We start from the raw sequence: 248,427 nt of genomic DNA, 5'->3' as shown, positions 1-248,427 counted from the left end.
ATGTGTCAGATTGCTCCAACTCCTTAGTGCATCGTTTTATACACCTTTCCTGAAATGTAGCATAAAATACTCTGGAAAATGTAGGTTCTCCGGTAGAATTCAAAACTATTTTTTTGGTTTGAAGAGTGTTTTTCTGCACACCATCATTTTCTGATGATTAATGCATCTGTGGGTTGCTCCTTGTTCCTTAATCAGTGAAAAGACGAGACTACCACACCTACTCCTACTAGATATTACCCAGCACACAAATCAAGATAATTAATATTCGTCCAAATCAGCTCAGAGCCTTCAATATGGCTGCCACAATCTGCGCTGTATCAAATTTAGTCCAGCTGTAAGAACAGCAATTAGGTCCTCTTTGAAATTCTGTTGTTACCTGAAACTGTCTGAATTGTAAGCCTCATTTGATACATCAGGAAATTCAAAAAAGAGTAGCTGAACCATGGAGGAAATTGTGAATAGTTCCCTTTTAAAGGTCACTCACGCCTCATTTACAGACCATAATTGAATAATTTGCATGGCGAATGCATTTGAATCTCTCATCAATGACTAGCTGATTTAATATTAGACCATTAGAAAGGAAAATGTCACAAAAATGAACATTTAAAACATGCATACACATGATCCACAAAAGTGCATTGGATAAGAAAGTTAAATAAAATCCAGAATGCTGAGGGACAGATACTAGAAACAGCTGATGTTAACTCCCAAACTGTGCTTCATCTGTCCTAATGCAGAGCAGGCTGACAGCACTTTGGTCCCACCTAACCTGCAGGAGCAGCACGGTGTAATCAGTACTGTTAGCCCTTTAATGTTTACACAGTCTATGCATCAGACACAATAAAGTTGACTGCCTGCAGCCCTTTGCAGTTCACTGGCGAAGACCCTATATATGGTCACTGTCAACTCCTACTGCATTTACCTTGTTAAATGGACAATGCAAGTAGTGAATGCATCAAACTGCAGCTTTTACAAGAGAACGTTCTCTGTTTGTTCTGTAAAAGGAATAACTCAGTACTATTTCATCACTAAGTATTAAGCTGAACAATGATGTTACTATTCAGCCTAGTACAAGGCTAGAAACGGCTGGCCTCTGTTGATCCAAAATTGAAATATACACCTAAAAAATTACAAATATCCAGATTCAGATTCAGATTCAGAAGCTTTATTTATCCCGAGGGAAATTGAGGTGCAACAGTTCAATACAAAGAAGGAAGGAGAAATATACACTCAATATAACTAAACTACTAAATATACACTCAATATACATCAAATATTACTAAATATAAACTAAATATAAATGCTATGGAAATTACCTGCCGTTTTCATGCAATTCTTAACTTACTGAAAGACAAAACAGAAAGCACTCTCCTTGATTGATTGGACCTCAGTATTTCTTATCTGATGAGCGGTATTAGTGGCTGTTTTTCTTTTGAATCATAGTAAGAAACACACACACGTTTCAAAATGACCTGTATTTCTGTTTGAATTTCAAAGTAAACTCACTTCTGAATGACTGACTGAAACTAGACTGACCTTTACAAAAGTTGTGGGATATCGTCTGTATGTGTGTGAGAGCACATCCAAGAAAATTGTTGTAAGTGATTTAATAAAAGTGCCATATTTCTTTTATCATGCTCTTTCTCTCTCAACCCTGAGAGGTTTTTCCTTGAAAGAACAGATCCAATCTCTTTTTAGTATAACTCCTCCAAGGCCTCTCCAGTCTTTGGCACAGATCAATCTCTGAGGCTTGAGCAGCAGAAAGTTAATCTGGAAGAGAGGCCTGTTCGTTTATGCCTCGACATGCTCGGCTGTCAGTCAAAGATTTGGATGCATCTGTCCTGACTGCTGTAGATCCCTAACACCTGAATGGCCCTCCGAGGAGCTGTCAACCGCCCATTGATTTATCATTCATCGTAAATTATTGAGAGAGACATAAAGTTGACTAACTATGTGACTAGATTGTTACATGTAAATTTTAGCTTTGCATACATATCTATTTACTAGGACATTGAACGAGTGATTGGGGTGGAGAGTGGAAATTTGCATTTCACTCTTTAAACAAGACTAAATGTATTAAGGGAAGAGAGGAAGTAACACAATACATATACTTGTATACTTGTATACTGGTTACTGCAACCAAGTCTTTTTTTGGAACTTTTTTCAGTATTTAAACCAATCAGTCATTTTACTTTGCTTTAGCATTTTTTATCCCGAATATTGTACAGAAACTACACATATGCAGTCCAATAAAGAGTTGCGTCGTTTTCTGGTTTAGATTAACATTATAGTAAATTGGTAAAAGAGAAAAAGTAGCAATTCTCTATTCAGCGTTAACCTCGCCTGCACACTAGGTGTCCTAAATCAAACACACCCAAGAAATTGCATCATCAACAGGTGAAGCCGGATCAGCTACACCTGTCAGCTAGCATGCTTATGGTGATTTCTGCGTTCCAATATGAATAAATATCTTCTATTGAGTTGTTGTCATATTTCCGTATCTTAATAATATAGACCAGCCAATTAATATGGGATACCCAACATGTTTTGATATTCTTTTGTTAACAGTACACTTTAATATTGGATACCTGTAACACTACCCTGGTGAAAGTAACCGGCGATAAGACACCATGGCACTTTTGTATTTTTCATCTCAAAGTACTGAGAGCAACACAACTGAGGAGAACAAGTTTATTAAGTGACTTTCTGTTTTAATGGCATTGTCATGTGAGGCTGGAACATCACATTGTAAATCTGTAGCCAAACTGGAGCTAATAAAAAAGGATGTATCACTGTAACCTGAAACCATACACAGTCAACAAGTCTGGGCTGTGACAGGTTTATTGGGCACATTCATTCCAAGAGACTTTAGCTGCTGCGAACACAGATAGGAGATGATTGCAGAGAAGGACGGTCAAATACAGAAATATGAAACAATTGAGAACATTCAATATTAACGCAACTTGTGGGAAATAGTAAAAAAAAAAGCTCACCCTATTGATACAATCTCCACTGAACAAGTATTGAAGCATATTTCCTATATCTAAGACCATCTCAGACGAGAGCGCCTGCCTCTGGGTTCGGAAATTCAGTTTGGTGGACAGACTTCATAATAACTTGAGGCGATGTGTCATTTATGCTGCTCACGATGACATGCTGCAGTTGCAGGAATTATAGATAAATATTGAGAAAATAATTAGGGAAAGTGTTTACAGTGCTTGTGTTGCTGTTGTATTGCTTGTTTGTTATACGTTTCTATTCCTGTATTATACATCTCAAACATAAGAAGCAGTCTAGTGATTTGATTCCCACTGTGGCAAGCACATTAAAAGTGGTATACAATGTGCTCTGTGGGGATACTCCAACTGTTAAAACCCATTAAAGATGCATATTTGGTAATGTCACTTTGAATCTAATTGTTGTCGTGCAAAATGAATTGGCCTGCGGTGCTAAAAGCAGAAACAGACAAACCGTTGCCATTTTAAAGCACTTAATGTTGGTGACAAGCTTGATAGGAAAAGACACTCCAAATTAAGAGGAGAAATGCAGGATATCTTTTAGGGATTAAAGGCAAGCAACCAACTTGTAATACTACTGAAAAAGAATATGAAACTATTACTTTGAAAGACGCTAAATGTATTTATTGTTGGAATTATTAACCAGTACATCACTTCTCTGGTATTCAGACATATTAGGAGTTTGTTGGCTTTAGAGATGCTTTTGAACAATGCTTAAGAGATAAAAGAATATCAATATGCCATCAAGAAGAATTTGATAGACCTTTCTTTTTAGGGAACATTAGGTATATTTAAAGCTTCACATTGGCAGTCCCATCTCTAGCACACCAACTATCTACATTTTGTTGTGTCTCGGTAGCTTGATTTCCCCTCCTTGGTCGTCCCTCCCCTTGACCTGATTAACTGCCCCGCCCTTATTGTTTACACCTGTGTTCACCTTGTATATGTAAGCTGTGTTTGTCTCTGTGCCCAGTGCCAGATCGTTTTCAGTTGTCACCACGCTAGTGTGCGTTATGCTTTGACTTTTGTGACTATGGAATATTACCTCGAGTAAAAACCTTTTTTGGAAACTCTTTTTGTGTCGAGTCGTGCATTTGGGTTTTATTGTGCCCCAGACGTAACACATTTGGGGTCCACAGTGGTTGAAACATTTTCTCGTAAAGATCCAGAATTATTTATTTTATACCAAAACCAACATTGCAGCAATGTATAGATTGCTGAAGAGATGGGTTTCTCAAAATACAAAACAACGATGTTATTTGTTAAAGTATAGCACATCATTCAAAGTTGTAATTTACATTTTTACTCATCTGGAAACAAACCCAATTATAAAGTGTGACCTACAAAGGGAGGCCTTTGATGAAGGCTAAATCTTGTCTTGTTACAATTCTGCTTTAAATGTAAATTTTAAGTGTTTGCTGCCACAGATAGCTGTTAACTTTAATGACTTCAATCAACACAGTTGACTTGTTTTAGAGACATCAGTCTGAGCTCTCTGATTTTCCGCTGGCCTTAAACGTGCCTCGGTTGCACAAGAGAACACCTGACACCATCCAAAGAGATTTAGTGTTGGAAAGCAACTTCTTCTCTCCGTAATCTCTTAATTGGTACGGAAAACTACAGTTTCTCAAGAGAGTAGTTTTTGTAAATATTTTCTCGTATTTTTGTTAACATAATGTCATAATGTATAATCCAAGAAGTCAGAAATATATTTTGTAATCCCCTGTAGTGTGTTATATAGGTATCTATGCTTGTAAATGGTCTACAAAGGCTAACATCCCTGTGTTCCCTAGTTTCTTTCCCACACACTGCACCCCTTCCTGAAACGCCTTCTATTGGCTACCACTGCAACACATTGTATGTGATAGGCTAAAAGGGACGGGACGTCTCCAAGCGGTTGACCAATCACAACAGAGCCTGCAAGCTTACCCATCGAAGCAGACTTGGCTCTGATTGGTTAAACTAACTTGGTTGGGCTCTAAATATGAAGCTGAAGGTAAGAATAAACAGCCTCTTTAAAACATATCATTTTAAACTCTTACTCTTGTGTTGGCAAAGCTGGTCTGAGGTCTAAAGTCATCCACATTATTGGTCGCCAGATGTTAATGTTTATAGTATAATAATGATAAATAATGGCTCCCAGTGGATACTCGTAAAATGGACCAGAATAAGTATATTTCTCATTTGGATGATTCATTTTCAGAATTAAATTCAGCTTTCTAAATTAGTCTTGGTCCACTTCCTGTTGCGATGTATATTAATATCAATGGCTGACAATTTAAACCCAAACTGTTACCTAGCAACACAATGCTAATCAACAGGAATAAGATAAGATGAGATGTTAACACCCTATCACGGCACATCTGCTTCACTGCAGTTGACAGCTCTGCAAACAAACTAACTCATTCTGACAGGACCGCTACAGCAAATCATGCTGTGTGGAATAAAAGCTACCATACAGCGTGGTCTAACTGCTCTGATGTGACTGTTTTAAAAGCAATTACTCTGTGTTGTTGCCACTATTAAGGAAAGGTCCCTCCATCCGCGCCCTTACTTGCCTTTCTACTCCGTTTCTGTGCTGTCTTTCTCTATAAATCCACTCCTGCTGCGGTTCCATTATCTTTATTTCTCCCTGCACGTTGTTTCTCGCACCGATTCGTATTCCATGCAGCTATTTTCAATTTATCCTGGAAGAACCAACCCCAAAAGTTGGAGCATTGCTGAAATGGTTCACATCTTCAGTCAAGTTTTGAAAGATTATGACCAAAACTGAACTAAAGTTAATTTAAAGGTACACTACGCTCTCATTTATAGGATAGTCTGTTTGTATTGCAGGTGATACAGTGGCCTGGAGGCCTACATCATTTAGGATAGCACACACATTCTTGCTGCTTCATTTTAAAGCCCTATACTACTTGATTTCATATGTTTCTTTTTAACATCAAATGATGGGAGTAAATAAGCAACAAAGAGGGGGAAACACATTCTAACTTTTTAAAAGAAATACAACTTAAATATCACCTTCACTATTCTGGGTTTGACATTTAGGTTAATAAAACATACATGTATAATTTGCTTAAAATACAGAACCATAGCAAATAGAGTTCTGAAACTAGTGAGAATTAAATGTTGGTGGTGCATCAATGGAAAGAAAAGAAATGTAATTATTGTGTAAGCTAATTCCAATGTCGACAGGAATCTGTTCATATAAACTAATTAGGTCAATATAAGTACCCAATTACATAGTGTTTGATGTTATCCTACCTCAAGGATTTCATCTGGATTGGTTATCCAGTTTTAGGTCGCTTGTCATCTGGAAGATATTGAGTTTGGACTTCATAATCCTGTGACAGGAAATCCCTGGTGAGGAGCTGCCTGAAACACACTGGTTTGCTATTAGTTTGTGGATCCACATAAAAATGGTTCATTCTTTTGAGACAATAATAAAGTTTTAAAGTCAGTGGGTTGGCAGGCAGTGGTCCATTGAGCTATAGCCTAAAGGAGCTTTTCATATAGATGCTAGTGCTGTAACTTTTGAACAGCAGTAGATTAATTTCCTGTCAGGCCTGAACAGAACCCTGACATCTTCCTGCATATCTGTCATGCTGTACTAGACTTGAGTTATAGTCATTCAATCCAGATTCATTGCCTCCGGATGCTGTATGAAACATATGAGTTATATATATATATATAAAATACATTGGGAGGTCTTTGGCATCGGCGCACTGCAGGGATCATTATCTCCGGATATCCATCCCAAGGCCTGTTGCTACCGTGGCTGCTTCTCTGACCTTTGAGCTGCTTCCTGTCTGGCTAACCTGCGTTGATGTGACCTGGAGGAGAAGTTCAACAGTGGATACCCATGTGTCAACCCGTGTGTGCATGCTTCTGTGTACTGTATGTGTGCGTAGTGTTGGGACACAATGCTGACGGATCTGCTGCAGCTAGTGCAGGCTAAAAATGTCCTTAAGGTCATGACACACTGTGCAGTCACACCTCCTCGCCACAGTGAAGCTCCCTAATGAGCACACAGACTGCAAAGGGTGTGACAGCTCTCCTGTACCGAGCAGAGAAATCCTGATCATCACAGGAGATTTCACTTTTTTGAATGTTGTTCACATTCGTCAGTATCTCACTCGCCACATCTTTCACAAAATGATGACCTTGGAGGCAAAGGTTTATTTCATGTTCACTGAAACATCAGATATAATCATTCAAATTCTTCCACTCTTTCAGTTATTGACATAACAAGAATGCTTTTGGTAAATCTGGTCGATTCAAGACTTGCATTTCCTTCATAATTAACATCTATTCTTGGATTTCAGTGTCTCGTCAAGATGGTATTTCAGATTCTCATTATCAGCACAAGAAATATTGTCCACTTCTTCTTATCTTTCTATCTTACAACAATTATCGTGTTTATTTTAGAATGATTAGAAAAAGATAAGGCGGAAGATAATTTCACTTTTCTTCACAGCACATTATTCTTTTGTATTTTACTTGAGCAAATCTAGAACCAAAGGAAAAACTAATATTATGTTTTCATGTCCAAAATAGTGTTTGGAGTTTAAAGGTGAATCAGATATCAACAGCAGGATTTGAGACTTTTAATGACTCATTTACTATGTTGCAGTGCATATAAATGTACACTGCCTGGCCAAAAAAAAGTTCACACACTCTAATATTTCGTTGGACCGCCTTTAGCTTTCATTACGGCACACATTCGCTGCGGCATCGTTTCCACGAGCTTCTGCAACGTCACAACATTTATTTCTGTCTTGCATTAATTTTTTGCCAAGATCTTGTATTGATGACGGGAGATTCGGACCACTGCGCAAAGTCTTCTCCAGCACATCCCAAAGATTCTCAATCGGGTTTGGGTCTGGACTCTGTGGGGGCCAATCCATGTGTGAAAATGATGTCTCATGCTCCCTGAACCACTCTTTCAAAATCTGAGCCCGATGGATCCTGGCATTGTCATCTTGGAACATGCCCGTGCCATCAGGGAACAAAAAAATCCATTGATGGAATAACCTGGTCGTTCAGTATATTCAGGTAGTCAGCTGACCTCATTCTTTGGGCACATTGCTGAACCTAGACCAGACCAACTGCAGCAACCCCAGATCATAGCACTGCCCCCACAGGCTTGTGATTTTTTTTTTGGCCAGGCAGTGTATATAGATTTCGATGTAGATTTTGTCATCCTGCATCATGATTATTTTTACTTTACTATTGGTACTTTTTCTAAACATTTTTAGTTTAAAGCATTTGTTCCTTGTGGTATAGTTACTCTTACCCGAGTGAAAGATCTGATTCTTTGTTCAATGACTGAATGTAACCAGAAAAACAGCAAATAAAAAAAAGCCCTGACAAAGATTTACAGCGACGTAAAATGAATGAAGTAGTCACGCAAATGATCAAAAATCCTCAGTCACTGTGTCCTTTTTAGAGGACAATGGAAACCATTTTTTGGCACAATAGCATTGCTGCACCCTGGTCTATAATTTCAAGTGTTGTCACATTAAATTATAGAGCAGTGCTACTCCATATTTGAGGCATTTCAGTGTCTCCTTCTAGATTTTTCTGACATGATACACAGTGCACTGGCTTAATGAAAACAATACTTTTTATTTTGGTTATGTATATATTTACATGATTAAAGCTTATTAAAGATATCTACTGTTGTGTGTATAAATAAACCATTTAATATAGTTTGAGAGGAGGAAAATGGGATGTTGTGCGGATACAAAAAACACAGATGTACAGTTACAGTAAAAATGCTTCTAGGACAGCCAACATTCATGCACAAGAGCTGTTATCCTCTGGCTCACAGAACAAACCGCACTGAATAAGGCATACAAACTTGCTGAAAGTTACAAAAAAGCCAACATCTCATAGTACTAAATAAAAGGCAACCAGTTTTGCTGTTTGCTGAAGTACTTTGACTTCAAGACATAAATATGAACCGGGTGACTGAGAATCTTCATAGACACACAAAAGCCAAGTACAGAATCTATACAGGTGCATTATCATGATTCACTACATTTCTCATTGTCTTGTACAAGGTCAAGTGCAAAAACTTTTGAAAGGAAGAGTCCCACGTTACTTAGAAAGCCAAATGGAGGAAGTGAGAGACGGGAATGAATTAGCAGAAGATGATGAATAAATGGCAAGGAAAGAAAGGAAACAAAACGAACAATTAGTGAACACAGTAAAAGTATGAATACATTAGTGGGCATGAATAAAATCAAGACTGAATGAGAAAAAGCATTATGAAAATGTAGACTTTGTCCCGGAAAAAGCTTTCATTTTGTAGAGAAAAGGACTGTGGAAATGAAGTTGTATGTTTTTGTGTTAAAAGTTGCTATTAGTTCCATTATTAAATAATGTTTCATAAATGCACTCATTTTAATTTATGAGGCCACTCATTATTGAAGAGAAAATGTTAAGTTTTCGCATGGAGAATATCTTAATTGATTAACTTTTCATATGAAAACAGGCAAATAGCAAGATAACGGTAAAACATTTACAAATAATGCCCAAAACAAATCAGCAGAATGTCATAAATAAATAAATAACATTTATAAGAACATTCAGGCGCAACAATCCATTTTTACCTTGTTTTCATAATCTCTTCTACGTGTACAGTTCATAATTGTCCTCCCCTTAAGAGTCGTCTTCAGTCTTAATGATGTGGAAAAGCGTGACATTAAACAGGACTTGGTGGCCGTTGTTCCAGCCGTAGAGGGCGCGGTCCCTGGCGTTGTAGTCCAACATGGACATGTGGAAGTACTGGTTGTGAAAGGGAATGTCTGTGTACTCGTACGTGGAGGTTTTAGTGGAGTAGGCATAGTACACCTTAGCACCGGTGAGATGGGAGTTAGTGATGTAGAGCGTCCCACAGATCATAAAAGACTCGCCGGCGTTCCTCTTCGAGTACTCCGTGTCCCACGTGTTGAGGATCTGCAGAGTATCCGGGTTCAGCTGGCTGATCACGATGTTCCCCGCGTTCTGGTTAGTGGCGTACACCGCCCACAGGCCCAGCTCATCCGCCATCAGGTCGATGTCGGAGAAGCCTCCCCAGGTGTAAGGGTACACGTTATGAAACCCCGCGGACTCCAGCGCCCTCTGAGTGACCACGCGGCCCGTCTCGAAGCTGTACCTCACTACGATGTTGCTCTGCATCTTGTTGTAGTACAGGGAGCCGTTGTAAACCACGTGGTCGGTGCCGGCCCATTTGAAAGGCAGGTTGTAGGTTCTCGACTCGACTCCCGCCACAAAATCGGGGATGGATTTATACTCTTTTACTATCTTGTTGTTGGTGTAGCTGTCCATGTACCAGACCTGAGGACAAATAGATACAGACAGCCTTCCTGTGATGATTATTCATAAGAAATTGTGCCACCTATAAACGTACTAACATCTTAACTCATTCAGTTGTGGGTGACCTTATCATCACCTGAGAAATACAAATAAATGTCACACATGTCATATGTCCTTGATCAAAAGTGTAGAAAAAAAGGGCTTTTACTGAAAGAAAAAGGATGAAACAAGAGCTTCATAAAAGGGAACATAAAAAAAGACCTACCGGACAGTTGTTGGAGGCCAGACATCCAATTACCTTTTATGTTTTTTGAAATGGTATTGAATAGACCCAACTAGGACAGAAGGTGGTTCACGTACACAACTCTAGGACTAATGATTGGACTTTTAGGCATGGATAATGTTTTTTATATGGTTTTGAGGATTTTATTCCATCAATTGAATAGGTTTTTAATATTTACGTATTGATGGAGTGGTCGATAGAACTCGAAAAATGCTATATAATGTAAATGCAGTCCATTTAGGGCGGTGGTGGCAAAGTCCATAGGGGGTTTGCCTGGGAACTGGAAGGTCACCAGTTCAAGTCCCCGAAAGACCAAGTGCCACCGTGGTGTCCCTGAGCAAGACACTGGTTACCTACACTGCTCCCCGGGCGCCGTACATAATGGCAGCCCACTGCTCCTAACACTAGGATGGGTCAAATGCAGAGACCGCATTTCGTTGTCCTAGTACTTGTACTCTGTGCAATGACAATAAAGTTGAATCTTCTTCTTCTTCTTCTTCTTTACCATTTAGTCCACTTGATCAGTGATTCTAGAAGTAGTCCAATCCTCTGTTACGTTAACATGTATGCATTTTTAACTCTATGTGCACAAGGAGGCAGGTGTCTTAATGCAAATGACTGCTTCATGTTGTTCGACTAAATGAGGGTTGACAAAAAAAATGAAAACGTTTTGGCAGAAGGCAGAAGACACTGCTATGAAGTAAGTCAAATAGCACAGCAATCACTCACTGGATTCCAACAAAGCAGAGAGAGTAATTATGTTAAACACCTTTACTTAGTCTAACATAATGTATCCAATGTTATGCCAGACAAAATATAAGTAAATACAATTTTTTGACTTAAAAAGCTATTTCAAGCCGGGTTCACAGAGTGCTTTTGCACTTATTTAAATAGAGAAAAACTGGCTTTGCAAATGCATATGAAGAGAGAAGTGTTTGACGTGTTAGGTTAAGCCTCAAGGATACACACATCGTAGTTTGGCAAGTAACACTGAACAAAAGTTGTTTCTTAAAGCTCCACATGGTAATCATCCTCTCTCTGACTCTATTGTGTGACTGTTTGCGTGGTTGTTTTAAGTACTAGTTTGTTGTGTTCTTTGATTCGTCTCTCTTCTTTAAAAACTGGCTGGCCTTTAATGTGTCTAAGGCTTTTTGGATAATTGACAAAATCCTCAACCATGTGGTGTATTTAAAGGCAGTTACTTTCCCGTTTAAGCGGTGTGATATGAAGGCCCTGTGCCATGTGTTGACTACACATTCATTTAAGGAATTTCACAATGTCCTACAAGCCACATCAAGTTCTATGCTTGATCCCAGCAGTATAAAAAAGTTTCAGTGAGAATGGTATTGTAATTCTATTACATCTTCTACTGAACAACAGGAGGGTTGCAGTTCAATTACATTTTTTAAACCACCCTGTGTTGCTTCAAAAGATAACAGCACACAGCAAACACCATTAACTTGGCTCACCCTGTTGTTTTTGGGAGACGCCTGCGGGTCGGTCATCCAGGCTCCAAATCTGGTCCCTGAAGTTTTCACAGTCTGCGGCCCAGTGATCTTCATTAGCCTGCCACATGCTGCGAACACATCACACAGCTCTGGTTACATAATGCACCAGCTCCACATGACACAAACTACAGCCAGCGTTATGTTGGTAGAATTGGAACAAATCCCAAGGCTTTGGATCGCTGCAATCTGTGGCTCACGGATAAACAAAGGAGTCTGAGACATTAAGACACATGCTTTTTTTCTGCTATTATAGAAATGAGGAGGATAACCTGACGCTTGCACTGTATAACTAGTAAAACCTCTTCCTATGTGTCAGAGTTATCCCACATGTTGTTATATTTAAAGTAGCTGCACTTAATTAATCTTGCCAGACACTTTAATTGTGCTTTAACAGGCCATCACTTGCACGCACGAGTGCAACTTCCCTATTAAGTATTTAACTGCTTTTCTACTTACTCTTCATATTCAAAGCACAATTAATGCTTAAGTGATCATCTTGAACTCGGGCAGACTTCCAGCCACATCCCATTAGCATTCACATGTTAGTTTTTTCCTGTTGAAACTTTGACAGGTTCCATCAGTGTTGATGACATGGCAGTTGGCAAATTGGGAGTTTAGTTATGCAGACATTTATGAGAGGCAAAGCTGCTCTCGAGGCAAAATTGATCTTATTACATGAGTTAAAGATCAACCCTTGAAGGGAAAGGAAGGAACCAGAAGGAACGTTTTTTTTTTTAAAATTAGTAGCCAGAGTAATCCTGTCAAGCTTCTTCCTGCAACCTCCTTTTACTTCTAGCTTTGAAAATTGTTCTTATGAGGTCTGCTCAACAGGAGACTGCAGTACTACTGCCGCCTGCTCTGTATCAAACATCTGCAACAAGCTGCAAGAAATTATCCTATGATCCCTTGACCATCGGATCATCTGTGGTTACCATGCGTGTCTGCTTTTTATGTGATGGACATACTGAGTTTGCTCATGCAGTTGCGGAGCCGATTTTCCAGGTTTAGGACTCTCTGCTGCAGCTCCTCGTAGTCGTAGGCTCCCATTTCCTCCTGGATGCCCATCAGCACGGCAGACAGGTTCCTGATCTCCTCTTTGAACTGGGAGATGAGCTTGGCGTCGGTCTTGTATTGCTCCAGGACTGGGATCAGCGGCTGCAGGGACTCCATCTTCCCCTTTAACTCCTAGAAAACAACAAGAATACACCGCTGCAAAAACAAATCTCTAGAGCTGGGAAGAAAACTGAAGCATGTTGTCTCCTCTGTATATTCCCCTTTTTCTGTAGTTGAATAAATGTGACTCCAAGACTCTACGGGCAGATCTATTCCAAATATATTATGATGCTTTAACTGGATCTTGTTATATTAGTGGGAAAATACCTGATCTTGTCTGATTTGATTTTAGAAAGGAAATCTATTCATCTATTCAGAGGCTTCTCAGGTTTCTTTAGAGGAGATCCTTCCACCGCCTCTCCTGTGATGTTTCTAAAAGTTTAACATCAAACGAGAAAAAACCTGAAAGTTTTTGTTGACGAGCGTCTTCCTGTCAGACTCGATCTGTCGAAACTTTGACCGCAGTCCTTTGATCTGGCTCTCCATCCTCATGATGTACTGAAAGTCCCTCTGCGTCCGCAGGTTCAGCACCTCGATTGACTGCGACATGTTCTGCACCTTTTGAAAGGAATGAAACAGCGCAGCATTGATTTTATTTTTTCCCTCGTCCACCACCAGATTAAAATGTCCTCCATGTTCAGCAGTTCAGTGCCCTGCCATGCTCTAACTTCCCGTGGAACAAATCAACATTTTGACCTCCAACAAGATTGTCTTTTAACCATCCATGTGTGAGCTGAATAAAGCATTGACTGCATTTTAAATGGACATATCGCTGTTTTATAGCTCCTATCTTTCTCTGTTTTCTATCAGCTATTACCTATATATTTCATTACAGTGGTTAACTATTAAATCTGCCAAGTTTCATACAAGATGTTTGACACAAAAACATCACAGTTTCTTTCTCTAGTGTGACAAAAGCTTACTAGGTTTATGGGGCATGTGAACAAGAAGAAATGTAATCCTTTCTCTTGCCTCCCTTTGACTCTATTTCTAACCAGCCAACATCATTGTTGCATATCACTAGCAAAGTGGCACAACACTCACACATTGTGTCCTGCATACGGCTCTGGCTCTGGTAGAGGGATCCTGAAACGGCCCTACTGAAGCCCTCGGGCAGCTTAGTACATTAGTTTCCCAGTGAATGACAGAGAGCAACCTTTAGCGTAAAGTGTTAAAATGTAGGCTAGAGCCGTGTTATATGGCACACTGACTGCGGAAAGTGACTCCAGTGCAGGGCTGTTTGTAGATAAATCACTACTGTCACAGGGAAAAATATCTTTAAATTCATGATGGTAGATGTAAGAAGGGAACAAAGTATTTAAAAGCTGATTTTCTTATGAGGTCACTGAGAGAAATCAAAAGCTTGAATACTGATAATGCTAGAAACATCAGAAAGAGCCTTGAATGATATGTTACTCAAAACTAAACAAAAACCCTCCAATTCTGTTCAGGTGGGATGGAGTGCGTTCTTGTGTTCTCAAGCATCCATTCAGCCAGCTGATTTCATCCATGTAATATATTCAGAAGAGGAAAACAGGGTTATGAACCCGACTGGCGCAATCTCTCAAAGGGATTATGGCAACAAAGAAGCATGAATAAAGATGGGAAACAACGTGATATTTCTCTATGAGAGTAGGTGATGTGATGGTTGCTTACAGTAAAAGTGTGGGTTCTACGAGTCTGTGTTTGTGTGTGTGTGCCTGACACTGTGCACCTACCTTCTCCAGTAGCTGGCGGAGCTGTCTGCCTTTGGCATCTCTGGAGCACAGATTCTGTTCAGGTGCCACCACCGTGCAGATACAACGCCCATCTGCATCTTGAGCGGAGCTGTACACCTGCCACCCCTCCTTTGGCCTGATGGTCTGCATACAGAAACACAGGCGTAAACACACACACACACACACACACACACACACACACACACACACACACACACACACACACACACACACACACACACACACCTCATGGGCCACCCTTTATTCTCCCTTCTGTACCCACAGCCAATTCCACTGACATACAAAAAAAAAGTGTGGGCTTTTAAAGAATACATTGCTTGTAATATATTCCTCCACACTATATCTTCACCAGTGATTTCCTCTTCAACAATAAATAGTCTTTCCTGGCCTTGATGAATAACTCCTCTGTTTCTTCTCTCTAGGCCTGATATGAAAGTCCTGCAGGGAAATGCAGATAAACCTGATTTGTTGGAGCTTTTCCCACTCCTTATTACATTCAATATGCTCCCTAGCATAGTTTAAAGTTTGAAGAATAACAAGTTTCGTTTTGTAGGCCAGTGCAGCATATGTTCAGGCAGCATCACCAATGCGCACACGGTAAAAATGACTTTGCTCCAAATATTGATCAAAGTTTCAGTGCTGGAAAAGTTGAATGCTGTCCGCCACTCAAACAGCATCAGTGTTTCAAAAATACTGTTTATTTTCAGCATAGGAAATTATCACAAGCCTCCAGCCAAATGCTGGCAACCTTTGACTGTGGACTGTAAATTGTCTGCACTACCGGCTTCTTTGGCAGACGACCAACCATTATTTGGATTTTGTTTTGCATCCTAAAACCCAATCTGGCCGCAGAATAATATGAGAATGTGAACTTTGGCATCGAGCAGGCTTTGAAACTTGTGGATAGAAAAGAGTGCCCTTTTTTCAAAGTGCAGGCATCCCTTTCCCATTCATCCAATCTGTCAGCCAGAGTAGTTTAAAGAGTATTTGAAATCCGCCAGGGATGATCATAGCCCCTCAGAGCTAAGACATCTCACGGGGGAAAAAGCTCAGTTAGATTTTTAATTTTTGCTAAATTAGACTGCTTTTCGGTAGTAATATTACTGCCAGAGGAAAGTCTTATGTTTGAAGAAGAAAATAGCTTACCAAATTCTTACAATGTAGTAATGTGTGGGTTTAAACACCTGACACATCTGCTTCATCTTCTTTTCACTTTGTTATCATAAAGTAAAAATATATATATACTTCTCGAGCTTTCCGCCCCTCTCCCAGCACAACTATCTAAAGTTGGCATTATCAGATTGTACGATAATTGTTTCAGGTGTTCTCAGAGCACGGCAGGCCTGATCTTTGTCATCAATACTATTGGTTGCCGGAAAAGTTTGCGAAGGATAAAAGCCATTAAACGCCACTAATGCTCAATGTCACGATGAGCCAAACTACTCTGCAAATTGCATAGGAAAATATATAATGCATTTACATTGTAAGTATGGGAGATACCAAATGTCTGTATCTGGAATCTGCATCTCTTTCATAAAAGATAAACTAAATAAAAGAGGAGAACTAACTTTTTTTAGCTCTTTATTTTCATGACCTTGCTTTGAATGGCTCTCAAAAGAAGCCAGCTTCACTATTCTGCTAAAAACGGTCTTTCTCCTCTGTCTCTTGAGTGACGCACATCCTTACCCCCTTTTCTCACTCTCACATTTCCCCTTTTTTAAATGAATCTGTCACTCAGCCAAGCCAGATGCACTCTCTAACTCTGCACAAAGGGGTTTTCTGTAATTTAAGTCATTCAGACAGCTGGTTCCTCTTTTGTTTGTGCCGTTAATTTCGACTTTTTAACAGATCTGTATTCCGCTCTGAGTGTCCTGTAAACGTCACTGTTTTTGTGCAGAAATGAGAGACATTAATTCTGCACATGACTTTCAATCATGGCAAGGTGATACAGTATGTTAGGACACTGCTCAGCAACCAAGACACTTTCACAGAGATCGTACTCGGCAAGGGTGGGTTGAACCTAATCGACCAATTTTCTGGAGAAAATGGCTTGGTGATCTGCAAGCTGCTCCTCCTAATTTGTGATACATCTCCCATTTCACAAAGGTTATACTAGCAGGACAATTTCCCTACAAGTATCACATTTAAAAAAAAAAATAGATAAGGTTGCATGATGAAAAAAATGGCAACAGAAATTCACGAATCATTTCACTTGAATCAGTGAGAGAGAGGATATGCGTGTAGGCAATGCCTGCCAAGATGTTTAGTGCAGCTTTTTTCTGGGAAGGGGATTTGGATGTAATTCACAGCAGCAAATTATGTTGTATTTATTTATTTATTTACAATGATTGAACTCTCCCTTAAAAGTGACTTATATGCCTGGCAATGCTCCAGGATCAATATCAGCGCTATGTGGTTAATGTAGGCAATAAACATGAGTGCTGTGAGGATGCACCTTCCTCTACATCCACTTTAAATTCTCTATTCTTTTAAAGTCTGTATTGTTTGAGAAATCTTTTTCCCCCCACACCATTTGTGCCATTTGTGCCACAGTGCCAATGTTGGATTGTGTACAAGCTACAGTGACTAAAGCAAAGAAGCAGCCAAACATGCAAACAAACAACCTGAAATGACTCATTCTCTCTGTTGGTCACTTACCAACCATTGTGCAATGCTCCACCCTTACTGAAAAAATCCCCAATCAAGTGGAGTTTAAAACAAGGACGCAACACCCCATGCTCGTGTTGAAGTTTATTATATTCTTTTCTGAGATAAATGAGAGGGCAGTGAACTCACCACTGACGGGCAGTATCCGAACAGCAGCAGGAACAGCAGCGGGTTCAGGACCACGGACAGAGACCACATCCTGACGGCTGCAGTATGTTTCCCTCCTCCGCCTCCTCCTCCTCCTCCTCCTCCTCCTCCGCGACGCTCACAACAATTTTCACGCAAGTTTCTTCCCGTGGGCTCGCGCCACCTAGTCTACTAGGCGCTGGTGAAAAACACGACTTCTGCGGAGGAGGAGGGGGGCACAGCCATACACTCGTCCCCTGGGCAGCGGGGAACAACGTCGCCACTGCACGAGAGGAGAAAAGTTTGTGGGGATGCATGCAGAGAAAAACCTCGCTGCGTTTAGGGACAATTCTTCACGGATATGACATCATCCAGCTGCCGCGCTCTCGACTTTTAATGTGTCCAGCTTGTTGTGTGTGTGTGTGTGTGTGTGTGTGTGTGTATGTGTGTGTGTGTGAGAGAGAGAGGAGGAACCACCCGCAGCTGTCTGCTGACAAAAGTTGCAGCTGTTGGTATTCACAAGAAAATAAGAGAAAGAGGCACGAGTGCAGAGCTGCCGCTGCGTTTTTGTTCCCGGGTGCACGCGCAAAGACGGAGAGATAGTGAGATAGTGAGAGCGCGCGAGCGGATTGGATAGTATTATAGCAGCAGGAAAAAACACATATTTACTTTTGTATGGCAAGCATTGTTTTTGTTTTTGTTGACGATGATGGGTAACCTGCTTGGTGCAAACTGAACCGATACTGATACTAAAGGTTGAGTTTACAAACAATGACCACAAACATTTCCAAGCATCCAATTTATAGCAAGAAAAAGAAAACAATTATACATACTGAATATACAATAACAAAATGTCTTAGTGTCATAGTATAGTTTAACTTATAGAAAAGTATAGAAACATAATGGTGTGGTAAACCATACACAAATATAAAGTCATAGCAAAATAGGCGTCATACATTTCATAAAATAGCTAATTATATTATGTGATTAAAATCTTTGAGTTCATTTTGCCATAAAAAGCCTTAAATAGTCAAATATAATGTCAAATGAAATGTCTGAATGTCACATTATAGTCTATCATAACATGCAATATGTTGAAGTGTAAAATAACATACACCGTGGCAGTATAATATGTCCTTAAAACTGTCATAGTTTATTATTAATAGCCATTAATCGTCGTAAATGGTTATTTAGTATTCCATAAAAAATCTATAGAATAGTTTTCCATAAAAAGTCATCAGGTTTTATTGTATGATGTGTCGAAGAATGTAGTTAAAAGTCATAGTATAGTTTAAAATGTGTCATAGTAAAGTCTGACAAACATTATCCATAATATACTGTGTGATGATACAAAATGTGAGTAGTATGTCCTGGAAAATGTCCCAGTATAAGGTCATAAACATTTCATTAAAAGTCATAATATAGAAAAGGTTAAAAGAGTCATGGTATAATTTTTCATTCAAAAAAGTCATGTAAGGGCCAAAGCGTTGTCTCTCATTAAACTGTCTTAGTTTATAAGAATCCAAAAGATGCCATATGCATTCATAAACAATAGAAACGAAGCTTTGTGTGGTTTGTTGCTGTTTTTCTCCGGCTAAAGCAATGAAGCGTTCATTCTGCATACTGATAGAGTTCACAGTTTGTGGAGGAGTAAGACGCACAGCTTTATATTCAGCCTTTTGTTTTCAAGCTGTTAACTTCAGTAAAGATTTATATGAGACCACTGGCAAATGTTTGACTGCACATAAACCTTCAGACACTTTGCTGTTTTTGAAGTAAGCCGGAAAAATACTAATGAAGTAAAAGTGCTTCAGGCTACTTTGGTATGACATTCATTCTGTATACAAGTTACCAGTTTTTTTTTTTACAGTTGTTCAAGAAGATTGTCTGCAGCATTTGGAGAAGTGTCTTTGACAGTATTGGAACATAAAAAGGTAGTCAAACATCGGTGCCTGAGTTTATATCTCATAAGGATGACATGACACACTACAAAACACTGCGTGGACTCCTACAGTCTTAAAAACATACATCATTAGTTGAGAAATTGCCTTTTTGGTGGGCATCTCATTTCCTGGCATATTTGATCTTTTCTATCACACATGCCTTGAACATTCAGATCCCCTAAATTGCTCTTGACTGGAGCCAAGTCTTCAGACTTTGATTGCCATCCAGACCTTTCCCGAGAGGATGTGCTCACAGGCACCTGCCGAAGGGGCAATGTCCTTGACTGCACGAGTCAACTCCGCCCTGGTGAGAATCCTTTAAATTTTTGTATGCCAATCAATCTCTAAGAAAGAACACAGATCTGTTCTTTTTTTAGTCTTTGTTTTGGCGGTTCAAAGGCAGCAAACGAGACAGGAGGATGCAAAGCTCTGTCAGGTTAGGAGCACATATTTAGTTTAGACACAGGGCGAGTAGGTGAGGCGTCCAGATTCTCATTATGGTAACAACGATACATTTCATTTAGCTAATGCTTTTATCCAGAGGGTCTTACACAAGTTGCAATAAACCAAGAAGAAACAAGTTCAGAAACAGCAAGAGAAATACCGATGCATAAGTCAAACCATTGTTAGTTCTGGTGCATTCATTTGAAATGTGCTTGTACTAGAGTTTCTTTAGGTTTTTTTGCTAGATTTAATGGTCAAAGCGCAGGCAAACTGGTAGGTTTTCAGTCTGCAACTGGATATTCAGATTCTCCGCTGTACTGCTATCGATGGGGAGCTTGTTCCACCATTTTGGAGCCAGGGTAGCAAGCCTTCAATGTGCACATCAGGTGTGTATGAGCACAGGTGGTGTAAACTGCAGAGCCGAGGTGTAGCGGTGTCTCGAGGCCCTGTCAGGATCAGCAGCAGGTTGGGAAGAGGTGATGGGTTGGGCAGTGAAGCACAGTACTGTTGGAGAGTTTTCCAGTGAAACTGTTTGAACAGGGAATACTTGAACTCCAGGAGTGTCTTTGACAGGAGAAGAAGACAGAAGTTGCTTGGCACACTCGAACAAAGGGTTTTTGTGAGCCATGACCTGCATCCCTGATGAGATTCTCTCCGGCACTAACAGTGGCTGCTGCCTTCTTTGTTGCTAAATCCACTTCAAATTGCTTATGACGGATGATGAGCCTGGGGTGTCCTTTGCAGTTCGAATACACTTTCAAAATTGCTACAGTGTTTTTACTGAAGGAGTGTGAAATCAATAGAGTATGGAAAAGGGTTTATGCTGTAAACACATCAGATGTATTGTGTCTCTTGGTATTCAAAAAAATATCAACAGCGAGAACAAGCAATTATATTGCGACAAAGGAGACACCAGTCGATACAGAGTGTTTATGGTGTTCCTGTCTAATAGCTGCAAATTACACGATGCTGCCAATTCTAAACAAGTCACTTTGTCTTTTTACAGGAGTGTGTGCACTTGTTCTTCTCACTCTTTTGCTTCAGCTTACCCAATTGTTCCAGTTCACAAAGTTTCTAGCTTTTTATCTAAACAGTTGGGGCCGTGAACCCTCACTCTGAATAGTTTGAGGACTGTTAGCTTTCCAGATTTTGGCCCCATTGGTATGTAGGTAAACCAGCAGTCCCTACTGTGACGTTTGCGTTGTTAGTAGCAATGTAAGCTAAGTCTAAGGATAAAGGGTGTGCTACTGTATAGTGTACAGATTGTAAAACCCATTGAAGTGTTTTTGGGATACTCAAATAAAAGGAAATAGACGTGAACATAGTTAAACAGCATTTCCATAACAAGGAAAAATGTTCCTTTTCTTACTGGAAATATATCAGTGATCACTGCCATACAATGTCTTACTTTTTATATTCTCTTCTTTCTGTTTCGAGTAACATTTCAATCACATTTGTGTGTTTTTTCTTTGTTTATTTAACGGCATTCTTGTAGCTTTAATACCCATTAATTAAATAAAATGGACCAAAACTACAGTACATTTAAAATCCTTGTCCATGTAAAAGAGATTAATAATATAGCCTGTGCACAGTACGTTAGCCATACTGATGTATGTACATATACATATGTTGGAACTATTTTACTCAGTTTCTGCATGTAACAAAGAGAGGCTCACCACTCTCCATTTAAAAAAGAAATATTACATGCCTTATCACCGCAACTCCTCCAGCCAACAATAGCTATCAATTAGCACATTTTATGAAACATACCCAGAGTAGAAATGATTGTGATGAAATGCCCCCAAAAAAGCTTTAATAGGTGATTAAGAGACACTTGCAGCGCTGTTAATTTACCTTAAGCTAATGACAAGTAGGGAAATCAAGATAGTACAGGAAATCGGAATTGCTTTATAAGGAAAAATATGAGAATAGATATGGTGAGGTGACACATTCTTTTGTTTGTTTGTTTTATTGTGTGGGCTTCTTTTGTTTGCTTTTTTGATTACGTTGGATGAACCAGAGAGTTTGAATTGTGCGTTACTTTGAATGTGATCATCTGTCTCTCTGAGATAGCCCTCAGACAGTTTCAGCGGGGCTTTCTTGTCCTCTGACTTAATTCATGTGGTGATAGGGTCCAGCTCATCATGACCCTGGAGAAGATTAAATTGGTGGAGAAATGTCTAAAAGTAGGGAAAGATTTAACAGTTCTCCTTCTCCTTTATCTGCTATTCTTTTTTAGAAACTGTCTTTCATCTTATTTGACTGCAGCCCACAGCAGCAGTGGAGTTTGGACAGAATTATTTATCCATGTTGACCAAAGTGGGCGTTCAAACAGAGCAGCAATGAGTAGCGGGTTAAAGTTAAAGCATGATTTGAGATTGGATAGAGTGAGGAAGCAGACTTTACTTTACCCAAGCAAACATCCTCCTATTTGACTTCAAGCTTTAATTTCCTTTCCCTGCTTGATTCTGCAGTGAATTGCTCCAAACAGCATAATATTGTTACCGGTTTTAGTACGATTTCTTGACATGAACAACCAATGTCATTAACATGCAATGTTGAGTTGATAAGTCAAACCCTTTAAGGCCACCGATTAAAATGTTACATGCTGTGGCGAAAATTATCTACATGGGTAGGTCAGAAAAACCGCAATTAGACACATTATTGCAAAATCATGTCCTCCAGCTCTATTTTGGACTCATTTGTAATGAAATTTCCATATCTTTGCTCTCATATATGTACCTTATTGGCTCATCTTCCTGTGCCTGACCACTCAAATCCTGCAGGAACATTTTGCAATGTCTTCACTGTGCAGTAGCAACAGTATCATCAACCTCTACATGTATGCTTTGACTGCATCCCCAAACACCAATACACACTTTTAACTTTAGAGTATGTAGGGATCGTCATCCCGTAAACTCGTAAAGTATGTATTTGTCACAAGCAAGTCAGAGGGCAAGTGTTATCAGTTGTCTGCAACCCGGATGATGTGCCAGCACTGTTGTCCAATAACACTAGGTACTGAGACCCCAATTGCAGTAATAAGGGAACGTGATAATCTGAGTTCAAGCATTCTTTGTCATTTTCTGATGTTTTGGCAAAGACTCCAAACAAGTTCTTCTTTGCTACATCAGTTTCATTGTGTTACCAACATTAAAAGCACACTCTGGGCTTCTTATAACTCTCAAAGTCGGTGCAAATGTTTGAGTTTCAATGACTTATAACCAATCAAGAATGCGTTCCATTACCTGGCGCTTCTGTTTAATACTTCATGATGTAAAGACATCTGTTTGCCTGCCAAAAGGCTGTTTACATTTGCATCTTTAGCCATCAGAAAGTAAGCATCTGCACAATTCCTATGTATCTTACTTTGTTCATGCTCTTCAATGCGCTGATGGATATGTTTCCATGCCTTCATACAACCCTTAATGAAGGGATTGTTTGTTTTAGCAGGTGGCGCAAATGCCAAACAAACAGAACAGTACAGTGATTCTGTTTTGTCACTGAAAGTCAACCATTTGCGGTTGGTGCCTTGTTTGTTGTAGAACACTTTGGCTACAGGGGGTGTTGTGGGCTGCTGAGGATGGAAACTAAAAAACATTTGTAGGTCTTGTCTCTGAGGACGAGAAAAATAATCAAATGCCTCCTCATCTATGCTATTGGCTGCCTGTGAGATCTCCTGCTGCACTCCTGCTGTTTCTAAGGTTCCTCGAGCCTCCCTCTCAGCATCTGACTCTCCTATATTATAGCAATTAGTCACATAGACAATTATTGATTAATTATTGATTGAAGTGATTACTTATTTCATTTGGGCTTATTTTGATGCATTTCAAGTAATTAGTTCGTTTTAAATCCTGCTACCTGTTTCCTCTGTGGTCCTGGCCTCTCCATGCCTACTGCATTCTCCTTCAGACTGCACCTGATCCTCTGAGGCTACAGAAAATGTTCATTAAGAGTTGTCTATGTTGCTAGAAAACATGACACACTTTATTTATCCTTTTATTCACTGATTAATTCATTTATTTATTTACTGTAATTGTGGTTGTGTTAAATGATTTGCATGATTTAGTCTACCACCCTACCATGGTTTTCTTCTCTATGCCAATATTTTACATCACAAATGTCTATCTTGACTAACTACAGTATCTTCCTCTACCTGGCCCTTCAGTAGTCGTGCCCTCCTTGGGATCATCAGTAGCACTGGAAGTGGTCTGCTGAGCTGTTGCTAGAAAACAATCGATAACAATAAAAAAATATATTTAATAGTGAGTTGATAACCACAGAGTGCACGCCTCTGTGGAAATGCACGATATGACGGCGAGACGAAAAAGGTTACAGTTGCAGAGGAGATAAGCGTGACAGCACATTTGAAACTGTTTGTCAAAAAATGGAAAAATGGAATGTAAAGCAAGTGTTCGGTTCGTTTACACACAGCAAGCACGGGACGTGAACATCTCTGCATCTGCATTCGTGCTCAGTCCGAAATGGATAGAAATCGACAAGAAAACAGATTCTTCCTTTCACATCAAAGCGTCGTGCCCGCGCGGTGTCCGGATAAGTGCTCATTGCAACTTGAAAATAGAACAGTCTATTCCCTGCACGGGTCTGAGCGGGCTCAGCTCACATTATAATAAATGGGAGGGGAAGGCTTGAACATGAAACATGATGCTGATTCCCGCGGATAGAACGCGCGTGCAGACTCTCCAGTAATTCAAAAAGGCAACTAAACACCCCAACGTGCTCGCGCTGCCCCTGTTCCTGCACACGCGAACCATGTACAATATTTGCATAGGCCTACAGCACTTCTAAATAATTATATTTATTTTAATTGCATGTTTGAGATGCATTTAATAACAAATATCAAACAACAAATGTGATCGTCCCTATTTAATATTGCGTAAGTAACCACATGTGCGCGCCTGTGGGAATGCAGGCTACAGTTGATGAGGAGATACAGTGTGATAAAGCGTTAAGCAATTGTTCATCAGAACTGGAATGTAAAGAAAGTGTTCGGTTCTTCTTTGAATATAGGAATACACTTCTAAATCATGTAAATTGTGAGATTTTACATATTTAACAACAAAAGCAGTCAGATGACAGTTGAGTTGCAAACGTTCGCCACGTTATAGCCTATTTGATCAAATTCACAACCAGGCCTATTATCCATATCTCTCAGTAACCTACCAGCTTGTCTTGAGAACATATCTGTCAATTTGGCACATTTGGCTGCCACCTCCTGTCTTTTTTTCAGCTTAGCCCTCTCCGTTCCACCTGGCCTCTTTCTACCCTCCATCACTGACGCGCTCTGTTTCGCGCCGTTGTTATTTAAAAGACGAGCCGTGGGCCAAACCATCTGAAACATTTGGGAGGAGAGAATTCCCTTACATGGTAGAACCTATTTAATCTGCTGTGATGCAGCAGGCGGCTGCGCTGCAATGGTGAATTTATGCAGACTACAGTTGAATTGATATTAATGCAAGAATAAGATAAGTGACAAAAATTAGTTACAACTATTTTCCCCATGGGCCAATCAGGCCAGGTCGATGGTTTGGGCCGGGAAAGGTCCCGGATAATACCATTGCCACCCCGGCATTGCCTGCAAAGATCAAAAACAGGTGAGCCTGTATTAATCTAAAAATTGTAGCTCATTCATCACCACATGTGCAATCTTATGACGCATCCAGGTCTATGAATGTCACACTCGGAGCTTTTCTGTCAGTTTCCAACATCTTTCAGAAAGCCAAAAAATACAAGATGAAATATAAGAGATTTGTGTGTTTGTCAACACCAATATCGTGAGCACGGTAGTTTTGTAATGCTGTACTTTGGGTGTGCTTTAACGAAAGATCGAGCCATGTTTAGTATTCCTGGTGAGATAATACCAGTAATTAAATAGATTCTTTGAAGATAATTCTATGGTGTGATAATGCAAACAAATATTAACTTCCTATAAGTTACTCTGACTCTGCTTCCAACTCACTTTCTTTGAAAATAACTGCTAGTCTGCTGTAAAGATGCTGACGTTAGCCAAGGGGACATGAATATGAAATGGCCAGAGAGAGAATGTTATTATGTTTAACACGGTTGTTAGTGTGAGGGGAGTTTCTGTGACATGCTTAATCAAACAATGGTCATTAACATTGCAATGTTTGAGCTTGATAACAAACCTTTTTGGCGGTTTTGTCGTCGTTGAAAGATGTTTTCATGCTGTGGCTCATTTTGAACATTTTCCTACCATGGGTTAGGGTCAGGCAAAAACCTCCATATGTAGATCAATTCCATTCATACTTTTCTATTCAGTCTGATTTTGGAGTAGTTTGTAAAATCTCTCCCATATCTGTTGCTATCATAACATATATATGTAACCTTTAATTGGCATTTGCTGTCGACTCTTGTACAGCACTGTCAAATGTTCCTGCTGTTGAACATATGATGAAATGTGTTTTGACTGTGAAGAATAGCAATCAAGATATCACACCACCTCTACTGTATGTCTTTTGGACTGCAGTCCCTCAAAACACCTAACAACATATAAACCATTTAGGATAATTAGGGTGGTACAATCCAATGAACTTGTAATATACTGTAATGATGGTATAACTGTATTTTTCTACAAAGCCAGTGGTGCAGTTAGGGAGTGTTGTTATCCAGTGATTGTATTTCCCAGCATGAATTGTGTGACCATGCATTTTGTCCCAATACACTGGTACTGCAGACTCAGTTTTGGCTGTACATATAGGATACGCTATAAGTGAATGCAAACAATTGCAGTGTGCATTTGGCAAAGCACCAAACATTTATTTCATTTGTACATAGGTTGTAGACATACTGTAGTTACACAGGTTTGAAAGCAACTCTGGAGTCTATGCTATGATAGCTCTAAGCTAAAGAGGTGGAGATGCAAACAGATCTTGAGCAAAGGCAAATCTGAGTCAGAGAAAGCAAGTGGAAGCGATCACAGCGCCTGGGCTCAGCAGAATCAATCACAGGGAGCCAAACACTCGGAGCCACTAATCCTCCTAATCTTAAATTATCAAGGCGTAGGAAGGTAATATGTATGAGGCAGCGCAGAATCACAAAGAGCACACTTATCATATCTGCACTCAAATAGCCAACAATACAGACATTCAACCCAACATTTTTCAGAATCCAGTTTTAATATTTTTGAAAGAACAAGTCAAGGCAAACATTTGGTTCATTGTTACAAATAACAAAATCAAGGGGGCTGTTTTCTTGGTTGTGGTAAAGACCCCACAACAATGGGACTACTTTACTTCCAATAAAATGAATTTCTAGGTAAGTCATTTTACAAACAATGTGATTGAAGATAAAAACATGGGTGAAGACGAGCCAAATATGTCCACATTTTGTAAAAGGTACAATATAACATCTGAGGGAATAAAGTTTGGAAGAATAAGCCCTTTCTTACAATATTTATATTAATATCTCATTTTATTATGGCTTAATATCCTAATGGGCATACCCACTGGCATGTCATGAAAAAGACAAAATGCTTTTAGACTTAGGTGTGATGTTCTAGTTAGCTCTTATTAAAAACAAATAATGAAAGTTATATTATTTACAAAAGGATTATTTTGTACTTACAAATTGGAATGTTTTCAAAAGACATCTTTCTTAGCAATTTTGTTTTTAACACACATCAAATATACTCATCGGATTTTTTCCTATATAGCTTACCAAATACTTACTTAAACTCTAAGAGCTGGAGCACATGCAAATTGAGTGGATTCAGGAAGGAACAATATTATACACAATAATAATAATAATTACAGTTTCATCAAAAAGCACTTTTTTGTAGCACCTTGAGTGTTTTGTGATTCTGCATAAAATCACCTCTGTGGTTGTATTCAGAGCAGCACCTGGAGCTCCAGAGAGGGAGGCGTGGTGGGGGAGAGGGAGAGGACGAGGGAGGAAGGGGCTTGGGGTGAGTGGATCCTCTCTCTGTTGCTGAAAGCGCGCCACTGTCCGCCACGGCATCAAATGTCCTTTTCCTGATGTCACTCCCATTCCTACATGTAAGTTAAAGTCATGTGATTCTGGCCCTACAAGGGCGAGGAGTAGCTTCCCCGGGTCAGCGCTTTCATGACAGGGCCTAGGGGCAACTCTTCTTCTCCGGGGCTTCAGTGGATCTTCTCGGCAACGAAAGAAAACACAGATTCTTTTTTTTTTTTTATTCACGGGGAGAGAAGGTTAAGGTGGTCGGATCTCAGCATGTGGGTGTTAATATGTACCCTCTGACCCTGTCCTTCAGCGGGGAGTAGGGGTGTGTCTAGCCGAGGAAACAGACGGGGCCGACCTCAAAGCCAAACCTCTGGTTGGATTCCCCAAAGTCATTCAGCATGACGTCAATGATGGGCAGCTGGTCGATACGGGGAGTGTTGATCTCCATCACCGACTTTGAATAGCCCTGCTTCAGCTGCAAAACACAAAGAACAGCAAGTCAGTCAGTTATAAAGAAATACCTTGTTAATCTTATCTTCATTTTGAACAAGCGGATGCTGATTTATAATTTTTTCTAAATTCATAGATTTGCTTTTTTGTTTACATCGATGTAAATAAAATATCTTGACCTTTTGGAAATCTGATCAAACAAAACAAACAATGAAGATGTCATCTTGGCTCTGGAAATTTGACATTTTTTAAAACTATTTTCTCATATTTTACTTTTTAAAGAATTTAAAGGTGTCTCTGTTTTCGGGGAGAAAGTCCTTACTATTGCTATATAGAAAACTAAACACAATATACTTACATGCAAGGGTGTGCAACCTATGATTGTTTTCGTGAATATTAATTAGATCCATAAAAAGTACAAAAAAGTCAAATCTGCATCACAGGTTCCTAAAGCCAAAAGTAACATCTTCACATTGTTTGTAAAATAGCCGAAAACAAATATATTACATTTCATGTGACTTTCAAACATTTAAAAGCTGAACAGGAAAGCAACACAACCACCTATCGATTATCATAAAGTTTTACCCTTGAATTAAAAGCTTAATTTCAGCTCTACTTCCACTGTTATTACCAACCGTTGAAGCAAATTCGAATTCTAAACTCTCCCAATCCCTCGATTATTTTGGTCTGTATCTGACTATATAAACATTGTCGTATGCCATTCTTCTCCAGCAGTCGACACATTTCTGAGGATTAGTTGGATTTCATGGGATTAGGAACAAAAGTTTAATTGCAAACGGAAAGTTATAAAAATGAGTGCTTACCGAGCAGCCGTCCGTCAGGGGCTTGATGAAGGGATTATTGTCGTAGGACAACTCCTCGTCGTTGGAGCCCAGGAAGCGCAGCGCCTTGTCATAGTTGTCAGCCTTGGCGTCGTACCAGGCCACGGACTGATGGCAAATGTAGGTGAAGTTCTGCCGAGCCGAGGAGCTCAGCAGCTTCAGGAAGGTCATCTGAACTGTGGCGATGGTGTTTTCAGTCATGTCAACATAGTTCAACTAGGGAAAGAAAGATGGAGAGAAGGAAACACAGGGTAAATACAAGCATGGAGTGGGGAGGGGTGAGGGACAATTTGGAAAATAAATGGTAAGAAAAGGGATGGTAGCAAAGAGTGATTGTGGGGAAGAGTTCCCATAAATAGCGACAAAGTAATTAAGCAGCAAGATTGAAAATATATCATTTAAAATAAAAAGTCACATGGATTTACTCACAATTTTTCCACGTTTAAATTCACTGAACCATGCACCTGGAGACTCCTTGGGCCAGTTGGATATTCTAACCTATAATTAATAAAGGAAAACAAATGAATTCAATGACAATTAAATGTGTTTCCAATTGCAAAGTGTACAAACAGTTTATCTTAATAGCAGCCAATAGCTACTTCTTGATTGATTCACATACTGCCTTTATCAGACTTTGACTTTTGCTCGTTACTCACCCCTGCAGATTTCTTATCAGGGAAGATGCAAGTCTCTCCGCCTGCTGTGAAGTTACAGAACACTTGGATGGCGTCTCCGGTGCAGCCCTGGTTTGGATCAATCCAGTATTCACCTGAGAGAGAAACACAGCCATGAGACAGAGCCGAGGCAAAATGTATTTATTCTTTCAGTCGTTTTTTTTGACATACTGTACTATGACTTTTTTTCAGACTCTACTATGCTGTGAGTTCTTCATTTTCAACACTGAATTTTTAATGGGAAAAAGTTACTTTGTATTTGTATTACATCGTTAAAACTACTTTTTATCATTCACTTTGATTTTTATTATGACAGTTTTAGGGCATACTGAACTATGACTGTTTTATGACACTCTACCATACCGTACCGTTTTAATGACCATCAACCACTTTCTAATTCACAAGGAAAATAAATAAATAAATAAACGTTTACAAGAAATACACTATGATATTTGAATTACAAACTATACCAGTGACGCTCAATTTAGAGCGAAGTAACTCTTCGAACCTTCTGTATATTTTCTGTTTATCTGAATTTTTTTACTTCTCTATTTTCATATTTGGGTTCATAAAAGTGTCTAATTTACTAATCTACCTCACAATTAAAATAAACAGATTCACACTGGACATTTTATTTGTACTTGTAAAGGTGATAAGGTTCCTTAGTGCAGAAAAGAAGTGCCTGGGGAAGCTATTTAAATCTGTTTTCTGCCTTTTTGCAAAAGTGTCCCGTTGGCAAAGCTAGTGGAGTGTCCCTGAAGTGGAGAGTAGAATAAATGTAGTGACACTCCTTTGCTGTATGTTTAACGTTTTAACTACTGCAACCGAAGACTGATTTCTACTATTGTGTCTCACTGCTAACACTAAAATCTGGTCTTTCTCCTTCCTACCATCGGGGTAGTCGGGCTGGCTGAGGTGCAGGTCGTTGCAGGTCCTGGCAGGGTTGTCCTGGGTGCCCATGGGGAACTTCATGCGCTCGATGTCCTGTTTGAGGTTGTTCAGGGATCCGAAGACATCCTCCATTCCCTCCATACCGACATCCACGCCGTAGTCCGACATCGCAGCGTCTCCCTGCATCTCAGCCTGCCGCCTGGTCTTCCGGCTTCCTGCCTGCTGGATGGGCAGCGGCTGGATGAAGTCACCGGGAGGACCCTGCAAGATAAAGGTGTAGGTAAAGCATGTTACTGCTACTGATTTTGAACAAGGAATGTCTTCCAAAGCATGGTCTATATGGTCAGTCCTAGCCATGGGTCAAGCAACTATTTAACTGTAGTTTAATCTGTGAATTATTTTCAATATAAACTGGACTTTTTAGAAAAATAACAGCTTCAAAATTCCCCAGAGCCCAAGAAGATCTTCAATCTATAACATGTTGGGACTAAAACCCAAACATATTTAGTTTATAATGAAATAAAGCATTCATATTTGAGGAGCTGGAGCCAGTTTTCTTGAAATAACTGAAATGACTTATTGATAAATATAATAGTTGCTGAATTATTTTCTGACTAATAGACTACAGTTGTAATAGAGTTGTTTCCACTTCAGTAATTAATCATAATTCTACAGTTCATGCCCTTTTACAGCATTCTTAGAGTATATTATTTAATGTATAACATTCAAAATGCTTGGGTAAGCTGCTTAACGGCAATAAGCAGGAGACTTACGGGGGGTCCAGGCGGTCCGATCAGTCCAGTGTCTCCCTTCTGACCGGCTGTACCCTGAAAACAAAATATGGACATAATTAAAATGAGACCTGCTCTCATTATGAAACACACAGTGGGCAACAACAGGCATCAACACACTGAAAGAATGAAAACTCAACTCACATATGATCCCTTGGAACCTTTCTGTCCTTGAGGGCCCTGTTGAAGAGGAAACATCAAGAGATGAACCACGTGATATAATGAAGAGGGATTTGTTTTATTTAGTATTTATGAAACGTGACTTACAGAAATACCAGGAGGACCAGGAGGGCCGAGGGGACCAGAGGTACCAACAATACCCTACAATAGATCACATCAAGCAGAAGGCAGTTAGTAGACATCTCATTTTCAATATCATGTGGGATGTATTTGTCCCAAATGTCTTGCAGTTAGGGCTGAGAGACAAGGAAGTAATAGGAAGTATTTTCAAAGATGAACATATACCAAAATATGGCAAATGTATGTTTAAAATACCAGATACAAGTAGCAAGTTGACAGAAATGTGTAAAACTATACCATTTCCACTACAGATGAGCAATCAAAACTAGTCCTTATTACAATAATAGGTCTTCATTAAAGTTATAAACCAAAGACAAGACATTCCCTTTATCCACGACTCTAAGATAATAACATTTCGCAGACATTGCAGAGTATATTTTAAAATGCTCTGCCTGACACTTACAGAATCACCCTTTCCTCCGGCAGTACCCTGAGTTCCAGGCAGTCCTCTGTCTCCCTTCTCTCCAGACTCCCCAGGAGGTCCAATCAGACCGATAAGACCAGGATGACCCTGGAGCAGGCGGAGAAAGAGGAGCATGAGACAAAAGCATTGTAATACATTTTAGGAGAAACACAATATTTGCTTCTGTTCTACTAAGGTTTAATTTCTGTTTATTCATCATCTGCTGAAAATGAAAGTAGTTTTTCAAAAGGAAACCAGAATAAAGGTTTATGTGCAATATCTGTGCCAGCTTATTTCAGTCTATAAATAATTTGTGTGTTTGTACCGGTCGTCATGTTAAAGAATGGTAGTCTGTCTGTGCACCTGCTGCTGGCAGAGTTATGTTTATCTGCGCCTGACTACCGCCTGCTGGCATTTAACAAACGACCACTACAGCAAGGATATTATTGGACTTGTATTCTCTGCATTAAATCAGGGTGTGAAAGCAAAGAGCGGAAGCTTTCTTCATCTTTACCCAGAGACGCTGAAAATAGCTTCTGATAAGGTGCATAAGCAGATATGAGAAATACACAATAAAGCAATTTGAGATTAGCATCGTAATAATATCCTACCTTCTCTCCCTTCCATCCAGAGTCACCTTTCATACCGGTAAGTCCAGGGGGTCCCTGTGGAGGGAAGGAATCAGTGTGTGAAGCATAACTGTCAGGGAAATGAATACACATTGTTTTACAGTGAAAGCCATCACAGATCTCTGCCTTCATCCTGATTGTTTTCCATTGTTCCTGCAGAGATACTGCACCCACTGCTGTAAGCAATAGGGGTGCAATTAAAGATTAGCCTCACCATAAATCATTTTGTCTATAAATCAATGTCATAGAGAAAAAATGTACTGGATAATTTCCCACAGCCCAGGGTGTCTCATTCAATGGCTGTCATGTTTTGTCTTAGAGGTACTAAAATATATCAATAACTTTCAAAGGGAGAACATGTCTTACCATAGGTCCAGGGGGGCCGTCTTGACCAGAAGCACCAGGCAACCCTTGCTCACCCTGAAAATAAAGAAGGCACATTTACAGTATCTGGTTAATGTAGGTTAATACTCTATATTTAAAGACAGTGAACTGTATTTTAAGAAGCAATATATTTTCTCAATTAACATGAATTTCTATACCATTTCAAACCAGTTGCGTAAAAAAAATGACGGATTATGAGTAAAATGCACTCACAACAGGGCCAGGAATTCCACGCAGTCCCTCAGGACCGGACTTTCCAGCGGGCCCCTGAGGTCCTACAGGTCCAGTTTTTCCGACAGTTCCCTCGGCTCCAGCTTCTCCCTGTAGAACATCAGCACACACTTACAATTTCTCCCTTTCCAATGCCCAAGGCTCTTAGACGTGTATACACTTAGAGGTAATTTATAGTGTTTCTTTGTAAACAAACACAGTTGTACAATTACATTCTGTGTTTCCCAGAAAACCCCATTGTGCCCTCGAGTCCTGACAAACACTGTGAGTTGCTCTTAAAAACATTATGCATCGATACCGGTGCTCCAAATGTCCATGTGTCGCAAATCATTTAACCATGACAACAAAACCTTTATCCAACTTTGTAATTAAAGCAATTCTCCTTCCTGAAGACAAATTGATGGAAAGAAAACATTGCTAAATATCGAACAGATCTGAAGGATTCGAGGATTTGCAACATCCAAACAGATCAAACGTCACCAGATCTCGTCTGTTGTCTCCGAGAAGAAACAGACAGCTTGTATGCATTGAAGTTCCAGAGATGTCATATAGGCTGGGATAATATGAGGAGGGGATTAAATTGCTCGGACAGCCAATTAGGCCTGGATTTGACATTAAGATGGCAACGCAGGCTTTGTCTTGTCTCCATCAAATCAACTCTAATCCTTTACCTCAGGTGTGGACAGAATGTGCACTTTGTGTACGTGTGTGTCTGCGTAAAGGAGGGAGGACGTCAGAGAACAAAAGACGGAGCGAGGCGATGTCTGAGGCGTGTCAGGTTTACCGTCTGTGCTTTTCTTTGTACTAACTGCTTTGGAGGCAAACGATTTCTGTAAGGCGTAAAGATTTTTCTTCCAGCTTGATGCTCTTCGGCTGTGCCAACACCACTGCGTTTTATGGGTTTTAACAAAGCAATCAAATCTGACGTTATCCTCAAGGCACCCCACTGCTTCTTCACTTAGAGAAATTCCCCCAATTTTACAAACATACTGAGGTAAACACAGATGTACACCTGAGCAGGGTTTTACAGGAAAACAACAACAAATGTTACAAAAGGTTGTCTGTAGAGGTTTAGACTTCCTGTAGCACTATTACATATTTATTTTTTTGGACTAGATCACGTGACATGTGGTGGTTTTAATTATTATTTAATACCTTGTTTTTTACCTCAACTTGAATATTTTGATCTGAAAAGGACAAATTGGATTTGAGCAACTTGAAATACTGTTTAATTTGGGGAATTTTAGGTCACTAACATTTGTAAATCCGAAAAAAATACCAGACATGATTTAAGATCAATGGTTTTCAGTCAGTAAATTCAGTGGCCTCTAAATATTAAGTCTTTAGTAGCTTTAACCTTTTTAAATTGTGAATTCTTGGCTTTTTGTGATGTTCCTGTAGTGTGTTATATAGGTCTTTGTGCATGTAAATGGTCTGAAAAGGCTAAAATCCAAAAGTTACCTCCAGAGGGAATTTCTCTCCCACACACACCACCCCCACTGTCTGAAATGCCTCCATTGGACTCTTTATATTGGCTAGCGCTCCAACACATGATACGTGATAGGCTAAGGTGCGGCACGTCTCTACAAGAGGTTGCTGAATCACAACAGAGTCGGCCTGCTAACCAATGAGAGCAAACTGGGCTCTGGTTTCAGACAGAGGGTGAAAATATCTAACCCCAGTTCCAATTAAGATCCAAACAACTTGAATAGTTAATAGTATTTAGTTAAGGTCAAGCTAATATCAAAACAGTTTGCAACTTACCTTGGATCCCTTTTCTCCTTGTTTGCCCTCCTGACCTGCTTGTCCAATAGGTCCCTGAGAAGAACAACAATAAAACACATGGTTTTGAGCAACATACTATAAATATGTGAATATATCATTGTAATTAAAAATATACTACCTCATGTCAAACGTTTTACATAAATCAAATTCTAAAGGGAAATTCATCAACCCTTGCTGACAAGAAGGGATTTTATTTACATATTTGTCCAGCGAATATATGCTCTGACCTTGAATATTTTTTTATAGCGAGAGGGTAATGCAGGGCCAGGCAACATCAGTGCGAGCAATATGCCCTACATCCCAGACATACTGAGTTAAAAGCACATCAGCATTTTCACCAAACTGCCTCTGGTCAAAAGCTTTTAAGTGGGCTGTCATTTGTCATTATAAACCATAATCAAATAGACCAAACAAAAGCCACCGGTCTTCCATGTAGGTTATGAGCCTTGGCAACCGTGTGTGTGTGCATTAGTGAGTGTACATTTTTTGTGTGTGTGTGTGTGTGTGTGTGTGTGTGTGTGTGTGTGTCCTTGTGCATGCAAGTGTGCTAATGTAGTCAAGCAGCAACCACATGCATCAATGAGCACCAATCCTGAGTAAATTTCGAAGAGATATCGGGAAAGAGACTAACCCCGAGTTACCTCAGTGATAGATAAAAAATCATATCGCAAAGTCCATTAATACGTTCTGTAGCCTCTGTCACTTGGAAAGTGTCCCTTGGAATACAAATTAGATGTATAAAAAGTGCTAACTAAACTAAAGTTTTTAAACTGTAATGATCAAACGCCTGACTGCATTTCATTTTAAGCCTCAGAAATGAAGGAAACAAACAAACAATTGCATCTGGTGATTAAAATAGAACATTTTTGGAAGTTAAGACTGGTAACCTTTTATCACGGACAGTCAACTGTTTCTACTCAATGACCATCAAGCTGTGTGAATACGACAAGCTTGTGTTTCAGTCGCAACAGGCAATATTTTATACCTACTTGAAAAATAGAAGAACAAGTCCTCCTCCTCTCCTCTACTTGTACTTCTGTATTTTTCAAACTGGACCATTTTCTTTGTTTCTGATATTATTACAGTGTTACTACTTCTGTGTCATTGCATAAGTAACACTTTACTGTTGGAGTTGTGACTAGTTTATCTATCTTATGTACAATTACTGTAGGTTCTTTATTGCATTGGTGGACCCCCTCCTGTGGGTCACAACAAACATCTGGAGGAGTTGTGAGATTGTTAATGTGGTATTAAAGGCTACATTATTAGAGTTGAGTGTCTGACATTAACACTTAAAGGACCATACAGATAAATAGGTTGTTTTGGAAAACGGGTTTGCTATTGGAAAGTTGCAGAGAGGAGTCTTCATGTCTTGGAGTTTGACACGTTGGAATACAGAAAGCATAGCTCAGTGGTATCTGAAAGATTCATGTTGTGGCTGAACTTTTGAGGCAATCTCAGAAGGACACTTTTTCAAGCGAGACTAACATATTAAGCTTAAGGTAAACAAAAGTGTGTTGTTTGTCTGAATGGTCCCATTCAATATTGCTATCAGACTTATAAAACATGCTGAGCCGGTGGCAAAAACAACACTTTGAGTGGTTGGTATTGACGGTGGAGAATTGCCCCGAGCGATTACACTGCAGCTCTTGCGCAGCGATTTTGTTCAATCCTGGACCAATTTCAAAAATGGTTGTCTCCATTAGTAACTTGGGAACAAAAGCATTGGAAAACATAGTCCAAGTTTAAAAAACACAGGAGTTACCCTTTAAAAGCATTGCCACAGAAATGTGCAAATGAATGCCAATTTCCTGTACATCAGCAGGTATTATCAGGGAAATCTACTAAGTATTACAAGTAAAAGTACTTTTTCTCCAGCAAAACCCCCTTTTAGGAAGCCAACTCCTGCTCTCTGCTGCACTTTCTCAATGCACTGTGCTGCATTTCAATCTGTCACCTGATTTTGTGTTGTATTTGCACTATCCTTCTTTTAATGCACAATCTTATCATCGTACCTTTAATCTAAATGTAGTTTCTATATGTCTATTCTATGCTATTTGAAGTTTGTTTTTAGGTCTTTTAGTAGTAACTGTTTTCTATGTGATATCAATTCTCTGTGAATACTTTGGTGAGATGCCTGCTGTCTACTGTGAAGCACTTTGATGCAATTCTTGTCTGAAAGATGCTATACAGATAAAGCTTATTATTATCATTAATACTAATGCCTCGTGGCATATTTAACACTTACTGTTGTAGCACTCAAAGCTCAACTAGTTAATCTATTTTATTTTACTTTAGTCCAGTAGTAAACATTTGGTTATGAGACAGCCAAAAGTTCTCGGACTCCTCTGTAACGTTTTTTAATGTGAATGTTTTTACCACGTTGGACATCAAACTGTTGTTTCAGCGAAACCATCTTCATGGTCTATGTGGTAAATATTCTCAACTGTTGACATTGCTTTTTATAAGAGGTCACAGTACAAATGGTTGGGAACCACTGCTTAACTATTGAGCAATCAATGTTTTGAAATAAATACATTTTTATAGCTTTTTATCGGAAATAGACAGTAATTCTAGCTGTCGAAAACATTTATGGTTAAGAAATATAACATTAGAAGTAGAAAAAAGCGTGAAATTGGGATAAAATAAACAGAACTCAAATATGTACAGCACTTAAGTTTATATACTTATTTTCTATCACTGCTAATGCATGATCTCAAGCTAAAAAAAGCATTGTTTATTGTACCTGTTTCTATTTTGATGAGGTGAAAGAGCTGCATTATAGAACAGAATCGGCAGCTGGTGGATACTGATGCTTTGGAAGATAATAACTACTAAACGTCACCCCTGCTTGAATACACAAAGCAAAATGAATTGACTTTATAAATGAAGGTTTCACTTTTCTTTTTCCTTACTGAGCCAGACGTTTATGCAGTGCATTAATAGCCTGCTTTATTGCTCACTGTAAAACATAATAACAGTAAATGGAACGCATCGTAAAAAAAGCCACACTGGAGAAATGAAGTAATGTCAGATCGAGGCTGATGTGTCAGAGAGGGCTTCAAGTGCCAGAAATTAAAGTGACAAGTTAATTTCCTGACATTAGAAGCAGCAGCAGCAGCTTTCAGACTCACAATATGTCAATATTCTCCTGCAGGTTCTCTGCCTGCAATTATTGGCTACTCAAGACTCTCACTTTAACTAATGGGCAATATTTCTTTGTATCCAAATGGAAAATGCTATCATAAATGTGAATCCCCCTACAGTGTGAAATCATTTTCAAGCCTTCAGGAACATTGTGAATCTAAAAATAGAGGACATCTCGAGAGCTTAGCAGAAGTATCATCTTATGCATAATTTTGGAAATGTACTCACCCTTTTACCCGGAGGTCCTGGTACTCCAGCTTCACCAGATGGACCTGGAGGGCCCTACAACAAACACATAAAACACTTAGCTCCGCTCCACAAAAGCTGAAGAGTTTTGTTCCAAATGAGACGTTTACTCTTTTGTGAAAAATGACTTTTAGTTCTTTTTCACACTCCCTTTGTTATATTGGTGCTACTGTGTATTTAACAGAGCTGCATTTAAAAAGGTACAGAAACGGCAACATGCTTTCTAAGAACAGTCATTGACATCATTTACATTATTGTAGTATTTAACAATTGTGTGTTAAAGAGAGTCCATCATATATTCAACACGCTGCTACTTCAAAGCTACTTGCATTCTCCGGTTACTGCTGTATTTTTACATTTCATTGTGTTCATGAAATTGCGTGTCAGTGTCTGAATGTGACTCATATTTCTGAGTTGTTTACTTTGCATGTTGTAACAAATTAAGCTCACATAAGACTTACTTGTTGTCCGGCCTCTCCGTCGTCTCCTTTGTCACCACCTAAACCGTCAAGACCCTAAAAAAATAATCGGCACATTAAGGAAATGCATATACAATAACCAAGTTCTTCTAAAAATCAAGAATGGAAGAGAAAAGGTTTCGGATATATAAGATAATGAATTGCAACTTGAAAAATGCTATACCATCCTAAAAATGAGTGATTGAGGGATAGATGTAGCACTTACAGCAGCACCAGCCTCTCCAGGGGGACCGGGGTCTCCTGGGAATCCGACGGGACCCTGCAGACAGACAGAGACACTGAGAAGGCTGCGCTGACTCAGATATTTGACATCACGTCAACAACATCTCTGACAGCAGACAGCTCGACGGAGACATGTGACACAGTGATTCTGCAGCTGACAGCTTTAATAACTCATCAGTACAGGCTGTGTGTGTGTGTGTGTGTGTGTGTGTGTGTGTGTGTGTGTGTGTGTGTGTGTGTGTGTGTGTGTGTGTGTGTGTGTGACAGTGGAGGTGACATACGGGGTTGCCCTTGGGGCCGTCGTCTCCAGGGGGCCCGCGGGCACCGGCTGGTCCTGCAGCTCCGGGGGGGCCAGATTCTCCCTTCTCGCCAGTCTCTCCTCGGATGCCCTGAAGGGAAAACGCAACACAGGCCATGAAGACCACGGACATAAGGGCCATCAACGCTTCTGTGACAGTAGCGTGATTCATAAGTGTGTGTGTGTGTGTGTGTGTTATCAAATCTATCATTGGCAACAACACAAACACAAAAATGGTTCTTAGAGCTGTAAAAAGAAAACAAAATGAGGCTTTAAGGCTTTTTTTCCAGATTATATTCTTTCGATTTTTAATCAAACATTTATTCGGATCCACTAAATGATTACTTTTTGCTCTAGTAATAGCATCAACAGTGTCTTAAAGTGTTGGCTCTGACTAAGAGCAGCAGTTGGAGCAATATAACAAGGTCTGAATCGTTAGTTGGCCCATTAGAGCAGAGCGCTTCTCAAGTCGATGTCAGCATGGCACCTTTGGATTTGCCCTCGATGTGACGTGCAACACTGGCTGTATCTGTCACTGTAAACAGATCCACAGCGACAGGCAGATAACTCAATACAACCTGATGGACTGAAGGAAGGGGACTGGCCCATGCCTGTGACTAAGGTGAAGCCACCCTGGTCTAAAAAACTACTTACAAGCCTCTTAAATATTACCAATGCTCTGAATGTCAATAATGACTCATGATATGAGTAAAAAGTCGAGGCAGTCTTGCAGACAAACACAGTATTATGAAACTGATGTGCATATTATGTGGATTGGTGCAGGTGATGACCATGCAAATGAATACATAATAAGTAATTGGAAGGTGATACTCCTGTCCACAAACATTATTTTAGTAACATTGACATACAAATATTATAGAACAACGAACTCCTTGACATTTTTTATGCTTTTGCCACTTATACCCATCCAGCGGTAAGAAAACACCTTGAACAATGGAAGCCTCCAACAACCTAGGGTAAAAAGCTTTACCACATGTCAGACTGCAGTGACATTAAGGTGAAATACACAGAGCTAGAACAGCTGCATTGTCAATAATAAATTAACAAGCTGCCCTCCAGATATTCTGTTCATTGACACCAACGTCTTCCTACTACAGGGTCTCACTGCTGTTTTCGGTGTTGTGATACTTGTCGTGCATTCTAAGAGCTTTTTTGTTATCTTGTTTTTAAAAATAAAATGCTGAAATGAGATTGAGAGTATTAAATAATGAGGCTTTACTTACTCCGATACCGGGCTCTCCAGGGGATCCTGGGTTGCCAGCTTCCCCGTTTTCTCCCTGTTGGATCGCAGTGAGAATGTGGATTATCACACTCGCAGTAAACAAACCAGATAGGGTTATCAGCAAGCTAACTTTTAGTTGTTATCTTTTACTATGATGTCAAAATGATGTTTTCATGCAATGCAGCACTAAAAATGCAGCAGCAAAAACAGAAACATTCCAGAGAAGGTATTTATTTGGATTCATACATACCAAAGGATATAAATGTATGTATTTTTACAAACTGAAAAGAGCTTCAGAATTGCTCTCTACCGTCGGGACATTGATGCTTACCTTCTCACCAACGCCTCCCATTGAACCAATACCACCGGGAGGACCTTGAGCACCCTGTGGATAAATCACATTGAAGACAGTTAGGGATTATCTGCCTATTATGAGCATGACTTAAGCCAAAAGAACAATCAAACTTACATCGGCTCCGCTGGAACCCTGAGGACCTCTGGGGCCAGGAGGACCAGGAGGACCCTGTCAGAAAAGAAAGTGAGGTTCAGTACAAAAGTAGCACCAATTTGGCTTTCTTTGAGTGTCACAATAGGCAAACTACATGTCTGCTTTACCTTCCATGGTAACAAAAAATCCCAAATAATAACTTTAAAGAGTGCCGCAATCTTTTTTTTGTTTTGTTAAATGGAGATCCGAAGCTGAGGAAGACTTTTTTGACAAAGTACATTTGCACTATTGTGAAAACTTCTAGATGATATGTTTATATACAAACATAAAATTATACACAGCTAAAATGACTGCCAGGGAAGTATGTACTGTAAGGTTCCCCGTGATAGCAAGCATACCAATACAGAAATAGATATCATTGAATATTTGGGAAACCTGCATTCTCTTAACCAATTATGAACATGATGCCTTTTTGTTGAATTTAATGATCTACGCTAAGAGTTGTTGTAGCCTAACTGTAATAGAAATGAGCGACTTCTAGTAGATAAAAACACACAGGATGGGAACAGTGCATGACTATCAAATGTGATTGTCAATACATCTTCCACAGATCTTTTAAAATCTGCCTAGTGGCCTAAAGAGTTGTCAAACTATCCAAAAACTTCAGTAGGAAATCAAACTAAAGGAAAGTCACTAAACGAGCCACACTCACCATTGCTCCAACATCTCCGTTCTCTCCCTTCTCACCAGGAGGGCCGGGCAAACCCTGCAAAGAAGACAAATATTCTTTAGAACAAGAAGGATAATCATGTGACGCAGCACCTGAGACAAAACTGCACATTAGGAAATCCTGAGCAGGGATACATTTCTGCTGCTCATTAACAGGCACAAGTGATGTGTATTAAACAGTGAACTTTGGGATGCGGCGTGATGGAGAATGCATTATTACAAGCAGAACCCCTAAGTGTAAACACACAATTACTCAAAAAGGACACCTTTTGTAATTAAAGGGTATGGGAGGCTTGGGTATAATCAGCCTGTGTAAATTACAGAGGGGGGAGCTCCATCCATCTTTGTCCGCAGTAAAGTGGAAACAAAGAGGACGGTGCAGGCGGTGCGTACTATCCAGTTTTGGGATTCAATCATGTTTGACTAAAAAGTGTTTGAATGCAACTTGGGAAGGTGCAACCAAATTAATCGTGCTATTGCTTGCTTATTGTCTGTGTGCATAATTGCAGTCATTATTTGTAGTGTTAGTTGGGGTCCGATGATGGAGCATGCATAATCAATAGGTGGGTGGAAAGCGGCAGTAATGATAAGTGACTGTGAAACCAAAGTGACGTAGATATCCATCACTGAGATCACATATGTGTAGTTTCACCTCATTCTGTTGATTTAATGTACCTCTGAATGGCAGAGAAGTTCATTTATAACAGATTCTGAGTCGGACTTTGGACACAGTAATAAAGCATGAGGGTAGTAAGAATGGAGAAGTGAATAAAGTATCAAATGATTTCATGCATAATAATGCTTAGATGTGACGGGCTCTTGATCAATGTCGGGCTTGTTAGGCTTATTTGTAAATAACATGTACTAATGGATTAGCAGGCGGGAAATAAGTTGTGTATTGTGGGTAAAATTAACATACAATCACATAAATATACAAACAACTACTCATATCAGAGCAGTCAGTGTTGCATTTCTTATTCTTGAATAACAAGGACACTGGAGTAATTAAATCTGAAACATCTCCCTTTCATCTAAATCTTAACCTTTCCATCTCAAGATTTCATGTGCTCAACTGGGATGGCAATCACAATCTTAAATGATTGAAGCCTTTCAAACTGAAGCCAATCATTCCCCATAGTCAAAAATCATTAATGCTTCAGATAATTGAATTGAAGAGCTGAGCTTGCAATGGCTGCTGCCATCTATCGAAGGGCAGCTTAGCTAAACATAATTAAAAGAGTGGAGATGGAGTGCATTATGCCCAATTAAAAGCCAATTGCAGTTAATAACAGCGTTATCTGGCCCTATTGACCAGCAGGGCTTCGCTCTAATTTCATCATCAGCGAGTCCTTGGATAATTGACTTTAAGATGTTCTAAAATGTGCTGTTGCTTTATTCATTGCCACCAAAGCAAGTTCCTCAAACTTCAGCTCGTTGGTTAAATGAGCCGACACTGTGCCGTTTCGCTTATTTCCCTCCGTTACACTCTGGAGGAAAACACTTGGCTGAATACATAAAGCTTAGTCTTAATCTTAGAAGTACATTCTTAAGGGAATAAAAAGCAAACCCAGAATATATCTTAGAGTGTATTTTGCATTATGGCAAAAAGAGACATTTTACAATCAGTTCAAGAGTTGCACAAGAAAAAAGAGTGATTGGTTTGAGGAAATATGCAATTTACAGGTATTGACTTCTGTTTAAAGCAAGTGCGATATGTGTATTATCTCTTTTCTCAAAAGTTGTTCCAGTAGTATAATTTTAAAACCAAAAATGGATGCTTATACTTACTACTATATAACATTTTGTGAATCAATAGACAACTACTACTGATAAAAAGGAGATTCATAGCTACAGATCAATGTGTGTTGAAGTGGAAAATAAAAGTGTGTCATTCATTGATAAAATACTTAACATGTCACTCTTCTGCACAGCATTTAATACGCATAATCCTGGTTTCTTTGCAAGGTTTACTGTTTGTTATTTTTAGGGTCAAAATAGTCGACGAAGCAATTTTCTATCCTTGTATAAAAAAGCTTCCTGTCTGCTTCAGATTCACGCCTCTTTCTCTGAATCCTCTATGAAATAAACACGTATTGTAATTTGTCCATTACGCAGAAATGTGATTATTTTTTTCCCTAAACATTGATTCAAATATTTAATTTGACACAAGCTCCTGCTGGGCTCTACATGGGCACGGAAGCACTGAAAGAAGGCAGTTTGCTGCATGATAATGATGTAGTGAAAAAACCAACAGCAGCCTCGCCTCCACCATTAAGCGCGGCAAAACGCCAAATGTTAGCACTGGTGATGGATTTGTATCAATGTCTATACTAGCGAAGGTCCTTGAGGAACAAAACACATTTTCCCAAGAGCTATACAAAGTGTTAGTAGGAGCCCGGGGTGCATTAATAAATGATGCTGTTTTGATGTATGTAAATGATGTAAGTCCATTTAAAGGGTGTGAAGGGGCTTATTCTGCTCCGACTGAGAGGGAAAGCTTTCTGCAAACCTTCAGGGCTGAGTGGTCTGGTTGTCACATGTTCAGAGAATGAGAGAAAGAGAATCAACATGTACTGTATGTGTAAGTAGACTCACCTGCAGTCCGATGGGTCCTGGAAGACCGGGGAATCCTCTGGGTCCTTCGTCTCCTTTCTGCCCGAACATACCCTGCTGTCCTCTGGGTCCAGACTCGCCATCGCTGCCCTGTGGGAAGTCAAAGTTCATTAAATCAGAAACATCTTCACTCTGAGCCCCATTAGCCGAAGATTCAGCAAATGCAAGTACACAAATACTGGTATCTATGAGGAATTTCTCTTATGAGATTTCTTTGCCCTCTTAATCCTTTCCAAGGTTATGGAGTATATCCAAGCACACATGGTAGAGGGTGGGTCGATGCCAGTATACAAACACAGATTAGGACAGACAGTTTACCTTAATGCCTTTTCCTCAAGGTCATTTTATGGCAATTCCATCTCTCCATCAATTCTCTACACCCACATATTCTTGCTCTAGGTCACAAGGGGGCTTGTGCTTTTCCCAGCATGCACCCTGGAGAGATCAACAGTCTGTCTCAGGGCTAATGCATTACCACACATTTGCACTCACAGGCCATTTAGAGTTTGAGGTAACCTCCACATATTTTAAAACAGGCAAGGACAGGGACAGAAGTGAGGCAGCAGTTCCAGCCGTAAATCAGCCCGTGCTGCTGGGCTAACAGCAGCCAGCTAACCAAGGCTCCTCACCCGGGAACAGTGCATTATTGCCAAAGGGTAATGGTAAATAGTGTATCTGAAAGATGCTGACTTCATCTGTGAAGCCAGAGATGCACAGGACTACAGAGGATTGAAAAAAGGAGACTACAGGGAAAGAGCAAAGTGCTGACAAACTGGGAGTTTTCAGTTCAAACGCATGTCAGCACTTGAAAGAGCTCTCGCTGAGCCCCGGGACATGTAGGCAGCCTCAGGCACTGGTACTGAATGCAGAGCAGTTTAGGAGGAAATGTTAGGTGATTACAGGTAATGGCAGTGCTACTCTAAACTGAAAAGTTAAAACAAGGTGGACTGAAGTTTAGAGAGGCTATTACCCCGAAAAAAGTCACAAATCTGAACCCGACAGCTCCTCTGGGAGATCGGATGCAGAAATAAGCGAGTGTCTGAACTTAAATGCCTCATATTAGGCCATTTATTGTAAGGACTTAATAAAAACCCCCTATGTTGGAACTCTTTGATTGATGGAATTTGATCGAAAGCATGGAAGAAAGCCTGCAGAAGTTATTATCATGACTAAAACCCAAAGCATACTTCTTATACAACAGTGCAGTTAAAGTATATTCTGCAGGGCTGACTAATTAAATTCTAAAAACCTGTCTCACTGTTCTCTTAACTCCAGCTAAAAGAGTGTAGGAAGTGCACAAATATGTGCATTCAACCCACAATGAGGTTCTAATTATAACTAATGTATTCTTAGGGGCTTTAATCATCATAAGTGAATATATAACAAACTTATTATAAAACTGTGAATGACTAATTTTCTAGGACCATCTGAAAATGGATGTGTTGTGGGTGTATATGAATGAGATACCTGTGGGTATAGGACTCGCTTCTGCTTGCAGGCATCACACACATGCTGAGGCAGGTGTAATGCATGACTCACCAGAAGTGCATCTAACTTATATGGTCTGATTGTCCCTGAAACTTATCTATGTGGCTATTTCAGGGTTAGCCTCAGGTTATGTCAGCAAGAAATTGGACATTTTAAATTGTTCTTATTAAACGTTTGTATTTTTATTGGACTGCAAATCACACAATTGGTTTGTAGAAAATGATGTTTACTACATTCAGCTGAAGATCAATACTGTTTCATTACAACTGCTTGACCTTAGTTGTATCTGAGAGACAACACCGGCTAAGGAGCTTTAGAAAACCTTGCAATTTCCCTACGAGCACCAACGTTTCCTGGGACTGAGAGGCGGCGGTGATAGTTTAGTTGAGATTAATAACAACAGCATTATGACTTGCAAATATTAAAAGAGGGCAGATCTGCTGAACCTACACAGCACGAGTCAGGATTCAGTTATGAAAGCATGAATACACATGAGCAGCCTGACTCACCAGGACAAACAACTGTTAAATAATTTGTTATTCAGCTTGGGTGCACCTCCTGCCCGCGGCAATCCGTCTCACCAGGTCTATTGTAGCCCCCACCGAGCCCTGCAGATGCTAACTTTTTGCTAGAGTGGCTGTTAAGGTCTGATAATTTACAGCAATGAGCTATCAGTTGCCCTCAGGCCATCAGCTATTGTAAAAACAAGGACTTTAACTGTTGAGTTAACAAGAAAGATCAGTAGATGATGTTCTGCTGCATCCAAGGCAGTATTTTAAGCCAAAGCAGGTGCCATATGAGGTAAAACATGAAAATTATAGGCGGGTTGGTGCCCCATTGTGAAGTGTGAGACTATATCAGATAGCAATTCAGACGGGTTCTGTAAAGAACGTCTAAAAAAGGAACAAGCTGTTACTGTGATGACAAAGCTCTTTGTGGGGTATAAGTCATAATAAAATGCAATTTGTGTGACATCGCACGAATAAAAAAGGGGAATTCTTTAATGGATGAGACTGCAGCCAAAGGTTTTTGGACTGCAGAGGCGACAGTTAAAAGCTATAGTGATTTTATAATGTGTCCCTGACCCGGCTGAAACAGTACTTAATTCCAGCCCCTCTGAGGAGCAGCTAAGAGTTCTTTATTTCTTTTTAATCAGCTTGTTTTAACAGGGGTTTCCAACTATGTGTCATTAAGAGCAAAGTGTCCAGTTGTCCAATGTAAACACCTCTGATTTCACTGGTTATCACAACATTAGCCATCAATGGAACAGGGTTTTTAAAAAAAACTACCAAAGAACAAAGTCTAGATATACATAGTGTGACGCCCTGCCCCTCTCTCTGCCCATTGGTTGTGGGACTTCCCTGGGTGGAGATTGGGACAGGGTGTCAGGCCAATTGGCCACACCTGTGGGGGTATAGGGATCCAGAGTTTTAAGGGCTGGGTAGCCATGTGTTCAGTTGTCTCTTTGCTGCTTCTAGGCTGAGCTTTGGGCTCAGTCTTCCACTCGCCATGTGGTCTTAAGTATAATTTCTTTTGTTTAAGTATAATCATTTATGTTTACTTTAACCAGTAAAAATGAGTTACTAATAAATTAGTTTTTGTTTATTTCATGTGTGGACTCCCTTTATTTTGCCACTACCTGACCCGGTGTGTGACAATAGTGACATTTTGATCAAACGAAAGGTGTGAAGAAAAAAACTGGCCCACGGTCGGTCAGTCAGGCAGGCTCTGTTGTATCATTACAATACCTGTCTTTGTGAGAATCAATATATATAAAACTGTATTTGCATTTTCATTGATTTAACCCAGAACCCACCACGGGGAACAGGGGCTACCCAAGAACAACACGTTCAAGTCATTTGAAATAGTGGACAGAAAAAATGTAATCTGTGTGGAAAGTATTGGTGTGCATGGGTTACCAGCTGTTCATGTACTGCCTTCATTTGACATCTATTAATTAAAATGAAGTAAGAGTGTTTCATATTATGAAATGGGGGAAAGGGTGACATTAGATGGAAAGAAAGCAATACTTACAGCTGGTCCAGGAGCTCCGAGCACACCCTGAATACCGGTTGATCCTGGTGGACCCTAAAGTCATAACAGAAACATGAGATATTGCTTATTGGGATCCCCAGCTCGTGGTTACAATTACATTTCATACAGAGCAATAAAGTTACAATACATCACATTAAAATCATACATTTCCAACAATGAAATGCATGATTTTATTGCAGTCTGACGATGACACAACATACATTTGCTGAGCTAACGGCACAAGATAAGTTAATGAGAACTATTGTATACTATATATATTTATCTTCTTAAAGAGGGTCCACCTGAAGGAACATGCATATCCATATTTAATTGATCTGAAGTGAGGCTTGTGATGACCTAAACCAAAGTCATATACAGTACGTTTGGAGGAGGACAGAACACACGGGTATTTTTGTATTATTGGAAACCCAGTACCCATTAGGAAACATAGCAGCACTCCAGTTAATATTTGATATGCTGCAGACTGTTTAGGGCCAGATAAACCTGAGATGAGTCATTGCAAAAAAAATCTGTGTTCTTTTAATTTTTCAGCTCTTATGAGACTTCAGCAGCTGGGATTGGTGCTCTCTTCTCAATAATGGATTATGTTTCACAACTCATTGCCTTATAATAAAATAGTCATAGGAAAGAAGTAAAAAAATAAAGACTCACAAGTTCACCCTTGTCTCCTTTGCTTCCCTTCTGTCCGGGTCCACCGACTTCTCCCTGTGGTGAAAAGACACAAGGCAGAGCTCACATCTCGCTCATCCATCCTAGCAGGCCTCGTTTCTCATGTTTAGTCAAAGTCCAATATCTTAAAGTGTCACCTTAACCACGAGTGGGTAGTAAATATTCCTCAAGAGATTCTAATTTGATATGCCCACAAAGACCTTGGGCGAGAGTTCGCAATTAATTGATTGGCTTCCTGTCTAACCCCATCGGCACTATGATTGACAAAAAGGTTTGACAGAAGACGTGACTGGGATTGGAGAGGCGTGATGGTTACAAATGCAAAGATCCAGATCCCTGGTTCAATTATATGTGGAATTAGCTGGCCTCAGGGTACACAAGGCATACAAACTATTTCAGTTCATGTTTATCTAATTGGGTCCACAACTGTTTTAATGCATACAGAGTGTGCTTATTTTGTTTACTGCATGCATCAACCTGAAGTTATTTTCTGTTATTTCTACCCTTATTTGAATATCCTGTCATTGTAGTCTTAACTTTAAACATAAAAACAATGTTTGTTTATGCAGTGTGTGTGCTGTCGTGTACTGTATATGCATATGTATGAATGACATAACATTAGTGTGTATTGTCGAAACAGTGCTGCAGCCTATGTGAAATAGCCAGGAGAAAAAAAGAAATGAAAGGAAGATCTGCCACGTGTTTCCTATATAACAATCCCTCACTTCTAGACACATTTGGAGATACTGACAGTTGTATTCTTTGATGTGTTTCTTTGTGTTAGAGAAACCCTTTTCATTGTCATTAGGGAGGAGGAGCAGCTGGTTACAGACTGAAAGTTGCTTGAATGGGTTTGATATCCAATGCAAGGATTATTAGCATTCCAGTGTCACATCTTTACTCCACCTTGTCACCGTCCTCTCCGGGGGGCCCCTGAGGGCCAGCAGGACCAGGAAGACCAACAGGACCCTGAATGCCATCGCGGCCAGCAGGACCCATTGGGCCTTTCTCTCCCTAAGCACATCAAATTAAACAGTTTCAGCCATCAATTCAGTGTACGGAGGGTTAAAAGTGAAAGGTTTGAGGGAGTGAGGGTGAGATAGAAATACTCACAGGGCCTCCTTTTTCTCCAGCAGGGCCCGGTGGTCCTTGGGGGCCGTTGCGTCCTGTCAGGCCGATGGGACCTCCAGGGCCAGCAGCACCTCTCTCTCCGGGAGAACCCTGTCACAGAAGAACAAAAAACCCATCAGTCATTGCTGCATCATGCTGTTGCTAACAAGAGGAGTGGATTTCCTGCGGAGAAGACATGAAAGGGATGAAAGTATCGGAAAGTTTAAAGTGCATAAAAACTCACTTTTCTGAAAGAAAGCTGCACTAATTAAAGGGCTTTTTAAAATAATCCACAGGTGATTATAATGTGAAGCGTCCCTACTATATATGAATGAATACGCCTGATTGTGTTTGTCTTTATTCCAATTTTCACAGAACCATATCCAGATGACACAATCAGGAAGGTTTCAGTCTATGCAAGGACACTATTCTCCAAAGAGGAGCTGTGGACATTAGCATATAGAAATATGACCTTTTTATTTGATTACTTTTTTATTTGACTGCTGTAAAAAAGCAATAAAAACATAACCTATGACTGAACTTCAAATCCAGAACAATAACAAAAGTAAATTGACCCTGCTGTGAACCCTGAAGCCTTCACAGGAATGAGAGCTGTGCTTACAACATTTTGTAACTAACTAATAGGATTCAGATGCTCTCCTCTGCCAAGGCCGTATGGAAGGTCTTTTCATCCTACCCTCACATCAGTGTGTCCTATTACTGGCTCTTCACTGTGCTCAGGTGGATGCTCATCACTGTCTGGGTCACCCAAATCACATAAACTGTGACTTCATCTGCGATCAGTAGGTCATTACAGCTCTCCCCTCTCCAGGGAAGGTCTGAGGATGCCATCAAATAAAACTTGCACGTGTACAACAAGCCAAAACTTCACACACACAATGATTCAGCTGCTGATGTGAGCTGCCACCTGGCACTCATATGCCTGGCCCATTTCATGACAGACAGTGCCTGTTACAAACACACACACAGATCCAAACTGCACACACACACACTTCTGCTTCACTACCTCTCATTTCATCATTTCTCCCACACAAACTGCCATAGAAAAACTTTGTGTTTGTGACTCAACTTGTCATATTTATCTCTTTTTTTCTTGTGCAGTTTCATGGTTTTCTTGGTCTATCTCTTTCAAACAAGCCTCTCAAAAGACTATGAAACAGCAACACATATACTGCACTCTCAGACTTTCCCACAGCACAACAGCAGCTCATTCTCTGGCAGGAAATCGATGGAGGAAAATATCAGATCCCTTGTGTGCGTGGGCATTGCACACTGCTGCCTCAAGATTTTATTTTCAAACACTTCCAAAACAGTGTATCACATGTTCTCATTGAATGGCTTACTTTCAAGCCAATTTAGGAAAACTATCTCGTCTCGCAGTGGAAATGGTTTCACTCATTCAGAGAACGCCCCTCTTCCTCGCTTTCATCATCTTTTCATCCCTGCTCTGCATATCCGCTGTCATCTAATCCAGTGCTGCTCTGTCGCTGGTGAGCAGGGGCAATTATCGGGAGCCCGCGTTTAACGCTTGAATAAAATGTCAGGCAGTTCAAAGCTCGCTGTCAGTCAGCTTTCTGTACGGATTCACCACCGGAGCTCCAGAGGCTTTTCATCGCATACACTGCTAACCGAGGGGCATAGAGACACAGGCAGGGGGAAAAAAGTGGCCTACTTATTTATGGGTTGCCCTGGCACTCTTATCCTGTTCCTGTTCATCGTCCTAAACCAGGCAACAGAACGGTATGTTGATGCATCGGAGAGGACGTCCTTTTCTGTCATTAAGAAATATCAATACAGCAGAGGCTGCAGCATAAGTCCCTAAAAACATCCTGACTGAATAATGTGTGATAATCAGTTTGAGTGCAACTCCAAGTAGTGGTCATACAGAAATAGAAACTTCCCTAATCTGTGTTGCTACAGTAACCACTGAATGTGAAAGGAAAACATCTCCTGTTAGACCAATGAAGCTACTGTGATGAAACGACTGTCTAATTGGGCAATTAAGATCATTACGCTACGTGACAAATTGGTGTTGTTGGGCACTTTGGTTAATTTCATACTTTTTTTCATAACACTTTAAATCAAGAAGCATGTTCTTCTATCAAAACAAAATGTAAAACACAAACACAATCTTCTATTTTAAACTGTTCGAATGGAAAATATTGATCTAATGAGGAATACTATACTTCAACACAGCATAAACAAGCATGAGAGGGGATTCAGAGCTATACTAATGTGTAGCAACACCATTTTATGACAGGAAAAGGAAAGAAATGACAGTTAATATTATCGTATATTATCATGTTGACAGCGGCTTACATGACGTCTGCTGCTGCATGACAGGAGAGCGGAGTGTGTTTGACTCCATTCACAAAAGTCATTTTTTACTGTAATCTCTGTAGCAGGATAGATGAGGTAACCCTAGTAACAGGGTACTTACGATGGGGCCGGGGGGACCCTGAGGCCCTTCTCCTCCCTTCAAGCCACCTGGACCCTGAAAGCAGAGGACAGGAGAGGGTTAGATCATTCACTCAATGCCATTCAGAGAGCCATAATCACAGCTGTCTAATGGGCCAATAAATGTAACCATGTGTGTGTGTGTGTGTGTGTGTGTGTGTGTGTGTGTGTGTGTAGAGGGCTTAATCCCTGAAAGCATACAGTAACTAGCAATCTGTGATCAATATACAAAGGTAGAATATCTTTGTAGTAATAGTAATTTTCTTACTTCAATGCCTCAAACTAATGGGCAAGACGTTGTTTTGTTGTTTGTGTTCTTCTGTGATTGAGTATGGATTGAAAAGCACATTTCCTCTATCATGGAAAATAAAAAATGATCTGTGTTTTGTAAATTAGTTACGATATATTTCTTCCAAAAGATATAATGACAGAAGTTTCTTGTTGTGTCGTTCCAGTAAAGTTTTCTAAAAGATACTTAAAGCTTTTCCTTCTAGATTCAAGAACATGAAAGCAAAGCTCAAACAGATGACGTGCTCTCTGCGGATGTGCCCTCACTTTTCCCGTGTTATTAGCTTCCAATTAATGGAGGCAGCAGCGGGTCAAAAGAGGGTCAGTTCTTAAAATATTAAGGAAGCATATTCTCACTTACTTTAAGTGGCACATAGCCTTGCAGAAAGCCTTGGTTTTATTCAAGGTTTGAAATATAAATCTATATTGGATTCCTGCAGTCATGGCAATAAAAATGAGGTTAATGAGAGTTTGTTTACGGCGCTCATAGTGAGAAAAAAACACATTTCAAATATCAAAGAGCCCAGAATTGTTTAGCATTACTTGGAAGTATATTATTATTTTGACTAATCTACATGAAAACAGATTATCATGAGTGAACAGGACACTTTCTGGAGAGAAATGTCACTGTTCAATGCAGGGAGCAACATTCACATCTATGGTAATGGGTTGGCAGACGAGTTGAAACCTGAACATGTTAAACCACAACTCTCTTCATGTTAAGTCCCCCGAGGTGAGCGAGGGATACATTTTTGGGGTGAAAATGGGGGAAACAGTCCTCGACCTCTGGGAATTTTTACTATTGATCACTATGATGTGTTGTTCTTTTTATTTTTATCCACAGTTTGCTACTTTTCACAAACTCATCTTTGTCAATCACTTGTATAGCAACGTGCATTTGCTCTGTTCAAAAGGTGGTGTACTAATAAAGTTTGATAATTGGATCAGTAGTTGGGAGTTTTTTCACCATTTCCACAACCTAGTTTGCAGTTCAATTTCTATCAGAGAAAATGTAGCTATTGCTTTACATTTTGAAATGGCCATATCTGTAGCCATATTTAAACTTTTACTGCAAAATGGGTCATTTAAAGAGCTTAAAAAGGAATGAAAAAGGGAAGGAAATACTGGTTTCTTAAGCCCGCAGTGGGACAAAAGTTGAAGTAAAATCCGTCTATCTCCGGACCTCTCTGGACCTCTGTCATTTCCTCGGGATCCCGACCCTTGAGTGGCATTGCTTATTCTGCTGAATAATAGCACCAGGAGGCTGGGATTGCTTATGGAAAGCAGAGTTCACCAGAGGCGGTAAAGACTTTCATTATAATAACTAATTTACAGGCTCAGAGAGAGCCAGGGGGTTCAGACGCTGCCAAGCAGGCTCTCCACCTCCCTGGGTTCCACATTTCAGCACGGTGCATTAGAAGGCTGGCAGGATCTTTCTTTGCCAGACACACAAAAAGTTATTTATTGGCTCGTATATTGCCACTGTGCCCTTTTCTCAAGAGTGAGAGAGGGGATGGAGATTGTGTGGGTGTGTATGTGTGCATCAATCTATTTTTCTCTTTCAGATTGGTATAAACTTGTGTGTGTGTGCTTGCACTGTGTGTCTGTTTGTACCTGGGCTCACTACGCAAACAGAATGGAATCACTTTTTAGATTTCTGCTCATACAACAAGTGAGCGCGTTTATGTATGTTTGTGTGGGAGAGAGTGGGAAGTTTTGTTTGCTTTGCTAGAGCGTGTATGTGTGTGAGTATGTGTGTGTGTGTGCTGCACTTATGAAAAGAAAGCCATCCTTCTGTCATGGGACAAACATAACGGAGGTAATAAGTCTGAGCTGTGCTGCCGTGTGCTCTCTTACTAATGGTCAGCCTTGAAATGAGCCTCAGCCTCACGCTGATCCTCAGTCAGCCTCTAGCAGCTATTTGTTCTAACCTTGAACTTTTCCTCTCCTACTCACTCTTCTTTTGAGAATTAATTTGGGGTTACTCAGCAGGCTACGGGGTTCATGTGATGCACTCGCATAGTTGTGGGTTTGAATCAGAATCAAAGGGCTCTGGCTCATCCTTCAGAAAAAAAAATCTGCAACTAGCAGCTCTAAAGTTGAAATTAGATTCCTCTGAAATGCAGCTGAAACAGACATTTTACTAGTTAAAGTTCTTTGCCAAAGCAATATTTACACAGACTACAACCTTGTTCAACCTTTTAGAGTTTAATGATGATAAAATGTGTCAATATTGGCTCAGTCCTCTTCTTTATTTTTCTATCTGAGCCCTTTCTGCACATTTCAGTCAGGTCCATTGCCAAGCCTAACATTTGGTAACAGCAGGTAGTTAGCCTGGTAATTGGGATCTGGAACTAGATTCAACTGCGCGTGTGCTCAGTGTGTGTGCTATGACACATTTCACATGTGTATTGTTTGCACGAGTGTGTAAATGTTTTTTGGTTTTTTATACCATGGCTCCTGGAAGACCTCTGGCCCCCTGGAAGCCCCTCAGGCCGGCAGGTCCTGCCTTGCCACCACCACCCTGAGGACCTGGGTCACCCTACAGAGGGAGAAATTACAAAAATAGCATTAAGTAAATTGACATCTGCAAAACCGTCAGGAAATCATTAGGAAGAAATGCTTTTGGTGAAAACAATTAGCAGAGCGGAATCTGAGGGAATGGCGGGAGGAAGTCAGAGAAAAACCATTAAATTGAATTGATCTGTACGATAAAATCTGGAACAAAACAGGAGATTAAGAAGCAAAAACAAATAGCAAAGTGCTGATTTTTAACAAACAACCATCAATGAATTTTTGAACCCATTTACACCCATTTTTACCAATAAGCGGCACTTAGTTAGAGTGGGAGTAAACGGTATTCATTTGAAAGAGTTTAAAAAGTGCTGTAAAAGCAAGTCCCTACTCTGATGAGAGTTGTGAGAAATACAACATCTGAAAAAACACTGTTATGACTCAAAACATTGTATTTGTTGTAAGTTCTCGTTATAGAAGATCATTTCTGAAAATGTGTAGTAGTTGGAATTTCTCGCTATTACACTTTGTTTTTCCCATTACTATTATAGAATAAACTGTCACATAAAATGCAATGGGTAGGTAGAAGTGGAATACAAAGGAAAGTTATACCCTCCAGGAAAGAAGCCAGGGACTATTGGCAGACTCAACCTGATTTACAGTATATTCCTTATTTGACAGACTGTACATCATTTCCACTCCACTGCAGATAGAGGCCAGCAACTCTGCGTAAAACCTTTCCAAAGTATTTGCATTGTCATTATATTATTGTGTTTCCAAATTTGTGATGCTATGATTAAATTTCCCTCTTGGGATTAATACAGTTTTCTTTTATCTTCACACAATACATATAATTCCTAATGACTGGCGCGCTTTGCTTTTGTTAGCATACACAGTACATGCTCATTTACCTTTCCGCCCTCTTTTCCAGCAGCTCCAGGCAGACCTTGCTCACCGGGTGGACCTGGAGAGCCTGGGTGTCCTCGCTCTCCGCTGGGCCCTGTCTCTCCAGTTGGGCCCTGTCAGCGACGACAGAGAAATGTTAGGGTCGATGTGCTATTAAATGTCTCCTTGTCCTAATTAAGGTATAATATAAATGCAATAACACTACTTAAGATGTTAGGATAGCTCACATTCGGTGCCAACAAACAAATCATACTTTTTACTTTAAATGCTTTTGCTTTCTTCAAAAGTAAAAGTTTTAATGAGATGGAATAATTTATTTTCAGCCCGCGCTTCATTACTTTTGAAAGACAAGATATCTCACTGAAGGCATCCACATGTATTTGCAATGCATTCTGATTACTTTCTTTGCATATCGTGAAAAACCATACCTCCTGTATGGTTTTTCACGATTCAGCTGTTCTTACAGCCGGATAATTTCATACATTTCAGCGTCTCATAATTGTCCTACAACAAAAGGAAAAGTGTGGAGGAGGAATATAACTGTAGGGCTGTACTGTGCTGCATATCTACCTGTGGTCCAACCACCCCTCCTGGTCCTGGAGGTCCTGTCTTTCCGTTGAAGCCCTGAAGGGGAAAACAGATATGATGTTGACTGTACACATGAAGGGTTATATAGTTTAGCATGTACTCTTTTCTTTGTTTCATCAGATTCGAGCTTTACAGAAAGTCAGTATGAGTCACGTATCAGTGTCTTCGTACTGACAGCAAATGTTTGTGAACATCTTTTGTTTCTCAAATAAACTAATTGGGATTATCACCTTTGGAGTGCAATCAAAAGTTTTCTGACTACCCTGAATTGTTACCACTTATCTGGTTTTATAATCACTTTTTAAAGTACGATAAATGATTTCACATCAGAACAGCTCAATGGATCAAGCTTTTTTTCTCCCAGTGGTGCAAGAAGTACTTACTGATTTCCCTTTAAGTAAAAGTAAACATGCAAAAATACTCCATAATAATTCCTGCTAGTATCACAAACCACAACCATCATCAATACGCAGCAGAATGGCCCCTTCCAGATTATTATATACAACAAATTATTGTTCTGGAGTAAATGTTTGTAGTAAACCAGTTCTTCATCACTTATATTATTTACAATCATTCCAGTTTTACTCTCATTGACAGTCATGTACTGTATACCAAAAAAAACCACTCATTAGATAGTAAGCAAAATTGTACACATGGTAATTGGATATCATCAAAGGCCCTTATTTGTGGGGGTGTCATGGTCAGTGGTCAAACACTCCATAATCTTGGTGGATCAGCAACTGTTGTTACTATTTAGTTCTTAATTTTCTTTGACTGGTGCTTCACTTTCGCACTAATAACACACTTTGTATCTCAGTTACCCTCTTCCTTGTGGAAGTAGGGAGTTGGGAGTGAGTGGGCACTGATACTTGATATGTAGGGATGCATTCTTGGGACAAAGCAGCCACTTACTGTCTCTCCTCTCTGTCCGGGGTGACCGGGCAGCCCATCTTTTCCTGGTGGTCCCTGGGGGAGAACAGGTACACAGTTCATAACCATCAAGACATCAGGTCATATGTGGGTATAAATATTTGAAGAGCTGAAATAAAAACTGTCAACATGGAGTTGCTAACTTAGCAGCAGTTAGACAGCAGCTGCTTACATTTGGTCCTTTAGGTCCGGGGAAGCCGACTGGTCCCTGTGGTCCTTGAGGTCCCTTTAATGAAGAGAAAATGAATAAAGTGAGAACAGAAAAAAAAGGATAAGACACACAACAAAACTTTAAATGCCAAGTGAATTTATTTACATTTTAGTTGCTAAAGATCATTTTCTCTTCCATGTTTACTGGGAGAATAAAACAATCTATTGTATTATAAAAGTGTATGACTTTAATTTGTTCTCTTTATGTAAATTAAACATACTTCAGTTATTTATTGAAGTTGGTAACCTTGGCACCTTGGGTACTTTTTCCTTCAGCAACTCGAGGCACAAAACTTTAAAAATGTAAAGAAGCACTGATCAAAAAATATATCTGATACTAACCCTCTCTCCTGGTGGACCCCCTGCTCCATCATTGCCTGAAGTACCCTGCGGAGAGAAAACAGGCGCAGAGAGACGTCACCAAAATATAATCGGTGATATACGGTAAGGACTGACACAAGCACATCTATAGTTCTTTATAAGTTGGTACTAAAGATGAATGTTTAATGTGATAAGAATAATTTATTATGTGATGTATGTTGTACGCTCTTTGGGGAAATGAAAGTGTTCATTGCCTGCTTTTTGTTAAATAAAAGGTAAATCCTTTCACTTTCATATACTTACTCTATACGATCTTAAGCATGTACATACAGTAATTATTGCAGCAATATTATACATTTTTGACCTTGACAAGTGGACCTGGCTCTCACCTTTGCACCTGGCTTTCCGGTTGGTCCTCTAGCACCACGGCCACCACGTGGACCCTACATACATAGCATGCCGGTATAAACAATGAGTGACCATTAGGTAAAAGCAACAGCAGCTTCAGTATAATAAAGATATAAGAAGACATAACAAAACAACAAAAACAAAACAAAGGCAGGTCATCAGTGCCTTGCCTGCCCATCTCTACAATTCCCCACCCCCTTTGAAAGACAAGAAAATAAAGCCCATACACAACTAGATTTTCATTTGAACACAATCAATTATTTATAGGAAGGGCTCGGGCTGACTCGGCAGACAGATTATTGTATACCGTTGGTCCCCGTTGCCCTCTCGGTCCTGCTTTGCCGGCGATTCCCTGAGAAAGAAAGACAAAGGCTTTGATTTAGGACAATATCATTCTCATCATCAGCACATATTAATACAATTTCATCTACAAATAGTAAACATCAGACAATGCTGGCACTGGGGGGGTTTGAGTGAGGGATCGAAAAGAAGCATCTGAGCGTCTTTGGACAGAAATAAATAATCAAATTGTTGCGGTAAGTGGTTACCCACAGGCACTTGACAGCTTAAACTACCTGTCAGTTGTAGCACACGGGGGCCATGGGTGTCTGCCTCTCAATGTCTGTCTGAGAGCAAAGACTTGGCTCTTTAATAATAACCCTGCCCACCATTCTGCAACGCTCCATCTCATCCCCCCATCTGTGACGCATCTCAGCTGAAACGCTCTGCACTTACGCAGCTGGATACAGTATTCTCTCTTTCCTTGAGTGCCAGATCGTAATTGAATACAAGGTCAAAGTATGTGGACACCCCTGTTCACTCACTCGTTCTGTATGTTTTGTCAGTAGTAGTTAGATGCGGTTTGGGCTAGGGCCATTAGTCCCAATAAAGGGAAATCTCTTTACTGTTCCAATGTGACCCAGTCAACATTAAGAGGTGGTTTTCAGAGTTTGATGTCGAAGAACTTGACTCTCCTGCAAAGAGCCCAGCATTCAAAACAATCCAACACTTTTTGGATGAACTGCAACAACAGGCTTCATCACCTTACCAATAACTGACCTCACAAAGACTCTACAGGATGATTGGATACAAATCAAATTTTAGTTTCCCTCTTGTTTCTGTTTTTACTGGTATTGTTTTCATGTATGACTTGAAGTTGTGTAAACTGATTGGATAATTTGTCTGATCATTTTGTGCACTTCTTGTTATTATATAGTTATTGATCTGGCTAGGGACAACAGATGGAAATTAGCATAGCAGCTAACTCTGGCTTATTTACAGCAAGTTGTCTGGTAATCAATGAGCACTGTCCCTACCAACTAAATAAATAAACACACTTTTCGTTATAAGTTTTCAAATTTCTGCAAGTTTTCCCTTTTTTGTTATTGCTTCTCTTTCACCTTAAGCTAAGAGGAGATCGTTTGTATAAGCTTCAGGCTTTTGAACCGTTACTGTTACATATTTTTTAATTAACTTGGTTTTTAAACAGTCGCTTATGTGTGCAAATAACATTAAAAAACATCTAAAATTGGGGTGGTGTGCACAGACTGATACATCTCTTGAAGCACATTTGGGATTTGTGTCATGGAGCTATACAAGGGATTTGAAGTTCTCGATCCATTTCCATTTTGTGTGTCCGGCACTCCTAGCCTTAGTGTCTCTGTAGTCGAAGACACACTGACCATCTGGTGTTTCAGTATTCTATCTACTATTAATGTGCTAGCCAGGAAAACCCACAGACACCAAGAGTACATGTCTTTCATAGGAAAGAGAATTATTAATTTTGAGGCTCACCCTTCCTCCCTTCTCTCCATTCGCCCCTGGGAATCCAGGGAAGCCGTTGGAGCCCTGCAGAGGAGAGAAGTGACAGAGAGGAGAAACACATTAGAAAAGTTCAGGGTATAACATTAAAGATGCTTACCATAGTGTGTGTCAAGCAGCAACGGGACAGAGGCTGAAGAGAAAACTACTCATTGTTCTTTTCTGAAGTCTAATTAAAAAGAAGCTGTGAAGTCCTAAAAAAAAAAGTACTTTCATTTACATGGTCAGCAGATACCTATCATAGGACAAAAGTGTATAGGTTGTGATTTCCCATGGAGAAAAATGACGACCTTCTTTTACTGCTTAAGATTGAGCCCAAAGGGAAAGTCTCCTCCTCCCCAATTTCTGTCACACGGGCAGACAGAGGTGCTGGGGGGTTCTTAGCACAGCTAGGAAGCAAAATAGGAAGATAGGAAAAGGCGTGGGAGCAAATAAAGACAAAGGAAGGGGAAACAGCAGATCCCCCTTGATACCCATCAGCAATTTAGTTATTGGACTTTCGCAGGCTGTGCCCTCTGATAGCAGCGATGGTGCCAGTCAAACAAATATCAGGAGGGCATTCACCGTGGGATGATAAAACCAGCAGCGGGCCCTTTATGCTGCATTAGGTAGCATAAATATGTATTCAACCAATTCAGGTTAAATATTTCTTTAACTCAGCTGCACTGCAAGGTCATGAGCATGCCTGAGTGTTTAAAAACACTTTGATGCAATGCACATCTAAAGTGCTCATTACTGTAGACATGCATATGAATATGAGGCGTAATACTGTTCAGAATTGCAAGAGGTAAACAGCCCAACATTGGGGAGACAGCGAGAAGGGAGATCTATGCTGCCTAATTTGTTATTCACAGAGGTGGGGTTATGGTAAAATGAAAGGAGGGCTGGTACTGGACAAGCCTGACTTGCGCCAAAGAGATAAGACAGGCATGAAACTATTGCAAATGGCATCCAGAATTAACGGTGTAGGAAAGCTGTCAACAGAGAGTGATGGGGCGCAGCGGCCAAACACACAGCAGGTGGAGGGATTCATGCACCGGCTGATGGAGTGGATAAAGGCTGCGAGCAGGTCAGGACTTTGACCCTGAACATACCCTTGAGGACGATGTGACATTTTCTAAAAGTGTACAGTATGAATCCATTGAAGAAAAGCTCCAAAAAGTTTCCAGAAAGTTTTTAATCACACATCTTTTTAATGTTAGAGGATTTGGTTTGTAAAATAATCCTCATTAAAAGTTTGGAGAGACAGCTTCATACTTTTTCAGAGTCTGGAACAGGTGTCTTCATCTTATCGTAAAAAAAATATATTCGGAAACAGGCTAAAGAGAGGAAATGATGGCAGATACTCATATTGATAAAGTAGCATTGCAAAATAGATCATCAATGTGGCAAATGGTGATTGAGATGTTGGTAAAACGACTGGAATTACTTGGTATTTAAGTTTAGACTTAGCATTTTTAACTCTAAGCTTGTTCTATGTGTGGTTACCAAAATAACAATCTTCCCTGTCTGATATCATCCCTGCGATGTCATTTAAAGACCAAATGTTAAACTTATCATATCTATTTATTATATAAAACAACAATCAGAACATAATTGCTTAAATGATATGAATACTTTCAGTAAAACTTCAAAAAATGTGACAGAGTTAGTGTGAAATACAAAAGGAAGTATTTTTTTAAATGATAGAGTATATGGTTTATAAAATATTCCTCATTATAAGTTTCTGGAGACAGTTTTAGTGAGGATGGGTGTCACAAGTCTATTTTTCTTTCAGAAAACTCTTCAGGGACAGGCTAAAGAGGTAAAATGATGGCAGTGTTTATACCATGCCAGAGACAGGAGGCCTTATTGTCTATCCAGAATCTCAAAAGAGAAGATCTGATCCCGCTCTCCACTGGGAAACTTTGAGACTAGCCTTTGTTCAAAAGTATTGATGGCTATAAACAAAGAAAAACTTTGTGTTTTTGCCATAAAGTGACAAATATCCCCTAACTTAAATAAATGATTGCAAATTACCGGAAAGAATACAGATTTTACTTCTATTTATTCTCCTCTTTGTCTCTCCGGCTTTCTGTAATTTGTCCAGCTCTGTTATTTGAGTGCCAACTCAGATCCTGCTGACATTTACAGACGTTGCCAGTGACCTGGCTCTGTGGATGTTGTGAGAGGAGGTGTATCTGACCCGTCATATCAATGCCAAGCTGTCAGCGCTGACAGCAGCAGCAGCAGCAGCCGAGAGCAAGCAGCTGCAGCAGCACATCTCAATAGTGGAGCTGTGGCACAGTGGTCAGCGCTACGGTGCAGGGAAAGCCAGGCTGTTAGATAATGCCTGGAAGAGTTTAAGGACGGAGGACAGCTGATGACTCCAGCAGGTGACCATGCCACTTAGGCTTCCTGAATTAGAGTTGCGGTGAGAGCAAAGTAGTTGTCTCCTTGGGTTTGTGTTTGTGTGAGTAAGGGTTAGTCAGCAAGTCTGCAGATTGCAGAAAGGAGAGCAAGTTTAGGTACAGTAGGAGTGGATGTTGATCAGACAGATTGTATACACATTCACACATAAACATGTGCATTATGTAGACACATGAGCATAATACTTTCACAATGAAAAGCCAGTGAAGTTAGGGAAAACTGATACAGAGTGGTGCAGGAATGAGTCCTAAAACCCAGGAATGACTTAGCATTTTACAACTTCCGGTTGCCTTGATACAAAATCAATGCTTTTTGTATTTGTGTTTTGGTCTTTTGTGTGTCAGAAAAACTGAAGTTTCTTACAAACACTTGTCAGGACTACTAAACCTCATCCCGCTGAATACAAGTCAGCCTTTAGCTTAGCGGTCGTTTGTTTATAGCTTAATGTTAGCATTTTACTTCTGGTGATGGCATTACGCTTCAAATAAATGGTATCATTACATGGATATTATCCTGCTGAACAAAACAGGTAAGTGTCAACAACATTTGTTTGCCACAGTTTTCTGCAATATTCCAAATACCAATGGAAAATCCCATTTCTTTTTGTCAAGAGAACCTTTGTCTGATATTTACTTCCGGCTGTGCCGATAAAAGGACATCCATACTGCACCACTCCATTGTCCTTCAACTGTTCACAATACTAGGGCAGGACATGTTTTCTTTGTTGATCTGTCCTTGATGAAGACACTGAACACAAACAGTAGGACGTGATCTCTGACCTCCCAGTGAAGAGGAGGCAATGCACGGTAAGAATCTTCTGCACTTATCAGAACACTGCATTATAACTCTCATCACACACCTTGGGGCCTTGTCGACCAGGGTATCCAGGTAATCCAGGGACTCCAAGTTTTCCCTAAAAAAGGAGCACAGAAAAAAACAAAGATGATGAATATTCATTGTTTCACCAGAGATGTCGTTTGGGAGACAGCAGTAAAGTTCACAGAAGCATTACGGAAAGCAATAAACCTCAACCATAAAGTTTTATTTCTATTGTGGGAACATTTTTAATACCACGTTTATGAACATGACATCATCCGTGGAGAAGCTTTCCGACTTTACACCCAAAAGGGAATTTACTTTGGTCCATTTTGGTCATTACGGTTTATAGTCATAAAGAGGTACATGGAATATGATGTAAGTATGTTTGCTTTTAAGCTAAAGGCAAGTATTAATACAAGGAAGTCAATATTCTGACTAGAAGTTCATAATTAACTGCAATGTTGCACTAATTTAAATCCAATCAGGATGACAGCAAAGCGTAAACTGAATTATTCATATAGCCAAAGTAGCATTGGAAAGTAGATCATCTGTGAGGCAATGGTGATCTTAATTTGAGTAAAAGGAAAACTTGCAAATGAAGTTTCCTTTTTTAATTCATTTGTAATTATTTTGAGAATTTTATATCTGGCTAATTAAATCACAATTAATCCGTTCTGAAATCGTTACTGTGTTTTTCTGTTAAGTGATTTAAACCACAAAATTGATTTCTCAAGCGTATAAGAATACAGTCGATTGGTTTCATTGTTTTTCTTTTTATTGATGTATTGTTTTTGAATCCTTCACTGTATCTGATGTTGAACTGTGAAAAAATGTGGTGTAACATTTGAAACTTCTTTGTCAGGGTATAAATCCTGCAGCACCATACAGCAACATACAGAACGATCAAAGCTCCATGGAGGAATAGTGTCAACACAACCCAATTAAATGGGGCTGATGGAGAACTGAAGGGAGGTGGAGATCTAAACTTCAGTGTGATCAAAATAGCTAAAAAGAACTATAGCAAAAAACATTCTATGCAGTAGCAGATTATTTACCTTCTCTCCAGCTGATCCCAAAGGACCGGCCTCTCCGTTTGGTCCTGATGTTCCCTTGGGGCCCTCGGGGCCATCCTCTCCTCTTACTCCTAATACACCATTCTCACCCTGAATGCAAAGAAACAAATGTAAACAGTATTATTATCTTTACTACCCAAACACACACACAGACACGTACTTATGAAACTGCATACATTAGTATTCCGTTTTGAGACGAGGACTCACCTTGTCACCCTTGAGACCCATGTCGCCTTTGAAGCCGGGGAACCCGTCCTCTCCCTGAAGATGAAAGAGATAAAAAGATGTTTTATCAAAAGCTGAGAGTTTTATCAGTGACCTAAAGCCAACAGTGATACAGTCCAAAAGGTAAAAGTCCACAGGTAAACTAGTTTAAATAGCAAACAATATTGAAGATAACTGGACCACTTAAAAAGCCATAGTGAAAGTTAATTATGTCAGTTTATTAGCGCTATTTGCAAAAGTAAAAGGGTGCCTTGAGATAGTTTACTACTGACATCCAGTGGCCACTTAAGGAAGTATTCACAGAAGCAGTTTTTGAAGTGTCTCTCTCTCTGTCTGTGGTTCTACTGATATCTGGTGGCTAGAAATTAGAATGCAGTTTTCAAACTTTTCCAAGGCATTGCTGTCATTGTTTTATGATGACTGCGTTACATATACTAATGCTAATATTAAGGCATATTTTCATTCATTTAACGACAAAGAAAAGCTCAACTCAATAAAATATGACGAGCATATAACATCATGTATGACTTGGGGCTAGTAAAATACTTCCGAGTTGTTTTTTTTATGTGTGATTTAAGTATCGAAGTACAGGTTTTAACAACATGTTGACTGCTTTTTGGTCATCTCTGAGGAGTTTCAATTTCCTGATAATTGACTGGAATATCCAGTGGCACAGAGGTAGCATCAGGCTAAATTCAACAAGAGCAATTCAAGAAAACAATGGCGATAAATCATGCCCCACAAACAGCCTCATTCTAGCTTAATGTTACACACTCCATTTCAGTTTAGTGGCATGAGGACTTCACTGCCAGCAGGATGGGCCATTAGGAGTTATTTTTCCACTAGCTGGATTGCAGGGAAACCTCATTTAACAGGGAACTGTGATGGGTCCATTTTGAGAGGAAAGACCTCTGTCAATCATTGTGAGGACGGAAGCTGGAGAGATGTTTACCTTTTCTCCTTTGCCCCCTTTAAGGCCTCTAATTCCCTCAGCACCCTGGGGAGAGAGAACAAGAGTCAGGAGGAACATTCAGGTAAAAAGGAAATGTATAATGGATACCTGGGTAGGGTATGACTAAGATAGTGCTTACTTTGACACCGCGAGGTCCAGGGTAGCCGATGGATCCCATAGGACCATTGTGACCCTAAAGGATTGCAAAGAGTGGCATTTGATTGGTGAAGAGCATTGCAAAAAGCATGTATCGTCCTTTACTTTATTTTTGCTGCATTAGAGAATATGGATTTACATTTGATTGTTTTTAACATTAAACCCTCAAGAAGCAATTGGGTAATGCTTATGAAAATAATAAAGTAAATTGGACAGCAACACCTACGTATTGTAAAATCCACTAGTCAAACATGATTAAAAAAAACAAAAACACACCTAAATATTTTGATGAAGCCAGATAACTACTCAAATCTAGCCATAATTATTTAAAAAAACACAAAATTATTAATGTCATTTGTATTTTTAAATCTCTTTATTTCTAGGTCTGACAATACAAAGTATTTTATAACCTATAACAAGCACAGAATCACAGAAAGTCCCCAGTTTAGCAACTCACTGGAAATAATGAACACAATAGGCCAATTTAGTAGCTTTATTTCAGAGGCAACTTACCAGATATCATCTCAAGTGTGTGGTTATATTAAACCTCGCCCAAATGGCACACTTTGCAGGCTAAACAAATGCTATATCTAATTATTTGCAAAGTCTGCCTCACCCAGTATTTTCCCTGTGCGAAATCCGTAAAAACAACAGTAACTATACACTTCTTAGTCAAAATCTAAATTAAAATCTTAACATTATACTCACAGCTGCTCCTTTCTCGCCTGCAGGACCTTCTTTGCCGGGGTGACCCTGAAGAAGAAGTAGAAGAGATTTAGTTTAGCAGCATATCATCATTGTGTTAATTGCTTTTGATTGACTTTGACTACAAATATAAAAAGAAGTCAGGTGTGTTACTTACAGGAGGGCCATCAGCACCACCAAGGCCAGCTAAACCTTGTTTCCCTTGAGGTCCCTTTGAATAAAAAGCAATAAATAAGAAGTTAAACAGATAGAAGATGGATGAGTGTATACCTTAACAGTTTTATGAAGACTGCCAAGAGTTTAGATGCTTGAAATCTTATTAAATAGACACAAAACCACACAATAAATTACTCTCAGTGAGGCAGAGTAAGTGCTTATGCAGAAGTCCTATGGTACTATGTATATAGTGTGTGTGTGTGTGTGTGTGTGGGTGTGTGTGTGTGTGTGTGTGTGTGTGTGTGTGTGTGTGTGTGTGTGTGTGTGTCTATCCTTGCGTGTGTTTTCGCCTTCAGAGAAGCCAGTAAGTGAAGTGTATCTGCAGAATCACTTATGACTTTGACTGAGACGATCACTTATCGGTGCAGCAGAGTTGTGGTGGGAGGACATGAGGGGCGACTGGGTTCACTTTTCTACTCACTTTTTCACCAGGAGGCCCAATCGGACCCTGAGGACCAACGAGACCCTGAAAAACAATTGATAACAGTCTGTAATCAGAACATTACGCCACATTTTTGTCTTTTTACATAATCTAGTTTATGTGTTACTGATAGAGATTGAAGTGGAAAAAGAACACCTGTTTTGTAAATTTAGGAAAGTCAATACCGATTTTTACGGTGTGCTGTATTTGTAATTTGCTTATATTGTAATCTATTTATCTACTTCCTTCTTTAATTCAAACCATTTGTTTTGGTCAGTCAGGTTCTTCATGCTGCTTATTCAGATGTGGAGCTGTGGAAAGGGAGGTTCACTTTTCCACAGTCACTTTAAAGTCACACACTCTTCTTGAGAATTCACACCATGAAGAATAAAAAAAAGTTAAAATGAGCAAGCTGTGTTATTTTTCTACGGGCTGATGACTTCTCTGAAAGGCATCAACCTGTCTCCGGCCAGCTTTGAGTAAAATAAAGTATTTATTCAACCCGTATACCATCAGAATAGGTCCCTGCTAATAATTTCCAGAGGAATAACACCACCCTGTCCAGGCTGTGTGCGTCAGCAGGACTGAAAATCTTACCTGGCAATGATCATTAAGCCTTGGCTACAATATTGGGAGGGCTGTTTTGTATTAAAGATGACTCCAAAGTGGAATACTGTGCCCCCAACTGGACGAGGTAAAAGGGTTAAGTGCTGTCAAATTAATACAATATGTCTCGCCTCAGCTGGACTGAGAGGATGTTGACCGCAGAGAAACAATATTAGCGAACACTTTTCTTTATATGGTGTCAGTTTTGTGAAATTCCCCATGTAGTCGCAACAACTTAAGGAATGAAGGATGGAGAAAAATCAGAAAAAAGGAAGTACAGAAAAATAAAAGTACATTTTAAGTTTGATTAACAAAACAGGAGTGAGAGTGATCATTTGAGTTCATAGTACTCCCCTGTTGCACAATGGATATGGCAACAAGGGTGTAGCATGAAAAGGACAGAGATGACAAGAGAGGAGTTGAGAAGTCGAGCATGAGAGGAGTGAAATGGGGACAGAACAGGAAAGAGAGAGATCAGACAGGGCTTAAATAAAAGAGATGGAGAGGAAATGAGTACAAAAAAATAAACTTACATGTGGACCAGGCATACCCTGTTGCCCAGGAGGCCCCGGCTCTCCTTGTGGACCCTGTGAATAACAAAGAAATAGAAGAGGAGGCAATTAATACTTGAAAGAGCTTCCATTTTATCAATTGTATCATCAATATTGTCAACAAATTCCGATCACTTTGCTGAATACAGTCGAAAAATAATTTAATTTATCTACAATCGCAACAAAAGGGAGACCTTCAAAAGTCCAGGATTTTGTGAAATCTTTGGATAGCTTAGATAGATTAGTTGAATTAGCTTTATCCAATTGATGTCAAGAATGTAAAATAAAAAGGTACACAAGGTGGGCAGATATATGATACACTCGCCCCTGGGGTAAGGGTTTCTTTGCCTTATCCAAAGTTGTGTTTAGTTCAAAGCCATCGCTAGAATCTGCTGCCTGCTAAGAATCTAGGTTTGGCTCTGCGATACAGCTTAATCCATACCGAGAGCCATCTGGGTATGGATTAATGTTTACGAGAGAATCTGGAATGGTGGGGTGTTTGGTATCTCTGTTGAGAATTACTGCCTCACAAACCAAACATACACAACAACAAACAAGATCTTTGTGCAGCAGTGTTCTCCAGCTGTTACAACAAACAACAAATACAAAAGCTTGATTCAGAGGCGTTTAGGTTCCCTGACTGACATTGTTGGCAGGGCCTTGGGTGCCAAATGCAAAGTCAGCATTTGTCTAATGTAGTGAGTGAACACTCATTTTTGTTCTTGGATTTGAAACATTCATATGTGAGCATTTATAAACCCTGTGGGAAGCTTTACTACTGTGAATACTTTTGAGTTAACTGCTTTGATGATTTTATTAGAAATTGTAGAAATCAATCCTAACCCTAAGGAGAAGCACAACTTATTCCTATTGTTTCGTGTCTCTTCAACAGCTGCTTATTTCCTCAGCGCATTGACTCAACGACCACAGACAACATGGGGGCTTGTGCAGCTGTCTTGACCAATGATATGTTACCCTTATTCATACGTCCCACTGAGACCCTCCAGGAAGCTGAATGCATGATGGGACCACGCACAGACAGGCTTTCCTGTTTCACCCCTTACTAAAGCTCAAAGCATCTCCATCGTCGCGTTAGTCAGCAGGCTTTGTTGTTTAAGGAAAAGGTCTGACAACGTTGATGAGACACCCCCATCTCCATCGACCATCAATAATCAACAAATTACCTATGACCCTTCCTACACAGGATTGAATGGTCACTGACCTGCAATCGGCCTCCAGCAGGCCAAATTGCGCACTGATTGCTTAGGTGGTCCTCACAAATAGGTGCAAGAAAACTTCCTTTCTAACAATCTAAATCTAAAACGTTTAATTTTAATAGATATTTAAAAAATGTTCTCACCATGTTTCCTTTGGGACCAGCTTGACCATCAGGTCCATCAAGACCCTAAAGAGATGAAAAATGTAACATTAAAACTCACCATCATTGAGATAGTAACCACATGATTTGTTTGAGAATTAGGTGATAAAGAGATGTCACTTACACGCTGTCCACCAGTACCCGGAGACCCTCTGGGGCCGAGCAGACCTCTGGGACCCTGTGTATAAAAGGCAAACACATATTTAATTAATATAATTCAAACAAAACATTGACATTTACTGATGTAAATGTTCTATGACTGTGATTTGAATTAAAAAATTGGCAGGCTATAAAGCACTGGTTTATGTGTGTAAAACACTGACCCCCTGTGGCCATACACAGCAACTGCAGGTAGATTTAATGAGTAAGCATGAAAGCTGTTTCTTATCTAGCAGCTAAAGTCATGCACTTTAAATCATGTGTCACACAATCGCGTGTGTGTGTGTGTGTGTGTGTGTGTGTTTGATGAAATGCCGTGGAACTATTTCTTAAAGTGTACCATGTTGTTTGGGGTATGACAGGAAGCAGCCATTTGTCATGCAACTCCATGGTCATTTGAAATGAACCAGGCAGTATATGGCAGTCTCTCTTTGGCAATGACAGATAAACATTTCCCGGTTCTATTTTCTATTATTTAAAGCATTTTTGAGCATGGAGGTCAAGATTCCAAACCAGTGGTCCTTGCAGACTGGAATGTTGTTACAGTTGTAAGAGGAGACGATGGTGAGGGTGTGAGTTTAAATAGGAAGGAAGGAATTAAGGGATGAGGCCTGTAGTACCAAAGTAGGGGGAGTAACATAGTGGTCAAATGGTCATCATATTCTTATTTTGTCTTGATTTGATAAGGTACAGTTTAGCAACTCTGTCTAATTGTGTGGTCAGATAATATTAAAATCACTTACACTCTCCCCAGCCACACCTCTCTGTCCAACCTGGCCATCTTCACCCTTTGGAAAGAAAGAGTGTTTTATCAAGGAATTAATTTACATTTTGAGGACAAGTTTAAGCTATATGGCGATTGATGTACTGCTTACTCTTGGGCCATCGTCTCCTGGAGAGCCTGGAGGACCTGTAGAGCCGAGCTCTCCCTGTGAAGAAAAGATCACAGAAGACGAAAATCAACAAAGAGTCGGATGTAACAAGAGAGTCTACAAGCTTGTTCTCTTCAGCTGAGCACGGTTTAAGTTTTAAAACATGTGACATGGGGGTCAAAAATTCTAAAAAAAAGATGGAGAAACAATGTTTAAAAGTAAAAGAGCAACAAAAGTGCCTTTAATCTACACTTCACCACAATTGGCATGGACCTACATGGTTTCAACTATATAGAGCTCATATGGACTCGCCTACCTTCAAGTAGCTCTGTAATTACTTAGTATAGAATAAGGCATGGAAGCATGTCTAGAAATACCCGTCTGTGATCTCTTTCCTCTCTACGAAAGCCCAAATTCCAAAAAACATCAAGCTCAGCCCTCCTCATGCTCCTCCAGGCCGGTTAAATGCAGCTTAAGTGGTTCTGGAGTCGGTCCCACCTTTCATAAGTGGGTCAGATGCACGTCCTAATGAGTTCTTCTGGTTCAGACTTCATATCTGTCACCACTGGAGTGCACATGAGATGGATGGGAGGAGGCCCTGATTCTGATGTTAAGAACAGGCTACAGATTGGAAATTACTGAGATCAATGGAGGTTTTTTTTTAGATCCTACAGTCTCTTATTTTATGGAGAGGGATAAAAGTCTGTAATGGTGTTTGACCAATCCCAAAATCCGTCTCCTCATACTTACTCTATGCCCCTTTTCTCCAGGAAGACCAGGGAGGCCGTCAAAACCTCTGTCACCCTGAAACATCAAAGTTAACAACCGTTAGCTCATCTATCAGGAACTGTTCAGCTGCATCCAACAGACACTCACTGGTTTATTGAAAAGCATGGTGTGTACTTTACCTTGGCCCCTGACTCTCCTGGCATTCCTCGGGCACCATCGGCTCCGTTACGGCCCTGGAGGAGACACAGATATCATGACGTGTTATATGGAAATCACCCTAAAAAATATTTCATTATCTTTGATGGTTTTGGAGAACAGCTGCTTGAAGGATCCTTCTTCAAACTTGTTTATAGTTAGATAAACACGACTCTATGAATGTACACAAACTAGGCTCCTCTGTTTGGGCACTGATTCTTGCACTCTTATTGGTATGAAATATTAGAAATTTGCAAATGTAAGCATAACCTTCTGTGCTGGAGAATAAAAACAGAAATAAAGTTTAAAGACAGCCAGGTGGGGCTTAGTTAGAAAGAACCCCTTACCCTCTTTCCTGCTTTCCCTGGTACACCAGCTGGACCCTGAAGACCTCTGGGTCCCTATAGGGAAAACGTTGAAAACGTTTGTTTCAGATGTGTAAAATCGACAAGACAAAATGTTAATATGTCCCTTGTATTCTAAAACAGCAACTCACCTGTGGTCCGGAGTCACCACCGTCACCTTTAAGTCCGGAAGAACCAGGACCTCCCTATTGAAAATCATAAACAAACGCACAAAGAGTGAATGAATGCATATGTCTGCAATGAAAACAAACTGTTTATCATGCCAATATTTGGCTGAAAAAACTAGCCCCCGATATTCTTGTGTACAAAATCCTTTAGATACCAACAAAGGAAGTAAATGATCCAGCCATTCAAGCAGGAAGAGGGTGGCATCTGTATTAGTATGTGTATGTATTTGTACAAGGAAGTACAAGGACATTTAATAATGACTGGTTGAATCTTTCACAGGAAGAAGCCTTGATTGCCACTTTCATTAACTGTGCAACAAATTGGTGCAACAGGACGTAAATCAAGACGTGAATGTGATTATGTGCAGACGTTTTTTTTTACTCACCACAGGACCGTTTCTTCCTGTCATGCCCGCTGGCCCTGGAGATCCTCGCATGGTAAGCTGTGGATCACACAGAAACAGCCAATAAACCTCTGGTCAGCTAGCAGTGTTGACACTCGGTCACATTATTACCTGTCTGCACCAATTTAATGTCTTAGGAAACAATATTTCCTCCTCTGTTGAAAGGAATAGATGTTTTTGCATCAGCACTGCAGCAATGACAGCATAGTATAACTTTCTATCTGCATTCACTTTATTAGCATCCATTGAAGTGAATTACTGAGCGTCTGTCTTTAATCTGATGGAGATACTTTAAATGTATGGAAACTACAAAAAATAAATTGGCTTTATTTCTCAAAATGAAGTACAAATTAGTTTATTGGATTATTATTATTATACTACACAATGAATCTGCTATGGATGTTAAAATGCTACCATGTAGTCCATGTACTGAAGTGGGAATTGAAATTGACACATCACTTACTCAACTAAACTGGGCTCAAAACCAAAAGGACTAAAGAATAAAGAAAATAAAACACTAATAAAAAGTCAATTTAGTCGCAGTAAATCATATGCAAACTTTACTTTGTTCTTGTTCAGGGTTTACCACTGTGATCTTTTTTCCTGTTCATGGTCGACCACAGTCCTGGCTTGCCAAAACGGTTGTCTGGGATTTATTTTCTAGCCTGATTACTAAAGGAGCATTTGCTAATTCAAAGGAGACTTCATGCCCCGGTTACACTTAAGGCGAACTTTCATTTAGTGAGCTATTATTAGTTGCATTGTGGCATGTGTGAGGGGAAATTTCTGGAGTGCAAATAGGTCAAAGAGAATTCAACATGTCAACAATTTGTTCCTTCCATTCCCTTTTCATATCATGTCTCCTGCCATGTTTTTTTTTAATTTCGCCTGCTTCGGGGTCAAACCACTGGCATACAAGACAAATATAAAACAGGTGACAAGTGCTTTCAAGGCATGACAAAACGCCGTTTCACCAATTTTGGCAGCGCTCCAGCTCTATAGAGTGTTGTGAATGTGTGAATATTCAGAGTTTGTTTAACATTTAATGATCTCCATGTGTTCTACTATGGATCACACCTTGCTTACAGCCGGATAATTCAGTCTGTTTTTCAAGACTGCTATGGCTATCAGGACCCCTGGGGGAGCGTGAACATCTGGTGTGACTTTATATACTACCTAACTTGACACAGGTCCATATTTTGGAATTTAGACAATTTATAGGATGAGTGGGACTTGTGAATGTTGATTCCACCTTTCATTTTTTTACTACACTTTCTGGGCCATTTCAAATGTTTCTTTTAAAAACTATTTTTAAAAAACTTTTGATTTAAGTTTTTCCACAGTATTTCCTTAATTAATTAAAAGATTTGTTTCCAAACCAAGGCACAGAGACAGTAAAGTGTCCTCAAAACTGAGAAGGATGCACTTGGGGCGTACTTACCCTAGCCTGAGACAGGATAGCCTGAGCCTGAGCTTCCTGGGCTGAAACCACAGGTCCCTTGTGTGCCTCACCGCCCGCACGGAACTGTGAAGCACAAAACAAAACAAAAAACACAATTAAAAACAAATTGACTTGTCTCCCTTTACAGTGAGACTTTTAATGGTCTCCCCTGGTGAGTGTGTGTTCAAATCCTTTTCCGTTTTTTTTTTTGCTGATCCTGTAAAGCTGTCACCATGCCACACACACACACACACACACACACACACACACACACACACACACACACACACACACACACACACACACACACACACACACACACACACACACACACACACACACACACACACACACACACACACACACACACACACACACACACACACACACACACACACACACACACACACACACACACACAGTCTCAGTCGCTGGCTCCAATCCATTGCACTGGCTGACATTTACAAGCTAAGTGATTTGTAACCCAAAGAAAATAAGGTTGTGATCCTTTGGCCTGCTGGTGATGCCATGAGGTAAACCGACTGAATGAAGTGAGTCCACGGGCTAGTGCCTGAGATGAAAGGTGTATAGCATGTGAGGGGAATACGACAGACAGCCTGGTGGGCATGTGTGAAGGTGGCATGACTTACTGGAAGCATCAGAATGGTACCTGGAGGGCCCGGGACACCGTCTGAACCGGGGAGACCAGGACGGCCTGGAGGACCCTAAAGAACCAGAGGAGGGACAGAAAGTTTATCTTAGGTACAAAGTCAGGTATCCTGTGTTTTTTTAATTCTGTTAATGTCAAGTGGTAATCACAAAGTAATGTGTTGCTCTGTTAATGAACCTGTAGGGGGGTAAGTAGTGTTTTTATTTCGTTTGTAAAGCACCTTTTGTGTTTGAAATGTGCTAAATAAATAAAGTTTGATTCAGTGTGAAAGTGTAATGCAGTTGGAGCTGATTCCACTAACCAAAACAAAGTATTTAGAATTCCCATTAACTGAGAAAATACTACGTAGTATTTAATTTAAATGATCGCATTTTTGTTGACGTGTATGCCAGTGTGTAACGCTGAAAGGAAACAATAATTAGATGTGGCTAATGAGCAAGCCGTATTATTAGATAACGTGATTATTTTGCTATTTCTCTATAATCCCTTGGAGGTTTTGCTGGTTAGCAAATTGAAAATAAGAAACAAGTGATATCAGTATAGCAACAACAGCAACAGTGAAGGGACTGAAGGAATAATCGCTTCACAGCACACCCTTTCTTCGTCTTCAACAATAATTGCAGGTTTTGTGCTACGGTACAAATTGTTGTTGCTTATTACAAATAGATAATAGACTAATCCTACTAAGAAGACAAGGGATTCAATAAAGAGTAATGACAAAGAATGTCATTTTATTAAGCTGGCCTAGGGATGTTGCCTGACTAGATTTCCACAGCCATGGACCTGCGTGGCTACTGTATAATCCTCTCCCCGTGCTAGCAATGTTTACTCTAGGAATAGAAAGTGTTAGCATTCAATGTTAGCATTAGGGTCAGAGCTTGGGCCAAAGACAATCGTGTCATAAACAAACGTTTTGGAAAGGTGAAAAAGCCCATTTGGCTTTAGATCAAGAGTTCTGTAGTCACCAAATTCTTCAGGCTTCCTCTTTTTGTGGGGTTTAAAACTGTAAAAACATCTATCCAAAAGCAAAATGAATGCATTAAAGTGGCTTATCCTTAAAAATAACATTACAAATTAACATCGAAATGTTGCTTAAGAGGAGATTTTGATTTATTAGGAACCAAACTTATCTTAGGGATTAGGTCTAAGCCGTACCCAGTGTTTCCAGAGAAACTAGAATCTATTTAGCAATCTTGTCATGTGCAGAAATCTCAGACTGCTCAAATTGATGCCATGTGTTCCCATCAGCCTTTCCCAAGAGGTGGTAAATACTCTCCATGCATTGCTGTTACAGTAAGCATAGCGGCATCTAGTGTTAATGAATGTCACACATGGCTGGGAATGTTGCGTTTTGGTGGAAAGGAGGGAGACGGTGATCATGAGAGAAATGAGCCGATCAAACGCCGAGTCCTGGCGGATACTTCGCAACGGAAAACCACAAGACCACAGCAACGAGTCACTTCTAATGCCTCTGTCAACCCTCAGCAAGACTGATTCTCATGGGAGGAAATGAAGGGGAGGGGGGGACTGTTCTGATCACTCTAACCCTGTGGAACAATAAGCCTTTTGTACAGGCAATGTCTGGCTGTCACACCGGAGGGAGGTGTGTAACGGTATTTTTTTATAGGCTGGTAATTAAAGGGTTAACCTCCAGAGACAGAATAGACTTGCTAAAAGGGTGATGAAAGTGGGGGTGCAGGGCAATCATCACATTGGTGAATAACAAGCTGAGATCCAGTCCTTTGGAGGCACTTATTCTGTGTCATCCAATCAATCAAATAAACGAGTGGAATCCCACGCTGCTGGGAAAAAATAGTTTGAGAAACTTCTACTCATTTTATAGCAAGGTCCTTGATGTTCTCACAAGTCCTGCAGTATACCGACGCAGCTGTTTCTCAGTTTTCTTAGTTGGTATATTGACAGTTTATGGGCATCTCATTTCGCTGCACCACTTTTTGCTTATCCCCCCTACTGCGACAGGGCTAAGCTGTATCCAATTGTATTATTCATTCCATGGCTTTGAGAGCTAACTTCACAGATTTCCAATAAAAGAGAAGGCAAGACGAATTGCTTTAAAGGTTTACATATTTGTGTCAATTATATAACAAAAGATGTGTTCTGGATGCCATAAATCCTATCTGAATTCTAATTTATGTGTGCACATGTATTCTTCTTCTATCAAAATATAATACGTTTTCAAATCAAATTTTTCATGATAAGCAGAAAGACAGAAACTGTAATCAGCTGTGAAATAAGTCAGTCTACTCACCCTCTCACCATGATCTCCTAGGGGACCTGGAGGACCCTGCAATCCTGGGGTACCAGGAACACCCTGAGACCACACACATAGACACACATACACTTTAGCATATTATATCCCAAACTGCTGGTAACCAGCATTCCCACCACCAGCAGTGTATCAAGTACTTCGCATGCATAGGCCAATAGCGACAGAGGGTTCAGAGAGAAATAAGCCTCAATATAAAATAGACCCCAACCCTCCCCTGCTTTCACTTTGCTCACTCTCAGAGACACACATGTACACACCACCACGCAAAAATACACATTTTGACTGTCTCTCCCAACTCAAGCTTCACTGGCGATCAGGGCTGATGCTCTTTCCATAAAGACATTTTTTCCCTCTCTAGCTGTTCTCCATCTGTGGAAGGCAGACAGGAGTGTGCGAGAACGTGATACTCACTGCTTGGCCGGGGGCTCCTTGGGGTCCTTCCACAAGCATCCCCTGAAAAAGGAAAAAGTGGATACAGTAGCATTATAGGGGCAGCCTGTAAATCCACAGGCAATGGAGAATTTTGGGAAAATTAAAGTCAGAGAATGCTTTGGGTTTGAGGTTAAGGAGTTTACATATAGCTACAAGCGCAAGACGTCAACAGTGCCTCAGCTATCTGATGTTCTTTTCTATAATACATGCGTGTTGTCAAAGACTTGGACGGGAGCCTAAGGTGGTACAGATGGCAGGGGAGGAGAGACGATAACTGCAGCTTCTATTTCCGTCAATGTTTAGCCTGTAGTGGTAAATTGTATAGGATGGCTCTATAAATAACATATGTACTGCATTTTGTGTAGACAGAGGTTGTTTGTCTATGACCAAGGATTTGTGTTGGATCTCATCAGAATGGAAGTCTTAGTTGTGCAAGTGCTTAAGGAAAATAGAGCTGGAAAGTTCACTAAGTCAAAACATACATACATATGGATGTAAATATATATTTTAGGGGTTTCTGTTCTTCTACAGATTAAAGAGAACACACATTTCCTAGAAAATATGCAAGAGAATCTCACTTTGGACTTTTATGGAAGTATAAATCATTGTGAGCAACTGTTGGAGAGTATCAATGGAACATAAAATCCAGACAACAGTCATTTTGAAATATGGCACTTACTGTAACTGAACAGTTTGTTGGCTAGATCAGCAGCCAAAAGAAGCAGCACACAGAACAATAGATATATTTCTGCTAGCCTGATAGCATGTAGCAATTAGCGAGACAGACAGACAGACAGACAGACAGACAGACAGACAGACAGACAGACAGACAGACAGACAGACAGACAGACAGACAGACAGACAGACAGACAGACAGACAGACAGACAGACAGATGACTTTCAACATTTGATTGTTAGCGTTAGCTGCTCAGAAGGAAATGATAGATCTTGACTTACTGGCTCAATGACGGCAGGTTCACCCTTCTCTCCTTTTTCTCCCAGGTAACTTTGACCTCCACCAAGCTACAGACAAGAGGGACCATGTGAGCATTTTAGACAGTAACAGTCCAGACAATAATAACTAAATGTGGAGCAATGAAGGTCTAAAAGCCAAAAATAGAAATACTGAGAGAGCAGCTTATGCTGTGTCTGGTCTCCTCTTTTTGTCAAACTTATTTAAAATACAAATGACTGCTTACTTCATAAAGTGTGCTTCATGCTTTCAAGGATTTAGGAAGGCTATTTTTTTCTCCTGCTGGAAAGATACACCTCAAGAATCATTTTGCAAGAAGCTATAATTTAGGGTTTTGGGTTGACTATTTATTAAGATTCCTTAAAACCAGGAACTGAGCAAAAGACCCCAACTGTGCACAACTGCAGAGGTCGTTACCTGACACTATCCATACAATGACTTCACAGGATAAGAATTCCCAAACCACCTAAAGCAGCGTGTCCAGGAACCACATGAATGTACAGTTTAGCCTAAAAAGGACACTTTTATGAGAAAGTCATAGACTAGGGCTGCGGTGTGCTGAGTTTGAAGAGTGGAGGACACTAATAGAGTGGTTCAGATTAACTGAAGGCAGACGGATCTAAAGCCAACATCCAGACAGGGACCGTGTCACTTCCTGCCTCTGAGAATCTGGATCCTGAGGCACGGAAGGGGGCTGGACACGAGCCACATTAGACACTGGCTCAGCAAAGATTTCTGTCTGGTTTTTAGATGTTGATCTGGATGGATTTGATGAAATTCACATGCACAAAGACTGTTTGTCATGAGGTATTTCAAACAGATCATTGGCGTGATAATCCGGGAGGAGCAAGTCCTTGATAGACAGCAAAGGTCACTGAGTCCAAAGGTTATGGAGGGCGTGTCTGCGCTGACAGATGGGTTGACATCTGTTTATCTGCAGGAGACTTGGATAGACAATGTGTGTGTTTGTACACACTGTTGTATTTGTATTTGGTGAATGTGCATGCACAATGCTCTAAGCTATAACATGATACCTTTAGAAATAACAAACAAAAAGGGCACCAAAAACACGCTCTCAAAACAAATGCCACCAAAAACTTCTAAATTTTTCCACATTCCTGACTGACCACCACCTCCCCCTCCCACGAACACTGCTCCCCACTCCGGCACTTACATTGCTCTCTCGGATGTCCTGCTCCGCTGGAACACCAGGACCGAACTCATCCTCATATGTTGCGGGTGTAGGATCAGCTTTAGCGGTGCCATAATCGCCATAATCATTATAGTCGTACGGCTTCTCTACAACCTCCTTGTGGTCATATTCCTTCAGGTCGTATTCCTTAAATTCATAGGCATCAGTTTCTGCTTTCACATTGGGGTCCAATGGAGCAGGGGTTTCTGCCACAGCGGTGGGGTCCACTCCGACCTGTTCCACACCGGTGATGTAATCATCCACTATCTCCCCTTCATAGGTCTGGGATTGATACAGGCATCGCAGAGAAGGGCAGGGGTTGGTAAGATAGGAGGGAACATAAAAAGACTGGTTAGTGAAATGAATGTACAGCTTCAATGATCACATGGTTTCATGGTAAGATTTAAAGGCTAATCATTAGTATTTACCATTTAAGTGCACATAAATTGGACGTATTTTCAACTTAGTTGTGCACACATCCATATACTTGATTTGGACAGACCGTAAAGTCAACATATATGAAACTCAAGTCCACATATGTTTTGTCAATCAGGCACTGTTATTCACATTAACATCTGTAATCAAATGTTATATTTCTTTCTGCAAGGCAACAGGAATGGGAGATGTCCCAAACGAATGACACATTGATGTTTTTAAAAGGAAACAGTAAAATATGGTAGACTTCCATATGCAGAAGAAAAACTGTAAAAATATGCATGCCTTCAAATAGCAATAGGAAAGCCTAGTGAGGTAGTTTTAATAGTAAAATCCTAAAACTTCAGCCATGAGTTTATATTTCTAAGAATCTGTGTTTGCAGAGTCAGGACAGGAACAATTTGACTTTGATTTACAGGCATTGATTTCTCAACCAGACTGTACAAATCGTGTTGAAACATGTCAAACAAATGCATCACTAGACATCCAGTATTGATATGGTCTGAAAGGGGAAGCGTGAGAAAATATGCTCAATCAAAGGTGCTTTTGAAAGCATCTGTTTCGCAGTAGAAAGCTGTTTTAAAAAAGCTTTTATTATTTTGTTAATATCATTATTGGAGCAGCTTGATGGATGTAAAAGTAAATCAATTGCAAAATAATCCCTAATTGTTTTTGATTACACTGTGCATTTATAGTATGAACAAAAAAGTAGATCCCACAATCTAGCCATCTAACCAAGGCTAAATCTAGGTGAGGCTCGATCAGAAATAAAACCCAACTGTATAGATTGGTGGTAATATTGCAAGGTTCAGGACATCAGCTATAAATAGAAAACACTACTGCATCAAACCTATATTAAAAGCATTTTATAAATTGTAGGTCTAAAGGTAAAATGCCCCCTATGATGTAGTCTTCACGTTGTCCAGTCCTCAGTAATCAGACACGTGTTCCAACATGTAAAACTGAATGAATCAGCGTTATCCACCTCAAGGTACATCACAATGCATTTGGCTGGTGAGCACACAGCCTCATTGTAGTACTTTAAACCCAGAATGTTCTTCATTATGTTGTGTTTTATGTGATGGTTAAGCACACATTAAAACAGGATCTGCCAAATACAGGATATGGGGGAAACATAGGGGATGCGTCTGTGTACTGATTTTCCTTTGGTTCATTAATTAACAACGTTTTCCTGCTTCCGTCTTTATCCCAACCCTGTTTGATGGGGGCTGTTTCTCATTGAAATCAAGGAGTAGAGTGAGCAGTTTGATCTGACCGCGTTGGATTTAAACCTCCAGTGATGATCATAAAAAGCTGTTTTGTTGTTCGTGATAACCGAGCAGTTTAATTGACATTTCCCTTAGAAATCTAATGAGATAAACAGGTTTCTGGATGTTAAAATCAATAATGCATAGATATATTTTCAACATGGTGGTGTTCCAAATCTGAAAAATGTCAAAAATATGAATTATTCTGCATTAAAATACCAATTGAGGTTGTGAAAAATGCACATATTTAAAAAGTTACCTCGCCAGTGGTCTCAGTGGGGGTTTCAGGCTGATTTCCATCTACTGTGGAGTAGTCATACTCCCCCGTGTAGTAGTCTCCACCCACATTTGTCTGAATTCAAGCAAGAACAACACAGAGGGAAAGCATTACATACCATACATTAATGTCAGTTCCTATGCAAGTACCATGTGTACACTGATCTATATTGTGTACACAACTTGAATATTCTCTATACATATGGGGTGCAAAGTGTTACAACAGACATGATATCTTGTAATTGAAAGTTAAGGGTAGAGGAGAGAATTAAGAGAGTTAAGAGGTCAACAAGAAGTGAGTGTGTTTGTTTTGCATGATGACAGCCATGAAAACTGTATCTGTGTTTTAGTGTTACCTCAGCCTTGACATCTTGAGTTGGGGCAGGGTCAGTGGTTACTGCTCCTTCACTGTAGTCATACAACTCACCATAATCATAGTTAGTGTACTGTAAGAGAAAAGGAATCAGGGGCAATCAATTAATTAGTGCAATCATGTAAATAAGACGGCACAATGTCTTAAGAGACATGTTGCACATTATTTACATGGCATATCAATATTTTTTGTCAGCAAGCTATTTAGGAAATAACATGTTCAAATGAAATACAAGAAATTTCACATCCATATTAGAAAACTGGAACTTGTTTTATATGGATGACAGAGGCAATTCTTGTTTGTTTTTTCACCCAAACCCCAGAGCTTTGTTTGACCCTGTTGAAACATTCATGACCATAACCAAGCAAACAGCAATTAAGATTCTTGTTTGCGTCGACAGGATGTTAGACGGTTAATGTGATGCCAGTGAAAACGTATCTCCCTCTAACCCCTTAAATTTGGATGCCAAGAATGCCCCTGGGTTTCATTAATGGGCCTTTTAAAAGAGAAACCCTTAACTGTCCTGACTCATCGCATGCTGCTTAATTATGGGTATCATGGATAGTACAGTAGCGGGGGGTAAAACCACTTTTAATCCATTCTCTGTAAAAGCAACATGTGTTAAAAAAATATTTTTAGATTTCCGAAGAAGAGACCTCACTTTCTGGGAAGCCTAGGACTGTTGCGTGGGAACAAAGATCAGTTTAACTTTTTACAATGCTGTGCTGAAAAGCACCAAGCTAAAGCACCCTTACAGTAGGGTTAAAATTGTAGAATTAAAACATACGGTAAGCAGTTGTGGTAGGAAAGAAAGAAAACCCATTCCTTCACACACATTTAGTTATCCCAATACAAATGACTGATGGAGCCTTCGGGAACACGGTAACAGCTTTCTTTTCTCCCATGGTCTAACCACTTCTCAACAAGAAAACTCATTAATCCTTGCTTTGTTCATTCATAGGCAAGAATGCACTATTGTGTTCAGTTTTATGTATTCTGGTATAATGTTTGTTCATGTTTTTTTGTATTGAGTATTCATACATATTATTTTAGAAAGGCATTAGCAGTATTTACTAATCACTTGTTTTACTAGGTCTTTGGTGTACCACTGTACTCTCTTGTTGGTTATGTAATGTTTAAGACATTGATTGATCTATTGTTGGGGACAATAAAGTATATCTTATCAATTTATATTTACGTTTGATAATCATTAATCTAGAATTGACACACTTATATGAGGGGAAATACGATCATTCAATAGCTTGTTCTACCTACTTCTAGCCTTTATGCTAAGCCAGGAATTTTACCCTTGGCAACAGCATTTGAAACTATTACTTTAAAAGATATTACTTCATATGTGTTGATTGTTATTTCTGGGCACACTGCCTATAAGTAATATCATTTTATATAATTGTATGTCCCTTTAGCCCAATGTCAAAAACGTAAGACACCTCTCCTATACGTTATGCTAACACTGTGAAATGGCGAAGTAGATTAAGTTAACAGACCAGCCCCTAAAATGCATCACTCTATCAGCACAGGAATAAATATTAGTCCCTGGACAGCTGCTGAGCTCATACAAATAATACACGATGCACGGCCTGCTGCAATGTTGGCCTGGCCTCCATTCAGTGGCCCGGAGAGAGTGAGGGAGGTCACACAAGAGAGAAACCTTGGCCAGAACAACTAGATTGACTGAGAGCAGAGAAGGAGTGGGTCAGGGAAAAAGATAGAAAAGGATAGAGAGCGGAAGAAGGATTTATAATGATTGATGGTGTTGGAGTGCTTGGCTGAGTTGAAGGCCTTCACCACAGCTTGGATGAAAGGCGTAAATACTGAAGTGGGCTCATAAAAAAAAGCTCCCCCTCCTCCTCTAGCATCTATCCCTCTTCCTCTTTCAACCCAGCTGCGGACATGCGGCTGACGACAGCAATGGCGGCGTGCTGCAGGTCAAGGAGCATCTTCAGAGGTTAAGGTCAAACCTATGCTGAGCTTTTGTAGAATTGTAATGGTTCAGTTTCTAAGTTGTGGAGGAGGAAATCAATTCTTTAATATACCGAACTGGAATGTAGGAAAAACATTCCTGTTATAACTGATTTACAATGTCCCTGAAACCAAACTGCTCCCTGCTGTCTATTTACAATTGACAAGCTCCTTGTCTTGGAGCTGAAGAGTAACTTGATGATGAAGCAATATTTTCCAGGACGCGGTACCCGCTGTACAGCCAACATTTTCAAATAGAGAAGCAGCTCCTGATTTTTTTTTTTTTCTCAAACCAAAGATCTAAAGTCTACTTTTCCAGGTACTGGGATTCGAGCTGGGGAAGGAAAAGCTTAAATTTCCCTGGGAGTCTGGGCAGAGCCTGCAGAACTCGTTAGTGATATAAATCACGGGGCCACTCAAAAGTGGGCTCAGACTTCGTGGCAGGGAAAAGGGAAAAGTTTCCAGTGTGAGCTCATCAGTTATTTGGTGAAACACTGAAGGAAAATGTCAGCCGACAAAAAAGTTTGAACTGTCAAAATAACAGAAATATAAATGGAGAAAGACACATGAGGCCCTAACACAAAGAACTGTCTGTATTCAAATCAGGAGAGCTGGCTGAAGAGGCGACAAGTGAAGTTTTCAGAGCCAGCTGTAATAAATTAGAATTTTAGAAGATGTGTAAAACTCAACAGTGTATTTTGATTTGTCAGCATTTTCCCAAGTAAAACGAAGACCGGAGAAGGAGACATATTAGAGTTGAAATAGAAACGTATACAAGTCTGTCTCTGTCAAAGCACTTCTGCCTGGAGGAATGTTTGTAAAATGTTTTAAGACGGTATAATTAGCTGGAGAATGTTGGTGCTTGTTGTGTATTTCTGGGAGACTGAACATTCACTGGATTGAACCAGAGAAAATGTTATCTACTATTAGTCACAGATTACTGTACTAGCAGAAGCGTTTAAGCGAAAGAGGTTTGAATGTGGGGGTGGGGGAAACTTGATGAGTATCTCCAATGACCCGTACAGTCAACCATAATTCTTCTCTCTGTTCCTCAAAGCATCACATGTCTTACTTTTCTCAACCCTCAAACAATCCCAAATTCTTTTAAAATCAAACTGAAATTAAAATGTTCTTTATCTAATATTCCAAAAAGAAGAAAATTGGTTTTCCCTTTTTGCTGCCATGACTTGACAGCCAAGTTGGAAGGCCTCTTTGCAAATTCCTGCTATCATTCTTAGTAAATCTCAAACTCCAGCTCCTTTATTTCCCCCCTCTGTGTTTCACTCCTTCTCTATGCTTTTACACCCTCTCTCCCTCCCTCCCTCCCTTCCTCCCCCCTCCTCTCTCCCATTTCTCCTTTCCTTCTTCCCTCCCTCCCGACAGTTTCTCCTCCCATCCAATCTCTACTCCTAAATCCATCTCGCCCTCCTCCAGACACTGACCTCTTCCTCGGGTTCCTGAGCCTGGGGGGTGTCGTGGTGGTTGGGGGTTTCACAGTCAGGGCTGTAGTGTTCACAGTAGTCATAGGCGGCTCTGGGGTCTGCCACTATCAGCAGCTGCTGGATGTCACCCTGGAGGAGAAGAAGAAGAAGAAGAAAAAAAGCAACATGTCAGCCAGAAGTCCTGTCAACAAATTTGACTGACTATAGAGTCCTGAATTTGGAAGTATTTCCATGGTAAATTCCCATGTCAGCTTTCTTTTATTTTTAGTGTTTTTAACATAAAACCACTATAAGTTTATGTTATGACCATCAATCCTAATTTTTTCAACTAAGGTTCCAGTGGAATTTGGCAAATGGCTCCAAATACTACAAAACAGAGGAGCCTAAGCCACTGTTTCTGTTGAGGAGTAGCCAGTCCCAGTCACACATAAGAGCTGTAGACAACACAGAAAATATTGCAATTGGGAACCCAAAAGTGATTGGACTCACACTTCTGAGTGTACTCTAAGGTTTCTACAAATGGTCATTTTTATGTCCATTCGCTGATAGCGACACACAAACTCAACAGGATCTTAAACTCTGTGATACAATAGACCACATGTCAACATACACATCCTTTTGGATCACAATGAATTGGTATTTTTGTTACACAGTTGTTACTCAAATTGAATTTCCTTCCCATCCTAACCATGGAAGTGGTCCATCTGCCAAGCAGCTAACATTGTATGCGAAGAATATTACCTTTTTTTTTTTCTTCCATGATGACAAATAGAAACCAAATGGTACTATGCACCTATTCCTCCTCGCTTGACTACCAAAGCTTTGCACGATGTGGTGATAATAAAAACAGTAAGGCAGATTGTGTATAATACAAGAGGCAGTAGTCTCTTGAGTATTAATTACATTTAACATTATGGAATAAATTAAGGCTTCAGGCGAGACTTTAAAAAAGGACCATTGTTCAGACCCCCACTCAGTCGTCAGTGTCAGCTAGTCTCCTTACAGAGCAGATAAATAACCAAGGTTTGTACTTATCTGAGGCAGTCTGTTTTTCATGAGCGTTTGGAAAAGGAAATTAGATCCTTGCTCACAACCCTTCCATCAGCCAAAAGCTCTTTTTTCCATGATCGTCTCCTATGGAATTTCTAAACCTGGACTTTCTATGCATCTGATGTGAGGAATGTTATCTATACCCATCAACCATATGAGCAACTCAGGTGACGTTTTTCAAAAAGTCCACCTGGTGTAAGTAACACAACGGACAAATTAATTGGCAACATAAGTGTAGTGTTAAAGAGAAAGAAGGCACGGTCAGGGTGGCCCCTAAAGAGGAAGCACATACATGCAGATTGCATTAAATTACAGGAGGCGACATCTGTACAAGCTTAGACCCCTGGAACACATTATTCCCCGGCCCTGTGTTCCCATCATACAATTCCAAAGGTTATTGAACAACCCAAACAACAACCAGAAAGTTACATTTTACTCATGGACTAATGCAGGTGTGCGGAGTTCATCTTCTTATATTACGTGTTATATAAATGAGCTACAATTGCTTATCACCCACTTGCACGTCAACCATCCATGGAGAAAATCCATACATATTTTTTGTATTCATGTCCCAGTATAACCTGTATATCCTTTACCATCCCCCAGTCTCTCTGAAGTATTAGGGTGGAGTAGTATATAGGGCCTTGGGTGTAATTTGTAGCTCACATTTCATCCAAAAAGAGAGCCAGGTTTATAGTTTGGGAGATTTCCATAATTGCACAAAGTAAAGTTTTAATTGTAAAAATGTAGAATAATTAAAATAAATAAATAGATTCTCTTATTCTCCTGATCACCCACAACCACCTTAAATGAAATAACAATGAGCAGCAGTGTCCTAAATCAAACACGTGCGACCAAAGGTTTGTCAGTTTGATTCCCAGACTGCAGGATTAATGCCCAACTGTAGCGAATGGATTAAACTGTGGTTGCTCTGGGCAGATTCCAGGTGTGCATGTAGAGGAGGGCGTTTCTGCAAAGGAGAGATTTATTGCTTATTGAACTTTAGTGCTTATTGAACTAAAGCTCAGTGAAAAAAGGTGGGAAAATACGCTGCTCACAAGAGTTCACCCTGCCCATTTGTTAACCTCCTACTACAACTAAAACTACAATGACAAATAAGAAGGTCTCTGATTAATAAGAATCATTCAGCCACTGCACGTTCCTCAAGTTTAACACAAACGGATCCAGACTCAAAACCAGAAACAGTTAAAGACACATTGCATTTGGCTAGATCTCTGTCTGTCTTCTCCAGTCTTCCTATGCGAGGCGCTTGTAACTTTATATATTTGGTGGGAAAATAAAGTTACACAGACAAAAATGCATTTACTACAGCAAGAAAACAAAAATGTGGGGAGGATCTGGCTAAAAACAACAGGGCTTGCCAGGAGACCACACACACTTTGGCCCATTCATAAGATCAGAGAGTGATTCATTCTCCCTTTTTACTTTTACCCTTCGTCTTCATCTTGGTATTTTTGTTGATGTTACTGTCTGGATTGCCTTGCACATCTCTCTGGCATCTGTTGAGATTCCTCCTCAGAGAGGCAGGAATGATCTAAAGCAATGCATTGGCTCTTCTCAGAGCTGGCACACTCACAATGGGATAAATCATCCTACACTACAATCGATCTATTAACGGGTCTGGATATAATGTGCACGTGGGTGTAAATACAACGACCCTCAACACATGTTAACCTTGACTGTAACAACAACCATTCGACGGGGAAAAAAAGTACATAAAAGGAGAAATGATGAGACTGACTGATCAAAGAGACAAGACTTGAATCATCACTAAACCCCTCCCTGTGTGTACAACCATCAGATTATGTTTGGGTTTATTTGTGTTGAAAACAATCACACCACTGTTTCTCCTCAAGCTTTTCACATCTGATTTTGAGCTACAAAATGTAAAACAGCAAACAGACACACTTTATTTCTCTGGGCTCTGTGTCCTTGGCTGTGAAGAGTATCCGTCCAGACACACAACCAACCCCCACTAGGGAAGTCAATTAAGGGAAACAACTGGCAGATGGATAACTCCTTAATAGTGGGCAGTATTAAAGCCCTCAGCAGACCATGAAATTTGTCCTTGGCATTGTATTTTTAAAAGAACGTCAAATATCAGACTGAATGCCGCACAGAGGTGTGTGTGGATTGTGATCAAGGGAGATGTAGACATCTGATTGTGAGCACACATTGCCTCATCCCTGAGGATACCGCACATGGCTGACTTGAAACAGCAAAACACTACTTTGATTAGATGCAGATAGCTCATGCTGATGACAGACGGCACAGGGTTTTCCCATCATGCTTTTGTTGGACTAATATGAAGGCACAAACAAAGAAGTAGTTTGTTTTTGTCTGCACAAAATTGATACCAGACCTGATTGAAAAATGTTTTTAACATTGTCAATTTCTAGTGGGATACCAACCTCAATGCATAGTCCCGCCCCCTCCCAATCTCCCAGCCACAACCAAAACCGTACGATATTTGCCTTGGAATGAGCCTTACTGGCAGACCGTTTTCCCAAATGGCAACACAATACTGCTTCTTTGGCTGCAGTAGACAAGACCAAAAACCATCCATGCACCTACTTTAACCATCGTTTTACACATGTTCTTTCAGCCATGTATGATTTAACGCTGTGACGAAGTGCTCCCTGAAAGGCTTATGAAATGCAGCAACCGTAAAACTGGTGGGACAAATCAGCAGTTCCCTGAAAAAAATACCATATTTGTTTTCGGCTTGAAACCAAAAGACATCCAAATCAGAACAATGTGTGAATACACTAGTTTAGTTTTTGATGATCTGCAAATTTTAATTGTGTTTTCTAGTTATTTCTAGTTCTATATTATATATTTGACTTTTAAATGTTTGATTGTACCAATAAAATCCCTCACAGACATTAAAAGACATTATCTTGAGCTCTGGGAAATTAAACTGGGACCTTTTTCTGAGATTTTATAGACAAAAACAATAGTTAAGAAAGTGCTTTTCACTTTCATCACCAAACAAAGGTAATCCAACTTTACAGTCCTTCACCACATTATTACATAATGATACGCAGTTTCCACTAAATCCTTCAGAACAACGTGTAAGTACGTAATTAGCTGTTTGAAATGTTGCTGTCTGTGGCCAGGTGCAGCAGGTCACTTTGCCTGCAGGGAACAGCTGGGGGTTATTAATGCACCTGGAACACACATTTGGAAATATGCCCAAGGCATCTGCAGTCTGACCCAATAAAAAAACACAAATGCACAGAGGCAGTGAAAAAAGGGTGCAACGATCCCAAATTACACACTTGATTAATTATTACTGTACAGTATTTGCAGTCTGACCCAATTGTAGTATTTAAGAGTTAAAGATGTGACTTAAGGTGTATATTTACCTCCTTTTTTTCCAGTAATACTGGATCTGATGATCAACAGACTTTGCTGTAAAATCCTGAAGCTATTTTCTATAAAAACCACTATAACCCGCCTGTCACACTGAACCATCATCAGCCAGATGTGGCTGGATTCGAGGCCAAGTGAAATACAGCCGCCTAAATCAACAGTCTATTGCCGATATTACTCTTTTGTGGAGTATCTTTAGTAGCCATCATTTTTTATTCTGTATTTTCTTAATTTTATCATCAAAATACCTACTTTTCAAAATGATGGGAGTGGAGCACACATTTTTGTAAGAATAAAATAAACAGATGGAATTTCAAAATTGCACAAATGGAACAATTACACAGGGAGCAGAGAAGAGGAAAACGAATAACACTCCTGATTCATCCACATTTTTTTAATAAAAACCAGCCTTTGTGGTCAGCACAAGGATACAGTTTCTTTTAAAGAGCTGGAGGCATACAAGTGTCTTGCACCCTTTGAATATTAAAACGTTTCGTCTGCCAGGAGCTCACAAAACTGTCTGTCTGTCTGTCTGTCTGTCTGCCCTTTCTTTACTTCTCTCTCTCGGTCTCCTTTTCCTGGCTGTTTTTTTTTCCATCAGCCAAAGAGTTTTTAAGAAGCACCTTGAGTGCATTACCTCGTGGTTGTGCTGGGACCATTGAGAGGGGGGTTACATCACAAGGGACAAGGAGGTCAGGTACAGGTTCAATTTGACAAAGATACTCTTCTGTGTCTTCATATAAATGCATGATTACAAATATCAAAATCTGAGGGCATTCCAAATAACAGCAACCCTTAACATAGTCCACTTGTCTGCTCAATGGACTAAATCACTTATTGTAGGGAGATAAATATTGGTTAAAATGGGATTCTTATTAACGTCTAGGATCTTAACAATGTATTATTTATTGTCCTGGCCTCTTTAATATGCATTATGAAATCTACCTGTGCTTCTATTTTAATGTGTACCTTTATATTTTCTCTGATACTGCTGTACTGTCCCAATCAAAAGATAAAGTGTCAGAAAAAATGGACTGCAACACTATCACAACTTCATACAACCATGAATTAATTACTATATTCCTATAACACAATCCCTAAGAATAACATGTTTTTCCTGGAGGGAGGAAAAGTGACTGAGGCAGACTGTTTCTCTTTCTGCCAACTCAACCATAAACAATGATTCACTTTCAGGCAGAGCCCATCAGAGCCTTGTTGGATTCCTTTGCCAAATGTCCTGCTTGAGGGACAGTATTTTGGAACAATCTTCTATGCAGTAATGACAGACACATAAACAAACTATCTTCGCCTCCTCACAGACACAGACTCATTCATGTGCACATCTGAAATAACACACAAGAAACACACACTCTGTCTTACGGGCAAAAACTACAACCCCACCCTATCCCTTAAAGTCTGAGGAATTGATTTGCATAAAAATGGGGAATGATTGAAATATTGTGTGGCTATTATTTAAAAGGAAAAAAAAGCAGAAGAAAGGGGAAAAAGGATTGGAGCTCTGGTCAGTGAGCATATCTTTTAAACAGCTGTGCAATCGGAGCCAATCCTAAGCACACTCACACACTGATCATATTTTCCCCCAGCTTTCGCTCTCCCCTGTGCTTCCAACTTTGACACCTGCTTATGCAATCTACTGCAGTAAGGTAGCCATGTGCTTAGCGCTCACAGCAGTCTGAGAGAGAGAGCTCACAGCAAACCTCAGTAACTAAAGTGGAGGATGGCTCCAAAGCTTGGCATGCTATACTTTATCTATTTTCTCAATGCTCTAAATCATGCATTATAAAAAGGATTGGACAAAGACAGGAAATGCTTGCCTTTTGTTGGATCCATTGTCTAAGGTAAATGTAGGTATAGGTCATGAAATACTAATGTTGAATATGAACTTATTTATAAGTAGATTACATAAATGGGTTTGAGATGGTCAGGGTTAGGGAAGGGTGTTATTTAAGATATCAGCTTCCAATCTTTGCCTATAGCTACAGGGGTATCATAATAACACATCAGAGGATCATCTTATAGGATTTATCCTCTTGGCATCACGAGTGACCATATAAAAAGTCATTGTTATTTTAAAATATGTCAGAGGAAGTTCAGGGATTAACTACATCATTGGGACCTATCCTGAGACTATACTAATGATACCTATTTAAAGAAATGTCTTCGGGTAATAGGTTCATTGTTCCTTTTACTGACAGATACTGTATATGAAGATCAATAGCACATGTTAAACATAAATACATTACATATAAGACCTTGGAAGAACTGGACTCAGTCACATGATTGTGGGGGTGTTTCTAATTTTTCCATTGTATTTATCTACAGTAGATATTGCAGCCACTCTGATCCAAGTTTCCATAGCCTCCAAGGTTTACTGATTGTAGAATATAAAAGCTGAAGAATGATTGCCAAAGTATAATTCCATGGAAACAAATCCGACCCCAACACATGGCTTACATCTACCTTACAGACTTGTTTTTATGTATAGAAATTAATAGAAAATACCTTTATGGCCAGTAAGATTTGTTTGAAATAAGCAGTGTGTCTTTAAGTAGCCAGTTTGAAACCAATCAAAGTTTATCAAACCTGAAGTGGAAATAATTACAGGTTATGATTGCTGCATTTATATATAGGCCGCTTCAACAATGCCTTTGTGTGATACACTAATATAAGCCACCTTGTATCATAAAAAACAACCTTAGAACAAAGCAAAATAGTTTTTTTCTCCAGGTTTGGAATGAACAACAAATGACAAATTACTCTGTAATTCAAGAACCATTACTGTAATATATGTTCAAACAAAGACCACTCACAAGAGGCAAATGGCCGGCCTTAAATAAGCATTTCAAAATAGAAAAAGTGCTAAGCTACTTTAATCCTCTCAATTACCTTAATTACATTTCCACCCCCAATCACTGTGGCTTTCACACTTATGTTATTTACAGTTGGTAATGATATAAAACTAATTCACTATGGTTGGGCCTATTGTACTTTTTAAAATTGTGTTGACGTATCTATATGTTTAACCTCTATTCCTTGCAATGTAATCTTCTTGCCAAAAACCTATCACTGAAGAAGGGTGGATTAGCAGTTTCATGTGGCTCCTGGTGGAAGTTCATCTCTGAGCTGGAGGCAAACTTTTGCAGGCTGTTCTACTTAGCTAGCATTCCACATGCACACATCAAAGAGAGGATATTGTTTTCGGAAATAGCATCGAGCTAACAGTTTCCACTCAGCGCATAGGTTCCTGAGCTAAACCTGGCAGCTAGGACCTCCAGTAATCGTAGATGGATTCACAGTTATTGAGGTTATAATATAAAATCATCTCACTAATAGTGTCAAAATGTATGAATCTCAAATAACACAATGCCTAATATTTACCTAAAGTCCATAAGACCTCAATCTGCCTTTTAATAAGTCAATATTCAAACAATCCAAACCAATGTTGAGAGCAAGAAAAACACTTTGAACAACATTTTCCACAGATTGTGCCCGTACTTGCAGAGTATAAATGCCAATATTGTTGTTCTGGCCAATGAAATTCACCACTCACTTTATGCACAAGTAAATGAAAGCCAAATACAATGTCTGGCCTTAAAGTGCTTGGACTTAAGGAGACACTAAAGTTGTCTATTTTCACAATGGAAAATGAGATTCATTGAGTGTAAGATTCAGAATATTCTTTCAAGTACATCCACTCATTCATGCTTGACCCGAATGGAAAAATCACTGACATCTACAGTAGGTAGGGTTTCCCTGAAAACATAATCACTTCAGTTTACTGTTGAATGTTTGCATTATATTAGGGAAAAACTCTTCTGTGGAGACGATGGAGACATTTTGAAGCAAGCTCTTGCCACAGATATCCGATCAGAGGTGATTTTATTTCTTATGTCTTATTGAAGTCAAATCCACTACTAAAGATACTAATGACTATAATGTGACTATTGGCATTGAAGTCATGTGCATGAGCCTATTTGGGGATTTTATAAACATCTAAAGGTTTTTGAGAAGCAATCTTATTCACTTTCTTGGCAACATTAAGATGAGAAGATAGCAACCACTCTCATATCTGGGCATTAACTACAGTATGTAGCTGGAGCTAGAAGTTGCCTAGCTTGGGTTAGCATTAAGGCTGGATTGGTAGTAGTGCTTTTTAATAAGCAAAACATATCCCTACCAACACATTTGAAATATGACGTGGCAACTACATCTTTAATATGAACAGAAACATAAATGGAAAACTTACAAGTAGTGTAACTTCTAGGTAACTTCTAGTCTTTGGCTCTAACTTATTAATTACAGCCCTAAAATGAGAGTGACAGCCTTCTTCTTAAGTAACTCTTCAAGAAAAAGCAAAGAAAAACTTATCACATAATGTTAAACCATTCCTTTTAACCAATTAACACCCCAATCACATCCAAACACAGCTAGATAAATCAAGGTAGAACTGGATTCAAAATGGCCGCCTTACCTCAAAGACTTCCTCATCCAGGATTCTGGTGCCGAACACAGTGATGCCTTCTGTGTTGATGACGGCCTGGTCGCTTCTGCCGAGGGGCCTGGTCACCTTCTTCTTGCAGTCCACAATGATGGTGACACTCTTTCTCTCCACGCTGATGGCTACACGATGCCATCTGTGCAGCAGGGGAGCAAAGTGGGGGGTTAGAAATACAAACAAAATGCTCTGGCACCTCCTTTCCTTTCAAGAAAATTGCCACAGCCTGTGTTTAGAAGAATAGGGACATTTTGATAAATTGTTCTTGCTGAGAGTTCAAAGAGAAGATCATTGCCACTGCTGTTTTTGTACACAAAATATAAAGCTAAAGACTTTGGCCGATTAACTCAGCTTAGCCTAAAGTTGAGACTGGGAGCAGCTAAAAATATTGTCTCTAAAGCTCAATAATTACGATTTTGTCTTGTTAAACAATAAACAGATGTTCATCAAGTAAAATAGTTGCAGAAAATAAACCTCCAGTACTATATTTTATGATTAATAAAGGCTAAATATATCTGCCAACTGCTTTAATAGTGAACTCATGGTTGCTGGTAGGCTGTTGTTAGTGGTTTTTTTTAGAGCCAGATAAGCAAATAAGTGTAATTTGCTAAATGTAGGACTCATTTTTTAAATGTCCATTGGTTCCACACCTTTAAGTATGTAGGAAAATAAATAGATTCAGTAAAGTATGTCAAAGAGAATAAGGAAAAGCCTGAACAAACCCAAAGAATAAATACCAATATCTCAGATATCATGTGTTGTGTCACAAATACAGAGACAGTTTTGGAAATGTACAATACTGAAGGCTACATACTGTATAGCAGTTATTATTGTGATGTTTATTCTTCATACAATCTTAATGCAGACAAACAGCACTGCATGGGATCATGTCTGCTAGCAGTTGGGAAAATGATTGATCGCAACTTCTAAAAAGGATTTGTTTTAGAGTCACTGGGCAGCCATGCAATTTATGAAGATCCTGCCCATTATGCCATATCAGTATACAACTGCTGCAAATAATCTGGATAACAAAAGACTGTCATCTAATTGCTGCCAGCAATTTACTTGCCATTACTGTCTGACTTGTTCCATATGGCTTTAATGACTGAACAAACATAAGATGATAATAAATCTTTTGAGCTGTTTAGCAAGCTAGGAGAGTTAATGATGCTCTGAATGCTTGAGAAAGAAATCTGTTGAGCATATTGGTTTTGTTTAGCATTAAATTATTTCTATAAATGTGTATAAATCTCTCAAGATGGGCATCAAAAGGTGCTGTTTTGCTCTGAAGCCAATGAAACAAGCTTCAAGCTTGATTGATATTTTACATTTAAGCCTGAAAATGCAAGCAAAGATCAAGGGGATGTAAAAATCTACAACCCACATCTGACCCAACGTGTTCAAGCCCTCAAACAGTCACTTACTTTCCGTCAGCCAGGTTGATGGAGCGGAACAGGGGGTACTCCTCTGAGGCAGGCTTGCCATTCTGGTCCTCGTACAGGAAGATGGGGGAACGGCCCACCTCCACGCCGAGCTGCTGGATGCCTTGCTGGTTGTAAAGCGACAGCAAGAAGGACTGGAGGCCAGCCTTTGGCTTGATGGTAAACAGGATGGAGAAATCTTCTGGGAAAACTCCTCCTGAAAGTTAAACAATCAACAGGCATTTAGTTTGGTATGTCAGTAAAACATACTTAGTTACAAAATCTGGGTAACTGCACATTTTTGGCAGAGGGTTTTACAGCACTGCTCTGCTTCAGATTCATACAATTACACATATGAAAACATCCCAGTATAACCACAGCATTCTCATTCTCAAAATCTAATTAAATAGCTCTTGGAAATTAGCTCAGGACTTTTTACTTAAGTTCAGAGGAAGTTGCAGAGAAGGTTTGCAGACTACCTACCTCCCTACTTACTAGCTCTAACAAAAAGTTAAACATTTAGAGTAAAAGGCACATTCTTGCTGAGATTAGATGAGAAGATATTTAACACTCTATTACAGAATTCAGTAGGAAAATAATGCAGTCTCCATTTCACCTTACATCCTGTCATTTACTAATCTATCCTCCTCTAATGTCAATACAGGGGCAATTGTATTGTAATGACTAAATTGAATAATGGCAAGTTTATTAGTGTTCTCTCCTCACATTAAACCCAAACGTCTAGACAACTGGACCTGGAGCAGTGCTTATTAAGGAAGCTAAAAGAGACCTTGGCATCCCCTGAAAGGACTTAATGTTAGTGATGTAGCCACAATAATTTTACAAGGGCCGTAAACACTCAAACAAATGTCATATTTTCTAAACCATAATAGCTGGGTTCAATGACAAAATAACTAATCCTGATCAAATAAAAGTCCAATTATTCTGACTGAGGACATTTTCACACCTCCAACGCTGCACCTTTCAAACTTCGGTATAGTTATTCCGTTCCGTTACTGAAAGTGTTGGTGTGTGGACAGTTTTTGCCAAAAATCACAGAAATTAAGTTGTAATACCTCACAATGTTCGGTTTTTATTCTGTTACTTTAAGCATATTGAAAAAACATAGTGCTCACACTGGAAAAATGTGTTTTCAGCGGCAATACACTAATAAAATACTATTGCATATACATTTTTGCCAAGTTAGCTTTGAGTAAGTGAGCAGTTGGGGGCTCTTTCTATATCTTGACCCATTAATAAGAAGCAGGCCTCTGGTGAGCTTAATCTTTTATATTATAATACATTGTATAGTATGTTTAAAAGCAGCATGTTTAATATTGCAGCTTAAGAAAAGGCATCTGGCAGGTTGGGAAATTGACAAATGTATCCGTCACCGGCTCATTTGTTTTCTACGGTCATTAGTAAAGACAGAGGTGTTGTCTCCTATAGTTCATTATTACATTTTCAGATGAGCTAATGAGAAGCAATGAGTGTAAGAAAGTAGCACACCAAATGGTTACACAGTTGAATAGCTTTTGTGTTTCTCTGATTGGACTCATTCCAAATAAAATAAATATGGCTTTATTTCTCACAAAACAGCCGGGCAGCAGACTGCCTTGGCATGAAATCCCTGCTAGATTGCACTGAATTACCCAAACAATGCATACTGCAGTCTGCCAGCAATCAAACTTGAGGACAGATAGTTTATTGACAGGATCAGTTCACAAGGCATCAAAGGAAACAGTCCTCTCATTGATTTGAGGCAATAAATTGTGTATTTTCCCAAAATATCAAACAACAAAAATCAGAAATCTGCTTGAATCATATGTTTACATGACATACACCATGTGTTGAGGGACTCTCATTGCTCTACATCTTTTAGGCAATAATTTCTGAACGTCTGCAGTGCATTTTAAAAACCGGTGTAAGTCGTTATGGGTTTCATTACAGTCACTCATGTGTTGCTATTTTATTGTGAAATTGTAATTTCTTTAAGCTGTTTCTATTTTGGCATTAAGTTGTTCATGACAGTAAACATAAGCATGTGTTTAATTTCAATCCATTTGTTTGTGTGGGCATAACATTTCTAGCTTAAGAGATGGCAAAATCTGTCATTATCCATTATTCTTTCCACTAACTGTCCCAAATTTATATAATTCATAATATTCCCATCAGATGTGGTTAGTTATATTCAGTGCTAAACTAAACTAAGATGGTGAACATGGTAAACATTATATCTGCTTAACATTAGCATCTTCGTATTGCATACGTTAGCATTTAGCTTAAAGCACTGCTGTGCATAAGTAAACCATCAAAAAGGCATGGCTGCAGACTTAGTAAAGTTGCATTGTTCTTTTTAAAATGATATGGAGCAAGTGTTGCTGCATTTGTAAGGTTTTCTCTGCAAAAGTATACCCAACTATCAGATAAATTGGTTGAAATTCTCAACCTAGTTCAGCTTCAGAGTAAATGCCTGTGATCCATTGGAGGTTGGGAGTGAGGTTACCTGGGAAGAGCTGTTTGGTTGGAGCACTGATCTGAGCCTGTTTTCCCACTCTGTAAGCAATGTCGGGTTTGGATCCTCTCCGGACCGTGCAGAAGCCTGGTGTTTTCCGTACTCCTTCAGGAGAGCTCTGGAAGTCTAGAGCCTTCAGGACATCTACTGGTTCAGCTGAGGAGAGAAATAACAAAAAATGTTTACATTACCCACAGATACTTGGAGAGCAAGCACTTCATAACATGTCAATAGAAAAAAGCTATTTTGGGAATGCATCTGTCCAAAGGGCTAGCTCGGTTTTCCCCGTTCTAGTAGGTCACTCATAGCTTTGGTCCTGCCTGAAAAAAAATGTATTAATTGATGGGTTTTTGTAAAAGAGAAGAGTGTTGATGCTGTATGATTTTCCCAATCATAGGCTTGAAAATGTGATCTTTTTAAATAGTCAACTGTTTAATGTTGAAGTAAATTCTCAGTCTACTGGAAACACACACATTTCATCATATGCGCAAAAAAAAGAACATTTATATGACAACTAAATTAACCTTAGCTACGTTACGCTACAACAATATAAACTGAACTCATTTGATTTAATAAGCATCTACAATAAGGCATTATTAGTGTACATGTTGTAAAAGCTGCATGTAATTTGACAGTGCACTGTAAGCATATTTCAGCAGTTCACAGAAAACCTAATGGGTCCTGGCATTTTGATGATAAGTCAACATTTACACCAATTACACCCCTTGTTTCTTGGCCAAATCTGTCAGTAAGACCAATTGTCCAATTTATGAGCTACCTTGTCAGAGGACCAGTAAAAAGGTTGGTAACCATTCAGCAAACATAAGCAGCCCACTCCTCAGCTCCACTATTACCCCCACAGCCAAAAGTCATAGTAACTATGGGATGATAAAACTTGTAGCTGCTGATCACTGGGTCTTTCTGAATAAGGAGAACGCCGAGGGGGGGCAGCTTTACAAGCCTCTTACCTCTACTAAACTCTCTTCTATCAATGAACCTGGTGCTCTGTGTCTGACTGCTGTGCTTTGCAGTAATAAACACCATTTCTTATTTACCCTTTTTTCTCTAGTTGTTTATGTTCTCTTAAGTCTCTATCTCTCCCATTCCCCATGGCACAGTTACAATGTGATAATGGGGAATTAAAAAAACCTTATAAGTAAGGTTTAAATGCTAGTGTGTTAACAGGGGTGTTGACCTACAGCACAACTATACTTATGATTCACACGTCTGACTGGGGCGCCTAAAAAAACGCAGTAAGACGAGCTTGAAAAATATTCTGGTATTCTGGTTTGAGTGATGATCCTACATTAAGTAATTACCTGTCTGTACTTGGCATCGTTAATTCAAGTAAAGCATTCATTATAAAATACAAATAAACAAATGATATTGCAACATGGGTCTCATGTTTATTCACAACTAGTTTCTTTATTTAGGAGCTGTTTTCCATATTCTGTTGGTTTTTTTTGTAATGATCTTACTAATATTCATACTCAGTGGGACATCTTACAGCGAAAGAAAAATCTGAATTGCAGTAGATGTCACAAAGAGTTATCTATTTAACGTTTGCTAATAGTAGCCACCATATGTATTGGTCCAAAAACACCATGTAAGGCTGCAGCAGCAAATCCCTGTTAGTTAAATTAGCAAGGGTGGGTTTAGTCACACATGTATATACAGTAACTGTGTTATTCCTTCCTAGAAAAGTGACAGAGTTTCGCAGTCATAAAAAAACGATGCTTTATTACTTCACATCAATGTTCATGAGGGGTTGCTAATTAATATGTTGGCACTGACTCAAACAAAACTAATCAAACACTTTCTGACCGTAACTCTCGGAACATTTGCTGCCTTGTAACTTAATAAGACTCACCACATGCAATACCATCTCTGTGTTGTTGTATGGTTAATATATACTGACATAAAAACAATGACTTGGAGATTACACATCAATACTGCAGAATATATTATGTTCCGATTACAATTTCGATTGAACTGGCAACAAACTAATGTAGAGGTCCAAAGTAGAGGAAAGAAAAACCAACAGTTGAATTTCCACTCCAAACCAAACTCAGAGAAACCCAAGTATTAAATGATATGTGTTGAACTGAAGGAAAACCACAGCAGCAAAAACCAGCGTATAAGTCATGTGTCTTTTCAGTGAGTCAAGCGGCAGGATGTGTCCTCTTCAAAAGCCCCAGCGTTGATAAACAATGACTGAATGGTCTGCTTAAAGTCTCAGTGGGAAGATAAGCCTTTAAAGAATGGCAGATAACAGGCTCAATGTGAAATCTCCCTACCTTGAAAAAAATCTGAGGTTCATTTGTTTGATACCGGCTTAAAAGCATTGTGGGAAAATCATTTAGAAAGGGATCAGTCAGAAAACTTTCTTGAAATTCACAATGCAGGAAATCTCCTCAATACTCCATAAAACTCCATAATAAAGTTTGGACCAAGAAAGCATACACTGGTGGTGAGAAAGGTGATATAACCCTTTTCTCCCCGTCAATTGAAGAACCATATGTTCTTTTTTCATGTCAAATGTAGACCCTAAACTGTTAGTCAGGGCTTTTACAATCTGTCTCCTTCAGTGCCTATCCACTATACATTCAACATCAATCTAAATTGAAAGTCAAAGGCATTTAATTATAATAATATACGCCTGTTTACGTTTTCTATTTTTGTAAGTCATGTGGCACGTGAAGCCAGGAAGTGCTGATTATGCAGTTCCTTTTCACTTTCAGTGACCAGGAGGGGGTCTGATGGGTGGAGCTTTAAGTCCACATGCTGAACCCATTATGGTACTGGCACCACTCCCTTTACCCCCCTCCCCAACTAAAACATACATGAGACTAAACGGAGAAGGCCCCATCCCTGTAGCTACTTCTCCTGTGACCAGAAAAATAACAGCTTGAGTGATGAATCCAACTCGCCTGATTCCAGCATATGCTCAGAGATGGTGTCTTGAGTTTTATACCATTTGACGTTATGCAGATCTGCTCTATAAGGTAATGGGAACTGGAGGCATGTATGCTCATATGGGTCCAGATGACACAATTCGTGAATTCAAATGTCTAACCAACTTTATAAACAGAGAGAGAGGTGGATTTACAAAGGCTTTAGGATTGATATTGACATAATAAGCAATTTAACAGACACATGGTTTGTTTTATTCTTAAGACTACACCAGTTTGACTTTGGATTTGAACACAGACAGAAAAAAAGTACAAATGTGGGGTCTCAAACGCCAAGTATAAAACCTCACACCGAATGCCTCATAAAAAAGAAAATAATCGGTGGCTCTTCTGAATATTGTCCCAAATACAGAGCTACTGGTTCTTGAAAAAAAAGAGAAAGAAAGCTTGAACTAAAGGTCTCTTTGTGAGTTCCAGAATGCCTCTCTGCATTACTGCATACCTCAAGGCCTCATATATTCCAGATGTGCAGAATTGGCCAGGAACCCCCCCCCCCCCAAGCCTCTTCAGCCCCACTCTTCCACAACCATCTCTTCACAGAAGCCCTGAATAAAGGGCATTATCCCAAAACCATTAAAGAACCCAAACAAATAACCATGTTTTTTTAAACTCTTTTGTGTCTCGTAGGAGGCAGCATTCTATACCCTCAACGCATCCTGAAAAAAGATTCCCCTTCTTCTTCCACACTTGAAAAGGAATAAACCATATTCTAATGATAAGGAGGAAAAACCACAAGAGAGAGAAGACAGTTGTCTCGTGCTCAAGGTACCAAAGTAGCTTCAGACTAGCCACAGTCTTGTCTGAAGGGTAATCGTCAGTCTCTGATTTTTAATGACACATCTTCCTGCCTGCTGTCGGGGACTTGTGATATACTATCTGCCATGTTAACAAGCTACTAACATGACAAAGAAGTGTGATTTCCGCTGAGGCAGTAAAGCATGTAGTGACATGAGGAACCTGTTAAAATCATTAAAGCAATTGCACCAGCAGACTTTAACACATTTAAATACCATTTTCAGCTATATACTCGAAATGTCCAGGCCCCTGAATCTCATAACTCAACAGAGCCATACAGCTTGATGTTTAAGTTTAGACTTGTGATTAACTTTTCAATAAGTGACATTCTGACTTAATGTCTCTGCGGTCGTGCGCAGACATCATGGGATGTGTTGTCGGGCTTTTTTGTGACACTGGCTTCTACTGAAAGTTGGCAGAAAAAAGGCAGCAATTAAAGTACATTGGAAAGCCTGTAAATGTTTGCTAGCAAATCATGCAATTATGGTTAGTCTAAGTATCAGTCAGAGTGAAGGAAGATGGGCAATGGGCAATGCATGCCAATGCGGGATTTGCTTTTTTTGATCTTTTCATTTTTGGGGCGCTTTATCAAATTTGCCTTCTGCTGAATGATTTCTTTATCTTTTAAAGTTAAAACAATGTCTCAATATGGAGGGGGGACAATAGCTTCTCATTATCATTCTTCAAAACAATATTTACTTTTATAAGACTTCATTTATGTCAGTGTCATTGGTATGATACAGGAAGGCATTATTTTTCATTTAAAGGTTGCGTAATAACTCGTCTGATGTGAAAACCACAAATATTAAAAAGCCCCATGCATCCAAAAAGTCACACAACTTTGACACACACCAGTGTATTCCAGCTGAAGCCACAGTATAGTATGGATGTCTCTCAGACGTCACACACAAGGAAAAAATATAAAAGAAGTTAATGTGACCCACATATGTGTTTTAAAGCAAAGAAAATACTCCAGTTTTTTTTTCTTTTTTCCACCGACGCCCCTTCTTGGACTTAGTGGGAGCCCAGATAATGTGGAAAGATGGTGATCCTTCAGGACCGAATATGAATTTCACTCCTAGAATTCCAGTGTCGTGCCCAGTGTCTTATATAAACTTTTATGAATAATTATCACAAAACCTACATCTTTAAAGTCAGAATGTGCCACAGAAAACTCTATTGACAGCAGCACATACGTGTATCAATTTTAAGCCTTTTGTGAATTTGATTGAATTGCTAAGCTCATACTTTGGGGATATTGTGTAAAAAACGCAATGTTATATGTTGACCTACGCATAAAAGTCATGTGTAACACCTTAAGGGGTTGGTACTTCTAAGTGGTAAAATGGATCACAAATACTTTAAATGGGTGGTTTTTTTCTTTTCTTTTTTTAAATCTATGATCATTATTCAGCATTATTGAAAAATAACTGCTTAGAAGCCCCATCTTGCACACTTTTGCGCAGACCACAAGACTGTCTCAAGATGAAAAAGCAAACGATGAGACTCTCCCCACTGACCACACCTGGATGGCAGACTTTGCCCACCTCGACACTATGGGAAGGAGCAGCATCTCCTCTGTTTGTGCCAAGAATAAACCTTAACAATAAAAACAATCACATAATTCATCCTAACACATTACAACTACAATATTTAGCACACATAGTAAAAGTTTAAAGTAAGTTTTTAGGGTGGTAACTTCAAAGTCATCAACAAGCTTAGAGACAAAACTGTGGTAAAAGTTAATGGAAAATGTGATGCAGGTGCAATCATAGTATAGGCTCAGGTTAGTTTCATTCAAAAATAAACATTCAAAAAACGAGGAAATGCAGGCATCATCATGAGCTAAATTGCTTTGAATATTAAATAAAAAACACAAATGAAATAGCGTTAAAAATGTTGTGTGATACGATGGGCAGACAGGTCTACTGAGCATCTGAAAAGGTGTATAAACTGAGTTATGTTGACTTTACAAGCCATGGATTGGCAGTGGACTTAATTAAAGTTGATGGCTGGTCGCTGCTTAGCCAACTGACACCTGTGGGCTATCCGCCAGCCTATAGGACGCTCTTAAAGCCCGGGATGCCCTGGTGTTGGCACAGTGAGCGTGACGTGGGGTAACATGCAGCTTCTTACCTGCTCTGACACTGGCAGCTTGCAGAAGTAAAGTTAACGTGACCGCAGCGATTAGCGTTGAATCCCTTAGCCACCTTTTCGTTTTCCACCTGGTGGTCCACATATGCATCTCCATGATTAGCGCCCGCGGTCGTACAGAAAAGGGGCGACTTTTGACAAAACTCGGTCCCTACTACAATCCACAAAAAGTGTGCTTATACTAGAGCGCCATGTGTGAGAGTAAAAAAATCACAGCTAGACCGGGCCCTTTAGATCAGCTCCCCTTTAAGCCCAGATCTCAGACTGATGGTGAAGGGCTTTCATGAAAAAAGCGCAAAGCACTCTGTTCCCTGAGCTGCGCGCAGTCAGGAGGCTGGACAAAAGCCGCAACGCTGAACCTGAACCGACAGTGAGATACTGACACTGGAAAATCCTCCGTTCATCAAATCACCAGTCAGGAAAGTTGTCTCGGGATCCGCCCCCTGTGCAACAGCAACAGCATCAAGCGGAGCATCTCCACATCCCAGTGCAAACTAATTACAGGACACAGTGAGGTCGCCCAAATCCTAGAAGATCTCTTATACAAACTTTTACTAAGATTTAAAGTTAAATACGACAACAAATCAATTTAACAGCCTCAACTTTCCTTTAAAACACCAAGCTGAAAAGAATAAATGCATAGAGCAGATACAGCAGGAGAGGTATTATACTAAATGCCACACACTAAAAGCAAATTAAGTGGTGGGGTGGAGCTATTATTCCAAAGGTTTCTGAAAGAATCTGAATAATAGCATCTTCATGTGCCGATGGCTAAAATAAAAGCCCAAATGGCCAGAATTAAATGTGTTCCAGACTCTCGGAGTTCCCTCGAGGAGCTCTTAGGGTTTTTTTTGGACAGCAGGGCTCATGAGGTCTGAAAATAATTAATGGTTAAAGATGGCTGGAACAAAGAATGGAAGCACAGGTGGAAGCTATACAGTCCTCCCCTTGATTTAGTTTTTTCTTGTGAACAGAAGAAAGAGGGGTTTAAAAGTGCGATGGCAGTCATTGTGACACAAATAAGTACCACATTGTGGAATATGTGTTTACATTTTTTATCATGAAGCAATTAGTAGAACCACATTACCAGATGTTTAGGAAAACATCATACAACAAAATAGGGATTAAGTAATAAAATAATGCAGGTTAATGGTTAGATGTCTGGACTTCCTTTCAATATAAAAGGTAAAACGCTGATGTTCGTGTAAGTTTGACTTTGATTATTTGTTTTTTTAAAACATTTGTTTAGACACAGAAATTTGCAGAGCATTTGTATATTCAAACACATCTGGTTGCAACTTTGTAAGACCACAGTGTTCTACTGTCGGCCACTGTGTAGCTCAACTGGACCAGGGCAAACAAATGATTTATCAACATAGCGTGAATAAAACGTATGATAAAGTCAAACAAAGCCTACAGAACCATGGACTAAATGGTTTTTAGGAAATACAAGCAGAACGATGTCACTGTTCAAAATGTTAAGATAAAATTAGGCTCATTTTTTAACGTTGGTGCTGTCTGTACCATTTACATGGGACCTGATGCGATGACCTTGTTTTTGATCAGCAGAAAAAAAAGCCTGGCTGTGTTTCTCGGTTTTCTAGAAGATTTTTTTTTTTGTCCGTTGGTTTTGTTTGGCAGAAAATGTCAAAAACTTCTTGTTCATGTTGCTCGCTCGGACTGTGGCCCAAAATGTTTGGTGTAATTTGACAAGCCCTTCCGTGCTGGCAGAGCAAATATGAACAACCAGACTAAAGTCTTCAGAAATCCTTTCAAACAGGACTTGGACAGCCGACAAAATGTAGTGACAAGCGTCCAGCGGCTCCTCATAGATTCTTGTCTCCTGGGACACTCTACAATTTTCAGGAAGACTTGACTTTGGAGCTGCCCTCTTTGTAGTTGGGAACCTTATGATTATAACTGCATGCATTCACTGCCAATTTGTGCCAACATGACATTGTATAATTATTCTATAATAAGTCTCTACTCCCTACATGGTTCAGCCCAGAGCAGCTATAAAAACAGAAATGTCTTGAAATGCCCAGTGGCTGTGTTTTCCCATTGGAAGTAGCTTTTAATCTGAGTACTTTTAAGTTTCAGAATAAAATTATCCTGTCTGCCTTCCAAAAATGCGTAGACTGACACACCTCTCTGAAGATTTACAGTCGGTGGAGTTCAGGAGGTTCAAAATAAAAGTTCCCTCCAATGCACAACACATACATTTCCTGTCTTACTGTCTGTACATTTCTTTGATTTGTGATGCTTAAATATTCTGCAGGGAACATGTAACTAAATGCACAGAAGCATCTCCCCATGATTAGAAATAACTAATTGATGACAATTTTCTTCTCATTTCACCACATGGTAGTTCCCAACCCTAGTATGTGCACATGGAAATTCATGCCCTTGAAGTTACCTAACCTTAATGACCAGGATGCCTTCAAACCCATGTCACTAGCTATATGATGGTTCCCTTCATCAATATGCCAAACCAGCAGAGAGAACAAAGTTTCAACACAGCCTACTGATCTTAAATGTTTTCTACCAGATCTAAAGTAGATGTAACCTCAAGAGCTCCTCGTTACTAAGAATTATAAAGCTAAAAGGCCGCGTGTGGCTTGGGGGTGGAGAGGGATGCATACTAGACACTGCAGACCGCATAACCACCAAGTGGAATGTATGTTTGTCTGAGCATGCTTATTATAAGTGCATGTGGTACCCAGACAGCCTCACCTAGTAGGGGTTTGCTAAAATGTGGGAAGGTGTGCTTTCAATTTCAAATACGCCACCCTGTTATATAGACATATCTTGCTGTTTCCCACATTCACTTGGTGCACAGAAGAGAAATGGACATCAATCTATCATAATGCACATTTACAAATTAATTAAGCAGCCCAATTTCTCCATTACATTAGGCATAGTTTTACGAACAGACAATTACGACAGAATTAGAAAGGCATTTCACAATACAGGTCTCTCTTTAACCCTGTATGTATAGTGTTTTTGACGTTCTACTCTTGTAAACGCTTACAATATTGAGTATTTGCTATCCACCAAAGTAGATTTAAAAGGTAGATCTGATGACCCAAGAGGAGAGAAGTCTGAAAACGTTATTGCAAATCAACCTTTGGGGGCCATGAATATTTGTACTAAAGTTCATGGCAATTAATAGAGATACTTTACAAATACTCAAATGTTAACCTAGCGGTGGCAAATAGGAAAGTGTTATGGCTACCTACGCATGCAGTAGTTAGACTGTATGACCGACCAAAGCTGTCATCACTCAAGCTTTGCCCCTAGTTTAGCAAAAAAATGTACAGAAATGTGCAGTGATTGAGAGAAACTGTACTAGGTTTCGGTGTTATGAACACCTAAAGAGCTAACAAGCGCTGCAAACAAGCTTAAACCACAAACTGAGTGTTGAGAACAAATAAACTTAAAATACATTTAAGTCGTAGAATAATATATGACAATTGACAAGAACAAAATAGCATAGTAAAAGGCCATTCCTTGAAAGTAGAGATCAGATATCACAACAATCATCCTCCTAGTGTACGAGAGGATCGACAAAGATGAAGAGAGGCCGTCTTATTTTCATGTTTCTTGTCAAGTGTGTGTGATGAATGCCTTTCCTCTCAGCAGTTAACTGAGTGTTATGGAGAGTTAAGTGGAGGGGTCTGTGATAATCTAAACATGCCCCAAGCATCTCGTATTTCACGGGCCAAAGTTTCCCTGAGCCCTGTCTCCAGCCGTCAGCAGTAAAAAACGCTAGTAGGGAGGGACCGGCTGACACTGGATGTGCAGGCTCACAAACAAAGCTAGGCAAAATCCATCGCCTAGCCATGTCCTGTTACCATTGGTTGGGGGAATTAAGGATGTTAAAAAACCCAGTTTAGTCCAACTTTGGGTCTCAAATCAAGAAAAACAAATAGGGTCTTAAAACAGAGAGGAAATATAATGCAATAGATGAGAGAAAAGAGCAAAAAACAAAGAAAAATCAGAGAACTTGGCAGGTGAAGACACATGGATAATTTGCTGAAGATGCTTGAACTCGTGAACCTTTGGAATTTGCTGTTTTTATAGGCCATGAATGTTCCTCATTAGTCTTGTTTGTTGCGGTCAAGCATAAATCTCTGTCATCTTTGATGCTCGGCCAAAAAACTTTAATGCAGAGGATTCAGTGTCACTCTTTACAATAGCAATTGTTTTAAATGTGACTATTCTCACAAACATCGAGAACATGTTTGTGTCTGCAATTGAAGTTCAATCTTTAAAAAGCGACAGGGAATGCACCAAGCTACATTTAACATTCCTTAAAGCTGCATTCATCGGGATGTCTTGCATTTAATCATATGACTAGTTTGAATAATAAACTACTATAAAGGTTCTCTTTGGTCTCTCTTGGCTTGTTTTGGTTTTATGACCTGCAAATTGATTCCATGGATCAAGCTCACAGGTCTTTATCCGTTGTTATAAACCAACTATATTCTTATGACTGACAATTAATGTGATATAATGGCTGGAGAAGTCAAACAACCAGACAAAGGTATTTTTTCAGAAATTGGTGTAAAACATCCAAAATTAAGGAGCAAAAGGGAATTGTTACATTTGGCTTACTGTACATGGATTAGCTTGCATATGTGTAACCAATCCTCTTGTCCATATTGATAAGGTATCTCCTCCTAACTGGACTCCTATGAAAGAGATGCAAACAAAACTTGAAGTCGTCACAATGTGCAAAAGTGCACAGGAGGCAGTCTATGATTAAATAAATGTTGGCCTTTTTTTCCAGCTAAGAAAGGAATCAGTTCAGAGAAAGGGATTTCTTGTAGTCAGTCTTTAAATGTATACATGATAGTGGTTACACCCACAAGAGACCAGCAAATCGGAGATAGTAGCAAAAGCATTGCTCCATAGCACTACTAGTGGTCAGAAACTCTGTAGAATCGGAGGATGAAACCCTCTGTATTTGTCACATACATGCACACAGCAGAGCACACACAGTGAAATGTGTCCTCTGCATTTAACCCATCCTAGTACTAGGAGCAGTGGGCAGCTATCGTGCAGCGCCCGGGGAGCAATGGGGAGGGGGGATTGGAGATGTCCGGTGCCTTGCTCAAGGGCACCACAGCAGGGCCTAGGAGGTGAACTGGGACCTCTCCAAGTAGCAGTCCACTTTCCATATTTTAAGTCTGTTCGGGGACTTGAACCGGTGACCCTACAATTCCCAGTCTAAGCCCCTACTGACTGAGCCACTGCTGGACTATATGGTACTATATGGTACCTTGAAGATAAATGCTTTGTTAAATGGGAAATGGTCCCGTTACGTCGTTCAAGGCTGCTGGGAATGTTTTGACATTGAGGCAGAGGCTTATTCTTTCCATTTAAAAAAAAAAAAAAAAGTTTCCTCAGACAGTAAAGCCGGATGTGAGAGTTTATGCTGGAGTTTAAACCCATTTCTCACAGTTTAGTGACTACGCAAATGTCTGTTGCCTAACCTTTTATTGCAACAGGTATATTCCTGGGTGACATCTTAATAATTGGGTAGGCAAGAAAGGTTTCAAGTCATAAAAGCAGTCTCTGAGGACACTCCTTTTTCCAACCAACCGTCGCTCTTATAAGATAGAATAGAATCGGAGGATGAAACCCTCTTTATTAGTCACACACATGCACACAGTAGAGCACACACAGTGAAATTGGTCCTCTGCATTTAACCCATCCTAGTACTAGGAGCAGTGGGCAGGTATTGTGCAGCGGGGAACATTTAAGTTAATAAAGTTTTGCACAAATTCATATAGGCATATTTACTGAACCCAGCTGTGGACTGAGTTGCAATTTGGTATTTGGCTAATTTTAGCTTGTTTCAGCCGTCTTTGAAGCAGTGTGGACACAAACTCTTACAAGCTAGCAACAACGCGAGTTCCAGGTGTCTTCCAAAATCAGCCTGAAAACCTGCCTTGGCTTGTAATTCTCAAAAATGGATTCTTCTATTAACCAATAAATCAACATCAAGTATCAGCCAAACCGGCACAATGTGGACTATTAATCAAGTATAATAATGTAAAGTCGACAAGAGGAAAAAAAAGGCTGTTATATGGCAAGCATTAGGATATTATTTATGAAGAGCTTAGTGTTGTTACCACACATTTATTGGTCCTGATGGCCCCGACTACCTGGCAACATGGCTCTGTTCCTTGATTGGCCCACCACTTTGGTCCAAACTTAAATAACTTTTCAATATCTGCAGGGAGGATTGCCTTGAAATTTGATACATACATTTTTTTGTACATTTACTTAAAATGTCCTAACCATCATTGTAATCCAGTTCACAGGGAATGCTATTAACCTACTTCTTATGTTTGTAAGTGCTGTTGATATCGGCTAACTCTTGGTTGATTCTCGGAATACCTACATGTTTAAAGGATGTTGAATAAAATAGAGAGGAAAGAAAATTTGTGTCATAGATTGGAGCTGGCATCCAAAGAAGTCTTGTAAGCATTAGGAATTTAAATCATGACTCTGCTTCCAAATTACACACCATGGAATGCATGGTTTTCCACTTTGTCAGATTATGAAGGGCTGTCCAACTGCAGCTATGAAGGAAAATGTTGCAGATCAAGGATCATATTACTAAAAAATGATTCAGGCACTTTTTAGAATCCTGTTTTGAAGCTGGTCCACTAATCTTGCTGTTGCTGTAATATCTTTTCAACATCTAATATTTCCTTATTTAATTAATAATATGTTGATATTGCTTTAAACGCTATTGAATTAGTTCAAAACAATTAAAATGCTGCACAATCAGCTTAATCGATTCTGATTTGTTGCATTGAATGAAATTTGTGGCCAACAGACAATGTAACCATAGCCGAAACCAAAAAGTGGCTAAAATTCAAAACAGATGGCTTAATTCCTTTATTACAATTATGTGTGCTCCCATGGAAGACCAAAGTCAAAACTATGGCTAGAGATATGGAAACACACATGAAGTAGATTATAGTACTGCACTCATATCACCCTAACACTGAGAATATGAATGGGCCATTTTGTTCCACTTGCAATGAGGCCCTGACTATATCTCTGATTAATGGCAGTGAAACGATGCTAGAGTGAAGAAACATAACACTTGTTCGATGAGTAGAAGCCTCCATTGAACTGAGTCATCTCTGAGGCAAGGAGTTTTTTATATACATACTCCCTCAATCTTGATTTTTAATAGTATTTAAAGTGACAGTTACAGTGGAAAAGGTGGAAGCAGTAGCTGCCGTAGCTCCCCATTTTCCATGTTCATCACCTCCCACAGTGTTTGGATTGGGTGTTTTCCAACATTGTGGTTTGGGTTAAAGTAACCCAAAGCGTTGTTTCCACGGTGCCTGTAAGCTTCGGTGCCTATGGGTCCCTCCACAAGCTTCTGCAACAAGCCAATCAAAATCCATAATTACTAAACACAGCACTGGAGTGAGAGAGTGGGGAGTGAAGCAACCAAATGAGTTTTCCATCAATACATTCAAATAGTTTTCTCCTCTGCACATGGATTGGCAATCGTGTTGCATTCTGCAGAGGCTCTGATATTTTTTAAGGGTAACAAACTACGAGCTTAGATAACTTATTATCTGTCATCTCCGTCGTCTGTCAATCTCTTTTCATCAGATATGTGTAAAGTATGGCTCTGTGCGGATGATGATGTATGGCAAAATGATACCAAGTCAATCATTTGAATCCTTACAAAGATTGACTTGCCACCAATTATGGTTCCTGAGCCATCTGTGGAACCAAGCCTACACATATTCATACTTATAACCGACTATACTTTTAATATGAAATGATATGTGCAGTACACTGAATCATTTTTGAATGATCACCTCCAATCATTGCATATTAGTGCAGTAAACCTAGTTGTTCATGATGGAATCACAATATATTCAACAACAATGATACATAATCTAATACATTACTTAAAACACCAAGCAGTGAACAAAACCCTGACATAATACCGTTTTAAAACAAGCTCTTTTGTACAAATCAACAAACAATTGCCTATTTTCCTTTATTTTGAATATATGTTTTGACATTCCAGTATTTCATATCCTTTTAGCTCTTTAAAAATGTAAATGTATTATTTTTCATTGTTGATTTGGAAGATAATGATTTTCCGAGATGGAGAACTACATTTCCTATAATTCGGGGTCAGAATGTAAACAGGAAGTAATGTTGCCACGAGTCCGTCATTTGTGGGCAACAATTGCAAATCCACTTGTTGGCCTATATGCGTTTATTTTTAGACCAATTCACTGTCAAAATTAAGCCGAATGAGCTACTATCGGTTCCTTTTGGCAATGTACTAAAGTACGCTAAGACAACTTTTACTGGATTACTTTAATATTGAAGAAAACTTAACAACGTGAGGATTCTTAGACAAGTTCTGAAGTCAAAATGATCGTCTTTTTCCACTAAGCCGAGAGAGGAGTCTTCGTAAAGTGCAAGTGAAGGTGAATCCAAAAATATCTTCATATCTTAGTGTTGCCATTTGACTGGGTTGTGAGAAGGTATACGATTTTGCGTCAATCGCGTGTGCGTAGCGTACCTTTGAAATGTGTGTCCACTACTGTTTCTCCACCTGATGCCAGGGGTTGATAAGTTGGCCACATCAGCGGGTTAAAGTACTATATAAATTGCCTATTTCCAGAACGTTTCGGAAGGCATTTACCTTTTTCTTTTCACCTGAGGCAGTCTTTGTGATCCTCTTCCTCGTGTCCTCCTTTCAACTCTTCTGCGCCCCCTGGGGAAAAAGCACCTTATCGTTTAAGTAGGGTAAAGCTATTTTATACAGTCTACGTTTTACACAATGTCTTGTAAGAAATTGAATATCTGACTCTTAATTTGGATAATACCCCACTTCACCAGCTGCTTTACTGGATCAACAGATATTTTATTTTGACTGAAAACAGTTGTTGAACACATTAAACAATGAGGTAAAAGAAGGTAAAATGTCGAGGGATAAAGACATTTTCCCACTTCAAATACTTGTAGGCTATTCATAACTTTAGTTCAACCCCTGTCAGCTAGTGTAACTTTATATTTTCTGCTCCTTATAGAAGGGGTTGCCACCACCCATGAGTCTTTTTTTCTAAGTCCAACATCTGGCTGTCAAAGAATGCCAAATCCTGGCTGCAAGTAAAGGAAGCTGCTGGGTGGACCTGCAATAACATAAAAGACCATTATGTACATTTTTGAGTGACGTTGATCTATTGCCTTTTCCAGGAGAGGACCTTACACTTGGTAAGACTCAAAGACAGAAGTGGTGGAGCAGCTGGGTTTACATTTGCTGTTATGGCCCTTGTTCGGTGACAGATGCATAATGCCTTAACAAGTCAGTGACAAGTGATGCTGCAGGAAAACCTCATGGAGTGCTTCAGATCAGAGGAGCCTCAACCACTAGGATATTCAATAGCTCGGTGTGTGATTGTGTATGCATAGAGCAAGTAGAATCGGAGGATGAAACCCTCTTTATTAGTCACATACATGCACACAGCAGAGCACACACAGTGAAATTGGTCCTCTGCATTTAACCTATCCTAGTACAAGGAGCCGTGGGCAGCTATCGTGCAGCGCCCGGGGAGCAATGGGGAGGGGGGATTGGAGATGTCCGGTGCCTTGCTCAAGGGCACCACAGCAGGGCCTAGGAGGTGAACTGGGACCTCTCCAAGTAGCAGTCCACTTTCCATATTTCAAGTCTGTTCGGGGACCCTACGATTCCCAGTCCAAGCCTCTACTGACTGGGCCACTGCTGGACAAGTGCATTTTTGTGCTTATACTCGTGCATGATTGCTGCGCGTGCACCCGCCTAAAGTTGATAGGGAGAGCAGCATGTCTGGAATCATTTAAACTGAGTGAGAACATTCCCGCATGTGGACTCATTCCTCCCAATAGGAGTGTCATTGTTTCCAAAGACAGTTTTGCTATGACTGTGAATCAGGTAGACATTTTTCCTATATTTTCATTTTTTCCTGTCAGCTATAAATCCTACACAAAAATGCATGGAATGAATCCATTCAGAAGGAAGCCATGACTGTGCTGATAAATTAATTGAGAGCGATTACCTAGTTCAGTGAGATTTGAGAAAAAGTATATGCAATAATATCATGTCTCTGTACGTTACGGATAGATATGTGATTACATTTTGTGTAAAGAGCATTCAGAGTGACTTACATTTAATATAGGAAGCAAGAGTAGCATTGCACTTTTAGACAAAGCGGATAAAAATTCAGAATTTTTGTGGTTATATAAAGAATTTGTTTTATTGTCAACAAATCCTATAAAAACCCCCAAACCAAAATGTGTTCAATTCAATTTCTCTCTGACTCACCCCGTCTGTCACACTTGGCCCCAAACACTGGTCCCTACTAAGTTAAAGAAACAGTCATTTCCTTCGAGAGCTGTTTCAGAGCTAAGGAAATTGTGCATTTGCTGGGGACTATTTTCAGCGGAGGATCAATACACTTTAGGGTGCTCCAATGAGTAATTACAGCAGCAGGATGGTGTATGTGGGCATGGACTCAAAATAAACTCCAGTGCCCAGCTTCATCAAAATTAATGAAGATGTCACCCAGTGCAACATTGTGGCTCATTGATGGCTATTTAATAGTTTCTGGAAAACAAAGGAGCTCTGTGGCACAGAGAAAAGCCCAAGGTCTGGTTTTCCGCTCTTTGTGTGATGTGGTGGCAATACCAAAATATATCAACATTTAAATTTTAGAATGTAGATATTTGAGTGACAGTTATTGGATAGAACATGTTTGTGAACCAGTTACTTTTGGCCAACACTTTTTAATGCCTTTTGCTTCACACTATCACTATCATCTCATTATTACGATATACAGTATTTCTTCAAGTCAACTTCCAAATAAAGTCAAAGAATGGCAACTGGAGTTTGATTTAACACGTGTTTCCTTTTTTGGAAGAATGTACAGTCTGTACTCTAAAGAAAATGCTTCAGGAGCCAACATTTTTGAAATATTTAAGTTACTACCAATTGATCACAAGTGTTCCCACTTATTGTCCAGTTTAGGACAGCAAGCCAAAAGACACCACGGTGTGCACTAGCTTTTCTTTTGTGAATTCTGCAATGGTCCATCATGATACATTTCAGTAACATCATACTACCTTATAAAAGTTTTTGATTACTAATCTGAATTTAATTTAATCCCGAAATATTTCTCTTAAATCTCATAGCTACTTTAAAGCCTGATATGCGCCACTAAGTGAAATGGGCAGTGGCTCTGACTCACGCCCCTCTCACATGTATGACTCTCCTTGTGGTGGCACGGGCGGCCAGCCACATAGTTGCCTGTGGTGAACGCCACTGCACAGGCAGCACTGGAATAGAAGTTTATTACTGGCCACCAAGTCAAGCCCTGCTCACCAAATTGATACCTTGGAACAAATATAACGTAGAAAATCACATGTACGCATAAACTGTGAAGCAAACGCGCACCCTCGCACGACTAAAGTCATAGATGGAGTCATATGCTCACAACGCACACATACATACAAAGTTAAAGGCTATACTTTGAAAGTTCCTGTTGAGGTGCAAGTGGGTGAGAAATGTGGGCACATTGTTCAGTCTCTAAGAAAAGTTGCGACAGTTCAGTGAGGAGAGAATGCTAAAAATAAGATGCGAGATTGAAGGTTTTCTTTGAGATTGAGAGGAATAATAAAAAGGATAAGAATAACAGTCACAAGTAATATATGTGTGAATCTTCTACTTTTATATGTCATACTTGACATAATAAATCCTAGAGAAACCATTTATCTGATCTGTTTTATAGGGAAATCTAATTCAAGGACTCCAAGAACGCTCTTAGTGATGAATGTGACAAGTGGCCCTATCAGCAGGCGATCCCGTGAGGGTAATTTAAGACATGATGTCACATCAATGCTTGAAACCACTGTTACCAACATTTCCAAATACTAGGTGGTTTTGTAAGACGAGCTTCAGATATGTGCTACACACACACTTAATCGGGGGCCTGGAATAAGGTTTGGCTCCAAACGTTTGGCTGAAGCTTGATCACACTCAATAAAGAAGCATAACAACGGAGTGTCTTTTATTGCACCATTCAGCACTTCAGACAACATGGAAGTTCTGATAATTACAAATCTGATTCGTGTTTAGAGACTGGGAAATCCGAAAACAAGCTCGACTATGAACTGGACTCACAAATAGGTTTCAGTAAAGCTATTTTGATGTTTAAGTCTGACCCGTTGCAGTGTTGATGAGGCTTTAACAACGAGAGCATGGTCTATTTCTCGCTGTGAGGAGTAACTTTTTTTCACTTAAAGAAACAGTTTTAACGGGGTCATATGAGGTTCCTATCCATGGTCAGTGCATGTTGGTCAGCATGTCCAACCAGTGGAAAAATTACCAGCACAGAAGCAATTTAGTGCCTTAGTGTTAGATCTTTCTAAATATTATTTTTCTCTCTTATCATATTATAATATTTATTGTCATGAAACCTCCGAAAAAATGTGGATATATTGCCTTGAAGACATTTATCCTCCCCTTAGATAGAATTGTGATATCTTATGATCCCCTGACTTTCATTAGCTCCATCATCAGGTCAACATTGTCAATGTGTCCAATCCTTTAATTTATGACCAAGCTTTTTAAGTTTCTATTAGCCTCAGCTCCACTTTGTGCTCAGTGCTAATCGGAAACTAATTCCAAAGCCCTGCAGTGCCTGGCCTGGGAGAGACGTTACCAAGGCGGTTGACTCTTAAAAATGTAAACAAGCTGAAGTATTTCTTCCCACATAGTTATATCTCAGCAGGGTAGCAAAGGCTTCAAAACAGCATTTAGAAGGACAACAGATACTTGTTGAATTTGGAAATGAATGATGCAATCCTTGAAGTTGATCTGGTCTGTTTATTTTAAAACAAAACAAATCTGTAACCATACGATATGTACCTCTGAAATTTAGGGGCATAAAATATAAAGAAGGAAAACATTATTGTAGTTAACACTGTAGGGCTGTGTCAAACGATAAAAAGATGTGAAAGAATCATTCATTAAAATATGAATTGACTTACTGTACAGAGAGTGCACGCATTGATTTGAACTGTTAGAGAAATGTAGGCCTACTGAAATACCTTAATTGTTGTCTTCTCTTGTCTTTACACACTGTATTTCTTGCTATATGCTTTGGCAACATGTTCCAGATATCATGCCAGCATTGTAAACTGATATTAAAAGGGTGACTGAAAAAGAGAAATCTTTGGCAAAGCTCTCTCCTCTGGGAACTTTTAGAGTCAATAAACGTTCTGCCCACTTCCATGCTGCACTGGTGGAGTCACTGGGCACAGGATCAATTTCTTCTTCTCCCTTTGCTTGACGAGGTGAGCTTAATTTGGAACCAAGGGCTTTTCTAATTGTCGGTTTTGTTTGCTAAGCAGTTTGGCTTTCATTCAGCAAGTCCATAGAGAGACCCCTAGTGTTGGAAATCTAGAGCTACACCCATCGGTCAAAGCTTGGTGTTTATGGTGTGTGAAGGTCCTCTGTGACTGTTGTGTGTTTAGGGATGAGCAGATCATGGACAGCAAATAGACACCATGGGACAGGTTGGAGGGGTGAATCTCATTTTGCTGCAAACTTTCACAACTCTGGAGGTTTTAATTTGATTTGGCTGGAAGTGGATTTTTCCAGAATGCCTCATGGAAGTCCTCCAAAATTAACTTCCTGGATATTCTACAGGGCCTCTATGTCTACATCCATTCTCATACCCAAATGGTACTCTGGCCAACGTTACGGTGGTGTGTTTCACTCGGGCATGATAGCAATCCAAATAGAACAAGAGGGAGAGAAAGGGTGCGTAAAGAAGAAAGAAAGAGCAGGGAGAAGTGTTGAATAAAATGCAAGCCAGAGGAACAGTGAGAGTCACAAAGATCAGATATCAAGACTATTAGATGGCAATGTTACTGTTAACATTAGTGCTAAACAATGGGAGGATAAATCGACCAGTCATTTGCTTAAACCACAGGTCCCAACATGGGGGGCAGGACTCCCACAGGGGGTCAGAAGATCATTTAAAAGGTGGTGAGATGATTAGCAGTAGAGGAAAGAAAGCAAACATGAGCTAGACAAAGTTATTTCTATCTTCCCTCTGTTCCTTCTTTTAATGTATCACCAGTTTGTACTAGAGAGCCTTACTTTAAGGCACTTTTACTCACGAAAAACTGGGTTAAATGTATTTCAATATGGAAAAGGGATGTGCTTACTTACTCAACCTCCTTCTCTCTTTTCTGCTTCCCTCTTTCTCTCTGATGAAGCGGCCATTGTTACCTAATTAATACACCATGTGTTTAAATCGCTGACTGAAGGAGGTACAATAAAGATTATTAGCTGACGATGTTCCACCACATAGGACATCAATTAGGGATTACAAGTATCCACACTTAGACATTAAACTCAAATAAGAGCTGGTTATAATCACGTTTCAGGCAGTGCGCTCCACTTTTGTTACCAAGACAAAGGCTGAAAGAAATATACAAGTAATAATATAAATTATCAAAAAAAAGAACCACATTTCTGCAGCCTTTGTTCACGAGATTACCCTGACCTGTAAATCAACTCTATCACTGAATAAGGATCTTTTGTTGTCGTGTTTTTTAAACTTTACTGTCCCATAAACACTATGAATTAGATCATGGCAGTTCATGATTGACTGTAGATGTGTATGATCGTGCCATTGGTCGCACAGAGGTAGTGCTTTGCTACTGTTGTGGCAGCGAGTACAGAGAAGCAGCCAGCTGAAGACAGGAAGTTGGACAGATCCTGAGCTTCACAGTTTACGACTGAAAACAAATAAAGCCAGCCGAGAAGAAAAACGGCGGGTGCTCTGCACGTTTATACAAAAGCTCATTAGTGTGAGATCAGGTTTGCAGCCAACTTCTCCCCTCTCTGTGCCAACTATACAACCTGTGATTATTCCTCCTTAAGTATAAGCCTGAGACCTACAGCACTGTGTCTTCCCCTTTAAAGACTTGTTGCTATTTTTTCTTCAGGGAGAGGACAGGAGTGTTTAAATAGATGATTTCAGTGCTGTAATGCTACCTCCTGTGCCACGGACAGACATCTGCCCCGCACATTGCAAGATGTTTATCTGGGGAGTGTTTTTGGCTGTCAGTAAAATCCCTTATATTTCCATTCACCAACATATTTGATACTCAACCAGCAGTGGCCCCTCACACTCACTTTACATGTGAACCAGGGTGTCTGTTGAAATGACCAATCTAAGAAAAACTAGAGATTACCAGAGTGAAAGTGACGTGATACTGAAGGATATGTTTGGCTATTGAGTTGAGGCAGCATGTGTTTGATAAAAGCGTGGGGGATATTGTGTTACTTGAAGGATGCCTGCTTGCTCTACCCCCTCACCAAGCCTAACCTCAACTTCCTCTCTTCTCGCTCAGGAGGAGCAGAGCACTGCCAAACAAAGAAAACTCTCTGTATCTCAAAGCCAGAAGTGATATCATGGAAAGGCTGACAGTCAGTCAGGTGTAGGAAAAGGTCAAAGGAATTGTTGCTGGTCTTTCAAGATCCTCAGATATTTAACAAACGTGATTTATCTAAAAATTACAATCATATGGAATTCATTCTGAATTGTTTAAATATTTTATAAAGTCAATAATGTAGTCTTGCCCAGATTGCATCTCTTGAGAGCATCATGACATACTTGTTGAAGGCAATCACGGAAAATTAGGCAAAGGTGGATTTAAGTGTTTCCCTAACGTCTGAAACGTTTTGAGTATAAAAGGTAGCAAATGTTTACGTAGGACAAACACTTCAGAAGCAGTCTGTACAGGAGATCTCCGGATTTTTCCTCACAGAAAAACTGTTGCTCAGCTTTTGACCATGAAAGCAAAGCTCTCATTTCCTGCTGACTACTGTGAAAGAGGATCATAAAATTGACTCCATGTGTAATTTTATGGTGAACCTTCCAGTTACCAGCGGCTCGATGGCATTCCTTCTATTAAGATCTATTAAACTCTACTTGAAGACATGCATAGCATAGCTTTAGTCTTTGAGATGAATAAGTGCCTTTTGTGGATAGCTGTTTCAAGTGTCACTTTTGTCTTGAACTGTGTGTGGCAAATATTTGAAAGTGAAGAGAGATTATTTGCAGAGTCATGGCAAGAATTGGATTTGAACATGCATTATCATGGGTATTCCACTTGTTTCCCTCTGAAGGAAACTTAAGAGGAGCATTTTAGCGTTTGCAAACCATTTACATGCACAAACACGTTAAACACACTAGAGGAAAGGGAAAACCCCAACAAAAGCATAACAGTGCCCCTTTAAAAGGTTCACCAGGGATGGAGGAGAAAAGGTAGTAATATATGTAAGTTGCATTATTTGTATTTTTATTACATTATTCATACTTTAAATTTAAAGTCTATAACTCAATTAAAACAAAGTCAATGATGACAGTCTTTTAGTACCTGTTTTCAGCTTCCACAATCACTACTTAACATTAATAGTGGTTCACTTTCTATCTGTGTATGTGAACCATCATTTTGGTTAACCCACATGGAATCAATAAGAGTTTCAGTGTCTTTTAGCCAAATTGTTTTGGTTTAACAACCTGCAACTTTTCTTTTGTGTTTCACTCCTACTGCTCTCTTCAGCCTCAGCTGCAGTGAGAATCTCTAAGATCCTCTCTACACGGCCTACAGCTTGTTTTTACTGCCCCCAATTGGTTAAAAATACAGTATCGCAGGTGTTAATAATCAGATGAAAATTCCGCAAGTTTGGAGACTCCAGCCTCTCCAGTGTGATAGTTTGCAACTTTTCTTACAACCATATGACTTTTTAAACCTTTTTTTCCCCGACAAAAATAAGCAATTACACAACACCTTTGGCTCTGAAATCTCCAATTCTATGTATACAATAAATGATAAATGAATGAAAAACATACAAGATGATGCATGATAATGGAATTCTACTACTGTTGTTCTGCTCACTGACAGGGATTGTTTTGGAAACACTGACTGTAATTTATATGTTCAAGATTAGTGACTACATGTGTCTCTTTAAAGTCTCAAGTTAACAGCATGTGTCTCTACAATATTCCCTGTCTGTCTTTGTCAGGCTGGATGGAGAGTAACGGGTGAGAGGAAGGGAGGGTGAGAGAGTGTCTGAATCCGTGACGTGTCTAAAAAATGTAAAAGTATTTGAGTTTTTGTCTGCAAATGTGTGTGTGTGTGTGTGTGTGTATTAGATTCAGAGCGTGAACCTCTCCTGGGGGACTTCCGCTGCTGCTGTTATTCTTTGCAGTGAGATGGAAAGCTTTTCCCAACATCTGCACAACATATCATCATGGCAACAAAAAAAAGAAAGAAGAAAGAAGGAGGACACCGGGCTAAAACTTTCCTTTGGAAGAGCCTGTGGATTTTTACTTTATAGGACTTTCTCCCTGGTATGCCTGCTTTAGCTGAGGAAACTTGAGAAGTTCCCAAAATGCGATTCATTTATTAGAATATTTTAAATATGTAGAGGGAAAAATGTAGTGACACGTTTTATAGTTGGAGCAACTTGTTAGTACACTTGATGGCATTACTGGGATCATTAAAAAGCCATGAACATTTAAGGTGGTGCATTTCTGCTTCAGATCAGACTCTTAACCAGACCATAAATGTGGTCGAAGTTTTAATTTGACAGCTCTTCATCCAATATTCTAGATTCCAACACCAGCAGCAGCTTTTGCGTTAAATCTTTCTGTGGTGCCTTGTGTCTTAAATATCATTGACACTGGTAGAGCTATTTGAAGTTTGCACAGTCATGTTGTTCAACCATTTTCCCATGTGCTATCTGTTCTCCAACAGCTCTTAAACTTGGGCTGTCTGTCTGAAAGAGCGACCGGAGGTGTAGGAAGACGAGCTACATGCAGCTTCTTATCCTTTCCCCAAATCCTTTTTCTCTTTGTGGTTTTAACTCCCCCTCCTCTTTTTCCATTCACTCCCTCTGTGTTTTTCCTCATTTGCCCTGAAGTACAGCAGCACCCCTTTGCCATCTCACGCATTCTCTCATCTTTTATTTTTCCTGGTTTGTCTTCAACTCACACCCCACACATGCCTCCTATTCTTTTCTCTGTTCTTCCTTTTCCCTCTCAACCTGTTGACCCCCTTCATTTTTCTTTTCATCTCCCTCATTCCTCCTCACTTTTCTCCCCCCCCATCTTCAATCAACCCTCCGCCTCCTCCTCCCTCCCTTGCTATGACTCTTCCACTTTCCCATGACAGAACCAGGGGAGGGAATCAAATGACCGGCTTCTCTGCCTTCACCTGGTCTCAGAGCTCGGGCAGTGAAAGAAAGCTTTGTCCCCAAAACCCTTCATCGCCTCCGGAGGTATGTCCTGTGTTGTCCATACAGGAAAGGACTTTGGTCTGACTGGAATTTTTGGGGCCCATGGGAAAGTGTGAGCGAGTTTAGGCCTTAACTCTCTCTGACATCTCCTCCCACAGAGCATGATGCGTCATTAGGGGGGAACCCTCATGCCAGTAATTCATGAGAAAGCTTGTGGCTATAATGGTGCTTTCTAATAGCAATGTGTCAAATGAAAATAAGAAATTAAACGGACGGTTTGCTCGTGATCAACCTACAGAAAATGGTCACCTGATTTTGCAGCTCCCGTCAGCTTCACATATTTTAAAATGTTTCAGCTTGTTGTTTTTCTACCCTGCAACTTTCTCATTGTGTAATTTCAAGTAGGAGCAGGCAGGCTTTTATGTAGCGAACATAGCGTAAGCAGCAAAAGAGTATGATATTTTCTGTTAATGTTTGCGGAGGCAAAAGCAAATACACTATATATACTGTAATGAATATATTTAACAGCTGGTTACATGGAAGTGTTTGCTGTCATATTCCCTATATCAAGTTAATTGGGACATAAGATCTTATGATGATAATGTTTTAGGTTTATATTTGACTTCTTGTTGAAGATGTCGAGGTAAAAACACATTATTTAACTCATAAACTGTCTGAATACCTCCATTACCGCCTGTCCAAAACACTCGGTTTTAGCGCCTGTCTCTTTAAGTCCCCCCTCCACAAAAGAGCCCAATCTGCTCTGATCAGCTTGAAAGATAAACAAACCTCACATGCAAAGGTAGTTTTTTGAAAGGGTGGAGTTACTGAGAATTGGGGGTGGTATTTTCTAATGGGCGTGGATGCGACACAGGAAGAGGAGCCAATCCTGAATGGGTTGTTGAATCACGTCTCCTGGTGTAGTATAGGCACATCAGAAAAAACTGAATAAGAGAGTTTTTCATGATGTTTCCCCTTTAAAAAAGTGACGACATGTCAATGTGTTTACAACTTGTTTCTACCGCCCCCAAGTGGCCAACAAATCAGTTATTGGAGGTTAGAAATAAAGTCTACTTTCATCCTAAAAAAAGCTACAAGAAATAGTTTTTTAAATATTGTATCTTTAATACTTAATTGAGCTTTGTGGATTTTGATTTCCAGATACATATTTCCAAGTATACAATGTTTTCTGATTTAGTATGGACTACTACAACAGCTTCAAATTGCACTGGACAACAATACTGCTACTATAGACAGGGCGTCACAACCTATGAGCAAAACCTGCACAGTAAAATAAGATCTTTATGCCCTTATGTGTCAACACAGAGTCTGCACTGAGATGAGTTATTAGTACGTATTTCCACCACAAATGTGTCGGGGCCCCTTCATTTTTACACGCATGTGACCCACAGACTCACTGGGAGGAGTGACCCGGAACGAAACCCGGTAAGGTAGGTCAGATGTCCGTTTGACACACTCTCCGCAGGGGGAGACGGGAGGGGAAGGAGCTGGGTCGGATTAGTAAACAGGTGGGAGGAGGCACACAAGGATTTATTTTCTGAAGCTTGAACACACACACACAGACCTGAAGTCAGTATGACATCCACCCTCTTTTTTTATACAATACACCTGCAGTGAAAGAGACACTTATATTTTAGTGTGGCTAGTTTTGTGTGATTAAGCCTCTTAATGTTCCTTAGCTGCTCTCATATTGACTCTATTAAGCAACAATGCAGGATACAACCCAATAAATTCAATAATAGAGCATAACGTTTTTACAAGATTACTTCCACATTTCTTTTATACAAACCATAATGGATTAATGCAATGTATTAAACCCACTTAAGGGAAATATGTATTTACAGGTGTAAACAAGCAATATAATGCAGTATGTATACATTGCATGTTTTAAATGAAGCAGTTTCTCTCAAGAATCATTGAGAGAGCTATTGTAATATACAAATAAATCTTACAATTACCATTATAACTTGGTGAACTTTATATTACTCCATATTTCATCAGAATTATAAGCAATGGTATTAATGGTTTGATGAAGTTAGAATATCTGGCAAATTCCCTGGAGTTAAAGGTGTAACGCAATAGGAACGTTTTTCTATGTTTGAAATATTATTAAGGCTATGCATAAATACTTATAGAATTAAGTATTCAGAGAGACACGCACGCACGCATGCGCGCACACACACACACACACACTTTTACTACATACTTCATGATTTTGGGTCACACCTCTATAACTGTTTTTGAGCTGCTAGCTACTGAGGGGTTCAGACCACACTGAACATAAGAGTTAATACAACAAAGTCTTGACATTATTTTGTAAGAACTGGGATGTAGTTAATAACAGTTTAAAACAGAGGATTTTAAAGAAATCTGATCCATCTCCCCATAATAAAGCACCCGAGTCTACTATACACATCCATGTCTACGCAGATTCATCAGGGTATTGTACTGTAGTACCCCATTAAAGTCCTGTCTTGGCAGCATGTTTACAATATGTGAATGGAAATGAGGCATTGGGAAGCCCCTCATGGGAAAATGCTTGTGTGTTGTCAGGGCTGGTTAAGTGTAGTTAACTTATTTGACCTCTTCTTCTTCTCACCCTCGAGTCGAGCTTATCTTTGTTTGTTTTCCTCGATAAAAAAGCTAAAAAGTTACAGTGTGGTTACATCAGTCCATGGAATGTTTTGTAACTGACCTCTACCCAATGAACAGATCAGAAAACCTAGAAACTGTTAGCTTTATTCTTGGCGAGTTTGGGACATATTGTTAGTGATCCTTAAAAAGACAACATACAGCTCCAGGAAAAAATCAAGAGACCACTCAAAATGTTTCTTAAATCTTTGTCTCTACATGTATGGCAGTCAGTCCAGTGTCTGTTGAATTCAAACACAGAGAAAAGCAGTTTAGAGAATACAATAAAATAAAATGTAAAAGTAATTTAACTCAAAGACATATCTATAAATAATACAACAAGAGAAAAGGATAATGCTGAAGGTCTCTTAATTTTTTCCGCAGCTGTACGTAATATTGCAAAAGATAAACGTTTTGCCACAGCCGTTTTTTGCTTTGTTTCCAAATCTAGGCTCTGTGAAATGTTTAAAGAAACCCTCTTGTCATTGAACTGTTTACATTTGACTGAAACAAGACAAATCTAAAAATCTAACCTGTACGGTTCTGTGTGGCAAGAGATTTAAGTGTTTTATGTTTGTTTATATTTGATTATTTTGCATTATGGTCATGATAAATGGAAATAATGTTTTTGTGGACTTGTGTTGCTGCTAAAACTGAAGTTTCTGCCACATGAAAAGAATGTTATTATTGGGTTTTAAGTTTTGTATGGCCTGCAAGGGTGATAACAGAACTATTTACCCTATACTATTTCTGAAACTATGAGAAAGAAGCACCTGTTTAACCTCCTCCACGCTGGTATTTGCCCATCTGTGATTGGTCCAGGAAAGATAGAATATGGTTATAAATACTACATGTTAGGCAGCATGTGAGTGTGGACTCATTTCCAGAGAAAACATGAAGTTGGTTATTCTGCTGGCTCTTTTCGGGGTCAGCCTCGCCCAGCACAACCCCCACACCAAGCACGGCAGGACAGCCATCGTTCACCTGTTCGAGTGGCGCTGGGCTGACATCGCTGCGGAGTGTGAGCGCTTCCTGGCTCCTAATGGCTTCGGTGGAGTTCAGGTATGTTTGGCTGAACACAAGTGAGGAGGATAGTCCCTTCTTGTTTTTTAACAAGGTGAAAGGGTTGTAAAATGAAAGTTGATTACAGGTTGAATGTTGCTTATTGCTTTCGTTTTTAATTTTAAGTTTTGTTTCATCAGTTTCTGTTTATAAGAATGGTAAAAATTGAATTTCAAAAGACAAAAGATGAGTATAAATGCATAATAAGAGTGCCGATCTTTCCTAACATGCAGCCTTTTAAAGAGTTAAGCAGTCTTCTTTATCCTGTCTCTTTTTAAAGAGACAATGTTAAAAAACTGTAGTAATTTAATATTGGACTTGCATAAAGTCAACTCAATTTAAAAATGAATGTTAAATACTAAATAATCATAAACAGCAATATTTTTGACATTTAGAATGGATCAAGTATCAAAATACTGCATTTCCCATAATTCTCCTCATTAGAGTTTTTCATTATCTGTTCCTGAAATAATTCTGAATCCCTAATCCTTTTTTTTTACATTGATCTTCTGTCTGTAGACAATCACTGTGTTAAAATGTTAATTACTGTTTTGTTTTTTCTTTCTGTTCAGATCTCTCCTCCAAATGAGCACATTATTATAAACAATCCCTGGAGGCCCTGGTGGCAGAGATACCAACCAATCGGCTACAACCTGTGCTCCAGGTCCGGCAATGAGAACGAGCTGAGGAACATGATCACCAGATGCAACAACGTTGGGGTAAACTGAATGCAGTGATTTAGTGAACGTCGTTAGGAACAATGTTCTTTTTCTTCTGACAGCAACTCATGAATCAGTCTTGAACAACACAGCAAATTCTTACCAGATACAGAGCCTGCATCATTATCAAACTGTCGCATTATAACACAAACTTGGCACTTTCAAATAAAAGACTTTTGAACAAAGAGCATCAACTTAATGAATTAATGCCTCATTTAATCACAGATTTTTTGGTTAGAGTTTATGCTAGAGTTCCTGGACCACCAACAACACAATGAGCAGCACAGCTTTGACTTATTCTTGTGACCGGAGTGAAAGAAATGAATGTACTAACAAACAAGTTAAAGTGAGGAGGGCTAGACGGGAGGTGTTGATGTGTTGTTGTGTTGCATTCTCCGACCCAGGTCAACATCTATGTGGACGCTGTCATCAACCACATGTGCGGTGCAGGTGGTGGCCAAGGAACCCACTCTTCATGTGGAAGCTGGTTTAATGCTCACACCGAGGATTTCCCCACTGTTCCCTTTAGCAATTCTGACTTCAATGACCACAAATGCAGGACTGGAAGTGGAGAAATTGAGAACTATGGTGATTCCAATCAGGTAATGAATGTCACTCAGAAACAATGTCTGATTGTAGGCGTACAAACACCTCTCCCCAGCCCCATTAACAGGATCCATTCAAAGGACTGTTTTAACACTAATTCCGATTAATTAATTGCAATGTAAATGCTTATTTGCTGCTAAAGGTGCGCGACTGTCGCCTGGTCGGTCTGTTGGACCTCGCTCTGGAGAAAGAATACGTCAGGGGAAAGGTGGCTGGCTTCATGAACAAGCTGATTGACATGGGGGTGGCTGGATTCAGAGTGGATGCCGTCAAGCACATGTGGCCCGGTGATCTGTCTAATATCTACGGACGTCTGCACAACCTGAACACCAAGTGGTTCTCCGGTGGCTCCAAGCCCTTCATCTTCCAGGAGGTATGAATTCTTGATTCTACTCTGAAATTGTAAAATGTTTCCAAAAAAATACCCCAAAATTACCAACCATGTATGTAAATGCATGTTTAGTAGCTTCAACTCATGACTGTAGCCTATTCGAAAACTTTGTTTCACTGAACCTAAAGGCTGGATGTCTTTATTTTAACTTGGAAAACATGAGGCCAGCAGAAGCAAATTGCTGCCATTAAAACTCATTTGCAATCAAGTTTACGATTAAAAGCTGAAATCTACTAACTATGGTGTGATTGGATGAGTCCTAAATGTCCGCATGACCAATATTTATGACTGTGCACAACAGCAGTAAACAGAGCCGTGGGAAGATTAGAACAGAAATCAAGCTGACAAACAAACATTTGCAAACTTGGCGAGGATGTTAATATCGAAGAACACATTACAAGTAAACATATATAAATACAGGCAATGCTGATATAAAGGAAGAAGCCAAAGGTGCCACACTCAAAAATCATTGTTTGATGCAAAAGCATCCTGGGATCTCAATAATAACTGTGTGCTGACTTCACTTACAACATCACTTTTAATCAGCAGGAATATGGTTCTTGTTAATGCTGTACAAATCGCACTGGATGAGTTACTTTTTCTCAATGTTCAAATCACTGGTACGGTGCGGTTCATGTGAACCACACCTACTTTGAATAATATTGATACATTGTTTATTTTCCCTCTAGGTTATTGATTTGGGAGGAGAGGGCATCTCGTCTAAAGAGTATTTCCACCTGGGAAGGGTGACTGAGTTCAAATATGGTGCCAAGCTTGGAACTGTTTTCAGAAAGTGGAACGGAGAGAAGCTGAGTTACACCAAGTATGTGTGTTACTTATCTGCTGCCTAAAAATCATAGGAAATTGAAATATGTTTTAATTAGCATCGATTATCATTATAGCTTATGGGGACAATAGTTAATAAATGGCTTGGCTGATTTAGAACATTTTGCAGTGGTTTTGGGGGTTATAAGGGATACTGAGTCCATTTCCAGTATCAAAGGGGCAGATTTAACAAGAAGAAGTCCATATTTGTACTTCCTGTCGGCTGATCTTGATACATTTTGGGTCGATTTTGAAGATTTGAGGGACTACAGATTGCCTATTTACCTGAAAATGAATAGTTCACAGTAGAGATTATCATTTAGCTTTTTCTATCCAATGGTTGCAACACTACTCATGGTATTCAAATGTGCTGGGGATCCATACTACACATTTCTAACACAAAACTTTTGGTGTACTCAACAAGGTCCTGGGGAGAGGGATGGGGCTTCATGCCCAACGGAAATGCTCTCGTCTTTATTGACAACCACGACAACCAGAGAGGCCATGGTGCTGGAGGGGCAGCCATTGTTACCTTCTTTGACCCCAAGCTTCACAAGATGGCTGTTTCGTACATGCTGGCCCATCCTTACGGAGTAGCCAGGGTCATGTCTAGCTTCCGCTGGAACCGCCACATTGTCAATGGAAAGGTAGATTTATGTAGGAATAATTCCAAAAAGTAATGTAGGAAAGGTGTGTTATTTTATTTCTTTTGTTAAACTCATTTATCCATTATTATACTTTTTTAGGATCAGAATGACTGGATGGGCCCTCCCAGCAAAAGTGATGGATCCACTAAGTCCGTTCCCATCAACGCTGACCAGACTTGTGGAGACGGATGGGTGTGTGAGCACAGATGGCGTCAGATCAAGTAAGTCCTCATAAAGCCAGAGACAGGATACTGCTGACGTCACCCAAAGAACATTAGTCACGTCTGTTTGCTATATTGTTTGTTAACGTTATGTATATTGTCATATCACCCTTTAGGAACATGGCTATTTTCCGCAACGTGGTCAACGGACAGCCTCACTCCAACTGGTGGGACAACCAGAGCAACCAGGTTGCCTTTGGACGTGGCAATCGTGGTTTCATTGTCTTCAACAATGATGACTGGTAAGGACTTTAAGTATTCGTCGTACAGCAATGACACATAGTTATAGGTAATATATTCCATTTTGCTCCTAATGAATCCCCCTGAATACTACACATGAGCCCTTTGAGCCAAAGCCTAATTAAGCCACATTTAACACAATATATAGGACTGGATGAAGACGAATGTCAGCATGTGGTTTTAAAATCCATGTACTTTGTCCTCCGTCAGGGACCTGGATGTGACCCTGAACACTGGCATGCCTGGTGGCACCTACTGTGATGTCATTTCTGGCCAGAAGGAAGGAAGCCGCTGCACTGGGAAGCAGATCAATGTTGGAGGTAATGGCCATGCCCACTTCAAGATCAGCAACAGGGATGAGGACCCCTACGTTGCTATTCATGCTGATTCCAAGCTTTAAAAAACGTAATCAGTACAATGTCAAATAAATCATAATTTCAAACTTCAATTATGACCTCTTTTTTCTTTTTTTTTACTGATATTTGGAAGTTCCTCTCCTCACAAGTACTCAACTGGTTAATGTGTGCAGTTCCAGTGGTAAAGTGCCCTTTCTTGCGTCCAAATTCTGGCATGTTCATAATCATGGGAGGTTACCTGCTGTAGCTTTTTTAACCAATTAAAGGGCAACAAACATGACTCACTAAAATGCAGAAAATCTGTCCATCTGTTTGTCAAATCTTATCGGATCAGGCAAGGATAACTTTAATATGATAATGTCTTTCCATCATCTGTTAATAAATAAATGTTCCTCAAACTGCAGTACCATTCAAGCCTATGACAACTGCCTTTTTAGGAGTTGGCCTGGTCAGTAGTAAAATGCTAATAGGCTGTCAAAACATTAAACACTAAAGGCCAGGGTAAACTGAGTTGAGCAGCACATTTATTTAAGACACAATTGAATATACTAAGTACTCTACGGTTATTACTTGGTTTATAAAAGCTGATCTCCTTAGCCTACACTTAGTATTACTTTTATTAGAGACACATGCACAATGTTGTAGGCTAATTTAAAAACCACTGTTCAGGGAACGCTCCTTGGATGGTCAATTCATGTATAATAAAACTAAAAACAAGTGAATGCATTTATTTTTAAACGCTTGTTAATCAAACAGGAACATGATCAGTGAGTGTCTTGCACACATCCTGTGACGCCTGTGAATGTCCTTCCCATATTGTGTAAGCATCTCCTCCACTGGGACGACTCCCTGCCATCACACTGCAGCCACTTCAGTTCCACCTGAGTGCAGCGCTGGCATCCATCATTAGGGCAGCGTTGGGGCCCAGAGGGGCATGAGCCAACTCCCCATCCTCACGTCCTTCCTCTCTGTCTCTACCTGTGTCCTTGCCCCATCGTCCTCCTTTTGCCCACCTTCCCCTCTCATCTACCGACTCACTGCCATCAGCAGAACCGGTGACGCTGTAGTGTCAGCCACCGGAGGTGAGACGGAAAAGGTGATGCCTGCCAGAAGCCTTCATTTCATATCTGTTGTCATGACAACGTGACCTACGAGCAGAGTAACCTGGGAAATCTTTAAAGCTTCATAGAGAGAAAGAGACTCAGGTATGACAGAGAGAGTCTTATATGCTCAGAGTAAACAGGGACAGGTGATATTGTGTGTAATGTAACTACACAATACACAGATAGACTTGTTAAGCCTCAAATCATTCAGATAATAGAAAGTAACAGAAAGCCATACTGCAGCTACACCTGCGTTCTCCTCATTTCTGAAAATAAATTACGCATTACAGTCCTCTACAGTTGTGAAGTGCTGTTTTGTTCAAAGCGCTACACAGCAGGTGATGATCTTTTCTTCACAAAATGTGTGAGCAAGTCAAAGTGACAGAGATTGCAGGAGAAGGATGGAAGAAGACCTCAACGTTGGACGAGCCTCAACATATTGCGACTGCTAAATTATTGACCCTCTCTCCATCTTTGGGTCCGGCAGCTGTGAGGGCCTGTACCTTCCGATTAGCTGCAGAGATGTCAGTGTAGCAGACCGGGGTCTTTGGTCCTGTCATCCTCACTGATGCTTTGTGACATGGCTGTCAACGGTGTCCCCATCCTGTTTCATATTTCATACGGTGCACCAGACCTGCCTGTCACATCGCCCAAGGAGAAAGACAGTCATCAACTTAAAGACCAAGCAACTGAGTTTTTGGGATATTCAGCTGTCTCTCACTCTGCCCTGAGAAAGTAGAAAAAGGACAGTGGGGGTGGGGGGGTTAATGCAGAGCTCTGATAAAGACAAGGATAAAGGGCTTTTTAATGCTGTCATATGTGATAAATTACAGGATGACACATTCATGTTCAATCCTAAATTGTTAAATTCAATCCCTGCAGTTACATATTTGACTAAAGATAATATATTTCAGTATACTAATGATGGAGAATTAGTGCTAATGTATTTGTTCATGGCTATTGCAGTAATCATAAACATGTCATGGTTCCACTGAGCAATGTGGTGCCTGGGTATATGCAGCTTCCTATCACATGGGGGCAGTATTGAAGCAAGAACTATGAAACAGAAGCTTTACCAAAACAGAATTAAACAGGTCCATGAGACATTGTGCTCTCGGTGATATTTATTTCCTAACTACTTGACATTCAATGCAGAATTATTCAAGATGCGAAAAGAATTCATGAATGATGTTTAATCCTACGAATTGAACATGAATTATATATGTATTGTCAATGACAGTGTAAAATAGGTGAATGATGTATGATGGTATTGCTCATACAAACTTAATACATGCAAAACTGCTGTCAGTGTTTGCTCCCAGCTGAAACAGACCCTGCCTTCATTGTCCATTACTGTAAAAGTGAGCAGTTCATTGTTTACTTGTATGATATTCAACAACCATCATGACAAAGTGCAGGGAGCCATTTTACCTGTTAAAATTGATGCTAACTAAATGAATTGAATGGGAATTGAATGACTAGTTTGAAGGTGACATTGCAAAATAATGGATCACAGGACACATATGTAGAAGAACTCTTAAATTGGTTAATAATTATTTGAAAAAAAAGCTACAAATTGTAATTAATAGGCATAAAGGTTTACACTAAACTGAACCTGAACTGAACTAAAAACTGAAATAAAGGCATACAGTTAAATATCTTAAGTATAGTTAATATGAATAATTGTCCCTTGATCCTACCAATTAAATGCTCTAAAGACAACAGAAAATAGCAGGTTGATATACGAGTACATTGCTCTGTGTCACAGTTACCCTTTTACAACACCTTTGCTGTCCTTGCAGTGAGTTTATTCATACCCCCCACCAACAGATTATACAGCCGCACACAGAGCAACGCGAAGGTTGGCCTTTTGTGTCCTCATACATTTTTCTGCTTTAGTCTTTAATGATATCAATGCCTGGCTTAGTCATCTTTTATAACTGACACCCCATAGGGTGGCCAATATTTAGTCCATTGTGTGCTTTGTGTGCTTTGTGTGTGTGTGTGTGTGTGTGTGTGTGTGTGTGTGTGTGTGTGTGTGTGTGTGTGTGTGTGTGTGTGTGTGTGTGTGTGTGTGTGTGTGTGTGTGTGTGTGTGTGTGTGTGTGTGATCTAGACCCCAGGCAAGCTAAATGTAGGATGTGACTTAGCCCTGAATCCAAAACACAGACTCTAATATGAAGCCAAAATACCACTATGCGCCCAGCACAACTTTGAAATTGATAATTGAGACAAACTCATTCAGTCGCGGCTCATTTAATATAATGAGCAAAGTGAGCTGTTCAATTTGCATACTGATAAGATGCCTCCATCAGGATACATAGCCCCCCTCGCGTGGATATTCACTGTGGATATTACATTTAATCAGAGCATAGATTTACTTTACAAACACACTCAGAGGAGTGCAAACTAAAGCTTTCAATTAGGCTATTGCCAGGCCTTAATCACCTCATAGATGAATTAGCCAGTAGGTCAACAGTTTCCTGAGTCAGGTTGCAAACACAAATGCCTTAGATACGGGTCTTAGAACAGATGGAAACAATTGAAAACACAGAGCACATTTGGACGTTGGAAATGTGTTCCCAAAAGAAATCCAGCTGCATTCATATTTCATCTGTTGGCTCTGGATCTTGTGTGATGACCCCTTTCAGCTGTCACCCTAGAGCTTTCTTTATTGATCCCTGTTATTGCTGTGGAAGTCTCCTGCTGCTGATGTTTGCTCCCTCACATTCTCTCTCCATTTCAGCGAATTCCAATTGCACAGGTGCGCTGCCTGGCTGTTTGTATTTCACATGGCGGTATAGCAGAGACCAGAACAGTGATGGCTGCAAAGCTGGCTGGTCTAAATCACATGTTTGTGCAGTGGCTACAAGCACTGCTGGAAGAATTGGACCAGGGAAGCAGCCTGGGGCCTGGGTCCAGAGCCCACAGGCCCGTGGAGAAAGACTTTCTGAAAGGGAGCAGATGGTGACATGAATAGTGCAGAAGGTCCCGTCCATCCCCGCCCATTGCCTTGCGTGCAGCACATTACCTCAACAAACGCTTCTCATAATTGATGTGTTGGAATGGCCCCATCATCACTGGATTTTGCAGAGTGGCAGAATCATCAAGGTCATTACTGCTACTCTGACATACTTACTACACTGTAATGCAGGGTCTGGGACTTCTTTATGAGGAGTTCACTGAAACATCTATACTCTCTGTCCTTGTGCAAGTAGCACTGCTTTATGGATGTCAGATATTGTGGGTATAGTTTCATATCTTATTAGGGTTGCACTGTTTTCTTCCTACATTATGTTCATTTCTTGTCATCAATTCAAAAACATTTTCCCACGTAATTCCTTATCCATCTACCAGGTGCTGCATGGGGGGGGGGGGGGGGGGGGAAGCCCACATAAATGTTTTTAATTATACATGGAAGCCCTGGGCAACACATAACATTAAAGTTGCATGGCTTGGTTCTGACAGAGTATGTTAAAATCGTGTTTTGTGACGCAGCCCAGCCCAGTGCTCTGCCACTGTATTCCCAGTTTAATTTATGAAAACAAAAAGTCAATCCGTTTCTATTAAAACTAAATGGAAATGAGGGACTTTGAATCAATTATTGTATTCCCTAAATCAATATTCCAACGTGATTAACAATGAATTTACATAAGATTCCCACCAACCCCGTTTCTGTTAGCATGTAAACATGCTAAGATAACATCTGTGAAGAATGAGCATCAGGGTCACTTTGTGCATGGGAGTTGATTGTTAATTATTAGTTATATGAATGTAACTATATATTGTGTTAACAAGTGAGATTTTAAAGTGCTGAAATTCAATTTAGTTTTTTTCAGTGTTGCTATTAGCAGCACATACAGTATAAACCAATATACTGTACTAACAACAATGTTTGTAAGACCCAGTCTGGATGTTGGTGGCTTAGCTAAATGTTTCTGGCAGTAGCCTTATACTGTGTTGTACAGATATCACTGCTATATCTTCCTATTTAAATATATGCTGAAAGGCAAATAAATGCTGAACTACTCCTTTGATAAACTTTAAGCACGCCAATGCCGGTTTCTCCTGAAATGATTTGTTTAGTCTCCCTTTCAATGTGCAAGGTACAGGATGCTGTGTCCATTTGTTACCATATTTCTTATGGGTCCAGTTCACTGTAAGACTTGTCAATTCAATTCTGCATGGCATTGTATGCTGTTAAAAGCTCTTAATTCACAATGCAGTAGTCCCGAACAATGACCAAACCATAGGCTGAAGTCATGTACACCCAAGGGAAGATGTCACATTTCCAAGGGATAGTAATGAGCGTCTCTTGATTTAAATCTGCATAGAGGAAACAACAACAGGCAACAGGCCGCTCCAAGGTGAAACACAAGTTATTTTGTTTATACCCAACCCATCTCCCACCCTCCCGTCTCGCTCTGTCCCCTCTCCCTAGGGAGCCAGGCCGCTGTGCCCCAGAAAGCTGACATGCCCAGGCTGAGTGGAGAGGGAGCAACTGGGGGAGATAGTCAGCTCTGTGGTCACCCACACAGAGCCAGCACTGAACACAAGCAGCAGTTATCCCCCTCTGCACCAATATACACTTACTCCAAGCACTCGTTTGACCTTCAGAGACAGCAAGAGGGTTTGGGCGAGTGCCGAGTTAAAAAGAGAGTCACCTCCTCACTTGAGAGATTAAGGGCGGGGCAAAAGTTCATATAGAGTAGAGTGTATGTCAATTACTATGGTGACTGAAAAGGTCAAACTCCTATACTTTGCACTTTGAAAGTGAAGGAAACTAAAGTATGTTATTTATAAATTAATATGATTTCAAATATATATGATAGGATAAGTGACAGGTCTTCTCCTCTCCTCTTTCTGAGAGCTGCTCCTCTTTCTGCAGGAGATTGATTGGCTGCGAGGAAGATTGACACGTCAACGACAGCTGCCCTGCAAACTAACCCTGTTAGGTCAATGCACCCTGACAGCTCGCTGACACCCCAATTTCCTGATGAGCAGCCTGCTGTGCGCTGTCTTTTAAGGAAAGCTTAAGACATCTTCTCCAGCATGCTCCCCTACCTCCTGCTTAATTTCTTTCCATCACTTGTCATCTGATTATGCGGTTGTTCACTTTGTTGTGTCAGCAGATGGAGAGGGGGTTAATGACTGGGGGCTGAGAGTGCTCTCTGTACACCCCCGCCTTGCAGGACATGCAACTTCACAGTATGTAATGGATTAAAGGAAGAGGGATGGAGAGAGTGGTACATTTCTGTGCATGTGTGACTTCAAAAAGCCATTTGGAGGCTTTTCGAACTGTTTACATGTTTACTGTATCTTCTTTGTTTCAGAATACAGTTTACTCTGCTTAGAAATGGGTTATGTATCAACTGCACCAAACTGCAAATATTTGAAAAACAAATATTATAATAATGCAATCAAAGCTTTTTTTTAAACTAAATGCTCTGTGTATTTACATTGAGTTTGAGTCACTATCACCACTTAGTAAATACGTTTTGGATAATGTAATTGTTATAATAAACTTCCCAAAAGAGTTCAAGAGATCAGTTGCCCTTTGAAGTTTTTACTGAGAGCAACAGGGACACTATGAAAAGACCAAATCTAATGAAAGTGATTTGATATCAGAAAAACAAGATGAAACAGGAGCTGGACCAAGAGTTACAAAGCTAAATTCACAAAAGTCTTGACCGTATTTCAAATGAGCTAGATTTTCGATCATGCCAGGATGAAAGAGATTACAAGAGGGAAACGACAATGTTGTCCAAACAGAAAATAATTGCCATCTTCAAACAACAGGCAAGAAGGCAACAGGTCACATGTCATTTCCAATGGGATCATGAAACATCAAGCCACAACCTCAGGCCCAAAATCCAAAGTTGAGCAGATTTCAATTGTCTTCAGTGCCCCGATGCAGTGACGCATCAACCATACATATACCGTTACCCAGTTTAGTGTGCCATTTACCGATAAAACTACTAGAACGACTGCTTGAGAAACATTTCAACAGAGATTCTGCATCAGCAGGCCACGCTTGGCCATTGTTTCTTTTGCCGCTAGTACCGAGCACAGCATTAACAGTTGGTTAGAGTGTTAGCCTCAGCTATAACATAGCATAATGGCCAGCTTGGATAATTGTAGACTTATCAAATAAAGCATAATCTTGTAAAATAACAAATGAACAATCGCAATACAGCTGTGCTTAAATACTATGTACAGATAGAAGAAGATATTAAGATATTTCCTACTCTCTATTGCCGGTTTATTTCTATTTCGAGATGCTTGTATTTTAGTTTATTTTTACTCTCTTCATTTCTAACCATGTGCAATGCATTGTGAAAAAATGTCTTAATTTGGGATCAATAAAGCACATCTTATCTTAAGAATAGTGTGTACTAGAAAAACAATTTAACTGCTTATGTAAAAAAAAAAACTAAGGAAATAAATGTCACACACATGTATATATATTATATATAATTCAAAACAGAAAATGAGAAACATATGGGAGTTAAAGCTTTTTTTGGGAAAAGAAAATTGCATAATAAATACACAGTCAATATATAACTGTTTTTTGCATAATACAATATAAACTATTTATGGACAAACAAGTTTTACATGCATATACATAATTGCCATAAGCCTATAAGCCAGTTGTTTGGTATAATCAAAATTCAATCACTATTCAAGGTCTAAATAACCATAGTCCCTTTTTCCATTTCAAATAAGGCAAACCCTCCCCTTGAAAGACTTTGCTATAATGAGTCAGCATAACAGCCTTTATCCACCCGGAGATCTGATTATTAACACGCCACCCTAAACACGCAAACACGTCTGGGCCTTCCTTGTCTTCCCTGGAATGAATTCACTTCTTGCTGTATAATGAGAGTCGGTATGGGGTCCATATGGTTACAGCAGGGTTGGGCAGGAGCGGAGATAGGGAGACAGGAAGGGGGTAATGCACGTTTTAATGAGATGTGAGTCTCTGTGGCACACCTGCACTCTGGCAATCTATGAAGATTGCTCACTAGAGCCTAGAGAGGTATAAGACCTGAGTAAAGTGCAATTCGAGTGCCTAAAATGCGGCACTGACTTCATTAACAACTGTATAGAATGCATTAGCCTGGCTGATTAGGACAAGAGTCCTGATTTGCAGCCCTGCTGGATTTTTCAAAGAACAACACAGAATATCTGTAATTCTCTTTAACATAGCTTTGATGGTCATCTGGCTCTCCTTGCGTTGGCATAAAGATTGGATTCAGCCACGAGTGGATTGTGAGTCACAGCGTCTGTGACTCAGCCTATGTTATCACTCTCTGTAGCAGCTAGTTGGTTATTTGCCCGCCACACTGCTGCCAGAGCGACTCATGTCGGCCTTGTGTTCGCAGCTTGGCGTAGCTGCTTTTGTTTGTGTCACATGACAGTGATGTGATGCTTATAGTGAGGCAGTGGTGAATTTCGGGTACTGCAGAGACCTACTTGGGGATGCTGCAAAGAAAGGACGTTCAATCTGTCCTGCAAATGTTAATGAAGTCTTCAATGTCCAATCAAAGGGAATAATTCATCCAATCAGACGGGCCCTGCACACACTGCACAGCATTGTATCTATGATTGTTTTGATGTCTTGCAAGAAAAGCATCAAAGTTGCACAATACAGTAGCTGTAGTAATATTTGTTGCCATCCAACACATCTCTATGATTTTACTTTGCAGCCCGACTGGGCTAAATTATCATGGTTTGACTGCGATATAGCTGCTCAAGGTCAGAATGAGACAAACAGCATGTTATCATGAGCCAGAGGGGGACCGAGGCGTCTGATCTTGCAAAAAAAGACCACACCAAAACCACTGGGGGCCTATTAGGGGCCACATATTGTAGGGCCTTGTCATGCATTCTCTCTATTTATGCCTCTCAGTTGCCTTTTAAATAATGCATCTGTGTTTAAACAGAGTACAGCCTTTTTTTAACGCGGCACCTGGCACGCTTTGGTATTCTGCAGTTTGCTCCCTCCCGTGGGCACAGACTTTTATAAGGCTTTGAGAGGGGCTTTGGTTGGGAGATGTGAGAGGAGAATATGACTGAACTGAGAGCTGCTGCATGACAATAATGTTAGTTGGAGGGATGGCTTGTTTTTATTTATTGTAGCTGCAATGCACAATGCATAACAAGATACTGTAAGTGAGAAGTGCATAGAGAAATAAAACAAGGGCAATCGAACAATAAGGATTCAATGATTACCATCATTCCAAATAAAGTGAAACACTTGTTTTTACAACATTCATGAGTTATTGATTGTGTTGTTTAATTCATTATTTTAGTATAAATATCATGAGTAAAATTCTTCTAGCAGGAGGGCAAGAACTTGATTAGAATTCTCTGCACATTTGGTCTCCAGTTGTTTGTGTTCTGTCTGAGTCGAGTGTTTTAAAATGTGAAGTTTGCTACGTGTTGCAGATCTGAGTCCAAGTGCATGCAACTAATGAGACCTCTTAAAGGCCTATTAGAGAAAGGGTTCTGGCAAATCTGATCCGGATGGTTAGCACTCTTTCCCCAAAAGACCTATTTTTTCTGAACCAGTTAGTAGGAAAAGCATAATAAGCTGAACGCTACGAAGTTTATTCTCCTATTCGCCCTGACCTGTGCTCAACAGTGTTCTGACCTTCTTCACAAAAAGTGCAAGGTTCTTTATTTATCCTCTGTTATCGTATTGCTGCAGAGGTGATAGAGACTTTGATGTTGGCCTTTTCCAAGTTTTTCACCTGATAGTTGTTAGTACACAGCCAAAATCAGTCAACCAACTGCAGAACGATTGCCTTACTCTTGGGAATGTGCAGTACTTGCCTAAAGGCTTGAACACTGTGTTACAAACTGAGGAGGCGGAGTTTGATATAGTGGGTTAAGGATCCATCTAGGGATCATAGTAACTTGACCCACAATGCAGATTTAAAGACAAGAGGTTACTGCCATATCAGCACTGACTTCAGCTATTCATTTTCTTTGCTAAATGGCTTGATTACATCTTTGTTTGCAGTGAATGCACCTCATACCTGTAGATAAATACCGATCTATATATTCAAAAACATCATATGTACTGGAGAGTTTGAAGGTGATAAGGGACTCATTGTAATATGCTGAAAGGTGCTTGTTTGACGGCATAATGTGCAACACTTTGACAAGGACTACAAACAGTAAGGAATTCATAATTAAAATACAAAAGATCTGAAAGCCATTTTCTGCACGATGATTTTAGGAATCGAAAAGAACGTCTCACGCACATCGATTCCCTGAGCATTGCTACGATTGGTTATCAAACACACGTCTTCTCATTCACAGTAGGCCGCACAGCGTGGGGGTCTCACTCTGCAGGTGAAAGAAAAGTCTGAGTTGAGCCTCTGATGGAAATACGGATAATTAAACAGGTTTTTACAGTCATTCCATATCTCACTGCAGGAACCTGAGAAACATTTTCCCTCAGACTTCAGATTAATGACAGACTGACGACTCACAGGCACTCAGGTCAACGGGATAAAGTTCAACATCAAATATGGACAACCTACCCTGCAGGGCTTGTGGCTGGTGAATTTTTTTGGGGGGTTTGTTGAAATACACAACTGGTTGTCTAAAACCAAAAGGCACTCAAATATTAACTGTCAAAACTGAATTTTATGTTGTTTTGCTCAAGGCACTTTGACATGACACGTATGACTGGAGGGACAGTTGGGCCCCAATCAGCACGAATTTGGCAAGTACCAAACTTTTAGAAAATGTTAAGGTTTCCCCAGATTCCAGACCAGATGATATCACCAGCAAAAGAGACAAGTACAAGAAAGATAATAGAAAAATTCACCTGCCACTGCACAGCTTTTAACATTCATCAGTTCACCATCTATGTTTGTTGTAGTTGTTTGATTTGCTCTTTTTACTGCGCTGTTATTCATTTTATTATCATGCTGCTGTGTTTATTGTATCTTTGTAACTCTGGCACAACAATTTCCTTCGGGATAAATAAAGTCCTATCTTATCTCTTATCTTAAAACAAGCATTTCATACGATATAACTACGAGATTTCTAGGTTCTTTGCGGAAACTTATAGAGAGAAAAGCAAATGTTCACTCTTATAAGAGCACTCAAATATGTGCACACACATCTTTCCCAGGAGGAGATTACATGTCTTAGCTAGGAAAGTCATTTTGAAAGCTGCTCAGAACAAAAGCAAACATCAATAATAAAGGTATTAAGAATTTTAATCAAGGACTTATTTAACATGGTAATTGCCGGTGACAAAATGTGGACCACATGATTAAAAAGGTGACCACAAGTCTGCATCCTTTATTAGGAGCATAATTTCACACAGGCCCCTACAGATTCCCTCCTGGCATACTGGGGAGGTACCATCACTGATTCTTAAAGCACCTCTGTCAGACAAATGTTTAGCATATTCAACACCCCCCGGATCAATATGTTGTCCGAGAATAGCGTCTCTCACGCTCCACAATTAATTCACTGATGTCGACCTCTGGCTTGAGTTTTAGTGAAGCCAACATCATCTGCCTGCTGATGGGACAGAGAGGGACATAAAAGGAATGACCTGTTTTAATACTACTCATCAAAGCCCACAATAAAAGATCAAATGGGGCAGGAACAACCAGGATCTTTCACAATGACCTTAAAGTAAGACGCTAAATGTCGTGTAAGTTGTGACAAAGGTCAGCTTGCTATTGATCTTTCCACAGCCAGTCTCAGCAACATTTCCTGTCATGCTTTGATGGTAGCAATGTAGGCATTTGTGGAATTATTACAGATTAAACCGCAAGTTAAGAATCTATAGCAAGGGTATAAAGGATGAACTAAATGTAAAAAACACAGATTATTATAGAGAATAACCAACTAAAGGTAATTATTTGTTGAGTCAAATGCAATTTAACATGTGGTTTATAACTTATACAAGTATTGCATTTGAAGAATATTTCTGTGTTAGATCATCTCGATAACAACATGCACCAAATAAGAGGAGGTGTTTAATTGTATACTGCATTTTAAATCAGTTCTTTAAGTTTATAAAACCGTAAGTCTCATAGATGCTGTAAGTCAGGAGCTAAATAAGGATGACACTGTAGCATGTATTAAGGCTATTAGTTTAAAATCAAGTTACAAATGTAAAACAGTACCGGTTAGATCACATCCTTTGCATGCTATTGTAATAAGGCCAGGCCTCCTCCATTAGCAGTGAAGGTAACACCAAAGAAGGTGCATCACAAAACTGTATATTACATTAACTGACAGTCATCAGGGTCCATAACCATGACCGTGGTATTGCTTTTATTTATTATAACTAATCCCTGCGAATGTTTAAGTGCAATACAAAGTCATGATAAAAATGCAATTTAACAAATCCGAGTAACGTCTCTGTATTGACACGACTGCCCATCCTTTAACATCACATTCCTGCACCTTAAGAAATGTCTGACTCATCCACTATTAATACCATCGTATTGCCAGACATGTTCACTAATTAGTTTGTGCTCGATTTGTAATTACAATATATCCACAGCCACTTTGACGCACAACAACTGAATACTAAGTGCTGGCAACAAACTACGGCATGTCGATAAAAGCACAATTCAGACTTGTTTTTTTTACAGTAACGTCATAAAATGATTGTTTCCTCTAGTGGCATTTTGTCACCTCTGCATTTGAGTGATTGTTTGTCACTTTGGCTCCATGTGAAAGTTTGGATCATTTGCTTGATCGAAGAAAATGTGTGAGGACAAAGGAATAGATAGTCTCTGCCCACAGGGCACATCATCAATTAGCGTGATGCCATCAAAGTGTGTGTGAAGTAAGGCTGAAATCATCTTTATAGTACAACATTTACTGACGATATATTTTGTGGGTATTATATGTCGCCTGTAAGCCTACTACATGTTTTGAATACAAATATGTCCTATATGTTATCCTATAGATGATCCACTTTTTCACAAGGCTCTCAGGCTTTTGTTTTTTTTTTGCATTATCATGTAGATCTCAACATGCCTCTGCCATGCTTTAAACCCCCTGGGTGCAAATAGCATTGTTGACTATAGTCAGCCAGATACAAAAAGCATTTGACTAAATAACACTGAATGACACTGGGCAATGTTAATGAAACTGAAAATAAAAATAGTATGTGTAGTAGTTCTGCTTTTTTGATCCGCCCCAACATTTAATGGTTCCTTCCTGCCCCATGCCTCATAGAGGTTTTCCATAACAAAATACAAACTGATCTGAAATATTAACCTCCTCAGCGAAGGTAATAAGTGGTTTGGATTAGATTATAAACTTGAGGTGTGGGAATAATTATTTGAAAAATACAGTGAGGGTAACACTGGAGAATAAGACCCTCCAGTAGATAACCCACATCACCCTCACCTCTAGTCATCAATGATCCGGGGATTAACCGCTGCTGGTTATCTGGAGCCACCGATGACAAAGATAGAGAGAACTAGGCAGATTAGATGAGTGGTATATTTTTGTACTCTCTGATCGGGTGAAGGAAATGATGGATGGACTAATACCTACCTGCCTCTTCCTCCTCTCCTGGCTCAGGCTTTATTGAGGTCTTTAGATTCACTTATCTGCAGGCCCCCGGGTTATCTCTCTCTACTCCTTCAATGACAAGTGCCACCTCGGAGAAGCCCTGCAGACACTCTTTTCCCTAAACAAAGGAATTCACACTCCAGCTTTATCAGCCTTTCATAATGCAGATCAAGCATGGAATGGATGTTTTGCTCATATTTAAAACACACAGATTCATCTTTATGTGTTAAGGAGAGTGATAATTGATGGCAGATTGCAATGTGTGCTTAACAAAAATGTTTCACAAGAAGGAAACACGTCGAGAACCTGTTGAAGATTCCACTCTTCTCTCACCATATGATGGATAATCGTAGTTTTGATTTTTCTACTTATCTAATTCTGCACATTGGACCGCGACCAAATAAGCAGCCATACCTTTGCATGGGTTTGAACATCTGTGTTTGATGATCGTCAATATTGTACCAGTTGTCCTTGTTTTCCGCAGCCAGCACAAACACAGAAACGATGGAAACTGAGGGGGCAATTCAGCTCCGTTTGAATTGAGTTTATCCTTCTGACCAGGCTGTATTTAAACAAATGGTGTAATCTCACTCTCTGGCATCTGTAAAGGGTCACCCGACGAAATTACTGGAGCTTACATTCCAGATGTGCTTCAGCTTGAGCTATTGTGTTTTGAGGAGGCCATTTTTGTTCTCTTTGTTTCTGTTTTGTCGAGGAAGTTGAGATACTTTTTTTTGCAAGTCCAATTTGTACAACCATATTTCTTGATTCATATGAGTATTTAAGAGTCTCTGTCTGAAAACAACCTCAGTTACACCCACAGCTTTTCTTGGTCATCCTTTACAATCTGGTGGGAGCCATAGAGAGGATGCTTATCTCCCTCCTCTTCCATTGCCCCTGAGGGAAAGTAGCTCCACTTTTCCACATATGAGACTCGATGGTGTCATTATCCAGGATCAAGTCCAGATCCACCACCAGGCATGACTCGATTGAGTATTGACAACAGACTGCTGTCCCTTTTTCGACGATGATAAACCAACTGGTAGGAGCCATCTGGTGATAAATCCGTTAATATAAACATGTCCAAGCACACATAAAACCTTAAATAGAATAAATACACTCTGCTTTTATCAATGTACCCAGTAAACATGTTAACTGTTGTCATTTCGAATGGGTTTAAAAAGAGTCTATGCGTTAAGTAAGGCCTTTTTCATGTACAGATAAGCTCTCATTCTAAGTGATAAAACTTTTCAAGTAGAAACTCCATATTTTTACCTTAGCAGTAACTTTTATATAAGAATCCATGTCAAAAAGTTGCCAGACAGTTTGGAAGTGTGACAGTTTGCAAGGCGAAGACAGGAACACCGTGACGTCACTTGGCCCGTTTACTTCAGTTGTCCCGGCTTCTCTGCCTCAGATGGGGAGTTGTTTCAAGGGACGCCCCAGGGCTACGGCGCCTCAAAGAACTCCAAAAAATACCCTTGACCGTCTCGAGAGCACTTCCTCCTCAAAGTGAAAGTGCATTCAAACAAAGAACAATGGCTGACTGTGCAGCGTCCCCGATAATGTAAAGTATTTATATAGGAGTTTTACAGCCATACATTGACTAATTTACATTTAAATATTTAGAGGAGAAGGCCTTACAACTCTTAAGCAAATACAGTATGACAGTTAAACAGAAATGATAAGAAATGGCAGAAAGTTTAAAAGTGTCTTCATCCTTATTTCTTCATCCAGGCTCCATTTTCCTCCTGGTATCAACATTAACTGGATAATAACAAGTTATCCATGGGCTTTTGTATTTAGGCATGGTATGAGTAAGGATTCTTTCAATTATGGCAATGCTTTTTCGATGACAACATGCAGATGAGTATGAGGGGGCTTCTCAACAAAGCGGGTCCCACTTTTTGCTACACTTGCTTAAGGTAGGTAATATGTATTATATACATATAATACACTGCCCGGCCAAAAGAAAGTCACAAGGCTGTGGGGGCAGTGCTATGATCTGGGGTTGCTGCAGTTGGTCTGCTCTAGGTTCAGCAATGTGCCCAAAGAATGAGGTCAGCTGACTACCTGATAACCTGAATGACCAGGTTATTCCATCAATGGCTTTTCTCTTCCCTGATGGCACGGGCATGTTCCAAGATGACAATGCCAGGATCCATCGGGCTCAGATTGTTAAAGAGTGGTTCAGGGAGCTTGAGACATCATTTTCACACATAGATTGGCCCCCACAGAGTCCAGACCCGAACCCGATTGAGAATCTTTGGGATGTGCTGGAGAAGATTTTGCGCAGTGGTCCGAATCTCCCGTCATCAATACAAGATCTTGGCGAAAAATTAATGCAAGACAGAAATAAATGTTGTGACGTTGCAGAAGCTTGTGGAAACGATGCCGCAGCGAATGCGTGCCGTAATCAAAGCTAAAGGCGGTCCAACGAATATTAGAGTGTGTGAACCTTTTTTTCGGCCAGGCAGTTTATGAAGGTGCAGTGTGATCAAATCTTTTATACAGCTTAAGTTTTGTACTACGATCTCTATTAACTCACAAGAAAAAACTGATTGTGATAAAGCATTTTATTGACTCCTCCAACATAAACATTTCCACAATACATGCGTCACTGTAAAGAAAAACATGTGCAACGCTGAAGGTGGAAAGGAAGTAGTGGGAGGTGACACTTACTTACATTTGGGATCATTTTATGATCAATGTTTGAAAGATATCTGGATATGAATGTGTATAGGATGGATGTCATGCAGCTCTCACTGAGAAAGTTGATAGAAAATATCCGTCAGAAATAAGTAAGGTGGAACCGCTGCATCAGCACTGTCATGCATTTTGAAGATTAAACTCTTAAAGAGGAGTTTTTTTTCAAAATTATCTCTCGAGGAACATCAGGGCATTCCCTGAATCCATCTAAAGCTAACAGCAATGGTAACATTAACAAAGCAAAGGGGAAACAATCGGCCTAAACTTTGAGAACAATACAGCCTTATTTTTACAGTATTGCTTGTAATTAATTTACAGAGCAGGTTTATAGACAAAACAATTATTTTCTCAATATATTCCTGACAGTTAACACACACCAGGCACTGATACCCGAGTAATTATGTGTCACACAGCTCCTTTAAACCTTCTTTAAAAAGCAAACTCCCAGTTGGCAAATTCCAACCTTAAATGAATCAAGAGTTGAAGGACAATGGCAGATGAAACATTATCCATCTGTTCTGCGTCCACTTGCACTTCTCCCTCTGCCTCTCTCCCTCCCTCCCCTGGTGAGACTGTGGCAACCTGCGCATTACAAGTAGAAGGCTGATGATTACATTGTTGGACTGAGAGCGATGCTCATGGTGCCGTAATCCCAGCAGTAATCAATATCTCTGGCCGCTTCCCCGTCCCATCCTTCTACTGCATGTAAAATATCCTCGAGCGACACTCAGGCCACACTTTAATTATTCTTTCAAAGTCATCAGTGGCTGGAACCAACACTGGTCTTGGGGATACTACAAATGAATCACAAGTTTTGTGACACCAGGGACTGCGACGATAAATGGTAGCCACCGTGTGAGAGTTATGTAGCGTTTAGTGAACATTTGAAAAACATAATGCAATGGAAAAACCTTTAAACGGCTCTCCAATTAGGAAATGAATCTAAAATGCACACTGAAAAAACTGAAACGTTCACTTTAATTAAATGTATTATGTTTTGCTTTTTAACTAACCTAATGCAGTTTTGTGAAATAAGCTGAGATAATATATTGAGTTAAAGTCAACGTTTCAGTTATTTTAGTGCATGTTCGATTATAAATCTACTTCATATGTTACAATAAGTCCTCTATCTTGATCTCAAATATAACCTTATCAGGCCGAAGTGGCTAACCACAAATCTGTCTTTCCCTGTAGACCTCACCCTGTGATATACTCAGGAGATGATGATGAGTCCGACAGAGCTTTTTTAAGCACAAAACTTAGAAAGTGATGATGGAAGAGCTGGAAGCTAAAATTAGATGACGGCCTGCTACATATTTTATTGCTGCTCATCGTGCAAAGGCAAGCTAGGGAGAGGTCAGCAGTCCAGAACTGAGGCGACTTCCCTCCCTGCATGTCTCACACCAGAAGATGTAACACGCGAGGTCGAGCTTGTACATCTTCCGTTTGTTCCTCATCACCACACAGTGTTATGCAACAGACCTTAAATGTCCCTTTGTTTGCATTTAATCTATTTTGTCTTACGCATTGTCCCTTTCTTCCCACTATGTTCTCTGTGACTTAAAACAATGAAAATATTCAGAGGCTGCAAGCGGGTAAAAAGCTATTACTTCGCTTTTTGGCCTTGGTGCACTAACTGAACCAAATGTATTTTCTTCCAGCATTTATTTATGTTGATGCAGCTATTGATCATGCTCACGAGGAAATGATGTCTCTAGGCTTCGATGCTAGTAGGTGGGCCGAGACATTAATCAGGAAATCAATTGTGCTGTCGATTGGACTGACTGTGTTTAAAAAAGGATTGCAATCTGAAGACTCAGTTGGATTGGAGTGAGAAGCTACTTATACCGTTATTACACAGAAATATAACAGTTAATAGAGAAGTTGAACCATGATTTAAAGTGCTTAAGTGCTTTGTTGGCCAATATTCATCTTCCTATATCACAGCAATTGAATGTAGATTGTCGAGACATGTTACTTTGTTACCATGAACACAGTTTATTTTAATTCAATCCCATACAAACCATCCTACTGCTGTACATACTTACTATAAAAACCAAGTGCATATTCCCTTGTGACTGAGAATTGTCCCCACGTAATGCACTAGTTTCTGGTGTTTGAGTAACGATTGCTTAAAACTACAGCAGGCCCACTTTTTCAGGTAATTGCTTTGCCCTTTCAAAAAAAGAAAGAAGAAGCTATTCATTGCCTTACAAGTGGCTATAATAAAATGGGTTCAGTCAGTGTATGTTTTCACCACACATAAAAAAAAAACTGTAAGCTGTGCATCTATTTTTAGATTCGTCGCCAGTGCAACATAAGGCCACAATAACCTCAACATGCACTCAGCAAACATGGTTCCATTTTTCCACAGTTATTTGCTCGACAGGCAAATCTATCCGGTGTAGTTCCAATGCCACTGCTCTTTGTTGGTACAAAGTGAGATGTAAGGTGCACTAGTTGAAACATTAACACCGCATCGCATCAACATGCAGACCACATGCGGTTGGAATAAAGAACAAGAAAACAACAATGCCACTGTTCTCGGGAGGAGATGGAGGTTCTCTTTTTGCCCCTCACCATCACAAGGCTCTTTGACATGCTATGAAACACTGCCGTCTCTCATTCCATCTGTCAGTCTGTCTCTGGATCCCTCTCTCACTGCCTGGATTTTTCTCTTCCCTCTGACAACTTCAAACATACCCGCTCCTGTCGACAGCTGCATCTGGCTTTGAGCGCTGGTCATCCCAAAATCGTAAATACAAGACTCTTAATTCAACTCTTTCCCCTAATGAAGTTGCTCTACTTGGTATCTCCTGTAAATGGCAGAATTCAGAATTACATCTCTATCATCTTTTTAAACTTTCTCTTGGACACACTATTCACACATCATTTCCTAGCTTTGAAAATGTCCTTGTTAGGGTGGAGTATGCGCAATGAGAAGAACCTGCAGAAACAAGTTTGATTGCACCGAATCTGTCGGGGGGGATCATTATCTCTAGAAAGTTTCCCACAGTGAGCAGCTGGGAAATTGTCAAAAACCATCTTGTTGTCGATGCAAATGAACCCCTTTGAACTCCACTTTATGTATGTAGGTGTTTATGCCTGTCAATCACCATTAAAATGTTGAGAGTCTTGCAAATAGTGAAGAAATTCTCATTTCTACTCACCTTCTGTTGTCTGGATGCTGCAATGCCGTAGAAAGATTTGGTAATATTCCCTTTAAACCTGCCGAGTAATCAGTAACCCAAGGAAAAACCCATAACAATGCACACCTTTGCTTATTTTAAATTATAAATATTACAAAAATTGGAATTGTTGTAGGGAAAATATTTTTAAAAAACAGCTTTATTTCAGTGGTTTTTTTTTATCACAGAAAGGATGAAATCCCACATAAATTGAAAATAAAGTAAAGAAAGGTCAATTTAAAAGGATTTAGAAATGTACCATTTAGGTGGTAGGCATACAACAACATTTTATTAAAAGTTAGTAAAAGAAAGCGATTCCTTTAGTGTAGGTTGTTTGTAAAGTAGCACTGAAGAGGATAGCGCTCGGTTTGCTTTTTATCAATAAATAAAGCATACAACAGCTTTCAAGAGATCAGAGTTTGCTGGATAGTGTTCACAAACAGTTGTATTGTGTTTTCTTTTTCTTTTGTGACTTTTGTTATTGGAGACAGAAAATTGGATGGCTTAGTACTTAGCAACAGTTAGATTCCACATTTCAGGGACACAGGAGACGAGACGGTATGAAATAAATAAAGATATAAAAGTGTACGACCAAGTCAACAATACAGTGAAGTGAAAAGATGCAATCTCAAAAATAACTTGAAATTATTCAAGCTAAAAAGCAGTATTTCTCTCCCACACACTCTGAAATACAATTATGAAACCAGAACATTAGCTTAATAAGGCCCCCTTTAAAAATGAACTGATGTTAAATATTAGTTAATTTCTTTATTCGAGATCCTTGCATTACAAATTAATTGCTGCGAAAATATAGCATCTTTGCAATGCTGCCATCTGAATAAATTGGATGATTTATTTACGGACCTCATGAGTGTCAGAGTAAACACATGGGCACAAATGCTTCCTCCTAAAGAAAGAAAGGGTCCGTATTGAAAGATCCTTTTCAACACAAACCTTTCCAATCATTCCACAAAAGATGGTTTATCTTTCATACAATCATTTATCACCATGTATTTTTCCCGTGTAAAATGATGTTTCCGTGTCTCACACGGTAACAATTTTACAAAGCTTTCCAGCAGTTTGGTTTACTGTGTGGGAGACGGCTGTGACGGAGGCCCCCCTGATGTTTCGGTCGTGACATATTTGGAGCGCAATAGATGTGGAGATTGGTGAATCTGAATTTATAATTTTTAACAGGCTGACAGTAAGACAACTGTTTAGTTTACAGGGTTGAATAGCAGGTACACTGTTAATTTAAAACTTGAATAAAATAAAAAACTAACTGATAATTATTAGTGACGTTGATCATGAGGTTACAGTTGCAGTTATTTTGGGGATCTTGTATTGTTGCTAAATCTGTCCTCAAACTTAACCCAGCATTTTCTTTGAGGGTGTATCCTGAAAAAGTAAGTCCACGTTAGACAGATAATGTAAAAGCAACTGATCAGCATATAAAGCATATCTGACTAATAGGAGAGAAAAATAGAAAGAGTGGTTTCATACTGATTCAGTTTATATCATAATAATATGTAATAATATAACATAATTATGTCATAATAATATCCTCAAATACGTTGTGTGTGTTTTACAACTTTGCAAACACTGGTCCACACTGAAGAGTTTATTTACACCATGTTTCCCTGCTGCTTTTAAAAATCCCAAACCATTTTCACTATATTTCTCAAGTTGAAACGTAATCTACGTATATTCTTTTGTGCAACCGTGAATAATTTATGTCTGACTATTTTGCTTAGAAATACATGTGTGGACAGAAACAGCAGTCCAAACATGACATACTCTAGATACTATAGATACCTTCTCAAAAGTGCTTTCATGTGACATTTACAGAGATCTGGATGGAAAAACAAATGCCGACTCCCACTATGGATCGCCATAGAGAATCTATACAAGCATGTCAAATGTCTATCTGCAAGAACCCCCCAATTGTTTGGATCACTTCTCAAAAAAACAAAGATTCATAAACATGCGGCAGGTCTTAGGCAGGTTAGACCCATATACTACACCTGCTGCCATACTGCAGTCATTACAAACAGTCCCTGCCAGAGCAGCACTTTGTAGACGTTAAGCTAACCATACCTTTATACTCCCGCCAAGACAGAAAGTGTACAAAAGAAAAGATTGTTGATTACTGGCAGTGTCAATAACGATGTTTTGTAGGAGTAAGACAGGAGGTGAGTGTGATTTATCAAGCTGACATCGGTTGCATGGGTAGTCAGTTTCAGTTTAGTCAGTTACTGCGGTTAGCCTCTCTAGGGCAGAAGTTAAACAGTGTGTAGAGGAAAGATATAAAGTATTTTGTTTGTCAATAAATCAATATATAAAACAGGCAAAACTTCAAGTGGCTGATTGGACAACAGCATGAGGCTTTCCACAAACACTAAGCGATAAACATTTTAATCCCATTGTAATGTTAAGTATTCTTACCTTTCAAATGATACACCATTGACAGGCAGGTTTAATATGGAGAGGGATTAATCGGTGGGATTTAACATGTCTGGTGAGTTCAGGGGCAGAGTACTTGCCAGGAAGAGGTACGTCTCATTGCAAAATAATCTGTATGCATGTCTTTAAAAAGTGCCACCTTTCCTGTGTCTTCGCTGTGCCGCCTTGAAGCTGGATCAGCTTAGTGCGATAACACAGTTAAAGCTTTTTGTTAACACACTCAGGCACTACGGTAATTATCCAGGATGTGTAGTCATTGCAAAAAGTTAATTTCATCACAACATCATATGTTTGATCATATATTTGTCTACGCTAATGGAATGACGCCTGTTGGGAAAGAAGCTCTACAAAAGGATTAGAGTGGAGTTTTATAGAAGGATGAATAAGATTTGTTTACTTTAGAAGTTTCACCAAAGTAGAACAAATGGATTTCAGGTGATGTTTCCGCAACCTTTCCCCCATTTTTGATCTCGTAAAACCCCTGAAAATTACAGGATAGCTTTTCGGTTCATTGGTTTGTTTGTCAGCAGAATTACTGGAAAACTTCTGGCCCAATGTTCACGAAACTTAGTGGTAGGATGAAGCATCAGTTGCGGAAGAAACCATTTTTATTGGATCCCAAACATGGGGCAGATACACAAATTACTCTTCACTTTTGTTTAAATTTCAAAATGGGGAATTTGAACTTTTAGAATGCATTCGTTTTTCCGCACATTGCATTAAACATAGCCTACACATATATTGTTTCCAGCTGACAGCTCTCAGTAAATACATGAACAAACAAACAAATACATAAGTCAATAAATAAGCAACTCCAGAACCTATACTGCCCGAAAGCTGCAGTCTGAAAAATGTATACAAGCCAAGTCAGAGGTGTCTGATGTAAGTCTGTGTCACACTTCAAACACAGTCCACTCTGCGCTACGTGTTGCTCTGCACTAATCAGTGTGACATGAACAATGTGTGTGTTTCAAACAAACAACGTACAGGTGACCTTATACTGTCACTTTACAATAAATGTTTTAAAAAGAACTTCAACGCAAAAAAAGCCACTTATCCGTTTTTCACTCCTAAACTATAACCAGCAGTTGAGCCCATTGAAGGTGATGACAGTCCGAGCCAGACAACGGCGTAGACTATCATCACCTTTAATGGGCTCTGTGTAGGTGACTCTTTCCGTTCTTTGCAGCAACAGTACAATGCAAGAGTTAATACAATTGCAAACATTACTGAAATGGAGAACATTGAGCATAAAGTCAATCTTTTGCATTTTCTAATATTGCTCCTCCAGACGATGCACTATAAACACACAAAATCAACTTTTGTCAGCAACTATGCAATCAAGATCTAGTTATTGTTTTGACGTAAACATTGGTCGACTCACCCCGTTGTTCCTTTTTTTCCCCCTATGAACACGTTTTCAAGGAAAGACTCCGTGTACTGGCTAAGATTATACTGGTAGCGCAGCAGCATCAGCGTTTCTGCAAGCCAGCATGTACAATACCAAGAAACCTGGATCCTGAAGGCTTAGTCGAATGTGGCCATCATTCAGTTTTTATTTACACATGCAGTTTCTTTTAGTTTTTTTGCTAAAAGTATGACATGCCATTAAAAGGGTCAATTGAATTGCCTAGTAACGCTCAACAGGATACAATCTCACAGTGTACTTCATTATAACCCACTGATGTCAAAGTTCAATCACAAATGTTTCTGCGGATGCCTTTCTCAGTATGCAGGCTCCTCATTTTGACCAACACACTGAGATGGATTATATCACATAAAGACATGCCCCTACAGAAGATAACATGATGTAAATAATTGGTGAAGTCGCCCTTTAAGGGTGGATAGTAGGAAATGCAAGGGCCTTGAAAATGAAAATGGAAAATCATCCACATGGTAACCTTGTTTTTCTTTTAAATCATAAAATGTCTCATTGTCTCCAAGAATTATGTAATTACTGAAGCCTTACAGCATATTGTGCCAGGCGTTTACATATATTTATTTGTACATTGATTTGCATTTAAGACATTTAAATGTACTATTCGCTCATCCTAAATAAATTCAGGAGTCGGTATGGATGTGGAAACCGATATATGATGTAAAACATACATAAGAATGTGATGCTTCTGTACATCACATCATGGAGGAGTCACTTCCTATTGTTTAAGAAAAAAAGCAATTTGTGGCTCACACTGTCACTTGTGTGAAAACCACAATGCATAAAACAAACATTTGTCACAACATTACACTACGCTGTATATCGCAGCAGGGTGTTCCCCCATTAGCTCTGGAGTAATGGCCACCACAGGGCATTTTTTTCTTCACCCCCTAATGTGTAACATCATTCTTTACATTTAAATATCCTATTACAATTCAATAGATGGAGAGAAAAGGGATGAGCATCTGAAGGAAAGGCACTGGACCTGCCTTGGCATACTAAACAGATTTTACATATGCGAAGGGGCCAGCACTCCTCTGTGAATAGAGAGCTATGGATTTGCCCGCACTCTGTCTCTGGCATTTTAATCCAGTCTGAAGATTAAAGCACTAATCCACCTTCATTGCAAATAAATTGACACATACTGTACAGCAGCTCCTCACGATAGCAGGTGTGGTCCGATTATCATATAGAGAATTCTAATGATTGTGTCGATACATTTCTAATGAAGGAGTTGTATTTGTATTTATACTCAGGCAACACTATTTGAAATATAACGTTATGATCTATTAAGATTAATTATGTCCTATTAAGTCAAAACTACTGTTATTGGTGTGGTCAAGCCCAGATTCAAACTCAACATGTCCAGCTGCGCAGGAGAGAACATGACACCAAATGTTTTAGAGGAAAGCATTTAGGATCTTTAAGCTCCTGTGTTTCGTCGCCCAAGGGCAACTCATAGACCTGTCTCTCAGCTGTTGCTTCCAATGTTTTTGACTGCTAGAAACCTTGTGACGCATATAGCTATTGAGCTCAATGTTGTGACAATGTCTTGTGTGTCGTGTCACTGCTGGTGCCGTCTTCATGGCTGGTGCTGTTTCTGCTCATGCTGGCCACATTTTTGCCACTCTCTTGAGGAGGCATCAAACCAGTGTGGCAGAACCAATTCCCTAAACATTGGCTCATCGGGAAGAAGCCCATCGACAACGCCTCTTCAATTAGTGTATAAGAAACATCTTTGTTGCAGTTGTATTAATAGAAAGATACTCCAGCACAAATAATTTAATGAGCACAGTATGAAGGTGGTTTTGATTAAAAAAATCATCTAAATAAACAAAATAAACCCTGCAGGCTTTAAGTTCTCCTTACGCAGGATTAACTGCTATGCATGAATAATACTTAAAGTTACCCTTATGCAACTCACATATTGGAAAGATGTTTATATAATATTCCCTCAGGATAGGTTACAGAGTGCTGAAACCAAGGATCAATCAGAAAAGTTAAGACTGAAAAAGAAGTATTAAAACGGTCAGGGTTTCTGGCTCACAATAATTATGGAGCTTGATATTCATTAAGTCAAGGAAGGATAGGGAGGCCCTGGGTACCTCTATTATGTTCTTAAGAAAGGGCGCTGGCACCCTGATTTGCCAAGAGATGACACTCTGCACAACAGGTGATCCTAATATCCCTCCAAAAACCTTTGGGCAATGGTGACGTTCAGACCACATGAATAAGAATTAGGGGAAATCACAAGTACCAAAGAATGAAGGACTGCCACACAACAGTAAATCCTTGACCTTGTACACTGCCAGAGTCAATTTAATCTTGATATCTGTGTTCTTAAAAGCTTGGAAAAGCAGGTAGAAATACTGGATTTGAAAGTTGTTTTCATCTACAGTAAAACTATTCTTACCCTGTGAAGAGAAGGATGTAAATCCGTACATACCGTACTTAAATACTGTGCATTGGTATTATAATTCATATATCTTATCTTGCTCTGTTTATGTATCTTATCTTGCTCTGTAAAGCACTTTGGGCTGCATCTTGCATGAAAGGTGCTATATAAATAAAGTTATTATTATTTGCTTTCTTTCCCTGTCAGAAAGGAAACAATGGGGTACATCTTCCCTCTGTGATAGCTTCAGGCAGTCGGGATCTCACTGCTATCAGCACGCTCCATCTTTATAATCCTGCCTTATTCAGATGGGTACAGTTTGCCAAATGTTGGTATGTTTTAATAAATCCTCATGTCTTTGGATCCACTTGACTGGATCATGGAACTGGATGAGACACGGCCAGGAGAAAAACAATCAGATTTTAGACACGTATTGAAATTAAACCTGAATTAGACTCGAACCAATTTCAAATAATCTCTTTTTTTTATTTGTAAGAATATAAGCTGTAATGCATCTGAATTTCTTGTTTAATAGTCAAAAAAGTGTTCTAAAAGAATCACAAAAAAAGTGCCCTTACTAATTTATTCATGCATGGAGGATTTTGGAAAGGAGAGCATCAGTGCTTTAGTCCTCCATTAAACATTCATTTAGTAATGATCATTAGCACATTGGACTAATTTGCATTGTTTCATAATCTTCTAATACAAAATTGTAGTTATGCATATATTGTCGAGACTAGATTGTTTGCCTTTATTAATAATTAAAACAGGAACATTGTGCATTAAATGAGCAGGCTTTTTAATAAATTGACAAGAATAAAGATGGTACATTTGTCAAGGATTACATTATGTTATTATTGCCAGTAGTGGGCTTCCATGAACTGGAAAACAAATCATACCAGAGCTTCAAAAAATCATGTCACACTTCATTTTTCATCTGATACAAAAAATCCTGAAGGAAATATATACCCTCTACAATTTATGTCTGTATGGTTTGGATCACTTTTCCGCAACGTAAGTGGACACTGCTTCTTTTTTTCTCCTGCTCTGTGTGCCATCTCCAGCTCAGAGGAAAGCCAACAGTCACAGTCAAGAAAAGCCAAGACGGCACCGTTTTCAAGAGGATTACAGGCAGACTTTGTCAAACAACCCAGGACAAGGAAATCACTTTCACTAATCCCACTCTCTGATGTCCGCCCCACAAAATGTCCCTTTCATCAGCAATAATTGAACATTGAGCAGACCACGATTGCACTGGAGTCATTCCCAATGCCCTTAGCCTTTTGACTTTCAAAGTATCTTGTCTCTCTGTCCTGTCTCGGATTTGGAAAATCTTACGTCAGTGCTCTGATTCTGTATGTTGAGTGATCCCCTTACAGTGCTGTAGCTTACAGTTTTCGGTCCACATCCAAATTAGGCATTTATACTAAACTATTACACAATTGCTTAAATTCCTTGCTTAGTTGAAAGCACATACACCGTTTACAGTGTTGAGGGTGGTAGTTTTAATGCTAAGATCTAGGGTTTTCAACATCTAAATTGATAATTATCTCCAGTAAATTCAATTAGCTGTATCTAGCATGCTAATAAATCAAACATTCGCCCCATGGGTTTGTTAAAAATGCTTAGTTCTTATACTGCAGTGTGGTGTTTTTCTAAGTCCTAAATTATCAGTATTATAGTTTATAGCTGAAGTTGACCGTGTCTTTTTTATGAATGTACTAAAGGACACAAGCTTTGAGGACAACTTTAGATGTGTGTGGCAAAAACTGAATGCTATTACGGGAAAATTTCATTTAGGTTTTTGGAGCAAAACTTTCTCAAACAGAAGGAGAACAAATGACCTGCTCACAACAGCCTCACATGATTTACTACTTGTTAATGTAACTGTACTTTAAAAAATATTGCAATTAGTAAATAATGTGCTTCTTCGGAAGGAACAGCAGGAAACTAGTAAGCAGTCAATTTATTACAATGTCAAAAGCCTCATTATGTGACTCACCTACAAAAACAATACTTGTCTCCCCAACTCCCCCAACTCATAAATGTAGGGTGATGTTATTAGAGTCCACGTTTATTCACCTCATATGGTTTTGGAGTTTTCTCAGTCTAAAATTCAGAAATATATATTTTAGTTTTACCTATTATAGTGTATCTCAATTCAGCAGTACAACCACATCGTTCAAAGTGCTCTCGACTTTGGGTATTGCTCATGCATTTACAAGGAAGGACAAGGTGTTAAAGTTTATACATTTGGGCTTGTTGTTTTGTCTTGTTCCCCAGCAGCAGGGAGTTCTCAGGCCTTGCCATCTTCGCACGTGGTTAAGCCTGGGGCACTTTAAACCTCCTTCACGACACACCCACACACGCATACATATACATACAAACACACACACACACACACACACACACACTTTATTCCTCCTCTACCTCTCGGTCTCTCTTTTCTGTGTCTGTCACTCTCTCTCTCTCTCTCTCTCTCACCTTCTTTCTTCCCCTGTTCAGTGTTCAGTTAGTGAATCCCTCAAGTCTATACCGGACCACTTCCTTTGACACACACAGCAAAAGCCTGTCTGTCAGCTCCTGCACTGACAGGATGAGGCCAAGCTTCCCCAAAAGTTGTGTGGGTGTACGTGAGTATATGCAAGATTGAACTGTGAGAATACAATTGTCGGATAAGTGAAGGATGCCGTATAAAATTCATATTCAAATAGTTCCAACTTTTTTTAAAGTAGAAACTCTGTGAGCATTTAACTAGCCAAATTATTGAAAATGTAATTTGTAATAATACATAAATGCTTGTGTTACTTTGCTCTTTCTTTAGCAGTTCAATCTCTATTTTAGTCTTTTTACTAGACTAGTACTGTAGGGACTTTGTCTTTCAACCGAAGGGTCGCCGGTTCACGTCCCGATCTGACCGGTGTTGACTGGTAGCTGGAGAGGTGCCAGTCCACCTCCTGGTCATTGCCGAGGTGACCTTAAGCAAGGCCCCGAATCCCCCCACCACCGCTCCCCAGGCATTGCACAATAGCTGCCCACTGTTCCTAGTGCTAGGTTTGGTTAAATGCAGAGGTCCAATTTTGCCGTGTGTGCTGTACTCTGTGCATGTGTGACAAAATGAAGAGGGTTTCCTTGTCCGATTCTTCTTCTAGCACTTTTCTAAATCGCATCACACTTTGTTTCATTGTCCTGCATGAAAAGCAAATGGCACATGAAACCTTGTTAGATTTTTTAACTATACTCTCATGAATGCATGACTGACTTGTTTAGGTGCCATCTGTTAGAGCGTGATTCATAGCATGATGAATGGACAAATTGGCACTTTGGCTAATGTAGAACAAGCTGCTTAATTCGTCATCATCATGTTTTTATCAGATCTATTTCTGGTTTTGCTCTTTGATTGTAATGTGTCCCTTATTACAGAGCAAATTTGCAAATAAAACAATAACAATGAGTAAATAACAGCGGTATTCACTCATTTCATTCAAATGTTTTAGTCAAAAAAAGAATTATGTAGACAACTGATAAAGTCTTTATCAAAGTTAAAGGGGATTAAAGCAGTTTACATCTATTTTCAAGAAGTGATATGACTGATCTAATTTCTCGTAAAACAGCAATTCCATTTCCCAACCTCTTGCTTTGAAAATCTACAACCACACAATGTGAGATGATGTATCGTAAGGACTGACAAAATTTACAAATGAAGTGATGGTCTACTACCGTTGCACCTTCACGACAAAATACTTGAGAAAAGTGACGCAGCAGGGCAAATTGCCCGGTTTACTTTGCCGTTCTCTTCAAGGGCATTTGCTCCTTCCTCTTCGTCTCTGAACGGCTTGACTGGTGCGATGGAACAAAAACGTTGACACCTTGTTTCAACAAATGAGAAATGACAAATGCATAAATCATTCAGGCTCTGCCGCGTAGAGATTTCAGTTCGACACAGTCCCAAGATGTTTGACGCTCCACTGATGACAATTTCCACTGAAGAACATTGATGCTCAGGTCACCACTGATGTGCTAAAATGGTCACTGGTGTTGGTATAGCTTTAAATCTATTGCATCCTAAGACATATGATTAAGTGAAATGCTAATGTGCACATGTACCACACAGTGCAATTTCATATGTTGAATAATTCATGCTTCTAACTTGAGGGCATTATTAGTCTGGTCAATATAATTTAAAATGAATACTGTGAATCAATAGACTGATGCCAAAATAATTCCATTTGAGCATCAGTGAGACTATATTGCACCTTTATTGTGCTTGACCTTAGTAGAAATACTCCTTACTGTGTCAGAGATTAGTATTCCTGTGTGATATGAAACATATTTCCTGGGAGAATTCATCTTATTGAAAGAAGATATATAAAATAGTACCGCTGCTTAGGAAATATTGTAAACACACCAACCCATAGTCGTTCAATATTTGCTTTTTGCTGAGGTAACACAATAAACAACATATTACTTTACTAAACCTGAAATGAAACTGTGTTAAATTTGCCTTTAAAAAAAGCCAATTTCTCCCTGATTCATTTAATTGCAAATCAAGCAACATGTCAGTGTTTATTATAGTATAAAAGGCAATTACTGCATATTCAATAAGTTGCATTTCCTCAAAAGTAACTGTATTTCTCAACAAGACCAAAATTCCACAGATGCACTAATCTATCTTTAAGCCCATCCAATTATCCATTTAGCCAAACGTATAATTACTCGTCTGTGTGCCAAGAGTATTTTATTAGTATTCCTTACACACAAATTAAATTGCCCCATAAACAATTTGTAGGAGCCATTAGAGCATCTCAAGAAGTGATTCCCTTAATGAGGGGGCGGGATGGGAATGTTAAGATGATAACACGGGAGGTTGTAGCGGATACGCACCATCCAGTGACATTGGGGAAATACACAATTAGATCTCTGCAAGCTGAACTGCTACAGCCTATCATGTTTGAAATCAATTTAATGAGCTACATGCAGAGGATTGTAACACTTTTGGAAACAACCTCTCCCCCCTGATACAAGTTGGATCGGAGCCCGCAGTATCTCATTGGTGTTATGAGGCATTTCCCCGTCGCTGAAGAATTGTTGAAGTTTGTTCACACCGCCTCCAGAAGGCTAAACTGTAGGTGTGTGAGAGGAATACTTTATCTGTGTAGCAGATGTCCCTCATTTACGATGATTGATTTACACACTCACCGCCCTGCAGTTTTCAGATCAAACAGAATACATATTTACAATTAACCCAGTCAGTCGAGGAACTCAGATCATTTTCTTGAGATAAATAAATACTCCATTAGTGCATTATATTTGTATTTAAGTAAATCTGGAAGATATTCTTAGATATTAAAACTACTTCTGCAGAAAACTATATATACTGTGCGTTTTTCCGTTGCTGAAAGCTGGTCTTGGTGTAGCTACTTGTCAATATTTAATATATAGTTTGGTACCCAAATCCAGTGGTTCTGATCCGAAAAATAGTCACATTGGTCATACAAAGAAAGGGTTTTTTGTAAGAGGGGTTGCGCATACACAACATGCTCATTAACCAAAGAGCTGTGGCACACGGTAAAGCCACACACACAATCGGTTAGGAAGTTCCTCAGCGCAAAGGAAGAAAGCATAGAGCTTAAATTTCACACCTTTCTAACCAAAAAGATCAATGGAGGAATAAGATAAGGCTTTATTGATCCCATACTGGGAAATGCTTTCATTGCAGCAGCATAAAAAACAAAGCATTGAACAGTACTAGAAATTAAAATAGTAGAAATAAACAATTCTAAAATATAACACTCACAATAGAAATACACATAGATTAGAGAGTAGAAAACATACAGATGACCCTGAAGATAAATCTATGAGCTGCCTGACAAATAAAACACTACTGAAGGGCCAATTTAAAGGTTAACACAATATAAAGCGGATATTATTAACATTAAGTGTGTAAGGAATGGAAAATGAATGTATATATGAATGTAAAATGTACAGTGTGAAGTTCATTTAATAAAGAGAAACTACGGAGCAGTGAGTTCTCTACCAGAACAACGTAACCAAGAAGGCTTTTTACTTGAATTAATTCACTATAATTGGGATTCAATGATTTATTATGATAATACAATTCAATTTGAATTTCCAATGAATAAAAGGTTAAACTATGTTAGAGTACTGTATAACGTATAATGTATAATGTCTATAATAGTTAAACAGAGGAGAAATATCAGATTGCATGTCAGTCTTTTTGAGATTCAAACCAAAGTGGCCAAGAGACAATAGATAACTACCATCTAGAAAGTCGATTGTATGACCAAACTGTACGCAATCATGTCTTAACAGTACATTATGTGTTTCGAACTCAAATAAATCTTCAGAAATACAACTTTTACAACACGAGATACTGTCATAACTTATTCACCAGGAAGCTAGGACTTGTGTTTTGACACCTCACTTCAAAGTATCTGGATTCTATTTCATGTCGGAGGAAAGTCAAAAGGATGCCAAATGCAAAATCCATCACCGAGGTCAAAGCTTCTTCCCAAGATGACAGTGGGGTCGACAGATTCATTGTCGGCACGGAGATACAATGCCACCTGTCCTTGAAATCCTGTTCTAAGCATTAGCTTTGTCTTTTCTATCCGCCGTGACCAGCTCTCTTTTTCTCTTTAGCTGCTCTTTCATCTGTTATTTAATGGAGGGATTGCCAACATGAAAGACATGACCACTTTGCCTTTCATCAGAATGACATCATCCCCCTGGCTACACCTGAGGACTGGTCTCATTAAAATGGTATGCTGTATATTAAGAAAGAATCCTATATATCACTCCTGTTGCTGAGGAGAGTTTAATCAAAAGCCCCGCTCAGACAAAATCTTTTGGGATATCCTCAGGGGGTCTGAAGCCTCTGCATTAAAAGTGAATGGGAGACAGGTTTATTTCCTCATTTCAAAATGAAGTTTAATTACATTTTGAAATGTGCTTTCTTCCATATTATTGATTTTGTTTTGATCCAGAAAATGCAGCATTATCCGCTTTGTTCTTCTGTGAGTTGCTGTCCCATATTTTACCACCTCGATGTCTACTTTCCAACCGTATAATTCATACAGCATGTTGGCAATCCGTCCATATCATTGTGATTCTTTTTCAATTGTATTTCACTACAGCAGGGGTCTCCAACCTTTTCCCCTCTGAGAGCTACCTCTAAAGAAAAAAAATTACGGAGAGCTCCTTGTGTTTTATATCATGTGTAACATTTATTCACTCGTATCTAAATCCCTGAATAAGGTTTCGTTTGGCACAAGCATATACGGAACATACATCCAACACTCACTATGTGTGTAAGAACATTAATACTCAAATGTCAAAACATTTCTTTCTCTTTTCAACAACATATTTTTTTTGCATGAACATTTTCAAAATATTGGCAGCCAATACTCACACTCAAAATACAGAAATGTAACTCAATATTTATCAGTATGCATGTCTATGCATTTCTTTCTTTTCAGCTATCACTGATAAACTCACATTTTTTGCATAACATTTACAAAACACTGACCTCTAATACTCACACTTTGTGTGAAAACATAGCCCAAATTGAACTCATCAGCATATGCATTTCTTTATCTGTTCAAACTATAAAACACATTAAACTCACATTTTTTGCATAACATTTACAAAACACTGACACTTTGTCAAAACATAACTCACACCTTTGAAATCACATAGGCTACTATGATGTTGAACAATTATAACCTCTTAACTTTGTCCACATCACACTTTCAGTAATTTATTCACTAGCCTACATATTCAGTCAAGCACCTTTAGTTGGTGAGATACCTGGCACTGCATGGTGCCAACAAGAGAGCTGTATGCTGGAATATACCCACTTAGGTTCACTCTTATGGAGTCTTTCAAATGTTCATCTGTCAGTGTTGTTCTGAACTTAGATTTGATGACATTCATGTCAGAAAAAGAAGATTCACAGACGTATGTAGACCCAAACAAAGCAGCTGTCTTCAGAGCTGCTTGACACAGATTCTTATAGTTTTATGGCTCAACCAAGCTCCAGAAATGTTCAGCATGCTGTTGAGATTTCAGCTGTATGTCGTTTTGGAGGTTTAAAAGTTCCATTTCCATTTCCACAGGGTCGATACAGAAAAGGTCTGCCATCTGCCCAGAAATCTGACTAATGTCCACATTCATGAATGGGTTGGCAATTAACGTCACACAGGGCTCAAGTCTCTGAACCTGTCTGCAAACTCCTGGCCAAGCTTAATCAAGAGGTCACAGTACTTCTCTGTGTTCAAAGCATCAGCTACCCCTGCATGGGTTTCCAAAACCTTTGTGACAGAGGGAAATGCTGGAATCTTTTGGCCTTCAACTGCTGGATGAAAAAGGCCAGTTTTGCGCTGAACGCGTTAACAGCACTGATCATGTTGCAGACGTCTTTCTCTTTACCTTGCAACTGTACGTTCAAGTTATTCAATTTCTCAGTTACATCTGTCAAAAATGCAAGATCAAGGACCCACACTGCATTAGATAACAAGGTGGTGTCCTGCCCCCTCTCTTCCAAGAAAATCTTGATTTCACCCAGCAAGGAAAATAAACGTTGCAGTACTTTACCCTTACTGAGCCATCTGATGTCAGTGTGGAGCAGGAGATCTCCATAGGCCACAGTGCATTCCTCCAGGAATTGCTTGAAGGTCCTGTGTTGCTTAGCCTTTGCTCTGATGGAGTTGATAATCTTGACAACCGGCTCCATGACATGTTCAAATCCCATGACCTTCGCGCATAAAGCCTGTTGGTGAATTATGCAATGGTAGGCCAGAAATGGCGGAAACTCCGGGTCTGCTTTGCATCGGGCAATAAATCCAGAGTGACGACCTGTCATCGCTGGTGCTCCGTCAGTGGTTATTGACACCAGCTTTTCAATAGGGATCTTCTGTTCCGTGAAGTAGTTCTTCACAGCATTGTAAATATCGACTCCCCTTGTTGTAGTTTTCAATGAAAGTAAAGTCAAAAACTCTTCATGCGCAGTGAAATCATCAAAAACCATGCGGATGAAAACAGCCAGCTGGGCTGTATCGCTCGCGTCAACAGATTCATCCAGCTGAATAGAAAACCATTTACACCTGTTAATGTCAGTTTCCAACTGTCTTCCCGCATCCACAGCCAGTGCAGACACTCTCCTTGCCATTGTATTTGCACCAAGTTGTACATCAGCAAAAGCAGACAATATTTCTGTCTTACATTTATGGTCCTTGAATAACGTTTCAGCCACCGCGGTCATGGCCTCCTTTACAACACTGCCATCAGTGAAGGCCTTTTTGCGTTTTGTCAGGATGTGCGCCACTTTAAACGAAGCCTCCATACAAGCAGTAGCCTTCTGTGCTGGTCTGGTAAAAACAGACTGCTGTCGTTGTAGCTGTATTTTCAGGTCCTTTATCTTTTATTTTCGTAGATTGCTACCAGCGGGAAAGCTCCGTGAGAAGGTGTTGTGGACTGTGGGGAAATGGCGCTCCACATTGCATTTTTTACCGACCGCCACGCTAACTCCACAGATCAAACAAACACACTTGTACTTTGCACTTGTGAAACAAAAGTCTATTTCCCAATTCTCGTGAAAAAAGTATGTTTTCCGCCTCTTGTTGCATTCATGCCATGGTCAAGCTAATGCCGCGTTCGGTGTTTGCCGCGTTTACATCGGAGGTCGGAGGTCGGAACTGGGAGTGACGTCACATTCGAGGTCGGAAAGTCGGAAAAGATGGACGCGCCTTGTTTACAGATCTAGCAATTACCTCAGGTTAGCCATTGTTAGCAATACCGGCTGATAACAGCGCTCTGTGTCATATTTTGTGAAAACAAATATCGTAGCAACATATCTTCAGATAGAAGATGAGCGGTACTTCATGTACAGGTGACAAATGAAATTGGCATATTATGAAAATGTGTGTTTAAATCTTATATATACAGTCTATGGTTTAAATGTAAACTATTTGGCGAGCTACTTTGAAGGGGGCGGCGAGCGACTGGTAGCTCGCGAGCGACGTGTTGGAGACAGCTGCACTACAGGTTTTCCTGTGAATTCTTTTAAGTTTTCTTTTACGTTTAGGTACAGAGATCGGGATACAGTTCGCTGTTAAGATCATGAATTTGAACTAAATCATATTTAAAGACTTTGCAACTCATTCTACGTTTTGGCCATAAGACAGACAACGAGTCAAGAAGTTAACAAGCCCACATTCGAGCATGATTATCCAAACCACTTCAACTAGATTAAATACTCAAAGCAAGTGTAACTTAAATGTCAACAAGAAGACCTCACTGCATAATTGTTTTAGGTGAATTGGTCTAAGGTATGATGTAGCAGACAATTTAGGTTATTATTTTAGAAAAAAAGGCTAATCTGACCAACCTCAAGGTTTGTTGACAAAAAAACCTCCAAGTGTCTGCTTGTCCATCCATCATTCACTCATGAATTACACTTATCTCAGCGTGGACATGGTGCGTGTCATCATCATCATCATCATTTTTTGAAATGTGTCAACACCTTACATTACATATGTCACAATTACATATGTCACTAAGTTCTGATTGTCCATTTAAGCCACAGATGTGTACTTACTTACCAACTTACTTATTGTTTTCTAGTATATCTAATGTGTGCTTTCTTCTACATATTAATATGTTGTTATTATGTGTTATTGTCTGCCTTTCATTTTTACCTGCTATGCCACTTCTGCTGTACCAAATGTACATTTCCCCGAGGTTGGACTAATAAAGATTTCTGATTCTGTAAGGCTTATGACACCCTCCGTCCCTAGAATAACGCGTCGGACCAAGAAAAACTCACAGAGAAAATCTAAAATAAATGAGGAGGAAATGGAAGACACATCGGGGAGCAACAGAGGAGGGATTCCTCTCCCAGGATAAAAGAGCTGCGATGAAATTGTTTTTAGATTAGAAATATAATGCAAATGCAACATAGACATCCAAATGACAGAAATGTGAACAAATTTGAAAAAAAAAGATAGATCCAGTAGACTGCACAGGACGTCCCATCATGCGCTAGTGAAGATTATCTTTGTCCAATAAGTGGTCTGCCATTAAGAGCACCTTTTGGTACTATCTGAGCTTGATTGGAGGTGACATTAAAAAAGTCCAGGTACCATCCACAACTTTTTCTGATGGAGAACCAAATAAACCTAAAGGCAAAATAACACTTGAAACTCTCAGCACTACAATTTATTGCGTTTTTCTCTCCAAGTCAGTTAGTAAGTGTTGACAGCCGCTGCCCTGCTGTTTCCTCAGTATTGCAGTATCAGTTTCAGCACCAACCTTTTTATTTATTTTTGCCAGATCGTTATCCTTACTCTGCAGTCTCTGGATCCAGATAACACTTTTAAGCTTGGTCTACTTGCAAAGCTCTGTAATTACTGCAGCATCTCGGAGGGACCACAAAAAGGTAAAGACTATTCATATTTATCCTGGACTTCTGAGTCTGGATTCTAACCAAACATTTTCTCAAAGGAAACCTCTTGAACTGCTGCACCGATTTTAACAGTAGCTTTCTCTTTTTTTATTGAAGTAGAAATGTTTTTGCTGTACCTGGTTCCCCGGAGACTGTAAAGACATCTTCAAAAGAACACCTGCCCTTATCAGTGTGCTTGACCTATTTCCCCAGCTTCTTGGCTCCATCCCCCCCTCTGTACGGTTCGGGCTGCAGAGGACAGGTAATCCCATTGACACCAGCAGAGACTGATGTAGTGCAGCTGTGATCTGGTTATCTTGCCCCATCTCGATCGCAGATAAACCTGGCAGCAAACCAGCGAAGATCTTGTGTGAGGGTTGTCACAAATCACTGAGTAATGTGCAGTGTAGTGAGCATCAAACTGGATGTTATTAGGGATAATATTGCATGACAGAGTTTATAAGGCTGCTGATAATAGCTTCAGCCAGGCTAAACATGCAACAAATGTGAGTGAAGGAATAGAAATTCAAGGTAAAAGAGTGAATGATGGTACTTATAAGTTCACTGTACTGGAGATGAAAAGAAGACCTTGACTTAATACTTCAGAGCGCTGCACAGAACAACACACAAATCTAACTGGAAAGAGCGGCTGCATAATGAAAACAACGATAAGTACAGAAAATATAAAAGTAGCTCGAGCATGGTCAATGAAATGGAACAGCTAAACATAAACAGACTTAAATATTGATGCAGGCTGCGAGTCTCCAGGGAGGAAAAGCAAAGGCGTCTTCTGGTGCCTCTGCGTCTGTCTGAGCTGCAGCGAAGCACAGGGAGCTCCTGCAGCTATAAAACATGTGCAGTCCCCAGCCTTGCCGGGCCTCTAGGTGCTCATTTTTGACTCATTTTAAAACATAATGTGCACTTTGTTTTATCACAGCAGTGCAACTCAATCCGCGCGAGAGTTGTCCACTCATTCAATTAATTGATTTTGCTGTCATCAGCCACTCTCTGCTGAACGCTCGCTCTATCCTGTGCAGTCTCTCTTTCTCTTCGACCTCTCTGCGGGCTCTTGATGGCAGGCAAGCGGTGATCGCGAGGCCCAGCAGGTATTTAGGCTTTCAACGGCTCAGGATAATGTGCATCTAGTGCATGAAGCTAAAAATGTATCTACTCAGGCCTCCCTAATTCATTTAGCAGAGCCCAAGGAGGCTGAGCTCAGGCTATGCAAAATCCATCAGCTGGCGGAAAGAGTTCACCAAACAAACAGCCTCCAAAATGCTCTTCTGAGAGTGTGGAAGACTTTTATTCCTCCCTGCCAATGGATGCTCCCTGTCAGATGTGACCTGATAAGGCACATATGAAGGTAGGTAAAACACAAGGTAGAGGTGTAAATAAGTTCCCCTATATATTCATTTTGGATTTGATGGTGGATTCATCTGGATTGGAAGCTTGTTGTTTTTTTTTTGCTACATTTAAGCAAGTTGCATCTCCTGCACAAGCCTCAGGGATTGTGCAGGAGATACTCATCTTTCTTACGAAGGAAACCAGGGCAACCACCTTCTGACAACTCCCTCGACAACCCTGGCTTATAGAGTCAGACAGCAAACACATGCATACACACAGGCAGCAGCCAACACATACTGTAAGGGGTGAGAGACAAACACACATGCCTAGAAAAGCTGGCAGACAGATGTACAGGGACTTATCAAGACAGACAAATGTGCTGGAAGTGCAGTTCAGATCCTACAGTTTCATATTAATCAATTATTTTAAAACATGGCTCTCTGTTCACGTAAAAAATGAAACTTGATACATTTTAAAGTTCTCCTAAGAAATGTTTTATTCCCAACTTGCTGTTATTCAATTCACAACTTTTAGCACAGTGGGGGTTATTAAAAATAGATTTAAGCTTGTCTACCCAAATGTTTTTGCTCTGCGTTAAAGAAAATGTCACATGTAAACTTTTTTATGTATATTCACACTCTCACGCCAATTTTTTCTCCTGTGGCGTCAGAGGTATTGAGGCCTGTGTGTGACTGATGTGCTGTGGCATGAGTTGTCTTCGGCTGAGATGAGGACTGCAGAGGGTTTTGACAGTGTTCACTCTAAATATCCTGCTCCGAGTAGAGATGATCAGAATAGACGCCTCTCTCAGCATTGCTAAGCGAGCTCCACATCACAATCTGTCACCAGTGTTAAAAAGTGGGGGCCGCAGTTGGATGCTCACTTTACAAAACGACAATGGCCTGTTACATATTTTTGAACTCTCAAACATGTCAGGTCTTATATTCATGCACTAATTATAGTTTGGACTTGCTATACACAAAGGAAAATATATAAGGGGGTTTGGAAAAGGTCAAACATATATTATTTCAACAGTGAATTATGTAGGAAGTGATGCAAGAGACCGTCATCGTTGTTTCAGGTATAAAATATCACACATATCCTTCCATCAGAAGCAGACCGCAATATGTTTTGCTTTAGTATTACTGACAAATATAAGAAATGACTTCTCTAGTTATTGTGAAGTGAAGTTATGAGAACTAGGCCTGCAGGTATTATGGTATAGTCATTTAAAATTCCCCTGAACATAGGATAGTGCTTACTTAAAGACATTCACCAAAGTGTTTGTTCAATAAAGTTGTTTTAGGTTGTGTTATATAACACACTGGAGCTTTCAGAGGATTTCCAAAATGTGCTCCATTTGGAATACTTTAGTACCTTTATCTCCTATTCTACTTATAAAAGTATGGTATCCACTGTAAAGAAAACCAACTTAAATATACAAGAAGGTATTTCTAAAGATAAGATAATAGAGCGATCTTATTGTGTACTGACTTCACACTGGAGTACACATCTACATCACAGAACAAGACAAGAACTGGACGTGAAAACCAACATTTCCAGCTGCTTCTTCTGCTTTCTAATGTGCCCTGGCTTCAGTTATTGATTCATTATATGAAAGACATACATTTGATAACCGTTGTTATGGATGTGCATGCACAGAATTTTGCCCACAACATGAAGTTGTAATCCAAAATCTAAATTCAACATCAGTCTGAATAACCTTACCCGTGGGGATTTGAGTGTGCTTTCTCTAAAGACAGCCAGAAGGGAACTCACAAAGTACATGCTGCATTCATGCTGAGCCCTGTAGTGATAACAGCCTCCCAACTTTCAGGTACTAGCAATAGATGGTGTGAATTAGTAAAAGTTAAGGAAGGACGGCGCAAATCATTTGGGTATTAAGACCTTGTAATAATCTCATTAAAACGGGGAGATGAGAACAGGGACCAGACCATTATCCCAATTCCTTCCCTACATTAGAGGTATTTATTACTTTGGTTGTGTTGTGTTTTTTCTCATCAGCACCCTGATCGGGATTCTGAGTGTTTGGCTGCTAGGCGGAATGGCCAGAGAGAGCTCCCATCAACACTCAGGTGAAGTGAAATCTCGGACTGAAGGAGAATTCCCTGGTGACCAGGCGACAAGGCTAATGGCCTTTCTGCCGGCCTGCCCAGGCATGGCTTGTCGATACAATTCTCTTACGTTTTGCCACTTGCCAGTTCCCATCTGGAGCCAATTCATGAACTGAGATGGTGTGTACCTTTCCCACGAGGTCAACGCCTTTCTCCGCATAACACTTACCCCCCGGTCCTTCCTTCAACATCCCCCTCTGGTCCACTGTCCTCTCGCTCCACTGAGCTTCTGTTCATTGTGACAGGCCGCACTGTGCAGTGCATTACACCGAGTCAACTTCCTCTTTACTGTTGATTTCAGAAAAAAAGTCAGAAAAGTTCTGCTGTGTGCCAGCCAAAGCAGCACTTCACAATAGAGGGTTTTATAACTCAGGTAGATCATTTTGAGGAAGTATTAAGGGTGTTATTCTGTGTTTCTTGCACATTTTTTCAGATAAATCTTGGTTTATTTCAAGTGTTTGTCAATATTGTGCTTCGGAATTTTCACATATCGAGATATACACTGCCCGTCCAAAGAAATGGTCACAAGCCTGTGGGGGGCAGTGCTATGATCTGGGGTTGCTGCAGTTGGTCTACTCTAGGTTCAGCAATGTGCCCAAAGAATGAGGTCAGCTGACTACCTGAATATACTGATGACCAGGTTATTCCATGAATGGATTTTTCTCCCTGATGGCACGGGCATGTTCCAAGATGACAATGCCAGGATCCATCGGGCTCAATTTGTTAAGGAGTGGTTCAGTGAGCATGAGACATCATTTTCACACATGGATTGGCCACCACAGAGTCCAGACCTGAACCCGATTGAGAATCTTCGGGATGTGCTGGAGAAGACTTTGCGCAGTGGTCCGAATTTCCCGTCATCCTTACCAGATCTTGGCCAAAAATTAATGCAAGACAGAAATAAATGTTGTGACATTGCAGAAGCTTGTGGAAATGATGCCAGCGAATGCGTGCCGTAATCAAAGCTAAACGCGGTCCACTGAATGTTAGTGTGTGACCTTTTTTTTGGCCAGGCAGTGTATATTGTATTTTCTTTGCTGTAAAACCTAAAAAAAAGTGTGTGTTTTAAGTGAGACTCAAGGTATAGTCACACCGTAAATCAATCCTTATTCATTTCAATGAGAAATGGGGTTAACGGTGGTGGTGGTGGCGAAGTCCATCAGGCTTGGGAACAGGAAGTTCCTGCCGAGGTGTCCCTGAGCAAAGCACCGTTCCCTACACTGCTCCCTGGGTGCTGTAAATAATGGCGGCCCACTACTCCTAATACCAGGATGGGTCAAATGCAGAATGTAGATTTCCCCTCGGTGGGATCATTAAGGGTATATTCTCTTCTCCTAAGCGTATTTACTTTTTGCAGAGAGATATATTCTGGCACTTTTGAATTACTCTTAACAACTATTTATGATATCAGACTGCAACTTTAAACACTTTCATGGCACTTATTTGTATTCAAGGCAGTTGCACACTGGTTGTTGCTTGCAGGGACACAGCACACTTCTGGTTTCTCTTACCAGTCTGATAATTACTTTCACCCACCAATTCAAATGTACTTAAACGTACTGTACTTCTTATAAAAGGTTCCTGTTCTGTTGTCTGAAATAATAAAGCGTTGAAGGGGGCTACGCTGTCTTACAACTTCATCTTAAAAAGTTTTGCTCATTACATTTCAGAGTGACTTATCTTGTGATCCACCAAAACATACCATCCATAATAAAAACAAAAAACTTTGTTAGCTGCCACGAGTCAAGTGCTGAACAGCAGGAGGCTGTCAGGCAGCCCGGCAGAGGGGGTTACGGTTTCCACTCACCCAGTCAAAGAGCATATTCATTCACACCGCTCCGCTCTGGTTCATCGCTGAACTGTTCAACTGTGTCTCAAGGGTGAGCATCAGACAGGCATAATTTCAAGGCCATGCACTGTTGCTTTCATTGATATTCTGAGCCATATTTACCTGTTTAGCAGAGGGAAGAAAGAGGGAACAGGTAAGATTGCAATAATCTTTGATCAGTTTAAACAACGGGGACTTTTTTAAATATTTGAATAGAACCTTGAAATCACGATCTATAATTTTTGAGGGCAAAATCAATAATTAACGGAGAACATCTTTTCTTCAGACCCATCTATGACCTTTTTAGAGTCCAGAGGGCCGCGCATATGCCAGGATACATTGGGAGGAAAACATGGAGACCCTGGAAATTTCATCAAAAGTGCTAAAACACTGAAACACACATGCACTCACATTCACACCTGTGAGTCGATGCTTGACTTGACATGTACAGTATATCCAGAATGTTGGGTAAAATGACATTGAAAACAAACACAAAGCAGATTAATTAATGTAATGTTCTTGTCTTCGCAACTCAGTGTTATTGCTTGTTCAGGCAATGTTGTTGAGCTGATTTGTATGAACTAAAAGGACAATAGCAGGAAAGATGGGGGTGTGTAGGGAGGGCTCTGCCTGTAAATCTGCCCCTGTGGTAATGCTGACACAGTGACCCAGTGGTAATATAAGGCTGCCACTTTAAACCACTGGTATCATTATTAACCGTTTCAGTCAGAGGACACAACAAATAATAGTAACCAGTCATTTGCAAGAAAAGATTATTGTTGAGTCTATTAAAATGTTTTCCCATTGTGTTTATCATCAGGCAACCCAGCAAACCTATTGAATAATAAATATACAGATGTGTGATAACTGGATACTGCTAAGTATAATATAATCATTCCTTTGCATCTAGAAAACATCTATATAACCAACAGTTTTAACCATTATGGCCTGAGCAGAGCACCCATTCACTGCAGAACTCACATTATTTCCTTCCAAGTTTCCTTTGTGTTGTGCGACTCACATCAGATATCAGGGTTTGCCTGGCTTTGGCTGCTTGTACTTTATACATTTTCCTGGTCTCTAATAATGGACTGTTTTTGCAGGTCAAGCATATGTTCTGTCCAAGGTTTTTGTGTCTCATTATTCTACAGTATGGGGGGTAGTGCTTTTTGCGCTGTAAGGGATTACCTGGCTCTCTAATACATCAATGCTGTGAACCCAAAGAGATGCTTGGCAGAGGGCAAGAGGGCCACAATGTTTGGCTTTAAGCACACAGCTCCATAACTGTCCACAACACAAAGTTTACTAGAATAATCCTCACATGCACTTTCATTCCATGCTGAAAGTGGGCCAACACTGCCGGTGTCGTTGCACCTCATCATAAGACCAAAGACCCAGTCCTATATACCCACAGGTCTCTCTCTGGAGAGCACTGTACCTGACACCATCAACCATCAGGGAAATATGCCACCTACGTAGTTTCGCCTCTCAGCAAAGGTGGTGGAGTCCTGCATCATATCACACAAAGTTTGACTCAGTGCGCAGCACAGTAGGCCCAGGCATCCGCCTCTCACACCCACAGGTCTCTGCTCGGTACACAGGTCTCTTCCATATCAACCACACTCCGGCAACATATGCCACCCACCAGCGTTCCCAGCTGCCAAACAGTAGGTGGTGGGAAGCAAAATATGCAGGTGTATGAAGTACAACAACACCTCAAAATACAACAAAGTCTGAAAGAACTCACAAGGTCTGCTCCTGGAAAGACCCAAGCAAAGACGCAAGTGTTGTTTGTATATATTACTAACTATATGTAAATGCTAAATTAGTATCATAAAACAAAATGTGTGTTCAATTCAATTAGCTGCCATTATAAAGTTATTCCGAACAGAGAAAAATGACATTAGAAAATGATACAGTGTTCTAATAAATAAATAAATAAATATCATGCCTAAGAGAATATAGAGACCTACAAACCGTTTTCTGCCGTTTGTCTTTGTGTTTAAGAAGCCATAAACAATAGTTAAAGCTGCCTATGAGCTGTGTGAAGCTCTCTTTACACAGGAGAAAAGCAATGGCCCATTAATATCTGCCGCAGGGAAAATCCTTTGCCAGATCTGTGTCTCCTTCCTTATGTGAAACAGCACCATTTATGATGCAGTATCCAATTATAAAAGGCAGAATCCTGTCAAGGGTAATGAGCCCTAGTGACCCTTGACCCCACAGCCGATTTGTCGGTGCCGAAGTCTTAATAACCTCAATGCAGCTGCAGATCACTGCTGTTGTGACATTCCTCCGTTCAGCAAATCCTTTCTCACTGGTCATGCAATAGATGAAGTTGATTTACAATGACTTGGTCTTGAAAATTGAACATGTGTACATTATGAAATAGTAACATCTTCACATTCTACTATTAATGTAGTGCAATATTACACTTACCACCTCATATTTTTGAAATGCCTTTTGTTTATAAGGAAGACGTTAGAGATTCTCATCACCGTGTAGCACCATGTTTCCCTCATCCAGTCTGTGGTAAGTTGTCAGGGAGGGACTGCTGTCATTATCATCCAGTTTAGAAATTACATTTACCTCACCTCATATGTTTGGCTCCGTTTTAACTTCATCCACCATACAATCCTATCGTCCTATCTCTTGCCCTGTGCATACATGTAGCACTTTATTCCCTCAAACTAAATGTTGCTCCTGAACATAATTCTGACGTCTCAATTATGTTCACAGAGCTAGACATATGAGGTGAGGTGTATTTAAATGTAATTCCTAAACGACAGGGTTTAAAAGGGGGAATAAAAAGAACACTCCTTATTTAAGGCCAGATCCCACAGGCATTTTCTCACACAGTTTTTCACCAAGAGCAACAGGGTCCTTTTTTTCTGTGCTCTAAACATGTATTTGTTTTGCATCACGGTCTGATCAAAACACACCCATACAGTGGTTTCTACATTTCAGAAGATCCACAGATGCCTATCAAGTCTTGCAAACATACACCCTGGCTTTTCATATGGAATGAAAAGAGTGGATCAGTATATCCCTGCATACCTGACTGCACTGCTTCTGTCTACCGGGCCGGCTCTTTGAGTTAGGGGGGAATATTACACGGCTCTTTTTTTTATGTTCTCTGTAAATCCTGTGGGGAAATTACCCAAGCCCGGTCACCACCATTTGTGACAGATGGAAAACCTTTCCAAAGGGATTATGATGCCCTAGACTTGCGCTCGTTTCTCATTTCTTTTAAAGCCCAGGTATCAGTTATCTGTCAGCCGAGCTCCGGATTGCCTGACAAAGGTGCGCGTCTCGGCTTGCTCCTCGCCGGAGAGCGGATGAAATTCCCCGTTATGACCTCTCTGTCTCTGCCATTCACAGCTGTCAGGCAATACAATGACACGAGGGCGACATTTGCAACGTACCCTAATAGTCTTCTGTTGGGCCTTGTTACCACCATCACCCCTACCTAAGAAAGGCTTTAAAGCCTTACGCTAGTGTGACACATCCACAATTGCTCCTCGAATCGGGATTAACTTTTAAGTGCACATCTGGGAGGACACAGTTAAGAGGAGAACTTGACTGACTGGTGTATTATAGGGGATGTTGTTGACTTTTCTTTTATTGAGATATAATGTACTGATGAGAAAGGGGTGGTTCTAGCATGTGAATCCAGAATGTTGTTGCATGTCATGATGGATGTTCAATGTGCTGTAAACAAGAACATTACCCCCCCACAAAAAACAAAACAAAATGGGATGTTTCTTTTTTTGTGATTTGCTTGAGTTTCCATTAGTTTAAGCTCATAAAACAAACCTACAAATATACAGCCGCGGAAAAAATTAAGAGACCACTTCAGCATTATCATTTTCCCTTGTTTTATTATTTGTCTTTGAGTTAAATACATTTTTATTTTATTTTATTGTATTCTCTAAACTACTGACAATTTTTCTGTGTTGGAATTCAACAGACACTGGACTGGCTGCCATACATGTAGAGATAAAGATTTAAGAAACATTTGGAGTGGTCTCTTAATTTTTTCCAGAACTGTATATAAATAATACACAAGAGTACATATCAAACAAAATCTGATATCCAATCAGCGTCAATTTCGGGTTGACATTTAGGGAAAAACGAGACCTTGGAACAAGCAGAGCTCCAGGCTTAAATCTTTTATTTGTCCATGTTAACGCATGTTGATCTTGAAAGCACGTAGGAACAATGCACATTTCTTAAAAGCGTGTAAGCAGCAGACATTGAGGGACTGAAAAGAGATTTAATTCAAACTGGTGACATAAAGGTAACACGACTCCATCTCCAACCTGCATGCCATTCACTACAACGCCGTATTTTTAAGTGTTTGAACCTATAATACAGGGGTGAAAATCCATTATTTAACTTTCCGTGACACATAAGCATGAAAAAATAGAGAAAACACTGGAGGAACCAGAGTTGTGGACTCGAGTCACATGACTTGGACTCGAGTCAGACTCGAGTCATGAATGACTCTAGACTTGACAAAATCTAAAAAGACTTGCACTTTGACTTTAACATCAGTGACTCGCACTTGGACTTGCCCCTTTTGACTTGAAAAGACTTGCTACTTTCCCCAAACCCAAAGATTAAAAATTATGTTGACATGGACTGCACTATCTCTCTTTGCACCTTTGTGCATATGTGTGCGTAACGTGTGTGTGGCACAACATCCAATCAAATTAGATCCACGTTGTTTTGATCTGACGGCATCCAACCAATCAAAATACTGGACAACCAATGAGGCGGAACAAACTATAAGGCGCCAAGTAGGCACAAATGATACCACGGGTAGTTTCGTTTGGATTTAAAAACGTTGAGGTGGTCAACAAAAAAAGAACTGCAGTCTATAAAACATGAGGGGCGAAGATAACAGACGGAGACGCGACATCTTCCAACTTCGTTCCACATTTGAAGTTGCACAAAGAACGGTAAGTTTTGAATGAAAGCCAACACTAGCTTATTGGGTAATTGCTAGCTAGCTACATATCAATGAGACTGTAAACGTCACCTTGGCTTACGAACACGCTAAACGGTATCTCCTGTGGGTTCATTAATGGATAAGTTCACTATTTCGCACTTTGAGCCCCCTTTCTGGGTCGTCTTGGATGAAATAGAAATGTTGACGATTGGTCCGGTCTCCAGCTTTTGGCCAATTTGGAATCAACCCCTGCTTCAGAATGGTTGGCTACAGGCATTCATAATTGTCCTTAAAACAACCCTAAACACTCGTTTTCAAAGATGAGCAACTCACCGAGTGGTACGTGATGTTCGTATAATTATTATATTTGGTTTCCATCCGTGTTATTTGCTATTGTGGAACTAGCTATGTTTTCAGATACCTCACTGAGTATAGGCTATTAACCTCCGCTTGATATTTGGAATACAAAATGGCAAATTAAACACGACAGAAACTGTATTTCGCTAAGACACTCGTTTTGGAGCATCACCACTAACCAGTGAGCACTCGGTGAGTTGCACATCTTTGAAAACGAACGTTTAAGGTTGATTTAAGGTCCGCTTTATGAATGCCCGTACATGCAGCATGTGGGACCAATCGTTACAATGTCGGTGTCAAACAAACTATTTCATCCTAGACAAACCAGAAATGGGGCTCAAAGTGCAACATAGTGAACTTATCCATACATATATTGTAAAAGGATAGTTTAGGATTTTTTGAAGCGAGATTGTATGTACTTAGCAGCTAGTCAGTGGATCATACACAGTAAACTGCTGCCAGCAGCAAAACTAAAGCAAGCCTAATCAAATCAAGGTCAGTTTAATGTACTTTATATTATAAATATGGGTACCATTTTAGCTTGCTGCCAGACGATTTTTCCGATAGGAAAACTAAGTATATCTCACTCTCTCCAGCACACCAGATTCCATTGACCAAAATGGCTATTTTACTTTGCAGCACAAAGGAGTTGCTAGGCTACTGCTGCCTCATTGAGGTCGTTTATGTAATTTAGGTAAATCACGACAAAGCTGAACTATCAACAAAGACATAGAATAGCACAATTAAACTTAATCATTGAGCCAGCATAGACCAGCAATTTCTGTGTGATGCAGGTAAAATTGCTGTTTTTGCCAATGGAATCAGGTGTGCTGGAGAGTGCATTAACAAGCATACTTCAGTTTCCTGTCGGAAAGGGCTGCTTGATGGCAAGGTAAAGCAGGAAAAATATAAATTAATATAGTAAGTGTACACTGAAAATGGAAATGTATTTTATCAATGTTAAAACAAACACAATCTTACAGTATACAATACAATTCATAATAATACAAAAATAAATATGAACACAATGTTAGCATTGATATATGAGGAGATAGTTTCAAATGCAATGTATGTGTGGCTATAAGGGACTTTCTGACATTAGTTTTATATGCTTACCTGCTACAGATTTGAAGAATACCAGATGAGTAGAAGCATCATAGATGAACCACAACAGCCTTCAATCTCACAATTCTTGGACAGTCGTGTAGTGCATTACATCATGAGTCATCCACAGCAGAAGGCTATCACCAACGCAGTACTGTCCGACGTGATTATTGATTGCAACCTTCTTCTGTCTATTGTGGAACACAAGAGTTTTCGGCACTTTCTGAAAGTAATTGACAGTAAGTACAGCCCAGTGTGTCGCAGAACGTTGACATCAGAAACAGAGAGCCTCGCTGGGGAGAGACGTTCAAGATTAAAAACTCAATTGAGCAACACTGAGCATGTTTCAGTCACTGTGGACATTTGGTCTGACCGAAAGATGAGGGGATTCCTTGGTGTCACTGTCCACTGGATAGAGAAAGAGACAGCTAAAGAGAGGATACAGCTAAATACAAATCTCTTGGCCTGCAATCGCTTCAAAGGCTCACACACAGCTGAACGAATCTGTGACCAATTTGAGTCAATATGCGATGAATACAACATCAAAGATAAATTGGACTACAGTATTAGTGACAATGCTGCTAACATGCGAAAGGCATTCACTGTGTGCTTCCCCAGTGAACAAGAGGATGATGACGGAGATCATCTTGATGACCCTGATCTCTGGTGTGACTTAACCCTGGAAGAACAGCAAACAGTAGATGCTGCTATGGCAAAGAAGGTTTCAAGGTTTCAAGGTTTTATTTGTCATATGCACAGCAGATACAGCGTATATGTTGGCAATGAAAATCTTATGTCGCGTGCTCCTCCAACAACTCAACATACATGGTGCAAAAGATAAATAAAATAGTGAAAAAGAGAGAAGAATATTTACAATATCAACAATACAGATTTGAGGATGTGAAATATATACATATGTGGAATACATTGAAAGTATTTAAATACTTTACACTGTTGAAGTATTTAAATACTTCAGCGCCAAGAAACAGCGCCTGCAGTGTTTTGTGCATACTCTTCAGCTGGTGGTTGGACACGGTTTGAAAGAAACAAAAGTGGCATGTCCTTCTGTTTCCAAGTTATCAAAACTTAGCTCATTGCTGCACACAAGCACAACATTCAAAGATGTGTTTGATAGTAATTTGGGGAACAGAAAGGCATCCCTGCTGCAGTCAACACAAGATGGAACTCAACACTGAGGCAAGTAAAGGCAGTTCTCCAGTGTGATCATCTAAAGCTCTGTGCCATTCTAGAAAAGGCTGGGCATAAGGAATTGTCATCCACACCACGAGAGTGGAATCTGTTGAAGCAGTTGGTGGACATCTTGAAGCCATTTGGAGAAGCAACTGATTTGACACAGGGAGAGAAGGTCGTCACAATCAGTGCAGTTGTTCCATCCGTCTTGTCCCTCCATCATCACCTTGAGAAGCTGAAGCCTCAAGTTCGTTTCCTGAGCGGCCTGGTCGGAGGTCTCCAGGCATCCCTGAACAAAAGATTTCTTGGGATCTTCATTAAAGTGAAAATGGCCAGGACTCAAGATGGAATCACTGCCCCCTTTTCAGACCCAGTCTACCTTAAAGCAGCCGCCTTGGATCCAGCCTTTTCTCTGCTGTGGGTGGAGCACCATGTACTGGTCAATCGTGACATCAAAGCAGAGGTGGCACAACAAGTTAAAGGTAAATATTATTGACTTCCATGCAACTTTTTTTCTCGTAGTCTGATCTTATTGACAGCATCAATAATAGCATTTTTCAGTCTAACACTGTATCACCAACACCAATGGTAGTAAGGGCTCTTTTGTTTCTGCTGCTGTTAAATGTTTTTCCAGAATTGATCCTGCAAGATGCTACAGAGACTGAGCAACCTGTGCCTCTGGTTGATGAAGAAGAGCAAGAGGACCTTTGACAAGGAGAAGGGCTGTTTGCTGCATACCATAAGAGGCAGAAGAAGGATGTTGGGACCACTCCAGCACTACAGCTAAGTCACTACCTAGACACAGCCGAAGGACAGAACGCCCTTTTGCTCTGGGCACTGAACATGAAGTCTCTTCCTTCACTCTTCCGAGTGGCCACCAGAGTCTTGGCAGTGCCTGCATCTAGTGCTCCAGTGGAGCGAGTTTTCAGCCATGGTGGCATCATACTACGTCCCCATCGTGCACAAATGACTGACAGACTTTTGGCCAATTTGATCTTTTGCAAATGCAATGCAGCATAGGGCCCTGACATAGAAAAGCACAACTCTGTTCATTGTCATGTTCATGACACTTCACATCTAGTCCCCTTCCAGACATACACACACTTTTCTGGGAGTGAGGATATCTTGTATAAAGTGGTGACATGTTTGAAAAGGTTGAGGTTACACTTAGGTTTTGAAATGAGTTAAAATGACTGAAAATATTTTTTATAAAGTGGTAACACATTTGGAAAAGTTACATTCAACAGTTTTTGTGATCCTCCAAATACCTGTTTGAGGGTGAAGACATGTTTTTTAGTTCAAGGCTAGATTTAAGTTTTAAGGTGAAGAGTGTTTTGCAAAAATGAGGATCTTTTGAGACGGTGATAGTGCAATAATCAATGGAAATACAATATCAGCCCTTTCTGTGGAAATTACATTTGCCTTTGTTTATTTCAGATGTGTTTGAACAATGTTCTTGGTTTGATAAATATATACAGATCTTAAAAGCATACATGATTTGTGTAAATATTATTTCTCCGTTGTTAAAAGGACTCGAAAGGACTTGAAACTCAAACGGTAGGACTTTGGACTTGACTTGGGACTTGCTTGACTTGACTCGGGACTTAAAAGCAAAGACTTGTGACTTGCAAAACAATGACTTGGTCCCACCTCTGGGAGGAACACATACCTTTGACCCAGGGGGTGAGGAGACACAATTCAATGTGTGATTGAATCACTCACTATTTGTACAACATGATATTCCCACTGGTTGCGAAACACTAATTCTAGACTGCAACAACAATATAAGAAGAAATAAAGCCCGAAGGAAACGCATTTCCATATGTCGGCCCCTTCGTCCCCACACTGCCTGAGAGTGCACTCTATATATTCATTGTCGCTAGAGGTATGTACTTTCTTACATCTTTGACATTCATATAAATGACTTATCTGTTGCATTAGGGTCTATTATTTTCTGTCTCCCATTAATTCCAACGTAAGACAAAGAGAAGTATCAACGAGGAACTCCTCAAATAACTTATTTAAAGAAAAAAGAATTGACTCAGAGCATAACTGTCAAATCTACCCTGTTGAACTGTTTATGTAATAAAGTAGTACAGTTTGAAGAGAAAACTGTGAAAGCAAACCATAACACTTCTCACCTGAGGAGACATTAAAGCAGCACTTTTTCCCAAAGTGCATTTACTTTCCTGTCATTTCACCTGCAAAGTGAGAGATGCGAACATGATTGCCACTCTTATGTCTTGAGAAATGTAAATAGACACTTGTCATACCATCACCTCGCTACATGTTAAAAGGTATTAGAAGCAGCATTTTTCATATATTTACACAAATTTGTCTTAAACAAAACAGAGCGTGCTTGGATTAATCGAGGGGCTGCATTTTAAATTAAGTGCCACAGGCACTAGAAAGCTGAAGCCAAGAGAGGGATTATCTTAGTTTAGCATACAGATTGGAAGCTTGGGTAAGAAATAGGTGACTATCCTTACCGAAGCATCAATAGATCTCAAAGTCCCGTTATAACTTGAATGTTAAACTGGAATATTGGTGAATGCAAGCTCCTCATCCTGGAATCCTTACAGTGAAGGCAAGACTCTGGGAAATCACCGGGTATAAAATTGTTACCTTCACATTTTTGTTTTGTATACAAATGAACATGTTGTGTGATCTTTGGTGTTGTCAAACGTTGGACAGAGCCAGGCTGGCTGTACCATTATGCTTACAGTCTCTTATGTGAAGATAGTCTCTTGGTTCTAGTTCTGTAGCTAAATCGAACACATGAGGCTGAAAATGGATGGCAATTGCCCAATGGGCCACTAGGCAACAAGAACACTAATAGAAAGGGAGGGAATGATCTGTCGACCGCAGCCCTGTTTATGTTGGAACAGCCCATCGTGATTTGTCCATAATGTCAGAGGTCAAGTGGAAATCAAATTAAATCAAAATAGGAAGAACAGAGTCGAATACAATTCACAATAAATGACTGAAAAAGTGAAAAAGGTGGAGCAGAAAAATGTCAAAGACCACAAGAAAAAAGACTTTGAGGCTGATGCTGCAAAATTGGTTAAACAATTATTATTCAAAAGTAACATTATAATGAAGCAAGTGCCATGAAAAGTTCCTGCCAGCTGCAGCAGTCTACCAATACCAAATGAAGAGTCTGGACAGAGGAGCTGCTGCAGGCTGATTCCATAAAATGAGCAAGAATTCTGAGGCCGCTGCTGAGGACCCCCCCCAGCAGGTGATACATAGGTGACAGTGTTAACGGAGCTGGTGGAGTTGGGTTTGATGGGAGTCTACTGACGAGCCTGCCATAAATGATTTTACATCTCTCTTCTTTGTGGCTGACAGCAGTGTTTCTGTTATGTTCTGTTGGCTTAACATGAGTGTATCTGTGCTGCACATCCTGTGTTGTTGAGCTGCAGGGTTATTAATCATTGTCCTGTTGATTTTGAGTGTTCCTGGAGTGTAGATCTTGTTGAGATGCAGGCAAATGTATGTTTCAGTTGCTCCTGGGGTCAAGTGTGTACGTGTGCACTGCAAATTCTGTTTAGGGGAAGGGTAATCATTTATTGTGCTTTTGGATTCATGTCAGTGTGCCTGTCGTGCGGGGTGGTTGTGTGGTCGAGACATAAATGGCCTGTATTCCACTTATTTTCCTGCAGGAGAGCTATGGATGTTCTTGTCTGACTCCTAGAAAGCATATACATGTACGAAGTGAATAACTGCAGTTAGCAAAATGTCAAACCGTTTATTTGAATTCCGATTCTCAGGTTAGTGAACAAGTCTACCCTCGAAGAAAGCTTAAAGCAGGAACAATGAGAGGAAATCTTTCGGACCTCTGGGTATGAAAGTCTTAAATATTTTAACAGGTAACTTTACTTCCATGTGAACATGCCATCATGGGGACATTTTGTTGTATATGTTTAATTTAACTTCATAACCTTCTATATATCACCAACATATGTCTATGAATATGATTTCTAATATTTGATATAACTAACAACACACACATTTTCCTAGATGTTACGATCTAATTGAAATGCTAAATGCTTAAGATTTAGGGGAAAAAAGCAGATTATCTCATGAGCACACTATCAAAGAATTGATTTTAAATAGACATCTAAAATGAAGTCTTGGGACTGACCGAACCTCAGAAATAGTGGAAGAAAGAAGGCAGCGGGGAGGGTAATCTTTGGAGACAGGGTTGTAATTTTACTAAGTGAGTCATCAAAGATAGCCATTTAATCCCAGATCTGTACCAGACAGGGAGAGCTCTTTTGATCAGGAAATGAGGCCAGCTCTGGGCCTCCAGAGAAATACCCAAATCCATGTTGGAGATTGCAGTCAATCCTGCGAATGAAAAGATCAACAAACTATCTATTTGTCAAATGTTAAGCCTGTGGTTATCTAATTACGTAAAATATATACAAATGAGCCTTTTGCTGTGCAGTAGCCATGTCTCTAGGAGGAATTTTTTGGAATTCAAATGTAGACTTTTGATTCAGTAGAAGTGCAATTTAAGTTCCATTATCCCCCCATATGAATCTGTCCTGTATGGACACAGTTGGCTAGATGCATGATGGTTTTGTTGTAAACATGCTTTGTACTATTCTCTGTTATGCAACCATTATTCTCTCACACATAGAAATATCACAGCTTCGACGGCTGTCCTCTATTATTGAAAAGAAGGAGAGGGAAAAACTGCAGGTGGTTGGCGTTTAATATTTAAGAGCTTTCGCTGGATTCCAGCACCTGCCTTGCATACTGAAGAAAAAATCTGAGGATTTCTCCGCAGACTTGGCCTGCAGACCCTGTGGCCTCTGCACCAACCTCCATCCCACAACACCCCCTTTCCCACCTATCCACCCACCACATCTCTCAACCCTCCCCCTGTCCTCTCCATAAAGCCTGCACCCAAACACTTCGCCTTCATGCTTTATTCATTTTCCATAACATGAACATCACAAGTAAGTCTTTGTCTGTCAGCCACACTTCAGATTCTGGGTTTAATGTAAACCTCGACAAACAAAGACGATTCAGCGCTTGATGACAATGGATAGGTGCTATTTGCATTGTAATATCAATTCATTAGACCGCTCTATCTCCAGGAGCCGGAAGCCTATTTCAGAGCTGATGTGACGTTTTGTTTTAGCGGAAAACAATGCTTCCCCAAAGATGAGGGCTGGAGATAGAAATGTCCTTGTTCATCTGGTTGAATGTTTATCATGATTTCTACGCACTCCTCTTATTTTCTGACAAATCATCAGAAACACTCTTACACCAACATTCGGGGGGGAGATATGCCGGCACGCTCCCTTAGGACATCCAATTCCGAAACTTCTCATTTTTGTTTTCTCCAAGGCGTTCAGCAGGGGAGAATGTTTTATGTTTAAAATGAAAGGAGATGTCATGAGGCGTCCCTAAATGCATGGGGACTGTGTTTGATTGCTTCGCTGTGGTATGAGGGGCTGTTCTTGTGTCTGTTTGGTGCCTATCACTTGCTGCTGGTTTGCCTCATCATAAATAATGCAGGCTCCACCCTGCCCACCCAACACACACCTAAATGAAGACAGCCTGCATTGCAGATTCTCAGAACGAGAAAGGTTACTTCAAGGAGCACTGCGAACCCAAATAAGAAAACAACAGGAAACGCTTGACGAGGAAGCGCCTGTTAGGGGGCGGTGTTTACAAATATGTGTATTCTTATTGGGAAGATGTGTGTGTGTGTGTGTGTGTGTGTGTTGGTGTTGCTGCATTTGTGTGCACATGTATCTGTTTGTGTGGGTGGAATAAATAAAGGTACCGTACATATCAGCCGTAGTATAGAGGGAGAACAGAGAAGTCTATGGGTGGATGCGTGAGCCTGTAAAATACAGTAGCCCTATCTCCAAAAATATCATGTTTTGGGGGAGATAAGATTGGCGCACGAAAATATGTGATGACAGTTATCTTCCACATAAAAGTCTGCTCAGGCAATGCTCCAGAAAACTTGGGGCTTAGGCATTCCAACTATCTGAATTCTGCTTCCACTCCACTTTTAATCACCTGAGTTTCTGATGAAACACCTCAGCTGGAGGCATGTCAATGCCTGTTAATACCGGGAGCAAATACAAACCAACGGTTCCCTGACTGCAGAACAACATTGAAAGGCTGGATGTATAAACAGTAGCAGTAATACATGTTGGAAATCTATTCTTAAATATTCATAGGTCGCAGGTAAGAATGCTATTCATTAATAAAACCTCAAAGGCATCATAGTCATTAGAAAAAGTCAGGCAGTCATCATTAATGAATTGACATTAATAAACATTAAAGCATGTAAACATCTCACAGTAGAGGCAAAAATACAAATGTGAACCTGGAAATTAGCATAGTATGTCCTCTTTAAATAAAAATATAAAATAGCCAAATAGGAATATATTTTTTGACTACTCAATTGAATGAAATCCAAAAAGTACAAAAATATAAAAAGCAAAAATTGCTCTCTTTTTTTTTACTATGCTACAAAAATGTTTCCTGATATCCCTGCCAGAGTTTAAACCTGACTGAAACACATAAACATGTTTAACATTTCTGCTTTTGGAAAACATTTAGGATATGAAATGACATTGAATTGATTGTTCAGTAAACCTATACTGAAGAATATGAGAAAGACAAGTGTATCTAAAGAATACACTTGTTTGTGTTTAGAAAGGTTGTACGAGTGTATGACCTCTTGAAGGGATACCCTCCAATGTGAGCATTATTCGAGACTTGTAAAAAAGGAACCTATGCTTTAAGTGGTGTTTTACATCAGAAAATACTTGAATATATTGTTATGGACCAGATATTAATGTCCAAGGATAATGAGAATTGGAAGTTGACATGAACTCACAACAACCCCGACTGGATGAGTTGTGAGAATGCACTCTAGGAATTTCTGGACTTCATCACCAAAGATACAGAGGCCATGCTGGGTGATCTGTGAACATCATAACATGTGGTAGGTTATGTGCTTGGTTCACATACAGTGGGGCAAAAAAGTATTTAGTCAGCCACCGATTGTGCAAGTTCTCCCATTTAAAAAGATGAGAGAGGCCTGTAATTTTTATCATAGGTATACCTCAACTATGAGAGACAAAATGAGAAAAATAAATCCAGGAAATCACATTGTCTGATTTTTAATGAATTATTTTCAAATTATTGTGGAAAATAAGTATTTGGTCAATAACAAAAGTTCATCTCAATACTTTGTTATATACCCTTTGTTGGCAATGACAGAGGTCAAACGTTTTCTGTAAGTCTTCACAAGGTTTTCACACACTGTTGCTGGTATTTTGGCCCATTCCTCCATGCAGATCTCCTCTAAAGCAGTGATGTTTTGAGGCTGTCGCTGGGCAACACGGACTTTCAGCTCCCTCCAAAGATTTTCTATGGGGTTGAGATCTGGAGACTGGCTAGGCCACTCCAGGACCTTGAAATGCTTCTTACGAAGCCACCCCTTCGTTGCCCTGGCGGTGTGTTTGGGATCATTGTCATGCTGAAAGACCCAGCCACGCTTCATCTTCAGTGCCCTTGCTGATGGAAGGAGGTTTTCACTCAAAATCTCACGATACATGGCCCCATTCATTCTTTCCTTACACGGATCAGTCGTCCTGGTCCCTTTGCAGAGAAACAGCCCCAAAGCATGATGTTTCCACCCCCATGCTTCACAGTGGGTATGGTGTTCTTTGGATGCAACTCTGCATTCTTTCTCCTCCAAACACGACGAGTTGAGTTTTTACCAAAAAGTTCTATTTTGGTTTCATCTGACCTTATGACATTCTCCCAATCCTCTTCTGGATCATCCAAATGCCCTCTAGCAAACTTCAGACGGGCCTGGACATGTACTGGCTTAAGCAGGGGGACATGTCTGGAACTGCAGGATTTAAGTCCCTGGCGGCGTAGCGTGTTACTGATGGTAGCCTCTGTTACTTTGGTCCCAGCTCTCTGCAGGTCATTCACTAGGTCCCCCCGTGTGGTTCTGGGATTTTTGCTCACCGTTCTTGTGATCATTTTGACCCCACGGGGTGAGATCTTGCGTGGAGCCCCAGATTGAGGGGATTAGCAGTGGTCTTGTATGTCTTCCATTTTCTAATAATTGCTCCCACAGTTGATTTCTTCACACCAAGCTGCTTACCTATTGCAGATTCAGTTTTCCCAGCCTGGTGCAGGTCTACAATTGTGTCTCTGGTCTCCTTTGACAGCTCTTTGGTCTTGGCCATAGTGGAGTTTGAAGTATGACTGTTTGAGGTTGTGGACAGGTGTCTTTTATACTGATAACGAGTTCAAAAAGGTGCCATTAATACAGGTAACGAGTGGAGGACAGAGGAGCCTCTTAAAGAAGAAGTTACAGGTCTGTGAGAGCCAGAAATCTTGCTTGTTTGTAGGTGACCAAATACTTATTTTACCGAGGAATTTACCAATTAATTCATTAAAAATCCTACAATGTGATTTCCTGGATTGTTTCCCCCATTCTGTCTCTCATAGTTGAAGTATACCTATGATAAAAATTACAGGCCTCTCTCATCTTTTTAAATGGGAGAACTTGCACAATTGGTTGCTGACTAAATACTTTTTTGCCCCACTGTATGTTTAAAAACCTGCCATGTTTACTGGCTGAACACACACAGGGTTATAATCTCAAAAATAGCTTAGACGAGTTCTGCTGTTCTTATTTCAAAGTGTGTGCTGTGCAGGAGAACCCAGTGTGAGCGAAAGGTTTGTTATTCGTTGAGCTGCCTGAAGTTTGCAAAGATTTCTCTCCTCCTGATAGCACAGCAGCTTCAGCAGTTTGAGTTCAGTTTACGAGCAGCACACAGGTCCCTGTGGTTTTTAACATCCCAACAGGTTAACCTCAAAGAAAAGTAGATTAGACATGGGTGAGTGAATGCTTAGTCAAGCATTCACAAACACACAAATCAAGATAGTGGACTTTATTTTTACAGTGTATGCTAACCTTCGGAATCAATATTCTCTAAGTGGACCTAAACATTAGGCAGCAGTCTCCACATCGGAAGGTGTTACCCTCAATCAAAAGTAGATTAGGTAGAGGTCAATGACTACCTTGTCGTCTGCCAATGGTCCATGTTGGAAATAATGAACCGCTCAGAACATGACAGACACAAATAGCATGATATATGGGGGTAACATGCTCAGCACAGGCTTAATTGATAGTCAGGCGATTAAGAAGGCAGAACACAAGAAAAATCCAATCAATTAATAGTTTGTGGGACAACACCCCCACTGCACTGCCTGCAGAACATAGAGATGCATGTAGTAGCGACAAAGAATAATGAATGGCTGCTTGGAATTTTAATTAATGACAGAGGCAACATTTGTCTGTGTTAAACCGTGTTAACATGCGCCCAGCGTTGGTTGGTTACACTCTGTTGACGATCTCCTGTGTGCCTCTACCAAACGTATTCAGAGATACTGTTCTCTGTAATACAATCCAATTTATAGATAATTGATTCTGGGATATATTCCATCTAAGTCTGCCTTCTGGGAAGCTGCTCGTGGTCACACAACAACGGAAAAGCTTCAAGACATTAGCGTCCAGCTAAGAAATACTATCTTGATCACTGATAAAAAAGATATGACTTCATAAACTACAATGTGCTCCGACAACTGAAGCTACAGTTTCCCAGTAAATGAGGCTTTAATTCACAAAATAGCAGACCTGGCAAACCACATAGCAATTAACTTGTTATGGTCAGCTATTGCAGATATGTAATCTGAAATATAAAACCCTTCTGTACTGCATGCTGAGTGTATTCAACATGTCAATCCACCAGAAATCTTGCAAGAAAAATCTCAGCTCTCCTCTGCACCACATAAAAAGTCTAAACCTTGTCAAGACAAAGCAAAAGAACCGCAGGGAATATGTGGACTTTTTGGCATGCCGTACCTAATAAATGTCAAGAGGCTCACATGGGTGTGTAGACATTTGAGTCAAACCGTCAAATCAACGCTTTACCGCAACAGCAAAAAAAACAAAGCCTCCTCCGGACTATTACCTAATGGGACTGTCTCTTTTATAATACCTCCAAAACAAGCAGTGATCTTTTTCCCCTTAGACTCATGCTTGTTATACGGCATGTTGAGCACATTGATAATATCATTATGAATTCAATTTTCTTTTTAAAGACATGGACATTTGAATAAGCCTGTGGCAAGTATGAGCCATCTGCAGTACATACAGCCGCAATTAGACACTCGGTAGCATCATCTCTCCCGTTTATTTCAGTAAAAGGTCAGGAAGTAACCTAAAGGTGTTAATTGGCCTTGGGTATAGTTCACACTTCTTATCACCCTCATTTCAATTACAGTATTTATCCTAACAGAACGCTTTTATCTCCTCTCCCATATTATGGAGGGCTGTTGATGAACTGATCTGTTTTTACGGCTAAACGTGACTGGTGCCATCCATCATGTAGTGAAATGAAGCACGGCTCCCAGAGAGTTTGGCCAGTTGCCCATGTCTCTCAAGGAAAGAAATGCCGGCTCCAGCTGCTTCAATGCCCTGGTTTAGGTGCAGCTAAGGTCTCACTCGCTTGCCTCTGATACCTGGCAAGAAGGAAGTGTGCCACCCACTCAACATGACTTTTGATTCAAGATTCCAGGAGTGCAAAGAGCAGTCATGGTTGTCTCCAGTTCTCTCTCTCTCTCTCTTTCAAGGATCCTTTCTAACTATTCATATATCTTTCTATCCAGGAATACCATACATTTATGTTATCATATAACTATGATGAGGTCATATGAAATGATTCAGAAGTGAATACCCAACTCAGTATTCTGCTTTAATCAGACTTTGTCCGCAAATGGGATTTGGTTTTACTTCGCCTTCACTGCAACACAGCCAAGTTCAGGTACTGTCAGGGCTTCCTAATTGGGGATGGTGTGGATAGACTGGAAACGCTGTCAGTGTTCAAGCATGAGGTTGGTTAATTTAATCATAAAATGACCAATGTGTGGCCCCAACTAAAAAATAGACTAATATCATTGCATGTCTGTCTCTAAGCGGTACGGGTTTTGCCTTGATCGTTTTTACAACAGCAGGTTCTGATTCTATACAGTATATTAGTGTATGTTATGTTTTATCACGATGTTGTGTACTCATCATTGTTTTCTGTATCAAACAGTGGGATGGATCTCTTTACATCCCAAAATCAGTGAGTGCTTTATCTCATGTTTCTCATTGACTGTATAAAGTTGTCTCCCTTCTGTTTGCTGTCTGTTATCTGGTCTCTTGTAAAATCATTTAAATCTCAATAGGATTCCCTAATAAAATAAATTAATGTAAATAAATGTATTAAACGCTTGGTAAACTGCTATGAATCAGGGCAAAGTTACTTGTTACCATATCAGTTATTAAAGATGTTGACTAGGTAAAAGGATAATTTTTAGGATTAGTGTCTCGAATAAAGATTACTTTCATCATCTCACGCAAACGCACACACACAGCAGTGCTTGAACTAGTTCCAAACAGTGTTTCCTGACTCTGCATCCTCCTTCCTTACCCTGATCACTTCCTGCACTGCAGTGTCTTTGGCATACTCTCTAAAAAATGTCACAAACTCCTTGTGTACACTGACTTTTATGTGTGGTAACAACCCACTCAAATTGAAAAGTGTGGAGTCATACGCCATCACACGGTGGCTCCACTTGTCACTTTAAAAGGTGAAGTTTCACTCCAATTATCAGAAGACTTCTGGTGACGCAAAAAGAATAGGTAAACACTTATAACAACCTTCTCACCCAAACGATGAATGATGTTTGTCAGCTCCATGTGAATTTCACTTTAATTATAGCCAGAAGCGCTTTGAGATATTTATGTAAATCACCAATACCTGGGGGGAAAAAAAACAGTTTTGGGTTAACTTTCACTGGGAATTGTGAAGTTATCTAATATTTATACCACATCTAATTGCATGCCATAATTACAACCTTGGCCTTAAGAAAGGCTTTGGAATAAATTGAATTAATGTGGCAGCCATAAGTTGTGCCTGCATGCTGATTCACTCTGCTCCACCTCTGGAGTAAAATCGTATTAAATACACTAATAATACATTTAAACCAGATAGAAATGCTTCATGAGAGAAGAAGAAGCATGGAGCTGGATGGGATCAAAACAATGTTATTCCAAGAAAGCTCATATAAAATGTCACACATGATGACAAAGTTGAAAAGCAGCTGGCCGACTCATACACACCTTACCTCTTTAGATCTGAATGTTCCTGTATCCTCTTTCTCGCTATATATATATACACACATCTGTCTCTCCTTCTTTCTTTACTTTCTTTTGACCGCTCACACACAAACACACACACACGTACAGGACTGCTGATCCGGTCCCCCTCTGCGATCTTCCAACATGCAGCCGGGGTCACGGATGATTAAAGCAGTGGCAGGTGGACTCCACTTTGAAACCATCAATAGACCCCCGAGAGCTGAATCAAACAGCAAACCCTCCATCTCTGTCAGTGCCAGCTCTCGGTTGAGGACATGCAGAGGGTGAGAGGGCAGACTCCACCTTCGTCTCTTCACCGTGCACCATAGCATGCCGCTGAAAGACCGAGGAGCAGCAATGGAGGAATTCTTGACTCTCTGATGTGATTTCATGCAGGCTTTGTGGATTCATTCAGATGACCCTGAAACCTTTGACCCATGGGGGCTGGGGGGGGCGGGGCATGAGGAAAAATATCTACTGTAGTATATTTATATTCGCACTACTCTGAACTGCTTTAGTTTGCTAAGTTGAAATTCAATAAACTGTAGTTGATTTGTTGTTGCTCTAAGACTGGACTTAATACAGGTAAAACAAATCCACAAAGTCATTGTGATTGTCCATCACCATGTGGAATGTTTTCAACATTGGGGCTTCAGACCTTTATTTTTAGAGTGGCATGGCTGCAGGGACAGCAATGAGGGTCAGTCCTTCAGTCCATCACTTTGGTACCTCAACAACAAATAGATGGGTTGCTGTCAAGGTATTAAAAACCCCAAGAGGATGAATTTCAATTCATCCAGCTAACACCTCGCAACACATAATGAGCATGTTAGTAGCCATGGCCCTTGGTCTTTGGTTCTCTTAAACTCGACAAAGTGGAAGCCCTTACGTTATAGAAGAAATTACCCCAAAAAATTAAAGTAATTTAACTACTATGCTAATATGAATATAGTTGAACTCCATGCAAACTACTGCAAAATGAAGGTGCGCTTCTTGTTTGATTAAATGATGACTACTTCCAAAACTGCAATCTATCTATCTATCTATCTATCTATCTATCTATCTATCTCTACACTGCTTATAATCAAAATGACAGAGCACAGTCATGCATGTGACTGTCAGGGCGGCATGGTAGTATTTCCAGGAGGAATGATTTAATGGAAATGTCAAGAGCAGCAGTCGCTCGAAGCAAAGGCTGAACCCTCTGATACAATGTGAGCCACTTTACCTCAGTGGGGATGAGAGACTTGTTGTCATGCAGCTCCGGTCTGGACCAAATCTGCCTTTATCCGAAAAAGAAAATGGCTTTTACAGTTTTTAATGGGATAACAAGTCTTTCCTTGCATATTAATTTGCCTGAAATCAATACAGGCTGATTTGGGGGCATTTCAAACCTTCAGCTTCTTAGCAATCATTGTGCAAAATAGAGAAATAGAGAAAGAAACCACGTTTGGAAATGAAGTGTATGTATTCTGATTTGAGGAAAAGATGGATTGAAAGGAACCTTTAAAAATTGAGATGGTTGATTCCAATATGTTTGTTGTAGTATTTTGAAATAAAATGGATGAAGGGGTTGAAAGAAGTAGAATTTAATGACTAAATATAGGATTTAAAGGAGCATGGAAGAACCCACTGAGTCCCAAACTGTATTCATCACAATCTACTCTACCAAACGTTTTGAAGTATTGTGAAATATAAAAAATAGGTAGTTCCTTGATCAAAAAGCCACTCCGGTATGTGGTGAAGTTGCCTATAGGGCACACAAGCTGTCCAACGTTCTGAATATGAATGCAAGAAGATAACAAAGAGAAAATGATAGGTATAGATGGAACACAATCAATTCACACACCTCTAAAAATATGATTGGAGAATATAAGAGTCTAGTCGAGTACTGATTTTACATCTCAGTTTTGTGCACCGACATGGGATACAGTCCACTCAATTACTGTGGTGACCTTCAGGTGGGCGCGGTTGTTCTTATCGTGCAATCTCCACCAGTTGGCATTACACCTCAATTAAAATGCGTGTTCAAAGCGACCTGTCACCGCGGCTGTTTGCCGTGCTGCTCGGCACCCTGTAGTGGAGAGGGTGACACCTATGACTCCTTGCCAAGGGAGCCCGGTATACGCACCTAACTGTAGTTATTCTTTCAGCTCTCCTTTCAAAATCCGCCGACTATTAACACCAACAACTTCGGCTGGAGGACTTTTTCCCTTTCCTTTTTCTGCAAGTGCACTTTCAAATCCACAACATCTTAATGAAAGGTAAGATATTTATTTTGTTTTTCCGAAACCATCGAGTTCTGAAGCGATGTTCAACTTATAATAAATTCTAACAGCGTTTTACTTTAGATTTCTGCCCTGAGGACTTGCCTCGGTTAAAATTAGGTTGATTTATTTCCCACACCCCTGTCATGTTAGGGCGGCTTAAATGTGATAATACAATCGCAATGAGTTAACTGATATGTGTGGTTTGCACGGCAGTAGATGATACGTCTTCTCACAGCTGAACACTGTAATTACCAATAGTGTTTGCTGAGGTCGAAAATGTTTGAACTGTTTTTCAATTGATGTCAGTGCGTGTAGGTTTGCAGCTGTTGGAAGCTGTACGATAGTTTAACTCTGCTGTATAAAGCAGTAGATCCCGTTGTGGAGCAACTTTAAATATAAGATTCGACTTTCAACGTTTACGAAACAAATCATGCCATGTTTATTCGGGAAAACTGCCGTCAAGAATTTCGGAAAGCATCACTGTACGATGAGTTGCATTTTAAACACAATAGAAACTACTACGAGGGGGGGAAATTGATTTTGGGACTCAATCGTTAGATAGACTACTCTACGGAAGGCTTGATATTTTTACGCTGTTTAACCACGTCGTAAAAAAACAATGGTTGAAGTTGAGATTTACAAGCAAGTCGGAATTATCTCTAGGACCCCGCGGAGCGCTCGTATGTAACTGGACATAGCGTCTCCATTTCAGGAAGATTGCTTATCTCTCTCCTCCTCTCCGGTCCACAACTCGGCTAGACTAACACATCTATCCAAAAGACTCCATAAGTTGCTCTACATCAGGATGTGTTTTCATACGCGTTGATGGACTTTAATGAATTTGGGACTGCCGTGTATCCCCCTTAACGGTATCTTTAAGTATTTTCGTGCGCCATTCCGACATATGCTGCGCCAAGAGCAGTGCTGCGTAAAGCCCTGTGTGGACTGTCGTTACTTTGCGGCGTTTACAGGCGCGAAAGGAAAGGTCTCAATGAGAGCAAGACCTGGAATAAAATATGGACTGCAAAGCTACTTTAGTGAGACTCAAAAGTTAAAATAAAGTGTTTTTCTTTTAAAGAGAAAACGTTTAGCTCTTAATTTGAATGCTGCATATGACGCTTCTCTTGATTCATCTGGTGAAATTAGAGTAGGCTACACTGGAAAGAGAAAAATCACTCACAGGCGTATCAAACAAAGTCTTGCAGCAACTACTTTTGGCTGTAAACTTGTTGAATGAGCAGCTCGACACAGGAGCGAATTTAAATGTGAGTATTATCGAGTTTTGTGCATTCATATTGTTCATTTTCCTTTTTGCACACCGTCACTTGTGTGCTGATGACAATCGAGACTAAAAAGGCATTTTTAGAGTCATCACAGTGGGCTGTTTATAGGTTAACTTTCACCATAATCAGGTTTGAAGTGGTATGTTTTAAACATACGGGATTGGAACAATTTGGATTTGCACCTTATGTTCTCAAACATCGCTATTTCTTTGCCGATTAATATTTGACATAATGGGACTTTAACCTGTTGCGCAGCAGGTCAGTAAAGTCAGATATAGGTGTGCCTCGCCTCTGCGCAAAATCTGACCCATACTTGTTAAATATCGTAGTGTCTGCTTAATGGTTGTTTCCTTTGCATCATTGAAACTGGCTTTATCACTTGACAAACTATACAATTGTTGGACTTTTGCCTTGGTCTCTGTCGTGTGTTTTTGATTGCATGAATGTGACATGTCCTAGATTTTAAAATGTAATGCAATATGTTCTGCGTTTTTGCATGTTAGTAGTTGAGGAGAAGAACTTTTAAATAATGTATGGCATCAGATTTCATGTGTGGCATGCAGTGGTGCAGGCAGGCTGCCTCACCGGCTGGGCTCCACACTGAGGGACCCTTACACTGTCTCGACCACATCCTCCCAGGGTAAAAGCTCTTTGCACAGCCAGTCACTGTTGTAAATAAAAAGTGACTCAGATTTCAAAGGCTAAAAGGTGGAGCCCCTGGACATTAATCGCGATGTTTAATGTGCTTACAGATCTAGTGCAGTAATGGTGCCGTTGAGAGACAAAGAAATGGAGAAGGGTTTGAAGAGGGGAAGAGCAGGGCTGACAGATTGAATGAGAGACCTTGTGAGAAAGAATGAAGGAGTGAAAGACAATGAGAAGACAAATGCTTGCCAGTACAGACATGCTTCTGCTTGCCTTTGGATCCCACTGTGACTGATATGGAAGGGTTTGGTTCTTGGCTCGGAGGACCTTGGATGCATTAACCCGTTTATTTTTGCACTCATCAGCCAGCCACAAAGCATCAGTCTGCTCAAACTGGCTATGGATCAAAAGTTATTGGTTGAAAGTCAGCAAAATCAATAATCAGAACAAGGCGGCATTGTACGTGTACACATCCAGAATCCTGACCAGGTGCTCGATACGGAAACAGCAAGGCAACAGAACAGCAATTGTTGCGAGGTAAACCACAGATGGGGCCTCAGTTTAGGCTGTCAGGGGCTTTTTCATGTTTTTAGAATGAGATCAATAAAAGTGTCATCTTGAAAATCGACGACAGTGTTTAAGGTACAGGTGTACTACTGTGAATCATAGGAGCTGATTAGAAGTCCCATATTTCAGCACCGTGGACAGCTCTCTTTCACTTTGCCCCTTATGGGATCCAACAGGAGATCAGAAAGCCACACTCGGAGACAGAGAACAAAGGCACACTTTAAGGGGATTACTATAAAATGAATAGAATACATCCGCCATGGTTTTTAAGAGTCTAGCTGGGAGTTTGTAAGCAATATAAGCCACGGGGCACGGCTGCCTGCTGACTTTTAAAACACTCTGCCATGCTTGAGCTGCCCAGGGGATGGAATGCAAGCGGACACAAGGGGGTGTTTCAGAGGCTTCAAAAACAGGTGAAGGAAATGAGAGAGAGAGAGAGAGAGAGAGAGAGAGAGAGAGAGAGAGAGAGAGAGAGAGAGAGGAAAAGGGGGGGCACTGAGGGTGAGGGTGGGATGGTCACCCTAAGCTCTTTCTCTCTCCCTGCATACGGAGAGCTGCTTAAATATTTATGACTTTTAATATAGAATCCGACCTCATATTTCTCTCAGTTAAATTATGACATTCCTTAGTTTCTCCTTGCATTTATAGTGGTACGAGGTATGATGAAGAGGTGGGGGAAACAAGAGTAGTACTTTCTAATTCCTGTATATTTATAGTTTCAGAATGTCATCTTTTTTACCTCTCTATAGGATTTAAATGATCCAAGATGGTGTCAAAACACTTGTTGTATGCAGATGAATAAAACATTTAAACAATAACTGAAAAGTGATCCAAAAACATTTTATACTGTATGCTTTTCTCCCTTTCCTGTCAAATTGTATTGCTCTGATGTTGAATGGTATCTGTCCACGGAGGTTCACTGTGCATCCCCACACCTTTTCCTTTCATCCGTAGATTTCATTACTCCAAGTGTCTGTGAATTAAATCCAATATCCCCGCAGTCAGCTCAATTTGCTGACGCTTATTAGCTTTGAATGTTCCCTTTTAAATAAAAAATAACCTCCCTGACACTGCAGCTGGTACCTAATTTACCTGTCTTTATAATGAAAGTCAACCTCAGCACTATGAAAGGAGGTATATATATGTGTGTGTGTGTGTGTGTGTGTGTGTGTGTGTGTGTGTGTGTGTGTGTGTGTGTGTGTGTGTGTGTGTGTGTGTGTGTGTGGCCATGTGAGTTGAGAGTGGTCCATCCTGCGATGCATCGCTGATCAGCGACTGACATTTATGTTTATGAATTTTGAGACACGCAACAGAAATCGCTCATTCACCACTCAGAGCTCCAGCCGTGTTATCAAATTTGTAATTGGCCTCGTCTTAGGAGTCTTGTTGAGTGACATGAGAATTTTTAAAAACCCTACTCTCTCCCTTTACATTTTTCTTTTACCAGTTCCTGTTGCTCTCCAACCAGAGGTCTATCAAATGTAGCCTGCCTTCAAACCTCCTGACATGGCTCAGGTTGAAAGGTCTGCTGAGCCTGAATTGTAGTGCAGATATTCATTTTGTCTCGGATGAACATCTGTCATTACATTTGGAATGTATTCACGCCCGTAGTCATTTGTGTAAAATGGGAAAAGGAGAAAGGTGATTGCCTTAGATGTGGTCAAAATGTATTCAAATTGGCACCATTTTCAGTCAAAGACAAAATGGCCTATTTAAAATACTGAATTTTAATGCCTCCATATGTCAGCAGGGAGCACAGAACCCAGCCTGCATGTGTGAGCCAAAGCAACTCATTAAGATACGTTTCTGTTTCCCAAATTTGATCCGTATCTTTGTCGTTTCACACGATGAACCTTTTTTATTAAAACTCTTTCCTTAATTAATTTGGAATGCCTTGATAATCTCTTGATAAAAACTGTAATCTCGTGACACAAATCCAAAAGAAGCTTTTTCCTCTGAACATAAAAGACTCTCCACATGCTTCCAATCCAATTTAACCGGAAACTTTTTATTTCAGCACTGTCTGTCAGTCAAAGCTGTAGCCTAAATGAGGAGAGAGTAGAGCTGTTGACGGGAAAGGCATGTACCCTCTGGTTGTGACAGGCATAGCTTGAGTCTGAATCTGCGTTAGAATAAATGTGATGTGACATTGCAAACTGGTAATGGGCTTTTAAAAGGGATAACCGTTCATGCTTGTTGAAATTGCGTCTTAAGTAGGCAAAGGTTCAATTGAAATGTTAATATATTTGCTGTATCTTAAGAGCCAAACGCGGGTACTGTCACAGACTTCTCTCACAAACCTCGGGCCATCCGAGAACACTGACTGTTAACACTTAACTTCTATTTACTGAAAAGTTGCATTGCTCTGTTGCAGGTTGCTTTATTATAGCTGCTCCATGTTATTTTCTCCACTACCACATAGACCTTTTACCTGAGACATTGAGACTGTGTGAGTCTCCACTGACTGCTGCCAGGCACCATTACCTGATGAGTTAGGCCATCTGACTGATGACTTGTGATAGCTCCGAGAAACGTACAATACCTCAAATAGACCATTTCTGTCTCCCAATTTTACTTTAATATTTCCCAAATGCCTCTGAAGGCTTTGGGACAAAGGCAACTCGACATTCGGTGATAAAAGGAGGAAGAGAATCGGTAAAAGCAATAACTTAAATGCAGTGACTTGACACATGGAAATAAGCCTTTCTGTATGAAAATAAAATGGAGATTAGGCTTTGCAGAACAAGCTGAATTTGAATTGTATATAGTGATTTTGGCAGGGTTATCATTGAGGGTTATGTATGAATAGTGGATTGCTGCATTGTGTTTGTGTATACATTATGTATGTATGTGTGAGTAAGTGGTAGTAGGTGGTTAACGCACCACCTCAGTGCCCTTAAACCATGTAGAATCATACATAATAGAGAATATAATAAACAGCAATAATAACAATGTCTCAAATGCTTTATCTGGTCTGCTTTATTCACCCAAGTGTCCTTTTCTTCTGTCTTACAGGATGCTGTGTGCTGCAAAAACCACAACTGAGAGAAGATCAAGCTAGGACATCTGACAGCCGCTGACTTGAGCAGAGCATTACTCCTCTCTGCCCATCACATCTGACCGTTAGTTGACCCTTTCATCAACACCAACACTTGTGAAGAAGCCCCCTTGTTGACACACCTCATCAACCAGGCAGCAATCAAAAAACAAAATAACTAAATGGGGGCGAATCGTTGCCTGAAGCTGCTCATACAGAAGTAGCAACATGCTGCCACAGTTCCCAAATGCACCATTTGGTTCAAAGCTGAAGTGAAATTAGAAAATTCTCAGCAATTTTGTCATTTTTTGTGACAAAGCAGCAGTTGTAAAAACTAAAAGTCGACAAAAAACACACAGAATGAGCTCAGCGATGCTTTGGCCTGTTCTGTTCGCTGTGCAAGCTGTGTGCACCAGCGTGGCACACGCCATGCAACATTACCCCGCGGCCTGGGGACACTATGACGTCTGTAAGTCCCAGATCTATACAGAGGAGGGACTGGCGTGGGACTACATGGCCTGTCAGCCAGAAGCCACCGACATGACAAAGTACCTGCGAGTGGCCCTTGACCCCCCAAACATCACGTGTGGAGATCCGCCAGAAACGTACTGCGCTTTGGTGAGTAGTAACCTCGTCCGTCTCGTGATGGAGACAAATGAGGCTGTAGGCAGGATCACACACAGTACTGGGTCAGGGATAGAGAGCAGTGCATACAAGGCACCGAGCTGTTGCTGCATCAGAGATTAATGTGCACATTGAAACAGTGAGCACACTAGGATGTGCTTACATGCAGTAAAACAGACACAAGCTAGATGGAGAAACACATCAATACATGCTAAACAATCATTGAGAGGAAAGTGTAAAGATCAAAAGGTTCGTATCAGCTTAATATGTACACTGCATACACGCAACAGGTCATACAGCATGTTTAATTTCTCATCTGGTCGCTGAGTTTAATGAAAGGCGTTACTTTTTCTGACAGTACTGAGGTTTTAAACTTCCGTTGCAGATAGTTTGTAAGACAGAACCATTCAGAGAAACCCATTGGAAGCTGTTTGAAAAATGGCGGGCACTTAAAAAAGGTTTGTTAAACACCCTGTTTATCAGTCTTTATTCAACCAATCATATCAACGAAGAGGTTAGCATCACTGATGTTCTTCACTGGAAGCTGATTGGTTGAATTGCTTTGCTTAATGCCTGATGTGATGGATTCGATCTTCTTCTCTTGTGATCTCTAATATTTTAAGGATGTACCTGCCTCATATGGTAACTCTTGTAAATTATATATGGCCTATTGTCATAAAATGCAGCAGAACTTTAAAGTTATTTATTTTCCTCTTCAATTTAATTTTACCACTCAGCTATAATAGGCAAACACAGACACATACCATTAAAAATATCACTGCAAACACTAAAGCATTATTATAACTATTATTTTAGAACTTCACACACACAGAAACAGACAGACACACACACACACACACACACACACACACACACACACACACACACACACACACACACACACACACACACACACACACACACACACACACACACACACACACACACACACACACACACACACACACACACACACACACACACACACACACACACACACACACACAGGGTAGATCAGTCTTACCACTGATAGGGTTATTGTACTGGCGCAGTTGTTAAGCACTGCATGCTCACAGCAGTGTTCAGCGTCGTGTTTCATTGGCCCTTATCAACCATTATCAACAGTTCAACCTCAGGTTGCATTTGTCTATAATCACACATAAAGAAAGCAGCAAGAGCCCACAGGCTCTGAAGTGCTTCATTAGAAGTTGCGTGTGTGCCCACTGAGAGCCCCTCAAAGTAAATATTTACCAATTAAAATGGGCATTTTTAAAAGGAGAGTTTTAATTCTTGCAGCTCCAGATGGCATTGAGACATTTAATGCCACTGTAGGACGAAAGAGGAGCAAGTCGCTAGTCAGGTGTTGTGTTCTGTGAAGCTTTATATGAAAACTAACAGTGAAACCTTAATCATGAGTGGATTATCCTGAACATTTATATAGCACAATAGTGAAATTGGTAAGACTGGTGCTTCATTTGGTTACAATAACTGTGGGTGGAGGAAGTTGCTTTGGCGCAGCTTTGTTTATATATATTTTCATTAGAAACTTTCCTACAATATTGTTGAAATAAATCTTGTATTACTCTGTGTTTACAATTGAAGGTTAAAATGAATATGACAAAGTTGTTTTGCTGGACATTTATTGAGTTTCAAATGATAAGAGAATGGTTACGATTCATGGTAGTCGAGTCTATTTTGATGTTGAAAGTAAACTGATGTTAGTATTGTTGCTCGCTGTGCGTCCTGCTTCTTTGACGCTTTAAAGTCTGAAAGGATTCAGTGAACTCACTATCTACGTGTATTATTCCCTGATAATAAAGGGTGTGTGACTTTTTATTATACTCGACAATCTAACAACAGCTAGTTTGTTTTCAATCCATCGATTTTTCTTGATGCTCAACCACTAAACACTACAGGTAAACGTTACCCTTCTCTTACACCAACAATGCAATATGTAGACATCTGGATTGCACCTAAACCCTGCCCTTGCCGTTTTCACACGGTAGAAGGCCTACTGCAGGATTCAAACCTATGGATTGTCCACCCACTAAGAGGGAATACAAGTACTAACACTAGCAATCTTTAATAACAAGACATGAGTGATCTTGGGTAGAATGTAAAATTTGCAATACCCACACCCTATAAAATTTGCCAAATCAAGCTGTACCTTAACCTAACCAAAAGGTTTTGTTATGCAAGTGTTCATGCGTTGCTGCATCTGACAGGATAACCTCGGACATGAATTTGAAGTCATCATTGTACAGATGTTCAGAAACACAGGCTCCTTCTGCACTCGCTTAAACGGCTGTTGTGCCTTTGATCTGTTTACATTCTCAGTTGGCACACAGGCAGACAGACACCGGTGACCTTATCCACCGGTGCTTCCTGAGACCTTGTTGGAGATGAGAGCAGCATGCAAATGAGCTCTTTTAGCCAATCACTAAGTTGCCTGCAGTGAGCCTAGTCTAATCACTTTCGTTGGTTTCCCTCATAGCGGATGGTCAAAGAATCCTGGTTGGCTCGTCCACCCTCCCTTCCCTCTGTTTTGTGCTTTTGATTCCCATCTCTGTTGCTCAAGGATGTTTTTTTTGTCCAAACTAAGCTCTGCTGACAGACTTTGCTCAGAAAAAAAGGGGCATTAATCATTCAAGAGTGGATCTTTTATCAGTCAAGGTTTGAGGTGGTTTATGTTTTTGGATGAAATGGTAATACAAGTCGTTTTCAGTGTTGGATCTAATACCAAGCCTGCTTACTCTTAAGAGAAAGTAATAAAAGAGAGTCCAGGAAAAAAACAAAGTGTCTAGGACAGGTGTTCTGCATCAGGGAGTTAGCCCTGTTTTTATTTATAGCTGCAGACCTTCAGGGGTTCTTCAAAATTGTGTTGGTATTAAAGCTGTTCTCCTGTGGTGCACTGTCACTGACTATCATTCAACGCTGCTTTAATATATTTCACACTAAAAGGCAGTGGGCAAGCTAAAACACTGAAAAAAAGTATGCTGTCATTTAAGAAGATAGATAAATTGCCATTCATTTTCCAAATGTGTAATATTTCTTATTCATGCATTTGGTTGCAACTAATGAGGAATGATATTCAGAATTTTCATAGATTAATACAAATTATCCAATTAGAGCCATTTGAATGGTCATAGGGAAGACAATAATTACACTACTGCCACACATGGGCCTTAATTAACAATATCGGTTAGTGCAGAAGAATGCCTGCTGAACGACATCTGCATTAAAAAAAACCTCTCATATTCATTTTTGAGATGGTGAATAGACATGCGAGTATTTTTAATTACAGCACTTTACTCCCTCCCCTTAGTCTAAATCAGGTTGGCTTTAATGGCAATTCACATAGGTGGCAGGTCATTACTTTACTTCATGAGGAGGCTTAATATCCATGCAATTCAGAGTCAAACCAAATCATTTGTAGATGCCAAGTAATGGGCATGTTTGTGTTTATTCCTCAAAACATAAATAAGCGTTTGGCAGATGGCTGCCACAGCATCTTAAAATTTCACAATGTGAATGTGCTGGGTAAACACATTTTGTTTTGTTAAACAGACCACCCTTGTGAAGCATTTCTAACAGAGACTGCCATGGTGGAGTAGTGTTTGGATTAGAACCCTGCTGATTAGAAAACTTTTCACTCAATGGTGTGGTGGGTGGAATTGTGGCCGGAACATTTTGGAGGAAGAAGATGACAGACTCTCGCTTCTCCCACAACATCTCCAGTGATCTGGCAACAGATCTGAGCGAATGGATGTGAGCTTTGAGTTAGGTGTCATCGGCCCTCATGCTCCACAGTTTCTGCAGCCATGCTGATTCATCCCTGTCACGTTGGCAATTGTATACACATTTGTGAGACTGATTCAGTAATGGTGCTTATTCCAGCTACTCCGAGTCTGACTGGGTGGATTCTTGTAATTCCTCTGAACTTTATTCAGTTCTCTCAGAATGGATGAAAGGCGTTGTGGCTGCCAGATCACCACACGGCCCCCTCTGAGGCTTAGGAAGGAAAGACGAGACGAGAGCTCCCACTAAGCTGCTCGGAGACTGCAACGCTATTGACAGTCAATGCAGCAGACTTATCTTTGCTGGCAATGACGGGAACCATTGTGAACATTCAATCTGTGTCTTACATGGTCATAAAAATTGACGTAATAGACTTTAGAAATTAATCGATTATAGACAAAAGGAGTAACCTTTGCTTCATGTAGGCCGTGAGGTCAGGACACAAATAATACATCTGCAGAACAGCTAGTGCCTCGACTCTATCTCCTACACAATGTGTTAATATGTTAGCCTACTAACTTTGCCAGTTAAATCTTTGAGATCTTGGCTGTCTGGAATGAGCTTACTGGCAGTTTTAACTATAAGAAAGTACAGGAAGTGTAACTGAGACAGAAGCTTTCCATGTAATGCTAATAACTCTTGAGAAAGGTTGTGATTAAGACTGCATCGTGAAAGCATACATGAATTCCATATTGTGTGTTGGGACTCTTTCACCTGATCATTCCCCAACCTTATACACTACACAAGTTAAAGAGGCCCTATTTTGATTCTACATTTCCTGTAGTGTGTAGGTTTTTGTGCATGTAAATGGTCTGCAAAGGCGAAAAAAGAAAATAAGTATCATTAGATAGCAGGCAACAAAACTCCAAGTATATTTTACGGTAGCACAGCATCTCTGCTAATCATAGGCATCACATTACCTTCATAAATTATTTTGATTCCCCCAATTGATAGCACGACAAACAGATATGAGATGTGAACGGGTTAGGAGAGACTGTCCACAAGTCAATCTATTGCTGATGCCATCACTCTCTTAGAAAATAATATTAGCCCACTACAATACAAGGTATTGCAAGCCATCCTTTATTGAACAGGCTAGGATAAATAGACAGCGATTTCAGACAGCTTGTGTGAGGAAAAGCAGTTTGAACAACTCTAGTCGCTTAAATGACCGAGCAGTTCAGAGGTCATAACTCTTTGATCCCTGTTCCCTGCATTCATTCATCCATAAATTGTATTTGTTTGGGTTTGGGGACAGCAAACAGTTGGAGCGTTTAGCTTCCCGTCAACCTTGTGCCCTTGACTCTGTTCTGAACTGGCCCTTCCCGGCACATCATCACCGCACCACTGCGTACCAAGACACTGAGATGACATGCAACATGTCCCCTGACGCCCGGAGAGTGGGGGGAGTCATCATTTATTCTTTCACTCGCCTGCCACCTCTTTTGTGTCCTGGATTTTTAATTTCCCTGTCTCTTGTTCTCTGTCAGCTGATGATGCATAATGTCTATGCCTTGTTTAAACATGTGGAGGTTGGATGCTGTATGAGGTGAGCACTTGAGGGAGATGTGTCCACATTATTCCCTGGGATCTGAGACAGGTTAATTCTTAGAGGGTTGTAAATACAAACACAGATGAATTATGCATGGAAACATAATAGAGAATGATGGGCTTTGTGGTTTGAATAGACAGAGTCTTTCTGTGCAGCTTAACATTCGAATGCATGTTTGCCGTTTGAAATGGAGCACTTATAACAATACGCATTCTTTCTTTTAAGCAGACAAAACACTTAAAAGCAAGCTGGGGATTTTATTTTGCAGGTGTAAGCAGAACTATTGCTTTCACGCAAAAATTACAATATTAGTTACTGTGTATATAAAGGTTATAATAACAGATATGATGGGAAATTGTGACGTTTGTTTAAACTTAACACAACTGGGGTCGAGCCACATTTAATCCCTGAGATGCAGGAGAGGAGATTTAATCCAACTCGTGTTTCCCATACAATGTTTTTCGAGTGTACCTCCCCTATCGTCATAAGAACTGATTACATTGGTGTGAAATATCACAGCTGCACTGCAGGCGGAAGTTAGTTTAATAATCAGCTGTTGGAAACATGTCTTACCTATGGCGTTGAGTCCAGTGAAGCTCATGACCAGCGGAAATTAAATTGCTGAAATAAAATACTTCCATTAGATGTGAGGATGCAGCCGTTATTATTATGTGGTGGCAGTAGAGCAGTACAATAGGACTTGGGTGGCAGCATCTTTGAGTCAAATCCCTGAATGACAAAGTACAGGGAGTGGACTGGTACCTTGAGCAATGCACGGGACCCCCGCACTGTACTGTATGGCAGCTGCCCACTGTTGATGGGTTGAATGCAGAGTATTCACTTACAATAAGGGGAACTCGGACAGTCTTCGTACGAGATTTTAATGGCGGGTTAAATTGTAAAAAAACAACTTAAAGAGAGTTGACCACATCCCCACTTTTTCATCTGGTTCCAAATTTCAGATAAACAAACTTTACATAAGATATTAAATCTTCTCTCTTCCCTTTGGGTTTGAATTTGAAAACAGGATAACAAAGACGCATTTTCACCTCAGGGAAACATATTGCTGGAGATAAGATGATATTTTGGTATAATTCAAAGGAAATCCTTTTAGCTCACGATATGACTCAGCTTAGCTTCCTCCAGTAGTTCAGCAACATTTTACTAATTTGCTTTTAAAGACTGATTGCATTTTTGCCTTTTGCCTGCCATTACTATAATGGAATAATGAGTGTTTTATGGATGAATCACCGTGTTTGTCTTACACCTTTCACTACAGAGGAAATCATTTGTTATATAGGAGTGTGTGGTGCCTGTTGATACCAAATATACATCAGTTTTTAGAGAGCCAAAGTATTTCAGAGCTTTACATTTAGTTGGAAAAAAAATGGTGTTGCGGTAACCTGTGTGTCTCATCTTGACACTATCTCAGCTCTGCTGCCCTTTCAATAGAGAAATAACAGGGTAACAACAAGACTGTCCACACTGTCATTTTCAGAAATAAGATGGAATTCTTTCACCATTAAACTGAATTCTTTGTGCCCTCCCAGCCTTCAGTGTTTGCACATCCATTCAGAATTCTGTTATGCCTGACAAGCTGAATGGGATTCTTGTAAAATATACAGTAATTGAATTACTCCAAAGCTATTTGGCAGGCTAGCTCTCTGTTGCTGCCCAAAAAAACTCAACTTGACTCACCCATCTGTCGAAGTTTTTTTTTCTTGATAGCATGGAAGTGCATGTGCTTGTGAAGGACTACCCCTCCCTCAATACACGGTCTATCATTTTGGCAAGACTGAATAGTGTCAAGCAATCAACTCTCATGGGAAAGTAACTCTTTGAAAGCTTCACCCTCCAAAGTATGTGTTGGTGAGAATAAACCTGTGTATTGACAGCCTTTGTGTAAACTATTTCTGAATCTTATACAGGAATGAATATAAGATATTGACTGATAATAACAGACATATACATAGAGATAGTGTCTCTTGCCGTGGCTTAGTGTTTACTTGAGAACTGAGATTTAAGTTTATATTAAGGATAGCATGTAGAGCAGAGGTTATCAAGTATAGAAGTTAAGTTGAAATGACTTTAAGACTTTTCTCATGTAAGAAATCCTGCAGATATTGTGCAAAATCAAGTCTTGGAACCCTATTTTAATTAATAGTATCATGTGGTGTCTGTTTTTAGCTGCTTCACACAATTTAAGAACATTTTCCCATAGCTCTACACCATGGCAGGTTAAATAACACAAATAAGGGAAATTCAATCATAAGTGTTGTTCTTATGCCTTTGATCTAAACCAAGCTGACTGATTTCCTCTCTTTCCATGCTATTTGCTAAGCTACACTAATGATATCCAAGCAAAAGGTCTATACTGTAATGTAAAGACCACATGAGATTGCTATCAATCTTCTCATCTTTAAGGAAGTAAATAAGCCTATTCCCAAAACTGTGCCTTAAAAAGGTGTTAATATTTAAAGGCTGACTCAAAGACTTTCCTTTTGAATTGTCTGGACACAAAATCCCTTAGAGGTCAAAACACTGGCTGTGGTTTTTAAAAAGGTCAAGCATTACATGGCAGAACTTTATGTTTTTGTATTCATTTTATTATTTATTTCCAGAAATCATGAACTGCGTCAAAGGGGGCCAAGACTTGAAAGAGAAAAATAATGGCAAGATGACAAGCAACTGTTGCGACCATCCTCCCCTAAGGAAACCCAGCCATCATGTTGTCACGCCATATCGATCTCTGAGAAGGAGTGAAAGAGTGTGCTGTGGAAAGAAAGAGAAGGAAACGGAGAGAAGAAGAGAGGCAGATAAAAGTAAAGAATGTCCGATTCCAAAAGTGGCTGGTGTGATTTTTATCATGCTCAGTGAAGGGGTGACATTTCAGTAATGCTTTATTCCTCACGTTGGCATTTCAAATTAATAAAAGCCTCTAATAACTATGCAGATTGAAAAGAGTGAGGACGAGTTGACACACTATGAGCTAACACACTGACGAACAATGCAGCAATTTCACTCTCACTGTGACTCGTTCATTCTTTCGCTCTCTCAATTTCATCCCAGTTTCTGTCAATTTCTCGGCGATGACCCCTGCATCTCATTGTAACAGGGAGAGAACTGAGTCTATGTCCTCCGATTCTTTTCTCAATAAGAGAGCACTTAAAATCCCTCAACGGCAGATTGATGTTTTATGAAGCTGCTTATATGTAACAAGCAAGAATCAAAATCAATAATGCGATGATTTTAGAATAGTTTATCAGGGCATTGTTAAGGTAGAGCCATTCTAGGGCAGCAAATGGATTATACTTTCATTTTCTGTACAGCCTGATAGGAGTGAAATAGAAATAGAAATGCTGGGTTGCATTGTACTGTTTACACAGGAGATCAAGTCTGTTGCCTGAGCAAAGGTCAGCCCTCCTTGAGGAGATTGTTATTTACATCATATGAAATAAGGGTTGAAATCAGTTAAAAGGGGCCCTACTGTGCTCATTTTCAGCTTCATAGTTGTATGTTGTGCCTCTACTGTGACATGTTTGCATGCTTTAATGTTCAAAAAGCTCCTTATTTTTCTCTTACTGCCTGTGCTGCAGCACCTCTTTTCACCCCCTGTGTGAAACCAGAGCCCAGTCTGCTCTGATTGGTTAGCTGGCCAGCTCTGTTGTGATTGATCAACTACTTAGCCTATAAAAATGAAACAACTGAAAAGCACTAATAAAACCAAAGGCCATCTGCAAACGCCATGTTGGTATTACATATTTTACAACATGTTTTGCACAGTTAAAGCCAATGAGAAACCACGAGAAACCTTCAACCCTGAAACTGTTAGTGCCGTGCCCTATCGCTACAGGATCAAAACGTAATGCTTGTAAAATTCATCAGATGTGTTTATTTTACACACAAATATCTGCCCATGTTAAGGATTCTCTCTCAAGTGTATTGACAAGAGAGATATACATTTTACCACACAAGCAGGCGGCGTTTCATCCAGACTGCTTTGGAGTACGGGGCACCGCAAAGAGAGGCAGAGATCTGGAAAAGAGAATTAAACATCCTCTCATTAAGGCAATGTTAAAGCTTTTTATCGAATCCTGACATCAGAGTGATTCTGATTCCAACCAAGCTCGCACACCTAGAAGCATGCATCCACGTACATAACAATACACAAAATATGCAGTTATGATCTCACACACACACACAAAGCAACAAATATGCAAGTACAAATGACTTTGATTTAGCTTTACACACAGCAAAGCAAATGCACACACACAAACACACACACACACATGAAATTCCATCACCATCCCCCATGGTAATAAGGCAGTGTTTAATTTACCCCAGTGGGACACTGCCACATGGGACAGATAATGAAGCCAGGTGTTAATTAATGTGGAGTGCGTTTCCCCTCGTCTACCGATGCCCCGTGAATCCCAATCAAGGCTGGATGGCGGCGCGGCCGAGTTGCCAAGCAGTGTACTTCAAAAGCCCAGACTGGCTGTACTGCAGTCCTCAAAGGGACCGCTTTGGCAAGGACTACGTTCAAAAGGGCGGAGTGCTTGGCATGTGGCAAATCGAAACACGAGCGCCGGGAGATTTGACTGTTTTTGTTTTTGATCAGCCGTCGGTGCCGATAGCAAGTAACAGCCATCACCTCTGCGCCCTGTGATGTGCTGCTTACTGAACCACCTGATCATTTATTTTGCTTCGTTCTCCCTCACACATGAAACCGATATGGCTTTGCAAGATTCACCAACATATCATGACTCAAGCCTTATTACTATTATGATCTAACTCTTCAACAGTGTTTCTAAAACAAGGGTGTCAGAAACCCTACGGGAGCACTGCATGGGGTATTTGAGATTTTTATATATCTCATATTGTTTCAAATATGTAAAAATAAGATCCATAGGTACTAAACTAATTATACTATGATAGATTAAAATGTAACTACATTTCACATTTAATATTCTTCTTTTCAATTAACTGTTAACTGCTGCAAAAAACACAGATCAAATATTCAATACATTCTTTGATCACTTATTCCTTCTGAAGACGCCTTGATAATGGTCCTAGGCACACAGGATGGCGATCACCGGATTACATTGCTCAAGCAAGCCTGGGCTAATTGATTTTCACACTATACAGAAATGAAGGTGAGCCAAATGTTACCTGTAATGATGGAACAAGTACATTATAGTGTTTTTGTGCTGTAGTTGCATGATATTGAACTGCCATTATCTGCTGTCAGGTCTCAGACCTTCAAAGCCCTCCAACCTCAGATGTGATATGATGGTGCACTCACAGGTCAGATGAGCAATCCTCCTGTCCTTCATTCCTCTGAAGGTCAGAAGAATGAAAAGCCTGGCTCTGTAGTGAGCCACTGCTGGCCCTGACTGCAGGTCATTAAAGCTCTATTGAGTTTCTGCCAAAGCTCTGACTCTCCCAATATCTCACCATGGCTCATTTCAGCTGTCTCCTCCGTCAGGGCTTATACCAAGCCCTGAAAGGATCAACACCCAGTCCCTGTGTTCGCTCTGAACTCAAACATTCTCTCTTCTAAAAAGCCGAACAAGATCTATCCTGATATCCTTTTTGGCAGGGCTTCTGAGTATCACCACAAACGTATCATTCTCAGTTATTTCGAAGTATCATGTGAGTGCAAGGTGAAGAGAGCCAGCCTTATTGGTCTGATTGAAAGCTGAGATTTTATTGTGGTCTTAAAATGGGCATCCTGTGATTTTGCGAAGTGGTGCTTCAGCTCAAATCATCGTCATCTTTGTTGTCCTGGATCAACTCCCTGAACATTGAATCACAGACAAGTGATTTCACCAAGCTGTCATTTGTCAAATTCTCCCCCAATGGTGCACTCCATGAATGAGGATGGGCATCCGGAGGTGTGATAGAGGGGGTTTGGGCCAACGACAGGTCTGCAGGTGTCGTGCGGCAGGTTAGGAGGTGTAAGGCTGAGCAGGATGATGGGCTGATTAATCCAGCAACACCTCGGGTCCAGGGGGAGAGATTTTTCGCCACAGAGACTCTGAAGCGAGGGCTCTGCACTAACTAGTAAAGTGCGTACAAGCCGGTGGTCGAAACCTATTCCTAATAGAAAATGGAGGTGCACGGTGCAAAAATGACCAACGACTAGGAAAATTGTCAGTTAGACAGACTTTCTATTTTCAATTTTGACATTTGAAATTGGCCTACAGAGATTGTAATCAACAATTTGAGGGCTCTTTCATTCTCATGACAAAGTCGTTTAGATAATCTGGATACACAGCTTTCTGATAGTATGACAGCTTGTCCCATAACTCTAATCTGAAACATGTCATCTATCTATACGCTATTCCATGTTTACATGCATGTACAGAATGAATGTCGGTGTGCAGTTCGTATGTGTAGTTTGTCTGTGTAGTGTCTTTTTGTGAAGGCAAGAAGGTTATTGGTAGCTCTGGTGGGAAATGAACAAAATTGAATAAGCCATTATTTGGTTGACCCACAATTTGATTTATTCTAACTGCTGCTTTTTTAATTCTCATTATTATACCTCTCCATTGTTGTGCCTTTTGACTAACTGCTTATCACTTTATTTGCTGAATGAACCTATCTCATAATATGGAGCTTTGTTCCTCACCAAAATAAATTTCCCTGGGACTGTGGGTTACTGATTAGCCCAATACTTCTTTTTTCCAATAAGGGGGAATTTGCCAAATAAAGCTTAATTTAAAAAAGCATTTACTGAGCAGACATGTGTGTCTCAGAATGATTTACAGAGAAACAAAGCAGTGAGCACATATCAAACTTTAAAATGTCACAAAGGTCAAATAAAAAGATCAACTTAAAGGATACGGCTAGAGTGGAAAACTGCCGTGAATTCAATCCGTGATCTGAGCTTCAAGTCCAGAAATCTGTCAACTAAACTGATTGGTTGGATTGCCTGCACCCATCCTTCAACTGGAGCTGTCGCTGGCCAGAGAATTTATCTGCCGAGCCACATCGTGCGTCAAAAGACACATCAACGAGAGGCTACGCTTCGTCAATGTCACAGCCCATATGTCACTCATTTAAACATCTGCCTCACATCACATCATCAGGTGCACGTGTGTGTGTCGGTGTGTGTTTTTAGTGTTGCATGGATTGCTGCAGCGTGTGTCTCTTTGCTAAATCAAAGGTGTTGTCTGTGTAGCCCATTTAGTAGAGAAAGCATCCATCCCTGTAGTCTTGTTAAGTTTTTCAATATTTAGAAGATTTTATCCTAAAACTGGTGCGCAAAGTATATACTCTGGGCGTCGACGCTTGTTCTGTCATTGTTCATTTAACAATCAAAACCTAAACACAACCATGAAATCACATTTAATATCCACTGAGCCCTAATGATTATGTGGAGACATGAATGCTTTTTCTCCCAGTGAATGACATTTGAATGCATATTCCCAGCTCAAGTCTGTGTTTCTCTCACTTCCTCTTTTCTTGCTCTCCTACTGTGTGACACCCTGATATTGGATTGACCTTATAGGCAGCAGAGATCGGGACATCATTAGCTGTGCGACCAGCCCCAGCCTTGCTGCTGAGGCGTCCTCCACTGAGCCACTGCCCCCGGACAGATCATATAGCACTGATAGAAACCAGCTGAGCTCCGTTACACAGCAGCCATGATGGCAATAGAGATGTCAGCAATATCAAGCAGAGACAGCCCCCATTAGAAGCCCTTAAAGCCCTGTATATAATGTCAAAGGTGCGGATTAAGGAAGGCTATCTGACTGCTATGATGTTTAACATTTTAAATTAGAACAAAATAATAAAATAAGTATAATAAAAAGTAGGGTAAAACATCCAGTATAATAGTTGAATACATTATGGTATAATAATCACAATAACTCAGTTAGCCAGGTGTAGTATTACTGTGATACGATATTCTACAAGCATTCATAATTCAATTAAATGTACGAGTAAGTGTGTGCCTGAAAGATGGTGCTTTAATCAAAACATCAGACACAGATTGACAACTTTCCAACATACAGATTATTTTTTTCTCAATCACATAATTACATCATCAAATAATAGGTGTTTTTTTTAAAGTTAAAAAACCTTCAACGCTTATAATAATCCATGCTAAATTATGCTTTAATGACAGCAACTCTTTTGTAAGGGCGGGTCACATTTTAATTGGTCATTATCTCATTTTGGTACAAAACTCTTGTTTCTTTCTAATTCCCTGCAGACTATTTCCCTCTCCGACAGCCATGATCACAGCTAACGGATCAAGCCGAGAGGGCTTATTGTTTTCCAATAGCTGCCCCACTGCAGAGTACTAAAGCCTTGGGACTTAAATGACCACAGAAGGTATTGATCTTCATAAGGAACAGTGTTATTGTTAAATAACCACTGCACAAAATCCGATGAAAGGTCTTGACCTTTGGCTAAATCCCTATCCTTCCACCTTCACTGGGTTGTATGAAATCATTCCGGTATGGTGGGCTTTACTGGGAGAAAGTAAATACTGCATGCCACTTAATTTTAGATTATGTTACGGCCTTCACATTATTGAGTGTTATTAATGATAGAGGGTGCTTTTATGAAAGGTTTGTCCCCAGCCAGTTCCCATATTTGAACTGTGAGAATGATCACTTCCCTGAAGGCCTGAAGTCGAGAGAATGATTATGGATTGAATTTATGACTTGCTTTCCTCTGGTCTCTGAACACTTTTTCATCTGCTAGAGTGATGAAGCAAATTTCTCTCTTTTCAAAGCCTGTATTTACTCTGCTCCAGTCAGGAAATTGTTTTTCTCATTAGCCACGAAATCTGTGGCCTGAGTTCTTTATATCATCTGTGAATAAGGCTCCCATTTCAGAAAGATGCAAAGCCAGCCTCCCTGCTGGTCCCAGACCTAACTGTGACAACAAATTAAACAAATAGAAAAATGAGAAAGTGAAAAGTCATGCTCCTGAATGACAACAGGGAAATCACTTTCCATCTCACACTGTCTTTATTTCTCTCCCTCCCTCCTGCATTCTTAATGTACCGTCATCGTCTGAGCAAACCTCCGAGGCAGTTCAAGCTAAAGTGGGGAATTTAACGAGCCTCAGCACACATTATTGGCAAACAGTTGACACTAGCAAAATGTATTGTCCCGATGGCCAAACTCAAGCAGCCAATGTCCCCCTCCGCTACCCCTACACTCTCTTTCAGTTCTCCCATCCTCTGTGTTTATGCTTCGAGACTCATGTTGGCTTTGCTTGTGTGTGGGTGTGCATGGGAAGAATAGCAACTGCAGATCTACCTGCAGAAAAACACAAAAAGGTGTACATGTTTTAAATTGTCTCTCCCTCCCAATCTCTGTTATGCTTTCACTATCTATCTTAGCAGCATAACCCTTATTACCCTCCTAAGTGGATCATGCAACGCTCCTTTGAGTTAGCTGAGCAGGCCAAGTGACCCCCAATCCCTCTGTCTTGTTCTACCTCGTGCCATAGTTATCTCTTCTACTGTAGCAGAGGAGCTGAAAGCATATCACAGTACCACAGGAAATACAATTCACCGAAAAGATCAGTATCTAAAGAGTCATACACACATCTAACTGAGAAGAAGATAAAGCATCAAAGACGTTCTTTTTCTTTGCAAGGGAGGAATTTATGGTTCTTACTACAAAGACAAAAGCAGTCATTGGCCTTTTAAATAAAATATAATGGCGTCTGCTTATCAGTATTCCTTCCAGTGATCTTCACTCGACAAAGTGGCAGTCTCGGTTGAAAGCGCCGCAATACTGGAGAGATAAAGGAGTAATATTGCAGATAGCACTGTTCTCACCTTTAGATAATTTTGCGTGTAGAGTGTCAGATGATTGCTGATTATCGAACCGCTTTACAGTTGATCTGAATCTCATCTGCACTTAACCTCATTGTTCCTGGAGCAGAGGTGAGAGGAATGTCAATTGGAGTGTGTCTTCTGCTCTTTGGCTCTGTTTCAGCTCCCTCTCTCTCCCTGTCTCTCTGCTTTTCACTCACAATGACACACATACACATACACATACACAAACACACACACACACACACACACACACACACACACACACACACAAGCAAACACATTCAGAGCGCTCTTTCCCTCTCGCAACCAAACAGAAACACATCAAGAGCTCCTCTTTCTCCCCACTAACACACTCACACAAACATCCAGACTTGGTGGATGTCTATGGTACAGAGCAGACACAGGCCCATGAAAAATGCATGTCCCCTTGCGTGTTTCATAAGAAGCACTCATCGGGATTCCGTTCCCATCTCAGCTGGAACACCACACAGGAATATCAATTACACTGGCAATTTGGGTGGCAGTGTAGGCAGGAATGGCGCTGAACGAGAATATGGGATCCACAGTGTCATCGTAATGAGAGGGTCACTGTCTCCTATAGCTCTCGGGGCCAACATGGCCCGCGCAGATTATAAAATACATGGGAGCTTGAATGTGTTGGAAGTGCTATGGAGTACGGTGTGGGAATGGTGAAAGGATGGCATGCCAACGAGGCACTGGAAAAGAAAATAACCTTTTGACGCAAAGTGGAGCAACAGCCGACCTGAGAGAAACTTTGGCGTTTATAATCGTGATGGTGGGACTACTACAGCGACTTTATAACTAACAAGTTTATGAGGACTCCACTTTTACACTGAATATTTTATGCAAAACTAAATATTTAACTGTGTTTTTACATTTCAATTGCATAACCTCCCTCATTCAAACTACAGAGTGTAGTTTATTGATAGTTTTTTCTCCATTTGTAATGTGCACGGAGTTGTCAGATTTAATCCCAACAGTCAACAAGAAAGTCAAGTCGTCTAACAAAGAGTGCATTATTCCTACCTCTTTTCATCAAATTGAGAAAGACACATATTATGAACTGCTTCTCAGGTATAATTACTGTAGGTTTTCATTTATGTCATCCTCAATGGGTCTGCCTTGTAAGCATACACTCCATAGATCTCACACTATAAATCCATAATCATATCCTCTGCGCATAATAAAAGGACAGTAAAGTAAATGCTTTTGTGAATTTACACCAATTTATTCCATTTATATAAAGTAAGAAGCACCAAACCAAACCCCTAGTGTTCAACAAGTAACGATTGCAATGGTAATGAAAATATACATATTTTAAATAACAAAATACCACACTGGTTGCACATTTCTCTTTATATCATATGGGCTTGTGTCTCCAAATGTATAGTGGATGTTCTTTTTTATTTTGGGTATTGCAATTTAAATACTTTAATTTGTAAGAACTCATATCTAGTCTTTAAAATGTAATTCTACAATATGTCATTTTTAAACGCTGATTTAAATGTGCTTTTTCGTTTTTTTCAGGAGAATCCTTACATGTGCAACAATGAATGTGATGCTACTACTGAGGAGCTGGCTCATCCTCCCGAGCTGATGTTTGACTTTGAAGGTCGCAACCCCACAACGTTTTGGCAGTCCACCTCATGGAAGAAATACCCAAAGCCACTCCAGGTGAACATCACGCTGTCGTGGAACAAAACCATCGAACTGACTGATGACATCGTACTGACCTTTGAGTCGGGCCGACCCGAGCAGATGGTCCTGGAAAAGTCACTCGACTACGGCCGGACCTGGACCCCGTACCAGTTTTATGCCACCGACTGCCTGGACGCTTTCACCATGGAACCCAAGACAGTCGGCGACCTCACCCAGCGCACTCTGCTGGATATCATCTGCACTGAGGACTACTCCCGGGGCTACGTGTGGAAGAACGACAAGACGGTACGATTTGAGATAAAGGACCGCTTTGCCCTCTTTGCCGGGCCTCGGCTACACAACATGGCCTCGCTGTACGGCCAGCTGGATACCACCAAGAACCTGCGTGACTTCTTCACCATCACTGATCTAAGGATTAAGCTGCTAAAGCCAGCCACTGGAGCCACCATGGTGGATGAGAACAACCTGTCCAGATACTTCTACGCTATTTCTGACATCAAGGTGCAGGGCAGGTGAGATCCATTTCTATTCCACCAAAAACCACTGTGTGTCGTAAAAGAAATCTGTTGATTCAAATCCTTCCTAAAACATTTATGAAGCTGATGTGTGAATATTTTAAACTGGACATGTTTTACATCCTGTTTCCTTGCTGGCAGTCTTGTTCTTCATTGCTATTGTTAGGTTGTTACTTTGCTTTGTTTCACATTTGTCTCCAAAATCTGAACAGGAACAAGCCCGTCTGTGATATCAAATAGTCTTAGATTGTCTTTTAACTTAAAATGGTATTTGTCTGTGGAAATATGTTAAAACACCAGTAGGTGTGTATCAACATCCTTTAAATTCCTGTTGTCCTCAGCATTGGACATAGTGCGGTAATGGGTGTCTATGAACACATTTCAACTTGGAGGATTACTGCCTGTAATTAAGTGAATTGACGCATTGCTTTACTGATACAAGCCCAAAAAGATGCTTCAATGCCTCCATACCTTCAGGCTATGTCTTGTACAATTTGCACTTGTTAACACGGAGCAGCCAACGTGTTGCGGTGGCCTCGAGTAAGTTCAACCAAGCCCAAAATACCGTTTCTAAAAGGAGTACGAATCAGGCAAAAAAAGGAACAGCATGAGCATCCGCTGAACTCAACACTCCTAAATTACTTATTATAACCCTAATTTGACAAGGACAGAGGGCTGAGATTACCTCCTGTGCGCCGTGGCGAAGAGAAGAGTTTTAATGCATGTCCCTCTGCATTTTTTATTGCAGACACACATCAAGATTCCACAGACATCTCATAATCCCTCAGTATGACATTACGACTATTGGGCCAGGTAGCACATATTTCCTGGAGAGCTGAAGTACCTTTTAGAGATATTTTCTTTTGATAACAATGACTTTTGGAGAATTTCACAAGGTGTTAAAGAGATTCCTAATATAAAAACAGAAGTGTTTGAAAAACCACTACAGCGTAAAGCAGAATGAAACCAAAAGCCAAGGATCTGTTTTCACAGTTATTGCAATGTATAATACTATTCACTATAGGCAGATCTTCTGGTCTCCCTGACAAGAAAAGACTGTATGTGATTTAGGTGGGATTAGAGGTGGAGTTTATTGCCAATTATATGAGGATTTAAGGGGTCTTTACAGTGAAATGTCCCTAACTTTTTGTGTTCTTCTGGGTGGATTTTAATGAGAAACATGAGCTGTTTTGTAGGAGGGGAATCTGAAAGTCACTAGTTTTATCTCTATAGCCCGTGCAGGGAGCAAATATTTGTTTGTGTTTTGGTCTCTCTAGCTGCTTATTGAGCCCCTTTCATTAGATGGTTGCTAACTGTGTCCGTCTGCCCTTTGGTGCTGAGCAGGTAGTGTGCTGTGGGTTTATAAGATGTGCTGGCTTTGAAACGCATCACAAGGGCAGAGTTTTGCAGGTCCGAAAAAACATTAAAAATTGTTTTGCAGACTGCAGAGTTGGTGATTTTTTTGTTTGACACTCCCCCTTATCATCTCTAATATCAATTAGATCTAATGGCAATATAAACTACATAGATAATTGCGGTTATGAAACAATAATAAACCCTTCTTCTCCACTTCAAAAAAAGTATTATTCTCCAATTCCAAAACCTTCATCTTCAGTAAAATTAGGAAGACCTCCTCTGCATATGTCATTTACACAGCTTGTGATGTTGCATCGTATAATATATCCATCAGTGAGTCATCAGAATGCCTCCGTGATTTTCAGGGAATGGAAACATTGTCGTTTCATGATGCATGAAAATGGCCCACATGATGCTCATAAAGCCTCTACAGCTGCTCTCCAAATGGGACCGGTGTTGCTTGCTGCCTTTGGTTTATATGAGGATAACTAGGTTGGTAATGACCCATCAGATGGGCCCTCGGTGAATTGAAACAGTTACTCCCTAATTAGAATTCAGCCGACTTCAATGGCAGATTAGAACCATTAGCACGTTAGCTAATTGGTAGGAGACTAATCTTGTAATTAAGAGCATTTGCAGCTGATTAAATGGTAATCATCAGAGACACATCAGTGAAACGTGGAGCATTTACAATTGCCGGGCCATGTTTCCAAATTTAGCTTTGCCCTGTTTTATAACGAGGAGGTGTATGTTTTAATCAATGAGGTTTCCTTCTTGATCAAGCCAATGCCTTAAATAACACACATTTTAAGAGATCTCTAGTATTTTTGTCCTTAAAAGGCTGGTTGCAAACTCTGAACAAATCATTAACCAACATGAGCTTTCATAACTGCGTGATTGCGAATTCAGCCCTATCAGAGAGATATACATGTTCTGCAGTCAGACACACTCTTCCACATGTACTCTAAACATGAATTGATGAGTTCTAGATTGCAGGGCTTGCTACCGAGCACAGAATAGCATCTCCCACAGATATTTTATATTGCTATTCATTAGAAAGAGTGGCAAAAGGTTGGATGGGAGGAAAATAAGCTATTTTGTCCAATGTTTGCATCCTGCCCCCAGGTATCAAATTCAATTTTCCACAAAAAGTTTGCAGTGAGAAAGAAAACATACAAATTGTGTCCAGACATGGATCAGTAACTCACTTGAAAGAGGTTGATAGGGACAGGTGAGGGAGGGGGGGACTGATTAGTGTTCCCACAAGCCTTCCGGCTACAACAAAATGTGAAAGCCTTATCACAGACTGGCCATCCTGTCCGTGAATTCCAAGAATACCCACCACAAACGCTGATTAACTTTCACTCTTACACTGACAGTTTGCAACGTCAGGTAACCTACAGGCACGTGTGTGAATGTCACAGCTGTGCATGTATGAGGATGTCAAATTATGTTTCTAAAAATATATGTGAATGGTTTTGCATTTTTTACTACGTTTCCGAAAATGTATGTACCATGATTTTTTTTGTTGCATTTTATGAAATTATTCACAAAGCATACATAACAAAATGAACATCCAGGTACATAAATTAACTACATAACAGTTGACAAACCCGAGATGAAATAATATTAATAATAAGATTACAAATAAAAGAATGGATACCATATTAATACTACAAATCTTCATTACAGTGTGCTATACTTTACCCCATCTTTCCTCAAAGACATGCATCTGGTTTCTAATTCTCATAGTTGTTTTCTATGTACCAAGATTATGTTAAGATCATGTTCTTTGCACAGATAAAATCCAGAATACAAAAATGTGTCATAAATGGAGAAGTCATTCAGTTTTGGGGAAACGAGGAACAAACAAAAAGAATAATCAGAAACAATGATGTCCCTTTAAGTCTAGCTAGTAGCAATGCTCCGTTTTTTTCAATGAGTATTTTGTCAAAAACTTATGAAGGTTTCATTTTTTAATTCACCAAATTAAATATAATTACAACATGTAGGATATACCACTTTGTCCACCAATATCCAAGCAATTACATTCATATCGGATAATTCTGCACCTAAGGATTTAAGTTTAATAAATCCTTAGGTGCAGTACAAACAGTCAGTATAAATGAAGGGAGTAGCGAGCCCTTTATGCAGTCAGGCAGAGTGAAAGGGTGTTGTGAATTTTCCAACAGAAGACCGGTGCTCATGAACCATTACGTCTCCTCTTCAGTATAAAACATGTAGCAATAGAAAGCCATTTCCACTGCATACCTTCTCTTTCCCGGTGAACAAAGCCATGTAAATATGGCGATCAATGACAAACAGTATGTTACATTCATTAAGTGTTGCTATAGGTGAAACCTGACCCTGAACTATAAAAACTGCTTTCATCCTCAATACATCCACCATGCCAGTCATACCTTAAGCTTTGTTTACGTGCCATTGCTCCCTACATCAACCCTTCTGTAGATACCAAAGTTGTGGGTACAAATGTATAATGCGTTGGACTTATTATTGCACCATGTATGTTGAGCTGTTGGAGGAGCACGCGACATAAGATTTTCATTGCCAACATATACGCTGTATCTGCTGTGCATATGACAAATAAAACCTTGAAACCTTGAAACCTTGAAACCTGAAACCTATTACCTGTAGGGTATCTCACAGCAGACAAAAATGGGAAAAGCGCAGGTGTTACTAATAATCCTAATGATGGCTTTTGTTCTATTCAAGTGTTCGAGTATGATTGACAGAGACCCAGCATGCAACATACCAGGAATCTGAAATGAATCATGCCTGTTTTTCCAGCTGTGTTTTTGCAACTGTAAGAAGTCAAAATGTCTTCCGTGAAAATGTCATGTTGCGAGAAACAAAATAAAATCCCTCAAATTAAAAGCCATAGGCAGCTTGACGCAAAGCAGGCACACCAATAAAAGAAATAAATAACCTTTTCATTCAGAAATAAATCCTGCAAAGCTTAAGATCCCACACACGGCAGCTAAAAAGACCCAGAGTAGGTTCCTCCTTTAATAACCTAAGGATTGTTACAGAGCACAAGTTTATAAAACTGACTTCCCAAGGCTCAGGCCCATATTGCTTTGAAAATACTCCGACAAATCATCCACTACAATAGGATTGTTTGATACAGAAGTGATGGGTAAAAACAGACATGAGGAAAAGGATTTTTTTACCTAATCTGAGTCGTGTGTGGCGGGGCTTCCTGTGCTATTGATTTCTAATGTTATTCCACATCAACGAAAAACAAAAACCTTGAACCATGCAGGCTGTCCCACCTTTCACGGCTCCCCCTCCATCGTTCATCACTTATTGATCCGATGTCTGCTCGTTAATTAAGACATGACTGCTGCCGGCTGGCTGCGTGGTCAGTGCTGCACATCTGCAGGGCTGCAGCGAGGGCCTGGGAAAGGGAGGCAGCTAATCCATAAGTGCTAATGTGCTATTGCTCTCATCCCTCTATGTCATTCTCTGCTTTTCCCTAACTGTTTCTTCCGTTTTTCTGTCTTCACTGTTTCTATCTCGTTTCCATTTTTGCCTGGTATACAAACCCTGTGTGAAACTAACCATGAAAATAACAACTAAACATAAACACAGGTCCGTTTCTATGATATTTAGCTCACTTGACATACAGAGAAACATGATTTGAGCAGGTCTCATGCAGTATAGAAAAAGTGGGAATTTTATCTCAGCATTAGAGCATGTAAATCTTAGATAACAACTCATCGCTATTATTCTTATTTTAAGTTTCTCATTTGTATTTGGTGCCTCTACTGTGACATGTTTAAATGCTTTAAAAAGGTTTTTATTTTTCTCATACTGTCTGTGCTGCAGCACCTCTTTTTCCCCTCTGTCTGAAACCAGAGCTCAGTCTGCTCTGATTGGTTAGCTGGCCGGCTCTGTTGTGATTAGTCAACAGCTTAGAGATGTTCAAAACCCCTAATCTGTGTTGGTGCACTAGTTAATAGAACTAAGACTTTTACATAATGATGTCATTATGTCGCAGAAGTTAACAAAGGTGCGTTGGAAAGAAATCTACGGGTAAACATTGGGATTTTAGCTTTTGTAGAACATTTTCATGCAAAAAAACCTATATAAACACACTACAGGAAAGGCATAACCCCAAAAAGCACAAAGGGCCCCTTTAAGAACTGGTATGCGTCATGCAGACTTTTAAAGGTCTCCCATTATGCTCTTTTATGGCATATATTATGCCTCTCAAACATATAAAAAAAACATGTCTCTGACGTGTTTTGCTCCAAATACAAACAGATCATTGATTTTAGCATGTCGGCTATCCTTCTGTTTCAGCCCCGTTTTCAAAAGTGCTGATTCTGTGACTGTCGCTTTAAATTTGAGCTGAATTGAAGCTTTCCACGCCCCTTTGGAGCGCCATGATCTCTCTGTCTGAAGAGAGAAATTTCTAACGGAGATACTCAGCTAAACGCTGCCGTGATTAAACCCCATATTATGTTCCAAACCACATCAAGCATTTATTCTGAAACACTTCTCAGTGTTTACCACTAGAACAGACATTATGTGTTCTATAACTCTAAGTCCCTCCTGCAGACATCCTGCACAGACACACAGAGGTGCTGCGGAGTGGATTCAGCTCACGACTGTATATTGGGGACGATAGATTGAGACGTGTCACGTGGGTGGGATGTTGCCAGGAGTTCAATGTAAAGCCAGCCCACATTTCTGATATGACTTCATATCGGCAGCAAATCAGGATCAGCTCGTTTGTACCCCCGTTTTTAGAGATGTGGGTAAGGAGGAAAAGAGAGAGGGTTGTATTTTCTGACACTTTGTGAGTCTCCATACACACCGGGGACACACATTCATGTATAAAAAGACAGCACAAACTGCATTTTGCATAATAGGGGACCTTTAAAACTGGTTTAAACGTATGCAAAGATGGAATGAATAAAAGACCATTTCATTTTTTAAACTAGCAAATGTTGGGCAATTCAATACCCACAGAAACTCTGCTTTGTGTCCCATAAGGAGGCTAGAATATTTGATTTTAACATGACTGCAGGCTTGTAGAATAAAAAAATAAATAAAAGTATTGTTCCTTTGAGACTTCCTCTACTGACGAATGTCAGAAAAGAAAGCACATTTCAAACACAAAAACTGTATGCTGAGTCTTCCCTCTCAGGTATACACAAGTTATTCAAAGGCAATTTGGAAAAAAATATAATAGTTTTAGATAAAGTATGAAACATTTTACCATCATTCAATACTTCCTATGTTTCCCCTCAAGCTACAGACAAACTCTGCATCACCCTCTCCCGGTGGGAATCCTGAGCTCATGAAAGTACTGCATAGCACTGTTCAACTGTATCATGCACTAAACGAAGGTTTTACCTCAATGTATGTAGCTCCTACGTGCAGTATAAACCACACTTAACCACATGTACAGAAGATCTACACTCAAAAGATATTATGCCTTCAAATGGTCGATTATAGAAATGTTAAAACGTGTAATGGTAATGTATAAATCGACAGGACATTTCCCTCTTTCATTTAGCCTGCTGACATTTTAATTTCCTTGTATACTGAACAACTAGCTTTCCTGACTATGTTATTGTGTCTCTATCCCTCTTTCTCTCACTAGCCTGTACATTTATAAAGGCAGGACAGGACAGGATGCAGAAATCAATACTCCTCTGGAGTGTTTGAGTAAAGGATGTTGCTGAGTAGCTTGATGGAATTTGTCGTTGATTTTGAGCTCAGTGGGAGGAATGGATTTCATAATTTTTGCCTGTTGCAAAGTATTCCACTGCAAAGAGAGTAGAGCATCCACAGTCGCACAGCTGGGTGTTTAACCCACTCCATGTTTTTCCTACTTCCTCCTTCTCCAGCGTTTTCACATTTTAAAGGTTGTTGAACCCAGATTCACCCTCATCTTTGAAAATTCAGTTTTTCTCCCTTTGGGATGTTTGCTGCCTCAGATCGATGCTTTTTTTTTCCATGTCGGTTGAAGACTGTGTCAAAGCATGCAGATGAATGAATCAGCCATAGCCAAAGTTCAATTGTGAATCCTCATTTGCATTTTGAATTAAGCCCAGATATTTGTTGGATGGTACAGTATTGCATTACACTAAGGGGCTTAAAGCATTTCACATCTAGAGTAACAACAGACTGTAACTTCAATATAACATTTAGATGAGCTCTAAACAGCTGATTAGCAAGGCCGTAACTATCATTAAATGTGCAGTCAGCGATTCTAATCCAATTCACTTTTGTCAAAAACTGTGATTACCTCCACAACTAGCGGTCTGATCTTTGTTTGCTGAAAACAATAGTGTACACAATCCCTGCCATGTAAACGTGAAACACATAACGTGCCTTGAATAGAGCTACAGAACTATCCCAGCCAATCAACGAAGGAGGCGTTCATGCCTATGCACACGACAGGGTGTATAGGAGGGGGATATATTTTTGGGCACCAAGTTCAGGTATAATCAGTCATTCTGGAGGACTCCCCCTTCAAGACATATTGTTCACTTTAAGAAATATCTCTAAATTGTAGATGCTTCTCTGTAATATAACTCTCAAAACGACCTCTTGCTACTCTCTTTGGTTTCCAAGCAAAGCATTCATCGAGTCTCCCGTTTACAAGCCAATTTCAAACAGCCTCGCTCTGGCCGGAGGCGATGTTTACACTGAAGGGATACCATCAACAGTAGTGAAGCAGCCCAATCACATCATACTAATTAAAAAACTTTAAACAGCTATCGGCAGTCTTGCCCTTCACATAACCAACAACACCAACTGCACAAACACATGCATATGCACCCACACTTGCTCTTATCCAGCCTCTCATATACAGTAAACATACATCAACACATGCTTCCAAACCTCCAAGCCCGAGCCCTGTGAACCGTGACAGCTGGATTGACAGAGTTTGAAAGTCAGGTTCAAGAGCAGGTTCACACGACCCCCAGCGTTACTCTGCTACCACCGTCAGGCTCTCCGACTCTGCCAACTCCTGCTCACTTATCTTCTACCAGATGTCTGTCACATGCCGCAATGTTTCCTGCCAGTCATCTCCCTGTCTCCAGCGTTTAATTAGTGCTCATTAAGGCCCAGGCTTTCTTTGTAAATAATATATGGACAGAATGAACATCAACATAAGTTGCCTCTGGTGGGCCGGCAGCCATGAATAGTAAAATCAACACGTCCTTTTGCGTCACTTATTGTATGATCCAGTGATGGAGACAAGGTTATTATGTCAGTTCAAAGGTTGTATAGTGTTTGTTTACGTTTATATTTCCTCTGAGCAATGCAGTACCAAAGCATGTGTTTTTGATTACATATTTAATATTATTCAATTATTATTTATTAACACTACGTTTCTGTAAACAGAATCATTTTATTTGCACCCTAGTGAGTGCAGGCAGAAAGCACTACTTGCATGCTTCTGAACTCTGTCCCACACAACCACACAACCACACACACACACACACACACAGAAAAAACAAACAGAAAACAGAGCATGCAGACGGCCTCTGATTTCCATATTAATATGTCTTCCCAGTACCGATTTCTTCATGGCTTCCTCCTTGTCTCAGTGGCTTACATCACATGAATGAGAAGGTCTTCCTAGGGCTGAGGTGTGTAGATATTACCATACTGTATGCCTACATCAATGAACAACCTCAATAATACTCCCTGTCATTGAAATAAAATCACAGGCTTTCTGTGCCAGTCGCCCAAGCCCCGTAAATTCAAATTTCATTTTGCCTCAGCAGAAAATTGAAGCATGGGGAATTAACTTGTGATCCATTCCTAATATTTCTCCAACAATTTGGGGAGGCTTAGCGTGGCTACTTTATATTTCGATGGGGGACACAAACAATTTGCCTGAGATGTATTACATTACACATCGAAGAATGACACAATTGGCCACAGCACAGAGCGACGAAAACAAGCCTAATCGGGCTCTTCAATTTCACGGTGACACAGCCTGGTGTAATGAGGTGACCCTGTGACTCCCCTCCCCTCCTCTGCAAAGAGTTCAATACCATACAAAATGTAAAAGGAGCAAGAGTCATTGTAAAGTAATGTTATCAAACTCATTATGTTAGCCGGATTTGCCTTGTTCCTGCTCAAATTTTTGCTGTTGCTGTTGGAGATATTCGTCTCCTATCCCTGTGTTTTCTCAAAAGAAAGCCTGAATGTAAACACTTTCTCAGTAATTAACCTAAACTTTCAAACAAGGTGTGTTAACGCAAACACATATTATCATTTTTAGGGCCATTCAACATTTACCTGCGTTAACTCCATATTTATTTTTAGATCACATTATGCGAGGTGGATTAATCATATGAATGATTCTATTCTCAAAGAGTAAACAAGCTCAGTAAACAAGATTACATTGAACATGTTTATTCACATGAAAGCTTGTATGACACATTTGAATATCATAAATACTGATCTTTGTTTAATCAATCAACAATTATAATTGTATTCATTTAAATGTTATTCCCCAGGGTAAAGGTCTTAGTGCGATTTAAAAACCTTGTCCACACTTAAGTCTTAACCACACAACCGTATTTCTATACGAATATGCAATTTTTTGAATGTTCGGGCCTAAAACTATAGTCAAGCTTAATTATATTGAGAGATATGAAACCTACGAAAGCCTTCAAATAAACAGGCTATCGTTTGGTTGTAAAACGGCCAGCAGATTTAGAGTACTAAACATAAGGCATGAGAAAAGCATGAAGACAAGATTTAAAAAGAGCAAAATTAAAAATGAAGATCAAAATAAGCCAAAGTTGATTAAACAGATTTGAAGGGAAATCAGAATTACAGTGCACAGCAAGACACAGCATGAGATAATAGTCCCACGTTTAATTTAATTAAGTAGAGTCAAACAGAGAGGGGGTTTAAGCTTTCTTTCTCAGAAGATCTGTGAGGTCTTGATCTCCTTTGCATTGCAGCTAATAAGTATTAAAGGGGCCTTATGGTGCATTTTCTTCCCTTTCCTGTGGTGTTTTTTAAAGGTTGTTGTGCATGTAAATGGTCTTCAATGGCTAAAATCCCAAAGTTCCCTCCACAGGGATTTTCTGTTCCATATAATGACATCACTATGTAACACTTGCGCTTCTGTTGGCTAGTGCTCCAACACATTGTACGTGATAGGTTAAGGGGCGAGACATCACTAAGTGGTTGACCAATCACAACACAGCCACACATTGTGGAATGAGGTCCTGTAGCACAAGCAGTATGAGAAAAATGATGACTTTTTGAACATTAAAGAATGGAGACATGTCACAGAGGCTACAATTACAATTATGGAACCTGAGAGTAAGCATAATATGGCCCCTTTAAACCAATTATAAACATTCTTCTTTGGCTCCAGAAACAATTATTTATTTATACATATTTCTTTGGCTGGAATTCATTTTGACATTTCTTACATAACAGGATTACACGACAAAAAGATCAAATGCAAAAAGGACCTAATTACTGTTTTTTAAATCAAATAATCCCATGTTGGTTCCTGTCTAGCTCACATGTTTCAACAGCATCTCTGTTTTTACTGTAAAATACATCAAACAGCCTCCCTTTTCCCTGGAAGCTCTTGGCAGGTTATTCTGGTTTGTCCAGGTTACACATTGACATTCATCTAAAACTTTCAACAAGGCCAAAGTTCCCCCTCAACAGCCTTGATCTCTCTGTATCTGTCAGAGCTATCACTGGTCAGGCTACGTGAGGCTCTCAAAGTGCCTTGTCGAGGAAAGTTTCAGGAAAGCTCAGTATGCATTTATACAGCATGGAGGCGCATTACAGTTTCTGACCATGGGAGCTTTGTGTGAGGGAACAGGTGAGAAACACAGAGCTCAGGGAGCCAGGTTTGCTCACTCAGTCTCAGCAGTCAGAGTGGCAGTCATGGGTTAAATCTCAAATGAAAAAAAACAGACAAAAAGCTGCAGTCTTAAATAACTAATAGCTATTTTATAAAATGCTCAATGTCTCCAAACTAATTTGCAGAGTAGTTGGAAATTATTTTGTAGGGGTAACTACAACTTTTCTTCAAAAAAGGTAGATAATATTCAGTTCTTCCTATCTTTATTTTCCGTATCTTCAAAGCAACGGGGAATAAAGCACAAACAGACTTTTAAGCTACCACTAGCCCTTCAGCAGTGTATGACCTGGCCCTGTGAGCCTCGGGGTTTATACTGTACCAAAGGTGTAAAAAATAAATTAGGTCAACCACAGCATCGCCTCCTCCTCCTCAGAGAGAGAGAGAAAAAGCAAGTTGAATCATAGGGACCACCGGGCTAATCATACTGTCATAGTGTTGCTGTTAAAACAACAGGCATATGGTCGCATATAGGTTTTATTTACTGTAGGTTTCAAAGCCACACTTTCCCTTTCATTTTTAATGCATATTTTCAAATAAAGGTGCCCCTACTGGATAGCATGGGTTAAAACACATCACCTGTCAGTTGCTTTAATTCTGCTTTATTCTTTATCTGCACTTAGACATCTCATTATGTCTTTTCATAACCGTAGTGTCTCCCTATTCAAACATTTCTATCGCCTGGCACTGAGTTAAGTGTCATTTATCAAATGGGAGTTTGTCTGAGAGGTAATGCAACAGATGGAAGTTATATCATACTCTTTTGAGTCTGCCGCAATTACCTCAGGGCTGTATGCTTTACAGTGAAACATATATTGAATGCCTACACTTGCAATAATGCAGTTTAAGGTTTGATTACTGTAAATGTGGCCAAGAGCCAGACACATTAATTGAAGTAAAGCAAAAATGTTCACTTTATTGCTTTAATGTGGTTTTTATTAGAAGTCTCTGAAAGGTTGAACATTTTTCCCTAACCTGTCAGCTCAGGCTCTCCTACTATGAGGTTCCTTTTTAACGAGTGCTATGCTCCTCTCTTGTCTTGAATCAGAGACACTACAGTATAAGCTGTCACAAAAAAAGAAAAGCTGTGTTAGACATAGAGAGCCTGTCAACACAGTGCCAAGTATCCAGGAGAAGCCAAGGTTAGGCAGCAGACACAGGGCACTGCTGCTGTCTACTCCAGAATATCAACAGAAATTAGCCTCTAGCCTCACCTTTATTCGACTGTAGAGATTTGTTCTGTTACATTTAGCAAAGCCACAATTATACTCCAGTATCTGTATCTCATTATTCACTAGGTGAAGCATAAATAACATGCAGGGCATTATAATTGTTTTCAATATGAGGATTGAAGAAGGTAGTTTGTACCAAAGAAGGTCATGACAACCCTCATAATTACACAACACATCAACTCTATCCTGTCGAATGTTAAAGTGTTGGTCCGTTCAGAACAGATAAATAAAATACATATAAGCTCCAACTTTAACCTTGTAAATAGCATTGAAATTGGTGTGCTTTATATGTATTCCTTCACACTAGTTCAAAGAAGGTAAAGGGAATTATTTGTGTTGTTTACAGCATTAATACAGAGGCAAAGTTCTGGTTACTCTGGACAATTAAAGACCCACTGTAAACTCGTTTCACTTAAACTATTTAATATTAAAAAAGTACTACAATATATGATTTGCCTTGACTAGGGATTTCACAACACTAGAAATAGTCGATACCAATTGCCATTGCATTACCAATTTAATACTACAGTAAAAAACGATTTGAATACTGATTTTGTTATGAAATGTACAGGTCATATTTCCCTCTTCAATAAGTATTTCATATTGCTATATGTATTTCATATAACAACTGTAAACTTGAATAAAGTTTCTTGCACATTTTACAAGATCACTTCCAAAGACACCATGATTTGGATAATATCATCTTTAAAAAAATGTATAGTCATCACTCTCAAAATTCCTTTGTGGAACAACAGACAGCATAACCATATCAACATCCATAGCAGTTTCCTTTCCGTCCTTTTCTAAGAGCATTTTACCCCAAGCTGAACAATTGCAATTGATGAATTAGAGTCAAGGTCGCTTGATGATTTCCAGTACCTCCTAAGGGAGGGTCACTTGTTTGGAAGATACCAATTGTTATTCGGCTGTACAGTAGTCTAGAGGTCATTAGATTTTATGAAATGTGTCTTCATAACGGCGCAGGTTAAAAAGGCTGGACATACAGTGGATCTCTTCCCTCTTGTGGCCGAAACTGGGGACAAAAAAAACCTCTCTGATTGCAATATGACAATGCCAGCGGCAAAAGCATTACATCCCAGAGCTCCCCGGAGTGCCCATCATCTGCTCTATCAGTGTGCCACGCGCACCGGTTGGGCTCGATGATCCAGATTTTGCTGGTTTTTAATTAAGTGGAAGGTCAAATCTCATCGCACTTGACTTCGGGGAGCTGCTGCTGTCTGCATGGCAGAAGAGCTACACCCAGTCATTAATTTTATGGAGCAGGGACTTTAATTGATTAAAAAGTTAAGGACTTTGGGGAATGTGGGGTAAGAGGCACTAGCATTTAGTTGCTGTGAATGTGAGATGGTATTCAGTCACATCCATTATGTAGTGAGACAGCATTTAACCCGAGGAGAGATAGTGGTGTTCTCTTAAAGATTGACAAAAGAAGTTTTGTTGTTTGGAACTTTATTGTTGCAGCAGTTTTGGAAATCCGTTTCACGTCAAATGACAATTGTTTTTTTGGGGGGGTTTCAAGGCTTTAATGATCATCTCAGATTTTCTGCATGGTCTCATAAGGTTTTGATGAGTTTTCGTACTTGTACTCGTCATAGAAAAAGGTCAATGATTTTGTGGAATCGCAGTGAGGCTTATACACAAGTTCAGTCGCACAATGGTTGTTTTACACTTCAGTTAAGTAAGCAATTATAATCACAATTAAGATTAAGATTAAGATTAAGATTCAACTTTATTGTCATTGCACAGAGTACAAGTACTAGGACAACGAAATGTGGTCTCTGCATTTGACCCATCCTAGTGTTAGGAGCAGTGGGCTGCCATTATGTACGGCGCCCGGGGAGCAGTGTAGGTAACCAGTGTCTTGCTCAGGGACACCACGGTGGCACTTGGTCTTTCGGGGACTTGAACTGGTGACCTTCCAGTTCCCAGGCCAAGCCCCTAATTCCCAAGTATTACTCAAAATGTCTTTCCAATGTCCCTCTTTCTGCATGACTCAAAGTCTGAAACCACTGCCTAGTTGTTGATACTTTGACAATTACCTTAATAGTGGGGGAAATGTTGTCAGTTCAACAAAATACATGTTCATTTTATTAGACAACATGCCTATTTAAAGGAAAACCACTGAGTTTTTACTGCTAATCAGCTTTACATACCATGCTTCAGTTTCCCACAGTTATCTATCATTAATGTGAGATGTCACAGTAAGGTCAGGAAGTCAATTAGGATGGATGTATTTCGGATTGTTGCTGTCATTTCTCTGTCTCATGTTCACGGGCGATTGTAGGCAACAGATACCTCGCTCTCAAATGGGAGAAATCTTCCCTTGGAAGCACTTTGTAAAAACAAACATAGGACTGATGTGAAACCATGAGCTGTCCAAACCACTGGGGAGGGTTTGTGTGTCAGGCACAGAGTCGATTGCCTCCCCCTCATTCAACTAATTATGTATCACCCCATAATGTCCTATTGTAACCTTTTACCCTCTTATGGCTAAAATATGGAAAATGATCGCTGGAATACACATTGAATATGACAGTATAGTTACTCAAACACTGCATGTCTGACTCTAATAGAGCTCTTTACTGGCAATAAACAAAACTCTCACTGCGGTTCTGAGAACAAATAATTAACTCCCTGTTCATTGAGATTGTCAGAAGCACACGAGTGAGACCAACCAACTTGTGTTTTCCCCAAAATCTTGGAAAGACAAGCACACTTATTTGGTTAAGTGTTGAAAGCTTGTCAGGCTTTCTCTCCTCTATGGTCCGGAGCATTTGTAACAGCTCTGTCTAATAAACCAGCTCTGTCAACCTCTAGGGTCTCCTGCCTGAAGGCTCCCTTGCCAAATGACAGTGTAAGACTTTGAAAATGAAGAAAAGAGAACTCTCAGGCTTCGCAGCTTCTCTTTATGCTATCATCTTTATCAGATCCCTGTTTTGTGGTGAATTAGCAAATCTCACAGAGTGCCTTTCATTTAGCTCTCAGGGTGGCAAAAGCGGCGTAATTTGCATCACTGTTCTCTCCACATAAGCAGAGACAAATGAAAAGCATAATGACTCTTTGTGATGGTGTGATCCGAGTCGGATAACCCACCAGGATTTCAATTTACTCCTGTCAAAACATTTGAAAAGCACTAATACACGCTGCAGCAAGGGCAGACTTTGTTTATTGTCTCCAGAGGTTATTGATTCAATGGCTGCAGAATGATGCCCATTCATGTGTCTGTCTTTTGTTATCTCTCTGTCTCAGGTGCAAGTGTAACCTGCATGCCAACAGCTGTGTGTTTGACAAGGGGAAGCTGGGCTGTGAGTGTGAGCACAACACCACAGGGCCAGACTGCAGCCGCTGTAAGAGGCATTACCACGGCAGAGCCTGGAGTGTGGGCTCCTACCTCCCCATACCCAAAGGAACAGCAAATATATGTGAGTATATGAGTATTTGTTTTGGTAGATATGGAGCTAATCAAGACGATTCTTGCTTGTAATAAGACTATTTCCTGTGTAGCTATAGCAGATAATGTATTTATGACGCATTGTACCTTTTAAGGTTTTACTTTTTGCTCTTAAAAGATTGTTGCAAATGTTATAGTTTGAACTTGTTGCTTCTGTGCAGCACATCTCAAAATGTCAGATACTGCTAAATATGTACAGTTTGTTTCCTCTTGGGTTGTGGACAAAGTAAGTTCTAACATACAAAAGACTTACAATTTGTGACAGAGATTTTTGGTGACGCACAACTATTTACAAACTTCATAAATGTTAGCTTTAAGCTAGCAACAAATCCTTTGATCTTGTCTGCTGGAGTTTGTCTGTGTTCAGCTACAAATGTCATATTTCTGTTTCCATTGTGACAACCGTCTCTTTTACAAGATGTTTTAAGTCTTTTGCTGGCTGTCCTCCGACTCCTAATGAATTATTTTTGACCTATTTTAAAATCAGTAAGATAGTAGGATGAAAGCTCCTCGAAAGGCTTGCAAGCAGACAATGAGCATTTTTGAGTCAACAGGTATTTGGGTATAACCATAAACTTGAACCATAGTGATAGTGGAACAGTCAAATGGGTTATTTGTCAAGGCCCTTGATTGGTATGTTGATTTGTAGCGAATAAATAATTGTCATTTGTTTTTTTTCTGCTGATTCAGTATATAGCGATCATCCTTCCAATACTTACACATTGAATTTAGTATTCCTGCCTCAACACCGTGACAAGTGTGAAATAATGCTGGGTATTTTTCAACCCATTCACACGGTATCTCTGAGGCAGAAGGTGCTCTTTTGCATTATCTCCATTATAATCTTGGACGGCAGTTGAGTCGCATTTATCAAATCCCACGCCTGAGGCAGGGGGCTCATTGCCTCAATAAATCTAATACAGCCACTCAGGGATGTGGTGGTGGTGGACGGCCAGGCGAGGCCAGATGGTGGAAGATCTAGCCCTCTGGTCCTCCGTTCACACTGATTCAGACTTACAGTCAGCAACTCTCATGGCAGAAGTCTGACTTGAATTCTCTGACATGGTGATCTAATAAAAACATTTAACAGACATTTGATATTGCTATTGATCCACTGATTTAGTGCAAACACATTTGTGCAGTCAGTAACAGTAACTTATCTTGCTCTTCTTTGAGCTATTTGTTGATGAATTGGATGGTTTGTAGACATGTTTATGTGTATGTGGTTGTGTCTGCATGTATGTATGAGCACAAAAACTGTGTGGATGTGTGTGTGCACATGCAACCCATTTGATTGCGAGTGGGAGTTTGTTTTTTGGAACGTCTGTGAACTCCAAGGAGATATTGCTGGATTTACCCCTGCACCTCGTCGGGTGTTATGAGCCTCCCTGCAATGTGGTGCTCACTGTCAGATTGACAGGCCGTTATTAAAAAATCTCACACTTGGCCGCATCTGCACTGAACTGATGAAACAAAGGTCTAGCCATATCAAAAGCAATATTAGCACTTGTTTGGCAGTGGCATAAAATGCAATAATGTCGCACATGGAGGTGACGTAACAATATTGGTCCCCCAGGTGTTAAATGAACAAACTTTGGTCTTGAATTGTTCTTATTTCTCTCATAAGGAACGCCTGGGCCCTGTAACTGGCCTCTATCCATTATGTGAAGCTCATATTCCCTTTAAGGATATTAAACATACAGGCCTCGTTTCAAGACAAATATCCAGAACGTGCAAAATGTAATTATGGTTTAATAGCTTTCATCTGTCATCAATATTCCTCTTTAATCATGGAAGTCATTTATTTCACAGATAGGAACAGGGTGAGGTCCATTACATATTTAAATCCCTGCACATGTAGATATATGGACATACGTGACCCTTCATCTAATAAATTAGAGCCCAAAATGGAGCCGTGCGCTGCTATGGGCCATAGCTGTCAGCGGCTTAGAGTGACTGAGAGTGATTCAAATCCAAAGCTTTCAAAAGAAGGAGGAAAATCCTGCAGAGCAGAAGAGGAATCACTTTGAGAATTATGTTGACAGTCCACTTTGCAGGGAGCGTCAACTCATCTTGTGTTCCAAAGCAGGTTCACAGGTTAAGAGGGGTTGGGGCTGAGAGTTTGATCAGTTTTTAGAATGTGCTTTGGCTTTAAAAAGGGCAATATTTTTTGCCCTCCATTTCTAACACAGAACAACTATTGGTTAGGAATTGAAGCTTGCTTGCTTTCTTGCAAATTGGAGCATAAAATCTGCCAGCCGTTGTTGTGACAGCCCTAAACTGGTAATGACATGATGAATGGGGTGCAAACAATATGAAAATCCCACTGAAACATGATGGAAGGGAAAAAGCAGGAGAAAATGACCAGAAACTATGTGGGGCAAGATTTTCCAGCTGATTACATAAACGCAACACAAAGGGGAATCCACAGACAATACTGATAACACATGTTTTAGACAAAGACTACAGGGTTGCCAAATTCTGTTGAGTCAAGAATGGGTACATTTTCCAAAACAATTTTGTAATTTAATTTTCTTGATAGACCTCTGTTGTCTTTACACCTGGAAAACCCACTGACCTTTGAAATGGGAGAAGATTACATAAACTCTTTGAATTATTTGCAGATGCTGTTTGATTGGTTTCATTCAGAGAGTTTATTAATTAAAAAATGATACAGAAAATTATCTACAAGCCAATAACTAAAAAGGAAGCACGCGGTCCACAGAATGTTTATTCAAAAGATGAGTGAAAACACTGATGAAAATACTTTTTCCAGCATGGAGTTTTGATTCTGTTGACATTTCGTCATTGGCAGACCTGTTATTATCATCAGAAGTGGGCGGGTGTTGGACCATGCAGTGGTCCGGTTCTCTGCAGAGCCATGGCTGCTGTTAATCAGTGGACACAGTGGAGACCAATTGATGAGTGCCGCTGGGCTTTGAATTATTCAAAGCAAACAATATTGTGTTCTCTTGAAGTTTCATGACTAAAGTTTCAAGAGTACAATGAGGCTAGTTCAGGATTTCATGAAAAATCGTCTCTGCTTTTTCCACAGGTATCCCCAGTAACCATGGACCAGTGCGTAAGTTGATCAGGCTTTTTTAATTGGCATGCTGACTTATGGTTTCCTCCCTCAGTCATGATTAACAATTGTTTGACCTATGAAGTCGGTGTGAGAGATTGTGCTGTACATTATCATCTTCATTCTTCACTATTTTTTCTACAGTGAAAAATATCCATCTTAAAGGCAATAATGCAGAACCTTATCTTAAGTGAACCAATGCTTCTCTTCTCTACTCTACTTATCTCCAATGCTGTTTTAACAATGAGTTTTATGGACAATTTTCACATCCCATTGACAAAACGTCCATCAAGGTTTTATATACTTCACATTCCTGCTAACAGTTTTGCAAATCATGATGTCCTCTCCACACTGGACATGTTGCCTTGCCTGGTAAGAAATGGCCGACATTTTTCCATTTAAATCATTGATTCCTAATGACCATAGACTTTTGTTCATTTTGTTTAGAACAAAACAAACCACCCATGTTTAAAAAAAAAAAAAAAATGGAAGCCAGGGATGTTTCCTTCTTTTCAGCCATCCATTACGCAGCATGGCTTGCAAAATGAGTGTGGACTTTTAGGTAACAAACTTTTACGGTTAAGATTACATTATTTGCTAGTTCATTCACTACAGTAGGAGTCCTTAATGTGTGTGCCTGTGAATATGCAGGCACTCTTGAGAAACATTATCTCCCTTTTACTCTAGAATATTTGCTCTAAGCGAACAGGCAGATATTGGCCCAAAGCCAGAGATAAAATAATTATTTTTGACATGGCTATCATCATGCATCTTATGTATGTTGATGCCTGAAGCCTACTCCTAATAATGGATTTTTTAAAAAGGAGCTACCATATGTATGTCTCTGCATTTTGTCTTGTGGATTCACTCATCAAGTCTGCATGCACACTATTCTACAGTACATCAGTCCATTTACTACTCTAAAACATGTGGCAGAAACTCTCCAATAATGCTAAGGCAAATGAGCCCGAAAACGTACCAATTATTGTAAAAATATATATCTATTTATATATATTTAAAATCTGCATGCTGTTACTGTGCTTTAACTGAATAACAGCATGAAACATATTTCAACCCAGTGTAATATATAACCTCTCCTATTTTTACACAGATCGAGCAAATGCTTCATCTCTTGGTGTTGCAAATCGTAACCAAGGTAGGCTTATAGGCTTTGTAACTTCAGCATGACACCAACAATACATAGGAACAACTGATTGCTTATTGATTGGCAATTTGAAAAAAAAGTGTAATGTAGAATATGCTAATAGAGGTATGGAGTTCATTGTTTTCCCAAAGCCCAGATGCTTTCATCTTGCATGCACACAAACACACGCTGGTCCTTACAAGGTAGACCTTTTGTTGTGAGAACACCGTAGAGAATGGACCACATGCCTCATGATCACCAAGTCCACAGCCTCATAACCTCTTTGATCATGCCTTCTTTTTAATTACGCAAAATGCTCTCTGGGGGTGCAGCCTTTCTGCCATGTTCGCAAGGAGAGAAAGGAAAGAGGGGAAGGAAAGAACAGGCTCGAGGGGGGTTTATGTAGATTGATCTCCAGCTATCTCAAGCTAATCCTCCGGCCCAGATATATCCTGTGTAGTGAGTGTTAAGTTGCATCTGCATCAATGCTCTCACAGCATGAAAAAGAAAAAAATTAAAAGAGGACTTTCAGGATTTCCACAATCAAGAGATGGAGTTTCCTTCTCCTCTCTCAGCTTATAAAGCTGGGAACAAGAAGTACCGGTGTCAGAGGGGAAATAAACTGGACTGGTGTGGATTACAAACAACTTTCCTTTGTAATCCGCACCATTTCCATATAAAGTGTCGGAACACAACATCTATCTCACCTAACAATGTCAATGAAAAGCTCTTCATCTTTGTGCGCTGCATTTTCTGCATTTACATAAGCAGTTCTAAATGCCCCATGACAGTGGGTGTTTTCAAAGGGATAACCTTTAGTGCATGGGAGGTGGTATTTTAATCACCAAGAACTCTTGTGGAATAAACACAAGGAACTAATTTGTCTTTAATAAAGCCTCACATTCTAAAACTTATTGTGTCATCAGTGAACAAGGTTGAGTTGGAATTGTTATTGCTGGGCCAAAAAATAAAACGACGTTGTGACATCCTGAAGATTTGTTATTAACTAAAAAGTAAAGCAATCATTACACAGTTTGCCTCGTGGACTTTCATTACTGTATAGATAGGCCCCAAATATGTTTAAAAGATCCTATATTTTAAGGAACAGCTTGACATTTCAAGAGGTATGTCTATTTGCTTTCTTGTTCATCTTAGCTTAGAATAACTCAACAAAAAAAGAATGTTTAACTTCAAAGTCATTCCTTGCATTTATTTGAATTTGTAGACTTATAATAACAGCTTTCCCGGCAATGCAACCCTGTATTGAACCTCAGAGCTGCGAGTCATGACTAATGACGAAACCTTCATGTTAATGTGATAACAGGAGGCATGGCTGATCGCGGGTTTCAGCTTACTCCGACACCATGGCAAAATCTATTGATCCAATGTAATTGAAGCAACACTATTTTGTCTCAGGCTTATAATTAGAAGATCCTGTATCTGAAAACTGTCTCCAGTTATAGTTCATTGCTATGGTGAATCTATATAGTTATTAAGGCTTTTTAAAATATTCAATTACTCATTCATCACTATCCTAAGCCTTGATTTGTGCAATATTTGATGAGAGTTGGTGCATTTTAAAATGTTGGCTATCGTTAAGAACTTCTTTACTATATATGATGTTGATCTTTCACAAAAAAGCTAAATCTCATAGCATTAACTACTAATCCTTCAGCTGATTTCAACACAGATGTGTTTTTTTCAATGCAGTATTATCAGGGGGGAACTAGGATACATCCCCTGTTTCCTTTTCTTTTGTCCTTTGGAAGCAGCAATAAGAAATTAAGTTCAGCTCTTTGTCCTTCCTATCTATCACTATTGTGCTGTTGCAGTGGTGTATTTTCTCCATGTTTTTTCATGCAACACCAAGGCCCAAGGCTGGACCTGTCACAACAGTTATACTGCTATAATGTCTCACATCTGACGGAGGTGTGAGGTGCACATACAGTACTGTATGTCTCAGAGAGAGCAACAGCTTAGCCAGGACTCAAATTGCTGTGTTGTCAGTTGCTGCCAGCTCAAGTCCAAGAGTACATAGTAATAGTAGTAGTAACTAAGTAACACAGGGCATTTGTCAACTGTCCTACAGAAAAGATGGTTGTATAAATCATTCAAAAAGACAGATTTTCTATTTTGTTATCCATTGTAAGTGTGGCACTTTACTGATTTCCCAACTCAAGTACACTCACCTCAGTGAGTACTGCTCAGGCAGAGAAACCACTGTATAAAGGTTTTTAAGTAGGGAGCTTTTCAAAGCCTAAAATAAATGTTGTCCAAAGGCTTTTTAAGGCTTGGGTTTGGACACTACACATTTTAAAATCGAAGGACTGTTAAAAACCAGCGTGAAGAAGGAAAAACAATAATACATTGATATAAATTGACCCTTTATACATAATTGTTCTTATTATATAAATGATTGCCTTTTTATTATGAAATCATTTTTTATTTCACCTATTGTACCCAGTGTTGAGGAAACTCCAAATATAGCCAAAACCACACATGCCTAAGTGGATGTGTGAAAATAAAGGTTCACTAAAATGTTCATCATGTCTCTACTGGATAGTAAATAAAATGACCAACTTACAAACTTTTAATTATCTCACACATACCATAACACTTTGTGAGATTCCACTTAAAGCAGCACAAAATGATTCCCTTTATCCCCTTCTGTATTTTGTCCTGACAGCAGGGCCCTGTGGCTCGACAAACACACCTCAGGCTTAAGCCTCTGCATCAGAAAACGAATTGGCCTACGGATGCTTTTTAGAAAGACAACGGTCCTGAGGGTCTGCTGGAGGACACAGAGATTACTCTTTGGCCACAGGAAACAAAGTTAATGTGTAGACCTTAATGGAGATTTAGCTGATCCCATGGTAATTTTTCACCAAAACACAGGGCGCAGGTGTTTTCCATTAGCCGTAAAATAAGAAAGCTGCTTTGACATTACTGATTGGGGAGTAGTCAACGGGCCATTAATGTTTGAACCCTGGGAGGGCAGGGCAGCAGCACTCCGTAGTTCAGGAGTCTGTTTTAATGCATGCAAAGTTCAAACACTATTGCGGTAGTAATGTGTTCATTTGTTGGACTCACTATAAGTCTTGATCCTGTCAGACTTGGTCAGAGCCCTATACTCGTACGGGACTAGTATTACAAAGGGACTTTGTGTGTTCAAGAAATTATATTAATACATTACTTGTGTGTTTGAGGAATATGCTCTGTAATTTGTGGTGACATTTTTGTACTTGACAAATCGCAGTTTTGCATGGAATTAAGATCACAGATCAAATTAAATCATCATCAAACCTGCAATTACAGATTTGTGGCCACTTAGGGACCAGTTAAGATGAGCTGTGAACACTACGCTGATAAATTATCAAATTCTAAGTTGATATTGCAAACGGTTTATTTACACATCCAGCAGACAAAAACTATGTTAGCATTTCTTTTATGTATAATAATGGGGTTTGTTACTTTAAAAAAATATGGATCATAGCCACTGTTTTCTTGCTTTGGATAACTAGGCTATTGCAAGATCTGTACTAAAATAACACCCTGAAAGTAAACAAACAGATTCTTCATGACATGACTTGCAGATCAGAGTCCATAGTGTGTGTATTAAGTGTTTAATCTATGTATAAACTTTGTGACAATTCAGGGTGGGTGGAAAAAACATTTGCACTACATCTAACACATCAATTGTAAATGTCATCAAAGAGCAGTGGATTCTTGGCAGTCTCATTATTTCGCACCACTGTTCAACAGTCATTCAGGGAGAAATCCATCATGCAGACTGACTGGAAGAGCAGCTATATTTGCTCTTATAATGCAATCATTATCAATCCGTCTATAAATACATAAAAACATTTCAACAGAAAAAAGGCTGACAAACCAAGTCTCTCAGGGTTTTCGGAAGTAGAGGCATACAACGCAAGAAGAAGTGGTTTTACCTAAAGAGTCATTTAGAACAATTCATCACAGAATTATTGCAAATCCCATATTGACTGTTAAAACCCCTTTATCCCCAGGTGAAATTTCCATTTAAAGCACATAACAGCAGTGGTGTCTGTGTGAAGGGAATGGGAATATTATTAACTTAAATGCAATACAAATGCCTTTTTAATAGTTTCGGCAGCGGCAATTTATTTATTTCTACAGTTTATTCTGAGGCATGAGCCACATTACGGAAAACCAAAAATGTGATTACTATTTATGCAAGGAGAGATATCCAATTACAATGAAATCTCTTGGCAAACATTACCTCTTCCAGGATTTCACCTCTACCATCAGAAAGGCTTCCTGGGATAACTGTGTTGTGAGGTCTTGTCTAGTAATATGAATTTTAGCTTATGTAGTCCTAATCCATCTATATCAACACCAACAAATGTTTGGTGGCAATAGGAACAATGCAGGCCAGGATGTTACATCATTATATCCCGATAGTGATGTTTTGTTTGATGTAAGGTTAAACACAGAAAGAAAAAAAAGGCAATTGGTTTATTACTGAAAATGCTTATTTGCATATGAAAAGGTGCAGGTGTAGCCAGGTATCATTCCCATGTCTTCTCCTCTCTGTTCTTCAGGTTTCATTGTGCCACAGGGAAGCAAAATGTAATTCTCCTGTCCGACACAGGGGGGCTGTTTCACAATACTCTGGCATCCCTGGATTCAATAATCGTTAATTTAGCCCATCACTGCCATGGTTCGTTTGCTCTTTTGTTTTGCCAGGATTATTTGCCCTGAAGTCCCTGTGGTGCTTCTAAAAATATCCATAAATCCATAAAAATGTCTGTTTGTTTTTCATAAACTATCATTTGTGTAAAGGGGTTGTCACAGGCTGTGGACTGCATTGTAGTTTTCATATAGTATGTGTCCTGATTATCTGTCTCCTCTTCCTCTGTATACTTCTTCACAAAAGTCCTTGGCTTCACCCTCCCTAATGTGTCAGCTGTGCTCTAAGGACACAGAGCGATGCAGACAGGACAAGAAGAGGCAGCTTGTGCCCTGTGAACTTGCCTGTTGATGTTCTCAGCTTCCCGATCACTGAGTGATCTATTAATCACCCCTTCCTGTCTCCCCTGCCCTTTTTGCTTTGTCTTTGCAGCTCGGGTGTGTGACAACGCGATGCTGCGCTGTCAGAACGGTGGCACTTGCCACCATCATCAGCGGTGCCATTGTTCCCCTGGCTTCACCGGTGTCCTGTGCGAGAGAGCTCGCTGCCAGGGCCCCGGGGAGTGTGATGACCAATTGTCTGGACAGGACTCCTTCCATCATCCCCCCATCATCCACCAGCTCGCTCTTACCCTCGTAGTACTCCCGCTATTGATTGTTTCCCTTTGCTGAGAGACCTGAACGGCTTCTCACCCTCAACCAAAACCCTAAAACCACATGTGTTGAGATTGAACTTCAACCTTAAGGACTTACAGGATAATGTGCTCAGCATACAATATAAGCAACTTTTTTTGTACATCCAAGGCCACAGTGGTGGGTGACAGTGTTACTAGTGCAACAGCTTCTGCACTGGTCTGTTATACTGAATGCTAAATGGATATGTGAAGGGATAGGTGGAGTCACTGCTGTCTTATAGTGTCACAGAGGAAGCGGCTGGAGCCTTCGCTTTTTGATTATGTCATTGGCTGGTTCTTTATTAAAGGCAGACTGGAGACTGGGATAGAGCTGCCCACACTCTGAGAGCAAAATGTACAAAACTATAGACACATGATTTCTAAGTATCATCTGAAGTTATTAAAAAATAATAATGTGGACTGGGACATCTTAAAACATCTTGCCTCACAGCCTCCTTCCCGACTTGCTATCTCCTTTCCTCACTGTTCCCCTTTTTCCTTCACCTTCTCCCCCCTGTGCTTCAGTGACTCTGGTGATTTTACTTTGCTGGAGGGTGTCTGTTGTTTTGCCAAATGCTGCACATGTCTTGTTATCAAGCTCCTTGACAAATCTAGTACTTTTACCTTTTCTTTTTCAGAGGCTTTGTAGTCATGCTTGAGCTCATCTGTAAAAAAAAAAAAAAAAGGGGCAAAAAAAGTTGTAACATACTGTAACTGTATTTAATTTTTGTATAAAACAGATATTTTCATGACTACGCAAAACAAAAAGATGTATTACTTGTTTTTCTATTGCTGCCAACCTGTCCTAGATGTGGAATTATTTCTTTGCTTGTGTGGCATATGGTTCTCTTCATTTGAGAGCTGCTGTCAAAACTATGTTTACATAAACACTTACACAATACACTTCCACCAAAGGGAAAAAGAAAAACATGTCTTTGTCTTGTTGTTGAACAGTAGTCATTTTATTAAGTAGAAACATGACATTTGAGACAAGATGTGTAGAGTGAAACAGTGTATTGTTTGTAGATATAGGTTCAAGCCAATGACAATAGATGAATGTCATTTTAAAGGGTTGATGAATGCCAATCGTGGACCTAATCACTGAAGCAACAGTTGATGGTAGCAATATATCAGTCAACAAATGGATTCCAAGTTCTTTCGCTACACTTGTGTTATTCTAATGTGTTGTGACCATCCTTGTTGTGCTCATGAATCATGGGGAAATCTGAAGAATCTCAAGCCAAAATCCCATTTGCTTTATGTAAATGTAACAACACCTTGGATGAAAAAACAAAAGGAGATTGCACGGCTGTCGTAGAGGTTGTCCAGCTCAAATCTGTAATCAAATCTAATCCTTGAATCAAATGGAAAGAGGGGAAAGTTTTCTGAGCTGGTATGGTTGAAAGCCTGCATCCTGCTGCGGGAGCCTCAGAGAAGCGACACGTTCAGGAAATGAGCTTTAAGTCATGGAGGGTCAATGAATAGAAATGAAGTTGCATCCCACTGGGTGACATACTGAGCACTGAGACCAATTTCATTTGGAGGGATTCATTTTCTTACTGAGGTTGTCATGAGACACTTAATTGTGTTAGAGACTACTGTAAGTGCCTCTCATTAAATGACACTGTCGATGAACCAGAAGAGAATGCATTTTTTGACAGAGACTCTTGCCTTGGAAAGCAACTTCCTGAAACCAAAATTAGGTACTTGAAACAAAATATTGTATGGGAATGAACTTGAGAGAATTGTATGCTATTTATTTAACACATTTACTGGCGGATAAAAGAAAAGTTCATGGTCAGCATAAATGAGAAAAATAAATCAGAAACATACTTGGAGAATTTAGCATTTTCTAATTCCAAAAACAGAGATTGTTCAATCATAGGTTAGCAACCGTTGTTAGCCACAACAAGCCAACATGTTGAAGTGGTGAGCATTGGCTGGTGTTAAATAATAAAATATACTTTGTATTTCCCTTTTTAAGCCTCCGAACTCAAAATACAAGAGCAACATTTTTCAGAAATGCATTAAACATTGCATTTGTCTGCTCTAACATGAACTATGAGCATTAGCACCACCAGCTAACTAGCAAACTAATTGCTCTAAGGCTAAAAAGGGATACAGTTTACAACAATACAACCACTATGTGGAAGCCAGTCCTAAATGTTAACAGAGTAGTCTCCAAGCTAACACATCCATCATCGTGTTCTTGATTTGATTTGCTAAATGTTAAACTCAATCTAGCCGACTGTGTTAGTTCCAATGTTTACCAAATAGGGTTAGTCCTTATTCTAAAAGCCTTTTCTGTTGTAGTGAAATATACTGCTTGAGAATGTGAAAGTAAAGCATCAAACCTTTACCTTGCTTGTCAAATTATGTAACTGTATGTAAGCTAAACACATGAATGGATTGCCACTTAATGCCTGGATAAGTTAGCTCTACATTGCAATACAAGAAAAATGTATGTTCCTTATTTTCATGTATTCCACATCTATCATGAACTGGACACAACCATGTGGGAACCATTAAGTTCATATCCCTTTTATAGGGCTTCTTAAAACGTTGACTTAAATAGCTAGCTAGATACAGGGGACAGATCAACAGCAAGTGTTGTAATTGCAGCCTGCTAATGCCCACCTGCCTGAAATCGAAGACCCATTGTTTTTAAGAATTACCAACAGCTACAATGTTTAATTTTTGTTGGTTGTCATTGTAGCTTGTTAAGTTTAACAATGATTACAAAGGGGGACGAGAGCTTAGCCAAAGGTCAATTGCACTTTCAAGCTTGTGGATGTGACTATAAATTGAAAAATAACTATACCCCAAATACAGTAACAGCATCATATCAATCAAGCATTATAATTATATCGCCTTCTGTGATTTGATAATATTGTTCAAGGTTTCTGTCTCTAAACTGGCTCTGCAGAATGTGAAGTGGCCCTCTTGAGGCGGTTTGTGGTGACCGTAGGAGGAAACTAAGCTTTAGAGCAGTGTTTAAGTGCCAGAGTGTGTGTGAAAGACAATTACCATTATGACATGTTAGTGCAATAAAATTGGTGTTTTACGACACTTGCTCCTGGCTTTGGGCTGTATGTAGCCATTAGCACGAAAAGTTTTAAGGTTAAACCAAAGTCTCTAGCACTTTAATGCAAATTATGGCACAAAAGGTTGATGAACAACTGGACTGAGACCATTACTGCACCTTGAGAGCAAGTGCAACCCACTGCCAATACCAACATTCATAGCCACTGAGGGAAAATGAACGCTATAACTCTCTACCTGGCCCACTAACTGCTGGGGTATTTGGTATGGGGATTTTTAAAGCAACTCCCTTGTCTTCCACACCAGATTTAGAGACAGAACAAGTTGTTGCAACTCCAAATTGTGTATGCATTTATTTTGTAATAGCTCATCAAACCGTTCATATTCAAACCTACATGTGGCAGCAGGGGGACATTTTAGGATAATCATTTTTAGTACGATTTCAGTTATCAGGGGACAGAATTCAGTGCACAAAGACCTAATGATGTTGCTTGCTCTATTGTTCTCTAATGCTCTGTGTCACAGCAACGCCTTGTCCTTCCTCCATTCACTTCTAAGACTCGGGAAGGGTATAAGGAGGACATGTTTAGACATGAGGAGTCCTTGTATTCTGCCACTGTCAGCACTGGTGGCTCCAAGAGAAGTTACATAATATAAGACAAGGGGTATTCAGTATCTAGGAAAGAAGAGGGTCAGCAACATGTCTGGAGCACTCGATTTCAAAGATCCATTGTCAGATCATCAATGACAGTCTTTGAAATGCCCAGCAGTAGAACTCAAAACACATATTAGT

General features: G+C 39.9%; 4 protein-coding genes across 6 annotated transcripts; 2 read left to right on the top strand and 2 right to left on the bottom strand.

Annotated features, from left to right (window-relative positions):
- Positions 1 to 7,593: 7,593 nt before the first annotated feature.
- LOC134866160 (noelin-3-like) lies at positions 7,594 to 18,227 on the bottom strand. Of its 2 annotated transcripts, XM_063886153.1 has the most exons (7): positions 17,914 to 18,227; positions 17,780 to 17,883; positions 14,963 to 15,106; positions 13,647 to 13,802; positions 13,097 to 13,316; positions 12,093 to 12,199; positions 7,594 to 10,361 (listed from the first exon to the last, which is right to left on the bottom strand). In XM_063886153.1, exons 2-7 carry the CDS (start codon positions 17,846 to 17,848, stop codon positions 9,684 to 9,686), a joined length of 1,374 nt encoding a protein of 457 aa, XP_063742223.1. In that variant the 5' UTR covers positions 17,849 to 17,883; positions 17,914 to 18,227; the 3' UTR covers positions 7,594 to 9,683. The 2 variants fall into 2 exon arrangements, with proteins under 2 accessions (XP_063742223.1, XP_063742222.1); XM_063886152.1 differs by having other exon boundaries at positions 17,780 to 18,227.
- An 8,707-nt stretch (positions 18,228 to 26,934) lies between these two features.
- Positions 26,935 to 105,189, bottom strand: LOC134866345 (collagen alpha-1(XI) chain-like). Its single transcript, XM_063886459.1, has 67 exons — positions 104,695 to 105,189; positions 98,783 to 98,947; positions 96,280 to 96,493; positions 94,832 to 94,994; positions 85,894 to 86,022; positions 82,452 to 82,541; positions 82,079 to 82,171; positions 80,099 to 80,398; positions 78,909 to 78,974; positions 77,931 to 77,972; positions 77,499 to 77,561; positions 75,210 to 75,284; positions 74,560 to 74,643; positions 73,101 to 73,157; positions 72,679 to 72,732; positions 72,530 to 72,583; positions 72,167 to 72,220; positions 72,009 to 72,062; positions 71,262 to 71,315; positions 71,130 to 71,174; positions 70,352 to 70,405; positions 70,210 to 70,254; positions 68,832 to 68,885; positions 67,693 to 67,737; positions 67,213 to 67,266; positions 67,059 to 67,103; positions 66,334 to 66,387; positions 66,195 to 66,239; positions 65,225 to 65,278; positions 65,000 to 65,107; positions 63,985 to 64,038; positions 60,690 to 60,743; positions 59,203 to 59,247; positions 58,877 to 58,930; positions 58,509 to 58,553; positions 58,129 to 58,182; positions 57,939 to 57,992; positions 57,009 to 57,062; positions 56,444 to 56,551; positions 55,471 to 55,560; positions 52,714 to 52,767; positions 50,256 to 50,363; positions 50,049 to 50,156; positions 49,125 to 49,178; positions 48,453 to 48,506; positions 44,913 to 45,020; positions 42,301 to 42,354; positions 41,610 to 41,663; positions 41,472 to 41,525; positions 41,142 to 41,195; positions 39,881 to 39,988; positions 39,583 to 39,636; positions 39,360 to 39,413; positions 38,881 to 38,934; positions 35,485 to 35,538; positions 33,703 to 33,810; positions 33,472 to 33,525; positions 33,088 to 33,141; positions 32,477 to 32,584; positions 32,041 to 32,094; positions 31,918 to 31,953; positions 31,756 to 31,809; positions 30,982 to 31,243; positions 30,074 to 30,186; positions 29,847 to 29,915; positions 29,400 to 29,633; positions 26,935 to 28,600 (listed from the first exon to the last, which is right to left on the bottom strand). The coding sequence occupies exons 1-67, from the start codon at positions 104,807 to 104,809 to the stop codon at positions 28,454 to 28,456; spliced, it is 5,460 nt and encodes a 1,819-aa protein (XP_063742529.1). The 5' UTR covers positions 104,810 to 105,189; the 3' UTR covers positions 26,935 to 28,453.
- Positions 105,190 to 126,567: 21,378 nt separating this feature from the next.
- amy2a (amylase alpha 2A) lies at positions 126,568 to 130,884 on the top strand. The gene is made up of 9 exons (XM_063885039.1): positions 126,568 to 126,787; positions 127,360 to 127,506; positions 127,911 to 128,108; positions 128,255 to 128,485; positions 129,193 to 129,326; positions 129,753 to 129,975; positions 130,075 to 130,196; positions 130,313 to 130,438; positions 130,647 to 130,884. The coding sequence occupies exons 1-9, from the start codon at positions 126,620 to 126,622 to the stop codon at positions 130,834 to 130,836; spliced, it is 1,539 nt and encodes a 512-aa protein (XP_063741109.1). The 5' UTR covers positions 126,568 to 126,619; the 3' UTR covers positions 130,837 to 130,884.
- A 64,549-nt stretch (positions 130,885 to 195,433) lies between these two features.
- On the top strand, positions 195,434 to 246,327 carry LOC134865630 (netrin-G1-like). 2 transcript variants are annotated; one of them, XM_063885285.1, is made up of 7 exons: positions 195,434 to 195,554; positions 201,071 to 201,710; positions 218,423 to 219,066; positions 234,823 to 234,995; positions 238,080 to 238,106; positions 239,218 to 239,262; positions 244,352 to 246,327. In XM_063885285.1, the coding sequence occupies exons 2-7, from the start codon at positions 201,453 to 201,455 to the stop codon at positions 244,588 to 244,590; spliced, it is 1,386 nt and encodes a 461-aa protein (XP_063741355.1). In that variant the 5' UTR covers positions 195,434 to 195,554; positions 201,071 to 201,452; the 3' UTR covers positions 244,591 to 246,327. The 2 variants fall into 2 exon arrangements, with proteins under 2 accessions (XP_063741355.1, XP_063741356.1); XM_063885286.1 differs by lacking the exon at positions 195,434 to 195,554 and adding an exon at positions 196,317 to 196,825.
- Positions 246,328 to 248,427: the final 2,100 nt, after the last annotated feature.

The sequence above is a fragment of the Eleginops maclovinus genome, chromosome 6 (genome assembly GCF_036324505.1).
Source record: "Eleginops maclovinus isolate JMC-PN-2008 ecotype Puerto Natales chromosome 6, JC_Emac_rtc_rv5, whole genome shotgun sequence".
NCBI classification, from domain to species: Eukaryota; Metazoa; Chordata; class Actinopteri; order Perciformes; family Eleginopidae; genus Eleginops; species Eleginops maclovinus.
The sequence above is the reverse complement of the archived record's forward strand: the minus strand, read 5'-3'. Positions and strand labels throughout refer to the sequence as shown.

Excerpts from the sequence above, each read along its gene's own strand:
- LOC134866160 (XM_063886152.1), bottom strand. The coding sequence starts at position 17,848 with ATGTGGTCTCTGTCCGTGGTCCTGAACCCGCTGCTGTTCCTGCTGCTG. Across the intron at positions 13,317-13,646 it reads TCGTCAACAAAAACTTTCAG|GAGTTAAAGGGGAAGATGGA; the intron begins GTTTTTTCTCGT and ends GTTGTTTTCTAG. Across the intron at positions 10,362-12,092 it reads CGTCTCCCAAAAACAACAGG|GTCTGGTACATGGACAGCTA; the intron begins GTGAGCCAAGTT and ends ATTTGTCCTCAG.
- LOC134866345 (XM_063886459.1), bottom strand. The coding sequence starts at position 104,809 with ATGGAGATGCATATGTGGACCACCAGGTGGAAAACGAAAAGGTGGCTA. Across the intron at positions 80,399-82,078 it reads CCACTGAGACCACTGGCGAG|ACCTATGAAGGGGAGATAGT; the intron begins GTAACTTTTTAA and ends TATCAATCCCAG. Across the intron at positions 70,255-70,351 it reads CGGGTACTGGTGGACAGCGT|GGTCTTGATGGACCTGATGG; the intron begins GTAAGTGACATC and ends TCATCTCTTTAG.
- amy2a (XM_063885039.1), top strand. The coding sequence starts at position 126,620 with ATGAAGTTGGTTATTCTGCTGGCTCTTTTCGGGGTCAGCCTCGCCCAG. Across the intron at positions 127,507-127,910 it reads CCAGATGCAACAACGTTGGG|GTCAACATCTATGTGGACGC; the intron begins GTAAACTGAATG and ends TCTCCGACCCAG. Across the intron at positions 128,109-128,254 it reads ACTATGGTGATTCCAATCAG|GTGCGCGACTGTCGCCTGGT; the intron begins GTAATGAATGTC and ends TTGCTGCTAAAG.
- LOC134865630 (XM_063885285.1), top strand. The coding sequence starts at position 201,453 with ATGAGCTCAGCGATGCTTTGGCCTGTTCTGTTCGCTGTGCAAGCTGTG. Across the intron at positions 234,996-238,079 it reads CAAAGGAACAGCAAATATAT|GTATCCCCAGTAACCATGGA; the intron begins GTGAGTATATGA and ends CTTTTTCCACAG. Across the intron at positions 239,263-244,351 it reads TGTTGCAAATCGTAACCAAG|CTCGGGTGTGTGACAACGCG; the intron begins GTAGGCTTATAG and ends TTGTCTTTGCAG.